At 43.2% G+C, this 244,702-nt stretch overlaps 2 long non-coding RNA genes across 4 annotated transcripts; both read left to right on the top strand.

Moving 5' to 3' along the window:
* The first annotated feature begins 11,490 nt into the window (after positions 1 to 11,490).
* LOC123331350 lies at positions 11,491 to 21,025 on the top strand. Its single transcript, XR_006547932.2, has 3 exons — positions 11,491 to 12,253; positions 14,253 to 14,453; positions 19,934 to 21,025. It is a non-coding gene; the product is annotated as an uncharacterized LOC123331350 (long non-coding RNA).
* Positions 21,026 to 58,043: 37,018 nt separating this feature from the next.
* Positions 58,044 to 179,428, top strand: LOC112581602. 3 transcript variants are annotated; one of them, XR_006547980.1, is made up of 5 exons: positions 58,044 to 58,319; positions 92,486 to 92,736; positions 99,759 to 99,860; positions 102,729 to 102,962; positions 178,474 to 179,428. It is a non-coding gene; the product is annotated as an uncharacterized LOC112581602 (long non-coding RNA). The 3 variants fall into 3 exon arrangements; XR_003106205.2 differs by lacking the exon at positions 178,474 to 179,428 and adding an exon at positions 104,066 to 104,614; XR_003106206.2 differs by lacking the exon at positions 178,474 to 179,428 and adding an exon at positions 103,669 to 104,019.
* The last annotated feature ends 65,274 nt before the right edge of the window (positions 179,429 to 244,702 follow it).

The raw sequence follows: 244,702 nt of genomic DNA, 5'->3' as shown, positions 1-244,702 counted from the left end.
TGGGGCTTCAGCTTCAGCGTCGATTAACATTGATGGGTTGATTTCCTTTAGAACTGACTAGTTTCAGTGGGGCAAATGATCCCCTTCTCAAATAAGAGTTGAATTCAATGAGATTTTACTAAACACAGTGCCTGCTACATAGAACTCAAATATTAGCTGCTGTTTTATTTATCTATCAATTGATCGAAATGTAGACAGACACAGATATAGAGGCAGATATAAAAAAAAGTGTATGTATGTATTTATAATTGTCATTTTTACTGAAGGAACTTATTCATGAAATTGCTAGTTAGCTGTGAATTTCACTAGGACCATGTTTCCCCTGCTTTTGTAAATGAAAAAAAAATTATGTTTTAAATTAGTGAAAATAATGATCAAAATTTTCTAAAATCATGAACTTGCTTACAATATTCAACCTATTATGTTCCCCTTTTATTTTTTAAATTGAAGTATAGCTGATTTACATGGTTGTGTTAATTATGTTCCGTTTTAAAACAAGCATTTGCTCTATAAATGCTCCCAGGCAGTTCCCTGGATGAACTTTAAGGGATAAATCAATGCTTTCAGAGCTGTACCAGTCATGCTGAGGAAGGGTTCAAGTACCACAGTTAAGAAAAAAACAGCAGATCAAACCAAAACAGTAAATCTCAGGAGGATTTTTGTGAGAGACGCTCCTTTCTGGCTCTGCATGTGATGTTGTTACAAGCAAATCAAAATGGGTTCCGTGACAAAAGGAAATATCACAGGGAAAAACTAGAAGAGGCCCGAAATGGTGCCCTCCAAGGATTTCAACTGTGAATTGTTCGGAGGCGGTCCCAGTGAATCTTCGGGAGTTGTGAAATTAGTGTAAGTTCCCAGACAGGGTTGAAGGGGTTGGAATAAGCTCTCTCCATTCTGTGGGGGAAGTTGATCAGAGATTTCGGTTGACTCCAGGCGTCTTTCCTTGCTGCCAATTCAAGTTTTAAATGGGAGAAGATGCCTGGAGCCTTTATGCAGAACGGGCATTACAAAAGGCATTATGTAAAAAATGCCTTTTTTACATTGCTTTGTGATTTGACCTGCTGCCTCTTCTGGAAAAAAAGTCTAACTGTATCTTTGCATATACTAACACAGCAGGAGAGGAAATCAGAAACCTAGCCTCCTTCCTGGCCTGGTCTTGATCCCCCCTGAGACTACCCCTTGGGTTGCTGTGTTGTGGATTTAGATTTAACCAAAATACCCAAGTTTCTGGATCACTGTTGGCCAACACCCAGTAGCAGCCAGAGTTAGGAACGAACAAGGCAAAGGCGAAACGTTAAATCACAAAATGGAAGCGATGTCGCTGGGGGCGTGGTCAGTGGAGGGGCTTGTCCTGCTCACTCACGTGCAGAACAGACATGGACAAACTATGGCCCCTAGACTGAATCTGGCACCCCCTGCTATTTTGTACCGCTTGCAAGCTACCCATTTTTGAATGGTTGAAAGAAAATACAGGAGATTAATCTCGTGACATGAAAATTACATAACCCTCATATTTCAGTGCCCATAAAAAAAAGCTTTATTGGAATATAGCCATGCTTATTCGTTTCTCTATTGTGTATGGCCACTTCAGTGCTATATGGGAGAGTTGAGTCGTTTCGACAGAGACCAAATGGCTTGCAAGTAAGAATATTTACTGTCTGTTACCCTTTACAAAGGGGCTTCCCAGGTGGCTCAGTGGTAAAGAATCTGTCTGCTAATGCAGGAGATGCGAGAGACATGGGTATGATCTCTGGGTTGGGAAGATCCCCTGGAATAGGAAATGGCAACCCACTCCAGTATTCTTGCCCGAAAATTCCCATGGACAGAGGAGCCTTGTGGTCTACAGTCCATGGGGTTGCAAAGAGAAAACACAGCTGATTGAGAACACAGACACACACACACACACACACTTTACTAAAAAGTTGGCCCACCCCTGGTTTAAGATCGTGAGGTACTAGGTGGATGCCAGGCCCAGGCAGGTGGCTTATGGTCAAGGATAGTAGCAAATGGCAAGGTTCTGAAACTGGGGGGTGCTTTCAGGATTGGAGGGGGCTTCCCTGGTGGCTCAGACAGGAAAGAAATCGCCTGCAGTGCTGGAGCCCCACGTTCAATCCCTGGGTCGGGAAGATCCCCTGGAGAAGGAAATGGCTACCCACTCCAGTATACTTGCCTGGAGAATTCCACGGACAGAGGAGCCTGGTGGGCTATCATCGTTGGGGTCACAAAAGAGTTAGACACGACTGAGCGACTAACACACTTTCAGGACTGGGGTCCCCCTTGAAAGGCCTGGCAAACAGGGATGAAAGTCATGAAAAATACCCTTAGGCCAAACGGGATGTTTTCAGATCCTTTGGAGACAGTTAGTGGCCAATGTGATGTGTCGAGACAAGCCTTCCTGGCGCCGTTTCTCCCTTGGAGCCCCATGTACCAGCCTGCCCAGGACTCTTCCAAACAAGGTTGCCACAGAGATCCTCAAACCAAAGGCTAAATAAATAATGTGGTTCTTCCAGAAGGAGGGAAGGTGAGAGGTTGACATTCGGATTTGAGTGATGCTTGTTTGGCAGGAAGTTAATATGATCTCTCCCAGCGACAGCACACCTTCGGGCCATTACACTGTGTATTCCTCAGCAGGGCTGGAACACCGCGTTCAGGGGGCAGGGTGGCCTTCTTTACAGTCTTGTTGGCTGGACTTTATTTTTCCATCACCCTTGGTGTTCTTGCATGTATTAAGATTTTCATGGATGAAATGGTAGGCACACATTCTGGTCCAAACTCCTCCCTGAAAACAAGGGCCATCTCAGGACAGCTGGAGCTGAGTTCACAGGGACCCGTAACTGAGTATAACTTCTATTTGTTTCCCTAAAGCTGGAGTTTATCTCTAAAAGTCAGATTGCTGAAGGCTTGAAATGACAGAGCCACTTGCTCTGTAAATCGGCAAGCAACTCTCTCACGGATCCAGAAAGAAAAAAAGCAAAAACTACATATGCAATAAATGTATACAGGTAATGGAGACTGGAGAATCCCAGGGACGGTGGAGCCTGGTGGGCTGCCATCTATGGGGTCGCACAGAGTCGGACACGACTGAAGCAACTTAGCAGCAGCAATGGAGACTGGTAATAAAAATGCTTGGATCTGGTTTCAGCTTTCCCCTTGTCTTCTAAATGAGGCTTAAAGCCAATCAAACACTAAGCACTTATGTTTTCTGACCTGAAAGCAGGTGAGTTTAGTCAAGTGCAGGAGATGTGACATGAAGGGGACCCCTGAGCAAGGAAACCCAGGTGTGCGGACCTGCTCTGGGGAAGCTGAGCCTTGGCAGCTTCCCAGGGTCAAAACCTAGACCGGGCCGGGTGCGAGGGACAAGGCCAGGATGTAAGTGGGATCCCTTGAAAGGTACACAGTATGGGCCTGACCTGCCTTACCTGGCGCCTGTGGACCCAAAGAGAACCCGAGAAGGGGCCCCTGGGCAGAAGCCCCGGGGGGAGACTTGTGGTTGCCTGTGTGTGTGTACATATGCACCATTGTCGATGAGGTTTTCATGGCTTTTCAGAAAAAAACATTCTGAATTCCTCTGGTAGTGCCACGACTAGGGCCTCCGGGTTATTTAAGATCACATGTGACCCAAGCACATCTTAGAAAGAGTTCAGATCAGTTTCAAATTTACAGAGGAGCACACAGGCTATTAAGAAAGAGGTGAGAGGGTGTGGATGGCTCCAGAATTTCTTCACAAAGTCTGGGGAGGGTCTGAAATTGGCATGGAAGGGGTTGGGGGAATCCAGAAGTTGGTCTAGAACTGCTTTTACATTGCAAGCACCCTGCTAGAAAGAAATCAAATGCTTTGGTCTTGATGTTGTTACATTGCAGGGGTTGGAGATGGGACAAAAAGTATCCAAAGGTCCCCACCCCTCCTCTCCCCAACACCCACCACTTCCAAGAGGTCTAATTAACCTGAGCAGTTTCACTTCTAAATCCTTTTCCCCAGAAGTCTACCAGATCAAGTTTCTAAGCACTCCTGACCTCCTACTTCCCCACCCTTGCAGGTAGTGAGGGACATGGGACATCCTTTCCCCACCCTTAAGAAGCTGTGCCCGAGTTGAGCTGGTGCAGGGTCTCGCTCCACGTGATGGCCACGGGCAGCGTCTGTCCTGCACAGCTGACACGCTAACAGAGTTTGTGCAAAGGGAGGCTCCACTGGAGGGTTTAACTTCGCTCCCACGAGCCAGAACCAAGGGTTATGGTACATTCTAGGAAAGTGAGGCCATGCCCCATTTCCCGGGGATGAACGGTTATTTGGGTAGAGTTGACATTGGGTGAGGAGAAAAGAGAATGGGACCTGCAGACAGACGTGGCCCTTCAAGACGGCCCCAAAGCATGTTCGTGACGTTGCTTTTTCAATGGACAACCTCTGAGATGATGTTGAGGCTCATTTTAGCACTTTTCACCAAGCCAGACAGTCATGAGCCACGAGCTGTGGGCCCAGCACTGTGGGCCCAGGGACGCAGGGTGTATTAGCCTCCATATATTATTCATCATTGATATAGTCCCAGAGTTTCCTTTGCTGCTGTAAAAAATTACCACAAACTTGCTGGCTTACCACAAGCAGAATTTATTCTGCCACTGTTTGAGACCCAAATCAAGATTTCAGCAGGGCTGTGCTCTTTCAGAAGGCTTCAGGGGACAATCTGTCTGCTCCTTCCAGCTTCTGGTAACTCCAGGCATCCCTTGGCTTGTGGCTGCATGACTGCCACCTCTGTCTCTGTCTTCATGTGTCTTTACCTCTTCTCCTCTGTGTGTCGCTGGATCTAGGGACCACCTCCACGATCCAGACTGATTGCATCTTGAAATTCTTAATTTAAAGATATCTGCAAAGACCTTGTTTCCTGCAAAGGAACCTCCCATTCAGAGGTTCCAGGCATTAGGATATGAAACTACTTGGGGGTGAAAATGAAAGTGTTAGGCGCTCAGTCATGTCTGATTCTTTGTGATTCCCATGGATTGTAGCCTGCCAGGCTCCTCTGTCCATGTGATTCTCCAGACAAGAACACTGGAGTGGGTTGAAATTCCCTTCTCCAGGGGATCTTCTCAACCCAGGGATCAGACCTAGGTCTTCTGCATTGCAGGCAGGTTCTTTACCATCTGAGCCACCAAGGAAGCCATTTGTGGGTAGGGGGTTATTAGACAACCTATGCGAGGAGGAGGGTGGCATATTTGAGACTTGGCAGTTTCTCAAATAATTCTACAGTCAGGTTGGTGGAGCACGGGGCTCGCATTCTCTCTGAGGGCCTTCTGGTGTCTGGACAGAGACATTAAGCCCCAGACCCTTCCTGCCCTGGTGAGAAGGGGACTGAAAGGGGGTGCATCTTTCCAGCACCTCCTTTCATGTTCACACCACTCTCCCGAGATGGATGAGGAGGAGATGGGGCCATGGAGTCACAGTTCCCCAGTTGCCATGTGGGAGCCTGGGGTCCAAACCTGAGCTGGCCTGTTTCCAGATATGGGAGTCTGTCTGCAATACCCATACTTCTGGCAACTGCCAAGCAGTGAGTCCTTACCCGATGGGTCAGCTTCTGGTGAGAAGGTGACCTATACTCGACCTTCTTGGAGGATAGAACAAACTGAAGAGAAAGGCACACGACCCAGATCAGAGGAAAGCACGAGGGTCATTCTCTGGTGGACAGTGGAATAAAGAGGGAGAAATCTGCCCACGTCAAGGGAAGTTTTTAAGGTAAAATGGTGACCTGGGCTGACTGGGGTAGGTCTCAGCCCAGGTCTCTATGCAATAGCCCTCCTGCAGATGGAAGAGATTCTGGGGCGGGGAGAGGTGTCAGGTATGGAAACTGAGAGGTGAGCGTGGGGTAGTGTGCCCTGGTGGTGGCTGGCCATGGTGAGGTTGTGCTTTCTCCCTTTTCTTTCAGTTTGTGCTGGTCTTAGTCAGCTTGGGAAGCCATAAAAAATTAGTACAGGCTGTTAAGTGAACAATAAACATTCACTTCTCTCAACTCTGGAGACTTGACATCCAGTATATGGTTTCAAGTGATTTGATTTCGGGAAGAGCTCTCTGTGGCTTGCTCAGATGATAAAGAATCTGTCTGCAACACCGGTCAGGATTTGATCCCTGGGTCAGGAAGATCCCCTGGAGAAGGGAATGGCTATCTACTCCAGTATTCTTGCCTGGAGAATCCCATGAACAGAGAAGCCCAGCAGGCTACAGTCCATGGGTCACAAAGAATCGGACACAACTGAGCAACCAACACTTACTTTTCTCCTTGGCTTGCAGGTGGCCACCTTCCTACTGAGTCCTCACAGAGCCTCTCCTCAATGTCTATGGGGAGAGAAAGGACAGGGAGGCAGAGGGCTCTCTTCCTCTTGGTTTAAGGCCACCGATCCTGTTGGATTAGGGTCTCACCCTTATGACATCACTCATCTTTAATGACCTCCCTAAAGGCTCTGTCTCCAAATGCAGTCACGTGAGGGAAGCAGTCACAACAACTTCCATGTGAGTTGGGGAGAGACACAGTTCAGTCCACAGCTGTCCTTTTCCCTCTCCTCTCTCCTTTTCTTCCTGGCCTCATGTCCAGCCCTCAGATATTTGTCCCCCAGGGATACAGGCTGTATTGCTCCACAAACCACAGCCAGGAGCTGCAGGCGTGACACCTTGTCTCTCTGAGCCAGGAGGGGTAGCTTTTGCATAGCCATGGGCTTCAAAGCCAGGACTGGCATCTCCTGCCCACCCTCACCAGAACCCCCTTGGTTCCAGACCACAGGGAGCCCCCACAGCCTTCACGTTGGGGTGAGAAGGGGGCACAGCAAGGCAGGTGGCCCAACCCAGGGGAGTCCAGAAGCTGGACTTCAAACTCAGCTCTGTCCTCACCAGCTGGATAGTCCCAGGCAAGCTCTTGGTTCCCTGAGAGTCAGGTTTCTCATCTACAACACAGGGGAAGTTGTGAACTCTGTCCCCCTTCCCAACCCCAACACAACTGTTGTCAAGTAACTTTGGGGGAAAACCCTGGAAAGAGGCAAAACAGGAACAGGTCTAAAGGTCATTCAAAGCAGGTGAATGTGACTATAAATAAGAAACCTTGAGGTCAGGGCCATGAAGAAGATGTCTCTGCCACTTCCAAGTTCACAGGTGAGCTTTGCACATGGGGGAGTGAGATCGGGTCCTGTGGACGGTGACTCTCTGTTGCGGGTAAAGTGGTGTGAGATTCTCCAGTTCTTTCTGGCTGCATGAGGCATGTGGTTCTGGAGAAAGAGATTTGTTCACTCAGTGCACAGGGGAATGTCTTTCTCTGGGGAGAAAGGCATACTTGCTACATGTCCTCTGATGTCAGGATGTCTTCCAGGATGAGGGTGGCCTGGCAGGCCTGGCCCCTGCACTTGCCAGATAAACACAGTCAGTATCCTGTCTTTTCCCACATCTGGGGTTCTGAAAGAAAATACCATCAAGGAGAAAGGAGAAAAAGCCATTTTTCTTTGCAGGTAATGAATCTGATTTAAAAACAACTGTAGAAGGAGGGTCGGCTACTTGGTTGAAGAAGGTCTTTCAAAATGACAGAAATATGGTCCAGGATGGGGTTGACCTTGTTAAAACAAGCCTAAGGCAGAGCTGCTCATATCTGTCTTTGTGTGGCCAAGGAAGTTGTAGAAAGAGCAGAGTGTACAAAGATGCTGAAAATGGCCCATTTTTGAGACACCCTCTCTTCCTGCAGTATTCGGGATTTTATTGCCTAGAAATAGGTGGCCCAGCTATTCCTGACACAGACCAGCCTCAGTTTACTGTGACCTTCTCTTGGCTTTTTCCTTGCTGTGTGACCTTAGCTAAGATGCTTAACGCTTCTGAGCCTCCAGTGCCTCATCTTCAAAATGCAGATGAAGAGACGGACAAGGGCACCTGCCTTCTAGGCTCACTGTGAGGCTGAGGAGGGATGATGTTGCTGAGGGTCTCAGTGAGGAGGGAAACCCCTGCAGGACACACAGGCGGTGGGAACACAGGTGACCACATCACAGGGGTTTCACTGGGCCTTCCGTTTATCAGTTCTGTTTCCTTCTGGAGGTTAGGGAGATTCCTCAGGAGAAATCACCTGCAATTCGAGAGGGACTGCCCTCCCTTAAATTCCTGAACCATTAACTCAGGGTCGCTTCTGATTCCCAGAAAACACCTCATAGGCATTGAATGGTTTCCATCAGCTGAGGGCACAGCATGCCAAGCTGGAGGTGGCTGAGTGCTTGGAATTCACCTTGTCCCAGTCCCTCCTCAAAGAGGCTTGGAGAAGGGGCGCTGGAAGCTGGCCCAGTGACATACAGGGGAGTTGGTCAAAGAGTTGGGACAGGAACCCAAGTCTCTTGGCCTCCAGCATCAGGATCGTGCCTAACAAATGAGCCCTCTCTTTTCTCTCCTCTTGGCATGTTGACATCCTGCCTCAATCCTGATTAGCACAGGAGAGCAGAGGTCTAAAATGGTGCCAGTGAACTGGGCAGTGTCTGGCCTGTGGTGTGTTTCAGTTTGGTGGGGACTTGGTTCTCTGTGTTAAAATTCAGAAGATGTCACATAAACAAGCGTATCCCAAGCCTCTCCTGGAAATTCAGATGTAGGTGACATTGGCGTCGCATGGCTACCGAGCCCAGAGCACATTAGCATTTATCCCCTTTAGACCAGGCACGTGAGCCCTACCTGGCCAGACCCTACCTGGCCAGCCTCCCTTCTCAATGCACCTGCCTGGGCTCAGTGGGCCTGAGCCTGTGGTACTCAAGTAGAACAGCTCATCAGAAAACACGTCTGGGCCGCAGGTGGTTCCTGTTTTTCTGCCTCTCCTTCCTCTCAACCAGTTAACCTGGCTTCAGGTGAAAGTGAAAGCAATAAGACATCCCATTCCATAATGGTTATTTTCCTAACATCCCATTTGAAAACTGCAAACGTTCCAGAAGAAACCCTTGTTTTCTTTCCCAGTTGACCTAGTTGCAAAGGAAAAAAAAATCTCATTTTCTTAAAGAGCCACGACATTGCTGGTGTGGTGTGTGGACAGGCTGGTCAACCTTTCCATTAGGAACACTTTCCTGGGCTTTAAAAACTCAGCCATAAAGATGTGTTTTGGAATGAAGTTGGTCCTCCCCAGTGGAACCTGGGAATCTTTATTTCAAAGACTCTTTCAAAACATCTTTCTCTCTTGAAGTGCAAATATGTGTGGTTTGCGGAGTCCTCGACCATGTTTGGGGTTTGGGATTTTGCTGCATGACTCTTTTCCAACCTTTAATTTTGAAGCCGTCATCTTCTCTATTTATTTCCATGGTTAAAATGGGTATTTTCTTTTTTTTTTTTCTATTGGAAGAGGTCTGCATGAAAGGGGTCATTGTCCAACCTTCCCCTTTGGGGTACGCACAGGCCGGGGACCGTGGCAGAATCCCTAGAGTGGATGTCTCTTAAGCATGTTAATTGATATTACCTGACAACAATCAATGGCTGCGACTCAGTTTACAAATGATGAGGAGGTTGCCTTCCCAGCAGTGCTTTGCTTGTTATTCTTGTTTAGATCCTTGCCTGCCCTTTGCAGGTATGTTTGATGATCTTGATGGCTTTAGCGATCAGGAGATAGAGTTGCAGACTTATGATGGTTGTCAGGGAAAATTTGAAAAATCTGTTCTGTACCACTTATTCTATTTTCCAAGAGTTACTTGACATAGTAAGTATGAAGAGGTGGCCCACAGAAAGTGACCCAATATGGGTCCATTTGCTCCACTCATGCCAACCTCTTCAAGTCTACTATTCTTAGCTCCCTAACTCGGTCAAGACCATTCATCAGCCTCCCAAGCCAGAGACTCTAGATGTGGACTTGACTCGTCCCTCCTGTCCTCTCCAGTGTCCAGTAACCACTACTTCCTGCCCATTGCCCTCTCCTGACTCTGTCCCCTTCAGTCCCATCCCTACAACCACAGCTTTGCCTCTGCCATCTCTTCATCTCCTGACTAGCCTGGCCATCACTGTCTCTCCCCAGCCAGGTCACCCCCAACCCTGCTAGCAGTTTTAGTCCTACAAAAAAGTCATGTCTCAGCCCATTTCCTTCTCTTGCTTAAAGAACACTTTCCTGGCCCCTACTGTCTCAAGATAAAATCCAAATTCTGAAGTATGACATATAACCAACTTTTCATGTCTATCATCCACTCCCCCAACCCCCTAGGGACCTTATGTTCCTGTCACTCTGAGCCCATCCTTCCATGGACAACCTGTCCCCAAGCCAACGCTCTGTCCTCTTTACCTAGAATGGCTTTCCCCCGATGCCTTTCTTTTGCAGACTCTTTGAAGGCCTAGGTCAAATGTCACAGCCCTTGAAAGGCTTTCTTGGTCTCTTGCCGGTAGAGTTAGAACTTTTTTCAAAGCTCAGCAATAATATTTGTCATCATGTATTGTGTTTTCTCTTTTTTGGGTCTTATCTTCCCCTAGACTGAATACTGTGAAGATAGTTTTCCAGATCCTCATGGATCTCCAAATTTCTTTCACCTAGCAGAGTGTCTGGACCCATAGGAGACGTGTCAACAATACCTTATGAATTAAGTAATCATAACTTATTATAAAGTGCTTGGCATGCATCAGGGTCCATTTCAAACACTTCGTACATTGTAATTATCAAAACCACCTTTTGAGGCGTCCTTAGCATTCCAATTGCTTTTGCGATGGCAAGAGACATGGAGAGGTTATATGAGTTACCCAAGGTCATACAGAGCCATACCCAAAGCCATACAGAGAAGGCAGACCCTGTCTGCTGGCTGAATCCTGACATTAATCTGTTTTCCAGTAAATGAGTCCCACGCCAAATGCCCTGAAGTGTTGAACCTCAGGGACAAAGGCCGAGACACATTGGCCCCTTTATTATTAATTTCATCATCACACTAGTCTTTTAGGGAGTCCCTCTGAGGTCAGCAAATAGACACTGTGCAAGCCTGCAAGCCCAAGTGTGATTGAGAGTTTTTTATGTTTGTCCAGGACACAGGTTCATACATGAATGACCCAGCGTGACTCTGGCATGTGGCTGAAGTTTCCCCAGGGACACCAGGCAGGAGAGCCGAGGTAATTACCTCCTTCCTGGAAGAATGTGGATGGGGTTCATTTGTCTGGAATGTTTAGGTACAGTCTTCCCTGGAGGTGGGGACCTGAATGAGGATTCCTCCCAGAGCTAGTCCACTTTGGAGGCAGGTGGACTTGAAAGAACAGAGGACCGGGCCTCGCCAGGGTTCCAGTGCCGGTTCTGACACCAGGGGAGGCATCTGTTGCTTGTCTTTCTGGCATAATTCCGTCTTTCAACCCTTCCCAATAATCCCCACTCTCTATTTTGCTGACCTGAGTGGTCTGGGGGAATGGATTCACCTGCTAGCCCCAGGGATGGAGTGTGAGAAGAGTGAAAGTGAAAGTCCATGTCCAATTCTTTGCAAGTCCATGTGTATAGCCCACCAGGCTCCTCTGTCCATGGGATTCTCCAGGCAAGAATACTGGAGTGCGTTGCCGTTTCTTTCTCGAGGGGATCTTCTTGACCCAGGGATCAAACCCAAGTCTCCTACATTGCAGGCAGATTCTTCACCGTCTGAGCCACCAGGGAAGCCCTGGAGCATTAGAAGGCGAGGATAATCAGCACCTTCAGGCATGGACAGGAGACCCCAGCCAGTCCAATCAGAGGGCAATGAGACTTGCTTCTCCCCTGAATATGCCTGAGTAATTCTGTAACCCTGGGGGTTTGTTACAAATGCAAATTCTTAGGTCCTACCCCAGACCTACTGAGTCAGTCTCTGAGTCAGAGCCCAGGAAACAAGCCCTCCAGGTAATTCTGATGAACTCTCCAGTTTGAGAAGCTGGATAGTTTCTCTACTTCATTCAATTTACAGATGGTTAAAAAAACAAAACAAATAGGCACAAAGAAGCAAGGTGATTTGCCCAAATTTCTGCAGCCAAGCCAGGTCTCAAAGTAAGCTGTGCTTCCACCCACATCATTTAAGAGGCATCTCCATGTTTCCATCAAACTGTAAAACAGCAACAGAAATCTCTTCTCACCTTTGAAGGTCCTCCCCTCCCCAGTCTCCAGGGATGAAAATAACTTTCACTTGCTCTGAGGTTATATAAAGTGAAGCCTCACTATTGCTCACATGTTTGCGTGCCCTATCTCAGACTTGACGTCGGCTGGCCTCAAGAGACCTTGGAGTCGGTGAGGACCACGTACTGCCTGAGGAGGCAGGTCCAGCTTTGGCCCCAGCCCTAGGGCATGCTGGGAGAAAGGTGGGTGCCATCCTTTCTGGGGTCAAGGTCCTGTTCTCTTGGCTGGCTCCTTCCAATTTGATCTGGGCTCCCAGTGTTGGTTCACCACCCGAGGCTCTGCTCCGTGCGTATGTGAGGGTAGGTGGGGGTGGGGGGGCACGGCTGGTTCATGGCCAGAGTCATGGCTCCAGTCTGGAAGTCCAGGCATACCTAAGTCGTCTCTCGTGGCTCCCCAATGCCATATTAGGCTGCCCCCTCTGAAGGGTGGAATCTCTGACTCATCCTCCCCCTCCCCCCACACCCTCACACTCCTGCCAGTTTTGGCCAAGATTAGAATTCACTCAAATCTGTGGGTTCTAAGGTTTAGTGCTATTTCAGTTTGGCAAATGACTCGTCCTTGCTTCAAGTTAGAAAAAGAAGTTCTTTCCCAAAAGGAGTTTGGGAAGGATTTTCTGGATGACCCAATGGTTTGGGCAACTGAAAAGGTGATGATTTCATTGCATGTGAATTAGAAAGAAGTTGACCACTTCTGAAATGCATCCAAGTACACCCGGGGGTTAATAGATGAGAAGCAATGAGACCTTCTCATCAGAATGATAATCTAATCTACCCTCCCTGAGTGTGCTTTAAGTTTCCAGCCCTGTGCTCGGTCCTCTCTGGGCATTTTATTAACCCACACCTCAATCCCAACAGGTAGGCAAACTTGCCCCATTTAGAGATGAGAAAACTGGGGCTCAGAGAAGCCAAGTTCAGAACCTGCAGTCACAGAGCCGAGAGGTGGTGTTGGGACAGGAGCTCTGGTCTTGCCACTGTGATTGTCCTGATTCTTGGCAAGAGACAGGGGTTTTGCTCTGCTCTCCAAGACAACCAGTTGTGTGGTCCCTACCCCTTTGCTTTAGATTTGAAAGATTTGAAAGGTGAATCAGACAGGGTCCTAGGGATATGGACAACAGAACAGGAAACTGAAAATGAGGGTTGGAATCAGGGAAACGTAGACCAGCTTGGGCAGAAGGGCTGGAGCGTGGCTGCTCTGAGAGTCTTGGCAGAGGATGGAAGTTCCATCCAAGGTGCTGCCACCGGAACAAGGATCATTTCCTACTTTTGTTCCTCTGTTCACGATTCAGATTCCACGGAAAAGCTGTGTGGTGGGCTCCATCAGGCTCAGGTGCCATCTCTTGGCTGGGGAGGGCGGGGCATCTTGAATGACCCTTGCATCATACAGCTTGCAAATTTCCCAAAGGAAACCAGGATGCCATTCCTAAGACAGAGGAGGAGAGTGGGTGTTGGACTGGCTGCCAGAAAGGCAGAAACACACACCACACCAGGTGTTGGTGGGGAACCAGACAGCCCCCGGCCCTCTGGCTATGGGCTGAGTCATTTTTTTTTTTTTGTCCTTTAGCATCTCCAGGCCTGGATGCATTCCTAAGTCTGGTAACCTGAAGAAGACACAAGCCCTGCTGGCTCAGGTGGTAGAGTCCCCCTGCAATGCAGGAGACCTGGGTTCAACCCCTGGGTCAGGAAGATCCCCTGGAGGAGGGAATGGCAACCCACTCTAGTATTCTTGCCTGGAGAATCCCATGGACAGAGGAGCCATGGGGTTGCAAAGAGTCGGACACAACTGAGTGACTAACACACGAACCTGAAGACATTGGGTCCAGGCTGACAGTACATCCTGAAAGGTGGCTTTGAGAGATGGGCCATTTGTGATGATGTTGAGAGATGACAACCTGACACAACTCAGGCTCCTCCTTTGGAGCACAGCCCCTGACCTGGCTAAGCTGCACCCGAGGGGTCTGTGATGGTGGAGGGGGCGATAGGGTCATGCATACCGATTATGAGAACTCCCTGTCACTCTGCAAACTTCGAGGCTCTGGGGCAGAGAGGGCCGGGAGATAATGAGTAGGGGGTGGAACAAAATACTTCCCCCTAGCCTGCCAAGAAACACTCCAAGGATGGACAGGGAGGAAGACAGCTGGAGGGGGGGCTTAGAGGTGACTCATGCCAAGCCTTTGACTTTCAGAGCGAGACTGAGGCTGGAGAGGGGAAGACAGCACCCAAGGTGGTACCGTTGGTGACTCAGGTTCCTCCTCTGCTCTGGCTATGCCCCTCGCATTCCGTCTCCCTGCCACCCTGATCAAGTACTGACTGTGGGCACTCGGTGGATGCACTGGGACTCATGAACCTGCTTCTGCCCCCAAGGGAGTTTATTGCCCACAGCGGGGTAAGCAGAGAAGTGGAAAATCACCATGAGGGCGGAGGTGATGGGTTTTACTTCCGGGACTCAGGGGGCACCTCTCTGGCCTCTGATGGTCCCCAAACCTTGCATCTTTGTCATAAGAAACATAGTGAAGCTGTGAATAATTGAAAGAGACAGTATCTGTAGAAGAGGGTGGTGGGGAGTTGGTGTGTGTATCTGTGCAAACATGCGTCATGTGACTGAAGTCTGGGTCGTTTCTCTTTCTCTTCCTCCCTGTCAGGTGATGCTGGGAGCTGGGATTATTAGTTGGGTACTTGCTCCCAGGATGAGATCGATGATAATCATGCTTTCTGTGGTCTCATGTGTTCCCATGTTCTTGGATTGGCCAGAGCTTTTCAGAATTAAGAATTAAAAAATTTCCTAGTGTTGGCGTTCCCCCCTGGGCCTTGGCTGCTCTTGTCTGGAAGCTCAGTTTCTTTTGTCTACACCTGTTCTACCTTTACCCTGGTCCTCTAAGTCCCAGCTCAAAGGCCTCTCATGCTTCTCCATCAGAAGCCTTTTCTGCATCCAGTCCCAGGAGCCTACTTTCTGCAGAATCCGGGTGACGTGCTCGGGGCCCGATCAAGGTTTGACTCTTCAGAGGGCCACCTGCTTTGATGTCTCAGGCAGCTCAGTGGTTAAAGATTCTGCCTGCCATGCAGGAGGTGCAGGAGATGTGGGCTTGATCCCTGGGTCAGGAAGATTCACTGGAGGAGAGCCTGGCAACCCACTCGAGTATTCTTGCTTGAAGAAGCCCATGCACAGAGGAGCCTGGAGGGCTACAGTCCATGGGTCGCAGACAGTCAGACACGACTGAAGCGACTGACACAACGAGTGCATGGGGCCATCTGCTTACAGTGAGGATAAATGATTAATTGAACCCTGTCTCAGCTGGACCCCCAGTGTTTGCCCATCTGCCTTCTCTTTATAAGTGCACCCCCAAATAGCTCCTGCCCAGAAATGCTTTACACACTTGCCAAATAAATATCTTGGTTCCATTCTGGGGCCACAAAATCATTCAAAGTAGAAATCATTGCTTTGCTGAAGTGGAATTTGGCAAGTATGTAGTGGCCGTGGCCGCATGGCAGATTTAAATTTGAATTTCAAGCCCCAGATCTCTCACTTAAAGACTATGCGACACTGGGCCAGCTACTGAACTTCAGTGAGCCTTAGTTTGCATGCATGCATGCTAAGTCACTTGAGTCGTATTTGACTCTTTGTGACCCTATGGACTGTAGCCTACCAGGCTCCTCTGTCCACGGGGATTCTCCAAGGCAAGAATACTGGAGTGGGTGGCCATGCCCTCCTCCAAAGGATCTTCCTGACCCAGGGATCAAGCCTGCGTCTCCTACATCTCCTGCATTGGCAGGCAGGTTACATACCACTAGTGCCACCTGGAAAGCTCAAGCCTTAATTTACTGATCTGTAAAATGGACAGAATTCTGATGTGTATTTCACTGGAAGTATGTGAGAATCAAGAGTACAAATATTAAAGTGTTAGGTAAACCCCAAACTACTGAGCAAATACTAGGTATTATGATTACATAGTCCCTTGCTATGGTAAGAAAAGACAGACTAACTCAAATCTTAGTGCCTGGGCCTAATCTTTATGATAAAAAGAAAAAAGCAAAGAAAGAAATTTAGTAACCTGTGGTCCTTGGCTGTTTTCTTGTGAAAAAATAAAGTGAAAATTCAACAAGAAAGGCCTGGGAAACTAGAACTGATTAGATAGGTCTCCACAGAGGTCCCCGGTCCTTTCCCAGGAGGGTGGGCAAACGTTATCTCAGGGCTCAAACAGAACATGTGTTGACTTTCCAAGTGGGTATTCCCCCACCCACAGAAAAACCTGGCCTGGAGGCGTGTCCTGGCTGATGCTGTCTTCAGGGAGTGCCTGGTACAAAGGAAAGAAGTGGGAACACGATGGCATGCAGAGCAGTGGAGGGAGCCATGTGGAGGCCAGGCTGGGCATGCTGGGAACTTTGCCTTCCTTTAAAGGGGCTCACCCATTCCAGCAGCAGGACGGGGCACTTAAAACACTGTTCTCTTATCTGATTCTTACCCAGAGAACAATGTGGCGATGCTTGCCAATATGTGAAAGGGGAATGGCACGAGGAAGGGGTTTATTCCAGTTCCCCCTGGTCTTAGGATGGGGAGACTGAGGGCTCAGTGTGATGAAGTTGTGGTAAGCTGAGCTGACCTCAGAGAGAGAGGTGTTGACACAGAGGCTGTAAGTCCCCAGGGAAGATGATGGGGTACTGCAGAGAGAATCCCCCCATAAAAGGGGATGAAGATGAGATAAAGGGTCATTTAGCCTCGGGTTCTCCAGCTTTGAGATTTGTGGTTAAAATACTAACAGTTCAGTTCAGTTCAGTCGCTCAGTCATGTCCGACTCTTTGTGACCCCATGAATTGCAGCACGCCAGGCCTCCTTGTCCATCACCAACTACTGGAGCCTATCCAAACCCATGTCCATTGAGTTGGTGATGCCATCAAACCATCCTATCCTCTGTCATCCCCTTCTCCTCCTGCCCTCAATCTTTCCCAGAATCAGGGTCTTTTCAAATGAGTCAGCTCTTCCCATCAGATGGCCAAAGTATTGGAGTTTCAGCTTCAACATCAGTCCTTCCAATGAACACCCAGGACTGATCTCCTTTAGGATGGACTGGTTAGACCTCCTTGCCATCCAAGGGACTCTCAAGAGTCTTCTCCAACACCACAGTTCAAAAGCATCAATTCTTTGGTGCTCAGCTTTCTTTATAGTCCAACTCTCACATCCACACATGACTACTGGAAAAACCATAGCCTTGACTAGATGGACCTTTGTTGGCAAAGTAATGTCTCTGCTTTTTAATATGCTGTCTAGGTTGGTCATAACTTTCCTTCCAAGGAGTAAGCATCTTTTAATTTCATGGCTGCAGTCACCATCTGCAGTGATTTGGGAGCCCAAAAAAATAAAGTCAGCCACTGTTTCCACTGTTTCCCCATCTATTTCCCATGAAGTGATGGGACTGGATGCCATGATCTTAGTTTTCTGAATGCTGAGTTTTAAGCCAACTTTTTTCACTTTCCTCTTTCACTTTCATCAAGAGGCTCTTTAGTTCTTCTTCACTTTCTGCCATAAGGGTGGTGTCATTTGCATATCTGAGGTTATTGATATTTCTCCTGGATATCTGATTCCAGCTTGTGCTTCTTCCAGCCCATGTTTCTCATGATGTACTCTGCATATAAGTTAAATAAAGGGTGACAATATATAGCCTTGACGTACTCCTTTTCCTATTTGGAACCAGTCTGTTGTTCCATGTTCAGTTCTAACTGTTGCTTCCTGACCTGCATACAGATTTCTCAAGAGGCAGGTCAGGTGGTCTGGTATTACCATCTCTTGAAGAATTTTCCACAGTTTATTGTGATCCACAGTCAAAGGATTTGGCATAGTCAATAAAGCAGAAATAGATGGTTTTTCTGGAACTCTCTTGCTTTTTTGATGATCCAGGGATGTTGGCAATTCGATCTCTGGTTCCTCTGCCTTTTCTAAAACCAGATTGAATATCTGGAAGTTCATGGTTCACATATTGCTGAAGCCTGGCTTGGAGAATTTTGAGCATTACTTTACTAGCGTGTGAGATGAGTGCCATTGTGCTGTAGTTTGAGCATTCTTTGGCATTGCCTTTCTTTGGGATTGGAATGAAAACTGACCTTTTCCAGTCCTGTGGCCACTGCTGAGTTTTCCAAATTTGCTAACATACTGAGTGCAGCACTTTCACAGCATCATCTTTTAGGATTTGAAATAGCTCAACTGGAATTCCATCACTTCCACTAGCTTTATTATAGGGGACTGGAATGCAAAAGTAGGAAGTCAAGATACACCTGGAGTTACAGGCAAATTTGGCCTTGGAGTACAGAATGAAGTAGAGCAAAGGCTAATAGAGTTTTGCCAGGAGAATGCACCGGTCATAGCAAACACCTTCTTCCAACAACTCAAGAGAAGACTCTACACATGGACATCACCAGAGGGCCAATACCGAAATCAGATTGATTATATTCTTTGCAGCCGAAGAAGGAGAAGCTCTATACAATCAGCAAAAACAAGACTGGGAGCTGACTGTGGCTCAGATCATAAACTCCTTATTGCCAAATCAGACTTAAATTGAAGAAAACCACTGGACCAATCAGGTACGACCTAAATCAAATCTCTTATGATTATACAGTAGAAGTGAGAAATAGATTTAAGGGACTAGAACTGATAGAGTGCCTGATGAACTATGGATGGAGGTTCGTGACATTGTACAGGAGACAGGGATCAAGACCCTCCGCAAGAAAAAGAAATACGAAAAAGCAAAATGGCTGTCTGAGGAGGCCTTACAAATAGCTGTGAAAAGAAGAGAAGTAAAAGGCAAAGGAGAAAAGGAAAGATATACACATTTGAATGCAGAGTTCCAAAGAATAGCAAGGAGAGATAAGAAAGCCTTCCTCAGTGATCAATACAAAGAAATAGAGGAAAACAACAGAATGGGAAAGACTAGAGATCTCTTCAAGAAAATTAGGAATACCAAGGGAACATTTCATGCAAAGATGGGCTCGATAAAGGACAGAAATGGTATGGACCTAACAGAAGCAGAAGGTATAAAGAAGGGGTGGCAAGAATACACAGAAGAACTGTACAAAAAAGAGCTTCACGACCCAGATAATCATGGTGGTGTGATCAGTCACCTAGAGCCAGACATCCGGGAATGTGAAGTCAAGTGGGCCTTAGGAAAATACCAACAAGCACCTTCTAAAGATGAAATCTATCAGAATGTATGGTCTTCTGCACTGTAGATCCACCAGTGCAGGGAATTAGGCTCTCTGGATCTCCACTGGGTCCTCAGTTCCTCCCATATAGGCCCTGCACACGTAGTTATTAGTTGGATGATCAATAAGTGATCAGAGTCTAGTGGTTAAGTGTGTTGGATTGCTTGGATCTAATCATAGCCCTATTTCCTGCTACCTGTATGGTGCTCGCAAATTTTTTAGCCTCTCTTTGCCCTCGTTTATGAAATGGGGCTGTAAATGTACTTCATAGGTGGCTGTGGTCTTCAAATGAGATGAGATGTGCAAACTCCTTAGCATAATGTCCAGCCTGTAGAGAGAATCCAAGGGAAATTAGCATGGAGATTGTCATGAACTTTGGTGGGGCCATAGTACTTGCTCTGGCCAATGAAATATGTGAAGTGATGTGTTAGACTTCATAAGTGAGAACTCTTTACTATGTTCCCTTCCCCTCCCATGGCCTCTGTGGAAGTGCACAGTGAATGATCCCTGTGTCCCCCATGAATACAAGGAGCAGGGGTCCCCCCTGACTACTGCCTCCCTGCACTAGGCAGTGATGGAGTGAAATAAACTTTTGGGTGGCTAAGCCTCTCAAATAAGGGATGTTTGTTACTGTATCATTGCCTAACTTCTCCTGACTGATTCAATCCCTCTTTTCAGTTTTAGGATGCAGATGCCAAGGATAATTCTCTTCATTCAAGACTCACACACTTTATTTTCTGAAAAGAGGCAACGTGATAGGATGGCCAGAGCCCAAGTTCTTATACAATAGACCTGGGTTTGAATCCTGCCATGTTGCTGTTTGGCTCTGTCTTTTTAGGCAGGCTGTTTTATTTCTCAAAGCTTTAGTGCCCACATCACTTCTGCTTGGTTGGGTTGTGGGGGCTCCAGGAGCTGGAGGAGTGCCTGGCACAGGCTGGCAAGTCTCCCACGTTTGGTGCTGACAGGCTGTGATCAAGGTTGCTCATGAGAACTTCTAGTGTAGCTGCAGCTCATCCCCTCCTCCTGGGCTCGAGAGACATCTGTAATCGTTGCTCAGAATCCTGCTCTAACCATGTGACAGCAGCTGACATGTACGCTTTGCCCCATGGAACCACTGTCCACCCTCCCCACTTCTCTCTGCCCCAGAAATTGGCACAAATGGACACAGATGCCAACCACTGGCCTCCACTGGGTGTGGGACCAGAGGAAAGGAAGAGAGAGTTTGGGGTGTTTATTCCTTCTGTATCTTCCATATCTTCTAGCTACCTCCCTGTGAGGTCAGCTCAGGCTGGCATTGCCATTGGACCCTGGGGCCCTGCTTCTCTCAAGGTAGCCTCTCCACACAGGGCTGCCCTGGTGTAGGATAACTGCATCTGAAGCTGTTAAGGGCTGTGCTGTTGCTAAGTTGCAGCGCTGTCTCTGGGGGTCTTCTCACTCCACCCACAACCCTTCTGATATGATCCTATCTTCAGTGCACTGTCCAGTTCTTGCCAAGTCCCGAGGATGTCTCTGTCCTCAGCACTCTCTCCTTTCCTCTCTCACCTCCTGTGTTCTCTCTTGCCAGTCTTGCTTCCTTGGACAGAGCCTTCTTTTCTCATAGCAGACTGGCTTGGCCCCTTCTCTGTGCCTTATCTTTCCAGTTATGTTACGAGCATCTTCTTTAAAGGCAGAACCTCTCAGGTCTCTCTTGGGCTCTGCCCAGAGTGACTGGAGGACTCTCCTCTCACCTGAAGCTTGTATAAAAGTACAGATGCCTGGGTTCTGCCCAGACCTATTGTATCCAGATCTCTAGGTGGGGCCTAGGATTGGGATGAGCAGAAGTGGGTTGAAAGCAATAGAGGCTGAAGTTCCCTGATGGCCAACTGGTTAGGAATCTGGGCTTTCACTGCCATGGCCCAGGTTCAATCCCTGGTAGGGGAATTGGGATTCCCCAAGCTGAGTGCCATGGCAACAGAGGAGACGGTCAGTAACTGTGATACACCAAGGCCCTGTTGGAGCTTCCCAGGTGGCTGGACGAGAGGAGCCTAGCGAGCTACAGTCCATAGGGTTGCAAAAAGTTGGACACGATTGAACACAAGCAAGTATTAAGTAAGTAAGTGCCTGTTAATTATATTATGCTTGTTTGATTTTGGATATTATTGCTTTCATGTATGCAAACTCATTCCATATGGACATGTATGCCTGGTGTGTGTGTGTGTATAGAAGCAGGCGGGCTAAGTCTGCTAAACATGCCATAGAAACGCTCCTCCAGAGCCTTCGTTCATGCTACTCTCTTATAAGAATAGACGAGAAATACCCTTCCTCTGCTCATGCAAATTCCCCTACCTTTCAAGGCCTACTGGCTTCAGCTGACCATTGCCTGAGGTTTGCAGAGAAGGGGAAGGTCCTCTTTGATATTTGCTGTGATTTCATGCCCAACTGTACAGGAACAATAGTGCTATATACTCATTTTAAAAATGGGAACTCAGCTTTAAACTTTCTTTTTCCTCCTTCTTTGCACTGTTTATTGACTATCTATGCCAGTGACCATAGGTACTTTTCTTATATGTCAAGTCATTAATCTTTGCAACCACCCCATGAAGTAAACATTACTATCACCATTCAACAGATAAAGAAGCCGAGGCTCTGGATGGGTGGGGGGTAAATAACTCATCCAAATGGCAGGAGGTTGGGTTTTCAACAGAGGTCTGTCTAACTCCAGGCTATTTGCTGTTAATCGGACCAAGCTCTTTGGTTTCAGGACTCCTTTGCATTCTTAAGAATTATTGAAGATTCCAAAAAAACTTTGTTAATCTGGGTTATGTCTTTCGATGTACCATATTAGAAAATAAAACCAGAAAAAGCACAAGTATTTGCTTCACATAAATTAACAGTAATAATCCCATTATATATTATACATGTAACTTTTTAAGTGAAAATTAGCACTATTTTCCAAAAGAAGAAAGAGTGAAAAGTGGTATTAAAAAAAAATATTTTGTAAAACTATTGCCTGCCTTAATGGAAGACCTCTGAACCCTTGTACTCGCTTATGCATTAAGTCTATTGCAATACAAATCCTGTAGCTTCTGGGAAACTCCACTGTACACTTTGGAGACAATACAAGTGAAAAGGCAGATAATTTTTAGTATTGTTACGGAAATCATTTGAAACCCATGTAACCCTGGGAAGGTCTTGGAGACCCCTGGGGGTGCACGGGTAGTACTTTGAGAACCATAGCTCTAAGTTGATAAGTTCTGCCTGCTCTTTGCATTCTTACTGCTTTTTGTTACCTGTCTGCCCTTGGCACAGGTTGGACTCCATGCATACCCATCCATCAATGGGTAATGTGAAGGGAGGAAACGGATGCAGTGCGCAGTGTGCATCCATCCTTCACCACCAGAAATGGGCAGCCCCTGAGCTTGGCTCTGACGCTGGGCTCCTGGAGAGAGGCTGCCATGGTCCAGTGAGCAGCCCAGGTTCTCCAGGCTGGACAGGGCACATGGGAGGTACGGAGTGTTCCCGACCATGTTTCATGAGAATGTGCGAGCTCAGCTTGATGATGAGTCTATGACTGGAATGAATCGCCTCCATTTATTTTCAAGGGAAGAAAGAGAAAAAGATACAAATGTCCTTAGTAAATTAGGGATCAAAACACATTACTGGGGACTTGCTGGCAGTCCAGTGGTTCAGACTCCATGCCCTCAAAACAAGGAACACGAACTTGATCCCTGGTTGGGGAACTAAGATCCCTACATGCTATACGGTACAGCCAAAAAGAAAGAAAGAAATTATTCACAAAGTCAAATAGTGTGTTAGTCACTCAGTCATGTCCGACTCTTTGTGACCCACATGGACAGTAGCCCACCAGGCTCCTATGTCCATGGAATTCTCCAGGTTAAAATACTGGAGTGGGTTGCCATTTCCTTCTCCAGGGGATCTTCCCAACCCAGGGATTGAACACAGGTCTCCTGCATTATCAGCAGATTCTTTACCATCTGAGCCACCAGGAAAGCCCTAGGGTGATGTAAGTAGCAAAAAAAAATATTCCTGTTAATTTTGTGAGAAAGGAGGGATAGGTGGAGCCGAGGGGGGTTTTTAGGGCAGTAAAGTTATTCTGCATGATTCGATGATGGTAAATACAGGTCATCACACATTTGCCCAAGCCCATAGGGTGTACAACACCAAGAGTGAGTCCTAATGTCAACTATGATTTTAGCAAATAATAATGTCAGTACATCGCTTTTAACAAATGAGCTACACTAACTCAAGATGCTCGTGATACAAGAGAATGAGGAGAGAGTAGGAGTTTACGTGGGAACTCTCTGTACTTTCCAATCATGTTTCTGTAAACCTAAAACTGCTCTTAACAAAACAAAGCAAAACCAAACATCACTGCTGGTCTGGGTCTTAGTAGAGGATCTTTGTGGGATGGGGCCTGGAGTGGCCCAGAGGAAACCCCCAAACCACTGTCCTGACCATGCCACAGCCTGGGAAACTGTGCCCATTCACACACTGTGACCCCAGACAAGACGTTCTCTTGGGATCTTTCTCCCAATGCCTGTAGCTCCCAAGAGTCTACGGTAGCATCAGTTAGGATTTGGAGGGTGTAATTCTGAGGGTGAGACTAGTAATTAGAGGATTGTTTAAAAGACTCCTGGCGTTGTTTAATTACTTGAGAACCATCAGCCCATCATCACAGGGATAATAGCCCCTCTAGAGCACAGTGAAGCAACAACACTGTGTCTATGGCTGGGGAATCTCCTGTGATGGGGTCTGGGAGGAAGCCCCAGCACTTCTGCTCAGGCTGCTTGGGACTCGGGCCAGGAATTCAACAGGAAGATGTTTGGTGATCACAGGAGGAGTCAGAAGATGTGACCGGCTGAGATGTAACTGCTGGGAGTTGATCACCAGCTCAGACAGACAAGCTTTGGCTTGCTATAAAAAAATACCCGCCTTTCCCACTGAGTCTTTAAAGCAAGCCAAGTAGGGAGAATGGAATTTGTTGTTGCCATCTTCAGGGATGTGTGGCCTGGGATGGAGGAGGCAAGGGAGGCACCCAGAGCGCCAGTGTTTAGGAGATTCAGGGAGTGCAGACTTGGTACCCAAGAGCCTTTTGCACCCCAGGTACTTGGCTTCCAGCTCCCTAGTTGTGGCCCTGGCCTATGGTGTGCCTTACGTTGATAACGAGTTTAATCTTCAGAAGTGTCACCTGTCTTCACCACACCTGAGTCCTGTGCACTATAAATAGTTCTCCACGTGGGCTCCACAATGCCTTTCTCCAGTGCCTCTCCTTCCCCAGCTCCTTTGGGGCTGGCAGTCTCAGGAAATGAGCTTGACTCTGGAAGGTTTCTTCCACAGCCCAATGAACACACAGGCTCTCAGATAAAAATATGCTTGGGAGACAATAAGTGGTTGTTTTGAGATTGAAAGCGGAGACCCTAGTGACAAGGCACGGGGGAGGCTTTTCTAAGACTTTCTACTTTGGGGGTGGGGAGTGTTCAGGGGGCTGTTTGTACGGAAAGGTATGGAGGTGACCCTCTCAAGGAATTTGTTTGGTTTCTTTTTGGGTTCTCTGTTTGCTCAAACTTAATTAGTAATATTATAACTTTCAATTTAATCATTGACCTAAATGAATTGTATTTTTATCTCAGCAGGAGCCTGGCTGGGGCTGCAAGAAGCAGCTGTGGCAGCTGAGTGAGAGGGGAAACTCTTACTAGAATATTTGGGCTGGCAAGTGACACCACTTCTGCTCTGAGATAAGATGGAGACTTTTCCAAGCTATGTTTTAAAATCATAAAAAAACAGAGTCTCCTGCTGGAGATAAGATATTAGTTGGTGTGGAGCATCTGGGAGCTGTAAAAGAGGAGGGTTATACCAGCATTACTGAGGTTATTACTGAAACCAAGATTATAAGTAATTAAAGTTTTGAAAGTTTTCTCCAGGTACACAATAGACTACTCAGTATGTTGGATTCTTGAGCTGGGGTCAGGTTAACTATTAAAAGAGGATGAAAAGTATTTCTAACAAACCTGACATTTATTTAAAACCTACCCTATTCCTGCTGTTTTAGCAGATATCGCTTTAAGCTATGGCTCTTTTTCTGGCTCTCGGGACTTCTAATGTTGATTCACTTCCATGCCTAGTTTCATGGTGCTTTACCTCATTTCGATGTTAAATTAGTCTTCTCGTTATCATGCTGGAATGGATGTTCTTCACCACGCTGCATCCTGGGATCCAACAGACTCACAGCCTTTGGAGAAATGAGGACCAACCATCATAGCATTTCTTCTCCAACTATAACTCCCTTTGCTAGAAGCAAATGCTGGGCTTGCACGGGAGATTCTTGTCCCCCCCGCCCCCTTTTTTTCCTCAGAAAGAGCAAATTGCATTTTTCATTGCAGGAACACACAAGCCCTGACTTTCATGTGCCTAAAATGTTCTTTAATCGGTGTCTTCTTTCAGTATCTTTGATCTGCAGGATGTAATCACATTTTCCTTGAAGATATAAATCATCCAAAAAAAAAACCAGAAGAGGAGAAAATGCCCTTAAATAGCTTCTCAAAGTGAATTAAAAATGTAAATTAATTATTTTGTATTATTTCCTATGTCTCCCATCTCCATCTCCTGTTTTAATCTTGCCTTAACATCATCTGTGCTGGTCACCCTGGATCTTAGATAAGATACTTCATTCACAAAGGAAATTTTTAACTTGCTTAAATTGGCATGGGATGACTTTCGCAGGATCAGAGGATTTAAATTTGTTTTTTAAATGTCTGTTTTTAATGTTTTTATTTTTGTGTTCATTGATAAATGGATGAACAAACTGTGATATATATATTTATATATATATAAATTATATATATTATATATAATTATATGTATTATTTTATTATATAAAATAATATATATAGATATAAATATTATTCAACCTTGGGGGAAAAAAAAGAAATTTTGCCATTTGTGACAAACACATGTGAATCTGAAGGACTTATGCCAAGTGAAATAAGCCAGCCACAGAAAGACAAATGCTGTCTGTCTGACCTCATTCATGAGCTAAGTCATTTCAGTTATGTCTGACTCTTTGTGACCCTGTGGACCATAGCCCGCCAGGCTCCTCTGTCCACAGTATTCTCCTTGCAAGAATACTGGAGTGGGTTGCCATGCCTTCCTTCAGGAGATCTTCCTGACCCAGGGATGGAACCAGAGTCTCCTAGGTCTCCTGCATTGGCAGGCAGGTCCTTTACCACTAGAGCCACCTGGAAAAACCTACCTCACTCATAGGTGGAATCTAAAATAGTCCAGCAGCTAGAAGTCCAGAGTGGAGTGGTGGCTGCCAGGAGTTGGGGGTGGAGGAAACCCAGAGATGTTGGTCAAAGGGTATAAACTTTCAGTTACGCAAGATGAGTAAGTGCTGAAGATCTAATGTACAGCAGCTGACTATAGTGAACAATACTTTATTGTATATTTGTGTTTGCTAAGACGGTAAATCTTAAGTGTTCTCACCACACACACACACATACACACAGACATAATTATGTGAGGTCATGGGTATGCTAATTTGCTTGATTGCAGTGATCATTTCACAATGTATACACAAATCATACATCAAATTGTACATCTTAAATACGTACAACTTTCATTTGTCAATTGCCACCTCACAATTACCAAAACTAAAAAAAGAAAAAAAAAAACCCCAAGAAATTTAAAAATGAAACAAAATAAGTTTTAGCAATTATTTAATCAAACACATGCCAAAGTGTTCAGGAGTTTTTGTGTTGCAGATACCAGGAATCTGCTCAAGAAATAAGGAGACACTATGGAAAAGACAGAGGGGTGACTCTTAGGATAGAAGGAGGGCCAGACAACTTCAGGGCTCAGGAACAGGACCTGGGACCTCTTCTGGCAACCTCAGAAGGTTGTCTACCCTGGATGAGCTGTGCTATCCATATCTTTGAGGTTGCATCTTTAGAGCTTATAGCCAAAAAGAAAGAAGGATGTTTCCAGTTAAATATCCTGGAAACATAGTTAAAAAACCATCCAGGAGGAGGGCTCATTTTACTGAACTTGGGTCAGATGCTCACCTAGCCCAGGGATGCTACCAGAACAATGGGGGCAGGCATCAAGCCAGCAGCCACAGAGCTCTCTCTTAAAGGGGAGACACTCCTGGTCCCCAGAAAGTTCATGTGACTAGGACTGTCCCTCAGGGGAGTTGCAGAGTTGCCCCCTCACCTCCTGATGCACTTTTCCTATCACACAGGGTAACTTCATCCCCTACTTGCCAAAATGCCCCCTCCCCCATTCTTTCTGTGATGAAAAATGAGCAAAGAGTAAAATACAATGATGCCATGGCCAACTGAAACCTTCAATTAACCAAAAATCGGGTTTTCATTCAACTTCAGGGGAAAACAGAAGAAAGTCTTGGGGACTCACTTCACAATCTCATTCTTGGGGTAAGTTCCAGGGGGTGCCTATTTTTCCAGATATCTTTTGTATGCCTTTTAAATTGTGATAAAATATACGTAACCTAAAATTTACCATTCAGTTCAGTTCAGTTCAGTTGCTCAGTCGTGTCTGACTCCTTGCGACCCCATGAATCGCAGCACGCCAGGCCTTCCTGTCCATCACCAACTCCCGGAGTTCACTCAGACTCACGTCCATCGAGTCAGTGATGCCATCCAGCCATCTCATCCTCTGTCGTCCCCTTCTCCTCCTGCCCCCAATCCCTCCCAGCATCAGAGTCTTTTCCAATGAGTCAACTCTTCGCATGAGGTGGCCAAAGTACTGGAGTTTCAGCTTTAGCATTATTCCTTCCAAAGAAATCCCAGGGCTGATCTCCTTCAGAATGAACTGGTTAGATCTCCTTGCAGTCCAAGGGACTCTCAAGAGTCTTCTCCAACACCACAGTTCAAAAGCATCAATTATTCGGCGCTCAGCTTTCTTCACAGTCCAACTCTCACATCCATACATGACCACTGGAAAAACCATAGCCTTGACTAGACGGACCTTTGTTGGCAAAGTAATGTCTCTGCTTTTGAATATGCTATCTAGGTTGATCATAACTTTCCTTCCAAGGAGTAAGCGTCTTTTAATTTCATGGCTGCAGTCACCATCTGCAGTGATTTTGGAGCCCAAAAAAATAAAGTCTGACACTGTTTCCACTGTTTCCCCATCTATTTCCATTATAAGTGTGTAATTCCATAGCATTAGGTATATTCACCACAATCCATTTCATCATGCTAAACATAACTGCTCATTAAATAATAATCTCCCCCGTCACCAGGCCCAGCCCCTGGTGTCCTACTTTCTGTTTCTACAAATGTGCCTTGTCCAGATTCCTCAAGGCTTCCCTTTTGGCTCAGAAGTAAAGAATCTGCCTGCAATGCAGGTGACCTGGGTTCAATCTCTGGGTTGGGAAGATCCCCTGGAGAAGGAAATGGCAACCCACTCTAGTATTCTTGCTGGAGAATTCCATAAACAGAGGATCCTGGTGGGCTACAGTGTTTGGGCTCGCAAAGAGTTGGATACGACTGAGCGACTACCAGACAGACATTCAGATACCTCATGCAAGTGGAATCATGTAGTATTTGTACTTTTGTGACTGCTTTATTTTGCTTAGCATAATGTTTTCAAGGTTCATCCATATTATAGCATGTGTAAGAACTTTATTCCTTTTTATGGCTGAATTATATACATATGGACTTCCGAGACCTGGGTTTGATCCCTGAGTCAGCAAAATGCCCTGGAGAAGAAAATGGCAACCCACTTCAGTATTCTTGCCTGGAGAATCCCATGGACAGAGGAGCCTAGTGGGCTACAATCCATGGGGTCACAAAGAGTTGGACACAACTGATAGATTAACACTTTGACTATACACACACACACACACACACACACACACACACACACATATATTTCATTCATCAGGCTTCCCTAGTAGCTCAGTTGGTAAAGAATCTGCCTGTAATTCAGAAGACCCCAGTTCAATTCCTGGGTTGGGAAGATCCTCTGGAGAAGGGATAGGCTACTCACTCCTGTATTCTTGGGCTTCCCTTGTGGCTCAACTGGTAAAGAATCCACCCACAATGTGGGAAACCTGGGTTTGATCCCTGGGTTGGGAAGATACCCTGGAGAAGGGAAAGGCTACCTACTCCAGTATTCTGGCCTGGAGAATTCCATGGACTGTATAGTCCATGGGGTCACAAAGAGTCGGATACCACTGAACGACTTTCACTTTCCATTCATCTGTTGATAGACATTGTGTTGTTCCACGTTTTGTCTATGGTGAATAATGCAGCTATGAACATTGGTGTACACTAAGTATCTTTTGGCAGGGCTGAAAATATATTCCTTTTCATTAAAATGATCCTGCGGTATCTTCGATTGCAACAACAAAAGACTGTTTCCCGTCAAGATGGAGGTTCTGTGGGCTCCTGGAGAAAGGAGGACCTCCAGAACTCTACAGACACATCTTTAATGCTGGTTTATGGTTTCCCAGTCTGTGATATTGAGCAAGTTATTTAATCTCCCTGAGCCTTATTTTCTTCATCCAACAAGTGACTAACAAAAAAAGGCTGAAGTGGACATTTCTGGGTTGCTTTGAAATTTTGGTGCTTCCCAGAATCACTTAGTCATCAAAAGAGTGCCTGGTAGCACTTTTGAAAAACTACCCCTGAGCCCTACTCCAAAACCACTAACTTAGAATATCCAAGAGCGAGGTCTGTATCTTTACCAAAATCTTCAGACGTGACTGATGAAGCCAGATTTAAAACTCACCACTGGAGTCAAGCCTATGAAGCCAACCCCCAACTCAGGACTTGATACAGAGTAGAAGTTTAATAGATGTGACTCTTCCATTTCCGTATACAGTACCCATGAACAGAGGATGATTGCATTTTAAGGAACATTTATAACAGTGACCATTCTACATAGCAACAACAGAAATTCTAATGATGGGTCGTTTCTACTTTGAATGACTGAACCAGTCACTTCTATCTAACTATAAATGATATTGGCAGTTCAGGCTATAAAGTCATTCACTTGATTTGTCTACATCTTTGGTTGTGCATTTGGGTACAGTTGGACCATGTGCAATTCAAATTTGCTAATGAGGGTGCGGGGGTGAAGGGAAGCTGAAGGTATTTACCAAGTCATTTTCTGTAGAAGAGAGAACTCCTTGGAGATAGTCATGCAAACCCCAGGCTCCGATGCAGAGAGAGAAAACCTGTGAATTTCTATCAAACAAGCTAGATTGATGTTATTTATTCTTTATTTGGGGGTGGCCTTCAGATTATAAAAGGAGTGGACAGAGGGAATGTAGCCAATGCAATTTGTTCCAGGTTCCAAAAAAGCAAATTTGTGTCTTATGAAATGTTACAAGAAAAGCGTAATTCAAATTGGCTTAGAGATGAGAGCTGTCAAATAGACTGAAAGCTGGATTATGAACCAAGACTAATGAGAGCCTGCAATGTGCACCAAGTTAGGGATGGAGTCCAAGAGAATCGCTGCAAGGTCTTACAGGGGAGGTAAACAGCCTATTAATTAAGGTAGCAGATGGTAGTAAATTGGGAGATGTTTCACATTCCAAGGACAGAGAAAGAAATGAAAGCATGAGAACTGTATTGGGGCATTAGAAATCCCAGCATGAAATCGATGACAGGAAAATAATAGAGAGGAACAGTTAGTGTTGGAAGCGAGCAGTGGTTGCAATAGTACGGGGTTCAAAAGAGACTAGAAATATAAGTGGAAAGACTGAGGAGCTATTGAAGAAAGCCATCCATGATGCAATTGCTTAGTTTCAGGGACCCACCAAGTCAGCTTGGGTATGTGAGCCCAAACTGAAGGTTAACACATTTCTGAGTGTAGTCTTAAATCTATCCCCACGAGCATTTGCAGACAAGGAAGTTGCCTGATTAGAAGGGACTAAATTGGATGTAAATTGAAGAAGCAAATAAGCACAGGGAGAAAAAAGCAGATGAGTTGAGATAATCAGTGTGATTCGAGCAGAGTAAGAAGGCAAGGGCTTCACAAGTAGCCCTAGTGGTGAAGAACATGCCTGCCAATGCAGGAGAAACTGGTTCAATCTCTGGGTCAGGAAGATCCTCTGGAGGAGGAAATGGCAACCCACTCCAGTACTTTTGCCTGGAGAATCCCATGGACAGAGAAGCCTGGCATGCTACAGTCTATGGGGTAACAAAGAGGTGGACACGACTGAAGTGACTTAGCATGCATGTATAAGAAGGCAAAGTAGATAGACTCTCCCAGATTGGGGACCTCATTGTCTCTGCTACTTGCCTTCAATTCATTATGAAGCCTTTTTGAGCCTCAGTTTCCCCATCAATGAAATGAGCACAAGATTTATTACCTTCTACAGATACTGTAATTTCCATGAAATTTCTATATAAATCACCAGGAACACAGTATATTTTCAACACACACAGGCTCCTCCCTGTGCCACCTGCATAATGAATGTGACCAGTACATACTGCTAGCTGGGGATGATGGGAGATGTTTGGGGAAACATTGTATAGCATTTATATAACTGTGCCTGCTTCTCAGTTCTTATTTTCTATAAGCAGAAGTCAGTTGTACTCTCATATTAGAGTGGAATTACATCAGGGGTTGGTTTCTATAGCCATCACATGAAGTGAGAATCACATATGAGTAAAATAGTCTTTGAAAATATCTGAAAGTGCCCATAAAATACAGTCCTGTGCTATCTTTCGGAAAGTTCATTTTAACCAGTTTGAAGTTGAGCACCAGTAGTTGGCTTGCACTTATGAGCCAAGCTATATATAAAAAAATTTTTTTAACACTAAAATGACACCTGGTATGGTAAGATGTTCACAACAGAGAGACCTGCAGGAGCTGAGGGCAGGTTTGAAGCTCCCAGTTCACGTTGTCTCCACACCTGTGCTGGCCAGGTGAAACTCGGCACTTTTTGCTCTCTGGGCCACTCTTAGATTCTGTCTTCATCTATTTGAGTGGCTTAAACAACAGAAGGTTATTTCTATTCTTTTGGGAGTGGGGAAGTCCAAGATCAAGGTGCTGGCAGATGCTGTGTTTTGTGTAGGCTTGCTTCCTGGTTTGCAGATGGCTGTCTTTTCTCTGTGTCCTCCCCTGGTATGGTGAAACAACTCTCTGTTTCTTTCTCTTCTACTAAGGACACTAATCCTGTTATGGGCCCCACCCTCAAGACCTCTCCTTAACCAAACCACCTACCAAAGGTCTTGCCTCCTAATACCATCCCACTGGGGGTTAGGGCTTCAAAGTATGAATCTATAACAAATCGGAACTTGCAGATCTTCTGAACTGAGGCAACTTCAGAGGATCAGACTGGCTGTCTGATTCGGTTGTGGAGTAAATGTACACAACAGGGCTTCCTATTGGTCACCTGGCTCAATTCCCCTGCTTGGCTGGTTATGATGGGATCTCTGGGGCTGTGACAAAGGATGGGAATCCCAGCCAGTGGCTGCCTACTCTAGACCCTGCATGAGTGTGGGTGAATGGGGGCAGCCTGACTCATTTTGCACTCTGGGTAAACAAAGCTTATCGACCTTGGCAAGGGCTCAACCAGCAGCTACGTCCTCCTTGGAGGAGGGTATGTTCCTTTCCTGAGCCTCGAGGTGGTCCAGGTGTGGGTCTGTTTCTCTGCTTCTGCTCTCAGGGACAATTAATGCATTGAGAAGAAAGTAAATGATAGCATGTACATTCACTGTTCTGCAGCGGTAAACTTGATTTTTTTTAATTTAAAAATATGTCTTGGGAATTATTTCTATTGATACAAAAAGGATTTCCTCATCTTTCTTTACTGAGGTAAAATTTATATGACATTCACCATTTTAAACATGTTGAAGTATATAGTTCAGTGGTTTCTAATATATTCATGATGTTTTGCAATCATCATTATTCTTTAGTTGCTAATCATGTCCAATTCTTTTGTGACCCTCATGGACTGTAGCCTGTCAGGATCCTCTGTTCATGGGATTTTCCAGGCAAGAAACATTGGAATGGGTTGTCATTTTCTTCTCCAAAGGATCTTTCTGATTCAGGGACCAAATCTGTGTCTCCTGCATTGACAGGAGGATTCTTTACTGCTGAGCCACCTGAGAAGCCCATGAAGTCATCACCAGTATCTAATTCTGGAACACTTTTATTACCTCAAAAAGAAACTTCATACTCATTAAGTACTGATTCCCCATCCGTATCTGCCCAGCCCTTAACCATTATCTCTCTATGGATTTGCCTTTTCTGGACGTTTCATATGCATGGAAAAATAATAAAATATGTGGTCATGTGGGTCTAGCTTCTTTAACTTGCACAATGTTTTCAAAGTCCATCCATGCTGTGGCATGCAACAACACTTCATTTCCTTTTAATGCCAAGTATAGGCCATTGAATGGATATACCACATTTTTTGCCCCTCTCTTCATCCACTGATGAACATGTGGGTTGTTTTCACTTCTTGGCTATTATAAATAACACTGCTATGAGCATTCATGTGCAAAAGTTTATTTGAATACCTGTTTTCACTAACTTGGGTGTGTATCTAGGAGTAGAATTGCTGGATTGTTTGGTAATCCTATGTTTTCCTTTTTGACAAACCATTGAACTGTTTTCTGACCAGCTATACCATTTCACATTCCCAGTAGCAATGTATGAGGGTTCCAAATTTTCCACACCCTTGCTAAATACCTATTCTCCATTTTTATTTATTACTATAATATCCTAGTGTGTATATTCAGACTTAAACTGAAGAAAGTGGGGAAAACCACTAAACCATTCAGGTATAATCTAAATCAAACCCCTTATGATTATACAGTGGAAGTGAGAAATAGATTTAAGGGACTAGAACTGATAGACAGAGTGCCTGATGAACTATGGATGGAGGTTCATGACATTGTACAGGAGATGGGAATCAAGACCATCCCCAAGAAAAAAAAAAAAAAGCAAAAAAGAAAAATGGCTGTCTGAGGAGGCCTTAAAAATAGCTGTGAAAAGAAGAGAAGTGAAAAGCAAAGGAGAAAAGGAAAGATATACTCGTTTGAATGCAGAGTTCCAAAGAATAGCAAAGAGAGATAAGAAAGCCTTCCTCAGTAATCAATGCAAAGAAACAGAGGAAAACAATAGAATGGGAAAGACTAGAGAACTCTTCAAGAAAATTAGAGATACCACGGGAACATTTCATGTGAAGATAGGCTCAATAAAGGACAGAAATGGTATGGATCTAACAGAAGCAGAAGATAGTAAGAAGAGGTGGCAAGAGTACACAGAACTGTTTCAAAAAGGATCTTAACAACCCAGATAATCACAATGGTGTGATCACTCACCTAGAGCCAGACATCCTGGAATGTGAAGTCAAGTGGGCCTTAGGAAGCATCACTATGAACAAAGCTAGTGGAGGTGATGGATTTCCAGTTGAGCTATTTCGAATCCTAAAGGATGATGCTGTGAAAGTGCTGCACTCAGTATGTCAGCAAATTTGGAAAACTCAGCAATGGCCACAGGACTGGAAAAAGTCAGTTTTCATTCTAATCCCAAAGAAAGGCAAAGCCAAAGAATGCTCAAACTACAGCACAATTGCACTCATCTCGCATGCTAGCAAAGTAATGCTCAAAATTCTCCAAGCCAGGCTTCAGCAATACGTGAACCGTGAACTTCCAGATATTCAAGCTGGTTTTAGAAAGGGCAGAGGAATCAGAGATCAAATTGCCATCCTCTGGATCATGGAAAAAGCAAGAGAGTTCCAGAAAAACATCTATTTCTGCTTTATTGACTATGCCAAAACCTTTGACTGTGTGGATCACATAAAACTGTGGAAAATTCTTCAAGAGATGGGAATACCAGATCACCTGACCTGCCTCTTGAGAAACCTGTATGCAGGTCAGGAAGCAACAGTTAGAACTGGGCATGGAACAACAGACTGGTTCCAAATAGGAAAAGGAATATGTCAAGGCTGTATATTGTCACCCTGCTTATTTAACTTATATGCAGAGTACATTATGAGAAATGCTGGGCTGGATGAAGCACAATCTGGAATCAAGATTGCCGGGAGAAATATCAGTAACCTCAGATATGCAGATGACACCACCCTTATGGCAGAAAGTGAAGAAGAACTAAAGAGCCTCTTGATGAAAGTGAAAGAGGAGAGTGAAAAAGTTGGCTTAAAGCTCAACATTCAAAAAACTAAGATCATGGCATCCGGTCCCGTCACTTCATGGGAAATAGATGGGGAAACAGTGGAAACAGTGGCTGACTTTATTTTTCTGGGCTCCAAAATCACTGCAGATGGTGATCGCAGCCATGAAATCAAAAGACACTCCTTGGAAGGAAAGTTATGACCAACCTAGACAGCATATTAAAAAGCAGAGACATTATTTGTCAACAAAGGTCTGTCTAGTCAAAGCTATGGTTTTTCCAGTAGTCATGTATGGATGTGAGAGTTGGCCTATAAAGGAAGCTGAGGGCTGAAAAATTGATGCTTTTGAACTGTGGTGTTGGAGAAGACTCTTGAGAGTCCCTTGGATGGCAAGGAGGTCCAATAAGTCCATCCTAAAGGAGATCAGTCCTGGGTGTTCATTGGAAGGATTGATGCTGAAGCTGAAACTCCAATACTTTGGCCACCTGATGTGAGGAGCTGACCCATTTGAAAAGACCCCGATGCTGGGAGGGATTGAGGGCAGGAGGAGAAGGGGATGACAGAGGATGAGATGGTTGGATGGCATCACTGACTCAATGGACATGAGTTTGGGTAAACTCCGGGAGTTGGTGATGGACAGGGAGGCCTGGCATGCTGCAATTCATGGGGTCGCAAAGAGTCGGACACAACTGAGCAACTGAACTGAACTGAACTGAATGTGTATGAAGTAGATTCTTGTTGTGGTTTTAGTTTTTACTTCTTTAATGACTAAGGATGCTGAGCATCTTTTCCTATGCTTATTGACCATCTGTATCTTTTCTTTGGAGAAATACCTTTTTAGATTCTTGCCCTTTTTAAAGTTGGATTTTTGTTTTGTTGCTGTTGAGTTAGAAGTTCTTTATATGCATATATTCTTCATACTGAACTCTCATCAGATATATGATTTGCAAATATTTTTTCCTACTCTGTGGGCTGTCTTTTTACATTCTTGATAGTATCTTTTGATACACAAAGCTTTGATTTTAGTGAAGTCCAATTTATCTATTTTCTTCTTTTGTTATTTGTGCTTTGGTGTCATATTTAAGGGTCCATTTCCAAATCCAAGATCATGAAATTTTAGTCCAATTTTTTAAAAAGAGTTTATTTTAGCTCTTACATTTAATTCTTTGATCCATGTGGAGATAATTTTTGTATATAGTGTGAGGTAAGGATAGAGGTAAGGATAGAGGAGAGTTTTGACAGTCCCTTGGACTGCAAGGAGATCAAGATCAGTCAATCCTAAAGGAAATCAATTCTGAATATTCATTGGAAGGAGTGATACTGAAGCTAAAGCTCCAATACTTTGGCCATCTAATGTGAAGAGCCAGCTCATGGGAAAAGACCCTGATGCTGGGAAAGACTGAAGGCAAAAGGAAAAGAGGCCAACAAACAATGAGGTGGTTAGATAGCAACATCAACTTCAATGACAACACCAAATTCAATGAATATGAATTTGAGCAAACTCCAAGAGACAGTGAAGGACAGAAGAGCCTGATGTGCTGCAGTCCATGGGGTCGCAAACAGTTGGACATGGCTTAGCCATTGAGCAACAACAACAACAGCAAAAGATCCAATTTCATCCTTTTGGATCCTTTTAAATATCTGCACAGCAATCTGTTCCATAGTTTATTTAACCAGTTTTCTACTCAGATATTTGAGTACTTCCAATCTTTTACTACTAGAAACAATAACATCATAAATATTCTGGTATATAACCACTTCCTACACATTTGGCATACTTGTAGGCTATGTTCCTAAAAATGGGATTGTAGGATCAAAGATTGATTGGCTAATTGCTCTCCCTGGAGGCAGAGTGGATGCCTGTGTCTTCCAACACTGAGCGAGGATGTGTTTCCATACATTCTTGCTGATCCCTGTAGATCTCTGCCAACCAGAAGGATAGTTTTGATTTGGAATGTTCTTATTATGAGCAAGGTTTTGCACTTTTAATGTATTTAAGAGCCTTTTGTAATTTCTTTGCCATGAACTTTTCTTAACTTTTGCTTATACTTTCCATTGGATTATTGGTGTTTGTTTTGTTTTGTAGGAGACATTCATAAAGCAAATGAGGCCTCTGTAATAAATGTGTCATCTGCTTTTCAGCTTTATTAATGATGTTGTTTTCTTTTCTACAATGTGCTTTATTCTTTCTTTTTAAGATATTTTGGTTAAGTGGCTACTTAGAGTAGCCTTTTTCCATTCCAATATTATAATATTGATTTATGTTTTCTTAATTGTATTTTTATGATTTCAATATATGACCTAATATATGGTACAGCTGGAATTTGTTTGGTTATATGATGTGAGGTAGGGATTCTTTTTTTCCTCTACATAATTGAGGTCGTTTTTTCTGAGGTCAGATATCCTCAGTTCCCTACAGCAGATAAAGCAGTGAAAGTTCAGTCCTGACCTGAGACAGGCCCCAAACCCATTGTGTTTGGGTCAGACTAGGAAGGGCATTTCTGTGTACTGGAACCAGAGGTTGGCCCATTCTTGACTTTGCCTGCTTGAGGAAGCATTTAGTAGTGCTTAAGAATAAGACAAGTGATTTTTGGGCTCCAAAATCACTGCAGATTGTGATTGCAGACATGAAATTAAAAGACACTTACTCCTTGGAAGGAAAGTTATGACCAACCTAGATAGCATATTCAAAAGCAGAGACATTACTTTGCCAACAAAGGTCTGTCTAGTCAAGGCTATGGTTTTTCCAGTCATCATGTATGGATATGAGAGTTGGAGTATAAAGAAAGCTGAGTGCTGAAGAACTGATGCTTTTGAACTGTGGTGTTGGAGAAGACTCTTGAGAGTCCCTTGGACTGCAAGGAGATCCAACCAGTCCATCCTAAAGGAGATCAGTTGTGGGTGTTCATTGGAAGGACTGATGCTGAAGCTGAAATTCCAATACTTTGGTCACCTCATGTGAAGAGTTGACTTGGAAAAGACCCTGATGCTGGGAGGGATTGGGGGCAGCAGGAGAAGGGGATGACAGAGAATGAGATGGCTGGATGGCATCACCGACTCGATGGACATGAGTTTGGGTGAACGGGAGTTGGTGATGGACAGGGAGGCCTGGTGTGCTGCAATTCATGGGGTCGCAAAGAGTCGGATACGACTGAGCGACTGAACTGAACTGAACTGAAGAATAAGACAAGATAACTGTTGTTCTCTCAATGCCTAGATATGCAACCTTCCTCAGATTTGTAACCTCTCTGCTGTGTTATTTCCTTATCTGCAAAATGGGATTAAGAGGGCTTCCCCAGTGGCTCAGTGGTTAAAAAAAAAAAACTGCCTGCAATGCAGGAGACGCACGAGACGTGGGTTTGATCTGTGAGTTGGGAAGATCCCCTGGAGGACAAAATGGCAATCCAGTCCAGTATTCTTGCCTGGAAAATTCCACGAATAGAAGAAACTGGTAGGCTACAGTCCATGAAGTTTGCAAAGGTCTAGACAGGACTAACTGAACACACGTGCACGACACCATCGTAGAATGGTGATGAGAAGTAAACAAAACCCTGTATGGAAATTGCTCAGCAGAAGGCCCTGCGAGTGGTAAACACAGGACAGCCGCTGCCATTGCTATCGCCACTGGCATCATCTTCTGGGCACTTTGCGATGGCTCCAAACACAGGTCGCCCACAGAGAGGATGTGGACCTTGGGTTCCTCCACCTGGACTGGATCCATCATTTGTCCTGTTTTCTTCCAGGGCAGCAAGTGATGACCCTTAAGTTTCTGGCCACTCGGTTGGGGGAGGGGGGTGGTGTGTTCTGGGCACTTTTGTGCCACCATCCATTTTTCAATCTTTTTAATGAGATTAAATTAAATAATAGCACAAATCAAGTGTAGCTCTGAAGGGAGACAAGGCCTCACAAATGGGTTAGCACCAAAGCTTGGTATTTGTAGGGAAGTGAAGTTCAGAGTGTGAAAGGGAATTCATAATCCCAAAGGAATGGTTTCTTGTTAGACCAGGTCCGAGGGCCTTGACTCCCTAATTAAGGCTTGGTCCACATGAGAGCGAGTACAGTTTCTGGTGCCCTCCGTTGGTTTTTCTTTTCTTTTTTAAAAAAATATGGATAATAAAGCTACCTTTTTATTTGGGGTGGGGGGGATTGCATCAGTCTCTAAGAGGATCTCTTCTGAGGTGTCACTTGGCATCACCCTCAGCATTCCTTTGTCTGAGAAGTGCCCAAGTGACTTTTTAGCTTCTGAAAGCCTGGAGCTATGTTGTTTCCTGGGTATCAGGGCAGTCATTGGATGAATTGGTGGAGGCTTTGGTAACGATTAATTTCTGTGATTTGGTGATCTTTGAAGAGGTAGCTACTGCTTTTTCTTCCCAGCCTCAGAGAAGGGAGACACAATTCAGAGAAAAAGAAGTAAATTCTTGCCTTTAAAACTTTTTAAAAAGAAGACATGGATTAAGAGATAAAGCCTTGTAGTTCTCAGAACTGGAGAGAGATAACAAGAAAGGAGGAGAGATTAGATTCTGGTGGGTCCTTCAGAAGAGACTCCAGCCTCCCAGTCCCCTGGGGGAAGGGGTGGCAAAACCAGAAACCCCAGGGATCTGAGTTACAGGAGATTTGTGCCTCCACTCACTAAGTGGTTCTGGTTCTGGAAATGGTTGCTTTGCAAAAGGTCTCCGAATCCAGGGGAGGATTTAATTTTTATGGGGCTTGAGGCTCAAACAATTTGAGATCCTCTTTAGAAGACAGAATTCAAAATTAGGTTTGGCTGGTGTTTCTTTTGGGGGTGATGAAATATTCTGGAATTAGACAATGGCTATGGTTGCAAAATGGCTTCCCAGGTGGCGCAATGATAAAGAATCTGCCTGCCAATACAGGTGGCGAAAGAGACGTCAGTTCAAGTGGGTTCAATCCCTGGGTTGGGAAGATCCCCTGGAGAAGGAAATGGCAAACTACTCCAGTATTATTGCCTGGGAAATCCCATGGACAAAGGATCCTGGCGTGCTACAGTCCATGGGGTCACAAAGAGTCGAACATGACTTAGGACTAGACAACAAACAACAAAAATGGCTGCAGAACTGAGACAGGAAGGGGGGTCAGGGTACACCTTTGAAAGGATTACACAGCCATTGAGAACATGACATAAACTGGTTAGAACCAACTAGATCAAAGATGGCAGACAATTGTCTCCCACTAGATCTTGAGCCTCATTATATGCTGATTGCAATGCATTAGCCTAGGCTAAATGACATACCCGCAGGTGCCATGATGGTTTCAAGACTGACCAAAAAGACCAAAAAGTGGGCAGTGACCCAATTCCTGGTAATCCCTGCCCTTTCCCCCAAAGAGCTGGAAAAATCCTCCTACTCATTAGTCTATGAAATTACCCAGTCAATAAAAATCATCCCAATATCTTGGACCTCCTGCCTGATGAGATGGTCCACACTCTGTCCATGGAGTGTGTCTCCCTGAATAAATATTCTTTCACTTTACTTTGGCTTGCCCTTCAATCCTTTCCTGTATGAAGCTAAGAACCCACATGTGGCCATCCCAGGGACTCACCTGAGACCTAGGACATGGCTGTCTTCTTGTGCCCCACTTTTATGCTACAACAGAACTTTGCAAATATATGAAAAACCACTGGATTGTACACTTTAAAGCATGAAAATGAAAGTGTTAGTTGCTCAGTCATGTCCAACTCTTTGAGCCCCCACAGACTGTAGCCTGCCAGGCTCCTCTGTCCATGGAATTCTCCAGGCAAGAATACTGGATTGGAAAAAAAAAAAAAAGAATACTGGATTGGGTAGTCATTCCCTTCTCCCAGTGATCTTCCCAACCCAGGCATTGAACCCAGGTCTCCTGCATTGCAGGCAGATTCTTTACCATGTGAACCATCAAGGAAGCTAAAGATCGCACTAAGTCCTTCAAGCCAGAAATGAACCCCATTTAATAGGGTAGATTTTATGGTCTGTAAATTAGATCTCAATTTAAAAAATCCTCTGTTAAAAATTTTCAGGCACAAGTTTCTAGAAGGAGTCAAACAAAAGAGGACCTGAAGCAGAGCTGTGTTTGCCTTGGGCTCTCCAATCCCAGTGTGGCCAAGAGTGGCGTGGACAGAGGGCCAGCCGGAGCAGTCCTGCTAGAAACTATGGTCTGGAGATATGGCCCCTTGGGGACTAGGTCTTCTTTTCTCTGTGGCTTGCCTCTCATACCCAGGCCTGAGTGAGCCTCTGGGAACTTCCTTGCAATCGCAAAGGAAGAGTGGAAATTAACGGTGACAAGACTTCAGTTCTGTGCGGTGGCACCAGGAAAATAAAGCAATCTCGCTTCTTGTACTCCTGACTTTCGGAATTGAGACCCAAGTCTGCTATGTGTGTAACTAGGCTTCCCTTGGACACCATAGGCAATGGGGCAGCGGGGCAGGCTTATAAACTATGCCTTCTGTGCTGGGGAGGGCTGGCCAGAGAGAACCTCAGTTCTACCTCCGTGCAGTTTTGGATGGAGGAAAAGTCTGCAGTCTGGGCAACCAGACGAAGCTCTTTGGAGGCCAGAGATATGCCACTGTCATATTTATAATCGAATCCTTGTTTATCTTGAATCAGACCCGGCTCTCTGCATAACTTCTGTTCCTCACATTTTGAAGAATCGGGCCCAAAACCCATTTCAGGGAATAAGGAGAATGCTCATGTTTGAAAATGAACCAGCCAGATAAATCATTGTGTTTCTGACATGATGCCCATTGAGTACTTTTCAATTCTGAGCTTTGGCAGCAGTGCTTAAAGAAAGCACACACACAAAACCTATCACATAATTCTTTCTGAAAGGCTCATTCAGCAGGCCTACTCCCCTTGGTTCCCAGCCTTGCTCTTTCCCTTTCCTTCTCTTTCTTTTAAACCAGCCCTTCTGGTGAGAGGGCAAGTGTGCATACAGTCTTCCTTTGTGTTGGTAAAACAGAGCCATATCAGTTGAGCAGTAATGATAACATTTGTAGTTATGCAAGCAGAGATAACAGTAATCAGATCTCTGGGCAAAACCAATGGCCAAAATCTAACAACGGGTTGAGGGTTATGCTGAAAGGTGAGGGGAATGTATTTGTGTGTTTTGTTTTATCAAGGTACCAAGCACTTTTCTTTTTCTGCCAGAGGATCTCCTGGTTAAAGCTCATCAAAAATTGTCTGTTTAAGGGGACACTACCCTAAAGGGAGATCTGAAGCTCCCTGCCCTGCTTAGTTTCTCTCGGCTATTTTTTCTTGCATCAGATCATTTAGGGCTTCCTTTGCTTTCCAGCAGGTAATCTGACCTCTCCATATTGGAAGGAGTGAAGGCTAATGTATTCACTCAACCAGAGGCCAGTTGAATGATAGCATCAGTTTGCAATGCCATTTGGAATTTTTCAAAGAAAGGTGCTGTTCTGGAGTTGCCCTTATTCTCTTCAAATGTGATTTCCCTGAGGGGGTTTCTGTTGCATTGTTACCCAAACAACATGCAAATATATTGATACCTGGGAATTTAGACAGTGGCAAGAATGGGAAGGTGCAATTGCCAAGGTTTGATGAGGCCAAAAACAGAGACCAGGCATGTATGGGTTGAATGTGATCAAGGCCAGGATCCTCAAAATGTGATGGATGTTTATCACTCATTATCAGAGAAATGCAAATCAAAACCACAATGAGGTACTATCTCACGCCAGTCAGAATGGCTGCCATCAAAAAGCCTACAAATAATAAATGCTGGAGAGAGTGCAGAGAATGGGGACCCCTCTTACACTGTTGGTGGGAATACAAACTAGTACAGCCACTATGGAGAACAGTGTGAGATTCCTTAAAAAACTGGAAATAGAACTGCCATATGACCCAGCAATCCCAATGCTGGGCATATACACTGAGGAAACCAGAATTGAAAGAGACACGTGTACCCCAATGTTCATCGCAGCACTGTTTATAATAGCCAGGACATGGAAGCAACCTAGATGTCCATTGGCAGACGAATGGATAATAAAGCTGTGGTACATATACACAATGAAATTTTCAGTTCAGTTCAGTTCAGTTCAGTCGCTCAGTCATGTCCAACTCTTTGCAACCCCATGGACTGCAGCACGCCAGGCCTTCCTGTCCATCACCAACTCCCGGAGTTTACCCAAACCCATGTCCACTGAGTCAATGATGCCATCCAACCATCTCATCCTCTGTCATCCCCTTCTCCTGCCCTCAATCTTTCCCAGCATCAGGGTCTTTTAAAATGAATCAGCTCTTCCCATCAGGTGGCCAAAGTATTGGAGTTTCAGCTTCAACATCAGTTCTTCCAATGAACACCCAGGACTGGTCTCCTTTAGGATGGACTGGTTGAATCTCCTTGCAGTCCAAGGGACTCTCAAGAGTCTTCTCCAACACCACAGTTCAAAAGCATCAGTTCTTCGGCACTCAGCTTTCTTTATAGTCCAACTCTCACATCCATACACGACCACTGGAAAAACCATAGACTTGACTAGATGGACCTTTGTTGATAAAGTAATGTCTCTGCTTTTGAATATGCTGTCTAAGCTGGTCATAACTTTCCTTCCAAGGAGCAAGTGTCTTTTAATTTCATGGCTGCAATCACCATCTACAATGATTTTGGAGCCCCCCAAAATAAAGTCAGCCACTGTTTCTCCATCTATTTACCATGAAGTGATGGGACCAGATGCCATGATCTTAGTTTTCTGAATGTTGAGCTTTAAGCCAACTTTTTCACTCTCCTCTTTCACTTTCATCAAGAGGCTCTTTAGTTCTTCTTTGCTTTCTTTCATAAGTGTGGTGGCATCTGCATATCTGAGGTTATTGATATTTCTCCTGGAAATCTTGATTCCAGCTTGTGCTTTATCCAGCCCAGCGTTTCTCATGAAGTACTCTGCATATAAGTTAAATAAACAGGGTGACAATATACAGCCTTGACATACTCCTTTTCCTATTTGGAACCAGTCTGTTGTTCCATGTCCAGTTCTAACTGTTGCTTCCTGACCTCCATACAGGTTTCTCAATAAGCAGGTCAGGTGGTCTGGTATTCCCATCTCTTTCAGAATTTTCCACAGTTTATTGTGATCCACACAGTCAAAGGCTTTGGCATAGTCAATAAAGCATAAATAGATGTTTTTCTGGAACTCTCTTGCTTTTTTGATGATCCAGCAGATGTTGGCAATTTGACCTCTGGTTCCTCTGCCTTTTCTAAAACCAGCTGGAATGGAATATTACTCAGCTATTAAAAAGAATGCATTTGAATCAGTTCTAATGAGGTGGATGAAACTGGAGCCTATTATACAGAGTGAAGTAAGCTGGAAAGAAAAACACCAGTACGGTATAGTAATGCATATATATGGAATTTAGAAAGATGGTAATGATGACCCTATATGCGAGACAGCAAAAGAGACACAGACGTAAATAACAGACTTTTGGACTCTGTGGGAGAAGGCGAGGGTGGGATGATTTGAAAGAATAGCATCGAAACATGTATATTATCATATGTGAAATAGATCGCCAGTCCAGGTTTGATGCATGAGCCAGGGTGCTCAGGGCTGATGCACTGGGATGACCCTGAGGGATGGGATGAGGAGGGAAGATGGAGGGGGGTTCAGGACGGGGAATACATGTACACCCATGGCTGATTCATGTCAATGGATGGCAAAAACCACTATAATATTATAAAGTAATTAGCCTCCATTTAAAATAAATAAGTTAAAAAAAACAGGTTAAAAAAATGTGATGGATGTTTAGAGATCACCAAGTTACCTCATTATTGGGTGTTGGGTGTCTGAGTTTCTCTGTTGGTTTGTTTCTCTGCTTTCATTTTGGGGTTGTTCAGTGACTTTGGGGACAGAGAAGCAGTGCTGAGGTGTAGCCAGCACTGTCTTCCTGTAGACCAAACACCCCGTCCCGGGGCAGTTGTCAAGAAACAGAGCCTGATTCTTCTCTGGCTTGGAAGGAAACTTGGATCCACACTCATTGCAATTTTCGGCAAAATGGAGACCAAACGGTTTTCCTCTTCTGTTCGTATTTTTAATACTCTTCTGAAGTATTTCAATTACGTTTAAAATAAAGTGCATACTTTTCTACTTTTCGTATGGATGCCTGAAGAATTGTCCCACTTCATCCCTCCTTTCTATTCACCTCTACCCAAAAAAGAAACTGGAAATAGGAATGGAGACATGTGGCTGTGGACAGCAGTAACATAAGCCAGAAAGCGGCTGGAAGGGTGCATGGGTGGGAGGAGGTGGAGAATTGTGTAAAGAAATACATGTTGTTTTATTTTTTAAAAGATACATCTTCTTCCCTGTTTCCAGACATAAGTATACGAATTAAAAACTGTATTTGGGGGACTTTCTTAGCAGTCCAGTGGTTAAGGGTCTGCACTTTCAATGCAGGGGCATGGCTTTGATTCCTGGTTGGGGGAAAAAATAAACAAAATAGCCTATTCCTAAGTTCTTTGGAAAAAAAAAAAACAACAATTGCACTTGGAGTGCCCTACAGAGGTTGGCATTTTAAAACCAAATACTATTGGCCTGCGGGTTGCTAAGCAACCTGTGCAACCAATCAGCATGGGCTTTAAAATGGAATCTGTTCCAAGAGACAAAATGAAGCACCCAGGGCTCTGTCTGAAGCGGTGGGCTGGCAGCACGGACTCCCCATGTGCTGGCTCTAGTTAGAGGTTCAGCTCCTCTGGCTTTCTTTGCCTGAACACACATTTTAATTTCACTGTGTCAATTCTCATTATCTGTCTACATGGAATTCCTTTTTTGGTTTTCAGAAATAATTAAGTAAAAAGCCCTTTCACTCACTGCATTTTTGGCATTGATAAAGACATTTCAGACAAGACAGGGGCCAATATCAGGGCAGTCTTTGAAGATGTTCTTTAAAGACAGTTCTGACAAACAGTGGCAAACAGACCAATTAACCCCAGAATCGAAGTCTTGGCGGCTTTAAACTCTCTTCCAAAGAAATTAGCCCTAATGTTAATAAAGTGGGTGTTAGACCATTTCACAATAGCGACTTCTCGTGGACTGAGTCCACTGGAATTATTACATTGTTTTGCCAAAAGAGGAGCCTTGTGCTGGTGTGAATTTTTGTTATGGTTGCTGTCTGAAAGTTAGAAAAAAAAAATGTCCAAACCACATTTCCACAGTTGGAGCAAAAATTCCAAGCATAATAGTACAGATTTCTGAAAAAAAAAAAAAAGAAAAAAGAAAAAAGAAAGAAAGTTAGTTTTGAAATGGAAAAAGACCCAGAAAAGGTAGTAAAGGAAGTGCCCAAAGTGTATCCTCCAACGTTGGGATTGTGGTTTGAATCAGGATTGTGTCCTCGGCTCGGGCTCACCAGTGATAGAACCCACTAATACTCCTCCACTCACCAGGGAAGACTTGTAGCTCAGCTATTGATTCTTTATTGGTTTTTCAGATCACAGGGAGACAGACCCAGAGCTTTGGTCTCTGCAGGTAAAGTGCTAATGAATTGCCAAGACCGGGGCTATATATTTGTGTTGACTTGATGCTTATAAAAATAAAGTTATTTCCTGGGGTAGTTGTTTTCATCTGCTGGGACTGTACAAGTCGATTTTTCATCGTTTTGGTTAAAGGTCCATTTTGAGGGCTTGAGTCCCACCCCTGGTTTCTTTCTCAGAGAAGAGAAATAGACCCTTTGATCAATGTATTCTCTGAAAAAGAGGTAATATTTTTAGTGTTTGACCTGTCAGCATAACTGTTTGACAACAAATGGGTAGAAGAAAAGAAATCAGCTTCCCCAACACCTGGGTGGCTGAGGAGGGTGGAAGAGGGAGCAGTTTCCTGGGGTGGGGGATGGTGGCCATGGGGGACAGCTCTGAGCACTGACATGAATCTCAGGCACAGCTGGAGAGGTGTGTCTGGGAGAACACGATGAATTCCTATTCATATGTGGAGCGGAAGTGGCCGAGGCCTGGGCTGCTGTGTCTGAAATGGAATCAGAACTTGAAATCCAGGGAGTTTCCAGCAGTCCAGTGGTTAAGATCCATGCTTCACTGAAAGGGGCACAGGTTTGATCCCTGGTCAGGGAACAAAGATCCCACAAGCCAAGCAACGAGGTCAACAAACAAAGCAAAAAACCCTACAACAAAGAAAGAAAAAACCCCCCAAATCTCCCCAAACTTGAAATCTAAGGAACAGTGTTGATAACCTATGTCTGTCCTTGTGAGCCTCTCTCCCCACAGTCCCTAGCAGTTTCCAGAGAGGTAACTGTGGCTGGGAGAAGAAGTCACCTGTCCATAGTCAAGTGATCAGACCTGCTGAGCCCCAGATCTCTGCTATAAGTAGCCCGATTCTTCCTGCTGCACCAAGACCCCGAGGTTCAACCTGCTCAGGACTCAGGACTGATTTGAGCTTGGCTGGGCTGCTGTATTTGTGACTGGTGCTTTTTGCTCACCCCGCGCAAGCAGCTCAACTCTTGGACTGACTGTGGGTTGAGTAAGAGCTGGGGGCCCTGGGTTCAGGGTGAGAATCTTGCCACTGTAGCTGAGGCCAGGGCAGACCTCAGAGGCCAGCTCCCGTTCTATCTCCACTTTCTCAGGCTCTGTGTTATCTCTCCTAGATAATGCACGTCTCTCCCGGCCATCCACATTCTTTGACATCCAGTAAGTATGAAGCCTGATTTGGTGGGAAAAGGAGGAATCCTCAGTGCTAAGCTTCGACTCTCCTCGTTGCTTTTGGAGGCTCCTATGGCACTTCTCCATGTTACTCTGGGAAAAAGCAAATTGTTGGCTTTGACTCACGTGGGAGAGCTGGACATTCAGCCTCCTTTCAGACTCCTTACCCTTTGCCTAACCTGTGGGTGATGCCACAGTTTCCCGGTAGTGGTTCATCAACTCATCAACTCAAGGGTCTAAAGGGTTGTTGTCCAGTTGCTCAGGTGTATCTGACTCTGTGACCCCATGGAGTCTAGCACGCCAGGCTTCCCTGTCCTTCACCATCTCCCCAAGCTTGCTCAAACTCATGTCCATTGAGTCAGTGATGCAATCCAACCATCTTGGTCTAAAGGGTGAAGTCCCCTACTTGGCTGAATTCTTTACTTGATGCCTATCTTAAACCTCAGGATGGGAGAAGTCAAATGTCTGTCAATTCAAGAAGACTGTCCTCTCTTCCTGGGGTTGGGTCTGAAAATCCAGGGGCTCATGAGGTACCAAGGTTATAAGGCTATGGAGGCCAGGCCCTTACAAGCCATCTTTTTTTTTTTTTTTTAAATGAAGTCTTTTCTTTTTAGCCACACCACATGGCATGTGGAATCTTAGTTCTCCGACCAGAGATTGAACCCACGGCCCCTGCATTGGAAGCTCAGAGTCTTAACCACTGGACTGCCAGGGGAGTCCTGCTTACTGCCATCTTTCATGCTGGTGTCTGTAAACTGTCTGTTGTCACCAGCGTTGACTGCTGCTGGGTCATTCTCATTCACCTCTCTGAGACCCACCAGGTCTGATGTTCTCTGTGGCGCTTCAGGTCCTGTGGAAATCATCTGTTTTTGCACCACGTGCGGGTAAGAGCTGCTTTCTGAAAGCTGCGGTGCTGTTTGCTGAGACAAGCGCAGTCACGCTTTGGCTGGAGTTCGGCCACATTCTTGGTGGCTCCGTCAGAATCTGGGGCATAGGTCACTCCTCTCAAGGCTTCCAGAAATCTTCCTTGGATTTTCTCATTTTCCTGCCACACTCAAATCTTGGGCTGGGGTAGGGAACTTGGGTTCCCTCTTAGGGACCCCCCATTACCTAAGCTACCTTCTCTATCTGAGGACTCTCCATTTCTCTCAACTTGAGACTCTTTTACCCAGTATGAAAGGCACGACTCAAACTGTTGTCATGGAAACTCCCAGGTTATGCTTCAGCCTGGTCCTCTCAGGCCTGAGCCTTTTCCTTTTTTGGCATGCATGATCTTACTTCCCTGACCAGGTATCAAACCTTGGCCCTCAGCAGTGAAAGCAACTGAGTCCTAACCCCTGGACAGCCAGGGAACTCCCAGACCTGAACTTCTGAGTTTCCTTTTCCCTTTTCTTTCTGAGTGAAAAAAGTGTTTATATGCACAAAAACAGCTTTACTGAGACATAATTTACGTCATAGAAGTCAACCATTTTAAGTATTCAGTTGGATAAGCTTTTGTAAATTTATGTAATTTTGTGACTATCACCACAGTTCAGGTTTAGAACATTTCCATCATTCCTAAACGTTTTCTTGTGCACATTCCCAATCACTGCTCACTTATGGCCCCAGGCAACCACTAATCTTTCTGTTTCTACAGTTTTGCCTTTTTCCAGAAATTGCACATAAGTGGAATCATACACTATGTAGTTTTTGGTTTCTAGCATCTTTCTTTTTTGATTGTGTGTGTGTGTGTGTCTGTGTGTATTTAATTTTTCCCAGTTAATTATAATTCAGGTGATCTGAAGATGAGGGCTGGGGAACATGAGTTCACCTTTAAGAAGCATGGTCATGCATGCATGCTACAAGTATGGTGGTGACTGGCAGTGACCAGGGGTGGAGGGAAGGGCTTGTTTGTTTTAAGACATAAGAGACTTGAGAAACTCAAATGCTGAAAGAAGAGTCATTAGTGCAAGAGCGGTTGAGAATACAGAGCAGGTGCAGGGTGAGGAGCTGAGCTGATAGAGTGGCCAAGAGGCTGGAACCGAGTTCTTGGGGGAGGAGGGAAGATGGATAGGAGTTGGAGATTGCTGAACATTGAGGACATTCTCCTTTGACTAAGGCTTCTTGTTCCTCTGTCACCTGCTGAGAGTGAGGAGGGAGGAGAAGAGGCAGCAAGTTTGAGCCGCATGCAAGTCTGAAATAATTGTTGTGGGGAGGGAAAGTCTGAACCGATCAAGGAGATGTAGTTGGATGGCCCGGCGAGATGAAAGGCCAGGCAGCGTTGGTGAGCATGACTTCATGGCGGCACCCATCTCTGTGGATATCCCATTGAGGCCAACGAGGCTTAGTCATCTGGGTGCACGTGCTAAGAAGACAACCTTGAGATGATTTGGCGTTTTAAGTTTCACCTGGTAATGGAGTTGGAAGAACAGGCAGGGAATTTAGGTGTCGGTAGAAGGAAGTTTCAATCAGTCATTGAACCCAAGTTGAACATGGGGGAAAGTACAGAACTGAAGAAAGGTGCGGGGGGTGGTTAGTCAATAAAGGAGCAGATAAATGGTGGTACTGGGAGTTATTGAAAGAGCAAGCTAAAGGGAAAGGAAGCCAGGATCTCAGGAGTGGTTTCAGAGGTGGAGCATTCTGCAGAGAAGACCACGGGATGACTGAATGGGAGTGGAGAATAAAGTTGACGGAGTTAAGAGGTCAAGAGTGTTAGTGGGGAGGTGTAGGAGGTATGTCCCCATGCCCTCCAGTGAAGCTTCTTCCAGGGTTACAGTAGGGTTAGACTGGAAAGGGAGAGTGATGGGATGGCCAGGTGGGCTGTTTATGGGGGGTAACAGGAAGGAAGGGTGAAAGGAACCATTTTATCTGAGGATGCTTGTCTGGAAACCTGGAGAGGGTCAAGGAGGTTTCTGAGAAAGCCGCATTGAATGTGGAAGATGACCAGAATTCCTATGACACGGGGTTGTAGGGAGCAGTGGTCTCAGTGGAGAACAGGTCTCTGTGAGGCCAGGAGATCAGAGCTGGGGATGGGTAAGAAGCCACTGTCACCTCCTCCCACCTGTTCAGGTACATTGGCCTGAAGAGCAAAAGCCAATCCCAAGCGTAAATTGCCCTCACAAGTTTCTGTAAAATCAGCAGCTCATCCCTGTTTGAAATAGCTTGGGGAATTGCCTGATTCCCCAGCTGCAGTCTAGAAAGCAATTAAAATTGTTGGTGATGCTTTTCTGTTCAAATCTGCATTTGGCTATTGAGCTTCCTCTTTGTTGCCGTGAATATCTGCTGTGTGAGCTGCTGCCTGCAAGACTGTTTGGATAGGAATGAATGATGTGCCTTCAACCAGGCAAAATGGGCTTTTTCACTGTCTCTGTTTATATAGGTTATTGGCTGGGGTGACTTGTTCTGATGAATAATACAAAATCACCATTGGAAATTCTTTATGAGAAGACCAAAAAAATAAAAAAACACTTTATTTTGTGGAGGATAAATGCTCCATTTCATCCAACTAAATGATTTTTATTTCTGAAGGCTGAGTGCCATTTAACTCTTCTGTTTGCCCCTCTTGGGTCAAAGAGCCTTAATCTCTTAAGTACATTTCATAACCTTCCAACATCTGAAACCACTATGTTGCCTGTCTCTTTTGGGTAAAGGAGAAATAGCCATTTTGATTGCCCTCCACTTTTTATACAGTCAGACTGTGTCCCTAAGTGATTTTGCAGCGGGCATGAGACCCTGCTGGGTCTAGTTCCTGCTCTGCTCTCTGAAGGGAGCATCTCATTGTGCTAAGTGAGATGACAGGGCTTAGAGGTAGGGAGGGATTTTGACTCTTACATGATTTTTACCTTTGCTCTGACCTTGAAACCCAAATCTCAAATATGAATCCATTGCATTTTTTCTGGAGTCAAGATTCCATTGAGTTCCTTGAGTGAGTGATAGTCGCTTAGTCATGTCCAACTCTTTGCAACCCATGAACTGTAGCCTGCCAGGCTCCTCTGTCCATGGGATTCTCCAGGCAAGAATACTGGAGTGGGTTGCCATTCCCTTCTCCATGGGATCTTCCTGACCCAGGGATTGAACCTGGGTCTCCTGCATTGCAGGCAGATTCTTAACCAGCTGAGCCACCAGGGAGGTTCACTTTTGTCTTATAGAGACTCATGAATGAGGCTGGAGTAAGGGGTGCTGAATGTGTTAAAGAATGCAGGACCCTTCATTGAGTCTCCACTTCGGACATTTATGGGGTTCTCTGCCTGGTGTCTCCCCCTCCCTTATTATCTGGGGACACCTTGTCCCCTGAATTCACAGGGCTTTTGCAGGGGCTAACATCTTCAGTGTGACCTGCCCTGCTGGACACTGTCAGTTGGTATTGGGTAGACCCTGACCCAAGCTGGGTCAGTCAGCCCCTTCCTTTTGGATGTGAGATTGGAGGAGGGTGACCAGCTGGTCCCAGTCTGCCAGGACTTTCCCAGTTTTAGGACTAACAGTTCCATGTCCTGAGAAACCCCTCAGTCAGTTCAGTTCAGTCCCTCAGTTGTGTCTGACTCTCTGTGACCCCATGGACTACAGCATGCCAGGCTTCCCTGTCCATCACCAACTTCCGGAGCCTACTTACACTCATGTCCATCATCTCGGTGATGCCATCCAACCATCTCATCCTCTGTCATCCCCTTCTCCTCCTGCCCCCAATCCCTCCCAGCATCAGAGTCTTTTCCAATGAGTCAACTCTTCGCATGAGGTGGCCAAAGTACTGGAGTTTCAGCTTTAGCATTATTCCTTCCAAAGAAATCCCAGGGCTGATCTCCTTCAGAATGGACTGGTTGGATCTCCTTGCAGCCCAAGGGACTCTCAAGAATCTTCTCCAACACCAGAGTTCAAAAGCATCAGTTCTTCGGCACTCAGCTTTCTTTATAGTCCAACTCTCACACCCATACATGACTATTGGAAAAACCATAGCTTTGACTAGAAGGACCTTTGTTGGTAAAGTAATGTCTCTGCTCCTCTCAGTCCCCAGCGAAGTGAGGCAGTTGGCTACCTTGGACTGGAGCGAGGGTTAAAGCCCACTCCTCTGTGTGATTGAAGCTCTAAGCTAGTCTGGAGCAGGAGAATGTGCTGATGGAGAAACCCTGACAGGGAAGGGAGATGGAGAGAGAGATACCCACCTTGTCTCTGCCCTGCCTGTGCCCGCTGCTTGAACCCTCCTCTCAGTCTGCCAACCACTGCATTGCACATTTTGCTGATGTGTGTTAAATGGAGCTTTGCCACTCCAACCACAAGAAGACTGCTGGCTGGAGTGCTCTCTCTACAGCAGTGCTAGGTCTTGCCTTCTCATTTGATCTGACAGCAACCTGTGTGCTAGGCAGCACTGTGAACTTTTAAAAATAAATAAATGAAGGCACAAGATTTTAAAGACTGAGGGTCAAGGTCACCAAAGTAGGAAGCTAGAGAACTGAGAGTGACCAAAGATCCCAAGTTTAGCGTTCTCTCATCATCCTGCTGCTGCCTCTGCTGCTGATATCTGGACTGTCAGTGTTGGTAAGGTAGTGGGCAGTCTGACATCTCATTTGAGCATTAGCATGTCCGGAAAGGGTCAATAGACCAGCTATGCTCACTTCTTAAAGTCTAGCTTCCTGCTTTGGGTGGAGAATATCATTAGTGTTTTGCCTTGTTTTCCCCAAAGTATTAAATGGCATACAAAAGTGTTGAGAAGGTTGAGGAAATGGACTAAAGGTTGACTATTCAAGAACAAGTCCCAAATAGACAGCACAGAACAGACTTTCATGGAGATATGGGTTCTTCTATGAACAGGAAGCCACTGGCTCCTGCAATCCAGAAGCTGCCCTAAGCAGGAGGCCACCGCTGTCCACCAGCCCCAGAACCAGGCTGCATCTGCTGTGATGCACCCCAGCGAAGTGGACACTCCATACTCTGCTTCCCGACCCCTGTGAAGCTAGAGCCGCAGCACTGGTGCGGAGTAGCCAAAGGGCTCCAAGGCCAAGCGTATCAGTAGGGAGAGTCAACAAAGTATTGCCTCCATCTACTTCCATCTTCCTAATCATACATGCTTGCATCTGATTCACTGAGACTAAATCACATCATACATCCTAGTTGCAGGGGAGTCTGGGAAATGTAGTTTTTAAGCTTTCTAGCCTTTGTAACTCAAGTAGGAATTGAGGGCAGAATGGGTGTTGGGTACCAATGGATGTTGAGAATCAATATGCCACACCAGGGTTGTCCCATAGGCAGGGCTCCCTGCAGGATGCAGAATGGAACTTCTGGATGGACCTGCTGATGTTCTCTGTGTGATTGCTGTGTGCTCACGTGAAGAGCAGGGTGTGCACATGGCTGGGTGCCAAACTCCCTGGTCCTCCTCTGCCTCCACAGAGCTTTGAGCACGACTGCTGTGCAACACACCCTCTGGAAATGCCATTCTCTGCATTTTATGTGCTAGGTGGAGTGGGCAATGTGGCATGGCACGAGGGACTCTGGACAGAGATTTTGGTTGCCTTTTGCCAGTGACAAGGTGAGACATTGAGCACACGTCCTCTTGTAAATGAAGAGGCTGGCCAAGCCTCCTCTTACACTTAGCAACCTCTGAATTTATAAGAAACAGACTCACATGTGGTCACTTCATTCCAGAGCAACACTGGAGAAATAACATATTTCTTTTCAATTTCAGTGTTGTCAAAACCACAATATCTGGGTCTGCATGCTTTCTGGTAAAACAGAGGCTGTTAAAACTATGTCAGTGCAAACGTGGACATAAATAGGTAATAAATCTTGGTAGGTATATAGGACTGCTATATTTGGATTCAAACCTGTTAACCCTCACAAGATAAAGTTCAGTTTGATGGCTCAGCTTCCCAAACTGGGTAAAGGTTCAGAAATGGAAGTTCTGTGGATTTCCTTGCTAAGAAAACAGAAAGTAAAAGTAGCAAAGTAAGAGTGTCAACATTGTTGCTGAATTTCCCTGCCCCTGGTCTTTAGCTTGGTGGAGGTCAGGTGTGAATTCCTGGATTCTATTAACCTGACATTAAGGGCCTAGAGCCACTTTAAAAAGCTGAATATACATACAAAGACCAGTGTGTAAGGGCCAACATTTAGATACTGTTTAAGAGCTCCTAGCAGCTGAGGTGACCTTTCTAAGTATAGACAGGCCCTGGCTGAAGAAAGCACAAATATATAAACGTTTGATCAGGGGGTTTATATGAGAATATTTACATGGGAAAATCACAAGTATCATAGCAGCTAGCTTTTTCCCTGCATTTTACACAAATCAGTCTTGGCTCACCAGAAATCCATCCTTTATGGGGCATGAGCTTCCCTAGATCAGGCAAATCTCTTCTCTAGCCAGGAATGTATGATTTCTTGGTTGCTTATGGCGTTCACTGTTTATTTCCTTTGTTGGGTTAAGAAGATCCTTAGATTAGTTGGGAATGAAGTCAAAGAGGGAAGGCTTTAGAGGGGAGGGATCCTGACTGTCATCCGATTGTCGGTCCTCTGTGGTCCCCCCTGGTCCTTAGCCAGCAGTACATCCCGCTCACCTCCTGGATGGTGATGCTCTGTGCTCACTTCCTCCTCGCTCCTGTTCCATCCCCCCTTTCCCCTCTTTCTTTCTTAAGCAATCCGTGTTGTGTTTCCTGAAAAGATTTTCCCAGTGCTTCAGCATCTTGGACATTTGACTGAAATAGCTTTGAAGCTGTCCAGCTTAGCTTGGCTTCTGAGTCCTGATCGGTTCCTAATTATCGATCCATCATTTGGCTGAATCCCTTCTCTTTCTCCTCTACACCCCTCCACACCCACTCATGGAAGTGGGTAGGTCTTGGCTGGGCCAGGGGTGGGGGGACCTGGACCAATGTGAGCATTTTCTCATGCAGGGCAGTGAGGATGCCACCGGACCAGTGGAAAGTGGGCAGAGCAGGGGCCTATAGGTTCCCCAAATCAAAGGAGCCATTGCAGATGTTGAAGGCCAGAGACTAGAAAGAGAGACAAGAAGAGAGAAACCTGAAGTGCAGGACCTGGGGGGCTTGGCTAGAGCAGGGTTACTTCTTTGTGTTAACCAGAGCGAGTGGGAATGCTCAGCTTGGTATACAGACCAGGAAGAATTAATAGCATCTACTGTGATTTCAGCCCAGTGTGTGTGTGTGTGTGTGTGTGTGTGTGTGTGTGTGTGTGTACCTATGTGCAACATGAAGGTTAAGACACAGTTCTTAGTGATAGTTTCTAATCCATTTAGAAAAATGCAAAGAACCTATATAACATGGCCAGCCATGTATTAAGTGCTAAATTACAGTGGTCAGAGAACTACCCTAGTAATGAGGATGCCCCATTCTAACTCCCCACCTGTTCCTTAACTTGGCTGTGTGGGCCTCAATTTGTTATTCTTCTCTGTGAAGAGATGGGACTAAACAACTTAAGGAAAAACAAAGAAAAATAAATTAGAAGAAAGATAACATAGGTACAGGAATGCACACAGAACATGTGAATTTCCACAAAGTAAACACTGGAGTGAATGGTGTCAGTATCACCCAGGTCAGGACTTAGAATCATGCCCACACCCAGAGCCACCCTTGATTCCCCCATGCATAGTTGCCCCCTCATTCTCTCTAGACGAAATTGCTGTGATCGTCATAGTTTTGAAGTCCCTTTCAGCTCTAGATGTGACCATCAGGAATGGAAGATCTCCATGGCCCTGGACAAAGCTGTTAAAGACTGGAACTCTATGTTATCTAAGTTCTCTAAAATAGTTTTGCAAGAGTGACTAGTTAGGGCCTGGATTGCTCTTTTGGTCATCAACTCTAATTTTTTTTTTTTTTTTAAAACAACTGAGGATGATCAATCAAGTTTCTATAACTGCTCTGGCCCCTATGTACTTGGCAGTATGGTTTTGAGGTTGTTCTGTGGGTCAGAAAATTCCTGCTTTCATCCCAAAACCCGAGACTGAAAGTACAGAGCTATTTTTTTCCTGGTGGTTCAGAACTGAGCTGGGTGGGTACATGATGGTGCTAAGCTGTTCCTCGGGGCTGCCAAGCTGTGACTTGGCTTGTGTACTTATGCCCGTAAAAGGTTGAAGCACAGAAAGAGGGCAAGCATCGTGATTAAACACACACGCACACACACACACCCAGAGAGCATGGCCACCAGCATAATATCTACACCATGCGTCCATTCAAACCATGTTTGCAAAAGGAAATGGATTTGAAAATTCTTTGCATGGAAAAAATGGGGCTGGATACTGTTCAGAGACAAACGACTATATGAGGTTTTACTGAAAAGCTGGTTTCCAGCGAGACTTAGGATCATTTCACTGTGGCTTTCACATATTAGAGGTTTCTACCCTTGTTTAGTTGCTCACGCAGATGAGACTTCTAATAATTCACGGAGAAGCCAGTGACCTTCTATCCATCCTCATCCACTCAGCAGCTCTGCCTGTCTCCATTGTATCACGTGTGCTCCCTGTCTCAGTCCCTGAGCACATCTGCTTGCACACTCACACATGTCTCCATACCTATGCGTGTGTCTGTGGCACCCCACCTCTCCACTCCAACTCCCGCTACTTCTGCCCACCATCAGATATGGCCTGACCCTCAGCCTGCTAGATGGGAAAATGTGTTGAAGAAGCCCACCCTTGGGGTTCTCTTTTGATCCCCAAACATGGAGAAACGTGGCCTCTGATGAGCTGAAGCCCACACACCATTCCCTGCCTCCTGGGATTTAAATAATTCTCACCACGTGGTATCTTTCATGGGGATGGGCCACTTGCAGAGCTGAAGAAGGTGGCTCCTTAAGTGGCATGACTTGAGGTGGGGGTTGTGTGTCGTTGCTTCCATCTATCCTCTTTTCTCCATCCCACCTGCCTGTCACAGTGACCAAAATCCTCTTTCTTATCTCCGTTCCTACAGGCTGTGAAAGATTTTAGGTTATCAGGAGTTTCTTGTTAAGAGGCAAGTGTTCAAGTCATTATGAGCTGATTGTTGTTGCTGTTGTCTAGTCTCTCAGTCGTGTCCGACACTTTTGTGACCCCATGGACTATAGCCTGCCAGCCTCCTCTGTCCATGGGATTTCCATGCAAGAATACTAGAGTGGGTAGCCCTTCCCTTCTCCAGGGTATCTTCCCAAGCCAGGGTTTGAATCCCATCTCCTGCATTGCAGGGCAGATTCTTTACTGCTGAGCCAGCGGAAAGCCCTTATGAGCTGATACCTAGTAGCAATCATACAAGGTGAGTGAGGGAGTGGGGAGAGGGCTTGCTAGAGGGCTGAGCACCATTTTGCTTCCTAACAGCCATGTGGATCACTGCAATTCATTGCAACAGGGAAAAGGGGATGTCCAGCTTCCGGGTAAGACCTGGTTACAGATCAAAGTGCTCTTCCAACAGGCTGAGAATTCATGGGTCATGGGACGTAGGCTTTCCAGAAGGTGTTGCTAAAGGTACTAGTGATCATCAGCTTAGTGCCCATCGCAGGCGATTTCCTGTCTGTTTACAACTTGGTGCTTCTCTGCTGCAAGGAAGAAGCCGCATTCTCCTGGCACAGTCCTGGGGCTAGACCATGACCTCTAGGGACACACTGAAGCTTGTTCAGTATCCTTGATTTGCACAAAGGAGGGTGCCTCCCAGTACCAAAAAGGCGCTGCAGTAATGGGGACTCTGTCAAGCAGCGTAACCTCCCGGTGGGCCCGAGGCCAACCTTTCCAACAACTTGAGGGTTTTTAGCAAAAGGAAGCAAAGTAGTCCTTGAATGGGAGTCCATGCAAGACTGCAAATGAAAATACAGAGTGAAACTTGATCAAACCTGGCGCTCCTCTCCCAGGCTTCCTTGGGGCAGAGAGATTGCTATAGACTGGAAAATGTAATTTCAAGGGGGCCTGGAGAGAGACAGCAATAAAGACCAGTTTGTTTTATTGCACGTTTGGAGGGGAAAGGCTTAGGAAGTGCCTTAATGGATGAAATGAGAGATGGTTCTAGAGGACAGAGCCTGATAAAAGGAAGGCGGCCTGAGCTCTCAACAGGAGAGGTCATGCCTCTTTAATTTGGTGGAATTCATGAAGGTTTTACTGTAACTGCAGCCCGGCAGAAATCAGGGGCTGTTCCAGTTCTCTTTATCAGTGCTGATGAAGCAGAGATGAAAAAAGGCTGTATGTAGCTAGTTGTCAGATAAACAGTGATGTGCTGGTCAGTGTTTAACCAGGGGCTCTGGGGGTGGGGTGGAGGCAAGGTCTGGTCCATCGTGTTTGCTGATTTCTTTCGTGTAAATAAATGCTCCTACTGTGGCTGATTTCAAGCTTCCAAGGTGATGTCACTGAACACAGATTTGGGAAGAGATATATGCAGAGTGGGTTCTCATAAGCCTTTATAGCGCGGCTCCAGCCCAGCCTGCTGCAGCATCCCTGGCAGTTCTTTCTGTGCCTTTGACGTGGGGTGAAAAGGGAAGAGGAGGATGGCTCCTCTGATTGTCCTTCCTCGGACGAGAGTGAGAAGCTGCTTCGGGATGCCAGGCCAAGCTGTTTGAGGTGGTGCGAGACTAGAGTGGGGTGGGGGAGGGAAGGGAGCTGAGGTGCGGGGCGGGGCGGGGGTCCAGGTACAGGCCACTCGCTCCCAAAGCTGTGATTTAAAATTCTAATGTTTTCAAATGGTTCCCGAGGCATCGGAAACATTTCAGAGAAATTCCAGGAAGCCCAGAGGATTCTGAACAACACAGTGTTTGAATAGCAAAAGAATATTGGGTCTTTAGGGAAAAGTGCCCATTATTGGAAACGGACTCTTTTTAATGATGTGTGTGCTGACCCTGGGTAACCGGATCAACAGGGGTCACGTGGTCGTCCCTCTTGTAGCTGATGGAGATTGCTTAGAAAGGACTGGCTTTTTCTGCCCTTGGAACTCCTTTCCCTTACTCCATATGTCTTGAATTTTTTTTTTTTTAAACCAGACCTGAATTAAAATGTTCTGTCTTATTACCACGAAAAGGACAATCATACCTGTCAGATGGAGAGTGCAATGTTTGGTCCATTTATGGGGCACCTTTCCTTTGAGTGTAGGGTTTCACCTTTTTGGGCCTCAGAGTACTGACAAGCAGCCCTCTCTGCTCCCCAGCAGCTACCAGAAAGGCATGTCAAGCGCAGGTCCCTTGATCCTTCCATGGAGCTGGCCTGCGCTTGGGGTGTTTGAGGCAGATTCTGATTGAACAGTGTCTTCTGTAGCTAATGAATAAATCAATGATTACAATGCTCAAATACAAACACCCATATCTCCACCCCCTCCTTTAAGAAAAACCCATTAAAAAACTATAAAAAAGGAAAATCTACTGTTTAATGGCTTATTCCTGCTTGCTATTTCCCTCAAGCCTATCCCATGCTTAGTGGAAACTTAATGTCTTTATTTTTTGGGTCTATTTTTTAACAGGCTTCCCTAGTGGCTCAGACGGTAAAGCACCTGTCTGCAATGCAGGAGACCTGGGTTCGATCCCTGGGTTGGGAAGATCCCCTGGAGAAGGAAATGGCAGCCCACTCCAGTATTCTTGCCTGGAAAATCCCATGGACTGCAGAGCTTGGTAGGTTACCGTCCATGGGGTCACAAAGAGTCAGACACAACTGAGTGACTTCACTTTCACTTTCACTATTTTTTAATTATTTTTAACAAATTGGGGTATAATTGCTTTACAATGTTGTGTTAGTTTCTGCTGTACAGCAGCGTGAATCAGCCCTATGTGTACCTGTATCCCCTTCCTCTTGAAGCTCCCTCCCACCCCATCCAGTCCTACCCCTCTAGGTCACTGCAGGACAGTGAGTGAGCTCCCTGTGTTATGCAGCAGCTTCCCACTAGCTATTCATTCTGCACATGCTAGTGTATATATGTCAACGCTACTCTCTCAGTGCATCCCATCTTTGTCTTTTAAATCTCATGACTGGAAAACCAGGAAGTTCCTTAGGCAGTTTATTCTACATATATTTATCTCTTGTTGCTGTTATTCAATTGCTAAGTCGTATCCACCTCTTTGCAACCCCAAGGACTGCAGCATGCCAGGCTTCTCTGTCCTCCGCTATCTCCTGGAGTTTGCTCAATCTCATGTCCATTGAGTTGGTGATGCCATCCCACCATCTTTTCCCCTGTCGCCCTCTTCTCTTCCTGCCCTCAATCTTTCCCATCATCAGGGTCTTTTCCAGTGAGTCAGCTCTTCACATCAGGTGGCCAAAGTATTGGGGCTTCAGCTTCAGCATCAGTCCTTCCAATGAATATTCAAGGTTGATTTCCTTTAGGATGGACTGGTTTGACCTCCTTGCTGTCCAAGGGACTCTTAAGAGTCTTCTCCAGCACCACAACTTGAAAGCATCAATTCTTTGGCGCTCAGCCTTCTTTCTAGTCCAACTCTCGCGTCCATACATGACTGCTGGAAAAACCATAGCTTTGACGACATGGACCTTTTATATTAATTAGTGCTGGATAAATAGATAGGACCTGGTTTCAAGATACACATTATTTAAAAAGGAATGTAGTGTCTGGAAGGAGTTGAGACTTAAGCCAGGAGGCAGGAGGCAGGCATGGGCAGTTTTTCATCAGAGGCAGATACAGAGCTGGGCTCTTGGAAAGCAGTGTGGGAAAGATGGGTTGGAAAGTGAGACTGTGATAAACGTACACCCAAAGTTCAGGATAGAGGTCACAACAGTCCATGCAGGTGGAGATGGTGAGAAGGGATGAGAGGAGCTGAAGAGAGGGTGAGTGCTCTCACCCAGAGAAACATAACTGTGAAGAGGAACTATTATGAGGGCAGGATGATGAGTTCAACTGAATCATCAAGCTTAAAGGGAAGTGGGTAGAGATGGATACATTCTCCATGGGTTTCTGCTGTTTCTGCACATCTCCTGAGCAGAGATGCTGATGATTTTGGTTCCAGACTCTTTTTTCAAGGATTTTGTCTGGTGAACAGACTTGGAAGATAGAGACAGTGTGTTCTTCTGGAGCACAAGCTAAGTTTGTTTGCTGCTGCTGCTAAGTCACTTCAGTCGTGTCCGACTCTGTGCCACCCCATAGACGGCAGCCCACCAGGCTCCCCTGTCCCTGGGATTCTCCAGGCAAGAACACTGGAGTGGGTTGCCATTTCCTTCTCCAATGCATGAAAATGAAAAGTGAAAGTGAAGTCGCTCAGTCGTGTCCTACTCTTAGTGACCCCATAGACTGCAGCCCACCAGGCTCCTCTGTCCATGGGATTTTCCAGGCAAGAGTACTTACTGTCCAGTAAAATAACGTCTACCCTAAAGGTCAAGCAGCTTTGTTTGTAGTCCAGTATGAAAATGAAGCTCATACTACCTGCTGCTCTGTACCAGCAATAATGTTCTTGGTCTCTGACTTGGGAGTCTCGTGTCTTCTTCTAGCATTCAGGAAACTGTGGCAGGCTCACGGGTTTGCTTGCAATTAGTGCAAAACCTCAAACCTTCTGCAGTTCTGGAATAGATGCTTAAGTCTAAGTAGATTTTACATATCATTTAATTGAATTTTCTTGGATTAGGGATAAGGAAATTGAGGGCAAAGTGACTTATTCCAGGACATGGAGCGAGTTGGTGGAGGAGGGGGCCTCTGAAGGCAGGCAGGCTTCTGATGTAGGAGTGGTGAGGGCATCCTGGTTGAAGGACATGCTGCCAGCAGAGGCACAGAGAGCCCTCTGGTTGCTGTGGGTAGTGGGAGATGGAGAGACACGATTGGACCAGATTGTGGCGAGTCTTGCATGAGCAACTAAGGGGAGCTTGAGATGGTTTTAGAGGAGAAAGAGGAGCATATAATCAATGCTGCTCTTCAAGACATTTGAAGTGGCAAGAAGATGAGGGCTTCAGTTGGTTCCTGGATGGACATGGGAGGAGGGAAAGGCAGGCACTAGCTTGAGTCCTGCTTCCCTCTTTCCTTTCATCCTGTCTACATGCCAGCAGTTTTGTATTCATTATCTAGCATTTCTCCTCATTTGTGGTCTTAACACGATTTAAAATACCTCAGCCTGGACTATTAGACATAAACGTGTGCACTGGATGGTTACCACCCACACTCTAGTGGCAATCAATTGCTCAACTTGGGAAGAAACACCCAGAGGTGATCAGTTAGTATTCGAAAAGTTATTCCCAAGGGTGCTCCCTGTAAGTAGGTACTGTAGGCTTTAGTCATCTTTGTTGTCATTGTTGTTGTTTATGCACTTAATTGTATCAGGCTCTTTGCGTTTCCATGGACTGTAGCCTGCCAGGCTCCTCTGGGCATGGGATTCTCCAGGCAAGAATACTGGAGTGGGTTGCCATTCCCTTCTCCAGGGGATCTTCTTCTTGGATCTTCCTGTGGATCCAACCCATGTCTCCAGCATTAGCGGGCATATTCTTTACCACTGAGCCACCATGGAAGCCCCTTAGTCATCTTTCCGTTCAGTTCAGTTGCTCAGTCGTGTCCAACGCTTTGCGACCGCACGGACTGCAGTAAGCCAGGCTTCCGGACAATCAAAACCAGGGCTGTTGTTCATAGGATAACGGATGAGGGAAATTGCTTTCCATTGGTGAATTATGTGTTTGATGTCTGGAGACCGGACTGTGGTATGAAACCAGCATCTCCCCACTGTGTCAGCATGTAGAGGAATGTGCAGGGAGTCCAGCAATCTATACCCAAGCTTGAGTCTGAGCTGTCTTAGTCCAGCTAGTGCTTTGGAGGAGTCTTACTGCCTGTGTCTAAGGAGTGACCTTGGGCATGACTTTGAATGACACTGACCTTTCACGCAAGTGCCACTGAAGCACCTGAAATGAGGACAGCTGGTTAAGACCCTGAGCTCCCAATGCAGGGGGCCCAGGTTTGATCCCTGGTCAGGGAACTAGATCCCACATGTGGCAACTAAGATCCCATATGCCTAAAGATCCCATGTGCAGTCAAATAAACAAATTGCCTGAAACAGTCAAACAAATAAATAGATATTTAAAAAAAAAAAAAGAACGAGCAACTGACACTTCCTCAAGTTTGCAGGAGAGCTATGTGACCATTTTTCTGCCTCTTTGCTAATAAATGTTTATATATGGGCCACAATCAGTCTGAAACTAACTTTCATTGTAACCTAGAAGGGAGGTTATGGGGAGGAAACCCTAGCTCCATTTATATCTAATTGTTGGAGACTACTGATACTTTGAAAAGACCTTTATGTAGGGAAAGATTGAGGGCAGGAGGAGAAGGGGATGACAGAGGATGAGATGGTTGGATGACATCAGTGGCTCAATGGACATGAGTTTGAGCAAATTGTGAGAGAGAATGAAGGACAGGGAAGCCTGATGTGCTGCATCCATGGGGTCGCAGAGTCAGAAATGACTGAGCAACTGAACAACTGATACTAGACCAAAAGAACCTCATCATTGAGAATAACAGATTATCAGTCTGCAACGCTCCCCTTTGAGGTAGATACTACCAATACCTTCACAGTCCAGGTGAGAAAACTGAGGATGGAGAAGGGGACCAGCTTGCCCAAGGCCACGCAGCTAGGAAATGCCAGCTCCAAGTTTCAAAGCGTCACCTTCACCTGTTCTGCTAAAGCAAAATGTATCTGTCACTCCCTCCTCATCATGAAAATTTAATTTGTAGAAGGGAAGGAGAGGAGATTTGCTATTTAAAATACATGACTGTCAAAGGTCTATATTTTTAGAATTCATTGCCGGGGGGCAGATGAACTCGTGTACAGGACAGGCCTCCGGCTTTCACTCATCTCTTCCAGCCCTAGGGGATCCAAATATAGATTTTTAACATTGGTGCCTTTCCCTCTGGCTTATTCTGATCTTATTTTAAGGGCAAAGAAGAACGCTGAGCTCGGCTTGGCTAAAATTGGAATTTACCTGCCTGGTGTGTTTTCCTCTTATAAGTTAATGTTAGTCTTGGTTCTCTGAGGGTAGATTAATGAGTCCTCTAACTTTCACTGTAGGTGGTAGATACCTTCCAAGAGCTACTCTCCTTTTTTCCTTGATAAGCTTGGTCTAAACCACCCATGGAAATTCTATCCTTCATAGCTGGTGAGTGATTTATGAGAGCACATGTAACCTAGTCCTGGCCAATAACGGGGAGTTTGTGAAGGATTTTGGGAAAGATTTCCTTCCTGATAAAAGGCAGAGAACATTGTGAGAAGAAAGCCCTTTGCTCCCACCCTCTTCCTTCTTGCACAGATGGGACTGTCATGTGAGGATATGATGTCTGGCGCTACATCAGTCATCTTGTGACCATGAGGGTCACCAATGTGTAGGGATGGCAGGACAGAGGAAGGATAGAAAGAGCTGTGGTCTTTGGTGGCATTGTTGAACTACCTAACCAATTCTGAGAAGGCTAACCTGCAGCCCAATTGTGGGAAACTAGTAGTTTAAATCATTTTCAGTTGAATATTCTGTTAATTGTGGCTGAGAGCATTTATAAATGAATAATTGTTCATTCAGTCCAGTCAGTCACTCAGTCGTGTCCGACTCTTTGCGACCCCGTGCATTGCAGCACGCCAGGCCTCCCTGTCCATCACCAACTTAGTAAGGAACAAATCAAGGCAAGAGTGACTAATTCTCTGAAAGAATAGTCATCTCTGATGAAAGATATGTCCTGAGACCTTGATTAATCCCATTATCATGAATCAATGATAGGACCAGCAATAAAACATTACTAAAACATTGAAGGGACTTCTTGTCCTAATAAGGAATATTTTGGCTGAAAATGACTGAAAAATCGATGAAAAGAGTGTATTGACCTAGTAAGTAAAAGATGGAGAAATGTAAGCTTCCGATATGGCTTGATCCAGGGCTCAATGATGTTATTAAGCCTTAGTTTCTCTCTGTCGCTCAGTTCTGCTCTTCTCAGAGCTGACTAAAGGCTCCAAGTGGCAGCAAAAATGCTGTTATCAGTTAAAGGTCCACAGTCTCCGTGGTTCAAGTCTGGCACTAAAAGGATAAGTTCCCTCAAGGGTCCCAGCAAGGCTCATTGTTTCCATTGACTCCAATGGGCTGTGTGATCCCCAAGGAATGTGATGCTTTGATTTAGGCCTCAGTCACCTGTCCAGCCGCGGAGCAAGGGTAGAGTCAACCTCACCTGAAAATGCAGAGGCTGCATATGAAGAAAGCCTGCTTTTCCCAAGACACTGGGACTGTTACCAGAAGATGAACGGGAAGTGAACGGCAAAAACTGCAGAGGTCCACTCTGCCCCTTCAAATCTTTTAGCAAGTTTGTTTTCTGCTATTTCTTCAACATTCTTGTTTTTACACAATGTGCACTTTTAAAAATTCCATCGTACGATTCCTTTTCAGTGTCATTTTTTCTTGAAGTTTTTTACGTGCTGAGCAGAAAACCGGCTACAGATATGAATGCAGAGAGGACTCCTAAGACCCTCACCAGCCTAAAGGTGCACCAATTAAAATTCATGCCCTGGAAATTTACAAATCAGCACAGGGCATGCAGCTTCTGGCTTTGCTCTTAAGTTGTTGGAAGGATAAGTTTATAGAGTGACAAAGAACTTCAGTGATGGACATTCTTCTGTGAGTGACAAAAGACGGGGAAAGATGGCAGATGGTGGAGTGACTCAACTTCTCACAATTTAGCAGAAAACAGTGAACGCCTCTCTCCCTGACAGGTGTGACTGTTACAAAGCCAAGGGCATGTCTGAGGGCGGTCGCTGAAGAGGCTCAGGAGCTGCTGAAGACAGCGCTGCAGCTTCTGGAATATGGGACTCATTTCCGTTGCTGTTTAGTTGCTTCAGTCGTGTCCAACTCTTTGCAACCCCATGGACTGTAGCCTGCCAGGCTCCTCTGTCCGTGGGATTTCCCAGACAAGAATTCTGGAGTGGATTGCCATTTCTTACTTTAGGGCGGTCTTCCCAGCCCAGGGATCAAACCTGTGTCTCCCACTTGGCAGGCAGATTCTTTACCACTGGGTTCACCTGGGTAACCCCTTATGGGGCTCACACCAGGGGGGAAATACGTTGTGACATGACATGCAACACAAGTAAGCACTTCCTCACTTTAATAGCTATTAAAGTATAAATATATACTTGTATATATTCACTTATAAAGTATAAATAAGTTAAAAAACCTCACACAGCCAGCACACCAAGTTTTGTTTTTTGGGTGTTGCTGCAGGAAAAGAGACTGAAGCAAGTAGCTCTCAGGTGTCCAATATGGCAGACCTTGTGAGTCGTGGTCACAAATCCTGGGGGCAGGATGGTACTCCTGCTGGGGTTTGGGAAGATAGACTGCAAAGGCTGATGTTTAGGAAACAGGACTCCTCAAAGTCCTTTCATGTTAAACATGTTGTTTGCCATTGTATTCATTTTCTACTGCTGTGTAACAAATCACCATCTAGTTAGCAGTTAAAACAACACCTGTTTCACCATTGCTATGGGTCAGGATACTGGGCATGGCTTAACTGGGTCTTCTGCTGAGGGTCTCCTTAGGCTGCAGTCAGGGTGCCTATCGGGCTTCTTCTCTTCCTGAACTCAGAGTTCACTTCCAAAAGAGAAAGAAAATAAAGAGAAGTTGCTCAGTCATGTCCAACTCTTTGTGATCCATGGACTGTAGCTGATCAGGCTCCTCCTCCATCCATGGGATTTTCCAGGCAAGAATACTGGAGTGGGTTACCATTTCCTTCTCCAGGGAATCTTCCCGATCTGGGGATTGAACCCAGGTCTCCCACACTGCAGGCAGACTCTTTACCTGAGCCACCAGGGAAGTCCTCACTTCCAACCTCCTGGGATTGTTGGTAGAATTCAGCTCCTTGTGGTTGCAGGACTGAGGTCTCTGCTTTCCTGCTGGTTGTCAGCTAAAGGTCACCTTTAGCTGTGAGTGCCTTGCCATGTGCCCCCTCCCTGGCCCACCTAAAGTGTGGCAGTGCCCTTCTTCAGGGCCAGTCATCAAGCAAAAGAAAATCTCTCCCTTCTGTCTGCTAAGACAGAGTCTTATTTGTTGTTCAGTCACTAAATCGTGTTTGACTCTTTGGGACACCATAGACTGCAGCATGCCAGGCTTCCCTGTCCTTCATTATCTCCTGGTGTTTGCTCAAACTCATGTCCATTGAGTTTGTCCCCCCTCTTCTCCTCCTGTCTTCAATCTTTCCCAGCATCAGGGTCTTTCCCAATGACTTGACTCTTTGCATCAGGTGTCCAGTATAGGACAGAAGTTCAGGAGCTTCAGCTTCAGCATCAGTCCTTGCAGTGAATATTCAGGGTCGATTTCCTGAGTAATTTAATTATACGAGTGACTGTCTCATAACCTTTGCTATCTAACATAATCGAATCAAGGGAGAGACCGTTTACCATACTCACTGGTCCCACCTACTCAAGGACTGTGCTGGGTGTGGACACCCAGGGGCAGGAATCTGGGTCCATGTTGGAATTCTGGCTTGATTTCTCCCTGTGATGGCTAATTTGTGAATCAACTTGCCTGTGCCAGAGGATACCCAGATGTTTGGATAAATATTATTCAGGGTGTGTCTATGAGGATGTCTCTGGATGACGTTTATCTGCAGATAGCCCTTTAGCCCCGTTGGTGCTCAGGTGATTATGTGTGTGCGTGCTCAGTTGTGTCTGACTCTAGACCCCGTGAACTGTAGCTCACCAGGCTCCTCTGTCCCTAGAATTCTCCAGGCAAGAATACTGGAGTAAGTTGCCATTTCCTCCTCCAGGGGATCTTCCTGACCCAGGGGTCGAACCCTCATCTCTGTGTCTCCTGCACTGGCCGGTGGATTCTTTTTTTTTTTTTTTTTTTTAGGTGGATTCTTTATTACTGTGCCACCTGGGTATGGAGGATAAAAACTCAAGCCTCAAAAGAACTGATGCTGTATTTTCCATTCGGAGTCTGTGACTGAAGGCAGAAGACAGAGGTCCCAGCTCGAAGACAGTTAGGCAAAAAGAAAGAGGTTTTTCTCACTCATCCTTCTATTCTATCCCACCTTACTGGATTGAGTGAGGTCCACCCATATTGGGGTTCTCATGGTTCTGGCCCCAGGATTCTGGTTGAATACAAGCAGCCCCCAAAGGCTGTTTATCCCTTGGTATCTTTTGCTGCTGCCTTTGTACCTGACTGTTCTAATTAGTCCAGTAAAATTTGAAACTGTTGACCAAAATGTTTGGCTTCTCTATTTATGATCACCTTCAAACACTAAGTGATTATTCCATGTGAACCCCTGGGTATAGAGCGCTTCCCCAATGGTCCACAGGATGCTGAAACAGGCAGGTCCCAGAGATTTCTCGGTGAAACTCTAGGGGTACAGGCAGGAGGCTGAATCCTGCAGGTATTAAGTGAAGGATGCACAGATAGCCCAGGTGGCCACAACTAAGGAAGCATGGAATTAGGCTGGCTCTGTGGCCTTGTGACCTATGCAGCTGCCCCATGCTTAGAAAAGGCCCACATCTAGTTTAAGTCTCTGCTCTTGTCATCTTGATATTCTTCATAATTTTTGAACAAGGGATCCTGCATTTTCATTTAGCCATGGGACTCAGATATTTTATAGTCTGTCTTGCATAGGTTTGTATTGTGTGGCTTGTTCAGTTCAGTTCAGTCACTCAGCCATGTCCAACTCTTTGCAACCCCATGGACTGCAGCATGCCAGGCCTCCCTGTCTATCACCAACTCCCGGAGTTTACTTAAACTCATGTCCATTGAGTTGGTGATGCCATCCAACCATCTCATCCTGTGTCATCCCCTTCTCCTCCAGCCTTCAATCTTTCCCAGCATCAGGGTCTTTTCCAGTGAGTCAGTTCTTAACATCAGGTGGCCAAAGTATTGGTGCTTCAGCTTCAGCATCAGTCCTTCCAGTGAATATTCAGGACTGATTTCCTTTAGGATGGACTGGTTGGATCTCCTTGCAGTCCAAGGGACTCTCAAGAGTCTTCTCCAACACCACAGTTGAAAAGCATCAATTCTTCGGCCCTCAGCTTTCTTTGTAGTCCAACTCTCACATCCATACATGACTATTGGAAAAATCATAGCTTTGACTAGATGGACCTTTGTTGGCAAAGTAATATCTCTGCTTTTTAGTATGCTGTCTAGTTGGTCATAGCTTTTCCTCCAAAGAGCAAGCATCTTTTAATTTCATGGCTGCAGTCACCATCTGCAGTGATTTTGGAGCCCCCAAAATAAAGTCTGTCACTGTTTCTATTGTTTTTCTATCTATTTGCCATGAAGTGATGGGACTGGCTGCCATGATCTTAGTTTTCTGAATGTTGAGTTTTAAGCCAACTTTTTCACTCTCCTCTTTCACTTTCATTAAGAGGCTCTTTAGTTCTTCTTCACTTTCTGCCATAAGGGTGGTGTCATCTGTATATCTGAGGTTATTGATATTTCTCCCAGCAATCTTGATTCCAGCTTGTACTTCATCCAGCCCAGTGTTTCTCATGATGTACTCTGCATATAAGTTAAATAAGCAGGGTGACAATATACAGCCTCGATGTACTCCTTTCCTGATTTGGAACCAGTCTGTTGTTCCATGTCCAGTTCTAATAGTTGCTTCTTGACCTGCATACAGATTTCTCAGGAGGCAGGTCAGGTTGTCTGTTATTCCCATCTCTTTTAGAATTTTCCACAGTTTGCTGTGATCTACACAATCAAAGGATTTGGCATAGTCAATAAAGCAGAAGTAGATGTTCTTCTGGAACTCTCTCGCTTTTTTGATGACTGAACTGATGTTGGCAATTTGATCTCTGGTTCCTCTGCCTTTTCTAAATCCAGCTTGAACATCTGGAAGTTCACAGTTCACATACAGTTGAAGCCTGGCTTGGAGAATTTTGAGTATTACTTTGCTAGCGTGTGAGGTGAGTGCAGTTGTGTGGTAGTTTGAGCATTCTTTGGCATTGCCTTTCTTTGGGATTGGAATGAAAACTGACCTTTTCCAGTCCTGTGGCCACTGCTGAGTTTGCCAAATTTGCTGGCATATTGAGTGCAGCACTTTCACACCATGCATCATCTTTTAGGATTTGGAATAGCTCAACTGGAACTCTATCAGCTCCACTAGCTTTGTTTGTAGTGATGCTCCCTAAGGCTTACTTGACTTTGCATTCCAGGATGTCTGGCTCTAGGTGAGTGATCACACCATTGTGATTATCTGGGTCGTGAAGATCTTTTTTGTATAATTCTTCTGTGTATTCTTGCCATCTCTTCTTAATATCTTTTGCTTCTGTTAGGTCCGTATCATTTCTGTCCTTTATTGTGCCCATCTTTGTATGAAATTCTCCCTTGGTATCTCAAATTTTCTTGAAGAGATCTCTAATCTTTCCCATTCTATTGTTTTCCTCTATTTGTATTGATCACTGAGAAAGGTTTTCTTATCTCTCCTTGCTATTCTTTGAACTCTGTATTCAGATGGGTATATCCTTCCTTTTCTTCTGTGCCTTTCACTTCTCTTCTTTTCACAGCTATTTGTAAGCCCTCCTCAGACAAACATTTTGCCTTTTTACATTTCTTTTTCTTGGGAATGGTCTTGATCACTGCCTCCTGTACAATGTCACGAATCTCCATCCATAGTTCATCAGGTACTCTGTCTATCAGATCTAATCCCTTGAATCTATTTCTCACTTCCACTGTATAATCATAAGGGATTTGATTTAGGTCATACCTGAATGGTCTAGTGGTTTTCCCTACTTTCTTCAGTTTCAGTCTGAATTTGGCAATAAGGAGTTCATGATCTCAGCCACAGTCAGTTCCCCGTCTTGTTTTTGCTGACTGTATAGAGCTTCTCCACCTTTGGCTGCAAAGAATATAATCAGTCTGCTTTCGGTATTGATCATCTTGATAATTTTTGAATGAGGGATCTTATATTTTCATTTAGCCCTGTGACCCAGATATTTTATAGTCTGCCTTGCATAGATTTGTATTGTGTGATTTGTAGGAATCAGGTAAAACAGCATGAAAAAATGGGGGAAATAAAAATTTGCTGTATGACACAGGGAGCTCAAATCAGGTACTCTGTGACAACCTAGAGGGGTGGGTTGGGGTGGGAGGTGGGAGGGAGGTTTAAAAGAGGGGACATATGTATACCTATGGCTCATTCATGTTGATATAAGGCAGAAACCAACATAATATTGTAAAGAAATTATCCTCCAATTAAAAATAATTTTAAATTAAAAATGGGGGAAATACATAAAGCAGGATGAGTACTTTTATAACCTGAAAGCTGGTCTCATGTCTGTAGTGAGAGAGATGCCTGGGTGTTTCTGTGGGCCTGGGGACAAGCTGCTGAGGTTTCCTACCAGGGATTGATAGTTTAGGGTGAAGCAAAGGGAACTCAGGCTTCCTGGATGGCGCTAGTGGTAAAGAATCCTTGCCTGCCAATGCAGGAGACATAAGCAACACAGGTTTGATCCCTGGGTCAGGAAAATCCCCTGGAGGAGGGCATGGCAACCCACTCCAGGATTCTTGCCTGGAGAATCCCCTGGACAGAGAAGCCTGGTAGGATACAGTCCATAGGGTCTCAAAGAGTCAGATATGACTGAAATCAGTTAGCACAGCAGCACAAAGGGAACTCACAAGGAGCCCATGGTTTGATGAGGAATAAGGACCCTTAAAGAGAAGTATAATAGAGACTCATGTTATGAGCCCAGGGATTGTGGGAAAGTGGAGAAGTGATCTCTACCCACCCTGGGGAAGGGTGAATTCCCTGAAGGAGTTGAAGCCAGAGCCAAGCCTTAGAGGATGAACAGAAGACAGGCCAGCAGTGGGTGGGAATGTAGCAGGGTGTGTGTGTGTGTGTGTGTGTGTGTGTGTGTGTGTGTATACATGCACTGGGGCAGGGAAGCTATTCTAGGGAAATGTAACCCCATGAACAAAAACACGGAAGTAAGAGAACCATGACACCCGACCTCTATTAGCATCTTGTAAATGCCATTCTATGGGCAGAAGAAATGCAATTGGGAGGGCTGATGGTGGGGCCTCTGGCAGCCTGGTTGTGAATGATTGGGATGTCACCCTGTAAGTGGTGAGGAACGACCCACATTATACAGCAGTGGAGACTGAATCTGCACTAACCTGCCCACATTTGCATAGTTAATAGCAAAACTGGCTTGGCAGTCCAGGTCTGGCCAATTCTCAACTAATGTCATATTTAGCAAATAAAGATAGAGGATGCCCTGTTAAATGTGAATTTCAGACACACAAGAGGTAACTTTTTAGGGTGTATGTTCCATGCATTACTTTGGATAAGTGCCTGGCATGCTAAGTCCCTTCAGTCATGTCTGACTTTTTATGACCCCATGAACTGTAGCCCACCAGGCTCCTCTGTCTGTGGGATTCTCCAAGCAAGAATACTGGAGTCAGTTGCCATGCCGTATCCCAGGGAATCTTCCTGACCCAGAGATCGAATCTGCATGTCCTTGCAGGGACATTCTTAACTGCTGAGCCAACGGGGAAGCCCATTTTTGATATACTTAAAATTATTTGTTGTTCATACAAAATTCAAGTTCAAGCGGAAACCTAAATCTGGCAACCCTTCTCCAAACCCCTGTTCTTCCTCCTGTTCCGTGTTGGTCCACCACTGTTAATGCTCTTCCGTCTAAGAAAAGATCCATGAGAGATGTGGGAGAATAAAACATGAGATGAGGAGAAATAAATGTCCAGAATATGCAGAATTGCAGTTTAAGCAGAATAAATGTCTTTCCCGGTTGCCTATGTCAGGGACCTGGGATTTAAATTAACCAGAGAGAGGGTCCACCATCTCATTATCTGAATGCTAAACAGGGGTTTCTCTAATATGGGAGGACAGTGAATGAGTAAGTGAGTTAATCGCTCAGTTGTGTCTGACTCTTTGTGAGCCCATGGACTGTGGCTCACCAGGCTCTTCTGTCCATGGGATTCTCCAGGCAAGAATACTGGAGTGAGTTGTCATTTCCTTCTCCAGTGGATCTTCCCCAATCCAGGGGTCCAGCCTGTGTCCCCTGAATTGCAGGCAGATTCTTTACTGTCTGAGCCACCAGGGAAGCTCCAAAAGATGAACGATCATTAAATTTTAATGAACTCCAGAAAAGGATGATTATTTATGTAAAAATTAATTCTACTCTTGCAGATAGGGAGGACAGAGAAGCAGACTATTTGACACTGGGATTATTTTGTCTTTTTTTTCATCCATTACATTTCAGGAGCTTTAAAATCTTTAAAGACCACCTCAGGGACAGGTAGAGATGTCACTGATAGCTTTAAGCATTTTCTATTGTGTAAAAGAAAAAGAGGAATTCCAAATATGAAAGACCATATTTTCCAGTGCTCCAAGCCACTTTAAATACTCTTCAAAGGAAGTGCCAAGAAGAATGAGAATGAAGGTTTTTTTTTTTTTTAATGTCTCCCTTATTATGTTCTTGCCTTCTTAAGATCTTAACATGCCTGTGTCAGATGCAAGTAGCTTTTTACTATCATCTTGAACAGAATCAGGAGACATTGACTCTAGAAAAATGTAGACGACTCTTTTCTTCTTCTCTAAGTAGAAATAGCACATTATGGTTAGCATATGTGTCTCTCCCTTTCATGTGCTCCTTTTGATTACGTGTTCTGTCTCTCTAGGTCTTTGTAGTCGAAAACGTGAGGCTTTCCCTTATAAACACCACAGTCCTGCAGAAACGTCTTGGCCGGCGTTACCCCGAGAAGCGTGTCTGCCTGGCTTATAATTGTCAGTGCCGCATGTTTAGCTCGGGTGTCGAGAGAGTGCCCGTCTCTAGGCTGTACTGCATCCACCCGCCTGGCTGCATTGCACTGTTCCTTTGCCCCTTGTTTGGAACTGTTTTCGACTGGGCAGGAAAGCGATGACTCCTTGATTCCTGTTCCTGGCCGTGTCGACTTGAGTGACATTCACTACTTGCAGTCTTCCTCCACTCACCTGTAAGTCAGGGCTAGTAATATCCCCCCTCTCAGGGTTGTTGCAAGCACTGAACTCCACCTGCACGTACAGCTTGCGTGAATTCCTCACGGCCTCAAAACAAATTGCTACCCACTTGGTGGCTTCCAATAGCAAACACTGATTGTCTCAGAGTTCTGGAAGCTGGAAGTCTGAAATCAAGGTGTCAGCAGGCCCATGTTTCCTTGGAAACTTCTAGGGGGGGACCCTTCTCTGCTTTTTCAGCTTCTGATGGCATCACTGCCATCTGCTTAGTCGTGACGTGGCCTTCTCCTCTCTGGTCTCTTACAAGGACACCTTCATCGGGTTAGTACCCACTCAAATCCAGCATGATCTCACCTTTTTCATCTGCCAAGACCCTATTTCCAAATAACGTCCCATTCCGAGGTTCTTGGAGGACATGAGTTTTTGGAGGGCAGTATTTCACCCACACTATGCAGCTTCTCGAGCAGTGCTGGGCTTCAGAGAATGGAAGCTCCCTTTTCTATCTCTACCATCTGGGCACAGGTTAACTAAGCCAGGATTTTATGTAACTTTCTCAGTCCCTCTAAAGAATAGGCTATTTACACGTGGCCCCAGAAAACGCCTTGTAGAGCCACTGGCCAGTTGGTTCCTCTGCCAGTTGGTCTGTGCCAGACGCTGGGAGCCAGGGACAGGGTGACCGATGTCCCAGCCCTTCAGGAGGCCACGGTCTAGTGGAGGAGAGTGACATGTAAATAAGCAAATACAATGCTCCTATTTATTAGGCTGGCGCGCGTCCAGGACTCCATCCAGAACAATGCTTCCAGAGCTGTTGGCATCACACGTGGTTCCAGGAGCCAACTCTACCCCGGCTCTCCCCGCGGCTCCTCGGGCCTCGCCCTCCTGCCCCCGCACACAGGGCTGGCAGGTTACTTTCAGGTTAATCTCAGTCATCGCATTTATCCAGACCCTTGTTGACTCGCTGATTTTGCCCTTTATCTTTATTGGAAGCATCTCAGCTGGCTTGCTGCTCTTTTCACTTTTTTCCTTGGTGATGGATTTCTACACCCCCTTTCAAAAGACAAAACAAATTGTTTGTTTAACCTCCCCAGGAATAAGTGGGCCAGGCGTGGGAAGGGAAGCGTACTTATTTTTCTTGTGGGCAGGCCTTCCTGGGTATTTCCAAAGAGACTCTTGACTGACTCACCTTATTTCATTTTCCCCATTGTATTAAAAAAAAAAAAGTCACCTCTCTGATTCTTCCTTATCCATCCACCTTTCTCTCCTTTCTTTTCTGCCCCTCCCCCATCCCATGCTCTTCCATTGTAAAATGTGGCCAACATGTACTTCCATATGGCTTATTTAAAAATGTTTTAGAGGTCAGTGCATGGGGCTCAGAAGTCACTTCAGATGTCACTTGACGACAAATGACTGTTACGTTATTTGAATGGGATGAGGCTCTATGTTAGAAATTTAGATCTGTTGGCAAAGCTCAGAAGAATGACTCTTTTGGGGAAATTTCTAAGGTGATGCTTCTCAAAACCCTGACTGCATTGGAATCACCTAAGTGGAGGTGCTTGTTAGAAATGCTTAGTCCACCCTGGAGATTCTGATTCCTTAGGCCCAGGGGGAAGGCCCAGCCATGACATGTTTTAGAACCTGCCCAGCTGCCTGACACACAGCTAGGCTTGAAATTCTGATGCCCAGGGTGTACCCCAGATCCATCAAACCAGACTGTCTGCTGTGAGACCCAGGTATCACTGTTGTTGTGGTCCAGTTACTAGGCTCTGTTCACCTCTCTGTGACCCCATGGACTATAGCATGCCAGGCTTCTCTGTCCTTCACTGTCTCTTAGAGTTTGCTCAACTTTTTGTCCATTGCATCAGTGAAGCTATCTAATCATCTCATCTTCTGCTGCCCACTTCTCCTTTTTCCTTTCCCAGCATCAGGTCTTTTCCAATGAGTCAGCTCTTTGCACCAGGTGGCCAAATTATTGAAGCTTCCCAACAAACTTCCAGTGAATATTCAGGGTTGATTTCATTTAGGATTGACTGGTTTAATCTTGCAATCCAAGGGACTCTCAAGAGTTTTCTCCAGCACCACAATTCGAAAGCATCAGTTCTTTGGTGCTCAGCCTTCTTTATGGTCCAACTCTCACATCCACACATGACTACTGGAAAAACCATAGGTTTGAGTACATGGATCTTTGTTGGCAAAGTGATGTCTCTTTTTAATACACTGTCTGGCTTTGTCATAGCTTTTCTTCCAAGGAGCAAGCATCTTTTAATTTCATGGCTGTAGTCACCGGCAATCACTCCAGTATTTTTGCTTGGAGAACCCCATGGACAGTATGTATGAAAAGGCATCACTGAGCTTGGCTTTAAACCTACCCAGGTGATTGCAATGTGTGGCCAAGGCTGAGAAGCCCCACCCAAACTCAGGCTTGAGCTGGAGGGCAGGTTGAAAACATGGTGGGCGCCATCCCTGGACTCTGATGCAGCAGGGGCGGGGTGGGGCGGGGGTGGGAGGGAAGGTCTGAGAACTGAGATTCCTCACTGATTTCCATATGCTGCTGCTGCCACTGGTCTGAGACCACACTCTGGGGACCATGGTCATAAAGCCAAGTTGCTTTCCCCTAGGTCACGTGTTCTTCCAATTTTCTGCTTCTTCTCATCACCCTCTCCATCTGCTCTTCCCTTCAGTCCATTCTCATTAACTGAGAGACCCTGACATTTCTTCTGAGCCCACTGACCCTGGGTTTGTCCTCTGGCCCCTCTGTTGAAATCTTAAGGGGCAATGCAGAGCAGACTTGCAGGAAGAAAGACCTGCCTTTTTTGGTTTTCTTTCACTCTGGGTGTGGGTCCAGTGAGTTCTCCCGGAACCAAATTCCCCTGAAACTACGCCCCTTCCCTGGATGGGGCTGGACTATGTCCCAGGGCCCAATGAGGATCCAGTCTTAGCACAGCTCAGGGATCCAGTCCAGACTGGGGGCCAGGGGGCACCTGAGCCTGCTGCAGGTATGGGCAGCTGGTGGGGAATCCAGAGGAAGATGGAGGGAGGTGGGGGGAGCTCTGGGCTACAGAAGCTGCCAACCTGGAATTTTCAGAAACCGGGAGCCCAGGAACCCTGTATTAATGCGTGTTCTGCAGGGTTTTAGGCAGGAAGCCAGTGATGCCATCTGAAAAGGAGCTTGGGACGAGGCGAGGGCTGGCCTGGCTGCTGCAGAAAGGAGCTGTCTCTCTTTGTCTCTCACCTCCCCAGGGTGGATAATTTGCCATCCAGGCCTGTGGCCTGGGAGCCACTTAATTTAAAGGACATGATCCTGTGGTCATCATAGAGGCTTCTAATATCCTCCCCATTTTTAGCCCATGGGACAGAAGCAGCAAATGTCAAAAGCAATACTCCTGGGGGGAATAGAAGGGTGTCTTTGTTGAGCACCAGGCTTATCTGACAGCCCATCACAATCTTCAGGCAGCACGGCCTCTCCTCCTGTTTCTCTTGGGCCAGGTAAGCCTAAGTCCTGAAATCCTTGTGGAGTTATCTGTGGAGGAGGTGGGCTCTGTTTGAGGGGGAGGGATGCTTGGGAGGGGACAGGGCAACCAGGAGGCCCGCTGCACTGAAAAGGGGACAAGGGAAGACACAGGGGTATCTCCTGGCTCCCAGGCCAGGGGTGTTCTACTCAGGTTTCCTTTCTGTTAGGGCCTCAGTTCAGTTCAGTTCAGCTCAGTTCAGTTGCTCAGTCATGTCCGACTCTTTGCGACCCCATGAATCGCAGTACACCAGGCCTCCCTGTCCATCACCAACTCCCGGAGTTCACTCAGACTTACATCCATTGAGTCGGTGATGCCATCCAGCCATCTCATCCTCTGTCATCCCCTTCTCTTCCTGCCCCCAATCCCTCCCAGCATCAGAGTCTTTTCCAATGAGTCAACTCTTCGCAAGAGGTGGCCAAAGTACTGGAGTTTCAGCTTTAGTGGGTTAGGGCCTCAGGGTGCCTTAAAGCTGCCATGGCCGGCCTATGGCAGCCTGTGTTGACCTGGGCATGAGATCTGGCTTTACTGTAGGAGAGTCTGTTCATCTTGAGTGAGTAGTGAGCAGAACATTCCAGAAATCAGGTTCACAGTTCCTACCAAGAAGACTGGAACCTGGGGAAATGGCTTCAGACAGCATCTCTTCTTTCCTGTAAGAGGAGATAGGGTTCCATAGTTTTCAAACCTATTTCCCCAGGAAGCCAGTGAAGGAAAGAGAAGGATGAAACCTGGCTGGAGAGACCCATCTCGTCACTCTGTGCATACCCATTGCACACATTGCTCCGTGCCCAGGATGGTTGTGGGTGCTGGTGATGCTGAGAAGGATGAGAAGACAGGGTCTCTAGCCCCTGGGACAGCAGGTCTCAAAAGTTTTGGTGTAAGGACCTTTCAGACACTTATAAATTGGGGTCCTGTAAGAACTTTCCCTTGGGGGTTATATTTGTCAGTGTTTATCATGTTAGAAATGCAGAGAAATGTTTAACATATTTATTTTTTAATTCATTAAAAAAAATAAGCTCCATACACGTCAACACAAAAAAACACTTAAATGAGAAAACTATATTGTCTTTATTCTGGACAACTTTTTTGGATTGTAATTGATATCTAATAAGCTGTATATATTTAAAATGTATTCATTGATGTTTGACATAGGTATATACCCTGAAATCACCACAGAACATCCAACATCCTAACCCCACAACCACTGATCTGCTTTCTGTCACTATGTATTAGTTTGCATTTTGTAGGATTTATATAAATGGAATTATACAGCTTGTAGCCCTTTTCCCCTAACTTCTTCCACTCAGCGTAATTATTTTGGGATTCATCCATGCTGTTGTGTGTATCAATAACTCATTCCTTTTTACTGCTGGGAAGTATTCCATTCTATGGATTTACCATAGTTTGTTTATTCATACATCTGTGGATGAACGTTTAGGCTGTTTCCAATTTTGGGCCTTAGAAATAAAACTGCTATAAATATTCATGTTCAAGTATTTATATGGACATATGCTTCTTTTTCTTTTGTGTAAATATTAATATGTAGGAGTGGAATAGTTGATCATATAGTAGGCATGTGTTTAACTTTCTAGGAAATGGCCAGACTGTCTTCCAAAGCAGTTGTACCATTTTACATTTCCACCACTAGAGCTGAGACTGCTAGTTCTTCCCTATTTTTGTCAATATTTGGCGTGGTCAGTCTTTTGAATTTCAGCTGTTCTAACTGATGGTGATATCTCATTGTGGGTTTAAGTTGTGATTCTCTAAGAACTAGTGATAATGTGCAGCTTTTATGTGAATTTCATGTATGTCATTTTTGCCGAATTTCTGTTTAAATACTTTGGTCATTTAAAAAATTGGGCTGTGTTTTATTGTTGAGTTTTGAGAGTTAAACATATATATACATATAGGATTATAAAATATACATATATTGGATATATATATATGTTGGATTGCTGTTGTTGTTTTAGTCTCTAAGTAGTGTCCGATTCTGCAGCCCCATGGACTATAGCCCACCAGGCTCTTTGTCCATGGGATTTACTGGCAAGATGCTGCAGTGGGTTGACATTTTCTTCTCCAGGGGATCTTCCCTGACCAGGGATTGAACCCACCTCTCCTGCTTTGCTGGCAGATTCTTTACCACTGAGCCACCAAGGAAGCCCTATATTCTGGATATCACTCCTTTATTAGAAAATGCTTTGCAAAGTTTTCTCCCAGGCTGTGACTTGTCTTTTCATTGTATTAACATCATCTTGAAGAGTTGCAATTTTATTTTCAATGAATTCCATTTTATCAATTTGTTCTTTCATGGACTGTGGTTCTGCTGTCTAACCTCACAAATATTTGCCTAGCTCAAGTTTACAAGGGGTTTCCTGGTGGCTCAGCGGTAAAAAAGCCACCTGCAGTGCAGGAGACGCAGGAGACACGGGTTTGATTTGGGGGTTGAGATGATCCCCTGGAGAAGGAAATGACAACCCACTCCAGTATTCTTGCTGTGAGAACCCCACCGGCGGAGGAACCTGATGGGCTACAGTTCACATGGTTGCAAAGAGTTGGACACGACTGAACACACATGCACAAGGTTACAAAGATTTTCTCCTGTGTTTTTTTTCTAGAAGTTTTATAGTTTTAGGTCTTACATATACATGACACATTTACACTTAATTTTTATTTTTTTAAATTTTTAAAAAATTATTTATTTTTTAACTGAAGGATAATTGCTTTACAGAATTTTGTTGTTTTCTGTCAAATCTCAACATGAATCAGCCATAGGTATACATATATCCCCTCCCTTTTGAACCTCCCTCCCATCTGCCTCCCCACTCCACCCCTCTAGGTTGACACAGAGCCCCTGTTTGAGTTTCCTGAGACATACAGTAAATTCCCATTGGCTTTCTATTTTACATATGGTAATGTAAGTTTCCATGTTACTCTCTCCGTACATCTCACCCTCTCCTCCCCTTACACTTAATTTTTAAATTAAACTTTTAATTTTGATGTAATTGCATGCTCACATGTAATTCTAAGGAAAAATGCAGAGAAACCTCACATACAATTTACCCAATTTTCTTCAATAGTAACATCCTGCAAAACTATAGTAGAATGTCACATTAATGATGTTGGCACTGATACAGTCAAAATACAGAACATTTCCATCACTACAAGGATCTCTCCTATTGCTCTTTTATAACCATACCCACCTACTTTTCTCAACCCCCGCCTCCTTACAACCACTAATCTCTTCTCTGTCTCTATAATTTTGTCATTTCACGATTGTTATATAAGTGGTCTTCAACAGTATGTAATCCTTTGGGACTGGCTTTTTTCATGCAGCCTGGAGACATTACTTTGCCAACAAAGGTCCATCTAGTCAAGGCTTTGGTTTCTCCAGTAGTCATGTATGGATGTGAGAGTTGGACTATACAGAAAGCTGAGGGCTGAAGAATTGATGCTTTTTGAACTGTGGTGTTGGAGAAGACTCTTGAGAGTCTGTTGGACTGCAAGGAGATTCAACCAGTCCATCCTAAAGGAAATCAGTCCTAAGCGTTCATTGGAAGGACTGATGTTGAAGCTGAAACTCCAATACTTTGGCCACCTGATGTGAAGAGCTGACTCATTTGAAAAGACCCTGATGCTGGGAAAGATTGAAGGTGGGAGAAGGGGATGACAGAGGATGAGATGGTTGGATGGCATCACCGATTCAATGGACATGAGTTTGAGTAAACTCCAGGAGTTGGTGATGGACAGGGAGGCCTGGTGTGCTGCAGTCCATGGTGTCACAAAGAGTTGGACACAGCTGAGCAACTGAACTGAACTGAACCGAATCATAGACGTCTTTGAGTATATCAATGGTTTATTTCCTTTTATTGCTGAGTATGGATATACCGTGATTCATTTAACCATTCACCCATTGAAGAACATCTGAATTGTTCCAGTTTTTATAGAAAAACTGTATTATAAATAATACTACTATGAACATTTGTGTGCAGTGTTTTATGTGAATATGTTTTTATTTTTCTGGGATAAATGCTCCAAAGTGCAAATACAGGGCTATATAGCAGTACATGTTTAGTCTTGTAAAAACCGACAAATTGTTTCTCTGGTGGCTCTGCTGTTTTGCACTCCCAGCAGCACTTTACGAACGATCCAGTTTCTCTACATTCTTGCCAGAGTTTGTTGGTGTCACTACTTTTTCTTTTAGCCATTCCGATAGGATGTGTAGTGATAGCTCATTCTGATGTGATTTGCTATAGATCCCCAAGATTTTCTCCTACCTCGTTTTCTAAAAGTACTATAGTTTTGTGTTTTACCTTTACATTTGTGATCCATTTTGAATTAATTGTAAAATGTGTGAGATTTAGGTAGGTCAAAGTTCAATTTTTGACCTAAGGTATCCTATTGCTCCAACCCCGTTTGTTGCAAAGGCTGTCCTTCACCATGAATTGCTGTGTATCTTTGTCAAAAATCAAGGGGGCATATTTGTAGGTATTATTTCTGAGTACTTTATTCTGTTTCATTGATTTATGTCTGTCCTTCCATCGATCTCACACTCTTTTGATTACTGTAGCTGTATGGTAAGACTTAATACAGGATAGAGTGATACTCTCAACTTTATTTTTATTTTTCAAGATTGTTTTAGCTATTCCAGGATCTGTGGCTCTCCATATACATTTGAGAATAAGTTTGTCTATACCTACAAAAATATTGCTGGGATTTTGATAGCAATTACATTGAAGCTATAGATCAATTCGGGGAGAATTGTCATCGTTACTATGTTGACTCTTCCACTCCATGAACATAGGGTATGTCTATTTCTTTCTTTGATTTTTAAAAATTAGTATTTTGCAATTTCTAGCACACTTATCCTGTATATCTTTTGTTAAGTTTATTCTTAATATTACATTTTATTTGGAGTGATTTATGTAGAATGGTATAGTGTCTTTAATTTAGTTTCCACCTGTCCATTGTTACCACATAGAAATATGATTGATTTTTTGTGCGTGTGTTGAACTTGTTTCCTATAATCTTGCTGAACAGCCCTATTAGTTCCGGGAGTCTTTTCAATCACATTATCTGTGAAGAGGGATATTTTTATGTCTTCCTTTCTAACCAGTAAGCTTTTTATTTATTTATTTTTCTTGCTTTCTTGCTGTGGCTAGAACTATGCTGAATAAAAATGATAAGAGCAGACATCCTTGCCTTATTTTCAGTCCTACAGAGAAAGAATTTAGTCTTTCTCTATTAAGTATATTTAGCTATAAGCTATTTTATAGATGCTATTTATCAAGTTGAGGAATTTCCCAGCTGTTTTTAGTTGCTGAGAATTTTCATGAATTGTCATGCATATATGTTGAATTTCATCAAATGCTTTTATCCTGTCAATTGACAGTAAGCATAAAATTTTTATTCTTTAGCACATTTTTATGGTGAAATATAATGATTGATTTTTTTTTTAAATGCTCAACCAACTTTGCAAACTTGAAATAAATCCCATTTGGTCCTGGTGTATAATTATTTTTATATGTTGCTAGGTTTGGTTTGTTAACATTTTGTTGAGGATATTTGCTTTGAAGTTCATGAGAAAATTGGTCTATAATTTTCTTTTTTTGTACTGTCTTTTATTTGGTATGAGGATAGTACTAGTCTCATAGGATGAGTTGGGAAATATTCCTTCTTTTTTAAGAATTAAATTGTTTTACATTGGTGTTAATTCTTTTAAAAATGCTTAGTAGAATTCTCCAGTGAAATCTGCTTGGAGATTTCTTTGAGGGGAGCTTTTGCAATTATAAATTCTATTTTTATTTATTTATCTGGCTGTGCAGGGTCTTCATTGCTTCACTCGGTCTTTCTCTATTCGCAGCAAGTAGCAGCTGCTCTTCGTTGCAGGGCACGGGCTTCTCATGTGGCGGCTGCTCTTGCTGTGGAGCACAGGCTCTAGGGTGCATGAGCTCAGCATTTGCAAACAGGCTTGGTTGCCCTGCCACGTGTGGAATTGTCCCAGACCAGGGATCAAACCAGTGTCCCCTGCATTGGCAGGCAGATTCTTAACCACTGGACCACCAGGGAAACCCACAAATTGTATTTTTAAATTGGTTATAGGACTATTCAGGTTGTCTATTTCATCTTCATTGAGTTGTTGTAGTTTGTGATTTTTGAAGAATTGTTTCATTTCCTCTGACTTGTCAAATTTATGGGCATAGTTATTTTTAGTAGTCCCTTATTTTTCTATTAAGGGATATGCAATACTATTCTCTCTTTCATTCCTGATATTGTTGATTGTACTTTTTCTCTTTTTATCTTTCTCTGTCTTGCTGAAGATTTGTCAGTTTTATTGATTTATATTTTAAAGAATCAGCTTTTTATATCATGGACTTTCTCTGTGATTTTCCTGTTTTCAGTATTATCAGGTTTCTGTGTTTATCTTTATTGTTTCCTTTTGCTTGCTTTGGGATTCCCTGGTGGCTCAGACGGTTAAGCGTCTGCCTTCAATGCCAGAACCCAGTTCGATCCCTGGGTTGGGAAAATCTATTCTTGCCTGGGAAATCCCATGGACAGAGGAACCTGGTGGGCTACAGTCCATGGGGTCTCAAACAGTCAGACACAACTGAGTGACTTCACTTTCACTTTGCTTGCTTTGGGCTTGTTTTGCTCTTCATTTTCTAGTTGGAGCTATGTCCAGCATTTTTTAGTTGTAAGATAGAGGACCAGGGAAGAATATGCCTGCTCCGTATCGGTGGAACTGAAGGTTGATTAACTTTAAAAAAATTTTTAAAAATAAGAAAAAAATCTTACATAGTTACACATCTAGTAAACATTTTCTTAAAAAAGAAAAAGATTTAATTTTATTTATTTATTTTTGATTGTGCTGGGTCTTCATGGCCATGAGGGTTTTGTTTTTCTCGAGTTGCGGTGAGCAGTGGCTGCTCGGTATTCGCAGCTTCTCATTGTGGTGGGTTCTCTTGTTGCAGAGCACAGGCTTAAGGGCATGCAGGCTTCAGTAGTTGCGGTGGGTGGGCTCTGTAGTTGGGGCTCCTGGGCTCTAGAGCACAGGCTCAGTAGTTCTGGCACATGGGCTTAGTTGCTCTGAGGCATGTGGGATCTTCCCAGATCAGGGATTGAACCAGTATCTCCTGCATTGGCAGGAGGATTCTTTACCACTGAGCCAGCAGGGAAGCTCCTGTCACAAGTAATGAACCAATATTATCAAAGTCCATACTGTATTTGTATATCCTCAAATAGTTTTTACCTAATGTCCTTCTCTTCCAAGATGTCTCTTAGATTCCTCTTGCCTGTGACAATTTCTCTGACTTTCCTTGTTCTTTATGACCTTGAAAGTTTTGAAATACACTGGTCAGATGTTTTTAAAAATTCCTCATAATATGGCATTTTTTTCTGATGTTTTTCTCATGGTTAGATTGGAGTTATGGGGCTTTGGGAGGAAGATCACAGAGGTAAAGGGCCATTTTCATCATGTCACATCAAGGCTACATAGGATCAGCATGACTTATCCCTGCTGATGTTTGGGGTTTATTAGGTTTTATCACTGTAATGTACTATAACGATGACATTCAGTACTCTTATGTATTGTACTCTTTGGAAGGAAGTTGCTCTATGCAGTCCACACTTCAGGAGCGGAGAGTCACATTCCACCTTCTTGAGTAGGTTGTCTCTGAATAAATTATTTTCTACTTATTTATTTGTCCTATCTTTGTATTTTATTGATGTGGATTCATGGATCTTGATTTTATACTTTGGGTTATAATCTAATACTGTATTTTTTATTGTGTTGCTGCCTTCATTTTGAAAAATATTTTTGCCAAATATAGAATTCAAGGTTGACATATATTTTCTTTTAGTACTTTAAAGATGGCCCATCAGTGTCTTCTTGTCTACGTATTTTCAGTGATAAATCTGCTGTCATTTTTTGTTCCTTGGTACATAACGTGTGTTTTTCTCTGGCTGCGTTTAAGATTTTATCATTGGTTTTAAACAATTTGACTATAATGTATCTTGGTGTAGTTTTTTCCCCATGTTTCTTCTGCTTTGTGTTTCTTGGAATTCTTGAAGTGTGGATTTATAATTTTCATTAAGTTTGGAAAGTTTTAGCTGTTACTTCTTTAAATATTTTTCTTGCCACCCACTCTGTATCTCCTCCTTTAGGAACTCTGGTTATCTATATATGAGGTGGCTTGAAATTGTCCCACAGCATATTGATGTGCTGTTTACTTTGATTTTTAAAAAATGTTTTTCATTTTTGTTAGTTTCTTTGCTATCTATGCCTTCAAGTTTACTAAATTTTCCTTCTGCAGTGTCTAATCTGCCATGAATCTCAACCAGTGTATTTTCTACTTATAGACATTCAATTTGGGACTTTAAAAACTATCTTCCATGTCTGTAGCTAACAATTTTGTATGTTCGAATAGTTTTATAACTTAGTATTATAATCACTTTGCCAACAAAGGTCCTTGTAGTCACAGCTATGGTTTTTCCAGTAGTCCTGTACAGATGTGAGAGTTGGACTGTAAAGAAGGCTGAGTGCTGAAGAATCAATACATTTGAACTGTGGTGCTGGAGAAGACTCTTGAGAGTCCCTTGGACTGCAAGATCAATGGAAATCAACCCAGAACTTTCATTGGAAAGACTGAAGCTAAAGCTGAAGCTCCAAGACTTTGGCCACCTAATGCAAAGAGCTGACTCATTGGAAAAGACCCTGACGCTGGGAAAGATTGAAGAGGATGAGATGGTTAGATAGCATTACCGACTCAAAGGACATAAATTTGAGCAAACTCTGGGAGATAGTGGAGGACAGAGGACTGCAGTCCATGGGGTAGCAAAGAGTTGGAAATGTCTAGCAACTGAACAACAAAAATAACAATTATAATAACAGTGTTACAATATCCCAGGGACGGGGGAGCCTGGTGGGCTGCCTTCTATGGGGTTGCACAGAGTCCGACACGACTGAAGGGCCTTAGCAGCAGCAGCAGCAGTGTTAACAATGACTTAGTATCCTTCTTTGCTAATTTTAACATCTGTGCCATTTCTGGATCACTTTCAATTTACTTATGATTGTCTTTATTATGGGTCATGGTCTTCTGTCTCTTTCCATGCCTGATAATCTTTGATTGGATGCCAGACATTGTGATTTTCGCCTTGTTAGGTGCTTAAAATTTTTATGTTACTATAAATATTTTTGATGGCTTCCCTTATAGCTCAGTCGGTAAAGAATCTGCCTGCAATGCAGGAGACCCATGTTCAATTCCTGGGTCAGGAAGATCCCTTGGAGAGGGAAATGGCAACCCACTCCCGTATTCTTGCCTGGAGAATCCCATGGACAGAGGAGCCTGGCAGGCTACAGTCCATGGGGTCTCAAGAGTCAGACACGACTTAACCCCCATCACCATAAATATTTTTAAGCTTTATACTAGGATGCAATTAAATGAGTTGGAAGCAGTTTAATTCTTGGAGTCTAGCATTTATAATTAGCTAGGTTGACCCATAGCCATGCTCATTCTAGGGTTAATATTTTCCCATCACTGAGGCAAGACCTTCCTGAATACTCAACAAAATACTCTGTGAATTATGAACTTTACTGGTATGGCTGGTGAGAACTAGTACTATACCTGGCCATGTGTGAACACTTAGGCATTATTTTTTCTAATCATTTTGAATGAGTTCTTTGCTTGTCCTTAGGTCATTTTCTATTACCCATGCGCTGATTATTACTCTGCTGAGCCTTTGCCAAGGACCTTCTACAGACCTCTGGAGTTTTCTCTCTGTGCAGTTTACTCCTCTTTGTCCTATGACTCTAGCTTCCTTGGTCTTTCTGGACTCCTGGCTCTGTATCCTTGACTCAGAAAATCTCTAAAGCTGTGCCTTTGTTTCCCCTCCTGTGCTACATCCTGCAGACTCACTATAGGAAGTTGTGGGGCTCACCGTGTTTGTCTCCTATATTCAGGGATCACATTGCTTCATTGCCTAATACCTAGTGTCATGATAACTGCTTTACATATTTTGTCTGGGTTTTTGGTTACTTCAGATGACAGAGTAAATCCAATTCATGTCAACTGCATCTTGATTGGAAAATCTGCAGAGCTATTAAAAATGTACGTGGTCAGATCCTAGACCTGGGATTCTGGTTCACCAGTAGGTCTGAGGTGAGCATCGAGTGTTCAAGTTTCTGAATTAAGGAGACAAAAATCATAACAGCAGCAACCGATTAGCAAGCAATTAGCAAGCAATTAGCACTGGTGATTCTTAGGTCCATCTTCCACACAACTAAGAACTGAGCATAGCATGAGAAGAATAGTGTTTATTATATTTTTCCAGTGAGGCATGCACAATGTTAGCTGTTTTACATGCTTTGTATAATTTCATTTTTGCGACAAGATGTTGATCAAGGTCTTCTTAGCAGTGTATCTCAGAAGAGGAAACCAAAATTTAAGAAAGGATAGAAGGATAGCAAAGCAGAATAAGGAAAAAAGACCCTAGCCCTTTGTCACTTTGGGCCACTGAACTGCTTTCCACAGTCCACATCCTTACCCATCTGCAAAGAGCTCACTCTGATATTTGAACAAAGCAGGCAGCTGCTTTCAGAATCATTTTTATTCATTAGGATGATTTACTGGGTTTTACTAACTCTGTCCTTGTACAATTACTTTGCCATTTACAGATATCTTTTCCTTTCTTGGTTATAATATTTTTGTTGTTGTTCTTTCTGTCCTTTTAAAGAAAAACGGAACAATTATTAAACGCCAGCAAAGGAACATTTACAAAATCTCTGAGACATAAAGACTGCCTGTGTACCCATTAGCCAGCTCAAGAAAGAGTTGAATGGCTTTTTACAGATATTTCAGGTGGGGCTAAGGTGCTTTGACTCAGTGCATAGACCTCAAACTCAACCCTTCCTTCTGCCTTGGGTTGCTTTCATCTTTATTCTGAGCAAGCTCTCCAGAATGTTCCACTTCATAAAGTTCAGAGATCAGGGCCCCTTGTGAACAGGGCATGCTACTTCACATATCCCGAGGAATAGATGCTCTCAAAGGCATCATTTAGCTGTTTGCAGAAGAGGCAGCACTTTTGGCGATCATGTAGCAAATTGTATAGTTAATAAAAATAGAAATACCTCCGAGGGAAGAATGGAGCATATGTTATAGTCTCAGGGAAGCAATATCTCATTTTCTGTGCCAAAACATCAGAAACTGTTTAGGAATTACATCAGGTAACTTCTCTACACTGGTGTTCTGGCCAAAAACAAAACTGCCCTTGAGCACCACCTCTCTGACTGAAGATAAAACATGGCATCTGTTTTCTTTATCTTTCTCTCCAAAGGAAGCTACCTGCAGGCTTCATAAGTGGAATTGCAGATGTGTTGCTTTGTGGATGACACTTCCTTTCCCAAGCTGAGTGCATTGTGTTAATTCATACCATGAAGTTGGTCCCTACATGTGGTAGCTGTGATATTCTGGAGATGGTGCCGGGTGGAGGTGGGGAGATGTCTCAGAGTAAAAAGATTTTTTGAAATCATATGCACACCAAAGCTTGTGCATATATATTGTTGTTCAGTCACTAAGTTGTGTCTGACTCTTTTTGACTCCATGGACTACAGCATGCCAAGCTTCCCGGTCCGTCACTATCTCCTGGAGTTTGCTCAAAATTAATGTCCATTGAGTCAGTGATGCTATCTAACCATCTCATTCTCTGTCACCCCCTTCTCTTCCTGCCCTCAATCTTTCCCAGCATCAGCGTCTTTTCCAGTGAGTCAGCTCTTTGCATCAGGTGGCCAAAGTATTGCAGCTTTAGCATCAGTCCTTCCAATGAATATCCAGGGTGGGTCTCCTTTAGGATTTACTGGTTTGATCTTCTTGTGCTCCAAGGGACCCTCAAGAGTTTTCTCCAGCACCACAATTCAAAAGCATCAATTCTTTGGTGCTCAACCTTCTTTATGATCCATCTCTCTCATTAGTACATGATTACTGTAAAAACCATAGCTTTGACTATAAGGACATTTGTGGACAAAGTGATGTCTCTGATTTCTGAGTATACTGTCTAGGTTTGTCATAGCTTTCCTTCCAAGGAGCAGGCATCTTTTAATTTCATGGCTGCAGTCACTGTTCGCAGTGATTTTAGAGCCCCCCAAAATAAAATCTGTCATTGTTTCCACTTTTCCCCCTTCTATTTGCCATGAAGTGATGGGCCCAGATGCCATGATCTTTGTTTTTTGAATGTTGAGTTTTAAGCCAGCTGTTTGGCTTTCCTCTTGCACCCTCATCAAGAAGCTCTTTAGTTTCTTTTCACTTTCTGCCATCAGAATGATGTCATCTGCATATTTGAGGTTGCTGATATTTCTCCTGGCAATCGAGTTATTACATATATGTAGCTGCTTTGGGAATTAAAGGTGTGGATCAATTCAGTTTCTGAATTAATTGTAAGTGTTTACTGGTTTTTTTTTTTTTTCCCAATCAAGAGACAACATGCTGTGATGAAGGGAATTTGTGATTTGTCAAGTTTTCTGACATTAAAAATGGACACTCTACTCAAACTTGAGGATTGTTGGACTGGGTCATCTTTAACCTTTCTTGTTGTCTACAATCGCATGACTATGTAACCTTGGACATGTCCACTGTATGCTCTGGGTTTTTCATGCATTCAGTTCCTAGGATTCTATCTCATGTGCCAGAATGTGTGTCTTCCCTTAGCATTTTGAGCAGGGTATTTCCGTGCGTTGCTGCTGAGACCTCCCCAAAGTTCACCTTGGGTCTTTGCTTCCCATTGAGTCTGAACTTTCCATGCCATTTTAAACCCCTTGAGTCTTTCTGTGTTCTTTCACTCATTGCTTTCATAATCTCCTAATTACCAGACTATAGCATTTTATCCATCCTTCCCTCATCCCCCAGGTGATCTCTGAACTAGCACGACTCCATCTACGTCTCCTCCCATCACATAGTAAAAATTCCTATTCCCACAGTGCCAATGATCTCAATTAGTTAGGGGTTAGGAGGAATGCCACCCGATTTAACATATTCATACGCATTCATACAGTTATGACCGAGAGCCCCACAGAGACAAACTCTCCTCATGCATTTACCTTTGCGAGAGAAAATGCTTATTAATCTCAATTATCCCTCAATTGGTAACTTTCAACAGTAAGGGAAAAAGATGTGAAAAAGTGCAGATAGCTAGGAAGAGGAAATAATTTTTTGGGCACGTGCCCACCAAACAGGTGGGCCAATCTGGACTAGAGTCTGTTCCCAAGGTCAATATCACTCCTTTCCCTGCCCCCCTTCCTTTCCCTCCCCACCTTCCTTTCCCTCCCCTCCCTCCCCTCCCCCTCCTTCTGATCTCCCCTCCTCCCCTCCCTTCCTGTCTTCATTCTTCTACTTCAAAACACTGCACATTTTCACAAGTGCCAATATTTTTCTCTATGGCTCACCTATCAGGGAGGGCAGAGGGAGGAGTGGAAAGCTGTAGGCTGTTGACATTAGTCGATATTTTTTTATAAAATCTGCTTGTGTCCATCTAGGATTTTCTTATTGGGAGTGTGGAGCAGAGTAGTCATAATGGTGAAGAATTAAGATTAAAGCATGGGCTGAAAATGTGAATTTTTGTAGCATTTATATCCTCCGCATATTCATTTAGAAGTTTCATGGGTTCTAGAGCTCTTTCCTGCTCTGTGGGAAACAGTGAGTCAGTGGACTGGATAACAAAGTGTGATTTCTAGATCATGTTTATCCCGGAAGAATGGAGTGAGGAGTCTGGGCAAGCAGGGGTGGGAGACAGTGGGGGGATGCGGAGGGGTGCTGTGGAGCAAGGGGCTGAACCAGAGAAGTGGAGGCTACCTGGACACCATGCATCCTTCTTTGTAAGAAATTAGGGCTCAGTTTCCACTGGCAAATACTAGTTCCTGGGTGGTGGATGGGGCATGGCAAACTAGAGTCCTTGTGTTACTGGGATAAAGCTTTGGAAACTGGAACAGCCTGTGCTGAGGAGAGAGCAGGGTCTCCATGGGCAGGGTGGAGAAACTGTGAAGTGGGCTGGGACAGGGGTGTTGGAAACCCAAGCGGCCGCCCTGGACTCCATACACCAGGTCATTCTAATAGTGAGCTTGGCCCAATGCTATGAACTTGTGCATGAGCGGCTGGAGAACAGAGGTCTTACCTGTCACAACTCGGTTTCATTTGTTCAGTTTCCTGGTCTCTGCAGAGCTTAACCTAACTGGGAATCCAACAGAGCAAGAGGACATTCAGAACACCCATTGGCAAGTGGTGCAGAGTCAGCACTCTTGCCTGCAAAGTCCCAGGGACGGGGGAGCCTGGTGGGCTGCAGTCCACGGGGTCGTGAAGAGTCGGGCACGACTGAAGCGACTTAGCAGCAGCAGCAGCAGAATCAGTATGAAGACGGTCTGCACTGAAACACTGAAGCTCTGAGCATTTCACAGTAAGTTGAATGAATGATGTGGCCAAGCCCTATTCATTTTTAACTTTTTTAACTTCCTGAGCTTATTTAAAAATTTGGACTAATCTTAGGCTCACAGAGAAGTTTCAGTAAAAGGACAGAGAGTCGTCAGTTGCATCTCACCCAGGTTCCCTTAATATTAACATCCTACATAACCAGTGTATAATAATTAAACCCAGGAAATTAGCATTGGGATCATGCAATGAACCAAACTGCAGACCTTATAAGAATTCTACTAGATTTTCCATGAATGTCCCTTTCTCTTCCCTTTTCCTTCAAGATCCCACATTACATCTAGTTGTTAATTTCTTTTCAATTTCCTCCAATCTGAGTGACTGCTTTTCCCTTCTCTCATGCCTTGAAACTTTTTTAAGAGTTCTGTGTGCTTCGTCACTCAGTTGTGTCCGACTCTGTGTGACCCCACAGATTGTAGCCCACCAGGCCCCTCCATCCATGGGATTTTCCAGGCAAGAGTACTGGAGTGGGGTGCCATTGCCTTCTCCGCACTTAACCTTAGTTACCTCTTAAAATCCCTGTCTCCAGATAAAATTACACTGGGGTTTAGGGCTTCAATATTATGAGTTTTCAGTTCAGTCACTTAGTTGTGTCCAACTCTTTGTGACCCCATGGACTGCAGCATGCCAGGCTTCCCTGTCCATCACCAACTCACGAAGTTTACTCAAACTCATGTCCATCATGTCAGTGATGCCATCCAACCATCTTATCCTCTGTCGTCCCCTTCTCCTTCCGCCTTCAATCTTTCCCAGCATCAGGGTCTTTTCCAATGAGTCGGTTCTTCGCGTCAGGTGGCCAAAATATTGGAGTTTCAACTTCAGCATCAGTCCTTCCAGTGAATTTTCAGGACTGATTTCCTTTAGGATTGACTGGCTGGCTCTCCTTGCAGTTCAAGGGAATCTCAAGAGTCTTCTCCAGCACCACAGTTCAAAAGCATCAATTCTTCAGCACTCAGCTTTCTTTAAATTATGAGTTTTAAGAGGACACAATTCATTCTAGAGCAGACACTAGTATACTTTATTTTATTGTTTAAAATGAAATATTATTTTACTGTTAATATTATTAAAATACTATTTTTTTTTTTTCATTTTGCTACTCAAGTTGCTCTACCTTTAGAAATTAGAAACTCTTTCAGGGTGGCTCCTGAGTTTTTTTGGAAAGCCTTCCATTTTATTCCTTTCTTCATTCATTTGTACTTTCTTGCTTTCTGGCACCACAAGATATTCTAGGCTCATCTTGTATTTCCCCTGGCCCAGCCCTGGAATCAATCATTTCTTGAAGAGCTCTTGTATTTTTTATTGGAGAATAATATTTAGAAACCATTGATGCTTTTGAACCGTGGTGTTGGAGAAGATTCTTGAGAGTCCCTTGGACTGCAAGGAGATCCAACCAGTCCATTCTGAAGGAGATCAGCCCTGGGATTTCTTTGGAAGGAATGATGCTAAAGCTGAAACTCCAGTACTTTGGCCACCTCATGCGAAGAGTTGACTCATTGGAAAAGACTCTGATGCTGGGAGGGATTGGGGGCAGGAGGAGAAGGGGACGACAGAGGATGAGATGGCTGGATGGCATCACTGACTTGATGGCATCACTGACTCAGTGAACTCCGGGAGTTGGTGATGGACAGGGAGGCCTGGCGTGCTGCGATTCGTGGGGTCGCAAAGAGTTGGACACAACTGAGTGACTTATCTGATCTGATTCTAATGTTAGGTGTGCTTATTGCTACTGAAATGTCTGCTTCTAGGCCCTCTCAGTGGACAGAGTTGGGATATATTATCTATGTGTACTAACCCACGCACGTACATCCTTCTGTACCTGTCTGTGTCTTTGTATATACAAAATATCTTGAGTTCCATGATCTATTTTTTACTTATGATGCTTCTTACACAAAATGTGAGAGATCCCCCCTCCCTCCATACCAACCATTCTCTGACCCTGTGGACAACCCCTGTCAATTCTATTCTGTCACTATCTACCTGAAGTCAGCACAGACTCCTCAGGATAAGGGTTCAGTCTCATAAGATGGCCCTCTTGCGGATGTCAATGACAAGTCCAGACCGCTGGTACTTCTGAGAGACTGGCTGTAAGTTGAGAATTCCCTCCCTTCCATTTTCGTAATTTGCTAGAATTCATCAGACTCTGAAAAGCCCATATTACTGGCTTGTTATAAAGGGTACAACTCAGTAAGGGCCAAATGGAAGAGCTGCACACAGCAGTGTGGCGGCAGGGGGTGGACATGAAGGTTCACACCCTTTGGGTTGCACTGGCCTCCCAGCAGCTCTGTGTGTTCACCTTAACATAGACACTCTCCAAACCTCATCCATTAGCGGTTTTAATGGAGGTTCCACTACAGGCATGGTTGATTAAATCATTGGCCATTGGTGATGAACTCAATCTCCATTGCTTCTCTTCCTCCCTCACTATGGTTCTATCATTTTATTTATTACCGTTTGTATTCAGTTTTTGTTTCTTGAACATCTTGGTTTTGTTTATTTTTTTTCAGGATGGGGAGGGCATTTGAGATTTTAATGTCCTCATATTAAGTGCTTTGCAATATATATACATACATTCTAGAAGTGCCACTCCTTCCTTATCCCTGAGGCCCCTATTCCTGGTCAGCAATCTCTTTGGTTTCCTATTAAACATACCCCCCACCCCCCTATTTTTCCTTCTCAAAAATTAGCAGATACATGAGCATGTATTTTCTTACAGTTCCTTTTATGGATTGAATTGTGTCCTCCCCCCATTCATATGCTGATGTTCCAGCCCCCAGTACCTGAGAAAGTAACTTTATCTGGAAATAGGGTCACTGCAGATAATTAGTTAAGATAGAGTGGGCCATAATCCAATATGATTGATGTCCTCTAAAATAGCTGAGAGAAAATATGAACAGATATAGGGAACCAGGTGAGGATAAAGACAGAGATCAGGGTGATGCTTCTGTAAACCCAGGAATGTCAGAGATGGGCAGCAAAACCCCAGTTAGTGAAGGTACATCCTCATAACCCTAGGAAGGAACCAGCCTGCCAACGCCTTGATCTTGGACTTGAGCCTCTAGAACTACGAGATGCTAGATTTCTGTTGTTTAAGCCACCCAATCTGGGGGACTTCCCTGGTGGTCCAGTGGCTAAGACTCTGTGCTACCAATGCAGGGGGCCTGGGTTTGATCCCTGGTCAGGGAATTAAGATTCTGCAATGTTCCAACAATGATCAAAGATCCCACATGCCACCCATAAGACCCAGGGCAGCCAAATAAATAAATAAAAATAAATTAAGAAAATTAATTTAAGCTACCCAATTTGCGGTATTTTGTTATAGCAGCTCTCTCAAACTAATATATACTCTCTTCCTTATTTTCAAAACAATGAGTACCATACTATAAGTAGTCTTGTGCTTTGGTTTTTTCACTTAACACTTATGTCCTGGAAACCAGTCTATATAGAGATCTTCCTCATTAAAAAAAATAGCTGTGCAGTACTCCAGTGTGTGGATATACTATAGTTTATTTAACTACTCTCCTGTGTATAAGCATTTAGATAGCTTTCAATATTTTGGAATTACAAATGATGCTGCAATAAAAAGGCCTTGTGCTAAATATTGTTATATTACTAGAAGCATGTCTTCAAGGTAGATTTCTAGAAGTGCGATTTTATAGAGGTAAGTGCAATGCAGTTTTATTAGGTTTTGCCAACATTCCCTCCAGAAGGGTCACACCAATTTGCATCCCTGCCAGAAATTTCCCCATGGCCTCAACTATAGAATATGTTGTCATATTTTGAAATTGTTGCCAGTCTGGTAGGGGAGAAATGGTATCTCAGGAGTACCATTTTTCTAATGATGAGGGAGTTTGAGCCTTTATCTATTTATCAAAGTGTCATTATTAGATCATTTTTTGTGAATTGTCTCTTCATTTGTTTCTTTTTTTCCTATTGGGTTTTATTCCTTTGCCCCACAATTATAAAGTCTTTATATATAATATTAAGGATATTTGCTATTCGTCTATGATGCATTGATATATTGTGAATATTTTCTCCCAATTTGTCAGTTGACTTTGCATAACAAAAAACCACCAAAAATAACTAAAAAAATTTTTCTTTATGTATCCAAATCTCTGAAGCTTTTATTTTATTGCCTCTAGGTTTGGCTCTTAGGTAGGAAGCCTTTTTCTACACCAAGATTAACCCTAGTTTCCAAGTCTGGAAATCGACAGTCTGGATTAGGCCATTGATCAGAAAATAGGTTGCATCATTCCCGGTTTTGTAGGATTCAAGCAATAGTCTAGACAGCTACATGAAGCACACATCTATTATTGATAACTAATTTTTATCAGTTTCATCTTTGCATGCCCCAGGAGCACCTCCTTATAGTCTACAGATATCCATTTACCCAGAGGCTCCAAGGCTTGGCCTTAAGCCCTGAGTGAGCACAGTCGCCTGAATCGGAAGGCATGTTAAGCTTTTGGTATGAAGATTTGTTCCTAGAGAACAGATAAACAAATTTTTTTCCTCTGCAGGTGAGCAACTGAAACAAAGGGAAGATTAGGTGTCTTCAGACAGAGAGAATTTTTTAAAAAATGTTTTTTAAAAATGTTTTTTAAGAAACATTAAAAAAATTTTTTTTTTTTTTAGTTGCTAAGTTTGGGGTTATAACTCTAAGAATATATGTTGAGCTTTTCTTTGTTTAAAAAGGCAAGAAAATTTGATCTCAGTACTTGAAAGCCACTGTCCTTTAAAGCCCTTCTCAATTGTCTACTCATTTTCTGATTCCTCCTTCATTCACTTAAGGAACCCAGGCAGAAGGAGACTTTCGGTGGTTCAGTGAGTGCATTGTTCAACTGGGTCATTCGTGCAGCTCATTCAGCAAACATTTATCTGGACTTATCATCTTCCAGGCAATTTTGTGTTAAAAAAAAATGTTTTGTTTTTTTTTTAAACTGATACCTCTATCTTACCCAAGTCTTACTAGAATCTCTGGGGTTGAAGCCTAGACAACAATATTAAACCATTGCTTCAAAAACTTCCCAGGAGATTCTCATATGCAGTTACGATGAGAACAACTGTATTGTATCACATTTCTCCAATTCTAATATGTCTGCAAATTACACAGGAATCTTGTCAACATGCAGATTGTGACTCAGTAGGTCTGGGAGGGGGAGTCCTGAGATTTTGCCTTTCTGTCTGGCTCCCTATTGAGGCTGATGCTGTCCTTTCTTGGACCATACTTTGAGGAGTAAGTCTAGACCATTCCAGAGGGTAAGTTTGTGGATGTGTTTGTTGGATAGTTTCAGTTGTTAGGACTGACTCTGAGTCTGGAGGACCCTTCTTATCTAGAGCCATACCTTTTTTTTTTTTCTCTGTTTTTGTTGTTGCTGTTATTTGTTTGTTTGTTTTCTTTTTAATTCCAAAAGCTGAGGGAGGCTTGCTCATCAGGCCTGGGGCTACTGCTCCAGTCCCCCAAATCCAACTCCATAGCAAGGTATAACACGGCTGCGTTATCCATTCTGATACAGCCAGCAAGCTCTTTGCAGGAATGACGTTCATCCTGTTCCTTTCTGTTGTTTGTCTTTGCAAAGTCTGCTCTACAAACCCTATGTAATTACAGGTTGGAAGGGAGCTCTCCAGTTCCATCCTAGGGAGGGTGGTCAGGACCTGGACAAAGCTCTCCATCCCCCTAACCAGCAACCAAAACAATGGCGGGTTCATCAACGTGAAACAAACCCAGGTCAGACCTCCCCATTTCATTTTCAGGATGAGCCCAATGGCAGGCCCTTCAAACAGCCGGGAGCTGTTATGCTAGTTTTGATCCAAAATGTGATTAGTGGTTAATGGGCCTTGAAAGACATCTTTATTTATTACTGTTGCAGATCACTGTTGCCTTGATATTGATCTTTTCCAATTTTCTATTTTGTCCTTTGAAATGCTCAGAACACAGCAGGGGCAGCTTGTTGCCTGCAGCATTTGCTTTGTTTAAAACTCATTTCCTTTTGCAATTAATGTAGTGATATTTCATTGTAACTGTTATTTGGTTCACTTTGCTCTTAGACCAGAGGCTTGAAAGAAATGAGGACCCGTAGTTTTAAAGGTAAGTGGCAGATAGATGAGAGTTTGAAAATAAGTTTGAAACTTCTGACGAGGTAACAATGGTGGGTTAATTGGTATATTTACCAAGAGGTTGTAATTTTTGATATCATAACACAGGGAAAAAAATGTAATGTCAGATTGGGGAATTTTAGAAAATTGATCATTTTGTTGATCAGAACGTATGTTATCCAAAGTTCTTTTTTCTTTTTTCTTTCGCTGCATGGCATGTGGGATCTTAGTTCCCTGACCAGGGATCAGACCCATTCATCCTTCAGTGGAAGCATGAAGTCCAAACACTTGACCACCAGGGAATCTCCCGAAAGTATTTTTAGGAGGTCTATATTTATATTTAGAGAAAATAGGTTAAATATTATTACAGTTTATGAGGCCTGGGTTAATGTTTAAGACTTGGATGACTTTGCTCAGTTGGAGGTACCCGATGTGATGTACTTTCGAGGTGCTGAGTCCCACTAGGGGCATAGAGATGGATAGCACATCCCTGAGCTTTAGGGGTCCAAAGTCTAGGGGAGGAGACGAATAAGTAACAGAGAGACTCATAGCTCAGAATAAGGGCGGTTCTAAAGTTAGTCCACAGACTAACTGTGTAGAGTCAAAACACCTTAGAGCCAGTGGCATTTCAACAAGTCCAACTCAGCTGTGTTTTCGCTGCCCTGGGGTAGAGCACTGCCCTTTCATTTATGTTCCTGCTGGAGAAGCTGGCTTGTGTCTGGGCCTGTGGTTTAAAAGTATAGTTCTTTAGGTGCTAGAATGATTCCCAGAGAAGGAGGATGTCCACGGGACAAGAGGCGTGTGAGGACAGCAGACGTGTGTGTCTCCCCCAAGTTCCCTCTGACACTGGCAGCTGGGATTCCCTGCCCACCTCACATCCTTTGTCTTGTGAATTCACAGATGCACATTTTGTTTGGGGCATGGAGCTGGAAGAAGTTATTTGACCTGGGTTGTGATTCAGCTGGAAGAAGCCAGGCAGACTTTCCAGGTCCTGAAAGGAAGGTATGCCCGAAGGGTTAGGGGAATTTGGGGGAAGGTGAGCTTGGTATCGGACAGGGAGGCCTGGCGTGCTGTAGTCCATGGGGTCGCAAAGAATCAGACACGAATGAGCAATTGAACTGAACTGAACTGAGGTTAGCTCCAGTTAAGGAGCTGGGGGAAGTCTTTTGGGAACAGTGGGGATGGGAGTCTGGTGTGTGGGGACCTGGAGATCCAGGTGGACAAGACATAGAGGATGCTGAATCAGGTGTCTGGGTGCAGTTGTGGGAAAGTGCGAGAATGGGAAGCAGGTAACCCCGTGGGCCTTTTGCAGTGAGCCTTCCTGAGCTGTCTTTGTTTTATTCTGGAGGCAGCTGTAGAGTGAGGACACGGAATGGTGAAATCTTTGATGCAAGGGAGTGGGAGTTATGAGATTCCTCTCAGCAGGCCTGTAGTGGAGGCAGAATAAAGATGCTCTGTGCAGGGAGTATTTATGACACATGGGGTGCAGCTTGATCCCCAGTGGGTGGGTGGGGGTGGAGAAGTGGGAGGGTGGGGGTGGAGAGGTGGGAGGGTAGGGACTGGAAAGGTGGGAGGGTGGGGGTGGAGAGGTGGGAGGGTGGGGGTGGAGAGGTGGGAGGGTGGGGACTGGAAAGGTGGGAGGGTGGGGGTGGAGAGGTGAGAGGGTGAGGGCTGGTAGGTTTGGAAGGACCTGAATTTAGTAGGGAGCAGAGGGCAGTAACAGAATCTCTGGGAGTGGGGAACAGTGTCCATGAGTATTTTTTAAAAAAAGCATATGCAATGTTATGGTATCACTTTATATTTGGAAAACAAAAAATTATATTGATTCATTAATATAAGCTATAGGGAGCAAAATGCTAGAGTCATTTTTGGGGTCAGGGGATGGGGAAGAAGGTGGCCATGTCTTCCTGGTTGGACAAGGTGGTTCTGTAGAGGGACAGGGCAAGTCTGAGAGCAAAGGAGTGGGCCAGAGAAAAGTGCTGTCTTTCTCAGAGGATCCAGGGGGCTGAAGAGACTCCAGGAGGGACATGATGCCTGCACAGCCAAGGTTGGGTCGAGGGTCTGTTTGGTGAGGGGGATCCTTAACCTAGTTTTCTGCCCTGGACCCCCTTGGCAGCCTGAGAATAATGGCTTTAAATGCATGACACAGAGTACATAGGACCATAAAGGAAACTGAGTAGACCAAAGTAGAATTACCCACAAAAGGTTAAAAGTCACAATATATATACTTATATTAAGACAGTCAATCACAAGACCTAGAGGCAGGTGTACTCATGAATGTAATTTTGCAATAGCGATGAGTGGAGATGAAATCTTGAGGTTTGTAACCACTTTGATGGGGTAGGAAATGTTTTGTTTTGGCTGCACAGCCCAGCCTGTGGAATCTTAGTTCCCTGACCAGGGATTGAACCTGCACGCCCTGCATTGGAAGGGTAGGATCTTAACCACTGGACCACCAGGGAAGTCCCCAGGAAGCATTTTTTTTTTTTTTTTTTGATATCTAATCTTACTAAGATGACCAAGGTTTGTTGCTACTCTCGTAATTACAGGAAATGCCAAATCTCAGATAGAGGTCAGGGTAGTTACAGAGGCACTGTTTTTCCCATTCTAGTTTATAGCACATTTATGTCACTCACTCATGTCTGACCCTTCACAACCATCACGGACTGCAGCCTGCCAAGCTCCTCTGTCCATGGGATCCCAGACAAGAATACTAGAGAGTGGGTTGCTATTTCCTTCTCCAGCGGATCTTCCCAATCCAGGGATAGAACTTGGGTCTCCTGTATTGCAGGCAGGTTCTTTACTGTCTGAGCCACCAAGGAATCCTAGTTGTGGGCCCTGTGAGTTCAGGTGAAGATCCCCTGGATCCCACAGTCAGCCTATTCCTTTCTCTTGACTTTTGTGGGAACGGGGACAGAGGTGTCAAGTGGTTGCCATCACTGCTGACAGCATTCATCAGAGCAATCAAGAATAGCCACCATCCTCTTCTGGCTGATCCTAGATGGTGAGAAGATGGATTCAACACAGATTTGAACGGAATGAGAGAGGGCTCTGTAGGAGAGTGCCCTGGGCTGTAAATAGAATTAGTGTGGAAACCTTCATGTCCCCCTAATGACTGGGGGAAAAGGGGAATCTCCAGGTGTGTCCTAATGCAGGTAGAGCATCCCATAAGGGCATACATGTTTAACATGAGGACTCTTATAACACTTGAAATAGAAGAATTAGTTTGGGGCTCCCTAGTGGGGCAGTGGGTAAGAATCTGCCAGCCAATGCAGGAGACACAGGTTAGACCCCTGGTCTTTGAATATGCCGTATGCCACAGGGCATCTAAGCCTGTGAACCACAACTACTGAGCTTGTGCACTAGAGTCCGGGAGCCACGACTACTGAAGCTCTAGAGCCCGTGCTGTGCAACAAGAGAAGCCACCACAATGAGAAGCCTGTTCACTGCAAGTAGAGAGTAGCCCCTGCTCGCTGCCACTAGAGAAAAGCCTGCCCACAGCAATGAAGACCCAGCACAGCCACAAATAAGCCAATAAAAATTATTAGGAAAAAAAGAAGAAGGATTAGTTTTAGTGAAGCAGGGTTTCAGAGAAAAGTATTGCTTCTCTGGGATGTCAGTTAAATATGTTTCAATAACAAAGTTCTCATTTAGGGACCTCACCCGAAGTCTATTTTGGGTGCAAAAACATTGTCCGTAGCTTGAATGTCATTAAGAATTCCAATAACCCAGCACCTCATTAAGGGTATGAGAAAATGTCAAGAAGACGCTAATTTTAAAAGTGTTTAGACTATGAAAGCATAATCTCTGCCGTTATGACAAGTGACCGCAGTCACTGCTGAGACCATTGCTGTTGACTTTTCTCTGCAGGCTGGTCCCACAAGGCCCTTATTCCACGTGAGAAAGGCAATCTTCATTGTGACGCTGACTCAGGCCCCAAAGAGTTTGGGGTGACTTGAAGTGTTTTGGTCGGAGTGAATTCTAAGTGGGCCAAGTGGTCCCACCATGGCTATTAGATTCCTCTTGCATTTTCTTTTTCTTGATCACTTACAGTTGAGCACAAAGCTGATGCTAAGCCATGTGGATTTGCCGGGCGTCTGAAAAGTAAGTATGACCAAAGATTTTAGAATGGGACACGAGGAAAATGTGTCACAGTGCTTACGAATAATGGTATCACCCCCCACTCTTTTGGTCTAGCGAGATGTCATGAGGGATCTGGGTGAACTGGGCATGCATCTTAGCAGACGGCTTCATAAATCACACTCTCCCATCTCCATTGTCTGCCCTTGAAAACAGAGCCCCAAATGATACCAAATTGTAAATCTCTTATGCAGAAATTACAAGCTCTTTGGGAAGTGCACACTTCCTATTGTCTTCTTGGCTTTGAGAGTCTACAGAGCACAGTTATTGGCATTCTTGTTAAGAGCCATCTGGGGCTTCAATTGTTGAGCTGGAGCCCTCTTTCAATGGCTGTCTGGAGGACTTCGTGATGAAACTGACCAAGTTGCCGGGCCCCATCCCTGTTGAGGATGAGTTTCCGAGGGCTGCCATAGTGTATTACCACATATTCAGTGGCTTCATACAACGTAAATGGATTCACTCCCAGTTCTGGAGGCCAGAAGTCTCCAGTCAAGGGGTGGGCAGGGTTGGCTCCTGCCAGAGGGTCTCAGGGCAAAGCAGTTCCCTGCCTCCATCCTCGCTCCTGGTGGATCCAGGCAGTCCTTGGCTTCTGGCAACTTCACTCCCGTCTCCTCATGGCCTTCGCCCCCGCGTCTCTGTGCATCAAATCTCCCTTTCCTCTCTCTTACAGGGACACTAATTCAGGATGATCTCATCTGGGCGTCTTTAGTTATATCTGCAAAGGCTCGGTTTCCAAGTAGCGTCATATTCATGGGTGCCAGGGGTTAGCACTTGAATATATCTTTTTGTCTGATGAAGGGAGATGACGGAAAGTGTGTGGACAGTCCAGTGCATGGGACATGGCAGGGGGCCAATTAACAGTAGCTATTCTTGTGTTTAAGGCCAAAGCATGGGGCAGCCTGGGTTTGGTCTGTTTCCCTGTCCTAATGTGGAGTCACAGTAGGAGGATGTAACCTGATTACTATTTGGGCAGTCCCCGTGGGTTACGTTGTATGATAATTTAGCATCATCTGGATTAAAAGTTGAGACTCCTTCCTTCTGTATGACTGTTCTTTCCTGGTGCTCAGGGCTGGAGCTGACCTTCATCCCACGCTGGACTGAGAGCCACAGAGCCTAACCCTGGTATCGATCCAGACCCAAGTCTGTACCTAGTTGTGAGGAAAATGAGCCTGCGCTCCAAACACTGGCGGGGCAGACAGGTCAGAGGCAGTGTTTCAGAACTCAAACCTTCGATATCAGCCAACTGTCTACAGTAGCCTGATAGATAAAACCCTAAAGAACACAGTCAACAGTTTAACCTAGGGAATCCCCTGGCAGTCCAGGGGTTAGGACTTGGTGCTTTCACTGCCGTATTCTGGGTTCAAGCCATGTGGCAAGGCTGGAAAAAACCCCCCAAACTGCTTAGCCTATTGAGCTATAGCTCAGGATGATTGGAAGGGTGTAGCGACTGTATGGCTGACCTGATAGAATCATCAATAGGGTTTTTGCCACCATTACCACTGTATGGACGCCAAAGAACTGATGTTTTCGACCTGTGGTGTTGGAGAAGACTCTTGAGAGTCCCTTGGATGGCCAAGAGATCAAATCAGTTCATCCTAAAGGAAATCAACCCTGAATATTCATTGGAAGGACTGATGCTGAAGCTCCAACACTTTGGCCACCTGATGCTAAGAGCTGACTCATTGGAAAAGACTCTGATGCTGGGAAAGATTGAGGGCAGAGGGAGAAAGAGGTGATGGAGGATGAGGTGGTTCAATGGCATCACTGACTCAGTGGACCTGAGTTTGAGCAAACTCCGGGAGATGGTGAAGGACAGGGAAGCCTGATGTGCTGCAGCCCACGGGGTCACAAAGAGTCAGACACAACTTAGGGACTGAATATACATACACTGGCTGTGTGACCCTGGACACGCTGCTTAACCTCTCTATGCCTCAATTTCCCCTCCATTTAAATAGGGATAATTAGAGGACCTGCCCACCTGGTGTGTGGCTCACGTGCTTCCTGAAGGCAAAGCGTGTGGGCCAAGGCCTGGATATCGCAAGGGCTCACGGAGGCAGAGGTTGCCACTCGTATTGTTATCAGGGTCACCATTTCCCATTATGTCAGGACCCCATTTCTACATGTTTTAGGGACTTTTGCTCAGTCTGGTTTTAAAAAAGACTAAAGGCACCCCACTCCAGTACTCTTGCCTGGAAAACCCCATGGACAGAGGAGTCTGGTGGACTGCAGTCCATGGGGTTGCTAAGAGTTGGACACAACTGAGCGACTTCACTTTCACTTTCATGCATTGGAGAAGGAAATGGCAACCCACTCCAGTGTGCTTGCCTGGAGAATCCAAGGGACGGGGGAGCCTGGTGGGCTGCTGTCTCTGGGGTCGCACAGAGTTGGACACGACTGAAGCGACTTAGCAGCAGCATCAGCAGCAAAGGAAGTCTGACAGAGGACCAGATGGTTGGATGGCATCACCGACTCTATGGACATGAGTTTGAGTAAGCTCCAGGAGTTGGTGATGGACAGGGAGGCCTGGTGTGCTGCATTTCATGGGGTCGTAAAGAGTCGGACATGACTGAGCAACTGAACTGAACTGAAAGGAAGTCTAAGTTTTAGGTTTTACCAGAGGGTTCTCCCATGAATCACTTGTTTTGTAGGCTAAGCATCTTATGAACTGATAATTGGGCTTTCTAGATTAGCTTTCAGGAGAAGGCAATGGCATCCCACTCCAGTACTCTTGCCTGGCAAATTCCATGGACAGAGGAGCCTGGTAGGCTGCAGTCCATGGGGTCAGTAAGTCAGACTCGACTGAGCAACTTCACTTTCACTTTTCACTTTCATGCTTTGGAGAAGGAAATGGCAGCCCACTCCAGTGTTCTTGCCTGGAGAAACCCAGGGACGGGGAAGCCTGGTGGGCTGCTGTCTCTGGGGTTGCACAGAGTCAGACAGGACTGAAGTGACTTAGCAGCAGCAGCAGATTAGCTTTCAGGTAGAAGTGATAGACTAGGGTCAATATTCTATGATCATTTATAGAGTCAGGGGCTGAGGTGCCTAGAGAAATAGAAATTATAGTTAGCAGAGAAATTCTCTTTGCTCCTGATAGTAGAACAGCAGTACTGAACTTTTAAAACTTGGCTTAAGTTTGAGCTTTGAAACACTCGCAAACGGTATTATTCCTTTCAAAAGATATATGAGCCCAGAAAACAACAAAACAGGCTCTCTTATACCAACATCAAAAGCAAACATTACCCAACTAGCTTCTGCTGCTGCTAAGTTGCTTCAGTCGTGTCCAGCTCTGTGCGACCCCATAGACAGCAGCCCACCAGGCTCGCCCATCCCTGGGATCCTCCAGGCTAGAACACTGGAGTGGGTTGCCATTTTCTTCTCCAACGCATGAAAGTGAAAAGTAAAAGTGAAGTCGCTCAGTCGTGTCTGACCCTTAGCGACTCCATGGACTGCAGCCCACCAGGCTCCTCTGTCCATGGGATTTGCCAGGCAAGAGTACTGGAGTGGGGTACCATCGCCTTCTCCAAACTAGCTTCAGATACTATTAAAAAGAAAGAGCAGTACAGAACTTTACCCATCCACCCTCTCACAGTCCACACATTATGTAAATGCCACTCTTTTCTTTTAGTATTAATACTGTTATCACTATTGTTCAGGGCCTTCAGACCACAACTCTACCTCTTGGGTTTGATATATGTCATTCTTGTATCTGTGTATGTTTTTAACCATGTGTGCATATACCCATAAGCAACAAATATTTGTGTGTTTTAAAATTTTATCTGAATGATGTTGATATATGTAAATCTAGTTAGTTCATTTTAATTGATAAGTGGAATTCTATTATATGACTGAAGCATAGTTTATTTACCCACGTACCTCCTGTGGGACAGTTTGGTGGTTTCCACTTGTGAGAGCTTGTACTTGGCACATGGTGTATGAGCGAGACTGTCTATAGAGGTGGGATTCTTGGACTATGGATGTGTAAGAAAGCACATCTTCAACTTTATTAGGTATTGATCAATTGTTCTCCAAAATAGATTCGTCACAGTTTGCTCCTGTGGATTGGGAGCATGGTAGCATTCAAAAACCAACTTAAGTATTTTGACGAATGGATAAAATGAGTCGAGGAAACATGCATTTAACAAAATTTGAACTGAAACATTACAAATCTTGCATCTTTGACTTCCAGATAGCCTCTTCACTTATCATCTCATGCAGTCTATGGATTTCCATGTATTTTTACACCATAGCTTCAATTTTGCTGGATCCAAAATCTCAGGCTCCAATTGCTATGACTAGGGAATATGTTTTTCATTTAAGTGCTCAGATGCTAAATACCTCTCACACTTTAGTAAATTCCTGAAGTGTTTTACTTCAAAGAGAGAAATGCGTCATCTTATTAAAACAAATCTGAAATGTAGAAAGGGTTTAACCTTTTCACAGAAAAACTGGAGGAAAGGGGATATTACAGAGCACAGCTAGATGGAAAACATTTCAGAGACGGGCAGATATAGTGTCTACTTTTAAGGAATTTATAATCCAGTTGTGGGTGAAAGACTTCAACAAAAAATGATTAAGCAATAGTTTCATAGCAATGTATCAGCAAGCACATGAAGGACGTTTTCTATATTTTATGATGGAGGAAATAAGGAATAGCTTGGAAGGATCTGATAGCAAATTAATAGCCATTGAAGGAAACTCACATAGCTTGATATGCCATTTATTATCTAACCTCAGTTGATTAATAGGTCCTGGTGATATTGAAAGGTTCTAAATCTGACATTCTTGAAGAAAGGAAATGGAACTTTGCTGGTGTTGACTACATTTCAGCGTGATTCTTGCCTTAGTTTTTACTAAGTGGAAGCGATGGGCTGGCCATGGCCAGAATTTTAAACTCACCTTCCAACTCTGGGAGTTGGAAGTTCACCTGCCTATGAACTTTGCCAGGCCATCTGAGTCCATCTCTAGAACCAGGTGGTAAACTTAAAGAGTATCCTGCTGTATCTGCTAAGTCACATTTTCCAGAGGAACTTGGCTGATGGGGCCAAGGAATGAAGGGATGCCAAGCTGGCTGCCGCACCAAGATGTTTGGTCTTTGGTGGTCCCTGTGCTTGGGGAATCTGGGGGAGTCAGAATGTGGCACCAAGATGTCACAGACTATCTTCCAGAAGGAGAATACATGTTCCCTTCTTCAAGTTAACATTTCAGGGTGATCAGTGATGAGTTTCATATCACGTTTTGCTTTCCAGAATTTTCTTTTTGCACCATCACACAGCTTCTCTCATTGAATCTTTCCATTGTTTTTCCTACTACCCTTATGACAGGGTTTTGAATGTCAGTACTACTGACATTTGGGGCCAGATAACTTTTTTGTAGTGGGGGCTGTCCTGTGCACAGTAGGATGTTTAGCACTATTCTTGGTCTTCACCTACTAGATGCTGGTGGCACCAACCTCTCTTGCTCTATCCCACAGCCATGACAATCAAAAATGTCTCCCGTCATTACCAAATGTCCCTGGGGGACAAAACTGCCTCCTGCTGAGAACCACGGACTTAGAGTAACATCTAACTCCTTTGCATGGCCACCAAAACCTTGGTTCCTCTTTGATGTCTCTTCTAGCTGTCTCTCCTGGCTCTGTTCTCTGAAACAAGCTCATTCCCTCCTAAGGTGCCACTCGGGGCCAACAGCTCAGCCCACAAGGTGCTCTGCTCAGATCTTCACATGAATGGCTGGCTCCTTCTTATCCTTTAGGTCTGAGTCATAGGACTTCCTGAAGGAGCCTTAGTCACTCTCTCACTATTATTAATATAAAATGAAAGTGAAAGTCACTCAATCGTGTCTGAATCTGTTTTATTTCCTTCATCATACTTCTTATCCTTACTGGAATGATCTATATATTCCTTTGCTTTTTTGTTGATTATTTGTCTCCTACTAGACTGAGCTTCTAGGAATAGAAATCATGTCTATCTTGCTTATGATTATACCCTGGAGTCTAACACCTAGTTGGCACTTAGTAAATTTTATTTGAATGGAATTATGAGAAAATATTGGTTAAAGAAGTAGACCAGATGACTGCTTCCATACTAGGTGGAGGCTCCACTGAGGATGAGGATGAGAATAGGTTGAGTGGGGCAGACTTGCCTGAATGACTTTCAGGAAGTGACTTTAAGCTTTACAAACCTCTAGATTCTAGCAGACCTTCTTTTTTTTTTTCCTTCATTATATCAGTTTCTGTGGTCGTGCCAACAGCTCCATAACAGATTGTTGTCTTGCTGAAGGTCAGAGGTCATGCACAAGGCCTAACTCCACTGGTGAAAGACTGGCATGGGGGGTGGGTTCCAATTCCTTCCTAAGCTTGCTTCTCACATGGATCCTTTTCTGCAGATAATTCCCTAAATGAGCTGGAGCTTACAATGCAAAGACCAATGGGGTCATTGTAGTCGGCTTTGAACTCTTAGCAGGGCCAACCCAGTCAGCGTTTGGAGGCTGTGGAGCAGGCTCGCCATGTCAGATGGAGAATGCTCATCGGTTTCAGGCCAAGGTGTGCAAGTGGGGCAGGGAGAGTCACATTAATAAAAGCAGTGAAAATGAAACTTCAGCGTGGGGCGGTGAAAGAGCTCAATTTTATTTTGTTTTCACACATTAGGTTCTGCTTATAGCAGACAAGTACCAGTGAAAATGTTCTGAAAAGAGGCTTTGTGTAGGAGCTGGATGTGGCTCCATCAGATTTGTCATTTCAGGAATGTCGCCAGATGTATTGACTTACTAGCAATTGCTTTGGTGCCATCTGGCCTCACGGAGGCCGTGCTTAGCTTGGAAAAAGCTGAACAGAAGAAATGAAATTTGTTCATCATGCCATTACCCTTGCTGCTTATTTAAAGAAGGGAAAAAAATGTAACTTCTTGGCAGGGGGGATGCCGTTTGAAAATAAAATATAAGGTTTTTTGGGAGCAAAAGTTCCAGAATTCCAAAGTCAGCCGTGATGTTTACATAGAGACTTGAAAGTTGGCCCCTCTTGCTGTCATATTGTATATATATGTGTGTGTGTGTGCGTGTATTTTGTTCAATGTAAAGCTTCTTTGAGACTCTACTGTTCTGTATGTAAAAAAGTTAACCCCTTAGATCCTGGTTGCTTGAGCTACCTTGTAATGCTTCTTGGAATGTCACTAAATAACTAACCCTTTGGCTTTTACCCCATGACAGGGATTTCTGCTTTAGCCCAGCTTATAATAAATAGCTGGGATGGTTGTCTCCTAGTACAAACTGTTTTGCTCCATCAAGGGAAATCTGCTCTAGGAAAATCAGATTTTAATTGCCTTCCATACCCTTGCTCACAATCCTTCTCCCTTTTAGAGTTGTGGTTTCGTTTCTAACTTTAATCAATTTACTCAATCTGGGGGTGACGAGCTGTATAAGTATTTCAGATGTCGGAATTTGTATGTTTTTTTTCAGGGTAAGTGGAAAACACACTGTTGGGTATTCAAAACCAGCTACATAATCTGCAGGGTCCAGTGTGAAATGATAACATGGAACTCTGTTTAAAAAGTATGAAGACTTTCAAGAGGGTGACAGAAGAACCTTTAACCAAGTGGGGGCTTCTGAGCTCGATGTCCTGTAGAGATCACATGTCTGTGAGGCCACCCTTTGTATATTTTCACTTTACACCTGTATGAAGAAGTTTCCAGGATCCATTCTCACCCCACAGCCTCGCCATCTGCTCCAACCATCCTATTGGCTCGCTTAGCCTTCAAAACTCAGCTCAGCTGCCTCTTTGAGTCTGTCTGTCTCCACACTAACCCCATATTCCCCTTTTGTATTGTACATATCATTTTCAGGTTCTATTCAGTTGACATAAGAAACATTTATTGAGTACTACTGTGTGCTAAGCACTTGGGATACAGTTGACTTCTTTTTCATGAATTTATTACCTCACTCCTTCATTTTTTTTCCTTTTACTTCTCTCTTGCCTGCCCACTATCTTCACATTCAGACTAAGGCAGAGCTACTTGCCCAAGGAGGAGAGAGCCTGAGGGCAGGCTGAACCAAAATTACAAGTAAATATCAGAGAAAAGAAAGGCAACCCTCAGCATGCTGATGTGATTTTGTGTGGGCTGTTAACTAAGTAGGAAAATAGTCCCTTGAAGGAAATTACAGTATGTTTTCCATGGAATTTCGGATTTGTTAGTTTCTTTTAACATTTTTTGGCTCCGTTGAGCCTTTGTTGTGGCATGCGGGCTTCTCTACTTGTGGTGCCAGCTCAGTAGCTGTGGCGCATGGATTTAATTGCCTCACAGCGTGTGGGATCTTAGTTTCCCGACCAGGGGTTGAACCCAAATCTCCTGCATTGGAAGGTGGATTCTTAACCACCGGACCGCCAGGAAAGCCCCTGCTAGTTTAATTCTTAAAAACAACCATTATTATCCCCATATTATAAATGAGGAAACTGAGTCTCAGAGAAGTAATTTGCTCTTGGTCATATAACTACTAAAAGGTAGCTAAGATCTGAGTCCATGTCAGATTGACTCCAAAAGTGCTCTGGCATTTGATCTGAATCCTATGATCTGTGTGCTTATGTGAAAAGGGTGGAGGGGAGGAGGCCGTTCCAGGTGCAAGGACAGACTAGGGGAAGCACCTGGGCAGTCAAGTACAGGAAATGTTTCCTGCTTCACATTTTATCCCACGTTTTCTTATATGTATTATTTCCTGTGGGCTTCCCAGGTAGCTCAGTGGCAAAGAATTTGCCTGCCAATGCAAGAGACAGAGGTTTGATCCCTGGGTCAGGAAGATCCTCTGAAGAAGGAAACGGCAACCCATGCCAATATTCTTGCCTGGGAAATCCCATGGACAGAGGAGCCTGGTGGGCTGCAGCCCATGGGGTCACAAAAGAGTTGGATGTGACTGAATGATTAAACAATAACCCAGTTATCTCCTGTACTTCATATACCATTTCTTTGAACTATGTAGGGAAGGTATAGTTTATTGTCTTAACCTGCAGTGTGAGTTCATGGCTCAGTTTATTTGAAAGACTTCCAGTGTCAACTATTCTGTGTTGCCTCCCCAGGCTCACTCATATTTGTCAAAATATCTCTGCTTTTAGTTGAGGAAATAAAGTTATCCCAGGTACATAGGGAAATCCCATAACTGATGTCATAAAAAATTGTGGACCAATGCTATAAGACAGAAAGAGCCTAGGCCTAGGAGATAAGACCTGGATTTGATTCCCACCTTTGGTGACTCCTGAGGGTGTGACTTTAGGTAAGATGTTTGGTTTCTTTGCCTCATTTTCCCCTCCCTGTAAAATGGACTCTATGGTCTTTCCTTCTAGCTCTGACATTCTAACCTTCTAAGGATTACGTTGAACCAGTCTGAAACATGAGAAGATAAACACTTTATCAAGTCTTTGGCATTCTGGATACTGCAGGAGAATAGGGTAAATGATTTGTGGTAGATAATGGAGTGGTTTTCCTTCCTCAATAGTTTATTTATAAAACTATCCCTCTGTCTGACTTGAGCCACAGATGTCTTCTAAACCTAAACAGAAACCAAGAGCCATCAATCTGACAGAAGAGCCAAACTTTTAAAATTTACTATGGTGCCGTGCGTGTGTGCTAAGTCACTTCAGTCATGTCTGACTATGCGACACTATGGACTGTAGCCTGCCAGGCTCTTCGGTCCATGAGATTTCCCAGGCAAGAATACTGGAGTAGGTTTGCCATGCCCTCCTCCAGGGGATCTTCCTGACCCAGGGATCAAAGCTTCATCTCTTACATCTCCTGCATTGGCAAGTGGGTTCTTTACCACTAGCACCACCTGGGAAGCCCTACTATGGTACATAGGGTGGGGGGAAACACAGGATATGTCAATGGAAGCAAGCGGGAGACAAATTTCAACTCAGAGGATGAGATGCCTCCCAGGGAGCAGTCACCCACACTACGAAACCCACTGCTATTCAGTAGAAGTTGACGCCCACTCAGTGTGGCCTGTGCATATATGCAGGTGAATGAACGTGTGTGTGTGTGTGTGTGTGTACACACGCACTTGTGTGTGCGCATATGCTTTAAGCATCAGATAAAGAGCTATCTAAGGACTTAAGAAGGTTTGGGAATTGTTTTTAGAGCCTTGAGAAAGCCCTAGAGACAGAAAGATCCCCCCTCCCATCCCCGGCCCTCAGTAGGATTTCCACATGTCTAAAGGCTCCCAAATATTACAAACTCCAATAAACAAGGAGCCTTCAGTAAGCCCTCCACAATATAAACACCGAAAATAAAGACAAGTGTGAAAAAAGTCCAATGCCCGCAGGTTCCAGATGGACTGAAAAACGCCATTCTGTCCAATGGTTCTGGGTGGATGCTCCTTGCTCTCCTGCTGTGTGCTGCGGCCCAGCTTCTGCTCTCAGTTCCACGGTGGGAACAGTTGGGGAGGGGAGGATAGAGGTCTGGTCTCCTTGAATCTTCTCCAGCCCTGCATCTTCTCGACTCTGTGGTTTCTGTCTCTTGTTTCTCTGTCCCCATGTTGGGTAGGTCATTCCACTGGGAAGAGATTCAGGCTCCTGGCTGCGAGGGAGGGCCAGACTTGCCTGAATCCCCAGCACAGATCCTCCCAGTGAAGCCAGGACATGGCACCCTGGATCGTAGGAAAAAACATGATGGCCTGGGAAAGCTGGGCCTGGTATTTCAGGTCCAATAAAACAGAAAATCCTCTTTATGTGTTTACACTCTGAGTAATTACATTTCAGGTGCCTCTGCTGGAGTGCTGGTGGTTAGGGAAAAAAAGAAAGCCCTCATTTGGTGCCAGAGGTCAGATGACTCTCACTGGCTGGCATGTGAAATTCAGTCACATGGAAATGGCCAGCGCGATGGGAAATGATCACCCTGAAGGTCTCGGGTAGAGTTTAATCTCAGTGAGTGGGAGAGCTCAGGCTTGGGGGCTGTCTATGACCTGGACTTCTGAGGGTCAACCAGGAAGACTGGAGAATATTCATTCTCCCTGGAAAATTGTTTTATGATTGTCGAATCTCTTTCCTGATGGCTGAGTGTAATGAACATAATGAAATTAAAAAAAAATATTCTTTAACCCTATGGACTTCAGCTCCTGTTGTGTAAATGTGGACAGTATAGGACATAAACTAGAAAGACCTGGAAGTTGCCTTTTTAAAAAAAATATTTTTTTTATTTGGCTGTGCCCAGCTTTACTTGCGGAGAAGGCAATGGCAACCCACTCCAGTACTCTTGCCTGGAGAATCCCAGGGATGGGGGAGCCTGGTGGGCTGCAAGTCCATGGGGTTGTGAAGAGTTGGACAAGACTGGGTGACTTCACTTTCATTTTTCACTTTCATGCATTGGAGAAGGAAATGGCAACCCACTCCAGTGTTCTTGCCTGGAGAATCCCAGAGACGGGGGAGCCTGGTGGGCTGCCATCTATGGGGTTGCACAGAGTCGGACACAACTGAAGCGACCTAGCAGCAGCAGCAGCAGCAGCTTTACTTGTGGCATGTGGGATCTAGTTCTCTGACCAGGGATCCAACCCCAGGCCCCCTGTGTTGTGATTGTGTAGTCTTAACTGCTTGGACCATCAAGGAAGTCCCAGAAGTTGCTTTATTTATTATTTGTTTTTTACTAAAACCTCACTACCCCTCTCAAAGTGGAGTGTTAGTCGCTCAGTCATGTCTGACTCTTTTTGACCCCATGGACTGTACACCGCCATGTCCCTCTATCCAGGGAATTCTCCAGGCATGAATACTGGAGCGGGTTGCCATTTCCTACTCCAAGGACATCTTCCTGACTCAGGGATCGAACCTGGGTCTCCTGCATTGCAGGCAGATTCTTTAACATCTGAGCCACCGGGGAAGCCCCACTAACCCCTCTAGCATGAAGCTAAGCGGTCAGTCTCTGGATAAGCAGCTTTGAACCCTGGCTTTTCCATTTGCTAACGTGAATCTTTGGAAAGTTATTTGCAACTTCTGTAAGCTTCAGGTTTCTCGTTTGTAAAATGGCTGTAGTAATCCTGCCAGCCTCATAAGGTGACAGTGGGATCAAACTCATGCGTGCCATTGTCTGGGCTGTATCTGGCTTTGGGCACGGGCTAAGTACTCGAAAATGTTCATGTTTTTATCATCAACCTGGTGCTGTTTGCCACACTCAACCCAGGAAGTTTTGTAAGGGGAGAATTTGTGTTGGTCAGGTTTAGGGCCTTCTTCAAGCCCTCTTAACGCTGCCCCTCCAGACTCACGAGGTCTAGAGAAGAGCTCTAGGGATGGTACTTACGCCTTCAGATAAGTCTCCAGTGTGTAAATCTGGGCTTCCGTGAAGCACCTAAAACTTGAGGACATCACATGACCTTTATCTGAATCTCTTGGGTTTGCAAATGGAGCTTTGATTTCACAAGAAGGCTTTCTGGAACTTCCTGCTCCTGGTCCGGGCAGCACCGTGAGAATAGCCTTCCCTGTGTATTTTGGCAGGGGATGGCCGGAACACGGAAGCAGGGTGATGTGCAGAACTCAAGAATAATACAAAAAGAGTGAAGTGATACTTTCTGAATCTCGAAATTTTTTGTTTGGGTTCATTTCAAATTTGAGCCCAGAATCATGAAGCTGGTTCTCCTGCACATCGGGAGGGCTGGGCTCCTTAGTTTCTGGGGAGTTATGCAACCCTCTCTCTCACCTGTTAATCCTACTCTTCCACACAATGGTGACTCAAGGCGCTCTCTCCTCCTCTCTCATTTTTCCCAAGTAAAAGCTCTGTATTTCCTGGTCCTTTTAGGCTTTCCAGTGAGTGGTTTCAAGGTGACCTGTGTAGAACACAGTTGTGAAGTTGGTCTTAGAAACTGAGTCCCTATTTTATAATTTTCCTTTCCAGAGCACTCACTCAACGAGCTAGCGTGAACCAGGGACGGCACTGACCTTTAAATCAGTTGATTTGCGATCCAGCGAGTTATTAATTTTTTAATAAGGAAATCTGTTAGGCGAAACTAACTCTATTTCTTTTGGAGTGGAGCAAAGAACTATTAATACTTTGTTCTTTGATTCCTACTTGGAATGTTCCAGCATTATTCCTGATACAATGCCACCTTCCAACTCTCCTAATCAAGTTTATTTGAAAGAAATATCTATGGGAAATCTAAAGATGTCATGTTTTATCATGTGGGCCTTATCAAAGTTGGGCTGATGAGACAATTAAGAAATACTTGCTGGGGTCTGAAAACAGGCTTTCACTGGTACGTATTCTGTTCAAATATAAACTGGAACAACGATAAAGTGGAATCTAAATTAGATTTTCACTCCTGGTGGATAGCACTTTCAAAGGCTTTCCTGATAGAGTTTGAGTCATATGCTTTCAGATATTGATTTATCACTCTTAGTGAGTGTTTCGGTTTTCAAAGCATTGGAACGTTGGCTACTTCCTTTGGTGAGAAGAAAAGACTGTACTCTTTAACATGTATGCGCTACAGATGTCTTGAGCACCTACTGTGTCTTATGAGGAGTATGTACTCTGTTTTCCCCATCCAGAATGTTCTCCTTTAACTACTTAGATTCTTAAAGTCTACATGCATTTCTTCCTGTCTCTTGAGGTCCGAGTATAAACATCACTTTCTCTAAGGAAGCATCGCATTCTTTTCTGCTTGTTTCTTTGAGATAGTTTCCACCTCAGGCTCTAGCATGTACAGGGTTCTTAGTTGGTCAGGCATTCCTGAGAACAGGGGACTTTTTCAGAGCAGGAAATTTATCTCTTTTCTCCTTCTTCTTTGTCTTTGCTTTGGACTTTTTCTGTGTTCAGAAAATGTTTGTTTAATGAATGCTGAGTGACCTTTGAAATAGGTGTTGAACGAATGGATTTTCACCTCTTCAAAGATTGGGTGATCTTAACAACTAGGAAGATGAAGGCTCACATGGGCCCAGGGGCTTTGGCTGTTTCTGGGGAATGGGCTTTGTCCACAGACCTCAGGGGTCTGGTGCCTGCACGCGTGCATGCTAAGTTGCTTCAGTCATGTCTGACTCTGTGTGATGCTATGGACTGTAGCCCACCTGGCTCCTTTGTCCATGGGATTATCCAGGCAAGAATAATGGAGTCAGTTGCCATTTCTTTCTCCAGGGGATCTTCCGGACCCAGGGATAAAACCCAGGTCTCCTGCATTGCCCAGATTCTTTACCTTCTGAGCCACTTGAAGCCTGCCTCTGGTCCGTTGGAGGTGCAGCAAATGAACCACCATGTGACAGACACGTGTATCGCTTGCCTCTTGGCCATGGCAAAGGCTGGTCTGCCTGCTGCAACTCTTGGTGTTGTTCAGTTTGGTTGAAAGAATTAGTGATTGAGTTATTTTCATGTTGGGTAGTCATACTGCAGACTGCCACAATCCAAAGCCCCCCTCCCCACCATGAAATGAACAAAAGCGTTTTGGTCCTAAAAGCAATTCCTACATTTGTTAAGCAGTTTCATGTCCAGTTAACAATGCTCAAGTTAATTTTTCATCTTTCTGTCTAAATTTTCCTGAATTCTTAGTAAATAGGATCAGAAGGAATGACATTTTACCATATTGCCAAATAACCAAGGAACAAAACCAATAGTCATGGGGTGAGGAGGAAAAAAAAATCATGATCTTAAACTAAAAAAAAAAGGAAGAAAATCTCTAGATTAAAAAAATTTTTTTAACTTAATATTTTAATTTGACATTTTTCTCCATTTACACTATATTCAAGAAAAAAAAAATGCAGAATGAAGGAATGCATAGCCTCCTCAAGGTGCTGTGTTGACCACCTCTGAGATCAAAGTCCCCCCTCTACCTCAATCCCCCAGACCTGCTTTTCTAAGTCCACCAGGAAGTTCCTCAGATACCCTACCTGATGATCGTCTGGGCATGAGAATCTCCAGTTACCCGGGTGACAGGCTGATTCAAGCCTCACCCAGATGCCCTCTGTGGTCAGTGGTGGCCTTGATGGTGGGCTTTTAGAGAAGGAGCAAGCGGTCCTTTTAGTCCTTCCAGCAGCCATATTGACGCACAGGCTCCAGGACAGAGCCACCTCCTCTGGTGGGGTCTGTGGGAGCTCCAGAGGCGGTCAAGGGCATCTGGCAAAGTGGCCAAGTCCCTCGGGACTTTCCTGGGCTGGCCAGAGGAGGGCCCAGGCACCTCTCCTGTCTGCTGAGGTCAGCCCTGTATCCTCAGCACTTTCAGGATTGGTGGATAGTGGTCCAGGGTTTCAGCACACAGACCTCAGCCTGGAGGCTGCTTTGAGGCAGCACCATAGCTGAAGGAGCTTTGCCTTCATCTGCAAAGCAGAGTGAAATCTCTGGAAATCTCAGATAATACTGTACAAACCTAACTGTAAATATCTTTGTTATATATGTGTATATAGTATACATGCTGTTATTGTTGTTTAGTTGCTAAGTCATATCTGACTCTTTTGTGACCCCATGGACTGTAGCCCTCTAGGCACCTCTGTCTGTGGGATTCTCCAGGCAAGAATACTGCAGTGGGTTGCCATTTCCTTCTCCAGGGAATCTTCCTAACCTGGGGATTGAACCTGTGTCTCCTGCTTGGCAGGAGGATTCTTTTTTTTCCCCATTTTTTAACCACTGAGCCACGGGGAAACCCCATTTAGTGTATAGAGTACATCTACATGGCTTCTGTGTAAGGTTTCATTTAAAGAAACAATTCTTTGCTTCCAGCAAAAATTCAAGATCGCTGCTATATTTAAAGGCACATTTTCTTTTATTCATCCATCTATGCATTCATCTATCTATCTATGCATCCATCCATCCATCGAACAAACACCTATAGCACCTCTTAGATGCTAGGCTTGATTCTAGGAGAGTCATAAATATAAACTCATTTAATCTTCACAACCATCCTAAGTGGTAGGTACTATCATTGTTTCTGTTTTGTAAATGAGGAAACTGAGGTCCAGAGCACTTCGGGTGCTCAAGCCCAAGACTGTCTGGCTGGGTCTGCCCTCTCACCCCCTGAACTTTGCAGCCCTTCCCCAGGACAGATCCTCTGGGCTACTCTCCCTCCACAGGATTGGAGCCCTGGGATAAATGGCCCCACTCTTCCTGTCTGCTGTCAGGGTTGGTTCCACTCCATCATCTCCAAGGTCCCATTCAGTATAAATGTCTGAGTCTCTGAAGTCAGGGCTTCCCAGGTAGCACAGTGGTAAAGAATCTGCCTTCAAAGGCAGGAGACACAGGAAATGCAGATTCGATCCCTGGGTGGGGAAGATCCCCTGGAGGAGGAAATGGCACCCCACTCCAGTGTTCTTGCCTAGAGAATCCCATGGACAGAGGAGCCTGGCAGGCTACAGTCCATAGGGTTGCAAAGAGTCAGACATGACAGAGCCATGCACACATGCCACCTTCCCAAACCTGAAGTCAGAGGACTGGTCACTTAACATACACAGTCCATTTGATTCTGTGGAAGCTAGCAAGAAGGTCCCAGGGGCAGGGATTCTAAGACCCACAGCAGATGTGGGTCCCAGGCTTCAGGCTGGACTCTAGACAGTACTGAAAAAGGCCAAGCAGCTATTAGATGATAATGAACGTGGGCCACTGTGGACCATTAGCAACTTGAACCAGATGTAACTCAGCTCTAAAAAACAGAAGGTCTGCATTCCATTGCCCATCAGCTGGGAAGGGAGAGGCAGCAACAGTTATACTTTATCTCACTGCAACTTAAAACCAGCTATGCTTCCATTGAACTGACATTGAGCAACCCTTAGAAATCAGAAGTGATTTACTAACTGCTAAGTAGTCAGTTGTGGTCATAAGTTGCCTAAGATTTTATTAAATTTTTAAAAAGATTTTATGAACATAATGAAGTAGAGAATTAGAGAATCAATAAAGGTGTGGACTCTATTTTTCCTATAGAAAGGATCAGTTATATTGTTATAGTAAGCTGCCATATGGGGGGGTGGGAAAGAATATCCTTTTAAGAGAGCAAAAATGTTTTAAGTGACTATATCTTTAAAGGCTCTAGTGAAAAGCGATCGCTTAAAATGACTCCTATGCATTAACCCAAGTTTCTCTGATGCTGCTGCAGTATGAAGCTATACAAAGCATGGCTTTTAATGTAGGAAAAAAGCAGTGCCATTTTCTGTGTGACTCCCTGAACGTTCACAAACTCCAGTGTGATTTAGGAAAGAGGGTTGCAGGGAGAGATGGAAGGAAATTTGAGGAAAAGAGAAAGTTGTTTCCTCTTTAGGCTAAAATTTCCCTTGTGGCACTGGGGTGGGGCTGGGCCAGGCCTGCCTCCACACACATCTCTGCGCCTCTCAAATGGCTTTGGAGATCTTTTCAGCCCTGATCTGACTCAGGGAGGGAGACGTGGTGGGGTGCCCTGCTGAGCTGGCCTGCACAAACCAGGGACTGGAGATCTTGAGGATGGGGGTGGGTGGAAGCCGTCACCTTGTGAAGCAGGCTTCACAGGACTTGTGATCACATCCCCATTCATTTGGGAAGTGCTTCATGGTCACTCAAGTGCTGAGCCTCAGAGCTGGATATTGAGAGCAAACCACAAGCAGTTATCATAGAATGTGAGACGTGCCACAGAGGGGTATGGTAACTGGAGGGCAGAGGCTGACTGGGATTTGGAGAGCCAGGAAATTGTTCACAGACAGGGCTGTGGGACATTTGAGCTGGATCTGAGGAGCAAGCAGTGGTTTGCGGGATATGGGGGTAGTTAGGAAAAGACATTCCATCTCCAAGCCTAAGCACTGAAGACTGATTTCTCACAGAGAAATGAGAGCAACAGCCCTTTGATCCTTAGGGCAGCTTTGAGGTGTGGGGAACGGAGTTAGACTAAGGGAAGAGCTTCCTCACTTATCCTTGCCCCTTCTTATTCCCTCCCCCCATTTCCTTTGTTCGAAACGAATTTATTGGAGGGCCTCTCTGAGCCAAAGCTGGTCCCCCAAGTCCTCATTTCCTGAGGGTAGGGCACCTGGCTCCATGGTGCCTGCCTCCTGCTATTCCATCTGTGGGCGATCCCTTCCCGCTCTGTCATGGTTGGTCTGTGTGACTAAGGGCATATGGCAGAAGCAGCAGTATGTCACTCCTGAGACTAGGCTATGAACAGAGCGGGTTCCATCACAGGCGTGTCCGCTCACCCCTGGGTCACTTGCTCTGGGGGAGCTAGCGGCCTTGTCACAAGGACACTTACACAGATGTTCACGAGGTGAGGAATGAAAGCTTCCAGCCAAAACCTTGTGAGGAACTGAAGCCTGCGGACAAGCACCGTAAGTGAGCTGGGAAGCAGAGTCCACCCATCCCTGATTGATCCTTCAGATGAGACCACAGCCCCAGCCAGCAGCCTGACTGAAGCCTCAGGGCCACCTAGTTTAGCTGTTCCTAGATTCCTGACCCAGAGAAACCTGGTCTAATAAATGCTTATTATTTTAATATGCAAAATTTGGGACTAATCTTTTATATGTTAATTTGTTGTTGCCATTCAGTTGCTAAGTTGTGTCTGCCTCTTTGTGACTGCATGGACTGTGGCTTGCCAGGCTCCTCTGTCCTCCACTGTCTCCTGGAGTTTGTTCAAGTTCAAGTCCATATGTGTGTGTGTGCTAAGTTGTTTCAGTCGTGTGTGACTCTGGGTGACCCTAGGGATGGTAGCCCGCCAGGCTCTTCTGTCCACGGGATTCTCTAGGCAAGAATACTGGAGTGGGTTGCCACACCCTCATCCAGGAGACCTTTCTGACCCAGGGATTGAACCTGGGTCTCTTATATCTTCTGCATTGGTAGGCAGATTCTTTACCTCTAGCACCACCTGGGAAGCCCTCATGTCCATACGGTAATAGATAACTAGTGTAAAAGCTACCTATCTTCTTTCATCTTCATTTACTTTCCTACTCCCACTGTCCAAAGTTGGCATTTCCTAATCAAGAATATGTCTGCTTGAAGTATTGGTCTCAGGTTTGGGCAGAGCTGCCTTGCATCAGGCCCCATGCTTAGGAAATCCAGTCATGTCTCTTTCCATGGGCTAAGCATCTTCAGGGCCAAGAGGACTGCAGTCTTCACTGCCTGACTTCCACATGGCAACTATCCAAGTACCTGGGACTCTCTGCTCAAAGCAAACCAAACCTGCTTCCGAGACCAGGAGGCACCATCACACAACGCTTGATCACACGAGGGTGAACTCTGCTGCTGGAAATAAACCTGAGTTTGTGGGTATCAAAGGGATGACTATTCTTGAGGATGTAGGTAGATCTTGGATGTGTGGGCTAGGATGTCCACACAGGTGTTCATAGGAACCTCATGGTGTGCAATGGTGAGGGATTAAGAAGATAAGAAGACCAGGCTCCAGGTCTAGGTTTGGTTCTTCTTCAGTGTTCTCACAAGATACTCTAAGGATTCTACATCTGAACCCAGCCTTTCAAGTATGAACTTGCCCTTTCTAGTCATTAAAGTAAAAGTTGCTCAGTCGTGTCCGACTCTTTGCGACCCCATGGACTATACAGTCCATGGAATTCTCCAGGCCAGAATACTGGAGTGGGTAGCCTTTCCCTTCTCCAGGGGATCTTCCCAACCTGGAGGTCGAACCCAGGCCTCCCGCATTGCAGGCAGATTCTTTACTGGCTGAGCCACAAGGGAAGCCCCAAAATACTGGAGTGGGTAGCCTATCCTTTCTCCAGCAGATCTTCCTGACCCAGGAATCGAACCAGGGTCTCCTGCACTGCAGGTGGATTCTTTACCAACTGAGCTATCAGGGAAGACATATTCATAATTAGGAAGACATATTTGTTGAGGTAGGAGGACAGAATGGATTTTAGTTAACAGTTCGTGATTTTAGTTAACAGTTTCTGATTATAATATATAATTTTCAAATATTTAAATTTATGGTATTTATTATTTTTTATGGGCCTTACAAATGTTAGAGTCAGTCATGGCCACTTGGTCTCAAAAAGGAATTTGTGGAAAATAGTTCTTTGGAACTAGAGTTGATCAACCTACAGACAAGAAACACTTGTCTACCTGTTAGAATCCAGGATAAATGGAAATAGATAAATCTTATCTATTTATCTAAATCTTCAGTTCTATCTATCTATTGTCCATCCATCCAACCATCCATTTACCCACCTGCCTATCTAAAAATTCCATTCTCTTCTAGAACATTTTTCCTAAGAAAATTGTCCACTCTATACGACACTTCTTATTTCCTTTGTGTCCACCTCACCTATTTCCTTTGGGTCATTCTTCTTGGTATTCTTTTTTAACAAATGGCTGGTAAGCTGTTATATACACACTAGTGAATTTGTGGGATTATTGGATTTCTGAACTCAGTATTTCTCCTGTTCCCAATTAGAAGAAAACTTCTGACTCCTCCACCATTTTTCATGCTGGAAAATGCTTCCTCCCTGACTTGCTCTTTTTTGTGTCCTATTACATAGAGCTTCTCCATTCTAATCCAGGAGCTGACACATTTTAGTGGTAGAAGAAGTGATGGGATCTAAATTTCTCTGCCTTTTGTTGACTCTGAAGCTCTTTGTCTCATTTATTTGTATGTGGGTATTCAAACCACTGGGGGAAAGATATAGAAAGAGAATCATTTTCTGTTCCAGCTGGAACTGGGACCTTAAACATAAACCATATTGAATTTGAAAATGGCCCTCTAGTTTTATCAAGCTCATAGGAATCTTATCACATTCTTGTGTTCTAATGAAATCCAAAAGAGACTGGCTGGCCATTAGTAAAATCAGTGACCATTAAACAATGCTCAGGTTACTCGACCGTATCTTTCCTTCTCTAAAGTATGCGATAGCACCATTTTAGTAAATATGATACAGGAAAGCAATTTTCAAGTTATTTCCTGATATTTAAAAGCATTTAATAATCTACAAGTCGAATATTTTGGAATTACTTTCTCAGTCAGTATCTTTGAGTGCTCGCTCACACACACACAGGCACGCGTGCACACATATGTGCATTGATTTTTTTTTTCCTTAAACTGATTTTTATTCTGCAGTTGTCCCACATGCCTTCTGGCCATGGGTTTGTCTATGAGAAATGTTGGTTCCCGAAGCAGTTGCAGCATCAAACAGTCTGCAGAGACAGAGTGTTCCAAGTTATCAGTGTAACTCTAAAAGACACGTTTATTTAATCCTGATTCGTAGGACTCAGGCCATCAAGACCCTCCTTCTCCTTTGCCAGCAAAGTAATTGCTACCACATTTAACTCCATGAATGTGGTGCCATTTCCCTGCAATTGTGGTTAGCTAAGGAGAAATCCTGAGACACATAAACCCTGGTCTCTATGAGACATATACGTATGTCATTGAAATATGAGAGCTCGCCGTTACAGAGCTGTCCCAGGCTCCTTGGAATGGTTCTTAAAAGACTTTGGCAGTGCTGTGAGCTTTTCTTTTCTTGTTTTTTGAGGGTGGGGGTACAGATTAGGGATGGAGAGAAGCAAATGGGTGGGGGAAAGTACTTATTTATTTATTTTTTTTATCAGGATGCTGGCATTATTCAGTGGGAGCCATTTAGGCCCATTTTGGGGCAGGGGCCTTAGAATCTGACCACATTTGAAACAGTCACCCTGTAAATGTTTCAATTTGTTGATGGGCTTCCAAGGGGAACATCTCCAAAATATGGCGACTGATGACAATCACCGCATGGAGATCAAAGCTCCCGTCCTCTGTCTGTTGACACCTGAGCACATTATCAGAGGGCATATGGAACTGTCAGCAGATGTCAAGGAGTTATTTACCGGAGATCTAATAATGAAATATAGGGAGCTAGAAACATAATCATCCATAAAAACACACATCATTTGAAAACTGGCTTCTAACCTAATAGCTTCAGCCTGGCCGTGCCTGGCAGCCATGTTGGATTTGTAGCTACAATCAGGGCGTTGGTCTGTCTCTGTCTTCATACGCAGGTGCAGCGTCTCCTCTGGCAGATGCCAATAGAGAGCCATTTCCATACTTAATTCACTGTTCATTTGAGTTTCCAAAAGGATCATAAAATTCAGGAAGTAAACAGACACCAGGGAGAGCACTTCAGCTCCAACATACACATGTGTGGGACATCACATCTGTGTGATCATATTTTTATTTTGGAAATTTGGAAAGCAAGCTAATTGTAACTGAGCCCTTCTGCAATGTCTCAGAGTTTTCCAGTCAACACGCATGAGTCCTTCAATGCCCAGCTAGGTGGGCAAAATCTGTCTTCCTTTTAAATGTGCAGGTTAGGAAATGGAAATAGTCTGGATAAAGGGTAAAGGGAGAGAGGAGGTTTGTGAAAAGAGCAAGTCATAGTGTCTGGGTCCAGGTGTGGGAAGCTCTCATTGATTCTTCCGTGCTATAAATATTTACTGAGCACCTTCTATGTGCCAGCCCCCGGGATGAACAAAACAGGATGACTCCTGCTTTTACAAACTTGCCCTTCTAGTGGAGGTGACAGGCTTCAGATAAACAATCACACAGACTTTTAATGCGAACTATGATAGCTGCTACTGTGCTGAAGGATAGGATGCTCTAAGGGAGTGAAAGTAGGACCTCATTTGGGGTTGTCAGGGTTTGGGGTGGTCACTGAGGGATGTCCTGTGGGCTTCCCTGGTGTCTCAGTCTATAAAGAGATTGCCTGCAATGCAGGAGACATTCCACTTCTGGGCTGGGAAGATCCCCTGGAGGAGGGCATGGAAACCCACTCCAGTATTCTTGCTGGAGAATCCCATGGACAGAGGAGCCTGGTGGGCTACAGTCCATAGCCTTGCACAGACTCAGACAAAACTGAAGCGACTTAGCACACATGTACCTATGTTTGAGGGATGTCCCCTTCCCCAGGAAGTGGACATTTAAAGTGAGGATTGAAGCCACAGTTCTCCAGGGAAGAGAGGGGCAAAAACTTTCTAGGCTTGAGGAAAGGGTATGTGCTGAGGTCGAGTTACAGGAAAGAGCTTGATCTTTTGAAGGTCTTGGCTGGATCCAGAGGGAGAGATGCAGAGAGATGGTGGAGAAACAAGGAGCAGGAAGTGGGGCAAGGATAACAGGAGGTTGGTTGGAAGCAGTAAGCGTGTCTCAGGGAGAGGACTCCATTTCCCATCTTCACAAGGAATAGAATGGAACCTCCTTTCAGTTCCCGTGAAGCTTCTGATTCAACTTGGGGAAATAAAATATCCTTAAGGCAATGTAATAAAAATATCCCTCTCTGTACTGCATCCAAACAGGAATTCTAAACCTATTGCTGATATAAATCACTTCCCAGAGTGTGTGGGTGGGAAACTTCTGTCTTATTGTTTCAGTAATCCTGTGTCTACTAGTTACTGTACAGAAATAAATCCCCAGAAGAACAAGGCTCATGTTAGAGTTGATCCTCTGGGAAGATTTGCAACAGATCTATTCAGTTTTATTTTCATATACTTCCTCATGTCAACAAATCTCTGTCATTTCAATACATCTCTATCTGTATTCCTTTAGTTATTTTGAAATACACAGTTTTCAGGGGGAAAAAAAATTCAAGTCCTTGAGGTAAATGTTGTAATCAAACTTTTCAAACAGAAGTCTTCATTGAGACTATTATCAAAGAGACTCCAAATGAGAAACTAGAAATAAAATAGAACTTCATGTACATCTCTTCCACCTCTTCCGAGGTCTAGTGGGAGTTTGGCTAGGTCACCCCAGAAGAAATTCTGTGAAATTATGGCTGAAGCAGCAGTCTGAACCACAGTCTTGAGTTGTCTACTATGTGATGGGATTAAAAAACAATAGCAACAACAACTATTTTTACTCTGCCAAACTTCTTTCCAAAATGGCTTTTAAGGTACACAGAATTGGCTGTAAAGAGCTCCTTGCCATTGGTCCAATGGGCAAGTATATAGTGAATGTTTACTACGTGTGTACTGAATCAGGTTTTCTAAGGGACTTACTCTCCCCAAGAAAAAAATTCCACCCCATCTTTACAGAGCTTACGCTCTAATGAAGACATAAAACACAAGTTCTTCCGCCTAAGAAGTACTGTTAGGAAAGCATCACATTGATAGTTACAATGGAAAAGTCAATTAGAATTCAAAGGACGTGGCCATACCTTGGGCAGGGGGATCTGGAAATGGAGGTGGGAGGAGGGGAAGAGGAGGCAGATGTAGATGTCAGGTGAGTACTCACAGGAAGACAAGGAGGAGGGGACAGACCGTAGCTGGGACAGAGGAATACAGAAGCTGTAGTGAAGGCTGATGCCTGGGGGGAACCTGGTCTTATTTCATGGGGATGATCTGAGCCTGTATTTTATTTGGAAAATGACCTTCTGAGATGAAGGGTTGACACCTGTACATATGATGAACGGTCTGTTGTGGGTGAGAAACCTGTAGATCACCAACAGATGATCTGGGTGTGGGAGAGAGGGAAAGATAGCTCAGGGACCACGTTCTTGTTGGTTTCACACACATCTATCAACTTGTCTCTTCTAACATCAGTCCAGTTCAGTTCAGTTGCTCAGTCATGTCCGACTCTTTGCGAACTCATGGACTTCAGCACTCCAGGCTTCCCTGTCCATCACCAACTCCTGGAGCCTACTCAAGCTCATGTCCATTGCATTGGTGATGCCATCCAACCATCTCATCCTCTGTTGTCCCCTTATCATCCCACCTTCAATCTTTCCAAGCATCATGGTCTTTTCCAATGAGTCAGTTCTTCATGTCAGGTGGCCAAAGTATTGGAGTTTCAGCTTCAACATCAGTCCTTCCAATGAATATTCAGGACTGATTTCCTTCCAGATAGACTGGTTCGATCTCCTTGCTGTCCAAGGGACTGTCAAGAGTCTTCCCCAACACCACAGTTCAAAAGCATCAATTCTTTGGCACTCAGCCTTCTTCACAGTCCAACTCTCACATCCATACATGACGACTGGAAAAACCATAGCCTTGACTAGATGGACCTTTGTTGGCAAAGTAATGTCTCTGGTTTTTAATATGCTGTCTAGGTTGGTCATAGCTTTTCTTCCAAGGAACAAGCCCCTTTTAATTTTATGGCTGCAATCACCATCTGCAGTGATTTTGGAGCCCCCCCCCAAATAAAGTCTGTCACTGTTTCCACTCTTTCCCTGTCTATTTGCCATGAAGTGTTGGGACCAGATGCCATGATCTTAGTTTTCTGAATGTTGAGCTTTATGCCTACTTTTTTACTCTCTTCTTTCACTTTCATCAAGAGGCTCTTTAGTTCTTCTTTCATAAGGGTGGTATCATCTGCATATCTGAGGTTATTGATATTTCTCCTGGCAATCTTGATTCCAGCTTGTGCTTTATCCAGCCCAGCATTTTGCATGATGTACTCTGCGTTTAAGTTAAATAAGCAGGGTGACAATATAAGCCTTGACATACTCCTTTCCCGATTTGGACTCAGCCTATTGTTCCATGTCCAGTTCTAACTGTTGCTTCTTGACCTGCATATAGATTTCTCAAGAGGCAGGTCAGGTGGTCTGGTATTCCCATTTCTTTAAGAATTTTCCATGGTTTATTGTGATTCACACAGTCAAAGGTTTTGGTGTAGTTAATAAAGCAAAAGTATATGTTTTCTGGAACTCTCTTGCTTTTTTGATGATCCAGTGGATGTTGGCAATTTGATCTCTGGTACCTCTGCTTTTTCTAAATCCAGCTTGAACATCTGGAAGTTCACAGTTCACGTGTTGTTGAAGCCTGGCTTGGAGAATTTTGAGCATTACTTTACTAGCGTGTGAGATGAGTACAATTGTGTGGTAGTTTGAACATTATTTGGCATTGCCTTTCTTTGAGATTGGAATGAAAACTGACCTTTTCAAGTCCTGTGGCCACTTCTGAGTTTCCCAGATTTGCTGGCATATTGAGTGCAGCACTTTCACAGCATCATCTTTCAGGATTTGAAATAGCTCAGCTGGAATTCCATCACCTCCACTAGCTTTGTTTGTAGTGATGCTTTCTAAGGCCCATTTGACTTCACATTCCAAGATGTCTGGCTCTAGGTGAGTGATCACATCATCATGGTTAGCTGGGTCATGAAGATCTTTTTTGTACTGTTCTTCTGTGTATTCTTGCCACCTCTTCTTAATATCTTCTGCTTATATTAGGTCCTTATCATTTCTGTCCTTTATTGTGCTCATATTTGCATGAAATTTCCCCTTGGTATCTCTAATTTTCTTGAAGAGATCGCTAGTCTTTCCTATTCTATTGTTTTCCTCTGTTTCTTTGCATTGATTGCTGAGGAAGGCTTTCTTATCTCTTCTTGCTATTCTTTGGTACTCTGCTTTCAAATGGGTATGTCTTTCCTTTTCTCCTTTGCCTTTCCCTTCTCTTCTTTTCTTAGTGATTTGCAAGGCCTCTCAGATAACCATTTTGCTTATTTGCATTTCTTTTTCTTGGCAATGGTCTTGATCTCTGTTTCTTGTACAATGTTACAAACCTCTGTCCATAGTTCTTCTCTCAGATTTAATCCCTTGAATCTATTTGTCATTTCCACTGTATAATTGTAAGGGATTTGATCTAGGTGATACCTGAATGGTCTAGTGGTTTTTTGCTGTGTGGGGCCACCCAAGATGGACAGGTCATGGCAGAGAGTTTTGACAAAACGTGGTCCACTGGAGAAAGGAATGGCAAACCACCTCAGTATTCTTGCCTTGAGAGCCCCATGAATAGTATGAAAAGGAAAAAAGGTATGACACTGAAAGATGAACTCCCCAGGCTGGTAGGTGCCCAATATGCTACTGGAGAAGAGTGGAGAAATAACTCCAGAAAGAATAAAGAGACGGAGCCAAAGCAAAAACAACACCCAGTTGTGGATGTGACGGGTGATGGAAGTAAAGTCTGATGCTGTAAAGGGCAATATTGCATAGGAACCTGGAATGTTAGATCCATGAATCAAGGAAAATTGGAAGTGGTCAAACAGGAGATGGCAAGAGTGAACATTGACATTTTAGAAATCAGTGAACTAAAATGGACTGGAATGGGTGAATTTAACTCAGATGACCATTATGTCTACTACTGTGGGCAAGAATCCCTTAGAAGAAATGGAGTAGCCCTCATAGTCAACAAAAGAGTCCAAAATGAAATACTTGGATGCAATCTCAAAAGTGACAGAATGATCTCTGTTTGTTTCCAAGGCAAACCATTCAATATCACAGTAATTCAAGTCTATGCCCTGACCAGTAATGCTGAAGAAGCTCAAGTTAAACAATTCTATGAAGACCTATAAGACCTTCTAGAACTTACACCCCCAAAAGATGTCCTTTTCATTATAGGGGACTGGAATGCAAAAGTAGAAAGTCAAGAGCTACCTGGAGTAACAGGCAAATTTGGCCTTGGAGTACAAAAAGAAGCAGGTCAAAGGCTAACAGAGGTTTGCCAAGAGAACACACTGATCATAGCAAACACCCCCTTCCAACAACACAAGAGAAGACTCTACACGTGGACATCACCAGATGGTCAATATCGAAATCAGATTGATTATATTCTTTGCAGCCAAAGACAGAGAAGCTCTATACAGTCAGCAAAAGTAAGACTGGGTGCTGACTGTGACTCAGATCATGAACTCCTTATTGCCAAATTCTTCTAACTTAAATTCATGCCTATGAAATATAGGAATGGGGAAATCCAAAAAACTATAAAGGACAGGAATAGTTCATAACCCTGCTGTTCTGAAATAACTTATGTTAACATAATATTTGAATGTATTTACTTACACATGCATGTGTGTGTTTGCCCATAGTTACACACATACATTTTGGAAAGAAAATGATTGTTCAGTTCAGTTTAGTTGCTCAGTCGTGTCCGACTCTTTGTGACCCCATGAATCACAGCGCACCAGGCCTCCCTGTCCATCACCAACTCCCTGAGTTCACCCAGACTCACGTCCATCGAGTCAGTGATGCCATCCAGCCATCTCATCCTCTGTCGTCCCCTTCTCCTCCTGCCCCCAATCCCTCCCAGCATCAGAGTCTTTTCCAACGAGTCAACTCTTCACATGAAGTGGGCAAAGTACTGGAGTTTCAGCTTTAGAATCATTCCTTCCAAAGAAATCCCAGGGCTGATCTCCTTCAGAATGGACTGGTTGGATCTCCTTGCAGTCCAAGGGACTGTCAAGAGTCTTCTCCAACGCCACAGTTTAAAAGCATGAATTCTTCGGTGCTCAGCCTTCTTCACAGTCCAACTCTCACATCCATACATGACCACAGGAAAAACCATAGCCTTGACTAGATGAACCTTTGTTGGCAAAGTAATGTCTCTGCTTTTGAATATGCTATCTAGGTTGGTCATAACTTTCCTTCCAAGGAGTAAGCATCTTTTAATTTCATGGCTGCAGTCACCATCTGCAGTGATTTTGGAGCCCAGAAAAATAAAGTCTGACACTGTTTCCACTGTTTGCCCATCTATTTCCCATGAAGTGATGGGACCAGATGCCATGATCTTCATTTTCTGAATGTTGAGCTTTAAGCCAACTTTTTCGCTCTCCACTTTCCCTTTCATCAAGAGGCTTTTGAGTTCCTCTTCACTTTCTGCCATAAGGGTGGTGTCATCTGCATATCTGAGGTTATTGATATTTCTCCCAGCAATCTTGATTCCAGCTTGTGCTTCTTCCAGTCTAGTGTTTCTCATGATGTACTCTGCCTGTAAGTTAAATAAGCAGGGTGACAATATACAGCCTTGACGTACTCCTTTTCCTATTTGGATCCAGTCTGTTGTTCCATGTCCAGTTCTAACTGTTGCTTCCTGATGAACTAGAAAAAAATATTTTGTTTAAATTTTTAATTTAATTATATATTGTGAGTGTTGCTTTATAACCCAAAATGGTCTCTGAGAATGTTTTCTTAATGGCTGTAGAGACTTCTATGGAAAGGATGTTCCACAATTTCCTTAGTCATTCTCATTTTGTTAGGCAATTTTGTTACTTTCAAATATTTGTTAATACAGATAACTGAATGATAAACACTCTGGAATATGATATTTATTTTCATCTCATTTCCTTAGGATAAATTTCTAGATGTATAAATTACTGGGTGAAGCAGCATAAACACATTCTAGGCTTCTGGCATACCATATCAAATTGGCAGGGCCCACTGTAGACCTCCTGGCTCTTAGATGGGAGAAAGCATTTCATTTGGCGAGTTTGCTTCTGCCCCTGGGGCACCCATTTTTGTGTCCTTCTTCCAATTTTCCAAACCAAGAATGGTTTCCCGTGCCCCCAAATGTGTGTCCCTTTACACAGTTAACAGATCACAGAAGAGACCTACGTGGTGTGATGGAGAAAGTAAATGTGGTCTATGCACCAATGGAATAGTATTCAGCCATAAAAAGGGAGTTCTGACACTTCCTGCAACATGGGTGAACTTGCAAATTATTCTGAGTAAAAGAAGCCAGACATAAAAGGTCCCACATTTCATGATTCCATTTATATGGAATATCCAGAATTGGCAAGTTTTTACAGAGACAGAAAGTAGGCTAGTGGTTGTTAAGGGCTCTGGGGACAAGGAGGGGAATGGGCAGGATAGGTTAATGAGGATGGAGTTTCCTTTAGGGATGGTAAAAATGTTCTGGAACCAGGTGGATTTAATGGTGGCAGTGTTGTATGTATACTGAAAGCCACTGAATTATATGTTTAAAAACAGTTAAGATGATAAATATCATGTTATGTGCATTTTACCTCAATGGAGACAAACAAACAAACGAACAAATATGCCTGGTGTGTTTGATAGTTCAGGGATCCAGATAAGAGAGCTTACTTGGGACCCCAGGAACCCTCTTGATGTGTTTCAGTGTATTTAGTTCAGGCCATCAGAGAAGCAAAGCACATTCCTTTCAGAAAGAGAAGAAACCATATCAAACCTTTGATTTTGGTAGATGACATTTACTTTTCTAATAACTATCCAGGTAAATTGAGATATGTTGCATTTCTCATAGCATTTATTTTTTTCTTCAAAGAGTCTTCCTGAAAGGGCAAGATTTAATTTTGTCAAAATTAAATTGAAAAGACAGCTGGAAGTGTCCGCACATTAATACGATGGTGAAGTGCTATTTAATGTAAAGATTATCCCCAGAGCCCATGTTACCAAGCAGCTTGTTGAAGTTCATCTTTATAAAACCTTTCCCTGGTTCTTTAATTACTCATTTTGTGAGGGAATGAGTTATTGACTATAAAGTTGGCCAGAGAAAGTCTCTGGGAGTTAAAACTTGAATGTAAATTAATAATTAGTTCACCTGGCCTCAATTTTTAGAAGTAAAATTTATTCCCGTATCTCTATAAAAGTTGTCAAATAGCTAACTCGTTGGAAATCTCCTAATTACAGGGAAATGGCTTTAAATTTCTTTCTCTCACTATCCCCGAGATTTAAAAATTTTTTAATGACAGTTTTGGCTGTGGTTATGCATTAGAATCAGTGTTTCTGGAAGTTTAAAGATATTGATATAAAATAAAAATAGTCTTTTGTCTGAAAAAGTGAGGAAAAGTACCTTTAGAAATTTCCATTAGAAGGTAGTCATGGTGGAAATGAAATTTCCATTAGTCTTATTAACAAAGCCTAGGGGACTTTTGAAAGGTATTTTAATAGAAAAACCTAACTCAAGAGACTTACAATTAAACCCTAAAGATGAAAAAAAAAATTAACTTCCTCATCTTTATAGTTACTAGATCTGTGATGGAGGAAAACCAGTGTCAAAGATGAGCCCTCCCAAACAGCGATTCCTTAATTAACTAATTAATTAACTCTTTCAATTAATTAGCTCATCAATTAATTAATTAGTTGATCCTTTAACTAATTATTCCTTTCATTAATTAAGTGTCTACCTGCCTTGCATCATGCTAAACTTCATTGATACAAAGATTATAGGAGATCATTTTTGACATCTGAGTTCTTATTGATAATTCAAGGCATATAGATTTAGTAGTATTGATACAAAGTGGGATAGGAATATGCCATGTAATTAGCACAACAAAGTTCGACACAAGGAAAAAACATGCTTACTTGCTGGGGGAGATTTGAGATTTCACAGAGAAAATGACTGTGGCATTGACTCTTGAGAGGGAGATGCCTTTCAACAGACGAAAGGAGAGTGCTTCGTGTGCGGCAAATTTGTGGGGAGCGAATAGCATGCAGGTAGCAAGGTGAGCGGGCAGAGAGGTTATGGGCTGTTTGAGGCACAACAACTGCTCTCTTTTGGCTTAAGTGGAGTTCTCGAAACAGTAGAGTGAGTTCTGAGACTGGGTAAGTAGAGATCCAATGGTACCTGGGAACAGAAAGCAAAATGGGGCTGGACCACAGATGGTCATGAGACAGAAGTGGAAACCGAGCATTGCTTTGGAAGAGGCTGTCAGATTGGGCATTCTGGGTCTTTTCCTCTTGCGGGGTCTGATGAGGACACTGGTTGTTCTCATGATCAAGTCACTTTATTGCACTCGCCTCTCCTTTTCCTCTAACAAAAGCCCTTACAAGGAAGGAGAAATATTATGTGTTCTAAGAGCACTTAGAAATCTTGGACTTAAAAGGCACTTCTTTTATTTAAAAATGAAACAAAGCACTTCTTATTTTGTTTGGGGCTGTGATGTTGTGATGAATTGAAAGAAGTAAACTATTCTCAGGCAGGGAGTTCTTCAGCATCTGATGATTTAAAGCCAAGTTGGGGAGAGCTACATTGACACCCAGGATATTTTATCTCAAACACCTTTTTTTTGGGAAGATTACTCAAAGTGTCCAGGGTGGTGAAGATGTTCATTGGATACTACAGAATGTCTTGGGGTGGAGGAAGGAGGATCTCTTGAGACAGAGGAGCTGGAAAAAGCAGGCAGAAGACATGCTGAAGGCCCCAGTGAGCTGGGCAGGGAGGAGGGTTGCTGTGAGTGGTGGCATCAGGGAGACCAAGAAAGCAGGCAGCCACCAAGTCGGGGGCCCAGTCCTTTGTTTCTAGAAAGGCTTTTGTATGAATTGTGAGTCTTTAAAGGCAGCACGGTAAATAGTGTTAGTAATTGCCAGTGAGGTGCATGTGAAGATCCAAATTTAAAGTTTAGCTTCTCTGGGCCCACAGAGGATTACTAGGTAGGTCCTTTTTAATATCCCTCCATCCTTCCTTCCATCCCTCCATCTACCCATCCATACTTGTCTGTCTCTCCATCTACTCTTCCCTCTCTCCCTTTGTCCGTCTATCCATCCATTTGTTCATCCATCCGTCCGTCTCTGAATGCAGTATATAATAATGCCAGCCTCAAATCAAGGTGTCACTATGTGCTTGCCTATGTATTATTTTTGTCCACTTCCCACACATCCCCTAGACTAACTTCCGTGGGAGTTCACATTTTCTCTGTCTTGTTCACCCCTGTCTTCAATATCTAGGAAACTACCTGGCTCAGAGTAAGTGTTAAATAAATACTTATCAAGAATTCATTAGCTCAGTATCATTCTTTAATTCACTCATCCAACATTATGTGCCTACCATGTTCCAGGCTTTATGCTAAAGTCTGGGCATATGATGAACAAAAGACATGTTCCTTGCACCCAAGAAACTAATATTGGGAAACAGGTAAAAAGAACATGTTAAAGCATATTTAATAGTAGTGGTATAGATAGATGAGAGGAAACCACCTTTTTTAGATAGCCTGTATATACTCATTACTGTATTTGTTGTTTTCCACGTGATATATTTTTCTTAGTCACCTCTGCAAGGCAGAACCTCCATCCTACTGATGAAAAAACTGAAACTTTGAGAGATAAAGCCACTTAACTTACTGCTAACAAAAAATGCTTTGCATCTTTAAAAATTTTATGTTGGAATACAGTTGATGAACACTGTTGGGTTAGTTTCAGGTGTACCGGAAAAATACTTTGAGAATACAGAGAGGGTGTGGTTTATTCTGTTGGTGAAGGGATATAGAACTAGCCAAGGAAGATCCCTCAAAGTAGGTAGCGCCGGCACCGAGACTTGAAGAAATAAGTAAGATTGCACACAGTGGAGAGAGGGGAGCTGGAGGAAGAAAGACTTTCTGGTATTTCTTCCCAGCAGAGACACGTAAGAGCAACTCTCAAATAGGAAAGTCAGTAAACTTATGTGAATCATCAACAAATATGGCCCATGAGCCAGTGCACCTGGAAATTAAAAATATGGTACCCATTCCCTGAGTGCCTAACATTTCTGTTTTCCATGGTGTTGTCTCCCACGAAACCAAGAAATGATTGACGTGCTGTTTGGCTTCTTTTTAAGGACAATAGTGATCATGGGGAAGGGAAGATGTGTTTGTCTTCCCAGAAACAGATTACGGTCTTAAATTTAGCAGGCTGAGTCAACATTCTCAAGTGCTGATTCCTACCATCAACAGATTTCATTTTCCTTAAAGAAATCATTATCTTTCAGAACAGGAGGATGCACAAAATGTCCTTAACTCATTAATTTCTTGTGGTTCCATCCTGCCTTAGATGGTAGCCTGTGTCTGGTGTTTAGCCATAAGATATACATTCAAACCATCTTTTCCTTCCCCCACCATCTCTAAATTATATGGGTCATTGCCTTGCCCTCAACTCCAATTTGACAATCCCACTCTGGTGTGAGAAGAAACTAACGGTATCAGGTTCCTTTGCCCTAAACAGTTAATTCATCTCACATGGTTGAGCAGTTCATTCCCAGGAAATGCCTGCCCAGGCTCTGAACAGGGTCAGCCCCAACTGTAGCTGGGAGTGAAGGCTTGGGGTGGCAACAGATGCCCGTGCCCAACCCCCCAGGCCCCCTCACCCCACCCCGCCCCGCTTCTTCTCTGGAGAACACCGACTATGGTGGTAATGAAAAATAAATGTCTGTTTCATGTGTTTATCTTCCGCAGTTCAAATACCTGATGCGCTGTACTGTTATTCATTAAAAATGCAAAGCTAATATTAAGAATCTGGACAGGTTTGAAGAAGTTATCTGGGCTGGATGATTCCTCCAAATTTAAAAGAGATGAATCCATGTCGAACTTTTAAAAATGTGTTGTCAGTGTCAGAATGAACCACCCCCCGCCCCCCCATATAAAACCATCTTTATGGTGTGCTCGCCAGATTCCAGCTTGGTGCATAAACGGAGATCCTCAGATATCTCTCCGCTCTGGGCAGTGGCTCAAATTTTACAATTGTTTTACCGAGGTGTCCACTGGTATTAGGCCCTCCTGCTTTTGATCATTCTGACTAGCTTTCTCCTTCTGAACTGTGTTTCTGTAACCAATTTACAGGACTGCGTATTCAATTTCAGCTTCCCCGTGGCAGCTGATGAGGACAGCTCAGCTCGGGCGCGCTCTATCCCCAACCATCTAGCTGGCTTTTGTGCCATCAACTGGCCTCCGGGGTCATTCATAGGCTAGCTGATTGCAGGCAGCTGAAGGGCCAGATAAAAGGCCCCTGGGGGTCTTTCACAAGCTCCTGTCTATTCACTTCCCAGGAAACCCCTCGGAGTCACCCCAGTGTCATTCTCTGGAGGTCTGCCCAAAACAAAGAAATGGGTTGGTAATACTTGAAGACTCTCAGGCCAGGGGAGTCAGCGGGCCTTGGATCAGTACTACAGTGAGCTCTCCCCTTGCCCATCAATTTTCTGGGTAATTGGACAAAGAAAATCGACTATTTTTCTTCTAGATTCAGCAGGAATTTTGTAACTTGACAAGTGATAAATATATATGTTTTTCTTTCTGATAAAGACTTCTTTGCCAGGAGAGAAACTCTTGAGAATCAGTAATGCATTTATTCCTAGTTAACAGTAGGGGGTTAGAAGGCTTTCAGGACCCATCTCTATTTCCAACTGTAATGTTTGTATAAAAGCAACCCAGCTGCCAACATCTGTGTCACACTCAACATTAACCTTCAAAAAGTCTTGTCCAAGAAGACTCCTAAACATGCCCCCTTTTAATGCTCTGTGCCCCTAAAGAAGGGTTTTATGGCTTTGCAATGATTTGTCTCCCATTCATAGGCTGGGTCCCCATCCCTGCCCCGCACCCCCACCCCCAACCCCATTCAAATTCGTCTTCTGCTTTCTCTTATAAACCTCTGAATGGGCAATAGGAGGCAAAGTAGATTTCTGTTGCCTCCTCCAGTTGTCTGTTTCCACTGTCAGGATTCTGGGCAAGACGGGAGGGAGAGGGTATCAATGTCTGTGTCGCCTCCCCACTTCCCTCCAAGCTGCCACCTGGGAAAGCATGAAACAAATAATAAAGACACCACTAATGTTTCGCCCATTTGACTGAACCGCATCCAAAGGGATGCAGACACCCGAGAACTTTATTTAAAAGTCTGCCACCAGGGCGAGGGCTTCAGGACAGCCTGGTTCTTTTCTTGTCTGATGTTCAGTCCTGCAGAGAGGGCGTTGAGCTGCCTGGACCTTTGTCTCTGAGAACCTAAATATCCCTCCCACGACATTATGCGGAGCGGATGCCTGAGCTTTTCAAAGACTGATGGGCGTGAAAAGGGCGTTGGGGGTCCCACCACTTCAGAGGGAGGAGAGAGGGAGCCGACACTGGGAACAATGGGAGCCCGGGGCTTTGTAATTCAGAACCCTGGCTCCCCTCTCAACTCTCCTCCTCTGACCTTCCCAAATTGGACCAAACAATGGAATTGTGGGAATGCCAACACCTAAGCAGCTTTGCCAGGGCTTTTGCGTTTCTGCTTGAAGTCTTGTTTCCAGATGGAAGAAAGTCACTGAAAGGAGGAGGTGGTCTTCATGTAGATTAATTCATGTTAGGCTGCATGAAATGGGGTGATGGCTTTGTCAGGGAGCAGTGATCGTGATCCTAAGAGTTTCTGATTTTCTTTGAAAGACTGGGGAGAGGACTGACTGTACCCGATGGCCCCAGCAAGCTAGGAAAGACATTGCTTTGAAGCTGACTTAAGTCTGCAGATCAAAAATACTTTCAGTCATCACTCCACGTTGGCAAAATTTGAGGAGTATTGGGTAGCCCCCAAATCGTTCTTATTATTAAAGAGCTGACACTCGAACTTCTCCATACCAAAGTATTCGGGAGGGTGGAGGGATCCTATTGGGTTATCACTATTTGATTTTCAGGGAGTTTAGCTTTTCTCTTTTCACATCCATTTCTGATTTCAGAAATGTAGAGAACTGAAGTTTCAGATTAATTCCATTCATGCATCATACTGGCTAGCAAGGGAAGAGCCTAAGAAGTCTAACTTTATTTGGAGAAGTACACCCCAAAACTTTAAAGGTCTCTGCCTGCATAAAAGTACCCGACCACAGTGGAAATTGGGATGAAACATATAGCCTTGCTTCTGATGTGTTTCCATTGCTTTTTGGTTTGGATTGAACAGAAAACCCAGAGCAAATAGTCTTTCTGAGGACATAAACTTCCACTTTTCAAATTTTTTTTTTTTCCCGAACTATAGAAATGCCAAATTTTTCCAACCTCAAAAGAATATTCTGATTTCAGATCTGCTCAAAATTTGCTGGAGGACTATCAAAATTTCCTATCTTGGTGGTCTTTCCTACTCCTGGTGAGTAGCAAGAAGTCTATTTCAGATCCATGGGGATTACACTGATTGTGGGTTACCTATAGCAAGATGTTTAATTCCAGTGATAGTTTTTCTGTTTCTGGGTAGCATGTGTCAGTCAGTGCATGCTCCAAGATAAGAGATAAAAATCTGTTTCTCTTGGAAGTCTGAATCTGGTGGGGATCAGAGGCTAAAACAAGTAGAAAGAAGCCAGATACTACACTCTGCCCTCTCCCATCACTGATCTTTTTTGATAATTTGCTATTCTCAATTTCTTTCTACTCTAATTCTTTAGCTCTCTTATTAACATTTGATTTAAATTTTCAGTTGCCTTTTCTGAAAGAAGGTAGTTGTGTTTTGGAAGGCAGTTGGTGAACAAACCCAACTGGGTCTTGGGTTGAATAAATTTGCCAGTGGTGAGACATAGTTGCCAAAAACCAAAAACAAAAAACAAAAACCAAGATGGATACTGCATGTGGGGAGGAAAGAATGTCTTTGGGCTTGCCAGACACCATCTGGCTCAGCAGGTACCAGACTGGGAACTGCATTTGAAGACGAGCCTGGTCCAGGTGGAGATGGGGGCAGAGAGTGCTTTCAGCTGCCCGATGTGTTTTGTTTGACCTGCAGCCTGATTTCAATATTGAATGCTTTTCATGGAACATGGACTCATAGAAGTACACATTCTTCTTTCTTGCCTTTCATCCGGTCCTCGTCACTCATCGCTGTCAGTTGTCTAACTTCTGAAGGCATCTGAGATCCTGCCAGATATGATCGCAGGCACTGGGAATGTCCACCTGTGGACAGGACAGGGAAAGTTCTGCCCTCGTGAAGCTTTTGCTCTAGGAGAGGAGACTGAAACAGAACAAACTCCTCCCCGAATAACTTCTGAGATCCCTTTTGATAGTGATGTGTGACCTGTAGAAAATGGTAGAAGGTAACAGGGCAGAGGGTGAGAGAAGAGGAACATTCCATGGGATGGTGGGGATGGTCACCGTGAGGGCGACATTGAGCTGAGCCCTGTGAGACTTCGAGGGAGTGGTAGTCCAGGCCCAGGGAATAACAAGTTCAGGTTAGTATGAGATGGCAGAGGCCCAGTGCGCTGGAGTGGAGTGAGGGATGGCAGGGGGATGACAGAGGCACAGCGGTCTTCACAGGTGGAGTCAGAGTGTGGAAGCCATGGTCTGCAAGACAGAAGCAGAGTTGCAGATTAGAAAACAAGCTTACGGTTACTAGGAGGTAAGTGGAGAGAGGGTTAAACTGGGAGAATGGGATTGACATGTATACAGTACTATATATAAAATAGATAACTAATAGGGCCCTGCTGTATAGCACAGGGATTTTGTTGTTGTTTATTCACTAAGTTGTGTCTGACTCTTTGCAACCCCATGAACTGTAGCCTGCCAGCCTCCTCTGTCCATGGATTTCCCAGGCAAAAATACTGGAGTGAGAAGCCATTTCCTTCTCCAGGGGATCTTCCCGACCCAAACCAATGTCTTCTGCATTGAGAGGCAGATTGTTTACCACTGAGGCACCAGGGAAACCCATAGCATAGGGAACTTGAGTCAGTACTCTGTAATGGCCTATAAGGGAAAAGAATCTACAAAAGAGTGGATATATATATGTATCTATATATACACACACACACATATATATATATACTTATACATACATATATATATATATATATATATATATATATATGCTGTGCTATGCTTAGTGGCTCAGTCGTGTCTGACTCTTTGTGACCCATGGACTGTAGCCAGTCAGTCTCCTCTGTCCATGGGGATTTCCCAAGCAAGAATACTGGAGTAGGTTGCCATGCCCTTCTCCAGGAGATCTCCCCAACCTAGGGATCGAACCCAGGCCTTTCACATTGCAGGCAGATTCTTTACCATCTGAGCCACAAGGGAAGCCCATGTATATGTATATGTATATGTATATGTATATGTATATGTATACATGTATATGTATACATGTATATGTATATATGTGTATACGTATATGCATACGTGAGGGACAGGGAAGCCTGGCGTGCTGCAGTCCATGGGGTCCCAAAGAGTCAGACACGACTTGGCGACTGAACAACAAAATGTATATGTATAACTGATTCACTTTACTGTACATCTGAAATTAATACATTATAAATCAACTATACTCCAACAAAAAATTAAAAAAAGAAAACAAAGTTGTGGAAGCCATTGGAGGAGCCTGGAATTGGCTATGGGTGTGGTACCTAAGTTGGACAAGGCCCCTATTCAGATACCTTTGATATCTGATTCTGAAACTCTGGTTGTTGCCTCTGTGGGCTGTATGGAGACTGGTCGGCAAGCTTGCCATCCAATGAGAGTTCAGGCCTTCTAATAGAGTTCTTATGAGATGTGCAGGAGTAAGGCTGCTACAAGCAAGCGCTCAGCCCTATTTTGCAGGGAAAAGAGAGGATGGTGAGGTTAAATGGATTGGCCACAATGACTCAACAAGGCATGAGCAGCACCTGAAATAAAGCCCCACTGTGTTGCTTCCCTTTGCTCCAAGCTTGGTACCACGATTTCTCCCCTGTATCGCCTCATTATTATTCACTTACTCGGGTGTGATCTGAAAGGGCGCATTGTTTCAGAATCAATAAGGGGCTGAGTTCGCGTAGCACAGTGAGTGTCTGAGCTTCAAGTACCTCCTTATCACCAGTGCACAGCAGAGGACAGGTCCAAATAAAACACATTATCAGGCCCTGTTGAGAGTCCAAGCCCAGCAGCTGTATTAATGGAGCTCTTTATATCCATTCCCTTTATGAACTGAGTTTTCTCACTTTCATTTCTCTGGGAACTTCTAAATAGAGCTCTTGCTGAAGAATGACAAGGGTGTTTGAGTTGGAGAGTTGAACAGAAACCATTTGCTCAATGGAGCTCATACTTGAAAAGTGGGGGAAAAATAGGTAAGAAAAGACCACCCCCATTCTAAGAAAGCAGGGGAGGGATTCAATTGCCTGCTTTGTGGCATTCCATATCATGCTTAGATTTATAATGCTAGACTGAAAGCCTTGGCACTGACTTCGTAAGTTTTTTTCCGAATCTACATGTCTGCAATTAGACATTGAAAAAAAATTAACATGTTTTTGCGCTTAGAATCCTAATAATTGTCTATTGAATTTAGCCTGCGCATAGATATGATACAATAGTAATTTTGAAGAGACCTAGATTATCAGTATTTATGCCTTTATTGAAAAATTGTAGTAAAACTCTTTCTTGTTACCTACCTTCTAATATTGAGTAAGTTATTGTTATATCTGCTTGGTGGGCACTTTCAAGATAAGTGATAGGCTAAAATAATATAAATTCTATCAAATTCAAAAGAGTGTGCTTAGAATTGGGTTTTTTTTTTTTTTCTATCCCATTTTATAGACCCATCAGCCTGATCCTCCCTGTAAGTATGTTTTGCTTGGTCTCTATACTGTTTAAATATTTTCTGAGTCAATATAGAGGAGATTTTAAAAATAAAATCTGGATTTCCAGCTTCTCTGAAAATAGCAAAAGATCTATCACACAGGGTTTACCCAGGATCAGTGCTTACCCCGAATTCACAGTCCGCACCACTTCCTATTATTCCTGCCCCTGAGGCTGAATGTCACTCTGTAATTTGTCATTACACTTTTTTTTTTCCCCTTAAGAGTAGAGAAATATTGAGTTGCCTAAAAAATTTTGTTTGGGTTTTCCGTACAATGGCATGGAAATACCGGAATGAACTTTTTGGCCAACCCCATGTTTCTCTATATCTGTGTCTGTATCCAAAATGGAAATTTAGAAAATTTACCCTTGGGAATTCCCTGGCAGTATGGTGGCTAGCCGGCTTCCCAGGTGGCTCAGTGGTAAAGAATCTGCCTGCCAATGAAGGAGACACAGGAGAAGCGGGTTTGATCCCGGAGTGGGGAAGCTCCCCTGGAGGAGGAAATGGCAACCCACTCCAGTATCTTTGCCAGGATAATCCCATAGACAGGGGAGGCTGGCAGGCTGCAGTTCATATGGATGCGAAGGAGTTGGATGCTACTTAGCCACTGAGCACACAGAGGCACACAGTGGTTAGCAAGCCACTCTTCCACTGCAAGGGGCACAGGTTTGATCCCTGGGCAGGGAACTAAAAACCCACATGCTGCACAGAATGGCCAAAAAAAAAAAAAAGAAAAAAAAATTACCCAGATGGCTGTATGCTTGATGAAATGTGGAGTGCTTTGTGTTTCATATGCTGACAGATGTCTGGTGACCAGGCTCATTTACAGGGCTTGCTGGAACCTTAAACTCACTTATCAACTTCACACTTCTATTTCCTCTACGAGGAAAAGGCAACCTTCCCTACCTTTTCCTTGAGTTCTCAATTTAAATGTTACCTCTCCTTCCCCACCTTTCTTGATTCCTGTGTCGGATTAGGTGGCCCTGCTCCTTGTCTGGTATGGGTTGACCAAAAAGTTTGAATGAACTTTCTAGCCAACCCGATCCTTTCCCCAACCTTTGCTAAGCTTTCTTGTAATTATATTTTAGACATCATACTTCAAGTTTTATGAGGTTAAGAATTGTCTTTTCATTGTCAAAACCCCAATTCTAGGGCATAGTAGACCTGCAAAAAATAAAAATATTTTTTAAAGTATGAATGATGTCACTGCAATCTGCAGTTTGAATAAAAATGAAATGTAGCCTCATTTCATTTGAGTCCTCATCACAAGCTTTAAAACCTATTCATCAGAGTTTCAACATACAGAGTCTGCTTCTGAGAAGAGGATTTTTTCCTCTTCTAAGTCTACAGCAGAAAGTGATTTAAACAACTGTTATAGCAATAGTGCTATTCATGTGATAAGTATTAATTGATCACTTATTGTGTACCTTGTGCTATTCTCATTGTTGCAGAGTCCTTGATCTCTTGTGAAGCTTTTACTCTTGTAGACGTGGTGATGTGCAGGCAATTAACATGTAAAAACAGATGAGATAAGCTCAGAACTGCAGTTGATAAACACTGCAAAAAAGTTACAACAGGTAAGTGGACTAGACAGCGACTGAGGTGGGGACAGCTGGAGATGAAGCTCCGGCTGCTGATATTGTCAGGGAATGGCTTTTCCTTCATTTGTATTTGAACTCAATTTGAATGATAAGAAAATGCCAGCTTTAGGAAGACCTGGGAAAAAGAGTGCTCTAGTTGCAGCAGGGAGCAAGTGCAAAGGCCCTGGGGATGGGGGGCAAGCTTTGTGTTTCTGAGGGATGCATAGGGCTAATGAGGCTGGAGCTTGAATGAGGAGCCTGGTGTGAGATGAGGTCAGAAAAGAAGGCAGGATCTTATAGACACATTGTTGTTGTTCAGTCACTAAGTCATGTCCAACTCTTTGCATAAGAGCATGAATTTTAATTATAAGAATTGGTGAGCCTCTCATAGACTTGCAGACTCCAAATTTCTCTGGGAAGACAGACTGGGGACCTGGAGACACTGTGGGCTTGAGAATGAAATGGACTTTGGTTTGAATCTCCTCCCCGTCTTTTACCAAATGTGACCTTCAACAGATCTTTCCTTTCTCTGAGCTCAGATTCTAGCTGTGAAAAAAGATTAATGCTTTCAGTGTAATTGATTCATGTCTTTGTCCATTCATCCCACAAACATTTATTGCACATCTGCTGTGTGTTAGGCCCTGGAGGGGTGTGTGTGTGTGTGTGTGTGTGAGTTGCTCAGTCGTGTCTGACTCTTTGCAGCCCCACAAACTGTAGTCCATCAGGGTCCTCTGCCCGTGAGATTTCCCAGGCAAGAATGTTGGAATGGATGGCCATTTATCCTCCAGGAGATCTCCTGACCCAGGGATTGAACCTACTTATCCTGTGTCTCCTGAATTGGCAGGTGGGTTCTTTACCACTGAGCCACGTGGGAAGCTCATTAAGCGCAGAAGGTAGATCCATTAATAGGACAGGTGGGGTTTTCCTATCTTCATGGAACTTATGATGTACTTAGAAGTAACAGTAGATTGATAATAAGCAATATAAGTCGACTTGAGGTAGTGGCCAGTGTGATGAAGGAAGGGCACAGAACAATAATAAAGAAGACCAGGAAGGAGTTACTTGGCCTAATAAGTTGTCCTCATTTTACTTGTGAGGACACTAGGGTCAGAGAAGTTAAGGGCTTGTTCAAGGTCACTATGACCATAAGAGGCAGAGGCAGAAATCGAAGCCCGTCCTGCTGGTTCCACAGTTTTTGTTCTTTCAAGACACTACATAGTTATTGGTTTTACTCCCCCAGAAAGCTGAATCATAAATTACCTTTTTTTTTTTTTTGGATGACTTATATCAGATAATTGAGAACTGAGCTCTCCATCTCCACCCTAGATCTAGTTTAGCCCCCTTTTAGCTCCCATATAGTTCTGGTAGGTACACAGTTCTCTCCATTTCTGTCACTACCACCCTGATCCAAGCTGCTCTCGCCAAAACACGTCCTCCCCACCCTGCCATTACTATCACCACCATCAGCACCACCACCACCAACATCACGATCACCATGTTGCTCTTAGCTCTGGTGTCAAAGTTCAGTTCAGTTCAATTCAGTCGCTCAGTCGTGTCCGACTCTTTGCGACCCCATGAATTGCAGCACTCCAGGCCTCCCTGTCCATCACCAACTCCCAGAGTTCACTCAAACTCACATCCTTTGAGTCGGTGATGCCATCCAGCCATCTCATCCTCTGTTGTCCCCTTCTCCTCCTGCCCCCAATCTGTCAAAGTTAAACAGTTGTTATTTTCTTATTATGGGACATAACCAGTTGTTCATTGGTTTCATGGGAACATCTAGAGTTCTGATGAAGTTGCCACAGGTATTTATATATATTTGTTAGTTATCTTTTTAACTTAACAAAAATAGTGCTTTTGCTTCAGGTTTTGGAGAACTTAGGCATCTAGACTGGAAATACAAATCCTCCCAAAGGTAGGAACTGGGATCTCATTTATTCATGTAACAAATATTTATTGAGTGCCTAATATGTATAAGGCACTCTATCAGGGGCTGAGAATTCCAGGCCCTCAGGGAATTTATAGTAGAAGGAAATAGGCAATAAACAAGTAGATGAAATATACAACTATTAGGAATATAAACTGTACTGAAAACAAAGAGAAACAGTAGAGGCTGAGGGGGATATTTTAGGTTGCAAAGTGTAGTAGCATATTTTGCAGTGTAATAGGCAGCCTTAAATTCTCAGTGGCTCATTTCAACAACAAGGGTTTATTCTGAGGTTCCTCCTCTGTTTATGGGTTCTTCATTCACCTTGGACCTATGATTCTCTAGGTATATTCTTCTTAGCAGAGAAAATGAGTGAGTGGAAACATGTAATTGATCTGAGGGCCTCAGCTCAGACCTGGCCCACAGTCACTTTCACCCACATTTCAGGACCAAAGCAAATCATATGATCAGTATCAGTGGAGAAATGTTCTCTGCCTACAGTGAGAGGCACTGGAAAGACACCTGCAGGAGTGTGGATGTTTCATCTTCTTACAAGGAACAAAGAGCTGTGAACCATGATCCTGTCTACCCTGGAGAGCTCAGAAACCCTCAGTGTAGGTAATGTGCCAGTTGAGACCTACACAAAGAGAAGGAACCAGCCCTACAATCATCTCGAGAAAGAATTCCAGGCAGAGGGCCCAGTGGGGAGGAGGTCCACGGCAGGAACAAGCTTGGGGGATTGGATGAAACAGAAAGATTCAAGTATGGCTGAAGGAGGGAGGCAAGAGAGAGATTCAGAGTCTGCAGAAGCTTGATCTCAGAGGGTCTTGCAGGTCACAGTGAGGGTTTGGGTTCGCAATGAGAAGAACGAGCATGACAAGTGTACTTAACATTTTCTAAAGAAAACTCTGGCCATGTCTGGTACCTACTGTCTGGCAGGTAGTCAAGTAGTGTAGATCAGCTTTGAAAACCTCTAAGATGGATGACCAGAAACCCCCAAGGCTTTTTCTCAAGGGATTTGAATGCTAGCCTAGGAAACTGCAGGATAATGGAGCCTAGATGGGCATTTGTTGTTCAGTCGCTAAATCATGTCCAACTCTTTGTAACCCCATGAACTGCAGACCAGACTTCCCTGTCCTTCATTATCTCCCAGAGTTTTCTCAAATTCATGTCCGTTGAGTCAGTGATGCCATCCAACCGTCTCATCCTCTGCCACTGCCTTCTCCTCCTGCCCTCAATCTTTCCCAGCATCAGGGTCTTTCCCAATGAGTCGGCTCTTTGCATCAAGTGGCCAAAGTATTGGAACTTCAGCTTCAGCATCAGTCCTTCCAGTGAATATTTAGGGTTGATTTCCTTTAGGATTGACTGGAGACGGGCATGGACCCTCCGTTTCTTGGGGCTGTACCTCCCCAGGGAACCAATGGACTTGTCAGGGAGAAAGAGAGTTCAGGGTGGGCCCCAGATATGTACACCACTCTGACACAACCTCCTAATTCAGAGCAGAAGCCTCAATAAGGAATCACTTTAGAAGAAAGGCTGTGCTTTAATTTATTGTTTTTTTTTTTTTTCTCTGAAGTTTAAACATTCTCTGCACTTGAGTGGCTGTTGCTTATGCATCTGACTTATTTAGGCAATTTGCTATTGTGTGTGTGGTCCAATCCAGCCTGTTTCAGTAAAGCGTATGTTAGACTCTTGGAAATTGTCCAATGGGCATTTTGTGAATGCATAGATGTGTGTGTGTGTGTGAGACAGAGAGAGAGGTGGGGTGGGCGCAGGGGGAGAAAAGATGGCAAGAAAATTTTTGACTAGCAACCCAAGCATGATGTTCACAGATGAATAGTATACATTTAATTTGAAGAATGAATTCTTTTTTTGAAATTTTGGCTATTGTCAGTCATCTCGCAAGCACACTGACATGGTTTAAATTAGTGTTGTGGAAGCAATATACTGCAAAGGAGTGCGTGACTAAATTATTAAGAGCAAATCCATGAGGACCAAGCACGAAAACATCTTAGCAAATAGAGAAACTTTATGTGGAGCTTTTCACCAGCTGTGTCCCTGGTCATTGAGCACAACATGTAACAGTTTGCCCAGGGACTATTTTGGGAAAAACAGTCATTTCATCAAGGATCCAGCTTAGGTTTGAAATTTTGTTTGGATCATTTGCCAAGAAATTGACGTCCAAAAATTCAATATGACAAACATTAAGAGAGTTGGAAACTAAGGCAGGGAACTCAGCTCACCAAGTTTTAACTCTTACTAACCTGTTGGAAAAGAATATTGCTGAGTAATTCTGTTACATTACTAATTTATAATTTGTTCCTAGCCTAGTATTTCCTTGTGGCTCTGATGGGTAAGTAGAAATCCTGGAAGCTTTAAAAGTCAAAGGGCTACTATGAAATCTTGGCTTTGTGACTTACGGATGGTATGAGCATGGGCAAGTCATCACACTTTGTGCCTGCGTTTACTCATCTGTAAAGTGGAAGGGCAATGCACACCCCACAGGCTTAGAAGAATCAGTGAGTTCGTGTTGGCAAGAAGCCCTTTTTAAACTTGCAATCAGGCACAAACATGCATTCTAACTTTTACTGATGGCAAAGATAGGGGGTAAGGGTCACTACTGAGCACCGCAGATATGAAGAGTTCAGAAATAATCTCAACACTTTTGAAAATTCCTGGGGCTCTTTCATTTAACAATCAAAAGAAAGAGTCAGGGCAAGTGTTTCAGCTCTGACTTGGGGGTCATGGACTTGGAAGATGTTGGGAAGCAGATTGCAACCAAAGGCAAGGAAAAATAAAATGAGAACAAGTCTGCAGCAGGTTTTGGTCTGATGTTTAAGCCAGTGGAGGACTGCGAGCCCCTCATCTTGTTTTCATTTCCCCAGATGATGGGCGCCTCAGCTTGGGATGGTAACAGCTCTCTCCATGGAGAGAGAAGCATTAGGGGCAGCTCCAGGTGAGGGAAGGGGAGGGGGCCTGGGGACCTAAGGCAGGTGTGAGGTCTCTAGGATAGACACCTTCCATCTCAAATAGGGGGCCAGCAAGTCTTATAGCATGGTACAATCACTCAGGGTCTGTTTATCACACTGATGAATGAATGGACTCTTGGAGACAAAAGCAGGAAATGGGGGCCTTGAATCAAATTCTGCTTCTTCTTGAAGTTCTAGCTGAAGTTCCACCTTGTCTGTGTCGTCTTTTCACCAGGTATGTATCTTTACACCTTGGTTCTTATAGTCTACCACAGGGGAGAATACTTTGGGCTTTTCTTTACTCGTCTCATTCTGTCTGTTTTTAAAATAAGGGATTTTTTTTTTTTCCTGGAGTGTTTGCCATTACCAGGGGCTGCTCTTTGTATTGAAGACCCAAAGAAGTCCACCGCCTAGGCGGAAGGATAAAAGCCGATAACCAAGCCAATATAAAAGCCAATTTCTCCAAAGAAGATACACTGCTATTGTTGTCGTTCAGTTGCTAAGTCATGTCTGACTCTTTTGAGACCTCATGGATTGTAGCCCACCAGGCTCCTCTGTCCATAGGATTTCTTAGGCAAGAATATGGAATAGTTGGCCATTTCCTTCTCCAGAGGATCTTCCTGACCCAAGGATTGAACCCACATCTCCTGCATTGGCCAGTGGATCCTTTACCACTGAGCCACCAGGGAGCCCAAAGAAGATATACAAATGATCAATAAGCACATGAAAAGATGTTCAATGTCTTTAGTCATTAAGAAACTGCTGGTCAAAACCACCATGAGATACCACTTCATACCCACCAGCATGGCTATAATTAAACAGAAAATAACAAGTGTTGGTGAGGATGTGGAGAAATTGTAATGTTTATGCAATGGAGTGGGAATGTAAAATAGTGCAACCACTGTGGAAACCAGTTCAGAGGTTCCTCAAAAAGTTAAACATAGAATTAGCAGGTAGGGAATTCCCTGGTTGCTCAGTGGTTAGGACTCTGCGCTTTTACTGCTGAGGGTGCAATTTCCATTCTTGGTTGGGGAACTAAGATCCCACAGATCGTGTGGCACAGCCAAAATAATAATAATAATAATAATAATAAAGAATTAGCAGATGACCTAGCAATTCCACTTCTAAGTATGTACAATAAAGGAATTGAAACAGGTGTTAAAAACTTATACATGAATGTTCATAGCAGCACTATTGACAATAGCCAAAAAGTGGAAACTTCCCAAATGCCTATCAACTGATGAATGGGTCAAACAAACATGACTAAAGGTGTTGAATACCTTTTCATGTGCTTGTTGATCACTTGTGTATCTCCAAAAAATTGGTATATATCCATACAATGGACTATAATTCAGTCATAAAAAGGAACGGAGAACTGATACGTAGCACAACACAGATGAACCTCAAAAACATTAGGTTAGGTGAAAGATTTAAGACACAAAATCTACCTATTGAGTATTGGTAATTCCACTTCCTTGAAATATCAAGACTAGACAAATCCATAGAGACAGAGTCATTAGTGATTACCAGGGGCTGAGGGGAGGGCAGAGTGGGAGGTGACTGCTTCATGGGTAAGGGTGTCATTTCAGAGATGAAAATATCTAGTGCTGATGAACGCACGGTATCATGAATGTTCTCAATGACACCAAATTATGCACTTCAAATGGTTAATTTTATGTGATGTGAATTTTACCCCAATGAAAATAAGTTAGTTAAACAGAACTTCAGTAAGTATTCATGGCCTAATGAGGGCTATAAGAGATGTGCGGTCCTTGTACAGTGGGAGCATGGGTGGAAAGAAACTGCCTCTCTCTGGGGGTGTTGACTGGGACAGTGGTGTGGAAGGAGGCATCCTCATTTGGGTAGCATCTTGTAGAGGAAAGTAGTGTGCTCCAGGTAGAGGGAACGATGCAGGTAGGATATGGAAGTCTGAACAAGCGGAATTTGTTTTGGGAACATGAAACTTCTTGCAGACTTGATGAGTAGGACAGGCTTGAAACAGTGTAATGGAAAGAAAGCAAGCACACACTTATTGAACACTTACTATGTGCCAGGCAGCAAAGCTAAGGGCTTCGCCATGAGGTCATTTAATCCTCCCAACAACTCTGACATTTTTTTCACTCTTACCTGGAATGAAACTGAGTGTGAGAGGAGGTAATTTGCTCAGTCTTGTATAGAACCTTCACCTGTACACCTACACAAAGAGAATACACACAGAGTCAGGAGTTTGTAAGAAGGGTGGTATGACTCTCTATTCCTCCTAGTTAACGCCGCTTTATTAGATGTTCGAAGACGGATTTAGGGATAGCAGGAGAAGCTTTGTTCTGGGAACCAAACGTAAACCCACATTGCAATAGTCAGCATTCTCCAGTGAAACAAGACAAATAGGTGATGTGTGTGTGTGTGTGTGTGTGTGTGTGTTAGTCGCTCAGTCATGTCCGACTCTTTGAGACCCTATGGACTGTAGCCTACCAGGCTCCTCTGTCCACAGGATTCTCCAGGTAGGAAGAAATTTAGTATAAGGCTCATGAAATTATGAAGGATGAGAAATCCCCTGATCTTCCATCTACAGTTGGAGACCCAGGAAGAATGAGGGTATAATTAAGTCTGAGTCCCCAGGGCTGAGAACCAGGAACATCAGGGCAGGAAAGACCCATGCCACAGCTGGGGCAATTGGGCAGGAGGGACCAGATTCTGCCCCACCCTCTTCTTTCTGTTCTGTTCACCCCTTCAGCAGATTGCATGATGCCCACCCACATGGGGAAGGCAAATTGCTTTCCTGAGTCCACTAATTCAAAGGCTAATTTTATCCAGAAACACTCGTAACACATCCAGAAATAATGTTTGGCCAAATATCTGGTTACCCCACGATCCCATCAAGTTGACACATAAAATTAATCATCATATGCGTGTTATAGATCTCTTGTGTGTTAGATTCTGGAAAAGAGTTGTGATATTGTGTTGCTTTTTATTGCAGTTTTAAAAATAGTTAAAATACATTTAAGCAGATCTAGACCAGACTCTTGTGGGCCACTTGCTTTCAACAGAACACAGTTTGAAAACCACTGCTTGCATGATCAGAAACCATTTAGCCCTATTTAGTCATATCATGTGTGCCTCTTATGCCTTTGAATAGAATTCCGTCTCCTTGTGGCCCATTTTTTTTACATGTTATGTGTAATATGTGGCCCAAAAAGTGCCAAATCAATAACAGGATTGATAGAACTGCTGTGACTCAGACTTGATGAATGATCATTTGTGCAGTGATTATATATTTCTGTAAAGTCTCTATATGAGCAATTTCACTTTTGACCTTTGTAACCACTGGAAAATTATTTAGAGTTCTCCTATATCCCCATCTCAATTTTTTAAGAAATAAATATCTTATTTCAGAATACTTTCAGATTTACAGAAACATTGCAAATATAATATATCTGTATCTATGTATATATATTTATATATGTGTATATATATATCCCACGCCCAATTTTCTCTTCTATTCATGTCTTACACTGTTGTGGCACATTTGCCACAATGAATGAATCAATACCAATACAGCGTTATTAAACAAGCCATGTTTTGTTCAGGTTGCCTTTGTTTTTATCGAATGTCCTGTTTCCAAAATTCCATCTGGGACACCGCATTCCATCTGGTTGTCATGTCCCCTTAGGCTCCTCTTGGCTGCGACAGTTTCTCAGACTTTGCTTCTTTTTGATAACCTTGACAGTGTTTTTTTTTTTTTTTTTTCATATTTATTTATGTGGCTGTGCCAGGTCTTAGTTGCAGCACTTGGGAATCTTCAATCTTCATCGTGGTATGCAGGATCTTTAGCTGTGGCTTGTGGAAACTAATTCCATAACCAGGGATCAACCCGGGCCCGTGCATTGGGAATTCAGAGTCTTAGCCTCTGGACCAGCAGGGAAGTCTCACCTTGACAGTTTTGAGGCATACTGGTCAGGTGTTTTATAGAATGTCCCTCAACTGGGATTTTTTCAGATGTTTTCCTCTTGGCAAGACTGGGGTAATGGGCTTTGGGAGGTGGTGTCATTTTATTGTGTCTTATCAGAAGTGGAAAAAAGTGAAAGTGTTAGTTGCTCAGCCATGTCCGACTCTTTGGGACCCCATGGACTGTAGTTTGCCAGGCTCCTCTGTTCGTGGAATTCTCCAAACAAGAATACTGGAGTAGGTAGCCATTCCCTTCTCCAGGGGATCTCCCCGGCCCAGGGATCGAACCCAGGTCTCCTGCATTGCAGGCAGATTCTTTACCATCTGATATACCAGGGAAGCATCTTATCAGGCTACGTGGTAGAGAATCTACCTGACAGTGCAGGAGATGCAGGAGACACAGGTTTGATCCCATGGGGGAAGATCCTCTGGAGGAGGGCATGGCACCCACTTCAGTGTTCTTGCCTGGAGAATCCCAAGGACAGAGGATCCTGGCAGGTTCCAGTCCATGGGGTTGCAGAAAGTCTGAGGAACTGAGTGACTCAGCACGCATGCACCAGGGTCCATACTGTCAACATGGCTTCATCACTGTGGGTGCTGAGCTCGACCACCTGGCTGAGGTTGCATTTGCCAGGTCTCTCTGCTGTAAAGGTACTCTTTCCTCCTTTCCATCTTGTACTCTCAGGAAGGAAATCACTATGTGATCTGCTCTGAAAGAGTGAAAGTTTACACTCCACCTCTGAGAGCTTCACACCACCTTCTACTGCTCTCCTTTCTGTTCTCGACGAAGGAGTAGAAAGTGGGAATTACCTACATAGGATGACTGTGTTTTTCTCCAGCCTTCCATTAGGGCAAGGGTTCTCCATACTGGTCCTACTGACATTTGGGGGAAGATATTTCTTTGTGGTACCATTTGCCCTTTGTGGTACCATCTACCCCACCTAGTGGGCTTCTCTGGTGGCTCAGATGGTAAAGCATCTGCCTGCAATTTGGGAGACCCGGGTTCGATCTCGGTGTCAGGAAGATCCTCTGGAGAAGGAAATGGCAACCCACTCCAGTATTCTGGCCTGGAAAATTCCATGGTTGGAGGAGCCTGGTAGGCTATAGTCCATGGGGTCGCAAAGAGTTGGACACCACTGAACGACTTCACTTTCACTTGCCCTAGTGAGGGGGTTTACCAGCCTCCCTGCCTGCTGTGCAGTAGATATAAGCAGCAAATCATTTCCAACCACCAAAAGTGTTTCCGCATGTTTCCAAGTGTCACTTTGGTGTGGGGCAAAATTCCCCACTACTCCGGGCCGCATTTGAGAACTACTGCCTCAATACTCTGATAGCACTGTGAAGAAAGATCTTCCCAAAAAAAGAAAAGAAAAAATATAATAAATAAAATAAAATATTCCTCCTCTAGGCACAAAACTATTATACCCCAGTAAGAATGCCCCCATCATAAGTTTAACTTAGAGAACTCAGGAAATACATGCATCTTTTTCAGTGTCAAAGTGATGCCTCATTCTAGGGGCAGAACATAAAAGACAGAGTGAATGTTTGTGCTCTATGCATGCAACGCCCATAGAATGCAGCTTGAATGGTGCTCCACCCCTCAAAGCTGAGAATGGCAATGGCCCTGAATTTCCAGATCCTGAAGAGATTCCTAGCATATGCCCCACTTTATGTTAGTCAGGATGGGCAAGGTTATGCTGTGGTAACAAATATCCTGAAAAATCTCTGTGGCTTAAAACATTGAAGGTTTATTTTTCATTCACAACACATTTCCTATGAGGGTCAGAGATGACCTGCTCTTTGGTGTCACTCAAGGAACCCAAGATGCTAGGGTCTATATCTCAACATATGCTTCCCCAATCTTCATGGCAGAGAGAAGTGGGTACTGCCATGTCTCACACTGGCAATCATGTTTCTGGAAATGACAGTCATCATTTTTGCATACTTTTTTCTGGCCAGACCAATTCATGAGTCCATGCCTAACCTCAGGGAGTTAGGAAAGGAGAATTTTACTTTGCACCTGGGAGGAGGCATGTGAGAATATTTGTGAGCAGTCCTAATGACCACCATGGGTTTCCCTCATAGCTCAGTTGGTAAAGAATCCACCTGCAATGCAGGGCACCCTGGTTTGATTCCTGGGAAGGGAAGATCTGCTAGAGAAGGGAAAGGCTACGCACTGCAGTATTCTGGCCTGGAGAATTCCATGGGCTGTATAGTCCATGGAGTCGCAGAGTCAGACATAACTGAATGAGTTTCACTTTCACTTTCAATGATCAACACAGCTTTGAAATACAAAGCATGGTACTATTATGGCCAAACTGTTAATGAAGAATCAATACATAAATGATTCATCCATGCCTTGCTACTTTATGACAGGGCCTCAAAAATATTTTTTGGATAAAATGAGTATCTCCAAATATCCAGGTATTTTTTATGAAGAGAAAGTTATGCAGGAGTCATCTGTATAGAAGATGTTCCAACCAAGTTTAAACCAAGATATAGGATCTGGTTGCATATAAACTGTGCCTTGTCCATATCTCTTACCAGGACCTACTAATGTCTATCTACGTTAACAGAGGATTGTGCAATCAGTGTTTTTGTTTTGATTTTTTTTTTTTTGGCTGCGCTGTGTAGCATGTGGGATCTTAGTTCCCTGACTAGGCATCAAACCCACTCCCCACTCCCTGCATAGGAAGCATGGAGTTTTAACCACCAGACCACTAGGGAAGTCCCACAATCAGAGTTTTGTGTAAAGACTTTTGTATGTTCGTCTCTGGAAGATTGTAGTGAACTGTCCCCTATTTCCCAGCCCACCTCTGTGGACCAAAAGATCTGAGCTGGCGGGAAGAGAGCAAGCTATAAACGAAGAACTTAAGTAGTGGGTTTGACTTTGAAAGATTGTGGATATAAGTAGTGTAATGTGGGTGCCTTGATGATGACAGAACATTGTGGAGTAGGAAAGAGGAGATGCCTCTTCACGCTTCCATGGATAGCCAGTGGGATCCCATCAACAATGGGGTGGTGTCTTCCTGGCAGTGAAAGAGGAAGAATGATATGGCTTTCTCAGGTGGCTTAGTGTACAGTGGACAATGATAAGGAGGCTGGGGTGGGGAAATAGTTGAGCTGCTCCTATGGTCTCCCAGGAGTAAGACCAAGGCAGAGGGCTGATCTCTTGCAAATAAGCAGCTGAAGTTTTGGAACCAGAAGAGTCTGGGCATTAACTTAATATAATCTCCTTCATATCCAAAGGCTTGCGAAGCCTGGGGGAAATTCTAATTATGTGAGGATTTACAAACAATTTTAAAGATCTGTGAAATTGCAGTCTCTGAAAAGATTATAGACCTTTGATTTAAATATTGATTCTCACTGAGCAAAATAGCTTTTGTGTGTCAGTAAAGCAGTAACATGGACAGTTACATTTAAAAAAATGAATATCGAATAGCTTGGTTTGATCACTGTTTTCTGAAAGTGTTGCTGTGTGTGTGTGTGTGTGTAGAAACGCAGAACTACTAGTGAGGTATATCTGTACGTGGGCTTCCCTGGTGGCTCAGTAGTAAAGAACCCACCTGCCAATGCAGGAGATGCACATTTGATCCCTGGGTCGGGAAGATCCCCTGGAGAAGGGAATGCAACCCACTCCAGTATTTTTGCCTTGGAAATCCCATGGACAGAGGAGTCTGACAATCTACATGTCGGACATAGCTCAGAGACTTAAAATAGTAACGGTAATATCTGTATGTGGTATACATGTGTGAAATTATTTATTATGGGCACATCTTGACTTATATACATTTGCTTAATGTTTACCTTTCATAATACTTAGAATCCTTTATGGTCATAAATGCCCTGCTATTTAGGAAAGTGTGGTTTGGGAGTTGGGTCAAGTAGCACTCTTGGCTATCATCAAGCCGTGAAGTGGGAACGCTTATTCCCTGGAAATGGTGAAACATTCCCTTCTCCGCCCATGAGGTGTCCAAGGCTAACGTATTATTTATGATGTTCATCCACATGGTAAAGTTTATTTTTGTTAATTGCCTGTGAATCAACAACCATACCACGCTTTTCCAGGAGAAAGTAGCTCATTTTCTAGTGTACACACTTTCAAGTTCTTTAAGAAGGAGGAGCTTAGAGAAGTGTTTTTGAAGTCATCAACCTCCAGCAGAGAGACTGATGCATGTTCCTAGGACCACCATGGTTGACTTGCTTAACAAGACAGAATTACAATTTGATATATAATGAACGTAGAGAGGATGGGCTGGGGGAGGAAGGTGAGAACAGAGGCAAGTGAAGGCATTCCATGGCACTTGTTTTGTTCAGGATAAGATGTGAATATTGGTAAGGTTAAGCAGTGAGTGGGGAAAATGTGATGGTGAATCTTCATAAATTAGGAACAACTATCAGAAAACAAAAATGGGTCATGCAATTTTCAAACAGTCCAAGAGTTTGACCTATCTAATAGAAGTCAGGAAAGGAGAAGTAAAAAAAAAAAAGTTGAGTAATTAGGATAAAATTAAAGTTAGATGGCAGAAATAAATCCTAATGTAGCAGTAATTACAGTAAACAGTAACTCACAAATTAAAAGGCAGAAGAACTCAGATTGCATGTAGAACATAAAATCTGGCAATACTTTGTCAGTAAGAGAGTACTGAAGGAAAGAAATTGGTTAGTCTAATAACAAAAGGAGGAAAGAATATATATCCTAGACAAATGTGAACCAAAAGAAAGTTGGAAGAGTAATACAAATATCTGATGAAACAGAATTAAAGGCAAAAACCACTAAGGGCAAAGAGGGATGTGATACATTTATAAACATAACCATAGAGTAAGAATGTGTACATATATATATATATAGACCGCCATGTGCTTGCTGCTACCTGGGGAGCTGGCCAAGCACACCGTGTCCGAGGGCACGAAGGCCGTCACCAAGTATACCAGCTCCAGGTAAATATAATATGCCTAGCTGCTGTTAACGGAGAAGGCAATGGCACCCCACTCCAGTACTCTTGCCTGGAAAATCCCATGGACGGAGGGCCTGGTGGGCTGTAGTCCATGGGGTCGCTAAGAGTCGGACACGACTGAGTGACTTTGCTTTCACTTTCAATTTCATATACATATATATATACATATAATGAACATAAACTCAGCTGATAACATCATCTTGAAATACATAAATGACAACTGGTAGAACTATGGGAAGGAACAAATAAGTCAACAAAAATTACTGTGGGTAGGAATTTTAAAGCAGCTCTCTCAAACTGCTTAAGCAAGCCAAATATCAGCAAAGAAATGGCAACCTGCTCCAGTATTCTTGCCTGGAGAACCCCATGGACAGAGGAGCCTGGCAGGCTACAGTTTGTGGGGTTGTAAGAGTTGGACACGACTTAGCGACTAAACCATAATAGGTGTGAATAATACATTAAGGTGAGGAACTAGTAGATATGTATAGAATACTATATCCAACAAACAGTAAAGGTATTTTTTTCAGACTGGATTATTTTTTAAAAAGTGGCAATTCATCCAGGAAGGCTTCTGATCACAAAGAAGCCTATTTAATGGAGAGTTATGTTGTTTAATAAAAATGCAATAAGATGAGAAATCAATATCAAGAGAAAGCTAAAACATAGCTCATATCTGTAGTCTAACTCACAAGTCAAAAGGGAAGTTACGAAATACTTAGAACTAAATAGAACTAAAAAAACTTTATCAAAATTAGCTAAAGTAGCACTTAGAGAAAAATATACCTTTAGATACGTTTACTGGAAAACAAGAAAGATTGAAAACACAGTATCAAAGAGTTCAAGAGGAGAATTGGAAAAAGAATAAACACAAAGAAATGAGAAAGACAGCTATAATAAATATAAGATAATAAATTTAAAGAATACTAACAAATAATAGAGAAGATTAATGAAACCAAAATCTTGTACTTCAAAAAATAACAAAAACGCACAGTAGAGATACTCTTTGGGTGGACTGATCAGGATAAGCAGAGAATGAACAAATAACAAACTTGCAGAATGAAAAACAGGGAAATGAAGTAGATACAGCTGAAAAAATATGAAAGACTATTATGAATAACTATCAATATACTTGAAAACTACATGTATAGACTATGTTGCTGCTACTGCTGCTAAGTCGCTTCAGTCGTGTCCGACTCTGTGCGATCCCATGGACTGTAGCCCACCAGGCTCCTCCATCCATGGGATTCTCCAGGCAAGAGCACTGGAGTCGGGTGCCACAAAATAGTGTAAGAGAAACTAACAATATTGAATAGACCAATAATCAATAATGAAATTAAAATTATATTCAGACTCTTTTCTCTCACAAAGGCTCCAGATCCAGTGGTTTTATTTGTAAGTTCTACCAAAATAAAAAAAAAGTAAAAATAAATAGCTCTGGGAAATAGAAAAAGTGTAAAAGCATTAGAAATGACTTTATAAGACTAGCATATTATTGATTCCAAATTCTGTAAGAGTCAATACACAAGATCATTTGGCTTTTACACATAGATATAAGAATGCACAAAGAAATATTAGCTACAAAATAAAAGGAGCAGGTGATCATGGAGAGTTTAGCCCAGAAAAGCAGAGATGGTTCAACCTCAGAAAATGCACTGCTACGTAAATCCAAGGGAGAAAAACCACTCAATCATCTCAGACAGAACAGTCTTATGGACTCTGTGGGAGAGGGAGAGGGTGGGAAGATTTGGGAGAATGGCACTGAAACATGTATACTATCATGTATGAAACGAGTCACCAGTCCAGGTTCGAGGCACGATACTGGATGCTTGGGGCTGGTGCACTGGGACGACCCAGAGGGATGGTATGGGGAGGGAGGAGGGAGGAGGGTTCAGGATGGGGAACACGTGTATACCTGTGGTGGATTCATTTTGATATTTGGCAAAACCAATACAATATTGTAAAGTTTAAAAATAAAATAAAATAAAATTAAAAAATAATAATAAAAAACCCCAAAAATACAAAAAGAAAAAAAAAAGCCATCTTAGATATAAAAAGCCATCTTAACAAAGTTCAACATCAATTTATGATAAAAATATCTTGCAAACTATATCTAGAAGGGGACTTCCTTAATGTGATAAAGACGTATGCCTCCAACCTACAGCAGACAACATACTTCAGAGAAACTCTGGACTAGTCCCCTTTATTATTAGAAACATATGCTGCTGTTTAACACCGTGCCAAAGGTCCTGGCCAACTCTGTAAGATAAAACCAAGTCAAAACAAAACAATACAGTCTAATGATTTGAAGGGAGGGTACTAAATTGTCATTTGCTGATGATATGATCTAAATAAAAATCTGTAAGAATCAACAGGAAAAGATTAGAACAGAAAGTTGAGGAAATGTGAACACATAGATAAACTTAGAAAAATCAACTGTGGTGGCATGGTTGCTCTCTGTACCACCAGCAAACAACTGGAAAATGAAATAGAAAACAAGATGCCTTCAAAATGGCAATAATTATCTAGCAATGAACAAAGAATATACATCATATCTATGGATAAAGTTTTAAGAAAATATGAAATGGTGAGCTTCTCCATGCTTATGAATGTTGTGCTTTAACATTGTAAAGATATCAGTTTTCTCTGAATTCATGTACAATTTCAGTGTGATCCAAAACAAAGTTCTAATTAGTTTTTAAAGGGATGTGACAAAGTTATTCTATATACAGAAGAATGTAAATCCATGAATAAATAAGTTAGTTTGGAAAAGAAAAGGAAGAAAGCAGACTTCCACTACTAGATATTAAGACACAGTACAAAGAAAGAAAGAGAGAGAAAGAAAGAAGAACAGTGTGTTGTTGGTAGAAGAACAGAGAAATAGACCAAATGAATAGACATAACTTATATTGGTATGATAAAGGTCAGTGAGCTCTCAGACAATCATTTAATAGAAGGTGTTGAGAACACTGGCTCACTCTACAGAGAAAGACAAAGCTAAATCCCTACCTTACACCATATACAAAGTGCACCTCAGATAGATGAAGAGGTATAATGTGAAAAGTAAAACTAAGATGTTAATAGAAGAGGTAGGACTGATGGGACCTAGGGGGAAGGAAGGACTTCTTCAACATGGCCTAAAGAACAAATCATTAGATGATAACTGATGTTTTTAATTACACACAAAAAGAGTTCAGCTTAAAAAAGACAACATAGACAAAATTTATAGATGAGAGATTAGGAAAACAAATCTGCAATGTCAAAGACCAATGAGAAACCAATGTATAGGATACAAGGAACTCTTCCAGTAAGAGAAAAGCCTATGGAAAAAAATGGACAAAGGATGTGAATAGCAATTCATAGGAGGGTAAACCTAAATAACTAGCAAAATATAAAGAGATGCTCAAACTCAGCAATACTCAGAGAAATGCAACTTAAAATAAGAATAGAATAACATTCTATTCCCATTTTAATTGCAAAATTTATAATCAATTTAATTGGCTAACAGATGGGTTGGATATGGGATGCTAGGAACCCTCCTATCCTACTGGTGGGAATGGAAACTGGCCAGTCACCTGGGAGAGCAACTGGGCAGGGCTTACCTAAATGATTTGTGTGTAAGGATGTAGAGACTCAAAAGCCCACTTGTGGGTGATTTCAGAAAAAAGTCTTTGCATGAATCCAGAGGAAGACACAGATGCAAATGCTCAGTACATATATAGTGTTTGTGTCATCCTACATTCAGAGGGGAAGTAGTTCAGCACAGCATGGTGAGCAGATAATGAAATGCCATGCAGTAGCTACAGGACACAAAATCGATGTACTCATAGCAACAGGGACCAAACTTGAATACACAGAACTCAACTGAAAAAAGAAAAATATGTGTTTCATAGCTCAGTGCTACTTATGTAAATTGCAAAATGCATATACACACAATAAACAATTCTACACCTTACAGAGCCGTGGTTTTTCCAATAGTCATGTATGGATGTGAGAGCTGGACCATAAAGAAAGCTGAGCCCTTTAGAATTGATGCTTTTGAACTGTGGTGTTGGAGAAGACTCTTGAGAGTCCCTTGGACTGCAAGGAGATCCAACCAGTCCATCCTAAAGGAAATCAACCCTGCATATTCATTGGAAGGACTGATGCTGAAGCTGAAACTCCAAAACTATGGCCACCTGATGCAAAGGGCCAACTCATTGGAAAAGACCCTGATGCTGGGAAGGATTGAAGGCTGGAGGAGAAGGGGACGACAGAGGGCGAGATAGTTGGATGGCATCACTGACTTGATGGACATGAGTTTGAGCAAGTTTCGGGAGTTAGTAATGAACAGGGAAGTTTGGCATTCTGCAGTCCATGGGGTCACAAAGAGTTAGACACGAATGAACAACTGAACTGAATTGAAAATTTTACAGAGATAACCTACAAATTTGTGGATACATATAAAGTGCATTTGAACTGTTGCCTGTGATAATGGGAGTGGGAACTTTTTATAAGGAAGTCAATAAGTAAATAAAATAAGAGAGCAGACTTTCCTGGATTGATGAAGAAAATAGGCCATGAATGAGATGTAAGATAAATTCAACCATCTGTCTCTGAAATCCAGAATGCCAGGAAAATAACTCTATGCGCACACATTTCTGCCCACGTATATTTTCTCTGTTTCCTTGTTTGCCACTAAATACGGACAACCTAATATGAGAGGTTTTAAAACTAAGTCACCTTTGAAAGGAAGAACTAAATTTCCGGCTCCTGCAATCTGGAGGAAACAAGTGGTCTCCATCCTTAATTTAGAGGGGTTCAGTCCAGCGTTCATCACCTGTTCCTCACACCTGGTTTTACTTGGCCTCCTGTTGTAGCCTACAGAAGAATTCCAGGGAGACCTTCTGTTTTCAAAATCAAGGCTTCAGAGCAGGCATCTCCGCCTGCCCCCTATTTTGCCTACACAGACTTTCTAATTGATTGATGCTTTCCCTTCCATCAAGCTGCATCAGTTATATTAGCAGCTTTATGGTCTGATATCTGATCCCTTGGCAATCCCACAAGGCGAACGTAGGTTGTTACAGGCAACCAAGTCCTCAGACAATGTCCAGGTTTCCCAGATAATAACTTCTCAAGATTTATTTTTTTTCATTAAGAGTCTGTTAGATTCCCTAAATTTTATTTGTAACACACAAAGGAGAATTAATTGAATGTCAGGGACTTTTCCTTCTGCAGTGGCCTTTATGCTTGCCTAAAAGTAAAAAATAAACCATTATAGGGCCCCAGATAGATCAGCTCAACTAACTCCTGGCTTCAGCTTTGGTTACAGCTATCTCGGTTTATTGGTTCTATTTTCAGAAAACTCTTGGATGTAATATTTTCCCACCTCCATTTGGCCTCCTCATGAGGGAATTCCCCTTTATAGTGATTCCCACATCCTCCACGAGGCTGGTTTCAGCTTCAGTTATTATTTTGTTCAATGAAGGCAGAGCATCTGGAAAATATCCTTTGTTCAATAAATGTTCATGAATCTAAGCCTCTTAATAGTTCCCCAAGCAGTCTTTATTTCTCTCCCTAATCAATTTTTGTTATAGCAACCTTTCTAATGGTGATAATTCCAAGGAAGGCTGTAATTCTAGGTATTTAGCAGATTTCCTATTAATAACAGATTTCATTATTATGGGCATACATGGAATCTGTCACAATATAGAGCTTATCAGAAGAACCCAATGTTCTTCCTATAGATTTGGTGCTGACTCATTCAAGTAAGGTTAGTAGATGCTGTTTCTCCACAAATTACCAGTCTCTTGAGTGGTAGAAACATGTCATTAATGTAGAATACTCCATTTATTAAAAGTATTAAATTTTGCTATTTCTTGGTATGACAAGTTCAGGGGTCACAGAGGTCAAGGCCTTTAGTGTGCACACCTGTGCTGAAGGGACTCTGGGTAGAATAATTGGGAATCTTGACAGTTTCCAGTTCCCTTGATCTTGAGCACATCTCTGTGTCTAATTAAACTTATAGAAACATATCTGTGTTTGGAAGGCAATTTTACCTCTAATTAGTTGGATGGCCTTGTATATATTAATTCCCCTCCTTAGCTTCAGTGTCCTCACCTATGAGGTGAGAATTCCTTCATTCATTTAGCAAGCACTTATTTTATTTGTTTTGTTTTTAATTTATTTATTTTTAATTGGAGGGTAATTGCTTAGCAATGCTGTGGTGGTTTCTGCCATACATCAACATGAATCAGCCATAGGTAAACACATGTCCCCTCCCTCTTAATACCTCCCTCCCACCCCTCTAGGTTGTCACAGAACACCAGGCTGAGCTCCCTGCATCATAGAGCAACTTCCCATTAGCTATCTGTTTTACACATGGTAATGTATATGTTTCAATGCTACTCTCTCGATTCATCCCACCCTCTCCTTCCTCTGTTGTATCCATAAGTCTGTCCTCTGTCTGAGTCTCTATTCCTGTCCTGCAAATAGGCTCATCATTACTATTTTTTCTAGATTTCATATATATATGTGTGTGTGTGTGTGTGTGTGCATGTGTATGTATGTGTTGATATACTATATTTGTTTTGTTGTTGTTCAGTCACTCAGTTGTGTCCAACTCTTTGCGACCCTATGAACTACAGCACACCAGGCATCCCTGTTCTTCACTAATTCCCAGAGTTTGCTCACACTCAGGTCCATTGAGTCAATGATGCCATCCAACCACCTCATCCTCTGTCACTCCCATCTCGTTTTGCCCTCAATCTTTCCCAGCATCAGAATCTTTTCCAATGAGTTGGCCAAAATATTGGGTGGCCAAAGTATTGGAACTTCAGTTTCAGCATCAGTCCTTCCAATGAATATTCAGGGTTGATTTCCTTTAGGATGACTGGTTTGTTCTCCTCGAAGTCCAAGGGACTCTCAAGAGTCTTCTCCAACACCACAGTTCAAAAGCATGAATTCCTAGGCACTCAGCCTTCTTTATGGTCCAACTCTCACATCCGTACATGACTACTGGAAAAACCATAGCTTTGACTATTCCAACCTTCGTTGGCAATGTGATGTCTCTGCTTTTTAATACACTATCTAGGTTTGTCATAGCTTTTCTTCCAAGGAGTGAGCATTTTTAATTTCATGGCTGTAGTCACCATCCACAGTGATTTTGGAGCCCAAGATAATAAAGTCTGTCACTGTTTCCATTATTTCCCCATCTGTTTGCCATGAAGTGGTGGGACCAGATGCCATGATCTAAGTTTTTTTGAATGTTGAGTTTCAAATCAGCTTTTTCACTCTCCTCTTTCACCTTCATCAAGAAGTTCTTTAGTTCCTCTTTGCTTTCTGCCATAAGGGTGATGTCATCTGCATATATGAGGTTATTGATGTTTTCCCTGCAATCTTAATTCCAGCTTGTGCTTCAACCAGTCTGGCATTTCAAATGATGTGCTCTGCATACAAGTTAAATAAGCAAGGTGACAAGATAGAGCCTTGATGTACTCCTTTCCCAGTTTGGAACCAGTCCGTTGTTCTGTGTCCGGTTCTAACTGTTGCTTCTTGACCTGTATACAGATTTCTCAGAAGGCAGGTAAGGTGTTCTGGTATTCCCATCTCTTTAAGAATTTTCCACAGTTTGTTGTGATCCACCAGTCAAAGGGTTTAGCATAGTCAATGAAACAGAAGTAGATGTTTTTCTGGAATTCCCTTGCTTTTTCTATGAACCAACGGATGTTTGCAATTTGATCTCTGGTTTGTTTTAGCAAGCACTTATTAAATACCCGCTATATGTGAAGCAATGTTTCAGGAGCTGTGTAAAGAACTGCAAACAAGACAGGCAAAGTTGCCCCTCTTGTGGAGTTCACATTCGGGTTGAAACTTAGAGCACAAACAAAATACAAACAAAAATACAATAGTGACATAGTGCAAATATAATAGTACAGTTAACCCTTGAGCAATTCAGGGATTAGGGGCACTAACCACCAGCACATTTGAAAATCAATGTACAACTTTTGATTTCCCCCAAATTAGCTATGACTAGCCTAATCTTTTATAAAGATTTTTTAAATGTAGACCATTTAAAAGTCTTTATTGAATTTGTTACAATTTTGCTTTTGTTGTTTATGTTCTGGTTTTTTGGCTGTGACGCATGTGGGAGCTTCACTCCCCAACTAGGGATCGAACCCATATCCCCTGTACTGGAAGGTGAAGTCTTAACCACTGGGACAGCAAGGGAAATCCCTAGCCTATTGTTGACTGGAAACCTTACTGATAATAGAAACAGTTGATTAACACATATTTTGTATGTTTTGTGAATTATATACTATATTCTTCAAAGTAAACTAGGGGAAAATGTTATTAAGAAAATCATAAGAAAAAGAAAATACATTTGTAGTACTATACTGCATTTTTTTTACTTACTTTTAAAAATTTTTTTTACTAGTATTTATTGATACTGTTAAGTTTATTTTGTTCCTTTACAAAATGAATCATCTGTCAGTACTTATATCAATACTGCTTTATAATATACAAAACATTGTAGATGTTATACATATTACTATCACTAGACATTGAAAATGAAAAGATAATGTAAGAGAGAAATTCATATCTACAGGTATGACTATTCACGCATTGAGAATGAAGGAGTAGCAATATGATTATTTCATGGTAGCCTAGTGTAATCCATATAATTGCTTCACAGTAGCCTAGCCTGTACACTAATAAAGGAATCGATATACAATTTTTATGACATACAGTATTACAGTCATATTCATAATACAGAATTGGAAACATTTTTACATTAACTATCCCCACTTAATGTGATCATAGGCTGATATGCAGTTTTTCCAATTATAATCCAATTATGCAAGAGAGGCAGACCATATGATGATGCAGTTCTTTGAAAGCAAAGTTATAAAATAGTAAGAAAACTACACATTATTAATTTTATATTAAATATCACTCATCTTATGCCTTTGTAAGGATAGTCTAGTCCCTCTCTACCTCTAAGAACCTTCATGACGTAACTAACTTTTTCTTAATTTTTTTGGTATTTCTAGGCAGCAGGGTTTGTCTGAAAGTTTTTTTCAAGTTGCCATAAATCTCCAAGAAATTTTCCATACATTTATTTTAAAAAGTCCACATATAAGTGGACTCACCCAGTTCAAACCCATGTTGTTCAAGGGTCAGCTGTACTTACCTTATAGAGCAGTTGTGCTACTTATCCAAGGGACATGTTACAAGGATTAAATGAGGAAACACACTTGTGTGGCTGGTGTGTAATGTGTGCCAACCAATGGTTTTGGGTTGACCAAAAAGTTTGGGTGTTTTTGTAACATCTTACAGAAAAGCCAGAGTGAGCATTTTGACCAACCCAACAGTCAGCTGAGCAAAATAACAGTAGTTTAAAGGCCATTGCTTTTTCTGTCCTCTTGGAGAGACCAGTGGGTGTGGTGAAGATGCAGCAAATACTCTTGAAATGGGGCTAATGTGCCCATGGAAACATTTTTCATGGAAAAAATGTTGCAAAAGAAACACTAGTGCCCCTTGGTTTCCTAAGACAAAGAGTGTGGGGGATGCATATGGAGGTGGAGTTTATACTCCAGTCTGTGTAGCAAACCTCCTGCCTGGCACCTCCCTTCCCACCCCCTGCACTTCACTCTACCCAGAGAAGGCATTAGAATTATTTCCCAGCAAGCATCAGAGCAGACCTTGGCTCTGATTTGAGGCTCACTTATAATTAAGTTGCAGCACCCATGAGTGCATGCAGTTGGGTGGGTGGGAGGGAGAGGAGGGCAGCCTCCCCAGGCCAGTGTTCTTCCTCTCTTGTCTTCACTGTATACTCATTGAGGATCTTTTTTTTTTTTTTAAGTCTTTAATGAATTTGTTACAATATTGCTTCTGTTTTATGTTTTGGTTTTTTGGCCAGAGACATGTAGGATGCTAGCTCCCAGAGCAGGGATTGAACTCTCGCCCTCTGCACTGGAGGATAATTGGCCTGCCAGGGAAGTCCCTTCTCATTGAGGATCTTGCAATTTTTTATTGATATCATGGCCCAGCCTCTGTTTCCTTGGACCAAATAGGGGATGTCCTGGGGCCTCTCCGACTGAGACACATTCTAAATTCTAGGTGGTTCTTGTCTTCTTCATCCCTGTAGGTAGGACTCAAGCTTGGAGAGAGAAGCAGCTACTCTATCTGTTGAGGATGAGCTGGGCCTGGCCATGCACATTGGCCTGTCTTTGTGGAGCCCTGACTGTTCCTTGGCATTGTTCAGAAGCCTGGCTCAGGCTCCCGGCTTCATAAAACCATTTAATATATAGTCATTTGACAGACTGAGAATATCTCTGGTACTATACTTTGTGGTCCTTTTGGAAGGGACTGTGAAATATGATTGAAAGGCACTTTGGAGGAAGAAAAAGAGACGTGGGGTGGCTAAACAAGTCAGCAGAAATCAAGTTTGAATTTGTGAACCACTCAGCGGGGCACAAGCCAGGACATTGGAAATAAATCAAAATGAGCCAACATATTTTTATATTATTCTTATTCAAATATTTGTTACATCCATTACAGCACTGAGGCCTATTGACCTTTTCTTGGGGACGCTGATTCTCGGGTTGTTGGCTTTTGTTTCCCTAAAGTAAGTAATAATCGCTTGAACTCCCTGGCATTGCCATTGACCATGAAGCCAGTGGGATATACATGAGGAAACAAATGCTTTCTCTGACTGCCCATCTCTGCCTGAACTGGTTAAGTCTCTGAGCCTTGAAGGCTTAACAAGCCAACACAAACATGCTGATTCCCCCAATCTGGTCAAAAAGAGTCTGATCGGGTTACAGTGAATTCCACTTCTTGCTCCTGGAAAATGCAGCCAGGTTGAACAGGTTCAGATACGTTACAACAGACTGGATGTGAGCGTCCCTTTTAAAAGACAAAACGCTGACTTGCTTGTAGGAATTTGACGCGATACAGATTTGAAAATATTTTGCGCAAAGATTTTCATGTTGGGCATCCTGACTGGTACCTGGTAAGGTAAATTCATTAACCAGACTGTATTTCAAGCCCAAAGAGGTATGTCCTAAGTGAACATGATTTTAGAGCCCAGGGCCACGTGGACTTCTTGAGGCAGCTGTGTTAGACATTCAAGTTAAGTTGGGGCATGAGTGACCTCTAACATCTAAAGGAACATTTATTCCTTGTAAATTTATCCTCCAATTTTTTAAAAATAGTGTTTGCTGACATACAGCCTTCATTAAGCTACCAGAGACTTAAGATAATAGCAGGAAGTTGTGTGCAGATAAACCCAATGTGGTCGTCAGGGAAGAATGGGACTTAGTCAATTAAAATCATTAAAGGATATTTGAAATGCCTTTCTAATAGGGTGCCTAAGCAGTCCACACATTCAAATAAAGGAGAAACATCTTATCTCATCCCACGGTTCTTCTTGGGGCCAAAAGATTCTCGCTTGAACTCACTCTGTTTATAGATGGCAAGGAACGAGGTTTATTTGAACTGATTTTGTTTTGAGTTTGTGTGGGTTTTTCCTCTCAACTGCAGAATGTATTCTTTCAGTTCCTGAGTCTGAGCCTGGGTTATTTTTTTTTTGTAGCAGTGCCAGAGTTTATCACCACTCACTTCTGGATAGTGTTAAAGCAACAGTCACTTCCTGTCTGCAAAACAATCGTAACATTCACCAGAGTTCTGGGTGTTAAGGCCACGTGGGGGATTGTTACCTGAAATGGCTAAAAAAAGTTAGTGCAAGATGCTGACACTGTTTATGGAGAAATATTGTTCTAGGTTCAACACGTGCCTATCAAACACATGGGAAGGATAAAGCAGACCCGAGAACAGACCAGAGGGGACCCCTTTGTTAGTGTTTACTTAAGAGTGCCTTATGGAGCCTCTGGGCCTCACTGCATCGAGCGTTTGTAAGTAGCGGGAATTCCAAGGAAGGGGGTCTGTTAATGTAGAGCAGGGGTTCTCATACTTCAGCCTGCATCAGAATCACTGGGAGCATTGATGAAAACGTGCACTCGAGGGCCCATTTCCAGAGTCTACGATCAGTCACTCACGGCTGGTGGTGGAGGGGGCATGGTGAGGAGGTGGGTTCTTGAGAAGAGCATTTCTAACAAGTTCCTGCTGCTGCTGCTGCTAAGTCGCATCAGTCGTGTCTGACTCTGTGCGACCCCATAGACGGCGGCCCACCAGGCTCCTCCGTCCCTGGGATTCTCCAGGCAAGAACACTGGAGTGGGTTGCCATTGCCTTCTCCAATGCATGAAAGTGAAAAGTGAAAGTGAAGTCGCTCAGTCGTGTCCAACTCTTAGCAACCCCATAGACGGCAGCCTACCAGGCTCCTCCATCCATGGGATTTCCCAGGCAAGAGTACTGGAGTGGGGTGCCATTGCCTTCTCCTAGGGGATGCTAATGCTGCTGGTCTACGTGGAGCACATGTAGAGAACCACTGCCGAGGAACCACAGGGAGGTCAAAGAGGGATGAAACTCCATTCCGGACTGAATATTGGCTTGGCCTCAAAATTCATTTGGGTGTTTCCATGATACCTTGTGGGAAAACCCGAACAAACCCTTTGGTCAACCCCATACTTCAATTCTTTGTCCCATTTAAATGTGATAACATCTTACAAAAGATAATTTTGTCGTGGCTTGAAAGGCAAAAACAGTCATTCCTGACTTCATAGAATAGATGTATTTTAACAAAGCAGCATACAAACAAATGAACAAATGAACGAAGTATAGATGAATCCTATTCGCTTGCTGATCTTGTCAATCAAGTCAGGGACAGAGTCCCTTATGGCGGAATTCCCTGGGAGCACTAAGGAGGAGTGCTTAGTTAAGGAAGGGGCTCCATGTCATGCTCATGGCATCCTGGGTGTAGGATTCTGGGTTGTGACCGTACTGTTTTCTCAATTCTGCAAGTGCTCTGGCCAGCCTCTTTGCTACTGATCATTCTACCTTAACTCTTGGCACTGCCCTCATCAGCAGAAAATTCTCCCATTCCTGTGGATTGACTGATTATGTATTTCACACTCTTGGAATTTAGCTCTCTAATTGTCTTCTGAGCATTTTCATATCCGATGTTAGCAGACATTTCAAAAACTGTCACCTAAACCTTCCACCGTACCCCGAGACTGCCTTCAGTTGAAGTCTTCAGGGTTATGGAAAGTAAACCACACACCCAAAATGAAATCACATGAAATCAAGGTGAAACCTGTCAGGTCTTCCACTTTGTAGTATTTTTAAGAGGGAACAAGTAGCAAAATCGACTCGTCATGAACACAATAGAGAATTTCACCGCTTGATCGTCCTTCTCAATTGAAACCCTGTTTCTACTGGGGAGAAGTAGAAACAGGAGCAGTCTGTGCTTCCCACACTGGGGGCAGCACCCAGGAATCATTTCTTTGGGAAAATTCAAAAGGAATTTGCAGAATGTGAATGATCCATTATCTTCATGATCCAAAACATGCAGCCGGTGTCAGGCATACGTATCACATGCTGGGCTTGTAGTTCAGTATCAGACTGAGCTACAGTGAAAAGCACACATGTTGCTGCCTGAGGCTTAGAAATTGGAAAGGAAGAGGAGAGGTGGTTTTAGTTGGGGAATAACTCTTCGTGTACAAGGACAGGGGTGGCGGGGGTGGGAGGGGAAGGAGGGAAAAAAAAAAAAAAGACTGTTCCATCTCTTCCGAGTTATCATTTTGGCCTCCCAGGCTTATCCATTTTTGGAAGCCGTTGGGACTTCTGAAGAAGTCAGGATTGTCTTTGCCTCCCTCCTTTACTGTCTCCTTTTTCATCTCCTTTCACCCTTGTCTCCGCTCTGCTCTATCCCTTTTATAGCAGAGCTTCCATGGAGCTGGCCTTCTGGCTGCTTTTCCCTTCCCTGCAGGGAACCACATTCGACAATCCTTGCTCATTGCCCCAATCCACCTGCTCTGAATAGTCTCACCCATAACGCCTTGGGAGCCCCATGCTTCCTCATAAATGTGCTCCAAAGGATAATTGCGGTTTCTCAGTTACAGGCTCGATATGAGGCGACAGTTTAGTGGTCAGTCCAGCTGTACTGGGAGTTAAAATTATCCACGCTTGTCTGCACTCTGCTTACCGAACTGTACGATTCCACCTTTTTCCAGTTGATTTAGCCTTCTCTCCCCTGTGGAGTGTACAGCCTGGATCCTTTTGCCTGCTCAGAAATTGGCTCCTGGGGTCTTTATGAGTTTGTCAGACCGAGGGGATAATGAAGAGGTCTGGCGTGTGCAGACTTCTCCCTTTGATGAGTTGCAGGAGACCATTGTTTTTAAAGTGGCTAAATGACTAGTTGTTCCCCTCCCAGGAGGAAAAGGATTACTAAATTATATTCTTTCCCCTGTGCTGGTTCCTTCCTTATTTTGTCTCTGAATTTTGCTCCAGGTAAATTTTCCTTCATTGAGGAGCCTCGTTGTATATCCATCATCTAGTTAAGAAGTGGAAATACCATGAGGGGTCCATGGATCCCTTGGTTTCAAATTTTGTGGTTTCAAACACCATCCTATGGATTTCAAGAGAAGTTGTGCTTAGGATCGACATGCACTTTTCTCTAAAAGCTCATCCAGGAGGCATATTTTCAGAAGTTAGTCAAGTCCACCTTTAAGCGCCTTCCTTGTGTGCCATCTGAATGGTTTTCCCTCACCTTCCTTGTTCATCTGAACTGCCTGTGTTTTCCTTCTGGAAATCCCGTGTGCACTTTAATCAGGAAAAGAGAAGGGGCAGAAGAAATAGCCCATCGATTAAAGCTACATTGGCATTAGCTTCCTGGGTAGGGAAATGTTTATGAATTTACAGAGTGTATTTTCTCTCTGGCTTTATCAGAGCTTTGTGTGCAATATTCTGGAGTCTCTAGATGAAATGCTTCCAAATGGTTTTCAAGGCCTCACTCCTCCAGTGTTTTCTCACTTTCTCAAGTAAAGAAATCAAGTCGTCTCCTATAATATTCATTCCTTTAGTCATAAAATGTACTGTAAGTTCAATAATGTGGTAGAGACAGAAATGAGTCAGACAGCTTCTACCCACCAAGGAATTTGCTTTCTAGTGTTGTGGGTAGAAGGAGGTCCAGGGTACAGTGAGAATACTATTTTAAAGAAAAAAAGGAGGAGGTGGGGGACAAGTCAAGTTCCAACTGGAAGAGTTGGAGTGGAAAATTTCCTAGAGGAGATGCTCCAGAAGCTGTGTTATAAAAGATGAGGTCCTGTTGACCTGGAGACAAGGAGAAGAGCAGGTATCTTGGTGGGTGGGAGGGCAGGGCCAGGATGAGCAGACGCATGGGATCATGAACCCAGCTGGGGAGCTTAGAGGCAGCCTGGGATGCCATATGCATGAATCTTTCCTGCTATTTAGGTTTGGGCAGCTTCAGTCATGAGCAATTTTGTGTGCACTTAAGGGCAGATCTTCCTCCCAGTAGAGATTTATATCTTCTTTCTCATAATGAAACCCAGAGTCTCTTTTGGGCTCATCCGTAAACTAGAGAAAACACAGTCAGGACTCATCTCATTCTCCTCTACACACTGGAACTCCAAAATAGAAACCACTCTCTACTGGATTCTCTGTTCTCCCAACACCACCAGCGTGTGGGGTGAGAACTGCGTGCAGCTGAAGCAGGGGCTGCAATTATGATGAAAGTGGACGACTCCTTCATGACCTTGATCTCAGCGTGCTTTGACGGAGCCCAAGTCTGTCTGTCTCTCCACAGTTGGAGCCTGGCCCTGATTCTGGCAAATTTAATAGCTCCTCATTTATTTTTCCAGTCTTCATCAACATGCTTCTAAGTAATTGTCTTCACATCCCATTACCATTTTTCTAGAATCTTCCCTGCAGAGGAAAACCAACACACCAAGCTGCCACTCTGGTTAAACGTTGGCAGATGCCTTGTAAAGTTTTCATAAAACATACATTAAGCAATTCAGAGAAAGCCTGTTGTAACAAGCCATTTGATTTTCATGAGCTATCTGCACTGAAAGAGTTTTGTCATATTTACACTATGTCTTTCACTTACTAGTTTCCTTTTAAGCTAAAAAAGAAAAAAAGAGAGAGAGGAGAAATAAAAAAGGTGAGTTCCTTTTCAGGGTAAAGACAGAAATTTTCTCGTTCACAAAGTTTTCCTGTAGCCACGTGGTCTATGCCATATATAACGGACACATGAGCCCTGAAAGACGGAACCCGTCTTTGCCCCTCAGGAGTACTTTCTCTTTTTTGTATAACAAGATGTTATTAGATAAATAAATAACAACATTTCTTAAAAAAAAAAAGTAGCGACTTTTGTGGAGGTTGAGGATTGGGCAAACCATGACACCCAACAAGAGGTGAAACCAGAAATGGTTGGTGCTTACCACGGGTTGCTGTCTTATCAGTATGGACTTGAAACTACACGGTAACTCCCTGCCCATGGAAAATAAAATAGTCATTCAAAAGTGAAAATCACAAGTTTTAAGCTCTTTTTAGATAAGATAGATGCTTCCTGGAAGACCTGTTAACCCGAGGATCATCCGGTTGTCAGTCAGTGGAGCAAAACCGATGGTACCACTCAGTGACCCAACGCTTCTGGGGCTGAACGTAGTCCAGGGATGGGTTTGTTATTTACGTAGAAAGGCAGTGGTTCTGACATGGACGTTGGGTCATAATTCTTGTCATGTTTCCTACCAAGGTGTGTATCTCAGCAAGAGCCATCGGTCTCTTTCTAGTTTATATGAGGGACAGCATTCCAGGCAAGCAGCCAGTTGAATAGGGGGTCTGTGTTATACAAAGTTTCAGCACCTGGGGAAGCGTTTGTGTATGTAGGTGCATATTTCTGTGCGTATATATTCACAAGCCTTGTCCAGCCTAGGTCCCCTGAAAGCAGAGCCTGAGACGAAGGCTTGCACAGAGATGGTTTGTTTAAAAAGTGATTCTTCATGGCACATTGATGGGGGAAAAGTGGAAACAGTGACAGATTTTATTTTCTTGGGCTCCAAAATCACTATGGATGGTGACTGCAGTCACAAAATCAAAAGATACTTGCTTCTTGGAAGAATAGCTATGACAAACCTAGACAGTGTATTAAAAAGCAGAGACATCACTTTGCTGACAAAGGTCCATCTAGTCAAAGCTATGCTTTTCCAGTAGTCACGGACGGATGTGAGGGTTGGACCATAAAGAAGGCTGAACGCCAAAGAATTGATGCTTTCAAATTGTTGTGTTGGAGAGAGTCTCCTGGACAGCAAGGAGATCAAACCCGTCAATCCTAAAGAAAATCAACCCTGAATATTCATTGGAAGGACTGATGCTGAAGCTGAAGCTCCAATACTTTGGCCACTTGATGCTAAGAGCTGACTCACTGGAAAAGACCCTGATGCTGGAAATTTTTGAGGGTAGGAGGAGAAGGGGGAGACAAAGGATGAGGTAGTTGGAAGGTATCACTGACTCAGTGGTCATGAGTTTGAGCAAACACTAGGAGACAATGAAGGACAGGGAAGCCTGGCATGCTGCAGTCCAGCATGCCAGGGGTCGCAAAGAGTCGGACACGACTTAGTGACTGAACAAGGCAGCGGGAATGAAGGATGGAGGGAGTGGACAAAGGAAGGAGACAGGTCAGTAAAGAAATGTGTAACTGAGTTGACCATTGTATAGACAACTGGTGCTGCCTGCTGAGGGGCCTTTTGAGGAGCTTAGGAAATGCACTGCAGGTGTGTCTGTACAGGTAATGTGGAAGGACGCACTGGCATGCCAGCTCCCTGCTGGCACTCTCCAGGGGGGCCCTGAAGACCCCAGCTCATCTACCTCCTGGATGTACTTGCGAGTCCTAGATCAGACCCCAGGGCCTTGGAGAAGCTCCAGGGCAGAAAGTGGAAATTGTGAGGTGTAGGGCATGATTTGGCAGATGTTACGTGTTCAGTTTTATCAGTTTTGATAAATGCATAAGCCTGTGTATGAGATCCCCACCCCTAGCAAGATGTAGTCTACTTGCATCTTCCCAGAAGTATCCTTGGATGCCTTCCTAATCAACCCCATGAACTGCAGAAGCAATCACTGGTTTGATTTCTATTAGCATATATTAATTTTTCTCATCTAAAACTCCATACAGATGTGATCATCTGCTGTGTACTGTTTTGTATGTGGTTCCTTTCACTCAACATGATGTTCTGGACATTCACCCATATTGTTTCATGTCTCTGCGTTTTGTGCCTTTTTATTCTCATGTAGTAGTCCAGTGTATAAATCCATCACCATTTGTTTATCCATTCTTCTATTGATTGACACTTGAGTGGTTTCCAGTACCTCACTATTATGAATAAAGCTGCTATAAACAAGTCTTTTTCTGGACATGTGTTTCTATTTCCCTTGGGTAAATACATCGGAGACTGCTGGGTCATCAGATAGCTGTATACTTAACTATATAACAAAAGTGGTTGTAACTTGTTACACTCCCACCAGCAATGTATTGGAGATCTGATAGCTCCATAGCCTTGCCAATATCTGGTGTTTTCAGTCTTTTTCACTTTAGCCATTCTAGTGAGTAGGTACCATGATTTCATTGCAGTTTAATTTATATTTCCCTGAAGACTAATGAAGCCTGTGCTCTTTCATGTACATATTGGCCACTTGAATATTTTCTTTGGTGAATGTCTGTTCAAATCTTTTGCTCATTTTTTATTGAGTTGTTTGTCTTTTTATTATGGAGCTCTATGAATTCTTTACATATCCCAGAATCAAGTCCTTTATCAGATATATGTGTTGCAAATGTTCTTTCTCAGTTCATGGCTTGCCTTTTTATTTTCTTAACAGCGTCTATTGACAAGCAGAATTGTAAAATTTTGACTTCGTTCAATAATTGTTTTTTTCCTTGAAGTTTAGGGCTTTTGGGCCGTCTCTAAATCATCTTTGCCTATTCCAAGGTCATAAAAAGGTAGTCTTAGGTTTGCTTGAAGAAGCTTTGTAGTTTTACAAGGCACATGCAGGATTGTTCTCCGTAGTATATGCCAACTTGTATTTCTTACCAAAAAAAGTTGGTAGTCAGAACTTTTTATGAGGGCTTCCCAGGTGGCTCAGTGGTAGACAATCTGCCAGCCAATGCAAGGCACGAAGGAAACATGAGTTTGATCCCTGGATCGGGAAGATCCCCTGGAGGAGGAAATGAAAACACACTCCAATATTCTTGCCTGGGAAATGCCAAGGACAAAGGAGCCTGGCGGGCTACAGTCCGTGGGGTCTCAGAGTTGAACATGACTGAGCAATTGAGCATATGCACTTTGTATTACTTCTGATCATGGATGGAGACATCACCTTGCAGACTGATGAATTACAGAGGGCTTTAAAAATCCCCTCTAAGTTCCCCATGTTTACATCCCGATCTGTCCCTGTGATGGTATGTGAGTTGGGTCAGGGATGGAGGGCTGATTTCTATACGGTCCTTGAATTTACTTTGGGTGATGCTGTTTGCCTTGTCCCAGCCCATGCGTGCCTGCCACCATACACAGGGTCACTCTGCTGTTGAAACCTGACATGTTAAATGCCCGTGTTGACACTTCTTTTTTTAAATGAATGGGCTTTTTATTTAACTGGTGGCTGCTGAATTTGTGGGGGCTGCCAGGTCATTAAAATGATGTTTGTTTGAATTTGGCAGAGTGAAAAATTGGACTTATATTTACTTTTTTTTTTGTTCCCAAGGCTGTTCTCACCATTCACCACTAACAATACTCTTTTGATTTTATGAAGAAGCCTTTACAGAAAAGAATGAAGTGCAGAAGAGGTTTTATGGCATGTTCTAGGCTTCGTTGGTGCGTGGGGTCTCTCTTCTCCAGTCCCTACAAGCAAAGAAGTGAAGAGGCCCTGGATTATACAAACAATTAGGAAAGGAACTGTCTTTTCTGAAATTGCATATTAATTATACAGATTGTCATTGGATCCCAGATGGTCAGTAATTCATACATTCGAGGAACATCTTCATTTGGGTTTTAGGGGAAAAAGGGCTGGAATTAGAATTTTTGAATTATATTCTGGGTCCTGTTGCTTGTTATCAATGTGATCTTCAATGGCTTGTCTTCTCTGTGGGTCTGGGTCTTCTCACCTGTAAGATGGAAACAATAATTTCTAGTGTGTCCGTCAGAACTCACTGCTGAGGTCATCAATACCACTCCAAATCTTTTTGTTTTTGTCATAAGACCTTATTTTTTTTCTTGAGTGAAATTTATGTATTTAATTCTTGAGCATTCCCTGCTGGTCTTTAGAGTCTTTTCCATGTGGTGACTTAGAGATTAAGATCTCTTTGTATTTTCTTTGTCATCTCACCAAGGGACTCCCAAAGTGACAACAAGGCAAAAAGGGATAGGGAAGAATCCCACTGCCCGGCACCTGCCTTGCCTGGGAAGTGACATTCATCATCTGTCTACGGGAGCAAGTCACACCCCCATTGATGGAAGGCTGGGAAATGCAAGAGGGCACACAATGTGCTTTTACTTCCTGTCTTTGCCGTGTGTGTCATGCATGTTCTGTGATGCTCAAATGAAATTACAGATTAAAGTACTTTATCAGTTTTTCACAGTATTTATAACAGGCTTATATTACTTTGTATTTCATTCAGGATGTGCCAATTTTGGTATGTTTGTTCCCACTTGTACACACTTCCCCCCCCCGCCAGTTGCCTCTCTTCAAAATAGAAACAGCAGCCCTGAAGTTTCTTAAAGGCTGGTTGGCAAACAGGTTCTTCCACTCTCTACCTTTTTGCACCTAAACACTTGGTCACCCATCACTTGATTAGAGCAACAGAGTGAAAACACATTGGAACGAGTGGAAGATTTGAATTTTAGAAGAAATATAGAAGACTTGTAGAAATTTGAACTGGCTGCTGACAACCCTGCCAATTTTGTTTTAACGGCAAAGACGCCTCTATAATGAACCGCTGGCATGGCATGCAAATCACACGTGGAGACCTTCCTTGAGTAGCTTCAGTAGGACCCCTATCAATCTTGTTTGTGTTACTGATTTGCTTAGTGAAGCCACTTCTCAAAAAGAGTACAAAGGCAGGCTTCAATGCAGCTTGAGCCAAATTATTATAATTCTGGAATGAGTGGAATCTGAAATAATGAGGTTTTATTTTCCTTTGCCCTGGGGGTTTCTATGTAGTATTGGAAGAGGAAGAAATATTTGTTTTATTTAAAAGACACACAACTTTCATTGTGTTCAAAGCGGAGTTAGAAAACAAGTCAATAAAACAGCCTCCTGGTACAATGGGACTTGTTCTGGTATTAATTTCACTGTTCAAAGCATTTAACTCAAAAGATCTGGGGTTTTTCCCCCTCACTACTTGGCTCATTTAATTTTGAACTCAGGGCTCATAAACATAACTGCAAAGTCACTGTCTTTGTTATGAGTCTTTTTTTGTTGTTGATTTTCTGAAGCTCTGAGCCATGGATTCTGTGTGTGGTGGATATACTCAAAGTCTTTTCTCAGGAGGGGTGACCCACGCACATGGCCATAATCCAGAGGAGCTTCCATAGACCTGATAAAAACTCTTGCTCTTGTTTTCTTTCTGCACCACATCTGTATAAAACACTGCACACAGAACACGCGTTCTTAGGCTTGGAATAAAGAAGGGCTATTGGTTATCTTCCCGCTTGGATCCATTCCCCCTCTTCGGTGACATCCTTTCTTCATTATATGCAATCTTGGTGGGTCTTTCAATTGAGATGCCCTCCCCTTGCTTGACCAGGATAGGGGTACATGACCAAACTAAGCCAATCAGAATTCTCTCTCCTGGGAATCTGCATATTGATTTAAAGGGTGGAAGCCATTCGAATGGATTCTTCTCGAAAGTTGCTTCCTGAAGAGGTTATCATTATTTCCTGCTACCCGAACTCCCAAAGGTCCTCTGAATCTTTGGTTTCCGACACTTGGTACTTCATCATTTTCTTCAGTTCTGTGTGGTCCCCAAACCTTCCCAGTAGTTTTTTTTTTTTTAATTATGTTTGGATTAATTCTGATTGGCTTCTATTGCCTGCAAAAACAAATTCTGTTTCAGCATATCGTTTATTTGCATTTGCCATAGAATCCCAGAATATCAGTAGGATGGAACCTTAAACTCAAAATGCATTGAAGTGGGATCTGAAAGGTTGGCCAAGCTCCTTCGTGACATTATAATTTCACTTATTAAAAGTGGTCAAAAGAATGTTATCTGAAGATTGAAAATATTTTTCTCTCCTGGATTGTCCCCTGGTCATAAAAATTAGTTAAAAGAATCCTCTTCATTGTAGACTTACAGTCTCAATCACTCACTTGGCATTGCTACTTGTGATTCTCATAGGCACCTCAGTCACAAATCATCTAAAACCAGATGCAATTTCCTCCAAACCTGCTCCCCAGGAAGCCAAACAGAGGAGAGATCAGGATAAGAAACGAGTCCTCATTTTCTTTCCATTGCAACTTCTCATCTGGTGTCCTTACTAGAAGGGTGATATCTAATAGAATAACTTAGGACTGTATTTTTTCCAGAAGCTTCTAAAAACTCTTGTCTATCTACCTATATTCTTCATTATAAGTACATTACTAAGTTTGGAATATAGAGAAGAAAAAAGATGGCATCCAATCCTAGCATGCAAAGAAAACGCCTATTAACATTTTGATCTGGTTCTTTTCCTGTGGATTTTAATGCCATATGCCTAATAGAAAAAAATGCATTTTTCATCTTGCTTTTCACTTAGCATTGTATAATAAGCAGTCTCTGTATGGCAATATGGCTTTCATAACCATCTTCCAAAGGGGGCTACATATTATTCTAATAAGTGGCTATTCTGTATTTACTCAGCTTTTTCTCTTCTGGACATTTAGACATGTTGAGTAAATATAGAACACTCAGGTTTTAAACTTACACTTGCCCTGGTTGAAGAACAATTCAGACAGCTCCAAAGTTTGCCATGGTGAGGGATTTGTAAAAGGTTTTCAGTTCATTTGGTTCCTTTGCTACCAGAGACAGGTCTGCTCAGATATGATTGCTTATCACAACATAAATATCTGTAGTCACAGAGCAGCGGGAAACTTTTATAATCCACATTTGTTGCTTACCCATGAAAGTTTGAAAGCACAATGGACTCTTTTTACTCCTAGGCACTAGCATTGGTAAAATTTTCATAATTTGTATTTAATTTCTACCATTGAGTTTATTAGGTTTAAGTTTTGGATCTCAACCTCTTTGGATTTACTTCTGTTCCCTCCCCTATATTTCAGCAGTGAGTGATTATGTTTGGGTTTCCACTCTTGGAGGGCAATCCTTGGTCTGAACTGTTTTCATTTATTTTATTTTAAAATTACAAAGACATTTCCAGTTATATTTGGTTTTGCAATTCATTCCTCCTCTGTTTCACAAAAACCATAAAACCCACATTGTCTGAAAATGCTGTATTGAGCAAAATGGATTCAGTCCTCCTTGGAGAACAGAAAAGGATGGAGCCAGTGTGTGTTATAAACATTTCCAGGGAGATAGTCTCTTTCCCAGAATTGGTTTTAGTCAAAGGCTGCTGACCAGTTGTGTGATTTCATTTGGGGTTGCTGACCCTGGACCCTACTTGAACTTGACTCTGGATGTCATGTAGGCATCTACCCACATCATATCTGTGTCCTCAATCTCCATTCCTGCTGGTTCAGCCCCTGCTGTTATTTTTTAAGGACCCGAGCCATGTAAAACCAAGACTTTGGATTTCTGAATGAACGCTTCTAATGTTAAACTTGGTGGTTTCCTGTCATAGAAGCAAAGACTCAGTGAATTCTGATGGTTCTGCAATGTGGAGCTTTCTTTTCCGGTTAGATTAAACATCCTCATTCCCTTCGATTGCAACATTTGATCTTCCATGCTCAGAATCTGCAAATTCTTTGAACAGTTTACTTTCAGCAGATTACAACTGGCCTTTCATTTTCCAATCTGAGGAAAACCAAGTGGAAAGTGTGGGTTTGCTGGGGGATTGTTTTTCCTGTCTGCCCTCATATTTAGTTGAGGACTGTGATAGATGGAACTCAGATGGAGGACTTGCTCATGCAGGCCCTTGCTTCCGGTAGGCACTTGTGTTCCAAACGCTGTTGGATGGAATCCTACTTGCCCTGGATCCAATCCCAGGTATGAGTACCTGGCCATTGTGGTGGCGCTAGTGGTAAAGAACCCATCAGCCAATGTAGGAGACATAAGAGACCTGGGTTTGATCCCTGGCTCAGCAAGATCCCTGGAGGAGGGCACGGCAACCCACTCCAGTGTTCTTCCCTGGAGAATCCCCATAGACAGAGGAGCCTGGTAGGCTATAGTCCATGGGCATGCAAAGAGTCAGACACAACTGAAGTGACTTGGCACACAGGCATGCATTATGTCAATGGCAGTGGCCGTCTCAATCCAAGACTTGAAAGAGACTCTTGAGAGGATCTGAGACTTGCCCCCTCCACAGAGACCACTTCATGATCTTCCCTGCTGCCCCCAGCCCTTTTTCCCTTCCCTGAGTGAGGACGGAAGAAGAGGGAAGAATATCTGGGAGGCACATTGCTCATCACGCTGGTATTCTTGGTTGTTGCTGTTGTGCAGTCACTAAGTTGTGTCTGACTCTGCCATATTCTGTCCATTCCTGATGGGACTTGTGGGGACAAGTGTGCATGCTATTCTTTGTGGAGCACCTTTGAAATCTGAGCATCCCACAGTAGTCTTCCATACAATTTGTCTCCCCTCTGGTGCTTACTCACACCACTCTTGTTATTTTCACAAAGCCTCTGATCTCTGCTAGACTATGAACTAGCTGAGAGTAGAGAGACAATTAATCAACAAACGATTGCCGAGTGAATAAATACAAGTCATTTCTTGGGGTCTCCCAGGGCCTGCTGAGCAGAGGAGTGGTGACGTCCTAGTTGGATTTGAGGTGGTTCACAGATACTCCATGGACCTTCTTTCCCAGCAGCAGCATATATTGGTTTCCTGTGGCTGCCATGACAAATTACCATAAACCTGGTGACTTAAAACAACAGAAACTAATTCTCTCATATGTCTGGAGGCTGGAAGTTAAAAATCAAGATGTTAGTGGGGCCCCTCTCTCTCTGAAAGTTCTAGGGGGACTTTCTGTGCTTCTTCTGGGTTCTGGTGGCTCAAGAACACTGACTCAGGAACACTGGGTTCTAGTGTTCCTTGGCTTAGAGCTGCCTAACTTCAATCTCTGCCTCTGTCTTCACACAGCTTTTCCTCTCCTCATGTCTTCTCCTTTAGTCTCTTGTGAGGACACTTGTCATTGGATTTAGGAGCCACCCATGTAATCTAGGAGGACATCATCTTGAGATCCTTAACTCAATTACATCTACAAAGATGCCTTTCCTTAATAAGATTACATTCACCAGTTCTGAGGATAAGGATGTGGATATAATGCAATATATGGATATAATGTAATATAAGATGTGGTATCTTCTGGGGGACCACTGTTCAACATAATACAGCCCCAGTCTGAGTCATGCAAAAGGAGATGACAGTCTCATGCCCCCTCCCTTCAATTCCACCCATGCTTCCCCATTCTTAAAGAGAAGATGGACACCTTTGATGTTTCCTCTGCTTTTACTTCCTAGGCTGTGCCACTTGTTTAAACATGGAACCTCTTCCTTGAGCAAAAGGGCCAAACATCCACATTAGTTAGTAATTACTTGTGAATATGCAACTGAAAAATGCGTTCTTAGAAAATGCCATTTTATTATTTAATAATATGTTAATCATTTCTGAAAGGCTGTTTGGAAGATGTCTTTTGATGTCAGTCAGCATTGGAGCTTCCTAAGCACTGATGAAAGAATGAAATCCCTCTCTGTTTCAAGGATGGTTCTTATTTGTTCTCTGTCAAGTCACGGTCCTTTCAGCAGTGAGATTCTAGGTCCAGCTCAGAGGTAAGGCAGGCAGCTTCTTGAGAGAAGCTATTACCTTTTGTTTGTTTCTCTCATCACTTGACTTAGTGATTTTTGTTTGGCTTCAGTCAAGTCCTGACAGTATAGAATCAACCATTAAAAGGGTTTTTAAAGGCACAAGTCTCGAAGGATCCCCTAGAACCACCTGAGGCTGGCTTTAGAAATAAACAGAGGTGAGTCGACCATCTCACTTTCACTGAAGCATCTAGGCTTTAGTCCTTGAATCTAGGAAGGGAGAGGATAGATGTAATTAGGATCAGAAAATAAGAGATTCTGGCCCCTTTGCTCACCAGGGAGTGACCTCAGATACGTTACTTTAACTTCTCTTGTCTTCAGTGTTTCCATCTCACATCAGTCTAACACTGTCAAAGTTTCTCTAGTTCTGAAAATCCAATGCTCCTTCTGACTCTCAGACTCATTTTGAGCTCTAAAATAAAGTTTCTACAATTGATATCTTTGTCTAAATTATTTTGCAAAACTAATTTGGAAGTTGGAAAATAGATAATTGACAAAGTAACCTGTTACTTTCTGTGTATTCAGGCCCTCAAAAGCAAATATATATGCTTTTATAAACATACACATATACGATGTTGGGGCTTCCCTGGTGACTCAGTGGTAAAGAATCTACCTGCCAATGCAGGAGATGCAGGTTCAATCCCTGGATCTGAAAGATCCCCTGGAGAAGGAAATGGCAACCCACTCCAATATTCTTGCCTGGAAAATCCCATGGACAGAGGAGCCTACCGTCCATGGAGTTGCAAAAGAGTTGGACAAGACTTAGCAACTAAACAACTACAACATGTATGATATTACAGAAAAGCTCAAATGAACGTTTTGGCCAACCCAATATATACAGATTGCAGCTTAGAGTTCCAAGTTGCTTTAGGAGGGGAAAATCTTGGATGTCCTTACTCAGGTCTTAGCTAATACCATCTAGACACCCTTGCCTTTCATAACTGAGATGGTTTTCTTAAATAGCAGGTTGTCTAAAATTTTAGTGGGAAAATAGCTATATTAACCAGTATACGTCATGCCAACAACAGCCCCCATCTTAATGACTTAACACAATGTAAGTGTATGACTTGCTCACACAAAGTGTAATGTCGATCAATGGTCCTGATCTGGAAGCTCTCCTGGGAGGAAAGCTGCTCCTTCAAACTGTGACCCAGATTTCCCCCATCGTTTGATTTCATTTCGGAGCCCATGCCTATGGCCTGGAAGAAAGAGGAGGGAGTGGAGGGGAAGCAAAAAGGAAGGCACTGAAAATCGTGAAATCCCAACTGAACTGTGAAGGATGTTGGGAATGCCATCCTCCTGTGTGGCCAGGGAGCGGAAAGGGGTTTGTTCAGCACATGGTAGTCCCTCTGCCATAGTAATTCTATGCCCTACTTTGGAGTGATGAAGAGGCAGAGACTGAATGATTACCATGAGCACTCATGATATAGCAGGGTAGATCTCAAGAAGAAAATTTGTAATTTCCATTGCACTCCTGAAGACATTGATCCAAGCTTGCCTTGTCATCATTTTCTACCACAGAAACATTATTTAACCCAAGACTGTGGTTTTATTCTTTAATTTCCATCATGTGCACCCAGTGCCTCATGGGAATAAAATGGGAGGTCCTGTGAGTGATGGACAGCCTCTACTCACTGAGGTTGATACTTCCTTGTAAAAGGGCATCCAACCACATCTTAAGAGGTCAGAAGGGTAATAATCATGATAATAGCCAACATCTATTAAATGCCTACTATATACTTAGCACCATGATGGGCATGCTTTAGATCTATCTTCTTTAATCTTCTCATTTAATCTCTAAGTCTTACTTTTACCCAGGGACTTGGAAACTGACTAACTTCTAAGGATGGATCTCTAAGTGATTTTGAGGAGAAGAACAATTCTAATTCCTTTTAAGGTGATCCCCTTGAGAACAGCAATTGTTTGGATGGATAAGTTCTGACAAGTTTGCAAAAACATCAGTCACGTGACCATAGGGTCCCATCTTGAGTGACGTGGTGGGGGCTTAGGACTGGCCTGTCATCACTCCTGCTAGTAGATGAGGCTGCCCATCTGCTCTTCATTTTCAGTGTTGCCTGCTGAGCCGGCAAGCTTGCAGTCAGAATGTGGGAGAGATCTCCCTGTCCATCTAACTGGACAAAATTGCCTGTCAAAAGTGGAGTGTGTCATTATTGTCTTGGGGGGTCTCATGTTTTGAGGAGCTGTGTTTTGGGGGACACTGACTGAAGAATAACTGGAATGTTTGGGAAAGGTGGTATTAATGGGTTCAGACACTTTTATAGATAAAATTAACATCTCTAAACATCCTTCTTTCCCCTAGAGGTAGTGGCTCCTTGTCCAGCAAAAATTTGGACTCCCTATGCATTATTCAGATTTATCCTATACAAAGGTATGTGTTTGAGGGGGTGTCTGAGTCCTTCCTTCTTTCCTCCACAGCTCCAAAGATGTCCCTGAAGACAAATTTCACAAGGACTTTCAGGGAGTGGAGCAGAGTTGAAGGCCATCAAACTGTTAGAGTGAACACCTAGTCTTTGGACAACAGGTATCTCCAGCACAAAGGATGTTTTTGTTTGAGATGGACACTCAAAAAGATTTTCAGAACGGGTGTTCAAGGGAATTTTATGTCCCCAAGACAATGGGAGACATTTCTTCACACTGAAAGAACTAGGTCTAGTGACGTTTGCCCTACTGTGCAAAGGTGATCAGCATCTGGGCCAATAGCTTTGTAAGTCACAGCCTCTGCTTCAATAAGTCATAAGGATTTTGGATGAAAATAGGCTAAAGCAAAATGTCTTTAATATGTAAAATTGTAGCTTTCAGTTTCTGAAATACAGGTTAAAAATTTGTTAGTTTCATTTACCTAATGGGAGGAGGGAAGAGGCAACAGTTCTCTTAGGATTAAACAGTGGGTTTGAAAGCCAGCCCTTAACTGCATATTCATCCTCTTCCATGGCCTTTTACTCCTATGTGTGAATTTGGCCATGATGACTTCCTAATACAGCCTCAAAAATGGAGCTGCCATAGGAGGTGAGTGTCCTCTTCCATCCATTTGTGAGTTGGGCTGCTCAGCTGGGAGTTGTGAACATCTAGTAGATGATTAAATAAGACAAGATAAAAGAAATACCAGAGCAATTGATATTCACTGTTAAAGAAGGGACTTGGTCAGTGACCTTGGCTTTTTAGGAACATACACTCTGTGAGAGTAACGTAGATCTTTCTCTCTGTTTTCTGGTCAGGGATTGTCTTTGTCTTTGCTCTTAGGCCTTGCATTCCTCTGCTCTGACATTACCAGGGCCAACAACACCCCACCCCCTCCATATGTATATCCTGGGCCTGATATTTATAAGATAATAAAATTTTTGTTGTTGTTCAATCTCTAAGTCATGTCTGACTCTTTGCAACCTCATGGACTGCAGCACACCAGGCTCCTCTGTCCTCCACTATCTCCCAGAGTTTGCTCAGATTCATGTCTATTGAGTCAGTGATGCTATCTAACTATCTCATTCTCTGCTGCCCCCTTCTCCTTTTGCCTTCAATCTTTCCCAGCAACAGGGTCTTTTCCAAGTGAGTTGGTTCTTTGCATCAGGAGGCCAAGGTATTGGAGCTTCAGCTTCAGCATCAGTCCTTTCAATGAATATTCAGGGTTGTTTTCCTATAGGATTGACTGCTTTGATCTCCTTACAGTCCAAGGGACTCTCAAGAGTCTTCTCCAGCACCATAATTCAAAGACATCAATTCTTTGCTGCTCAACCTTCTTTATGATCCAACTCTCACAGTGACTACTGGAAAAAACCAAAGTTTTGACAATACGGACCTTTGTTGGCAATGTGATGTCTCTGCTTTTTAATATGCTGTCTAGGTTTGTCCTAGCTTTCCTTCCAAGGAACAAGTGCCTTTTTATTTCATGGCTGCAGTCACCATCCACAGTGATTTTAGAGCCCAAGAAAATAAAGTCTGTGGCTATTTCCATTGTTTCCCCATCTATTTGCCATGAAGTGATGGGACTGGGTGTCATGATCTTTGTTTTTTTTTTTTTTTTTTTTTTAATGTTGAGTTTTAAGTCAGATTTTTCACTCTCCTATTTCACTGTCATCAAGAGGCTCTTTAGTTCCTCTTCACCTTTGCCATTAGAGTGGTATTATTTGCATATCTGAATTTGTTGATATTTCTCTCAGCAATCTTGATTCCAGCTTGTAATTCATCTAGTCCTACATTTTGTATTATGTACTCTGCATATAAGTTAAATAAGCAGGGTGACAATATACAGCATTGTTGTATCCTTTCCCAATTTGGAACAAGTCAGTTGTTCTGTTGTCAGGCTCTAACTATTCCTTCTTGACCCACATACAGATTTCTCAGGAGACAGGTAAGGTGGTCTGGTATGCCTATCTCTTTAAGAATTTTCCACTGTTTGTTGTGATCCACACAGGCAAAGTCTTTAGCATAGTCAGTGAAGCAGAAGTAAACGTTTTTATGGAATTTTCTTTCTTTCTCTATGATCCAACGAATGTTGGCAATTTGATCTCTGATTCCTCTGCCTTTTCTAAACCTAGCTTGTACATTTGGAAGTTCTTGGTTCAGATACTACTGAAGCCTAGCTTGAAGGATTTTGAGCATAACCTTACTAGTATGTGAAATGAGTGCAATTGTATGGTAGTTTGAACATTCCTTGGCATTGCCCTTATTTGGGATTGGAATGAGAACTGACCTTTTCCAGTCCTGTGGCCACTGTTGAGTTTTCCAAATTTGCTGACATACTGAGTGCAGCACTTTAACAGGATAATCAGACAGAACCACCAAACAAGTATGCAGTCTATCAATAGGGTTTGATTTGAAAGTCTTTCTTTAAATAGCCGTAACAGCCATAAACTTCAGGAAATAGGCTAATGATGATTATAAAATTTACTATTGAAAGTATCTATTATTTTCCTGAGAGATGACCTCTCTTATCCCAGTTGGGCTGATTACATTTCCATAGTTAACATTTCATTATGGCCTTTGTTTTGCTCAGGGTCTCTTAACTTGCTGAGAGCTGAAGCCTGTCAGCTGGGAGCTCTTTTGGGGAATTTGACTTTATTAATACTTTACGGTTAGTGGCCTTTAATTAATGTTAAATGAAAATGGGATTCTAAAAGCGTTACAGAGGACTTTTCACTGGGGTGTCAAAATAATTTACAGTGATTAATAAGCTTTAAATGACCATCACTAGAAATCATTTGAATTCCATTTTGATGGTAAGGTTTTGCCAGGAAGATGTTTATAATTTTTTAAAAAGTGTGTCCTTGGGAAAAATTTCTATCTGATCTTTCTAGTAAGAAATGTAGCATTTTTCCTGAGCAAGGAGTATGTCCTTAGTGGGGTGGTGGAGGGGCTGTTAGATCAACATGTAAGAGCTATGTTGGTGGCCTGCCCTGTGCTATTATGGGATGCCTAAGCCAAATTTATTTATTCATCACTGTTTCCTTCTACCCACCCTGCTCAACACACACACACACACATACACACACACACACACACACACTTCTATTCTGGAGAAAGGTAGAGTATAAACAAATAAAAGCTAACATTTCCAGAGAGCTTGTTACGTGTCAGATGGTGTGGTATTTATAGGCAGTGTCTCATTTAAATCTTATAGTAACTCCCTGAGGTCTTATTATTCTCCCCATTTCATGGGTGAATATACCAAGGCTCACAGTGATCAACGACTTTTCAAGGTCCTCAGCCAGGAAGTGGCAGAGTAGGGTTTAAATGAGGCCATTTTCAGAACTCAGAACCTGTCTATTATAATTTTTCACGGATAAGCAAGTGAGATGTCAAACCCCTGCTCACCTGTGGGCAGGCCTGGGACTCAGGGTGGGCCTCCACCTTTACAAGGAAATAGGGCAGGTCAGAGGACCAGAGCAGAGGCTCTGTGATGCATGCTAGGCACACTCAATGGAGGGAGAGGCTACATCACGGTGGCTACCATGGTACCCAGGACCGGCGGTTGCCCCCTCCTACCTGGGTCTGCTGGCCAAGTAGCTTCAAGGGGGATGCTAGCTGCTGGCAGAGGGCTTTATTGAGAAAAGATAGCAGCCTTGACTCCACTCAATTTCATAAGCGTTGTTCAACATGTTCACTATAATGTTCTCCTTTCCATATTTTTATATAGTGCATTAAAAATGAGTTTGAAGAGTTACCTAGAAGACTCGAGTCAGTCCTGGATCATCCAGCGCCGGATTTTAGCTCAGCCTGTTCTGTCCCGACCCTAAGCCCTCCCTTGGGGAGCTTGGCCCCTCTCCCACCTTCACTGTGAGTTCTTTTCTCTCTAAGGAATACAAACTTCTTTGCTGGAGACCTGGAGCATAACTAGGACACTGAGTGGTCACGTGGCTCTGAGCCAGCTACTTTTATCAGGCAGCTTCCAGGCTCAGGCATCATGTGTGGTTTGTAGGTTCAGCATCTGGTATACCCCTCATAGCAACCTGTTTCTCCTGTGTTGGCTTCTCCTGGTATAACCACGCGAAGGTGTCTGCAACCACACACACACACACAAACATGCATGTACACACACACAGAGACAAACACACACTCCCTCTGTGAGTGGGAGTCTTTAGATGATTTGAGTGTGTCTGTTTATCTCCAGGATCCTGGGTATTGGAGAGCTCGGTGGCTGTAGGAAGGAAGCTAATGTGGCTGAGTCCCTGTGTGGCTGGACTGTCTGTAGGCTGACTTTTATGTCCATTCTGTGTCACCCTGGTTGTCGCCCAGCAAGGGGACTGGGGCCCTTATGACAGTTGTCATTGCCCATCCCTGTGTGTGAGTTTCGGATCACTGTCTGCCTCCACCCACAGCTGGAAGGACAGGGCCCTTTCTCCTTGCTTCACTAAGTGCCCCAGGGCTAGGGGCATCTTGGGTCCTGCCTGGCCCTTGCGGAGTGGGGCCTGAGTGAGTGAAGGGGAATGGGATGGAGGGCCCCCATGACAGGCTTGGAGGGGTCCTTGCTGACCTCTCAGATGCTCTGGGTCAGCGGATGCCATCTCATCCCCTTGTTTAGAAGAGACGCTGACTGCTCACCTGTGGAGAGGAGTCTGGGAGTCTGTGGGGCCTTCAGCTGGCCACGAGTTGACCACAACTTGCACTCCAGTCCTATCTGCCGGGACATGGGAGCTGCCGAACTTCAGAGCTGAGAAAAGTAAACGTCGCCATAGAAACTGTCTGCTTAATTGGTTGAACTTTATAATGGGCCCTCCTGGAGAGGCCTTGTGATCAGGAGCTGTTTTCTCTCAGGTCCTGGGGGTGGGGAGTCTGCTATGACAGCTGAGCCTCTGATATTCTTGCCCTTCCTGCAGGGCGGACCCGGCCTCCTGCTTTTCCCTTTCGTGTGTGTGTGTGTGTGTGTGTGTGCGCGCGTGCATGCACAACTATGTTTGTGTTGTGAGGGTGTGTGTCTCTTTATGACTGTGTGTGTTGGATGTGAATAAATGCATCTGTTCCTAGCTGAATGTATGTCTGTGTATGCACGGATGATTATGCATTTGGTGTGTGTTCATGACTGTGTGTTTGCCGAATATCCGTGTGTACACATGGATGTCTGTACATGGGAGTGTGTGCGTCTGCGTGCACACATAGCTGTGTGTTGGGGAGAGTGTATTGTCAGTGTCTGCCCATGTGTGTGTGTCTCTGTCAGTGTGTGTGTGTGTGTGTATTCCTGACTGTGTGTGCGCTTGATTGCAGAAGTGTCTGCATCAGTGTGTGCACATGAATGTCTGTACATGTGAGTGTGTGCGCCTCTGTGCACACATAGCCGTATGTTGCGGGTAGGGTATTGATCAGCGTGTGTCTGCATGTGTCTGTGTGTGTGTGTCTCTGTGTGTATGTGTGCTTGCATGACCCCCACCTCCGCCCACAGAGGAGATGATGGCATGTTGCACTCCCCACCACTCCGCATGTTGATATTATCACTTCTGCTTCCCAAGTCTGGCAGGAGACGCAGAATTAAACACAGACGCTCTGGTGCCAAAACAAAATCGTGAAAAGATTTGAAGCCCCTGTTCCCTAAACTTGCAGCCTATCAAACTGGGAACAAGCCCGGCTTTGTTTTATTTCCTGCATTGAACGGGGGTAGAACAGTCTGGAGCCACATTGGTTCTGATAGAAGAGCTGACTCAAAGCCAGGGAATTTAAAATTGCTGAAACCCAAGGCAGCATGGAGACAGCAAGATGTGATGAAGGGAAAAAAGCTTATATGGGAGGCGGGGGTTGGGGGGAGACATTCTTACCTCGAGGTAGGAATGAGGAGAAGTGGCAGCCCCATTTTTGAGAAACACAGAAGCACAAAGAGGAAAAAAAAGTTGGTTCAGTCAAAGAAGCCCTGGCGAAGGTCGGCAGACACCAGCCCAGTGGGTGGTACTGACTGTCAAAGGGGGCAGAAAGAACCGGGTCCATGTGAAAGTGAACTCTTGTCCAGCCTTTCATTTCACCTCTGGGGAGACAAAGTCTAGCTGGGAAGCCACATCCTTGGGTCACAGAAGTCTGGCCTCTCTGACTCCCAGCCCAGTGCTCCCTGCCCCTTGGGGTCCTAAATGGGAGGTGAGAGCCTGCTTCACCCAGGATCTCTCCCAGCTTGCTTTGCTGGCTCATTGCTTCTCTTTCTGGAAACAAGTTTTTTTCTTTTATTTGGAGCCTCTGATCTTGCACTGGGCTCACCTGAGTTTTCTGCTTTTTATCTTAATCATAAGGTTCTGCTGTACGGTATCAATCAGGTTGTGTTTTCACCAGTGAGTCAAGAGTCTTTTTATCCCTTTATCCTCCTCAAGGGAATTGATGACAATGGTTCCCCAAACCTACAGATCCCAAGGTGGCTGGCCTTGGGAAGGTCAGTGGGAAGGAAAGAAGTTTGTGGGAGGGTCAGGAAAGGCCACCAGAACAGAGTTTGGTGGGGAGGGCAGGGGTTAAGGGAGAATCGTTCATTGCCAGGGGGTGGGCGTGTGGGCCTGCTGGAAGAACTTGTCAAAGGCTCATCATCAACTCATGTGTCGTAGATGGTTACCCCTGAGGCTTCACTGGTGGCTCAGCTGGTAAATAATCCACCTGCCGATGCAGGAGACGTGGGTTCAATCCCTGGGTTGGGAAGATCCCCTGGAGAAGGAAATGACAACTTGCTCCAGTATTCTTGCCTGGAAAATCCCATGGACCAAGGAGTCTGGCAGGCTGCAGTCCATAGGGGCGCAAAGACTTGTATATGACTGAGCACACACCCCCGAGGGGGTATCCCTGAGACCATGTCTGTCCCAGAGCCAGGTTCCTGCTCTTGGACTGGGCTTCTCTCCCTAGATGTTATCAGGCCAGGGGCATGGGATTTCTTCCACTCTGCTCCATCCCTTCCTCCAGGCTCACCCTCCTGGAGCTGCCAGCTCTGTATAGAAGCCTAGCCCTTCCCAAGAAGAGGCCCTTGCTCCATTCTGAGAGCTGCAGGCTGTGGGTGTTTTAGCCATGACCACATGAGCTGCTGACTTCATCACCCAGACTCCATCCTATGGGCACCCCTGACAGTTGTTAAAGCCCAATGTCTAATCTGTCCTGGTTCAAATGATAGCTCTTCCCTCTGTTATCTTTTGCCAAGAAAACTTTGGATTATAAATCTCCTTTATTGGGGCTTGTAAAATGAATTGGGATATGTTCATGGAGGAGAATACTCTGTAGCTGCTAAAAAGAAGGGGGCAGATTTATGTAAAGGAATGACATCCACAATATTATTTCTGATTCTTTTCCTTTGATAAGTGAAAAAAGCCAGCTGTAGAAGAGCAGGGATTGCTAGATCCCATTTTTGTTTGTTTGTTTTAACATAATGAGTTCCGTGGACTAAATTGCTGGCAATAGTGATTTTGGGGAGGTGGGGCCTGGGGACTTGTAAATTTTACTTCATGTATCTGTTCTCTTCTTCTCCCTCTCTGTTTCAATAGATTCTATTGAGCATAAATAGTTTTTAAATTAAAAAAATCTCAGTCCGAGATGGCTGGAGTTCATGGTAAGCCCACCCCTCCCCCCCTTTTTTTGGGTGGCAACATCACAAGGGTAAAGATTGAGGAGACCTGGCTTTTCTCTTAGCCAGGGGTTTTAAGTCTTTTTTCGTGTGCCATGGACCTTTCTGACAGCCTGATGAAGAAAGAGGATTTCTTTCTTAGGACAATGCTTTAAATATGTAAAATCAAACAGAACTACAAAGGAAGTCAAATATACTGAGATATAGTTATCAAAAATGTTCAAATTTTGGGTATCATAATATATGTGCTCCTTCATACATTAAAATACAAGATCTAGCTGCAGGTCTCATAACCACTATAACTTAGAATTAGCAAGAGAATACATGATATTTTGAGAAATCTGTAACCCTTGACTGTTACATGCAAGTATCTATAATTGCCATCAGTGACAGAGTCAGATATGCTAATACTACTCTGGCCTGGAGTTTTCCTTCGTAAGTGAAGGAAATACTGAATTATTGTTAGGAGTGCTAAAAATGAAGATGTAAAATGAAATGTTTTCCCATCCCATATCACAGACCCCTACTTGAATTTCCCAGGCTGAGAACACCTGCTCTTAATTGGCTGTGAGACACTGAATCATATTATTCCCTCTCAGAGTCTCAGTCTCTCTATCTGGGAAGTGAGGACTTAGCTATGACCAGGGTGTATTGTCTTCCATGGCACCTGTAATTGATCGATAGTGACTTCGTGAGGCACGTGGAAAATGCTATCAGAATCGCCTCTGAGATCAACTGGAAAGAAGGCTGGGAGTACTTGGTGATGTCTGCCATGGGCACTAGATGGGAGAAGGGGAAAAGCATGCTTGGCACGGATTCCCATCCCTGGGCCTGAAGAGTCTATGGTCTCTTCCAGCTCTGATACTCTATATTCAGTCTGAAATGAACTATTCTCTTCCGACTCTAGTTAACAGTATCTCCTGTCCAAGAACACTAACAACATCAACGATTGTTATTAATAGTCCTTCCTGAGGATTTTGTGTGTGTGTGTGTGGCATGGTCCCCCCTGTCTACCTCCCCACCCCCACCAGATCTTCTGATAGACTTTCCATGAAATGAAATTGTAAGCATTACCTCAAATTTCAGTGATAGAATGGTTACTGGGAACAGATTGTCTAGAAAGAAAACAAGAATTAGTAAACACTGTCTTACAAATGAGCCATCTGGAGATTTATTTACATAAGAAAAGAGGGAAGACTTGGTATTTTCATGCTGGGGTTTGTTTCTTCTACAAGTAGCCACAGGGGTGTATTTGTCATGAACACACATTGAGCTTTTTAGCAGAGATTGCTGAAAGCATGAAAAAGCAATGCTCATTTGGTTAGCTATTTGGAGGATGGGAAGGAGAAGAGAGAGAGTGGGAAAGCCACCAAAAAACCCGCCACCAAAACCCCACGCTTTTTGAATGAAATTTAGTATGTGGGATTTCAAAATGCTTTTAATGCATTCACATCCTAGTTTTAAAACTACGTATTATCACCAAAGTGTCAAATAAGAATGATTTTCCTGTAACAGGGTCAAATTTGGAGGCATTGAACAATCCTGCCAGTGCAGAAGGACTGAAGAATAATGCCAGGGGATCAAAACCTTGACACAGTTTGAATCAGTGTGAAGAGTGATCCTAGACCCCAGAGAGGCTCCTGGGTGTTGGCCCAGCTTTTCAGAACTACTTAACCCCCTCCTCTAGCTTGTCTATTTACCACTGTTCCCTCAGGAATCACACATTGAAATAGTCATCTCTTCCTAGGAGACTAGGCACAGGCTTCCCAAGTGGTTCAGTGGTAAAGAATCTGCCTGCAGTGCAGGAGATGCAGGAGACTCGGGTTTTATCCCTGGGTCGGGAAGATTCCCTGGAAGAGGAAATGGCAACCCACTCCAGTATTCTTGCCAGGGTAATCCCGTGGTTAGAGGAGCCTGGCAGGCTAAAGTCCACGGGATTGCAAAAGAGATGGACAAGACAGAAGGGTCTGAGCATGCATGCCTAGGAGACTAGCTTCAGAACCACTCCTCCCATTCACCCAGGAGTGTTCCTCCTTGCAGGGTGGACCACACAGAGTAAATACGGGATGGGTGGGGAGGAGCCCATGGGTGATGCACTCTCTAAGTCCTCAATCCCCCAGTTGGATGACACCAAAAAGAATGGGGTTGCCTTGCACCTGCAAAGTGACAGACTTGGTAAAAATAGCCCACTGTGTCTGGACAAGCACTGTTTGGCCAATAAAATACAAGTTAATGAGACAACAGTTGGACTGACTTTATAGAAAGATAGTTTTCTGCTCCTGGACTGGGCTGGGTTGTAAAGTCTCTTACATGTTTGCTCTGGAAATTGTATAGCTCAGGGCAGCAGCTCTTTAGAGGGGCAAGAAGAGGCAAGATTGAAAGGGCTGAGCAGGTCTGTCACTGCCTTGGGGCTTCTGGAGTCAGAAACAGATGCAAGGAGACGGGAAGTGAAGCTTGAAGAGTGAAACAGCTGGAAGGCACCCAGCGATTCAGAACCATCAGCATGGAAGATAATTACCTGCTGACAGGTTTCTGATATGTACCTGAATGGGCGTGCTTGTGTTTATGTGCGTCTTTTCAGGCAACTCAGGGGCATATTCCATCCTCCATACTTAGGCAAGAGGGGGAAGGGGTCATAAATAAAGACTCAGAGCCCCTAAGCATTGTATTGTGAACAAATCTGCAATTAAGCTTGAAAACATGGAAGATGTAAGGAAAAACAAAATTTGAAATATGGGAAGGTTCTGAGAGAGGAAAAGCCAGAGCAGCACTTTGGGTCAGTGTCTGTCTGGCCTGGAGATGTTTCAGAAATGGTTATGATAAACTGACCACCTTGATAGAAGGGAATTAATTATAAGAAGAAAAACAGTCAGTATGGCACACACTCGGCCTGGCTCTGGGGTTTGGACCCTTCATGGCCCATCTTGCTGTAGACTCTCTTTGTGGATCCATTTTCCAGAAGAGCATCCAGAGGCTGAGAGAGGGTAAGTAAGTTGCCCAAGGATATACAACTAGCAAGAGGGAGGGTAAGGATTTAAAGCTACATAACCTGACCCCTGGGTTTCCCTGATGGCTCAGCGGGTAAAGAATCCACCTGCAATGCAGGAGACACGGGTTTGATCGCTCGGTCAGGACGATCCCTTGGAGGAGGGCATGAAAACCCACTTTAGTATTCTTGCTGGGAGAATCACACAGTCAGAGGAACCTGGCAGTCTATAGTCCATGGGGTTGCAAAGAGTCCAAGATGACTGAAGTGACTGAGCATGCACCACAAACTCAGCCTGACTGCTAAACCTGCCTTCATAGCTATTGCTTCAGCAAAGGTGAACTTGACCTTCTGGAAGTGACAAATGGGAGCCAAGTAAAGTGGGAGGAGCACTGGAGTAGGAGAAAACTCCAGCTTGTGACCCTAAGACTCTTCAAAATGTTGGGCAAAGTCACCATAATTTTGGTATGTTCTTCCTGCAGGATATCATTATTTTGGTATTCTCATTATAACCATTATGATTTATCACCACCAATATATGGAATAGGATGATACAGTTGTAGCATATTGGATTTTGTTCTTCAGACTCTAAATGAATGTTTATGGGGCCCTGAAAGTGATGCCAGACCATAGTGAAGTTGGATAGTTTTCCAGTTCAGTGATTCCAAACACGGAGGAGCTACTCATGATATCTAAAAGTTGTGCAGATTCTCACAGATTGTACTTGTATATTTAGTATCCAATGTTGATGAAATGCATACTATCAAAAACTACTGTAAATGTAGAAGAGCCTATAAATGAATTTATTTGTTATTGTTATGACACCACTTACACATATTTGAAAACGGTCATGTATGCATGGAAGAGACAAAAAGATTGCTTAGAACACAGACCAGGCTTCCTGAGCAAGGGTGTTTAGGACGATATGTTTCTATCCTAAAATGAGAAAGGAATGGGTCCTTTTCAAGGACAAAGTAATGTTCTTGTCTTTAGCACCAAATAGACCTCTTGACTTTCTGTACAATCCAAAATGATACCATGCATCCTGAATGATTTGTTGAAGAATGAAAATTGATTTTGAGGAAACAGTGGTCTAATATGACCATTAAGGATGTCAGGCTGAGTCTGACTCTTAGATGAAGCAAAGGGTGTGACTTGTTCCATCAAAGTCATTCCAGAAGGCTTGATCTCCGAGTCAGGTAAGGGAAGCCATAAGTTTAGGACCCATTTTCCACTTCCGGTTCCTACTGTTGAGAGCCTCTGCTGATTCCTTGGTGATAGCAATCGGGAAGTGTGACCTATGGAAAAATGAAGCCTGCCGCTCTACTAATAGAGTCTGTAGATGTTTGTCCCCCGCCCTCTGTTTCCAATGGCAGAAGTGGCTCTCTATAATTCATCCTTGCTTTTTCAGTCCTGGTGCCAGAAGCAGCACATTCCACAGGCACTTGGTAGAGTTTTATCTGATTGTCCCTTCCAGGGACTCATAGTGGAACTCGTTGCTGATGGAAAGGAAAGGTAACGTAATACCGATATTATGCTACTTTTCCATGGAGACCCATAAGGAAGAATCGTGCTTGTTATCCATTCATCTTTTTCCCTTTCTGAAGTTTTCAAAATTTAACCAGCCAGAACAAATTTGTGTCATCATTTTCGAACTCATGGTACTGGAATTTTCCTAACATCCCTGGTATTTTCAACTTGAGTGCCAAATAGACTGCTTTCTCCTTAGAAATGAATGATTTCTTCAATTTGCAGATATAGAGACAGGAGTCATTATGTCTTCCTCTGTCTTGACACATAAATACCCACCCAGAGAGGATGGAGGTGTTAGTGGTTTCCTCTCACTTCTGCTATTATACAAACTTGCATGAGATTGCATTGTGAGTGGCAATTCTGTCTTCCGTTGCAAGGACAATATTATGCATTTTGCTAAGCTTTCGGAGAGAACACAAGTGGTGAGGATTCAACAGTTATTATGAGGAGAATCTAGTAGGCTTACAGTTCCAACTTGTTTGGGGGCTCAACTTCTGGAAGACAGCCTACAAAAATAGCAATTTACAGGAAGGAAAAAAAAAAAGTGGGTCCTGAGGCATTGGGTCGGGGCAGACATTAGTTCTATTTAGGGCTTAAACCAGCCCACAGTTAATTGTAGGTCTCTTGCATTAGCTTGTAGGAGCAGTAAAAGCATGTAATTCAAGCTAATCTGATGGGCAAATGAACTGGGTACTTGGTGCCAAGTGAGACCGTGAAACAAAAGGACACATGTGTTTTCAGGAAAAAGAAAAAAAAAACACACAACATAGTTTCAACTGTTGCACATGTGAAACTCTGGAAAATTCTTCGGAAGTTTTGTCATTTTAGGAAAGGACCTTGAGGGTACAGTGGATGTACTTCTGAAGCCCAGAGCTCTCAGTTACCTGGGCAGTGAAGCCTGTGGCCTGGAATAATGGGGAGGGGGGCAAGCTTTCAGAGAAGGTTTCTTTGAACTGATTGTCAAAGCTTTCTTTAGAAAGCGTCTGGTGGGTCTTTGCATTCATTTTCCCTGACTGTGTATTAGAATCAGCCCAGGTCTCATCCTTGAAAATTCGGATTTACTTGGTTTGGAGTGGGACTCAGGGACCATTTCTTTCTAAAAGTCACCCTGGAGGAGTGTGATGTGATGATAGGGGTTAGAATTCAAAACATTTGTGTGTGCGTGAGCGCTCAGTCGTGTCCAACTGTTTGCTACGCCATGGACTGTAACACACCAGGCTCATCTGTCCATGCGGTTCCCCAGGCAAGAATACTGGAGTGGGTTACCATGCCCTCCTTCAAGGGATCTTCCCAACCCAGGGATTAAACCTGCCTCTCCTGCATTGGCAGGTGGATTCTTTACCACTGTGCTACCTGGGAAGCCTCAGAACCACTGATCTAGTGGCAGATAGGGCTGAAGGAAGGTGAGCTGGTGGTTGAGGTTAATGGCTTTTCTTTTAGCTCCTGCAAGGGAAGTGAGAAACAGCCAACTGTGAGGTTATAAATGAGTATTTGACACTGAGATGATTCCATCTTGTCTTCCAAGTTGTGGGATTAGTGTTACTGGGGAATTATGGCACAGGTGATTTTTCTAGTGTCATTTGTCCAGAGACTGACTTCTTTAAGCAGAGATGTAACGTGACCCTGGATGAGACCGGTTCTAATGTGCTGCCTCCCAGAGCAAGTCCTCCCAGGACGTGGCCCTGACCTTTTTTGATCCTGAGCCTCAAACCAGGCTTTAGTACATCCTTTCCCTGGCAGGGCTACCCTCCTGGGGTCTAGGATGTGAATATCTATTGGTGAGGTGCCTTCAGGAGAGTGAAACAAGCAGGCAGTTTAATCATTTAAGTCAGAAATTATCCCTTTCAGCAAACATGTGTCAGGCCAGTAGTTGAAAAAAAAATGTTAAAACAGTCGTCAGTGTACTTTGAATACATTTTGCTAATTTAAACCAATCATGTAAAAGTTTGTGTTAAAATCAGGTGCTTGGTTTTTACCATTGAAAGAAAAACTTTAGAAGGCAAAAAAAATTTCATACCAAAAATGCATAATTTGGACTGAACTCCAGGATTAGAATTCTCAAAAACTGGAGGCAGAAAGTTAAATAGTAACTCAAACATAAGCTATTAAATGGCTTGAAAATGAGATTTTGAAAAACATACTACTGATTAATAGGGTTCATCAGAAAGGACACTAAAAAGAAAAAGCAGTCTTGTCTGTTGCAGACTAAATATTAACTGCACATTAGGGAAACAATGGATATATTGTTTTTATACTCTAGGTGTTTATATATATACTCCAGAGTATAAAACAATGGCTATATTGTTCTATACTCTAGATGTTATAAGTGGAGATTGAAGTAATTATGGTGACTTCATATTGGGTTAGCAAGTCAACATAAAAATTGTAAGCATAAAATTGTGATCTCACTGGAGGGCATAACAAGCAACATCATTTGTGGCCTCAGGTGTGCAGGTGAGATTTTCTTAGATCAGGTAAACCAAGTATGGGAAGGTGGATGACATAAATGACCTCTTCACAAACATTTAAAACAGGAACAAAACATTCACGTATAGATAGGAGCTGATGAGTGGGTAGCTTTGATGATGGGATTTGCTAGCATTTTAATGTACAAGAATTTCCCAGAAGGATCTGAACAACAGACCTGAAAAGGCTCCATTGCAGGGTCCAAGATTAGTTCATTCCTCCCTTCATTATCCCATCACTATCCTTTCAAGGATATTTATTTAATAAATATCCTTGAAGCACGTACTCTGTGCCAGGTGACTCCACAAGGAACATTTATGGATGTGGGATTCTAAGTTAGTCAGCATTCTCCATAGGATGTATGTCTATCTCTGTCTCCATATCTATTGCTAACATCAAGTATATTTATGTGTGTAACACTATATATATATGTATGTATATGTATGTGTGTGTGTGTGTGTGTGTGTGTGTGTATATGAAAGATTTTAAAGAATTGACTTATGCAGTTGTGGAGATTAGCAAGTCCAAAACATTCAGGGTAGGTCAGCAGGTTGGAAACCAAGGAAAGACCTGATGCTGTAGCTCAAGTTTGAAGGTCACCTGCTGGCAGAATTTCCTTTTCCTTAAGGATATCAGTCTTTCTTCTGTTAAGATCTTCGACTGATTGGATGAGGTTCACCCGCCTTATGGAGGGTAATACTTTTTATTCAAAGTCTACTGGCTTCAGTATTGTGTGTTTGTTGTGCTTAGTCACTCAGTTATGTCTGACTCTTTGTAACCCTTTGAACTATAGCCCACCAGGCTCCTCTGTCCATCGGATTTTTTAGACAAGAATACTAGAGTGGATTGCCGTTTTCCTCGTCCAGGGTATCTTCCTGACCCAGGGATCAAACCTACATCTCCTGTGTCCCTTGCATTGCAGGCAGGTTCCTTACCTGCTGAACCATCAGGGAAGCCTGGTTTCAATGTAATGTCATCTAAAAAATACCTTCACAGAAATGTCTAGAATAATGTTTGACCAAATATTTGGGTATCCTGATTTAGACAAGTTGACACATCAGATTAACCATCACATATGGACTCCTTGTGTGTAGGATGAAAGAATCAGGATTCTGAGTGGTGGGCTCCTAGGTCTATCTTCCGAGTCCTTGCTTACTCCCTCTCTGTGTCATTCCCAGGGACTATTTGATGATGCTCCCTGAGGCCCTGTCAGCTTGCTGGATGGATGTTACAAAATGAGGTTCAGTAGGCAAGGAAAGGGGCTGATCTATCTCACACACAATTACCGCCCAAGAGATAGAATGGAAATCTAATGAGAAAAAGTTAGCTGTGCATGTGTGGAGTTCAGAAAGCAGGAGGAATCTCTTCTGTTACTTCTTTCCCGTAAAGTTTTCCTCCTCACTACGTTTATGAAGCAAACACATTTTGACTGCCGGCTGAAACACTGTGCTTCCTTCCCCTGCTTCTTGAGTCTGGTGGACATTTGTTGTTGTTCAGTTGCTAAGTTGTGTCCAACTCTTTGTAACTCCATGGACTGTAGTCCACCAGGCTCCTCTGTCCTTGAGATTTCCCAGGCAAGAACACTGGAGTGGGCTTTTTGCTCTTTCCTTCTCCACTGGTGGCCATTATTTTAGCATAAATAGGACAAATAAAAGTGTAGCTGGAGCTGCAAGTGGATTAATGAAATTGTTTACCATAATATTTGTATGATGGACTTAATTTTTCTCATCTTTTTTATATGATAATATTTCAGCAATTTGGCAACATGGGGAAAAAAATAAGTGGGCCCACCATAAGAGCATAATGATTTATATTTTTGTGTGTTCCCTTTTAGTCCTTTTTCAGATACATACATTTGCTTGCATGGTTATTATAGAGTCCATATATTTTTATCCTTTCCCCATTAACATTTTATCATATGTACATTTCCATGTCTTTTGTAGCTAGTCTTTTTGGAGCCATAACATTACATCAAAGCGATGTAGAATAATTTAATTAACCAACCCTTATTGTTGCTTATTGAAGTTGCCTCAAGTCTTTTCCTGTTACAAATCATATTGCTATGGTTTGCTTTCATTTTCTTTAGGATAAATTCCTAAAAACAAGATCCCTGAGCCAAAGGACATGAATATTTTATAGCACTTAATGTGCACTGCTTTTGTTTGATTTAATTGGACTGTGTGCATTTTTCTAGCCTTTTGTTTTGTTGTTGTTTGTTTCTTCCCTGTTTCTTTGGTAATGACCTTACATTACCACCTCTGGTTTCCACCAGTGACCTCTGTAGACAAGGCGACACGCAGATGGCCATCCCAACTTCCTGATTCCTTCAGTCATATCTTTCTGACAAAAATAGCCTTTGAGGCTAAAAATGTCCATACCTTGTCCTAGCTCAAGAGAGATTTATTGCTTGGAAAATCTGAGTATAGTCTCTGCAGCCATTTTTCAACTGAGAGTGGAAAAAAACTCCATTTCACACTTAAAAGCAATTTGGGATTTATTTTTAGTTCTTTGATAATTCAAGGAGTCTTGGAAATGCTTCACGTCTCATTGCTTCTAATATAATTGAAGACGAACCCCAGGTTGAGAAGTTTAAGGAGCAGTAGTTAGAATTTGGAGCAAACATTTTACAAGACAGAAGTTAATGGTGCTACTATTTCTGTAAAAAGAGTTTACTTTTTGTTGTAGTCTTTGGAGCTTCATGTTAATAGTTCTACTTTCTTTGGTGTAGGTCTCATTTTAGTATACCCTGGAGGAGGAAATGGCAACCCACTCTGGTATTCTTGCCTGAAAAATTCCATGGACAGAGGAGCCTGGCAGGCTGCAGTCCACAGGGTTGCAAAGAGTTGGACACAACCAAGTGATTAAGTGCTCATACATCTTGGTACGAGGAAGTAATGTGTTTAAAGCAGTCAATTTGAAAATTGGTGTTAGGCATGGCATGAAACTTAAGTACAAGGAATGAATTACTTGTATTGTGGGAAAACTATTTATATTTAAACCCACATCTTTTTTTCACATCTCGTATAAATGGAATCATACACGAGGTGGCCTTTTGTGACTGGCTTTTTTCATTTAGCTTAGTGTTCCTGGGACTCACCCATGTTGTAACATGTATCATCAGATCTTTGTTCCTTTTGGTAGATAAATAGTACTCCATTATATAGATAAGCCACATTTTATTTATCTACCCATCAGCTGATGGACTGCTTTTGCTTTTTGACTATTATGAATCATGTTGTTATAAATACTCATGTTCAAGTCTTGGGTGAATACATGCTTTCATTTTTCTTGGATACATATCTAGAGGTGGAATTGCTGAGTCCAGTGGTCCATGTTATCTTTTTAAGAAACTGCCCATTTGCTTTTAAGAAATTGCCCAATATACAGAGCTGGGCGAGGTAATGGGTAGGCCTGTCACTGTCAGCTTGGGTAGAGGGAATGATCCAGGTTGAGCATAAGAAAGTAAAGTGGTAGAAGAGTGCCTGAGACCAAGGAAATTTTAATGAGGCTGATTTTCCATAATAACTGTTCATTCAGAACAACCTTCTGCTGCTGCTGCTAAGTCGCTTCAGTCGTGTCTGACTCTGTGCGACCCCATAGACGGCAGCCCACCAGGCTCCGCCGTCCTTGGATTTTCCAGGCAAGAGTACTGGAGTGGGCTGCCATTGCCTTCTCGAACAACCTTCTATTCAGTTTTTAAGCATATTTATATGTGTAATAGTGAAGTTGTAGGGTACTAATGATCTGGAAGAGTTGATTTGATCCATGTATAAAGCTTCCTATGTCTAATTTTAAATGTCTAATTCCCTGGTGGCTCAGACAGTAAAGAGTCTGCATGCAATGTGGAAATGTGGAAGGCCTGGTTCAATCCCTGGATGAGGAATATCCCCTGGAGAAGGAAATGGCAACCTGCTCCAGTGTTCTTGCCTGGAAAATCCTATGGACGGAGGAGCGTGGTGGGCTATAGTTCAGAGAGTTGCAAAGAGTTGGACACGACTGAACGACTTCATTTTCAATTTACTTTTTAGGAATTGAAAAACAAATACCAATCCCACCCCCTCCCCAAGTTTTTCTCAATGAATATCCTGTCTGGGCCTTCTACTAAAAACAGTCTCTGTGCTTGCCTTCAGTTAATACACTAATGTTGATTACTTGACACTTAACGAGGGAAACCATCAGTTCACCAAATGTTTGAACTCTCCCTGAATTCTGCTGTGTTTGTGAAGGTTATAGTAAAATTGGTTTATTTTACACAAAATCCCTTTAACAACATGGGAGACAGTGTTTGGGGAATGCTTCTGAAATGTCCATTCTATAAGTTTCAGAAGATATACTCTAAGTATGTTAATGTTACTTCTATCAGATGCTTCATTTTTCACTTATAAACATCTGAATATGAATGCCTTAGGAATTTGATATTAACCTCAGCATTAAACCCAAGATGGTTAATTCACATGAACGTCTGGCCATGAAGATCCCTTTTCCTCTTCTTTAGTAGAAAGATGATATTTGTGTAATTATATCCCTAGGTGGCATTAATGACAGAATTGAAGGTTTGGCTTCCTTCTGGCAAACAAACCTCGGTTTTTGATTTGACGCCCATACCGCTTGCTTGTATAATCACACTACATGTGAAGGGTGGAAATTAGGGTGTAGGGTTGCTGATTTATATTCCACAAACTGAGTTTTCCTATGCCAACCCAGAAAAATCTTACCATTGCTGAAGTGTTCAGTTTTCTTGTGGCTTCTCCAGGCTCTGTAAGTGATCCAGGAGGCAAATTTTGGTACATTCCAGCACAAGGTCTAATTATGGATGTAATGATTGGTGAACATTTAAAGCAAAAACCTAAATACTAAACCTGGACCTTCTTGTTTTTAGATGAAAAGGTCAGTAACCCAGTGTCAACAGTCTGAGACAGCTTGGGTTATAACTCGAAGAAATAATCGAAGTCAGCAAGAAAAAACAAACCCAGACCATTCTGTTGCTTATAAGTGAAGGAATTCAGTTGTCTTACGTGTTGTAACTGACACGATTTGACATGCTCATTTTTTTTTTTAAGTCTTTGGGTTTTGAATAATTGCTTCTTGCCGAAAGCCTATATTTTCTGTACTCTGTGGTTGCCAAGCTGTACTCGACTTTTAAAAGAGAGTCAAAGGAACATACCCTTGTGAGAAATTGCTGCTTTGTGAAGTACAAATGAGAGGTTTCATGATCTTTGAAGCTAGGAAGGCCAAATCTGGCTTAGAAACCCCATCGCCAAGCTGCGTTTTATATTCTTCATTGCTTTACTAAACTGAACTGTCCTTTTTTTGGAAGTGGGGGAAAGAAAGATGTAGTGGAGAACTGGGGTTTAGATAAGCGATTCTTCCCATCTGGCTCTGAAAGCAGAAAGTTCTTCTTGACCATTGCAGTCTAGAAGTCAGAATGTCAGAGTATTCTCACTCTAGACCAGTGCTTCTCAACTAGGGAAGATTGTGTGCCCTAGGGGCCAGAAGGCAATGTCTGGAGAGATTCTTGGTTGTCATAACTGCAGGGGAGTGTGCTTCTGGCATTTAGTGGCTAGAGACTGATGAAAGCGAAAGTGTTAGTCTCTCAGTCAGGTCTGACTCTTTGCGATTCCATAGACTGTAGCCGGTCACAGGATTCTCCATCCTTGGGATTTTCCAGACAAGAATACTGGAGTGGGTTGCTGTTTCCTTCTCCAGGGGATCTTCCCGACCCAGGGATTGAACCCAGGTCTCCTGCATTGCAGGTGGATTCTTTACCGTCTGAGCCACCAGAGAAGCCCCAGCTCGAGACCAGAGATGTTGTTAAACATCCCACATAGCACAGGACAGCCCCCAACAGCCAAGGATTGTTCAGGTGGACAGATGACTTGGAGAGATCACTCGTATAGCAGGTGTGAAGTTTCTTGTTCTGCTGTTCACAGGAGTGGAGAACAGAAAGTTCTTTTTTCCAATAAAATGTTTGCTTTCATTTGGCACTTTATTTCTTGACACTGGTCTTAAAGAGAGTGCTGGAATAAGAAATTGAAGCAAGCTCCCCACGTGCAGAAGGAAGTGCTGCAGAGCTGAAGGACACACAGATACATGGCTGGCGTCACGTGACTTCAGCCTCCCCCTCCACGTGCAGTGAGCCATTGGCAAGATGCTACAGGCCTGGATTTGTTTTATTCTTTTATTTGCAAATGTTTCATAAAATGCTTTTGCCTCAGGTTAACTCTCTTCTTGGTTGAGAAAAAAAAGTTTGTTTTTCTTTTTTTGGTGAGGAATTGTTCTTTAAGCTTTCACCTTTCTTGGATGGAAGCACTTTGACAAACAGATAATAAAGCCATCCAAAGTCACCATAACCTCTAGGCTGTTTGGAACCTTCCTGAGCCATGTCTGCAGGGAAACCAAACCTCTTTCGCCAGTTTTCTAGAGTCAAAATGTCCAGGTATTCTGGGGGCCAGTTGTGGTCTGTGAACAAACATGGAACCCAGGTTGGCCTCCTCCCCAGTTTCTGAGCCCTGATCCCACTGTACAAGCATGACCGATTCTTGGGGTTACTCTAGGCAGGAGAAATGTGAATGAAGCACATTCACACTAAGAGGTTCGTTTCTCATTGACTTCCCTCCTCTACTTTTTTTTTTAATTTTTATTAAAAACATTTTTTTTTGGCCATGCCACTTGGCATTCAGGATCTTAGTTCCCGAACCCAGGGTCAAAGCCATGCCCCCTGCAGTGGAAGCACAGAGTATTAATCACTAGAGCATCAGGAAATTTCCACCTCCTCCACTTTTAAATGAAAGGCTTAAGGAGAATGATAAAAGCTAAAAAGGTGATTGTCTGCCACAGTTGTTTCAGAAATTGTTACTGGTTGGTTGAGGGGTTCTGCATCTCCTTAATATTCCTAAATTGAGCTAACCCTACTGAGCATTGTCTTTATCAGCAAATACATACCATACTACCCAATGCCAACACTATGAAAAATGGGAAAGTGAATTGTGTTTTCTACCATGTACTTTGTTAGGATTATTACCTTATTTAATTTTCAAAGAAAGCCTTATGAATGGAGGACTTTTATTATTTTTTGTTTTGCAGACGAGGAAGCTGAGGCTTAAGAAATTGAGTAATCTGTTGATGTTTATAGAACTTCTAAGTAACTAGGTTAGGATTAGAAGTCAGGCAGACAACGTTGTATTTTCTAGATTCTGCCATAGAGTAGAGTTCAAGGGATGTCCTCTGAGCTGAAATGTTGCCCACACACCAAGTGAAAGCATATCATTGTTCAATCACTCAGTCATGTCCAACTCTTTGCAACCCCATGGACTGCAGCACGCTAGGCTTCCCTGCCCTTCACTATCTCCCAGAGCTTGCTCAAACTAATGTCCATTGAGTCAGTGAGGACATCCAACCATCTCTGTGGTCCTCTTCTCTTCCTGACTTCAATCTTCCCACTATCAGGGTCTTTACTAATGAGTTGACTCTTTGTATCAGGTGGCCAAAGTATTGGAGCTTAAGCTTTGGCATCAGTCCTTCCAATGAGTATTCAGGGTTGATTTCCTATATATATGTGCATTTAACTTACAATTTCAACTACATATGCTGAGGAAACAAATGATCAAATCTCAAGGATCTACAGAGGGTCTTAGATGGCCAAGGAGACACTGTCCTTCTCCTTTCTGTCCAGAGATGTGTCTTGGAAGTGAGAACATTTTGGTCAATGAGTGATTCTGATCCTTAAGGATGATTTTTCATCTTGGACCCTAAATGCAAACCTTCTACTTTACTGTGTTTCTCAATAAGAGAACTAGGGACCTGATTTAGTTCAACACTGGACGAAATCCTGGTTGACTACCCTTCTGAAGACATGACCTGTCTGTCTCCAGTAGACACAGGATGCTTCAGAGCCATGCTGTCTAGTACTTTATTTGTCTACTGACCACTTGAAATGTGGCGAATCTGAGTTAAGATGTGCTATAGGTATACAGTACATGCTGGACTGTGAGTGCTGTGCTGTGCTGTGCTTAGTCGCTGAGTCGTGTCCGACTCTTTGCAACCTTATGGACTGTAGCCCACCAGGCTCCTCTGTCCATGGGGATTCTCCAGGTAACAATATTGGAGTGGGTTTCCTTGCCCTTCTCCAGGGGATCTTCCCAACTCAGGGGTGGAACCCAGGTCTCCCACATTGCAGGCCGATTCTTTACCATTTGAGACACCAGGGAAGTCCAAGAATACTGGAATGCATAGCCTATCCCTTCTCCAGGGGAACTTCCCAACCCAGGAATTGAACTGGGGTCTTCTGTGTTGCAGGCAGAGTCTTTACCAGCTAAGCTACCCATGAAGCCCTGTACTGTGAGTACTTAGTACCAAAAAAAAAAAAATTAAAATATCTCATTAGTAAGTTTTAATGTTGATTACATTGTAAAATAATATTTTGGAAAGATTATGTTAAATAAAATACATTATGAAAATAAACTTGACCTGTTTCTTTTTACACTTTTAGTAAACTGAAAATTTTAAATTACATATGTGGTTCCCACTATATATCTATTGGACAGTGGTGGGCAAGTTAGTGAGTTTTTAAGGAAAATATGACTATATGTGTTAACTTTCTAACCTAACTACCTCCAAATAAAAATTCAACTTTATTATAATTTTCAAAATAACCCTGCAGAGCAGATGTTGTTGCATTTTCATAAATGAAAAATTCAGTGTTTTGGTGAGATTAGATTATTAAGGCAAATTCTTACAACTAGCAGTGGTTGTACTGGGAGTTGAATTCTTGTCTGTCTGAATTCAGCCCTGATCTCTTTCCCTTATAGTCTGTCAGAAATGAACCTAGAGTAAAAAGGGAGGGAATGTGGCCACCAGCTTCCTGATAGTTTTCTTATTACTGCTGCTTACTTAAATGCAGAAGGAGTACAGATTCCAGTGAACTGAGGGTTTCAGTAAGTTGGTCTTCAGTTAACCCAGATTTCATGAAGAATTTCAGTTTCTCCTTTCTTCATAAAGTTTGCTGCTGCTGCTGCTAAGTCGCTACAGTTGTGTCCGACTCTGTGTGACCCCATAGACGGCAGCCCACCAGACTCCTCCATTCATGGGATTCTCCAGGCAAAAACATTGGAGTGGGTTGCCATTTCCTTCTCCATCATAAAGTTTAGGGAGCATAAAAGAAATGGCAGCTTTAAAAATGGGCAATTTTCCCCCTGTTTTATTGAGATATTATTGACAAATAACATTACATTAGCTTTAAGTATACAACATAATGATTAGATACATATGTATACTGTGAAATGATGACCACATTTATTTAATAGTCTCTATCACCTCTGATGTTGCTATTCAGTTGTTCAGTCATGTCTGACTCTTTGCAATCCCATGGACTGTAGCACGCCAGGCTTCTGTCTTTCACTATCTCCTGGAATTTGCTCAAACTCATGTCCATTGAGTTGGTGATGCCATCTAACCATCTCATCCTCCCCTTCTCCTCCTGCCTTCAATCTTTCCCAGAATCAGGATCTTATTTCTAATGAGTCGTCTCTTCATTTTAAGGTGGCCAAAGTATTGGAGTTTCAGCTTCAGCATTAGTCCTTCCAATGCATATTCAGGGTTGGTAATACTTTAGGATGGACTGGTTGGATCTCCTTGCAGTCCAAGGGACTCTCAAGAATCTTCTCCAGCACCACAGTTGGAAAGCATAAATTCTTTAGTGCTCAGCCTTCTTTATGATCCAACTCTCACATCTATATGTGACTACTGGAAAAACCATAGCTTTGACTCTGTGGACCTTTGTTGGTAAAGTGATGTCTTTGTTTTTGAATATGCTGTCTAGGTTTCTCATAGCTTTTCTTTCAAGGAGCAAGCGTCTTTTAATTTTATGACTGCAGTCACCATCTGCAGTGATTTTGGAACCCAAGAAAATAAAGTCTGTCACTGTTTCCACTTTTCCCTCATTTATTTGCCATGAAATGATGGGACCAGATGCCATGAGCTTGTATCTGCAATTCATCATCTGTGTGTACTTTAACCTCCGTCAGAGAGGACTCTGTTTTAGGGACTGTGCATCAATTTCCATTTTGTTCCATGGGCATTTGGAAGTAAAGCGGGGTGTTCAGCTGACTTGTTACTCTGCCACCATACCCTGCTTGAGGTGTGTGTCTACATGGCACAAAGGACCGCTGAGATCAGGCAGCTGTCACTTTCTATGATACGGACCAAGTGGGTGGCCCTTGTTTTTGTTTATTTGTTGTTTTTAATCTCCAGCTAAATGTGAATGGAATCTAGCATTTTGTTCTATCTCATTTTGGAATCTTGACCACCAACTGGAAGGTACCCACCCAGCACCCTGGTTCTGTCTGCACTCAGTTTATTCTATTGTTATCCACTGCTCCGATTAAGAATTGTGTTCTCTACCCAATTTATCGGAGCATGGGGACGGTAGAAGCAAAGCCTTCTCATTCCTTCAGGATATGCACATTTTTGATTTTAGAACCATCAAAATTAAAGACTGGAGAACACGTCTGAGCATGAGTAGCTGAATTCTTAGTATAATAGGTGAGAGAAGGCCATGGAAGCAGCTGGCGGCCTATGAGGGACCAGATCCCAGAGCATACTGCTTTCTACACTGTCCGTGTCAGCGCCATTTACAGAACAGGTGGTTCCCAGTTGGTCAGCTTACAGCTGGGGCTGATGTGTAGGCACGAGGCCTATGTCTTGGCATCCATGTCTGTGGCGATACAAAGGAAATCATGCTTGTCACCCTTGCATATGTTGCTTAGCTACAAGTTTCTAAGGACAGATGATTGAATAAGAAAGAGTAAGAACAAACTCTGTGTCTCCTGTCTTGCCTGACTTCCTCAGCCCTAGACTGACATTTTCAGCCAATTGACCTTCCTGTCTAAAAGTTTGGTAATGAGGGAAGTGCTTAATATGTGCCAGGTATGGTTCTGAATGTTTCATGTGTATGAACTTATATCATTTTCAGAATGGCCCCATGAAGTGTCTCTATCAGTATCCCCATTTCATAGATGGAGAAGTTGAGGCATCAGTTCAGTTCAGTCCCTCAGTCATGTCCGATGCTTTGCAACCCCATGGACTGCAGAACACCAGGCCTCCCTGTCCATCACCAACTCCCGGAGTTCACTCAAACTCATGTCCATTGAGTTGATGATGACATCCAACCATCTCATCCTCTGCCGTCCCTTTCTCATCCTGCCTTCAATCTTTCCCAGCATCAGGGTCTTTTCAAATGAGTCAGTTCTTTGCATCAGGTGGCCAAAGCTTTGGAGTGTCAGCTTCAGCATCAGTCCTTTCAAAGAATATTCAGGACTGATTTGCTTTAGGATGGACTGGTTGGATCTCCTTGCTGTCCAAGGGACTCTCAAGAGTCTTCTCCAATACCACAATTCAAAAGCATCAGTTCTTCTGAGCTCAGCTTTCTTTATAGTCCAACTCTCACATCCATACTTGACCACTGGAAAAACCATAGCCTTGACCAGATGGACCTTTGTTGGCAAAGTAATGTCTCTGCTTTTTAGTATGCTGTCTAGGTTAGTCATAGCTTTTCTTCCAAGGAGTAAGTGTCTTTTAATTTCATGGCTGCAATCACCATCTGCAGTGATTTTGGAGCCCCCTAAAATAAAGTTTGTCACTGTTTCCATTGCTTCCCCATCTATTTGCCATGAAGTGATGGGACCAGATGCCGTGATCTCAGTTTTCTGAATGTTGAGCTTTAAGCCAACTTTTTCACTCTCCTCTTTCACTTTCATCAAGAGGCTCTTTAGTTCTTCTTCGCTTTTTGCACTAAGGAATGGTGTCATCTGCATATCTGAAATTATTGATATTTCTCCTGGTAATCTTAATTCCAGCTTGTGCTTCATCCAGCCCAGCGTTTCTCGTGATGTACTCTGCATAGAAGTTAAATGATTTGGAACCAGTCTGTTGTTCCATGTTCAGTTCTAACTATTGCTTCCTGAACTCCATATAGATTTCTTAGGAGGCAGGTCAGGTGGTCTGGTATTTCCATCTCTTTCAGAATTTTCCACAGTTTGTTGTGGTCCACACAGTCAAAGGCTTTAGCATAGTCAATAGCAGAAGTAGATGTTTTCCTGGAATTCTCTTGCTTTTTTGATGATCCAACGGATGTTGGCAATTTGATTTCTGGTTCCTCTGCCTTTTCTAAATCCAGCTTGAACATCTGGAAGTTCACAGTTCACGTATTGCTGAAGCCTGCATTGGAGAATTTTGAGCATTACTTAGCTAGCGTGTGAGATGAGTGCAACTGTGCAGTAGTTTGAGCATTCTTTGGCATTGCCTTTCTTTGGGATTGGAATGAAGACGGACCTAACAAAAGCAGAAGATATTAAGAAGAGGTGACAAGAATACACAGAAAAACTGTACAAAAAAGATCTTCACAACCCAGATAATCATGATGGTGTGATCGCTCACCTAGAGCCAGACATCCTGAAATGTGAAGTCAAGTGGGCCTTAAGCATCACTACAAACAAAGCTAGTGGAGCTGATGGAATTCCAGTTGAGCTATTCAAATCCTAAAAGATGATGCTGTGAAAGTGCTGCACTCAATATGCCAGAAAATTTGGAAAACTCAGCAGTCAGGACTGGAAAAGGTCAGTTTTCATTCCAATCCCAAAGAAAGGCAATGCCAAAGTTGAGGCATGCTGCTGCTGCTGCTAAGTCGCTTCAGTCGTGTCTGACTCTGTGCGACCCCATAGACATCAGCCCACCAGGCTCCCCTGTCCCTGGGATTCTCCAGGCAAGAACACTGGAGTGGGTTGCCATTTCCTTCTCCAATGCATGAAAGTGAAAAGTGAAAGTGAAGTTGCTCAGTCGTGCCTGACTCTTAGCGACCCCATGGACTGCAGCCTACCAGGCTCCTCCGTCCATGGGATTTTCCAGGCAAGAGTACTGGAGTGGGGTGCCATTGCCTTCTCTGAAGTTGAGGCATAGAGAAATGAAAATTGCCCAAAGTGACACAGGTAAATATCAAAGCCAGAATTGTGAGTGCAGGCAGAGGCTGGTGTTAAAGTGTTTGTTTTAACCACTACTCTGTGCTACCCAGTCCAAGAAACCCTCCAGTGTATTGGGTGAAACTAAACACCTGTCTGTACTCTCCACTGACTGCACTTCTTTGAATGATTTTGTCACTGTCCTTGCCAGGGAGATGCTAGGGGCTGAAGGGAGGACTTCCTGCTACCTACATGTACTTTAAATGTTGTCAAGTCTAGGAGATTTGGCCCTCAGAGTTTTTCAGTTCTTTCTGTCCCTTCCCTTCATATCAATGCAGCACTGGAGCTCAGGAGCTGGTTACAGCTTTGGATTTCAGAGTATTAAGGAGGAGGGGCTTACACGGGCCTCCAAGCTCTGCCTCTCTCTTCCCTGCTGAGAGATCTTGTCTCCAACCCTGTGAGAGCCTCCTGTCCAACCTGCCAGCCTCCTGTCTCGCTTCACCCCAGTCCCTCCCATTCTAGGCAAAGAACTGGCTGTATAAGGCACACCCTACAGCACTTATGTAAAGGCAGACTGGGTCCCACACCCGTCATGTAGAAGCAAAACTCCTCAGTGAAGCCTCGAGTCTCCATTTTTAACAAGTTCCCTGGGTATTCTGAAAGGCAGCTTGCTTTGGGATCACTTCCCATTTACTCTCCCATCAGGCATTTCTGAGCTGTACCCTTAATGGCTCTCTCTTGCCGTGTAATTAACATACCCCTTTGCTTACCTGCCTGGAGCTATTTCCCTTGTGGCCTGGGCAGTTTTTCCAATGTCATTTCCAGCTGCTACTCCACTTTGTGGCTTCTACTCCAGCTGTATCGGATCATACACCTGGAGGGATGCACAAGGTGATGGTTAGCAGTTGGAATTGTTCAGCAGGCAGGGGACCTTTGCCAAGCTTGGGAGCTTCCAAGCAGAGACCTCGTGAATGAGTGAGGGAGAGGTCTCCCTGGCCAGGCTAAATGATGTCTGGGAGCTCTCTAGGACTCGGAAAGCTTGTGCTGAGCATAACCCCCTCTCAAGTGGTGTTTAGACGCTGATTTTGATGACTGTCGTTTTTGCTCAGGGCCCAACTCCCGAAGTGGAGGGCAGAATTTGTTTTAAATTCCATAACTGCAACACTGGGGGGTTACACTCATAGGCTTAGAATCTCCAAGGAACTACATTCCTCTCTGTTAAGCCCTGTTCCTCGTCCTTGTAATCTGGACTTGTCTCTGCCCTGGATGTTGGCTGCCCATGGTGATCACCCTGCTTCTGGAGCACGAGTGAGATTGGCTCCTAGGTGCTCCCTGCAGCCTGTTCTTCAGTCTCTGTTGTTTAGTTGCTAAGTCGCGTCCGGCTCTTTGGTGACCCCATGGATGTAGCCTACCAGGCTCCTCAGTCCATGGGATTTCCCAGGCAAGAATACTGGAGTGGGTTGCCATTTCCTTCTCCAGGGGATCTTCCCAACCCAGGGATCAAACCCATGTCCCCTGCATTGGCAGGCAAGATTCTTTACTGCTGAGCCACCAGGGAAGCCCACGTGTCAGTTACTCTGGTATTTAAGTATATAATAATCCATTGAAACAGATATTATTGTGCCCATTTGACCAGGCAGGAAATTGAGGCTCAAATATTGAGCAATCCCTTTTGAGTCATATTCCTATTAACCAGCCAAACTAGGATTTGAATCCATGTCATTGTGACTCTAAATCTCTTACTCTTTACTGAACACTTGGCTACAAAACAAGCTAATCCTGTAAACAATATTGTAAGAAGAATGCTTAATCTGCTAAAGAAAGCAAATGCTTCAGCAGCATAGAAACAAAATTTATTGCTGGCCAATTGATATATTAGTTACAAATCAGATTACGTTGTCCATAAAGCATTTCCTAAAGGAGCTCCATGTGGCAGTGATGTTAGCAAAGTATGAATTATTTTAGTGCTTGAGAGTTACTTAACTATTTGTCATTAAAAATAATTACTTATTCAGACTTTCTTCTAACTCAGACTGGCAGTTTCCTGGAAGTAGACTGACTTAGCATTTCCTATCGTTTGCTAATTCATTGGGCCACAAAAACAATCAGTTTGGCTTGCCAATGTACTTCCTTAGTCCTGGCTCTGTTTATCAAATATGCTGACGTCTTTAGCTGCAGCCCTCGCCCCCAACCCTTCCCCAGAATCAGAATTAAACCCTTCTCCTTCCAGCTTAATCTCATGCACTGGTTTGCTAAATTTTGTCTCCTAGGTGTCTGGCACAGAGTTATGTGCTCAGTGAGTATTTGTTGAAGGGATGAAGCAATGTGCTTCTTTGTTGAGTTAATCAAATTGTTGAACAGGACAGGGCTGAAATGCACATCCCAGTATGTCTTGGGTCTGCATCGTTAGCTACCCACAGGCTTTGCTGCAGTGACCAATGGCTTCTTGATGGTGAAACCCAACTCTTTTCACCCCACCAACCTTCCTCATTGATTACGTTCCAGGACAAAGCTGTCACTTTCTTTTTAAACCACGTCATCTTTTTTGCTGTCCATCTCCTCTGTCTATCCCATAAATGCTAGTGTTCTTCCCAGCTCCAGTCTTGGCCCCTTTCTCTCCCTGGGGTCTGATCCACTCATGTGACTTCTGGGACTACATTTAGGGTGATGACTCCCAAATTCATCTCTCTTCCAAGTTTTGGAAACACAGATCCAATGACTTATTGAATGTCTTCTCCTGATTGGAAAGCCCTGCAAAAAAAAAAAATTTTTTTTTTAATTAATTTAGGATTTCTCCCCCTACCCCAAACTTGAGCCTCTGTATTTTTTTTTTTTTTAGCTTTTTAGTTTGCTGGGTGATATCACTCTTTTCTAATCTAGAAACTTCATATTTTTCCTCTCTGCTCTCCCATCACCTTCTAGTTAGTCACTGAATTCCAGAGGTGTCCCACAAAGCCAGCCTTCATCATCCTGGACTGTGCCTCCATTTCCTTCTTAGCCAAGTTCATCTTCACACAGGCTGCTAGACAAGAGCCTCATGTAACAGCAGAGCCAGCCATCTCAGACTTCTCCTGACTGTAGGTAGACAGCGATTGGATCTGGGTGTCCTCCAAACTCGTTAGTGATTAGAGGAGCTACCTCGTCACACATGCAGACTGACTGGTGAGGAAGTGGCTTCCAGCTGGCCAGAAACAGCCCAAGACACAGACGCTGGTTGGCATCCCTGGGCTGTCTTCCTTATGTGTTGTGGTCCTCAGGTCAGCATCCAATAAGCAGTGTGGGCGGAGGAGGGTCCTAGGGAGGCGTGCAACCTGCCACATGGAACCTGTTATTGCTGGTTGTGCAAATGGTCTTCCTGGTGTAACACTGTTTTCTCTTTGGTTAAAAGTACTATATTTGGCCACCTGATGTGAAGAGCTGACTCATTTGAAAAGATCCTGATGTTGGGAAAGATTGAAGGCAGGAGGAGAAGGGGACGACAGAGGATGAGATGGTTGGATGGCATCACCGACTCAATGGATAAGAGTTTGGGCAAGCTCCGGGAGTTGATGATGGACAGGGAGGCCTGGCGTGCTGCAGTTCATGGGGTTGCAAAGAGTTGGACACAACTGAGCAACCGAACTAAACTGAACTGATTGTCACTGTGTGCGTGTATGTATGTGTGTGTAAGTTAGCATATATCAGTAGGAGAGTGTGTGTGCATGTCTGACTATGAGTGAAGGTATGTTTTAATCAGCAAATTCATACTAAGGAATCTCTAACCCACATGGCCTGGAAGAAAGAGAACAGGTCAAAATAAGACCAGAATTGAATCTATTAGCAAAACCTTGTTCTTTTAAACTGGAACCACTGGAAGCAGTTATTCCTCTGCTTAAAAAAACCTCGGTTGCCTTGTCTGTAGGGTTGAGTGTGACCTTTTGTCCTGGGGTCCAAATCTCTAACACTGGTCCTCACCCCCTACCCCCTACGCCCGTCCTAGCCTGCCCTGACCCCATTCCACCCCTGCAGCCACAGTTCCTCTTTGGACAAGGAAGGGCTCTTGGGACTCCATGATGTGTACATGTTTCATCCTGCCCTTTGACCTCTCCGCCCTTCTTTCTGGCATCCTTGTTCACCTCCCCGCCAACATCTGCCCTGCTGGGCACATCCCCTGGTTCATTGTCAAATAAAATGTAGGATGCCATCAAATTTCAGATAAACGACTAATAATGTCTCAGTATATGCTCCAAATAACTTAGCCACTGTTTATCTGAAATTTAAAATGAACTCTGTGTCCTGTATTCCCATTTGCTCCATCTGGCACTCTGACATTCCTTCTCCCTCCATAGAGCATTGTGCACAGATCTCCCATAGCTCTTCTTATATTATGATGATTTGATTATTATTATTATTGAATCAGCCATAGGTATACAGATATCCCCTCCCTTTTGAACCTTCCTCCCATCTCCCTCCCCATCTCACCCCTCCAGGTTGATACAGAGCCCCTGCTTAAGTTTCTTAGCCATATAGCAAATTCCCGTTGGCTGTCTATTTCACACATGGTAATGTAAGTTTCCATGTCACTCTCCATGCATCCCACCCTCTCCTCCCCTCTCCCCATGTCCATCAGTCTATTCTCTATGTCTGTTTCTCCACTGCTGCCCTGTAAGTAAATTCTTCAGTACCATTTTTCTAGATTCCGTATCGATGCGTTAGAATATGATGTTTCTCTTTCTGACTTACTTCACTCTGTATATTAGGTTCTAGGTTTATCCACCCCATTAGAACTGACTCAAAGGCATTCCTTTTTTATGGCTGAGTAATATTTCACCATGTATATGTTATGTACCACAACTTCTTCATCCATTCATCTGTTGATGGATGCTTCCGAGGTTGCTTCCACGTTCCAGCTATTGTAAGTAGTGCTGCAATGAACAGTGGGATACATGTGTCTTTTTCAGTTTTGGTTTCCTCAGGGTAGATGCCTAGGAGTGGGATTGCTGCAATGCAATCTCTATGAAATTACCAATGTTATTATTATTTTTATTAATTAATTTATTTTAGTTTGGATGTGCTTGGTCTTCATTGCTGCACAGGTGTTTCTCTAGTTGTGATGAGCTGGGGCTACTCTCCAGTTTTGGTGCTCGGGTTTTTCACTGTGGTGGCTTTTCTTGTTGCAGAGCATGGGCTTTAGGATGTCCAGGCTTCAGTAGTTGTGATTTCCAGGCTCCTAAGCACGTGCTCAGTAGTTGTGGCACACGGACTTAGTTGCTCCACTGCATGTGGGATCCTCCCAGACCAGGTATCAAACTCGAGTCTCTTGCATTGGCAAGTGGGTTCTTCACTACTGAGCCACCAGGGAAGCCCGTGATGATTTATTATTTGGCCAAGTGTTGTCCGTTGCAGTTGTTCTATTGCTAAGTTGTCTCCGACTCTTTGCGACCCCATGGACTGAAGCATGTCAAGCTTCCCTGTCCTTCACTATCTTCCTGAGTTTGCTCAAACTCATGTCCATTGAGTTGGTGATGCCATCCAACCATCTCACCCTCTGTCACCCCCTTCTTCTCCTGCCCTCAATCTTTCCCAGCATCAGGGTCTTTTCCAATGAATTGGCTCTTCACATCAGGTGGCCAAAGTATTGGAGCTTCAGTTTCAGCATCAGTCCTCCCAATGCATATTCAGGGTTGATTTCCTTTAGGACTGACTGATTTGATTTCCTTGCAGTCCAAGGGACTCTCAGGAGTCTTCTCCAGCATCCCAATTTGAAAGCATCAGTTCTTCAGCACTCAGCCTTCTTTGTGGTCCATCTCTCACATTCATACATGGCTTCTGGAAAAACCATAGCTTTGACTAGATGGACCTTTGTGGGCAAAGTGATGTCTCTGTTTTTTAATATACTGTCTAGGTTTGTCATGGCGTTAGTGGTAAGGAATCCACCTGCCAATGCAGGTGATGCAAGGAACACAGGTTCGATTCCTGGGTCAGGAAGATTCCCTGGAGGAGGGCATGGTGGCCCACTCTAATATTCTTGCCTGGAGAATCCCATGGACAGAAGAGCCTGGTGGGGTATAGTCTATAGGGCCGTAAAGAGTCAGATATGACTGAAGAGACTTAGCGTGCACACATATATATATGCTGTCATCCCTACCAACATGCATATCCTTGAGTCAAGACTATGACCATCAACTTACTCAATAAACATTTGTCAATCATGTCCCATCTGTGAAGCACTATGATAGGTGTCAGTTCCAGGACCACTGAGATGAGTCCTTGCACTGGAGCAGGGATTAGCAAACTACTGCCCTAGCCTGGACCCAGCCCACCGCCTGTTGCAAGGGCCGTGGACCCCGCCAGGCTCACTCAAGTGTGTATTGTCTGCAGCTACTTTCACGCTACGATGGCAGAGTATGTGGCCTCTTGGCCCGCAAAGCCTTTAATGTTTACTTTTAGGCCCTTTACAGAAAAAAATTGCCGACCTCTGGTCTAAGGATCTTACCATCTAGAGGAGAGAGACAGACATAAACAAGTAAAAGCAAATTCGTCTTTCATCTCTGAAGCCTTATATACATCAATGTGTGGTCCGGGACCACCTATCTTAGAGTCACCTTGAACCTCATCCAGTTGATGCTGATTTTTGAACCTGGTGATTCTGCCCTTTTAACAAGGCTTCCTGGTGATTCTTCATACCAAAGTCTGAATATCACTGTCTTTGTGCCTGATCCCCTGTCTGGTGTGTGGGCAGCCCTGATGAATGGGTTGGCAGAAAGTGTTTGTTTGTTTGTTGATTGCTTCTCAATTCTGTTAAGAAAAAAAAAAGCCATTGGCATTGTTTGTTACATAAAGTAATCATTTCAGCCTGTACTGTTGTAAGTTAACTTAGCACAATTATACCACCGATCCAGGTGTGGTGTGGCTGGGCTTCCTCCAGAGAAAATGCATGTCCAGACCATTCTCCTCGACTGTTCTGTGCAACATCTCACTCATCCCAAGGGGTGGTGGCTGCTGCCCACTCCTGAGCAGTGCAGGAGAGCATCCTTTACTATGACCACCGTCTTCTACCTCAGGGTCCTTTGCCGGGAGCCGACATGGACAGCATCATTCACAGTCAAGTAATCAAAATAAACGAAATGGTTCCTTCATGTCCCGAAGCTCAGAAAATGCTCTGGCCCCTTCTGGTGCCATGTGAGGGGCTGACAGAAGATAAATAAGAGTGAATTCAACCCATTAGCATTTGGAAGGCAAATGTTTCCGAGTGAAAATAAAGTCTGTGACTATATGTTGAGACAGATGTTCACACTTGCTACTCTTGTTAGAGTCCTTAAGAAAATAAATTCAAGATAAGAGAGTCAGCCACAGGCATTCCTGAGACCTGTATGTTCCTGGCTCTTCTAGCTCCTACAAGCAGCGTGCGAGCACAAAGGGAATAAAGGATGAAGGTAATTTTCCTGGTAATCCCACTTAAGTTTTCTTGTGATAGCCAAATAATTGGGGCAAATGGATTTAAAAAAAAACTTGGATTATCTGTATAATGAACAACTTTAATGACTCGTTATTTCACAAAGAAAGATCTAAACTAAATGTTCTGATGTGTTGGGGAGAGTGAAAGTGTTTCAGCCACACCTTGTATGGATGGCAACGTGGAGCGTGAACTGAACCAGTTCACACTTGTTTCTGCTGTTTGTGTTGAGTGCAGCTACACAGAGGCTCAACTGCAGTCGTCCTAAGATAATGGAAATGTCTGGGTCTCACTGGCTGCTTCTTTCCCTGGGACGGACATCAACCTTCCTCCTCCATTCTTTTCGCTTGACACATGATGTTATCAGTGGTACACATGTTTATGTGAGTGATTGTTTAGACGTATTTTAAATGAAATACCATTGTCTGAGCAGTTTGGTTTTTGAGGGTTCAAATAAATGAGAACTGCTTTCTCTCTGTTTAGACTAAAAAACAACCCCTCAAATATCACTCTATTTACAATCTTTGGATCTTTTTAAAAAATCCAAACGACCTAGGTCATTCTGAGCTTTATGATTTCTTTGCTTGATGTATCCCATGTTTGTTAAATTTATTATATTCCAAACATACTACTACATCCTGTACAGGATTTAATTTGATGTAAAAATGCTTCTATGAGGGATTCCCTGGTGGTGCAGCAGTTAAGACTCCATACTTCCACTGCAGGGGCACATGGTCCATGCTTGACCAGGGAACTAAGATCTCACAAGCTGGGAGGTGTGGCCAAAAAAATAAAAACTCTTCTATGCCTAGTTCAAGGGCCTGAGGTGATTTTTGTTTGTTTGTTTTGATATATTCTTAATAACTTAATACTTTTTTTTTTCTGTGCTTCAGTCATTTACGGGGAGTCATTTACAGAAACACACCAGGGAGGGAAACTTGAGTTAAAAACTGTCTTCTCACATTTTTTTAGAAAGGAGTCTTAGAATTGGTTACTAATTGCACCAGCATGGGGCTTATTAGCTGGTTGAAGCCCTATGGACATAAATCATTAAAGGAGGCCAAATAAATTTTATGTGCAAATCTGAGGTTTACCAAGAAAAAAAAATAAATCCTCACTTATGTAATCATGCCGAGAAGGGATCAGGTGTTGTTATACATCGAGGACACAAAATAAATATAAAAAGCAAGTCCCCCACCATTCAGCTGTTTTTTATTAATAAACCTCCATCCATCATAAGTTGCTGGGAAAGGTGGCCAGATGTTAGAAACCTACTCCACTTGTCACCTAGGTCACTCCTGCAGGAGTAGCAATTTAGTTAATTTCACTACTACAGTAGCTTGATATAATTAAAGACTGTCGGGTGTGTTTTAAATGCTATTAAGTCATTATGGGTTTTTTCGGGGGCCAGGAATGTTCCTTCATTGCAGAAAAGAGGGCCACATTCTCTTAACACAAAGCAGCCAGCAATCCCTATTTTAAGAGGTTGAAGTTAAAGTACTGAGGGGTGAAATGTGATTCTCTGACATCAATTATGGAAATCAATAAAGAAGCTGCAACACACACGTGCCTTCTTTGCCCTCCCTTGATTGAAGGAGAGACCATGGCGGGCCAATGAGACTGCGCTTGGTTAATAATCAAAGAGATAAATTCTCTATGTCAGAATTGCATTTTTAAAGTTGCTCTAAAATTTCTCTCTCTCTCTCTCTCTCTGTCTTTTTTTTGGTGCTGAAGACTGTGTCTGAACCCAATTTGCCTAATTCTTGAGAACAAGAAAGACATAGGAAAAAAAGTTTCCCACTGAACCAGTTTAAAATAACATAGATATTGCTCCACACATCTTTCAACAGGTCCGACCCTTGAGCAAAACAGGAGGCAATTGGAGAAAATCAGGGGCTGAACAGGAATCTAGGAGCAGTCAAGTGCTAAAAAAGCTAAAATAATATAATAGCAGCAAATGCATCTAAATGGATTGAATAGATGAGCAGGTGGATCATTCTGAACCTCCTTTGCTGAGAATAAACCCCTTTCAAGTCTGTTTTGGTTCAAATAACTTGTGACCTGGATGCTTTCCACCCTGCTGAGTGGGCCCGACATCATCTCAGAGCTCCCCCGGTACCAAGAACCCTTTCAACAACCCCTCTGGGGCACCAGGGAAGGGTGTCCGTGAAATCTTCCACGTGCTTTGTGATCATTTATTTGAGTTTGGTTTTACTGTGTAAGCACTACAGCAGTTAGCAATCAGATTCCAAGATAAGTCTCATAAATCAGGACAACAACCTCGAGATCCTCCCCCCCACCCCCGCCACCCCCTCCACCCCCGCCCGTGCCCTGTTTATTCTGGAAACAAGAAGAAGACAGGGCATCAAAAGAAGGTGCTGGGTTACTCTCTGGAGCTGCCTGGGGACCCCTAGAGTTGCCTCTGAGGCATTACAGTGAGGTGTTGACGAGGGGTGAGAGTGAGGTGGTGGTCAGAGAGCTTGGAGTTGGTCTATAGTGGGTGTCGAATGAAGCCAGATTATCCTGGGCAATAAAACACTTGTTTGTGCAGATCTGGAATGTTTGGGGCACTTTGAGAAAGTCCCAAGGGGAGAAAAAGGTCCAAAAGAGAGTCACCAAACTGTTCTGAAGGCTTCAAGAGCAATAGGGCTGTGCTCCTTCGAGGTCAAGGATGTGGACTAGTATGACTTGGCCAAAGACTGGCTTACAGTCACTGTGGCGGGGAGCATCGGAGGGTCCAGGTCATTTGGTTTTGACCCAGGGGAGGGGAGTGGTGAATACTATGAATTACCTCATTAGACCTAGGAGGCTTTGGCATAACAACCCTCAAGCATATCTGAATGAAAATTCAACTGGACCTCAGACTGGCTTAGGCAGAACAAGGAAATCATGTCCCATGGGTGCTGATCTAACATTAAATCCTCCTCATGGATATGCCTGTTGGAGGCTGTCATGAAGAAGAGAGGCCTGATCTAATTGGAATCTTGATTTCCAACTTGATCCAATTAGCATGCCTGGTTTGCTGAGGTCCTTTGGGGACTGAAAGGAGTCCAGTGACCAGCGGCAATGGAAAGTTCCTGTTTGGAGCTGGAAGTAAACCAGATGTTGCGTGTGTGACTGGCTGTCAGTGTTGATCTTGGTTCACATGAGGATGGCTCCTTGTAGATGTGTGGGCTAATCAAAGCCAACTGGCTGTCTGGTTTTAAATAGATCTGGCCCACTTGCCTGGTCCCCAACCCCCCACCATAACTGATTCAGCCTTTACACAAGTAAAGCTCAAGTTAAGGATTCACTTATCTTTTACTGAGCACCTACAATGTGCCAGGTATCATGCCGGGCACTGGGGATGCACATGACACGGACTCCACCCTAGCAAGGACTTCAGGGCATGATCTGGCCTTGACCTGCTTCTCCAGTGAGGTGTGGGGCCACATCACACCTTTTGGGCTGCAGTCACACTGGCCTCAGGGCCTTTGCACATGCTGCCCCTCTTGGAATCTTCTTCCTCCTCCCATCACGTGTCCCTTCTTTCAGGCCACAAATGCCTTTCCTGACCACTCCTTCTAAGGAGTAGACTTTCTACCCAGTGATCCAAAAGATAGCCATAGTAATAGTAGCTATTACGTATTCACCTGATTTTTTTCCTTTATAGCCTTTACTGCAATTTTAAATTATTTTATGTTTGCTTGCCAAGCAGAGCATTGTTGCTTTTGTTCAGTTGTTAAGTCATGTCCGGCTTTGCAACTCCATGAACTGCAACCACACCAGGCTTCCCTGTCTTGACTACATACCCAGAGCTTGCTCAAACTCATGTCCATTGAGTCGGTGACACCATCCAATCATCTTGTCCTCTGCTGCCCTCTTCTCCTCCTGCCCTCAATCTTTCCCACCATCAGAGTCTTTTCCAGTGAGTTGGCTCTTTGCATTAGGTGGCCAAAATATTGGAGCTTCAGCTGTAGCATCAGTCCTTCCAATGAATATTCAGGGTTGATTTCCTTTAGGATTGACTGGTTTGATCTCCTTTATGTCCAAGGGACTCCCAAGAGTCTTCTTCTGCACCACAATTTGGAGCATATTGGTTAAGAATGTGCCCTGGGTAAGACTACTGTGTTCAAATCTTGACTTTGCTACTCCATGACACTGTGTCTTCACCTTAATGCCTGAATTTCTTAATCTGTAAAATGATAATGATAATTTTTTTAAAAGGTCAGTTTAATTAAATCTTTTAGCTAATGTTACCACATTTCCCTCTTTTGCTTTGGACTATTTGCTTAATAAAACATTAATATAGCAATGGAATAGAGTCAGACTACATTCATGCACGGATGGCTTTAAACTAAAAACTTGTATTTTTAGACTATAAGTATTAAAATAACTATATATCTTTATTAAATGGAGCAATTTACACCTATAAAATTTGAGGAGGAGATTTTGCTTGCCTTTAAAATGTATAAAAATAGTTCTGAATTAGGAAAAGACAGTTACCTTCCAAGCTCACAATGTGTAGCCTGAGATTTATGTGGTAAGTGGATCCATATGCATAAAACAACTGAACTCAGATGGTTCAACTTAATCTCAAAAAAACTGGCCATTTCTAGGATTTAATCATTTGCTATTAATAGCTCAACATAATGAGAGGTGACTAGGTAGTTAACATGTATAAAATGTAGCAGGTGTTAATGACACGCATGAATTATTATAAACTGTAACGGGAAGTATGATGAGTAGCTTAAAACAAAAGAAAATAATTTTTAAAGCATTACAAAAGAAGTGTAACAAGTTGTGGGTGATAGGTAATGTTTTACAAGAGAAGGTATATATTTTGGAGCATTTTTGAAAGGTGGGTCTTGTGGTGAAAAGAAGCCTGTTAGCTTTAGAGTCGAGTACTAATTGATGTGGTTAACATGTGATAATATGGCAGCCGTGGTCATGGGAATGACATGGCATATTTCCAGTACTGTAACTAGCAAGCCAGATCTTCTACTTTAAATGATCCACGAACGGTGTGACTCCTGAGTGATGTATGTGTCACCGCAGTGTCGATGATGAAGACCTCCATCACACCATCAACTCTGACAGCTGATACCATTGGCCATTGGTGTCCTGCTGAATTAAGGGGTCTGCTTAACTGAATTACCATATGTAGCCTGTATAGAGTCTGAATATTCAGGCTTGCACCCAATAAAATTCATGGGACATTAATGCACTGCTGAATAGAATTTCACTTTTCATTCAAAAATTATGTAAGATGATTATAATGTTTTACAGTCACCATTCTGAGCACCAGTGATTATCCTGATGGTGTCAAACTGGTTGGTAGGTCATTTCGGTTGACGTCTTGGACAAACATATTGTTTCTAGACTGGATTTAGATTAAAGTGATAGAGTAGTTCACACCTAGTGAGAGCTTTTCATGGGTCAAGGCTTGGCGTGGCCTGGCATGCATGCCCAGTCATGTCTGACTCTTTGTGACCCCACGGACTGTAGCCCACCAGGCTCCTCTGTCCCTGGAATTTTCCAGGCAGGAATACTGGAGTGGGTTGCCATTTCCTATTACAGGGGATCTTCCCCACCCAGGGGTGGAACCCACGTCTCATGCATTAGCAGGCAGATTCTTTACCACTGTGCCACCTGGGAAGCCCCTTCATGGGTCAGGCACTGACCTAGGTCCTTTATAGTTTAATTCCTTTAGTCGGCACAGCAACCCATTGGAATAAGTACTAGTACTAATCTCATTTTATGCATGATGAGGCTGGGCCCCCCAGCAGTGAACTTGTGTAATGTTTCTCTTAATAAGTGGAGGTGCTAGGATTGGAATCCAGGCAGTCTGGCTGCAGAATTCATGTCTTGGAACCTTCACAAGATACCAGTCTTCGGCTGGTATGGCCATTTTGGTGGGGGGCTATGTGCATGGGAAGGAGCCTGATAAATTACTTAAATGTTGAAAAATGTGATGATGATGTCTGTGTATTCCTATTTTTACATGATATCTACATGTATATGTGTATGGTTTGCATAGGCCACATTTTCTCAAATGGATAAAGATTATTCTTTTACCTTTTGGCTGGAAATCTCATATTAGTTATCAAAGTCTTGTTAAATTTTTCTCTCCTCTGGTGATCTTTTTAAATGAAAATACTGTTGGAAGAGAAATAGTTTGTTGGGAATTAAAACATCAAATGCCCCAAGATAATTAGGTTTTGAATGAACTTTTTTCTGTCTGTGAAGCACTCTCTAAAGCAGTGGTATCTTGAGGCCTTAGACAAACACTTCTTAATTCATTAGACTGAGTCTCATTGTGAACTTTAGAAGTATAATTAAAAATTAAAACAAGTATAAGTTATTTAACTCTCATTGTGGGCTACAGCATATATATTGCAAAATAAAGGAATCAAAAAATCTATTCTCATTCAAATGCTGGTTTGCAAATGTTTGAGAAATTATGATGTTTATAGATTGTTAGCACAGATTAAAAGTATTATTATTTCATAAATGAGGAGTATTTGTTTATATTTCTTGGCATGTTTTTAAGTACATTTTTATTGAAGTGGAACATATATAAAAAGTGAATAAATCATAAGTATATAATTTGATCAAACTTTTACAAAATAAAGACATCTGAAATCAGCACAGCTATAAATAGCACCCGGACCAAAACATAGATTACTGAACCTCCAGAAGACCACCCTTTTGCCTCCTTACAGGCATACCCTCCAAAGGTCAACTACACTGACTGCTAACAGAACCAATTAATTTTACCTGCTTTTAAACTTTCTATAATGAGATTCAGAGGAGGAGCCAAGATGGCGGAGGAGTAGGACGGGGAGAACACTTTCTCCCCCACAAATTCATCAAAAGAGCATTTAAACGTCGAGTAAATTCCACAAAACAACTTCTGAATGCCGGCAGAGGACATCAGGCACCCAGAAAAGCAACCCAACTCTTCGAAAGGAGGTAGGAAAAAAATATAAAAGACAAAAAAAAGAGACAAAAGAGGGAGGGAAGGAGTTCTGTCCCGGGAAGGGAGTCTTAAAAAGAGAGAAGTTTCCAAACACCAGGAAACCTTCTCACTGCTGAATCTGTGCCGAGCTTTGGAAGCACAGAGGGCAACATAAAAGGGAGAAAAAAAAATAAATAAACAATTAAAAATCACAGATTGTGAGCCCTACGGTAACTCCCCCAGCGGAGAAGCAGCGCAGACGCCTGCACATGGCATTAGCAAGCGGGAGCTGGGCAGGGAAGCGCGGCGCGGGCTGTGTCCCTGAGAGTAAGAATAGGCCCGAATGTCCTGAGCGCTATCTGAGCGAAATAATTTGGGCTAGCAAACCAGACTGTGGGATATCTACCACGCGAAAAGCCAGCCCTAACCTAAGACACCGCCAGGCCCGCGCACGGAACAAAGGACTGAACAGAGATAGCCGGTTGCAGACCTTCCCCCTCCGGTGACAGGCAGCCAGAGCCGTAAGGTGGCAATCGCAGCCCAAGAGAGACACTATCTATAAAACTGTAAGCAGGCTTATTTGCTAACTAAAACTTCTTGGGGGTCTGGACGGCCAACATCTGCCTGAGAAGGTGTGCCGGTTTTACACCCAGATAACCGAGTGGTGGGGAGGCGATAAGTCGCAGCATTGGCACTCGCCAAACACCTCATCACCTGAGCTGCTCGGATCTGGGAAGAGCACAAAACGCAGGCCCAACCGAGTCTGCGCCTCTGAGGACTACCCGAGTGCCTGAACCTGAGCGGCTTGGACCTGGGAGCTCAGCCCAGGGCCGGCCTCTGATTGTTCCCGGCGGAACAACCTAGAGCCCAAGCAGTGTGGGCAGGGACACTACACGCGCCGTGAGTGGGGGCAGACCCAGTGTGGCTGAGGCACTGCGAGCGCATGCCAGTGTTATCTGTTTGCAGCATCCCTCCCTCCCTCCCCACAGCGCGACTGAACAAGTGAGCCTAAATAAAATACAAAAAATAGTGTCCTCCACCGTCCCCTTTGTGTCAGGGCGGGAACCAGACACTGAAGAGACCAGCAAACAGAAGAAGCTATAACAGAGGGAAACGCCTTGGAAGCTACAGGCCATAGATTAAAACCCTGTGGTTACTACGAACTACATAGGAAGGGCCCTATAGATATTGAGAAATATAAGTCAGACCAAGGAACTAGCCAAAAATGAACTGAACCCACAATACTCACAACAAAACCAGAGAAAGACCTAGATATATTTTTACTATTTTTATGATCAATCTTTCTTTTTTTTTTAATTAAAAAAAAAATTTTAAGTCCTCTATTGTCCTTTGATTTTCACTTTTATAACTATTACTTTGCAAAAAAAAAAAAGACCCTATTTTTTTTTCTTCAGCAAATTTCATATATATATTTTATAATTTTTTGACCGTGTTTTATTTTGTTTTGTTTTTTTCTTTTTCTTCTTTTCTTTAACATTGTATTTTTGAAATTCCAAACTCTACTCTAGATTTTTAAATTTAGCCTTTTGGTATATGTTATCAATTTTGTACCTATAGTTTTTTTCATAATTTCTGTGACTTTTTTTTTCCTCTGTTTCTTTCTCTTCTTTTGTATAACATCGTATATCTGCAATTCCAAACTCTACTCAAGATTTTTAATTTATGCTTTTTGGTATTTGATATCAATTTTGTACCTGTATTTTCTTTATAATTTTTGCGACATTGTTTTTGTTGGTTTGTTTGTTTTCTCTCTTTATTTTTCTTCTTTTTTTAACATTGTATTTTTGAAATTCCAAACTCTACTCTAGATTTTTAACTTTTGCTTTTTGGTATTAGTTATCAATTTTGTACCTGTAGTTTCTTTATAATTTTCACGACCTTGTTTGTTTTTCTTTGTTCATTTTTTCTCTCCTTCTTTTCCTTCTTCTTTTCATTAACATCGTATTTTTGAAATTCCAAACTCTACTCTAGATTTTTAATTTTAGCCTTTTGGTATATGTTATCAATTTTGTACATATAGTTTTTTTTTATATAATTTCTGTGACTTTTTTTTTTCTTTTTTCTTTTCCCTCTGTTTCTTTCTCTTCTTCTTTTATATAACATCGTATATATGCAATTCCAAACTCTACTCAAGATTTTTAATTTATGCTTTTTGGTATTTGATATCAATTTTGTACCTGTATTTTCTTTATAAATTTTGCGACATTGTTTTTGTTGGTTTGTTTGTTTTCTCTCTTTATTTTTCTTCTTCTTCTTTTTTTTTTTTTAACATTGTATTTTTGAAATTCCAAACTCTACTCTAGATTTTTAATTCTTGCTTTTTGGTATTAGTTATCAATTTTGTACCTGTAGTTTCTTTATAATTTTCGCAACCTTGTTTGTTTTTCTTTGTTCATTTTTTCTCTCTTTCTTTTCCTTCTTCTTTTCATTAACATCGCATTTTTGAAATTCCAAACTCCACTCTAGATTTTTAATTTTTGCTTTTATGTATTTGTTACCAATTTTGTACCTTTAAGAACCCAATCTTCAGGACCCATTTTTCACTAGGAAACGAGATTACTGGCTTGACTGCTCTCTCTCCCTTTGGACTCTCCGTTTTCTCCACCAGGTCGCCTGTATCTCCTCCCTAACCCCTCTCTACTGTACCCAACTCTGTGAATTTCTGTGTGTTCCAGACGGTGGAGAACACTTAGGGAACTGATTACTGGCTGGATCTGTCTCCCTCCTTTTCATTTCCCCCTTTTATCCTTCTGGCCACCTCTGTCTCCTGCCTCCTTCTTCTCTTCTCTGTATAACTCCGTGAACATCTCTGAGCGATCCAGTTGTGGAGTGCACATAAGGAAGTGACTACTGGCTAGCGCACTCTCTCCGCTATTGATTCCACTTCATCTCATTTGGGTCACCTCTAACTCCCTCCTCCCTCTTCTCTTCTCCGTGTAATGCTATGAACCTCTCTGAGTGACCCTCACGGTAGAGAAACTTTTCATCTTTAACGTAGATGTTTTATCAATGGTGCTGTATAGAAGGAGAAGTTTTGAAACTACTGTAAAAATAAGACCAATAACTGGAAGTAGGAGGCTTAAGTCCAAACCCTGACTCCAGGGAACTCCTGACTCCAAGGAACATTAATTGACAGGAGCTCATCAAACGCCTCCATACCTACACTGAAACCAAGCACCACACAAGGGCCAACAAGTTCCAGGGAAAGACATAACAAGCAAATTCTCCAGCAACAAAGGAACACAGCCCTGAGCTTCAAGATACAGGCTGCCCAAAGTCACCCCAAAACCATAGACCTCTCATAACACATTACTGGACATTTCATTACACTCCAGAGAGAAGAAATACAGCTCCATCCACCAGAACATCGACACAAGCTTCCCTAACCAGGAAACCGTGACAAGCCACCTGTACAAACCCACACACAGCGAGGAAACACCACAATAAAGAGAACTCCACAAACTGCCAGAATACAGAAAGGACACCCCAAACTCAGCAATTTAAACAAGATGAAGAGACAGAGGAATAGCCAGCAGATAAAGGAACAAGATAAATGCCCACCAAACCAAACAAAAGAGGAAGAGATAGGGAATCTACCTGATAAAGAATTCCGAATAATGATAGTGAAATTGATCCAAAATCCTGAAATTAAAATGGAATCACAGATAAATAGCCTGGAGGCAAGGATTGAGAAGATGCAAGAAAGGTTTAACAAGGACTTAGAAGAAATAAAAAAGAGTCAATATATAATGAATAATGCAATAAGTGAAATTAAAAACACTCTGGAGGCAACAAATAGTAGAATAACAGAGGCAGAAGATAGGATTAGTGAATTAGAAGATAGAATGGTAGAAATAAATGAATCAGAGAGGATAAAATAAAAACGAATTAAAAGAAATGAGGACAATCTCAGAGACCTCCAGGACAATATTAAACGCTACAACATTCGAATCATAGGGGTCCCAGAAGAAGAAGACAAAAAGAAAGACCATGAGAAAATACTTGAGGAGATAATAGTTGAAAACTTCCCTAAAATGGGGAAGGAAATAATCACCCAAGTCCAAGAAACCCGGAGAGTCCCAAACAGGATAAACCCAAGGCGAAACACCCCAAGACACATATTAATCAAATTAACAAAGATCAAACACAAAGAACAAATATTAAAAGCAGCAAGGGAAAAACAACAAATAACACACAAGGGAATACCCATAAGGCTAACAGCTGATCTTTCAATAGAAACTCTTCAAGCCAGGAGGGAATGGCAAGACATACTTAAAATGATGAAAGAAAATAACCTACAGCCCAGATTATTGTACCCAGCAAGGATCTCATTCAAGTATGAAGGAGAAATCAAAAGCTTTTCAGACAAGCAAAAGCTGAGAGAATTCTGTACCACCAAACCAGCTCTCCAACAAATACTAAAGGATATTCTCTAGACAGGAAACACAAAAAGGGTGTATAAATTCGAACCCAAAACAATAAAGTAAATGGCAACGGGATCATACTTATCAGTAATTACCTTAAACGTAAATGGGTTGAATGCCCCAACCAAAAGACAAAGACTGGCTGAATGGATACAAAAACAAGACCCATACATATGTTGTCTACAAGAGACCCACCTCAAAACAGGGGACACATACAGACTGAAAGTGAAGGGCTGGAAAAAGATTTTCCATGCAAATAGGGACCAAAAGAAAGCAGGAGTAGCAATACTCATATCAGATAAAATAGACTTTAAAACAAAGACTGTGAAAAGAGACAAAGATGGTCACTACATAATGATCAAAGGATCAATCAAAGAAGAAGATATAACAATTATAAATATATATGCACCCAACACGGGAGCACCGCAGTATGTAAGACAAATGCTAACAAGTATGAAAGGAGAAATTAACAATAACACAATAATAGCGGGAGACTTTAATACCCCACTCACACCTATGGATAGATCAACTAAACAGAAAATTAACAAGGAAACACAAACTTTAAACAATACAATAGACAAGTTAGACCTAATTGATATCTATAGGACATTTCATCCCAAAACAATGAATTTCACCTTTTTCTCAAGCGCACATGGAACCTTCTCCAGGATAGATCATATCCTGGGCCATAAATCTAGCCTTGGTAAATTCAAAAAAATAGAAATCATTCCAAGCATCTTTTCTGACCAAAATGCAGTAAGATTAGATCTCAATTACAAGAGAAAAACTATTAAAAATTCCAACATATGGAGGCTGAACAACACGCTGCTGAATAACCAACAAATCACAGAAGAAATCAAAAAAGAAATCAAAATTTGCATAGAAAGGAATGAAAATGAAAACACAACAACCCAAAACCTGTGGGACATGGTAAAAGCAGTCCTAAGGGGAAAGTTCATAGCAATACAGGCACAGCTCAAGAAACAAGAAAAAAGTCAAATAAATAACCTAACTCTACACCTAAAGCAACTAGAAAAGGAAGAAATGAAGAACCCTAGGGTTAGTAGAAGGAAAGAAATCTTAAAACTTAGAGCAGAAATAAATGCAAAAGAAACAAAAGAGATCATAGCAAAAATCAACAAAACCAAAAGCTGGTTTTTTGAAAGGATAAATAAAATTGACAAACCATTAGCCAGACTCATCAAGAAACAAAGGGAGAAAAATCAAATCAATAAAATTAGAAATGAAAATGGAGAGATCACAACAGACAACACAGAAATACAAAGGATCATAAGAGACTAGTATCAACAATTATATGCCAATAAAATGGACAACGTGGAAGAAATGGACAAATTCTTAGAAAAGTACAACTTTCCAAAACTCAACCAGGAAGAAATAGAAAATCTTAACAGACCCATCACAAACACGGAAATTGAAACTGTAATCAAAAATCTTCCAGCAAACAAAAGCCCAGGTCCAGACGGCTTCACAGCTGAATTCCACCAAAAATTTAGAGAAGAGCTAACACCTATCCTGCTCAAACTCTTCCAGAAAATTGCAGAGGATGGTAAACTTCCAAACTCATTCTATGAGGCCACCATCACCCTAATACCAAAACCTGACAAAGATCCCACAAAAAAAGAAAACTACAGGCCAATATCACTGATGAACATAGATGCAAAAATCCTTAACAAAATTCTAGCAATCAGAATCCAACAACACATTAAAAAGATCATACACCATGACCAAGTGGGCTTTATCCCAGGGATGCAAGGATTCTTCAATATCCGCAAATCAATCAATGTAATACACCACATTAACAAATTGAAAAATAAAAACCATATGATTATCTCAATAGATGCAGAGAAAGCCTTTGACAAAGTTCAACATCCATTTATGATCAAAACTCTCCAGAAAGCAGGAACAGAAGGAACATACCTCAACATAATCAAAGCTATATATGACAAACCCACAGCAAACATTATCCTCAATGGTGAAAAATTGAATGCATTTTTTCTAAAGTCAGGAACAAGACAAGGGTGCCCACTTTCACCATTACTATTCAACATAGTTTTGGAAGTTTTGGCCACAGCAATCAGAGCAGAAAAAGAAATAAAAGGAATCCAAATTGGAAAAGAAGAAGTAAAGCTCTCACTGTTTGCAGATGACATGATCCTCTACATAGAAAACCCTAAAGACTCCACCAGAAAATTACTAGAACTAATCAATGACTATAGTAAAGTTGCAGGATATAAAATCAACACACAGAAATCCCTTGCATTCCTATACACTAATAATGAGAAAACAGAAAGAGAAATTAAGGAAACAATTCCATTCACCATTGCAACGGAAAGAATAAAATACTTAGGAATATATCTACCTAAAGAAACTAAAGACCTATATATAGAAAACTATAAAACACTGGTGAAAGAAATCAAAGAGGACACTAACAGATGGAGAAATATACCGTGTTCATGGATTGGAAGAATCAATATAGTGAAAATGAGTATACTACCCAAAGCAATCTATAGATTCAATGCAATCCCTATCAAGCTACCAACAGCATTCTTCACAGAGCTAGAACAAATAATTTCACAATTTGTATGGAAATACAAAAAACCTCGAATAGCCAAAGCGATCTTGAGAAAGAAGAATGGAACTGGAGGAATCAACCTACCTGACTTCAGGCTCTATTACAAAGCCAGAGTTATCAAGACAGTATGGTACTGGCACAAAGACAGAAATATAGATCAATGGAATAAAATAGAAAGCCCAGAGATAAATCCACACACATATGGACACCTTATCTTTGACAAAGGAGGCAAGAATATACAATGGATTAAAGACGATCTCTTTAACAAGTGGTGCTGGGAAATCTGGTCAACCACTTGTAAAAGAATGAAACTAGAACACTTTCTAACACCATACACAAAAATAAACTCAAAATGGATTAAAGATCTAAACGTAAGACCAGAAACTATAAAACTCCTAGAGGAGAACATAGGCAAAACGCTCTCTGACATACATCCCAGCAGGATCCTCTATGACCCACCTCCCAGAATATTGGAAATAAAAGCAAAAATAAACAAATGGGACCTAATTAACCTTAAAAGCTTCTGCACATCAAAGGAAACTATTAGCAAGGTGAAAAGACAGCCTTCAGAATGGGAGAAGATAATAGCAAATGAAGCAACTGACAAACAACTAATCTCGAGAATATACAAGCAACTCCTACAGCTCAACTCCAGAAAAATAAATGACCCAATCAAAAAATGGGCCAAAGAACTAAATAGACATTTCTCCAAAGAAGACATACAGATGGCTAACAAACACATGAAAAGATGCTCAACATCACTCATTATCAGAGAAATGCAAATCAAAACCACTATGAGGTACCATTTCACACCAGTCAAAATGACTGCGATCCAAAAGTCTACAAGCAATAAATGCTGGAGAGGGTGTGAAGAAAAGGGAACCCTCTTGCACTGTTGGTGGGAATGCAAACTAGTACAGCCACTATGGAGAACAGTGTGGAGATTCCTTAAAAAACTGGAAATAGATCTGCCTTATGATCCAGCAATCCCACTGCTGGGCATACACACTGAGGAAACCAGAAGGGAAAGAGACACGAGTACCCCAATGTTCATCGCAGCACTGTTTATAATAGCCAGGACATGGAAGCAACCTAGATGTCCATCATCAGATGAATGGATAAGAAAGCTGTGGTACATATACACAATGGAGTATTACTCAGCCATTAAAAAGAATACATTTGAATCAGTTCTAATGAGGTGGATGAAACTGGAGCCTATTATACAGAATGAAGTAAGCCAGAAAGAAAAACAGCAATACAGTATACTAACGCATATATATGGAATTTAGAAAGATGGTAACAATAACCCTGTGTACGAGACAGCAAAAGAGACACTGATGTATAGAACAGTCTTATGGACTCTGTGAGAGAGGGAGAGGGTGGGAAGATTTGGGAGAATGGCATTGAAACATATAAAATATCATGTATGAAACGAGTTGCCAGTCCAGGTTCGATGCCCGATACTGGATGATTGGGGCTGGTGCACTGGGACGACCCAGAGGGATGGAATGGGGAGGGGGGAGGGAGGAGGGTTCAGGATAGGGAACACATGTATACCTGTGGCGGATTCATTTTGATAATTGGCAAAACTAATACAATTATGTAAAGTTTAAAAATAAAATAAAATTAAAAAAAATAAACTTTCTATAATGAGATTCATAGTGTATGTTATTTTGTGTATGATTTCATTCTGATTGTGAAGTTTATTCCTTCACTTGAATATAGCAATATCTTTTTGTTGCAATAATGTATTCCATTTGGGGATTCATTTCATGTATGTCATTTAATGGGCTTCCTTGGTTGCTCAGATGGTGATGAATCTGCCTGTAATGCAGGAGACCTGGGTTCCATCCCTCGGTCTCGAAGATCCTCAGGAGGAGGGAATGACTACGCACTCCAGTATTCTTGCCTGGAGAATTCCATGGACAGAGGGCTACAGTCCATGGGATCACAAAGAGTTGGACACGACTGAGTGACCAACGCTTACAAATGAGTATACTTTCTCTCCTCCAGGCAATGCTAGAATCTTTGAACTTTTCTACACTCTGTTTATCCCTTTCCCTCCTTTTTACTGTTGTCATGCATGTTACTTTCCAATTTTTATATTTTTATAGATTTATTTGAACATATAAAATATTTTTATAGGTTTTTGTATTTACTTAGGACTATCCACGTGACACCAATGACCCTTTTCCATTTCTCTTTATTTCATCCTACATTGCCGGCTTCCCACCTGGGATCATTTTTCTTCTGTCTAAAAACAAAATTCCCTTTAGTATTCCCTTTAATACAGGTCTGTGAGTGTTTAATTCTCTTAATTTTTGTGATTCTAGAAATGTCTCTATTTTGCTTCCAGTTTTTGTTTTCAGTTTTTAAATCTTTTTGTTGAGACATAAGTTATGTACAGTAAAGAGCACAGATCTTGAATTTATAGCTGAATTCATTTTTATATATGTACACGCCTGTGTAACCACCACCAAGATCAAGATATGAAACCTTTACAGCATCCCAGGGCACTTCTGTGCCATTCCAAGTCCAAGGCTACCCAGAGGTAATCACTACTCTGACCTCTAGATTAGTGGGTCAGATTAGTTTTACCTATTTTAAAAAATTAATGCAAATTGAAATCATATCAGGCACTCTTTTGTTTCTCCTCTCTTTTGCCCAACATTATATCTTTGAGTTTCATCTATGTTGTGTATATGTGAGTAGTTAATCTTGACTGTTATTGCTATATAGTATTCCATTGTATGACCTTACCATATTTGACCTGTTTGTGATCATTTGGTTTGTTTGCAGTTTTTGGCTATTGTAAAGAGTGCTACTTCCAACATTCCTGCTTAACTCTTTGGAGGACATAGTGCAATATTTTTGAATATATGCCTGGAAATGAAGGTGCTGATTCATATATTTTTGCTAATATATTTAGCAAAAAAATAAAAAGATAATGTCTTTTTTTTCTTTTTACCCTGTATGCTTTTAGAGTTTTGTCTTTGGCTTCAGGTATTTTATTGTAATGTGTCCAGAAGTAATTTTTCTTTGTATTTGTCTGTAATTTGATGTTATTTTTCAGTTTTGGAGAATTCTCAGCTGTTTCTCTTCAAATATTGCTTCTGCCCCATGCCTTTCTTCTCCCACTCTGGGACACTAATCACGTGTATTTTAGACTTTCTCGTCACATCCTATATACCTCTCATGCTGTTTTCTATACCTCCCAACTCCTTTTCTCTTTGCTCTTCAGTCTTGACTATTTTCTATTGTGTTTATCAATAGTCTGTTTCTTCAGCCGTGTCTATTTTTCTGTTAAAATGCTCTGTTGAGTGCTTAGTTTCAGTTATTCTATTTTTCTAAAACTTCCATTTATTTCTATTCTAGAATTTCTACATTTTTATACCTTTTACTTCTATTTTCTTGAATGTATTAATTGTAGTTATATTTTAAAGCCTAATAACTCTAATATCTGGGTTAACTGCAGTCTGTTTTCATTGCAAATGTTTTGTCTTGGTTCTGTTTCTTGATATAGTCAGGTAATTTTGCACCTTAAGCTAGGGACTTCTGTATGAATTTTGCAGGAGCTTGGCATAATATTTTCCTCCTGCAGAGAGAATACACCCTATCCTTGGGCAAGCAGCAGATAGGTAGATTATTTCAGTCCTATAAGGGACCAAGGGGACCCAAGCCTAGTTTAGCACTTTTGCAGTGTTTGGTCCTCTCCTGGTTTGCTTCCCTCCTAGGATGGCATTCTCATGTTTCCTAGAGCCCCAACTCTTTGGTGGGTCTAGAACTCTTTTTTTTTTTCTGTCTTTCCATCACTTTGAGATAGCCACAAAATCTGTTCCACTCTCAAGCCCGTTTCTGCTTGGCTTCTTAGCTTCTCTTTCTGTGCTGCTTGTGAGAAAATGCTTCTAGGAGAAATCACAGAGTATTGGGCTCAGTGTTCTCTACCTTGCTTTTCTATATATCTTGCCCTTCAAATTCTGGCTGCTTGGCAACTCTGAACTCCAAGTTCTGTCTCTCCAGCTTGAGGGGTTACCTAACCTCTGCTGGCTCCTCTGCATCTTAGTAACCTCTTTCCACTTTGCCTCTCAGATTTTTGCTTCAGGCCAAACACCGGCAAATGCTCCAAGGAGAAAAGAGGTGTGCAGAAACTTGTTCTCGCCTCAGTGACCTTGCCTTCCTCTGGGACGTGCCTTCTCAAGTCCTAGATACCTTGGCAGTTCTCTGATGCCTTTAGATGGACGGTTTGGGTATGTTATTCAGTGTCTCTCCTGCTGAGATCTACTACAAGTTACTCCATCATACACTGTTTAATTTTAATAAACAGATGCTACAGTCTCCAACCAACCCAAAGTTAGTAAAATAGAATATGGTGTGACTATTTTTATAATTTCTTCACTATTTGCTGTGATGTATAATAGCTTCTGGAATGCCTTAAAATAAAATTACCAAGAGTACAGATTTTGGCTTTATTATTGTTTAGGTTAAGATAGAAAAGGAAAGATTACAACGTGACTCAGTATTTATCTGGTGAAAGACCCCTGGCATCTTGGGATCTTGGTGTAACTACAGTGAGGTCACTGGATGCGGGAAGGGTTAGCACTGAGCTAAATAACTCGTCTCTGTCTCAGTTCCCTGTAGGCAAGTGTCCTGAAGTTCATACACTGATGTCACTTACAGGCTGAGGCGAGCTCCACTGCTTGGAATTAGCATCGGCCTTCTTCCTGGGATGTGAGTATCTCAGTGGCCCAGGAGGGCTACAGCTGCCAATCACTCCTGGTGTCATCAGAAAGAGAAGCCCCCCTTTAAATGGACAGCATTTTAAAGGGTGTCAAATAAGAGCAAGAAGGGCAGGAGTCAAGTCTGTCTTGCTCAGGGGGTACTTCATCTTTAGAAAAATGCCTACTTTAGGTTTTGCAAAGGAAAAATAAGTGGCCGTCCCACCCCCCTTCATTCTTTTGGTAAATATTATGTCCTTACTCTGTGTCCAGGTGCTGTGGGGAACACACAGGAATATGAAACATTATCCATGGCAATTCCAGCAACTTCACACTCTAGGGAGTAGCCAAGATTTGGTTCACAAGTCAAAGCAGCCTGCTGTTTACGGTGAGCATAATTTCTATGGAAGGTGAATGCTGGGGGAGGTTGGCCGAGGGGGAGACCTATGAGACACAGAGGGATCCAGGAGGGCTTCCTGAGGGAGGCAACTCTTGCTTATGCCACTGCTCAGCAGCTCTTAGCCACTGCTTCTTGAGATGACCTGATGCCCAGCCCTGCTTCATGCTTTCCACTGACTCTTTCTTCCTTTTTTGGTTCTGTGGTCTAAACAAGATTTGACAACAACTGCCACTTTAGCTTTCTGTGGTTTATTCCTGGGCAAGTCTCTCTGCAGGGCAATTGGTGTTATGGGATGTCTTCCCAGGCTTTCTTCTTCTTTGAACCTTTGCCATCCGGATTGAACACTCCCCTGCAGACAGCTCCCTGCACTACACCGTGGCTTCTCCTTCACCATCAGCAGTTGCCAGGGGATGAGTGAAAATGCTGAGCAATCAGAGAGAGAACCAGAACCTGGGCTGCTTGGGCTCCATGGCTAGAGCTTGGAAGGGGCTTCAACAAATTAGTGGCGCTGAGAGAAAACTCTTTGTAATCATTTCGTCCCTTTTGCTTGTTGGCTCCATGAATTTTCCAAAAGGCAATGGCCAGAACTTTATGGAAACCAAATGATATGGTATCTGAGACGAATAAAAGATAATTGGTTCAGAGTATCAATTCATCTCTTCCCTGTAGCTCAGTAGAGAGGGTTTCCCAGCCCTCATGTCCTTGGAATCAAAAAGGGGTTTATTATTTAAGGCTGATGTTAATTTGTCAAGTCATTTAGCCTCAGAAGTAGTTTTTTACAAAATAAGTTCAGGCTCCAGCGTGGAGGCATTCTAGTGGTAGAGGGGGAGCAGTGAACAGGATATGAAGGAGAAAGGATGGTGAGCCCACGTGGAAGGCAGAGACCAGGCAGGGCCCCTCACTGCAGATGGGATTCTCCAAGGTCAAGTACATTACTGAGTACCCAGCAGGGATTCATGTGGTTCAGTCAGATTGATTATTGGAATTGAGTTGCACCCTTGCGCATGCCGGTCCTATACTCTCACTTAGACATCTCACTTGACTGAGAGTGAATGTCTCCTGGGCTAGTCCCTGCCTTGGGGAGTAGTTAGAATGAGGGCTGCAGCACTCAGGAAATTCTCAGACCCCATCATCTTGACCTCTTGGGTTTCAGCAACCTCCCATGCGGCCTTTGTGGATGCGACAGAAAACTGAGAGCCCAGTGCAGTCTGAGCATCCATATCCAGTTGAAGGAGACCCAGTGGTTGGTAAAACTGGGCTGAAGTCTACTGCACCAAGGTCTCCAAAGTATATCCACACACTTCAAACATCAGTCTTTGCCTTAGTTCTGTTTAACATTTTATTTTTTAAATTACTTTTTGTTGGGGGCATAGTTGCTTTATACGGAGAAGGCAATGGCAACCCACTCCAGTACTCTTGCCTGGAAAATCCCATGGATGGAGGAGCCTGGTAGGCTGCAGTCCATGGGGTCGCTAAGAGTTGGACATGACTGAGCGACTTCACTTTCACTTTTCACTTTCACTTTTCACTTTCATGCATTGGAGGAGGAAATGGCAACCCACTCCAGTGTTCTTGCCTGGAGAATCCCAGGGATGGTGGAGCCTGGTGGGCTGCTGTTTCTGGGGTCGCACAGAGTCGGACACAACTGAAGTGAGTTAGCAGCAGCAGCAGAGCATCAGCACCAAAGTTGGAACCACTGTTTAATGGTTTTGTAATTCCTCTAAGCACATAGTTTTATAATGCCCTAAGGTTTTTCCAGGAGTCATGTACGGATGTGAGAGCTGGACAATAAAAAAAGCTGAATGCCAAAGAATTGATGCCTTTGAACTGTGGTGCTGGAGAAGACTCTTGAGAGTCCCTTGGACTGCAAGGAGGTCCAGCCAGTCAATCCTAAAGGAAATCAACCCTGGATATTCATTAGAAGGACTGATGCTAAAGCTGATGCTCCAATACTTTGGCCACCTGATGCAAATAACTGACTCATTGGAAGAGACCTTGGTGCTGGGAAAGATCGAAGGTGGGAGGAGAAGGGGATAACAGAGGATGAGACGGTTGGATGGCATCACTGACTTAATGCACATGAGTTTGAGCAAGCTCCTGGAGTTGGTGATGGACAGGGAAGCCTGGCGTGCTGCAGTCCACGGGGTTCAAAAGAGTCAGACATGACTGAGCTACTGAACTGAACTGAGTGATCACAGATCAGCCTGGGCCTCTAAGAGCTAAGCACCTCTCCCCTTAGGAGACTTGGATAGTGTTTTACTTTTAGGTTTAGAGGACCAAATACACAAATACAGGACGATGGCTACATCTTGTCTGGAGTTTCTGTTGACTCAGTGTGAAATCAGTCGTGTGTTGTGGCAGAATTAAAGGTATAGAAGAACTAGAAGTAGAGTGTTTGAAGTCAAGACAGGATCTTCCATCTTTTCTCAGGCTAGTCAGGCCCTGCTTTGAATATTGGTGTAGACGTGATGCAATCCCTTATCCAACAGCTATTTATTGAGGACTTATCTGTGCCAGGGGCTTTCCTGGTGGCTCAGCCAGTAAAGAACCTGCCTGCAATGCAGGAGACCCAGGTTCAATCCCTGCATGCAAAAGATGCCCTGGAGAAGGGAATGGCAACCCACTCCAGCATTCTTGCCTGGAGAATTCCATGGACAGAAGAGCCTGGTAGGCTACAGTCCATGGGGTTGCAAAAAGTTGAACATGACTGAATGACTAACACTTATCTGTGTCAGACATGAGATTGAGCAATAATTTCTCAGGGATGCTGAAGTGAGTGATGTAGGGATGGGCTAGAGGATTGTTAATGCCCCTCCCTTTATTAAGGGTGAGTGGTGCAGCTTTGAGGAAAAAGTGAATTCATAGAGAGCTAGAAAGACATATGGGTTCTGAAATGGTAAATAACTGCTGAAGGTATCCATGCTGTGCCTCTGTGATCAAGGCTGATAGAAGGGCAGAGCTGGGTCCTCCCACCAGGAGTATCTCAGGGCTAATGCTGGCCACAGGATATTGAGCTGAAAGATCCTGGGTCTACCAATTTTGCCAATTCTATTTTCTGATGAGAACTTCGTTGAAGTAGCATAGGGCCTCAATTATCTGCTAATAAAATTATTTATTATTTAATATTATTATGTGATTAATATATAATTTTTTATTATTTAATAATTCTTATTTTTAATTTTCCCTATGTAGTGAAGTAGAAAATAGTGTTCATAATTGTGACTTTGAGGCATTAAATATTCCATTGAAGATATATAACAAAAAATAACAGACTCACAGATACAGAAAACAAACAAGTGGGTACCAGTGGGGAGAAGGAAGGGAGGAGAAGCAATAAGGGGGTAGGGGTCTAGCAGGTACAAATTATCAGATATAAAATAAGCTACAAAGATGCATTGAACAGAATGGGAATATAGCCAATAGTTTTATAATAACTAATGGACTATAACCTTTACAATTGTGAGTCACTATATTGTACACCATAATTTATATAATATTATACATTAACTATACTTTAATTAAACAAGTAAATATATTATTAAAGAGTAAATAGGGTAAAGATCATCTTGATATTAAGTACTCAGTACTGTTTCAATTGTTTGATAAACACAACTCTTTATTGACCAGAATGTTTAATCACAGAGTACCCATTTAGTCTCCAACCAATTCAGGTCCACTTTGCATAGCTGTAGAAAAAAAGTTACTAGTAAATAAGAAGACAACCATTGCATGCCCTGGAAGATCTGAGACACAACATTTCCAAATTCAAAGTTTTCTGAAGGAACTGGTGGAGTGTAGGTGACTCTGAAATATCTTTCATTTGAAAAACCTATTTCATTAATTCTAAGATACACTTCCCCACTCGGCTTTTTAACATTTTTGGAATTATAATGTATCTGGTCATCAGTGGCATCTTCAATCTTCATAATTGTCTTTCTTCCCTCCTTTTCCTTCTTTCTTTCCTTCTCCTCTTCTTCCATCCCTCCCTCCCTCTCTCTTTCTTCTTTCACATAAAAGTACATCTTTCAGTGCATAGCATTTTACATTCTTGCAACATTTTTAAGTAAAAGATTCTAATCTTATCGGTGGTAACTTGGGGTGACTTGGGAGGTGAGGTC

The sequence above is a fragment of the Bubalus bubalis genome, chromosome 23 (genome assembly GCF_019923935.1).
Source record: "Bubalus bubalis isolate 160015118507 breed Murrah chromosome 23, NDDB_SH_1, whole genome shotgun sequence".
NCBI lineage: Eukaryota > Metazoa > Chordata > Mammalia > Artiodactyla > Bovidae > Bubalus > Bubalus bubalis.
The sequence above is the reverse complement of the archived record's forward strand: the minus strand, read 5'-3'. Positions and strand labels throughout refer to the sequence as shown.